General features: G+C 40.0%; 8 protein-coding genes across 12 annotated transcripts in view; 3 read left to right on the top strand and 5 right to left on the bottom strand.

The window, feature by feature from the left end:
- nkapd1 (NKAP domain containing 1) overlaps nt 1-2,598 on the top strand; it is an 11,017-nt gene extending 8,419 nt beyond the window's left edge. For both annotated transcript variants that reach the window (XM_019266405.2, XM_027280948.1), the window contains exons 3-6: nt 658-746; nt 902-1,024; nt 1,182-1,235; nt 1,794-2,598. In XM_019266405.2, coding sequence (XP_019121950.2) covers nt 658-746; nt 902-1,024; nt 1,182-1,235; nt 1,794-2,238 — 711 coding nt within the window. In that variant the 3' untranslated portion in view covers nt 2,239-2,598. The remainder of the gene's footprint in view (nt 1-657; nt 747-901; nt 1,025-1,181; nt 1,236-1,793) is intronic.
- Nucleotides 2,599-8,148: 5,550 nt separating this feature from the next.
- Nucleotides 8,149-111,553, bottom strand: lrfn1 (leucine rich repeat and fibronectin type III domain containing 1). 3 transcript variants are annotated; one of them, XM_010736701.3, is made up of 5 exons: nt 110,918-111,552; nt 58,464-58,515; nt 32,616-32,731; nt 11,718-13,113; nt 8,149-9,610 (listed from the first exon to the last, which is right to left on the bottom strand). In XM_010736701.3, the coding sequence occupies exons 4-5, from the start codon at nt 13,091-13,093 to the stop codon at nt 8,707-8,709; spliced, it is 2,280 nt and encodes a 759-aa protein (XP_010735003.2). In that variant the 5' UTR covers nt 13,094-13,113; nt 32,616-32,731; nt 58,464-58,515; nt 110,918-111,552; the 3' UTR covers nt 8,149-8,706. The 3 variants fall into 3 exon arrangements, with proteins under 3 accessions (XP_010735003.2, XP_027136769.1, XP_019121944.1); XM_027280968.1 differs by lacking the exon at nt 110,918-111,552 and adding an exon at nt 66,155-66,229; XM_019266399.2 differs by lacking the exon at nt 32,616-32,731 and having other exon boundaries at nt 110,918-111,553.
- A 64,812-nt stretch (nt 111,554-176,365) lies between these two features.
- On the bottom strand, nt 176,366-180,265 carry socs9 (suppressor of cytokine signaling 9). Its single transcript, XM_010736680.3, has 2 exons — nt 180,115-180,265; nt 176,366-178,449 (listed from the first exon to the last, which is right to left on the bottom strand). The coding sequence occupies exon 2, from the start codon at nt 178,278-178,280 to the stop codon at nt 176,601-176,603; it is 1,680 nt and encodes a 559-aa protein (XP_010734982.3). The 5' UTR covers nt 178,281-178,449; nt 180,115-180,265; the 3' UTR covers nt 176,366-176,600.
- A 1,307-nt stretch (nt 180,266-181,572) lies between these two features.
- samd4b (sterile alpha motif domain containing 4B) lies at nt 181,573-193,813 on the bottom strand. The gene is made up of 13 exons (XM_010736679.3): nt 193,498-193,813; nt 190,869-191,421; nt 190,241-190,711; nt 189,900-190,139; nt 189,646-189,755; nt 189,235-189,321; nt 188,595-188,883; nt 188,403-188,488; nt 188,095-188,210; nt 187,604-187,802; nt 186,994-187,120; nt 184,808-184,891; nt 181,573-183,830 (listed from the first exon to the last, which is right to left on the bottom strand). Exons 2-13 carry the CDS (start codon nt 191,062-191,064, stop codon nt 183,802-183,804), a joined length of 2,034 nt encoding a protein of 677 aa, XP_010734981.2. The 5' UTR covers nt 191,065-191,421; nt 193,498-193,813; the 3' UTR covers nt 181,573-183,801.
- Nucleotides 193,814-196,340: 2,527 nt separating this feature from the next.
- gmfg (glia maturation factor, gamma) lies at nt 196,341-199,259 on the top strand. Its single transcript, XM_010736678.3, has 7 exons — nt 196,341-196,493; nt 197,470-197,566; nt 197,684-197,733; nt 197,809-197,858; nt 197,938-198,020; nt 198,175-198,248; nt 199,105-199,259. Exons 1-7 carry the CDS (start codon nt 196,491-196,493, stop codon nt 199,174-199,176), a joined length of 429 nt encoding a protein of 142 aa, XP_010734980.1. The 5' UTR covers nt 196,341-196,490; the 3' UTR covers nt 199,177-199,259.
- Nucleotides 199,260-199,382: 123 nt separating this feature from the next.
- paf1 (PAF1 homolog, Paf1/RNA polymerase II complex component) lies at nt 199,383-204,334 on the bottom strand. Its single transcript, XM_019266397.2, has 14 exons — nt 204,080-204,334; nt 202,632-202,664; nt 202,433-202,525; nt 202,229-202,350; nt 202,061-202,127; nt 201,872-201,973; nt 201,674-201,779; nt 201,478-201,546; nt 201,249-201,352; nt 201,035-201,151; nt 200,817-200,945; nt 200,577-200,682; nt 200,297-200,381; nt 199,383-200,188 (listed from the first exon to the last, which is right to left on the bottom strand). Exons 1-14 carry the CDS (start codon nt 204,124-204,126, stop codon nt 199,746-199,748), a joined length of 1,623 nt encoding a protein of 540 aa, XP_019121942.1. The 5' UTR covers nt 204,127-204,334; the 3' UTR covers nt 199,383-199,745.
- Nucleotides 204,335-209,311: 4,977 nt separating this feature from the next.
- On the bottom strand, nt 209,312-225,187 carry taok1a (TAO kinase 1a). Of its 2 annotated transcripts, none has more exons than XM_027280090.1 (20): nt 224,837-225,187; nt 224,556-224,746; nt 221,236-221,489; nt 220,340-220,411; nt 220,140-220,241; nt 219,997-220,042; nt 219,789-219,885; nt 219,570-219,683; nt 219,377-219,468; nt 219,047-219,140; nt 218,863-218,944; nt 218,612-218,779; nt 218,056-218,466; nt 217,461-217,697; nt 217,246-217,374; nt 216,926-217,129; nt 216,556-216,795; nt 215,064-215,276; nt 214,717-214,899; nt 209,312-213,658 (listed from the first exon to the last, which is right to left on the bottom strand). In XM_027280090.1, the coding sequence occupies exons 3-20, from the start codon at nt 221,365-221,367 to the stop codon at nt 213,128-213,130; spliced, it is 3,147 nt and encodes a 1,048-aa protein (XP_027135891.1). In that variant the 5' UTR covers nt 221,368-221,489; nt 224,556-224,746; nt 224,837-225,187; the 3' UTR covers nt 209,312-213,127. The 2 variants fall into 2 exon arrangements, with proteins under 2 accessions (XP_027135891.1, XP_019121964.1); XM_019266419.2 differs by having other exon boundaries at nt 218,056-218,184; nt 218,266-218,466; nt 224,556-225,186.
- Nucleotides 225,188-230,260: 5,073 nt separating this feature from the next.
- Nucleotides 230,261-239,464, top strand: tsr1 (TSR1 ribosome maturation factor). Its single transcript, XM_019266394.2, has 15 exons — nt 230,261-230,447; nt 232,092-232,195; nt 232,284-232,512; nt 233,071-233,205; nt 233,377-233,831; nt 234,161-234,305; nt 234,658-234,842; nt 236,987-237,198; nt 237,292-237,451; nt 237,531-237,641; nt 237,744-237,876; nt 238,449-238,565; nt 238,748-238,888; nt 238,997-239,071; nt 239,163-239,464. Exons 1-15 carry the CDS (start codon nt 230,321-230,323, stop codon nt 239,339-239,341), a joined length of 2,508 nt encoding a protein of 835 aa, XP_019121939.2. The 5' UTR covers nt 230,261-230,320; the 3' UTR covers nt 239,342-239,464.
- Nucleotides 239,465-246,948: the final 7,484 nt, after the last annotated feature.

Below are 246,948 nucleotides of genomic sequence, written 5' to 3'. Positions count from 1 at the left end.
CGGGCAACTTTTTAAAATGAAATGTTCCCCCCTAAAAGTCCGTCCTTATCCATCTTTCCGCCATAGACTCTCCTTTAGTTAGGATAGATCATAGACATATACATAGACGCCGCATTGAGACATTTTTAAAAAATGGGCTGTCTCAGACACCTCCCTCACTGATGAGTCTGCTCAACAATGAACATTATGTATCAAAATAACTCTTCCCAGGCCTGTTTCTCACGTCCTTGTCTCTCCCGTCCTTGAACTACTGATCTACAATTAGACTGACTTAATTCATTAAAAGTTATTAAAGTAGCTGATGATTTTCTCTCCAGAAGAGAACTCTTAGAGAATAGAAATTGTTTGTTTTTGACCTATGCGTAGATTAAGCCTTTTCTCTTTCACTGATCCAGTTTCAGACTCTGATTACAAGTATCATTGGGTTATGAGTGTTTGATAATAAAACTGATGTTTAGCAGCATTGGGCAGGTTTACCAACTGAATGTTTCACAAATGGAAATTTGTCATTTGAAGGCTTGAGAAATGTGTTTAACTTCTGTAAAAAAAATCCCGTAAACTTGAATGTTTTTTGGTGAATTCAAAGGAAGTTGTTGGTGTGTGTTTGTGTATGTGCGGGCAGCCTTTTATGTACTTACTCATATTGACCCACCGCAGATCCAGGAGGAGATGGAGATGTGGAAAATGCGAGGCTGGCAGGTCCAAACGTCCCACCACAAACATTTGTCCGGTACAGAGAGCGTGAGGTAGGAACAGTGAATGTCCCAGTTTAATCTGAGCTACCTGAACACCAAAGTGACACCTAAGTTAATTTGGGACTATGTTTCATAATGTAGCTCTCAGTGTAGAGAGCTGTTCCTGTATGTCGCTGTTTGATTTATTGATGATGTTTGTTTTCCAGGGGCCAGATGCACTGTGATCGAGTACCAGATCAAACCAGAGAGCGAGTCTCCGAACACGACGACAGAGAGGCTCGTTACTGGACACGGAAACTCTATGACTTTGAATCCAATGATCCCGACAGGTGCAGTACATGACTAAATCTTCATCTAAGTTCTTCATCCTATTTTTTTCCTCATCAGAGGCGGTGCTCATTTATTTACATTATAATATACTGTAAATGTAGAGGAGCTTGACAAGAATGACAAATTGACATCTTCATCTCATTGTTTACATCACAGGTGGGGACATAGTGGCTTCAAGGAGCTTTATCCGGAGGAGTTTGAAAGTGACAGGTAAGCAAAAATACAACAAATAAGCAAGAGATTAGATTCAGCACTGTACGTCCATAAAGTTGGGAGTAGTGCAAGAGAAAATCTTGTTAGAATTAGAGGTCGAGATATCCTGGCTTTTAATCCTGAGAATCCTGCTCCAAAAAATCTTGATACAACACCTCCCATAACAGTAGTTCTCCAACTTTTTTGGGCATGCCCCCAATCAGAAGCCGATAAAGCTTCATCGCCCTACCCTGCAATTTTAAATCATTCGTGGACAATAATAGTGGAAGTAACTAATAAGAGAAGAGACAAGTTGAATTTTAGTTTTAAAAAATGCAGGATAACATTAAAAGGATTTTTGTTTAAATGAGCTCTCCAAGCTGAAGCTGAGATAACCCTGATAACATCATGAAGGTTTTTATTTTATTTTATTTTTTTACTTTAGCGAACTCCTCCAGAGCCCCAGATGAGATAATAAAGATGTTTTCACTACTTGAGTAGTTCCCCTTAGGTCAAGTAAACTGATGAATTTTTCCCTTCACACCATTTAATTTTTCATTTTGTTTTTTTCTTCAGTGAAAAAAGCAGCTCCACAAAGAAGATCGGCCGCCACAAAATGAAAAAGTCCAAATCTGACACAGAAGCAAGCTTATCGAAACGTTCAAAAAAATCCTCTCGAAAGAAAAAGAAGAAAAAGAAGAAAAAAGAGGAGGAGGGAAAGCGTAAAAGAGCGGTTTCCTCGAGCAGCAGTGATGACAGCAGTGCCACCAAAGAGAAGCAGAGGAGTAAAAGGACTAAAAGTCGACATAAAAACAAAAAAACTGCAAAAACCAGAGGGAGAGATGAGGACAGCAGCTCAGGGGACAGTAATGATGAAGAAGAAAGAGAAAGACGGACTCACAGTCGCAAAAAACGAAAACAGGACTCCCACAAAGACTCAGATTCAGGGCCAAATTCAAAAAAGAAGAGCAGGAAAAACTGGAAAGCAGCAGGTGACGAGAGCGCAACTTCTGGAGACTGAGACGTGATCAGAGCGGCAGCTCGTGCAAAGGCCAGAAAAACGACAGCTGATTCCTTTGTTCGCCTTAACTTCACAGAGGGCTTTTCTCTGCACAGCCGTTCTGTATTGTACTTTGTTCGACATCAACAAGCCTGTACCGTTGGTACTCTCTGTGGGCGTTCTCTTCAGCAAAACCTCATCCACCTCGGCAGGCAACATGAGGAGGGATGCTGGGCCATCCACCACGAGCCTCATGTGGAATTCTCTCGGCTGCAGGCTCATTGATTTGATCACTGACTCTCATCTCAGACGGTCCGCCTCACAAGGAGACCTAGACCTTTAGTGAATTTTATTTAAGAAGTAAAGATGAATTATACAGTTTCCTACACCTGTTACGACAGAATGTGTGTTTGCTTTTATTGAAGTTTTTTTTTTTAGTTTTTTAAATTTTAATATTTGTAACGCAGCACAATGTGAGGGTGGAAAAATAAACATCTATTTTACTGTTTTTAAACATTTTTGTTGTTTGAAAATGGTGGAAAAATAATTATTTTTAAAAACAATAAGTCTGGTGATATTCTGTATTTTTCTTCAACAAATCAAACAGTCAATGAATTTATCCAACAAGTATCACTGACATAGCTTAGGGATTGTACAAAAATTATTTTAGGGGTTCAAAAAAGTGAAAGAGTATTGCAACTTTCCTTCTGCTGAAGGTTATTTCAGCCTACCTTGGTAATATGGTTAATAATTACATAAAATAAACGTGCAGGTTGCCATATGCAGAAGATAATTCCACATATTTGACCTACATTGCCAGGTTTTACCCCTGGCATCCCGGGGCTGAGGCTGAGACACAGCTGACCGAGCTAACAGTAGTTAGCAGTTCGCTGCTTATAAATCTTTCCATCAGGAAAGTCTCAATCTGTTGCTCCAACATGGTCCGGCTGCTGAGCCCAGTTCTGCTGTCTGTTAACCGTCCATCAGGAAACCTAATCACAGAGTGCTGAAGCTTCAGACATCAGAGAGAAAACCAGCAAATGTATTCTGTATGTGATGTGATCCAGTTTGACCAAAATAGGCGAATAAAGCCATAAAGTTGTGCTTTTGTACAGTAATCAGTGAGGCCATATGTGCATGTTGCAGCTCCCAGAATCTCTCACAGGCATTGTTGGATGCAAAATTAGTATACACCCCCGAGTGCAGGATGAGTCATCAGCAACTTTTGATCATTTATAAGAAAAACTGAAATAAAAAAAAAGTCAGATTCCAGATACTGATGTATACGTGACGCGTGATAAAACACTTTAAAGGTTGGGGTATGCGATTAAACCAGTTGAAATTATAGTCATAGTCACCTCTGTTGATTAAAAACATCAATGAGTCGGGGTGTTGCTTAGCTCAGTTGGTAGAGCAGCCGCCCCATGTGCAAATAACATCAATGAGTCACACTGCTGCACCGGGTGACATGTATAAACCAAAAAATATGGCACATTGCCAACCTTACCTTAAAGCATAAATAGTTTAATATGTTTTATTACGTGTCACAGATTCCTCCTGTCTGTTTAGATAACACTCACACGTGTTTGAAGCCATATACAGCAATGTAATGAGGTAGCAGTGGTAAATCTAGATAAGTGAGTTAATAATTCATATTTTAATACTTGGAAACAACCTCCAGCGTGAGAAAAATCCATTTCTGATTTGAGGTCTTGTGATTCGTTTGCAAAGAAAAGCACAGAAGGCGGCTTCCTCACCGGTGAGCGTCGGGGATCAAAGACCGTGCCGCAGTCCTGTCCCAGTTTGAACACTCAAGTCTTATTATGATGCAGGAGATATACCTTAATAAGCTGCTATTCACGATCAAAGTGAATTACTTTAGTGATTTGCAGAAGTGCTCTTTGACTGCTCTAGTCAAAGAGCACTCAGTGGTTCGGCTCTGTAACTGAGGAGCTGCAGGCTTCCATCCAGCCCGTGAGCTCTTTTTGCTGAGGTAATGTGAATTTGATGCCTGAGAAAAAAAAAAAGATTCAATAACATCAAAAATAGCCCTGAACATAAAGGTTCAACACAACGCCCTGGTAAACAGTTCTCTTCATCAAGCCATATTAACATCATGTTCTTGTGCTGCTGGTCAGTTTCTTCCTATCACACCTGTCAGACTACATCTGTATTCAGCCTTTTTTCAAACAGACAAAGTCTAAATAAACCTGCTAACAAGTAGTAGGCGTGAGCCATCAGGGTTTGTTTTTTTTAGATAATCTGATGCTGAAGAAAAGTGTTGGTAAACCATTTTGAAAGCGCGTGTATCTGTGTGTGTTTGTACTGGAAAAGCCCGAAGCACTTTGCTGAGTCTGTGTCAACAGGCTAAGTGTTTCCTCTAAGCAGCAGAGAGTGGGTTGTGTTGAGCTTGGCTGCAACTGCCCAAATCTTGGAAATGGAAAAAAGCAAAATTGGGCTGGTCAAATCAGTATCGACGGAGCTTTTTTAAACATATTGTCAAGGTTAATAAGCATTTGGTGAGAGGGCAAAATCCAGAGTGTGTTTTAGCTGAATACATCAACTTAAGACAATTTATTTATAAAATAGAATCATGAATTAATTGTAATTTTTTGTTGTTGCCACATTTTAAATAATGAAAAGTGCAACTCATACTGAAGCCACACCTCTTTGCAGAGCAAGACTCTTTGCTAACTTCTTTCACCGCAAGTCTCTGCAAGTGATTATCACAGGGCCGGTCTTAGCTATGGGCAATGTGGGCAATGTTCACCCAGGGCGCAAATGTGGCCAGGACCGGCGCTGGATTATCAGACATACTCCTAGCTTCGTCCTGACTGAAACATCTCAACACGTGGTGGACTGGCAGAATATTTTGTTCTGACATTTTTTGCTTCCAGAACTTTGCCGATCTTCTGATTTTTCAATAAAAAATATTGGATGGATTGCCATTAAATTTAGTCCAGACATTCATGCCGCCTTCAAGATTCATTGTAATTCATGAATTATAATACATCCTGAGGGCCAAATAACTTCAGGCAAAAATATCTTCTTTTTTTGCATTCATGCATTGGTCAATTTTGAGAGTTTGGGCTGTTTTGCTTCCATAATATGTCTTCTTTTAGACTAGGGGATAGAAAACTCCCCAAAATACATCTTATTTTACTCTGCTTTATTTATTTGTGTCTGTAGATTTGTCTTAAATTCACAAAAAAAGTTATCATTCAATAATGCCCTAATCCATATTTAAACATAAACTTTACACTGGGGAAGTTGCATAGTTGTATCTAGTTACTTTATTGTTGTTGTTGTTGTTGTTGTTTACCCCCTTAACAAATGCTATTATGCTACCAAACTAGACTAAGTTAACATAGTAAAAGTTATCTGCCAAACATCATGTTGGATTTTTACTCATGCCCGGGTTGTCCTTATTTACATTTTGAATAGTTTGCTACAGTCGGAGCATTTCACTGCACAGAAACCGCTGTAATGTTTGATGTTTTAGGAGACACAATACTTCCATTTAAATGTGAAACTAAAGGCCCCATTTGAGATGGAAACATGAGGTGAGTTTGCAGTTCTCTGCAGGGGTCATATTTAAGTACGATAACATCAACCAAGCACAGAAAAAAACAGACAGAAATTTTGCATCAGCGTCTGACTTTCAGCACAGTCGGAGGCAGACAGCGTGGTTGGCATGGATAAGCCTCATACGCATTGAACTATGTTCAAATTGGGCTTTTCAAACGTACATTACTATGCATTAAACATATAATGGGATCCTCTGCGGAATGAACCTCAGCCTCACCAAGTCTGGGCACTTTTTTTTTTTTCCCCCAGTCACTCAGAACTGCTGATGAGACACAACACGCTTCGCTCTACTCCCTGTGTTAGCTAGTTTGACTGCCCTGGCCAATTTTGAATACTGGGTGAAATCTCAGCCTGCTCCTGCCTAAGCAGATTTTGTGTTGAATAATGGTTAAGGATCGAAGAAGACAGAAACACTTCTCCTGCTGTGAGAAATGGTCAGCAGCAACATCTCTAGACTGGAAAACATCAGTAGTTAATGAGGACATAGATAGGGGTTGAAAAGTCTGTGCAACCACAAATTGACAGCTGAGCATTTAAACCCTGACATTTGAGCTTGGAAAAAAAAAAGAAGCAGTTCAGGTTATGTAAAATGTTTTCAGATGGAAACTGGCTAAGTGTGATGAGGGGGGAAAAAAGGAAGGGATGACCCCGTTCTTAGACTCAATCCTCTTCGTCACTGAGAATGCAAATAGGAGATTTGAGAGGATTGAAATTCTCCAGTGTGACTTATCTCTCTCTCTCTCTCTGTCTCTCTCTCTCTCCTCCCGTGTTTTATCTCTTTGCTGTCCAGGCAGCTCTGTTTCATCTCAGCATGTCCTAAGTAGCTGTAATGAGAAGGAGAGGGTGGTTTCTGTAGCAGCAAACAAATATCCTTCCTCCGCTCTGATCATATCTTTTCCTACTGTCAGTAATAACCTGTGTTAAGCATTTATACGCAGTACATAATGGTTCATAAGACATTATAATAGTTTTAAGCGGATATGAGTACATTTTTACTGTGACTCCTCTTACAAAGCACCTGCAACTGTTGCATAAACAGTTAATGAATGTCTTCACATATTTATCAGGGAAGTATTTATTTATTTACCAACATGTCTTTCTCACTTCCCTTGACAACTGGGCCAACACAATCTGCTGATGAAGGCCAGGAGATATGCCTGAAAGCTCAAAACTGGTTTAAACTTGCCGTGAGTGATTTGTTTCATGTGTCTATATAGTTAAAAGACGTTTGTTTTTAAACACATTTGTTCATTTGTGTATTTAAATATCATTAAATGGTCATATTGCTGCACAAACATCATATATATCCTCTTTATCGCTGCTTACAAGGACAATATAATGTGTAATAAAGCATTTATTAACTGTTTAGGTGCTAAATAAATGAGTTTTAAATAAATTAAAAACCTCCAGTCTGCTTGAGTAGAAGCAGAAACCTAAATGCAGGATGCTTTATAGGGTTTCTGTTAATTACTGTCATTTAAGTGTCCTCACCGCTGCATGTCTGCCATCTATTCTGCACTTTACAGCACTTTGTCCCCCCCTAGTGGGACCAACAGACCTTACATCATTATTAATAACAGCTGGATGCTTTTGAAATTCAGCGTCACGTCCAGTTATCACATTCATCCGCCGTCCTACACACTCCCGACCCACTCTGCTCCATGCACGCCGTGCAGCTTTCACAGAAGTCTTATAAATAGTACTCAGGAATCAAATATTTATCATCTCAATTTGTGTGGCCCTTCCTGCAGTGGACACACACACACACACACACAGCTGCTCCTAAAGCACAAGAAGAAAACGCCACAGATACAGTTAACCCACACAAAAAAATTTAATACCCTTCATGAGGGGATAAATGGTCCAAACTTTGACATACTAAATAGGGAGAGGTGTGATGACACAGGTTTTTAATGTAAAAACTTGCAGCCAACACCCAAATGCTTTGTAAAAAGTCATGTAACATATGACTTACTTACTTACATAGTTAGTACACATACACCAATGTTTTAATATACTTATATATGTCTTTTTTGTTTGTTGTCTTTTTATCTAGACCAGCCAGATACAGTACCGATTAATATACAGTCACATCTGGAACAATACCTATTTAACATCATACAGTCCGACCATCAAAGAGGAATCCGCGCTTGGTTTCCAGGTCCATCCTCTCTATGCTAACATTAGAAATCGGCATGTGTAAAATCCTCTTCTTTTTTTTCTCATTATTATTATTGTATAGACTGGTGGTGATACTTGTCCTTGTATCTCGTGTCTTCTGTGCAAAAGTTTGTTTTTTTGTTGTTGTTTTTTTCTTCTTTTCTGTTGAAAGAACCCAAAACATGATTGACATAACAGGATACCTGGCTGTTTCACTTTACAGTTATGATGAAGTTTTTTTTTTTGTTGTTGTTGTTTTTTTTTTCTCATTTTCTTCTTTTTTTTTAAAACAATTAAACAGTCACATCCAAACACCATACTCCCTTGGCATGTCACAGAAAAATGAGAAAAATTAAAAATCCAACGCAATGCTTCCCATTATCAGGACGGGAGGCAATGATAGAGAGGAAGGTTTATGACTACAGTGAGCAGCATCCTCCATTCGTACATTTTTTTTAGAATAAGGCACTGCTGCATAAAGAAAGGACATGGCCAACAAACCTCTCTGGGAGTATGATGGGGAGGCAGGATGAAGGGAGACTGCGTTCTTCTCCAGCAACTCACAGAAAGTTTGCATGTGTAAGTAAATGTGTGTGTGTGTGTTCATCGTTTGCTGTGTGCAAGAGAGAGGTGTGTGTCATATGGCATGTAGACGTATTTGTGTTTTTACATGTGTACGTTTGTGTGTGGCTGAGCCGTATATATATTATTTTTTCTCCCCCCGGCTACACTGCTTTTCCCTCAGACTGTGCTCTCAAGCATCCACTCAGTGCTGCTGAACGTAACTCTCCTGTTGGCGAGTGGCGATGACGATTCCATGTTGAGCTGGTTGGTGGACTTGTGCCACCTCGTCCTCGCTCTACGCGGGTAACTATGACTCTGAAAAATGGAGTAATCCCCTCCGTCAAAAGAGAATCTGTGCCTAGTTCGTGCCAGCTCATTAGGGAGCAATCCCATGTTGGCCAGAGCACTTTTCTTGTCCTTGAGCCTAGGAGCTTCCTTGGTTCCAGCGTTGGGGCCTATGAGACACAGGGACATGGTTGAGCCTGTCAGGCTACTGTCCGTCTGCGTGTCCTCGGATGGGGGGCCAGAGCGCTGCGCATCTAGGCTGGTTCTTCGCTTCATCTTGTCTACAGTCAGGGGAGGCAGCTCTACTTCCAGGATGGCAGTGGTGGAAGCTGGATCCTCCCTCTTCTCATTGTCCACCCTAAGCACCAGTGCCATGCACTCTTTGGGTGCCTGGGCTTCACGCTGGCCCTCATCAGAGGGCTGCTTGGAGGTGGAGCGCTGGAGCCGCTGTTGGCTACCATTGGTCTGGGAGTGCATGCTGGAGCTGACCTTAGTCTTGCTGTCCTCTGGGCTGCTGTAGGCCTTGTAACGAATCATCAGGATGATAATGAAAACCAGCACTGAAGCAACAATTATACCACCAATAATGATGATCATAGTGCCTCCCAGGAACTGGCTGTGCATGAATCGGCACTGGCTGACCTCACTGGCCGTGTTGAACTGCACACAGCCAACCACACGTGTGGCCGTTAACGATGTGATGCCGTCGTCATAAACCGCCAGCACGCAAAGGTCATACTCCCGCCCTGCGGCCAGATCATTGATTAAGAAGTTCTTGCTGGTGGATGGGATCATTCTGCGGAGAAAAGAAACATAGCGCAGTGGTGAAGATGTAGATGATTAATCATCTGAATTACAACGCCCACATTTACTGATTTACATAGGGTGTATTAAATCACACAAAGGTGTCAGTTCCACACAACAAGCAGCGCTCACATTAAATATCACTCATTCTCTTAGGCCGACATAAAAAGCGCACCACTTCATTAAAGTTGACTTATGAGAGAATATGTTATAGCAATGAGAAGTTGCTCTGCCGGGTTTGTGCATGAAATGACAGCAAGGGTAAACCGCAAGGTGATAAACAAGGCGGAGGAGGCTCACTGTCTAAAGAATACGCCACAACAGCTGCAGGCTGGAGGACAAGTGACGCATGACGTTGAAGGCAGTTTTGATGTGTGAATACCTAAGGTCACATTTTGTTGGCATCAGCAAGATTACATGAGTCTAAATACAATGGAGAAAGGCATTGTCCTCAGGTCAACATTGGCGTTAATATAATTAGAAGCTTGTTCCTTTTCCCTAAGGGGGGCTTTGATGGTTATCATTTGTAGGTAATAATGTACCACCTAAAGACAAAACAACACTCAGCTCCATGCCTAAACCGGATGAGAAAATTATACAGGAGAGCGACTCATTATATGTGATAAAACCTTTAAAAAAAAAGAGAAAGGAAGTCGACCACTATTATTAACTCGCTCTATGAATACATAAATCCTGAAATACCTATACCAGATTCAGCTCACGTGCATCACGGATTGCATAAAGACCTCATCAAACTTATTCTCATATTCAACACTGTATATTAATATGGTTTGCAAATGTTTTACTCACTGTTTTAAAAAGAGTGAGCTCATTCAGCACTACATCTGCATTTTTTTATATCACGCTTACACCTGCAACATAAACTTAAACAGTATATGGACAGTGCAGTATTCTTTTTTGCAACCAAGCAATTGTTGTGATATGAGAAAATCTGATTATATAAACATATAATATAATATGATCCACCTCGACTGCAACTGATCACGTTAATGCTTTAGGATAAAATATAAAAATAAAACTGAATCTGAAAGTAAATATATTTTGGATGATGAGTGATATTACTTTTAAGTTACATTTACTCAAGTACCTTTGAGGTACTTTTTTCCATTAGTTCCACTTTATTCTTCCGCTTATGTTTGCATTTAATCTGACAGCTGTGGTCACTCGTTATTTATTAGATTTGTTTTTTTACATTCCAAATATTATCAAGGCCCAAAAAGGTTAAATTACCAAGTATTAAAAAAAAAACATTAGAGAAAAGTCTGAAAAACTAAAACATCCTCAAAGAACTTTTTTTTTTTTTTTTACCTTTTCTCTCCCATTAATCATTTCACAACTCCTCAGATTTATTTTGTCACCCTTTGAAAATGACCTGACCCTCAGATTGGAGTAAAGCAGCTGTAAATGTAGTAATTAAAAACTCGCTCCAACCTCAAACAGCTACAACAGTAAAACGCTGCTGACACATTAATACACATTGGTCGGTGTCAAATATCACTCATTTTTCCTGTGGAACAAGTACTTTGACTTTTGATACTGATACTTTAGATATGTCTGCTTGTAAAGTAGTACCTTTTATTTTGTATTGTTGATATTTGTAGTAAAGGATCTCAATACTCCTTCCACCACCGCAACCAAGCGCTCATCATTAGATAACCACATCTAATCACACTGCGTGTTTCAACCAATTATTGCAGACACTTCCTAATGATACAAACAGTTACAAGCAGCGAAGTAGTTGGCCCTCATGATATTGTTTATTGTCATATTATGTTTTAATGATGCTGAATAGGTCTTTTAAGTAGTGGATACCACAGTCTATTCAGAGACCAAAAAGTACATTTTAAGCATATTACAGAGGATTTTAATTTACGGAAAAATATTCCTCAGTTTATCCCCCAGAGTACTCTATAGGGGTTTATTTTTGGATGTACTTAATTATTTTGCATCTTTGGGATCTGTCAATCTTCCTTTATGTACCACTGTGTCATTCAGCAGATGGCAACTCCAGATGTCTCACCTTTCCTCCTGTCCCCCACCCCCTACTCCATCCAGATACCCCCTCTGCCATAGCTTACCTGTACACCAAAGTATCATCCGCCGTGCTGTTGTACTGTATCTGGTACATCCTTATGCCGGGAATGTGGCGCTCAGATGGCCAACGGATCACTGCGGAGGAGGAGGTCAGCTCGGTGACCATCACCCTCCTGTCCTGCTTGTCGTAGCCCTTCGTGTCATTGCCAGATTTGGTGGAGGTGGTGATGTCTGAGAGCCCGGGGTCCTCGCGCATGTGGCCTGTGTTGTTAACAAACAAGGGTAAGGGGATCATGTTGATCTCAACAGCAGCTGTGGCGATGCCTGCGGCATTGGATGCCACACAATTAAATGCCCCGCTGTCCTTCAGTGTGGTGATGAGAATATCAAGGGTGCCATTATCATACAAGATGGTGCGGGAGTTATTATGCACCAGCTTGCCGTCTGGTGACCGCCAATGAATATCTGGGTCTGGATCACCCACAGCTTTGCATTTAAGAGTCACACCCTGACCCTCCATCACAAAGGGTTTTGTGGAAAGATGTTTGGTGATCAGAGGAGGCTCACAGATAAACTCCTCTTCTTGGATGGACCAGAAATACTTGTCCATGAGGTGCTCTGGCGAGGCACAGGTCTCCAAATCATCCTCCCTTGTCAGCCTGCGGAGCCACAACAGCTCACAGTTACAGTGAAGAGGGTTTCCGCCAAAGCTCACAGCTAAAGTAGAGGAGCTGGAGCCCTTGGCATCAGACAGGACCTGTGCATGCTGGAACAGACTGTCTGGCGGCAGCTTCTGCAGTCTGTTGGATGTCATGTCCAGGCGGACCAGCTTGGTGAGCAGCGTGAAAGTCCCTGCTCCGATGTGGTCAATCAGATTGTGGTCCAGCGTGAGAGTGTTAATGTTGGTCATTCTGGCTATCGCTTCCCAGGGAAGGCCGCGCAGGTTGTTATTGGACAGATCCAAGTCCTCTATGGTGGAAACAAACTCATCAAAGGAGGTAGAGTCCACCTGGTGGATCTGGTTGTTTCCGAGGATGAGGTGTCTCAGGTTGATGAGGCCTTTAAAGTGGTCTGGCTTTATCACGCTGAGGCGGTTTCCATCCATGTGGAGCGCCCGCAGGGATCGCAGGCCAACAAAAGCGTGGGGGGTGATCTGGCTGATGGTGTTACGTGACAAGGTGAGGTGGACCAAACTAGTCATGTTGAAAAAGTCTTTCCTGCGGATGATGGTGATGAAGTTGTCGGTGAGACGCAGCTCGACGGTCTTGCGGTCGATGGTGGGGGGCACAAACAACAGACCGGTCTTAGCACAGAGCAGAGTCAGAGTTGGGGAGAGGTGCTGGCAGATGCAACGGCCGGGGCAGCTGTAACCTTTCACCAAAGCTGCACACAGCAGCACGCACACAACCAGCCGCTCCATTGTCGATCAGTTTCCAGGTCCTGTAGAAAGAAAGAAAAAAAGGAAAATAAGTGATACAGAGTCAAAAAAAAGATTTGAATGAATAAACAACATCAGAGCCTTTATGAGACCCTGCTGCAAAGATTCCAGAGTCTGACCAAGATTGCTGAGACTGCCAGCAAGGTATCAATCACAAAATGAAATAGAGCTTTTATGAAATAATGGCACCTGGGATGATGAAAGGCTGCACCAACACTGTCAGAAACACATGTCTCCGTAGCCTTTTAATGGAGATAATAGAATGTTTTTTTGTGCCACCAGGCTGCATCACTACTGAACCATATCATTTCTTGAATGTTCACAAGACAGTTTCCCTATATTAGGTAACTACATACTGTGTATGCATACAACACGGCTAGGGTGCTGTGAAATTCTACATCAGCGTGGAGAATTAAAGGTAGAAAAGGGCACTTGTCAGCACTGCTCAAGGATTTCTTTGACCTTTTCATGCTCTCTGCTCTGTCTGGACTTCCGGAGATGTACCGCAAAATTAGACAGAAACCTGTCATGTAAATCGCAGCAACAAAAAGTAAAGGTGAATACTGCGGGAAATATTCCGGCTTGTTTTTCGAGTCCACCCGATGGAGGCATCAAGGATGATTCTCTGATTCCCATTTAGAGGTATTGATTTTAGTCTCGGAGAGAACACGCCTGTGGTGACAGGAATAAAAAGTGATCCTTTGCTATAATAACTATAAGAGACCTCAGTGGAACATAAACGGAGATGCGCTGACGCCATATTGTCTGTGGTTTTGCCCTCTTTGGCATCCGTCCTGATTGCTTATGCCTTAAGCTTCGCTGTTGACGAGAGAGCCTGTTAGCATCACAAAGTAAAGCGAATGACAACTGACTTTCTCTTTTCTAGGTTTATAGCCCACTAACCCATCCAACCCCACAGGGTAACACCTCTGATCCCTGCCCGATTCAATATGTCAGTCAACGACAGTGCCTCTTTTTTTTCTTTAGAGGTCCACTATAATTATTTTAACTCACACAGGAAAGGCTTTAAACCTGAAGCAGTCTGTTTTTGATCCTCCTCACGACTAATTTTAAAACCTCTTCGTCTAGGTTTCACCATGTCGAGGTGATGCTGACGTCCTTAACACCACCGATTTTGTCCCCCCACTGGGCGCAAAGCAAAAGCATCCAATTCTCACAGTACAAATAGCCCTGAATGATATTAAAAATATAGTAATAAATGTTAATTTAAAGGGAATATTTTAAATGCCACGTTAAATTTCATCGCAGAAATAAAGTACAAGCCAAGTTCCTCTTCCTCCATCTCTCCACCAAGCTTTAGCTGCCTCATTCATATGCTTTGCACAAAGACTCCCCCACATCTCGAACTAAACAAACCGATAAGAGTTGTTACAGTATGTATGTTCAAGCTAGCGAGAGAAGGTAGAAATTTGGAGTGCATTTCTGTCATTTTACATCAACCTCAAAATCCCCAGCAGCTTTTCCATTTGCTGTCTCTTGCACACACACACACACACACACCCACACACACACACATTCACACTGCTGGCTGGCTACTACCTGACAGACAACAGGGTACCTCGTTAACTATGAAATACCGCTGTCCAATCAGAGCTCTCATTAAAATCTGTGTTTGTCTGATGTCATATTCTGAGGGAAATGGAACAGCTTGAAGCATAAGTTCAAACCAGTGGGAAATGTTTCTCGAAGGTTGTTAATCAAATTGACTCAACACTGACGGTTGTATTACCGTGGACTATTTGACTGCATTTCAGAAACAGACACCGGACCTAAACCTTCACCTGAACCCTCCGTCTTTGTTCTGACGCTGCAGGCTTGGCTATAACCTCCATATCGAAAAGAAAACCACCTTAACTCTTTGAAATTGAAAAATATTTCTCCGTTGCAATTCATTCAACAAAGAATGCATGACAAAAATCTTTCCATGTGCGAAAAAACACACACACTAGGTGGTACACTGAACATTTCCAAACCCCCAGAGAGAATTTATTTATTTAGTAACGCTCCTTTATTGTTGGCAGCACACTGTGCTTGCCTTGTCTAAATTAATTCCCAAGATTTCCTTTTTTAAAAGACGCCGGGAAAGCTAAAACAATAAAGTAGGCTACAGCAGTGCAGATCATACTTCCTGTTAAATGGGCTACTATGCGAGAGCTGCATGGTGAGAGGATTTCAACAGTGCTGTGATCTTTCAGTTCAGCTTTAACCTAATATTGTTTCCCAAGTTTGTTAAATTTCAATATGATAGTGACCTTGCCTGATTGTGTTAGTTTTCAGACGCTAACTAGGCCACAAAGCTCATGGTTTCTCAGAGGACCATCTGTGCTGGAGCATTTCCTGCCACACCGTCGACGATACTCTATTGATCTCTCAGCATCTCGGGGAGGGGGTGAGAGCGTGTGTGTGTGTGTGTGTGTGTGTGCGTGGAAAGGGTGGGGGTGGGGGTGGGTGCGACGGGGACTTTGTTGCCACGGCAACTCTGGTGCAGAATGTAGGTCTTTGAATCGCATTAAGATGATGTTGAGCTGCCCGAAAAGCAAGGCTTCAATCGTAGGCCTAATGGGTGCTGGGGAGGTGAAAAGGGACGTGAACAGATGTATGAATGGGCTGAGTGAAATTCACGGGAAAGGGCAGCTCCGCCTCACATTTCTATTTCTGTTTTATTGCTTAATATTAGCGGCAGCCACTAAATCGATATACAGGAGAGAACAACAAGGTGAACTGGAGTTTAGGTTTGTTTCTTTTGTCTAGTCATGCAGAGGCACAGCCTTTCACAGGGGATTACTTAGATGGATGACTTAGGCACATGCATTTCTCATATATTAAGTATATATAATAAGTTGTATTAACATTTTGACATATTCAGAAGCCAAATTATCTCAAATATAAATCACACATTTACATACACCCATGCAAACAATTATATAAAATATAAAATAGAGTCAAATAATATATTATATAATAATAATATATTATAATATATATTATAGATATATATATATAATATATATCACAGACCGTTAAGCATGCAAATATAAACAAACTATATCTGCATACTTCTGAGTATTTAGAGGGCTTTAGTTACAAGTAAACTTTAGTTTTTAACTCCAGTTTAAGTCAGTCCTTATTTACTTCTGTATATAGTGAGATTAGCATTATAATTTGTTCTGATTTAAAGATTTAAACCCCTAAGACACCCCAGGAGTGTACCTGACATCCTGACAGTGAACCTGTCAACAGTATGCTCTATACAAACGCTAAGTTTGATAAATTTGGATCCATCCCACAGCCTGAACTCCATCGAGCTGCCTTTGACATTTGTTGCCTTTGGCTACAAAAGGCTGAATTACTACATGTCTGACTGGTTTTAAAAAGCCTGCAGATGTGCAGAAACAACCTGAACAGGAGATCTGAGCAGCATGAGAAAGATCAGATCAAATTTTAGTCAGTCATCACAGCACAAGCACACCCTGTCTTTTGACAATAAATACATTTAATTCTCAAACTAGTCGGGGTAAAAGCTTTGCATGGGGCTAAATCATTTTGCAAAACAGCAAATTGTAGAAATAATATCATTAATTCCCTGATATATGTATTTATATTTAACAACTGCATTGAACAACTGAAAATACAAAGTAATTTTGCTTCTGTCTAACATGCTTAGTAGATGTTTGAGATGTATTTGACAGCTAAATAGCTCTCCCTGTGGACATTAATGCCTGATGACTCTCATATGTATTAGAGGTGTATTAGAGTGGGCGGGAAAACAAGCATTAAGAAACAAAAAGTTCTGCTTTTTTATGGCAGTTACAGTCGGGGAGGAGGGGGGGTTTGCTGTTTGTGACTTCTAGTAGTGACTATAGGGGGTCTGATGCGTCCTTTAGGTGAGAGGTCCCTCCCTGAGGTTTGGAGCAATCCTTCTTATTGATTATTATGTGTATTCTGGCCAGTGTTGCTTGTACTGGGGGTGTTTAGATTTTATTTATTACAGACATATACTGTATTCTTAGGTTTATGGAGGGTTACTTCCTGTATCGGTGGGAGTTGAGTATGTTTCTTTGTCTCAAGGTGCCCATTCAGACCTTAACTGCATCGTTTATCTTGAATAAAGGTTGTAAATTTTTCTATTTATAATATCTGGCTATGTAGTGATTGTCCCCTTGCCTCAGACACTGGACCAAACTGGGTAAAAGGTGATGGCAACTTGAGCTGAAACAATGAGCCAGTTATTCAACAACAATTTTGATAATCGATAAATTGTTTAAGTCAGTTAATTGAGTAAATATTAAGAGAAAATGTCGGTTTTTGGTTCCAACTTCTCAAATGTTAGGATTATTTTTATCACATCCTTCTAAATAGAATATTTTGGGGATTTTGGACCATCAGTTAGATAAAGAAAGTAACTGAAGAGCTCACTGGTTTCAGGTAAATTGTGGCAGGCATGTATTTTTCACTATTTTCTGGCATTTCAGATGGAAAAATAATCAATAAGGCTGCTCGACATAATGCTTATAACAAGCATTGATTAGACGTTTTTCACAGCGTATATCGTAACAAAGAAAAGATCCAAAATTGATCAGGCTTTAGCTGAACCAGCAAAAAAACATTTTTTTATATACGATTATCAAAAGTTATCCTTGACTTTTGATAAGCCAAAGAGTCAATACTCCCCCCAAAATTTAAGCACAGTTCTTCACATGGCATGTCCATGTGAGCACATTACAACACACGGCCGCCCACACACATACAGTAAACATAAACACAGGAGAATACACACAGAAACATCAATTTACAGGCTAACATACTGAACAAAGGCAGAAAGCAGTAAATGCTCAGGAGGGGAAAAACAAAGACGACTATATCTTTTTTCTTTCAGGGTCAGAAGTATAAATGTGTGCTTGTACTTGAACAAAAGTATAACTCTTCTTAAAAATGATCATATGGTTCATACATTCACAGCAGAGATCTATAAAAAAAGAGCACGAAATCAAGTGTTTGTGAAATCAGCTGATCAAAGAAGGAGCGAAAAGAGCATGATAAACAATGCTGTAAGGATCAAGTCGAAGCTGAAAGATGGCGGCTCAAACAGCTCGTGCTATTTCTGACTGTGAAACACCTTCCTGCTGCATTCTTAACACATTGCATCCAGTTTGCACATCCAACAGGGCAGACAGCTGTGAGGACGATAAGACATCTTCACAACTTCGAAGAATATGCCATGAATCCATGAAATCAGAAGCCCATCAAACTACAAACTACAACAAAAAAAGAGGAACAGCCAAGAGAAAAACTGTTTTGCTTTTTCAAATATTAATTAGGGCATCTATGAATTGTCCTGGATAGCCTCTGAATTAAATAACCGGAAGAAATTCGAGGCGGCAAAGAGTGTCTCATCAATCTGAGAACTGTCACATGAGGCAAACACACACCCCGGTTTAAAATAACTGAAATAAGATGATCATCTCTGTGAGAATAACGTACGCACACGAGTGTTAACTACCATCATTAAACTGTACAGGAATATGCTATTATCTGCCATCTTACATTGAGAATGAAATATGACTTGATGTCATCTTGACATCATAACGTGGTGACAATAGCTTCCTTTTACGTGGCAGCTCAGATGATCTTTTTGTAAGAACCACCACTGTCCATTATAAGAGATTACAGTCCATTATAGGAGATTACAGTAAAGCTGAAGTGATTAGTCAATAAACAGAATCTGCTGACTAACTGATTAATCGTTTTTTAAGTATGACTTATACTTAAACAGTTTCTTTCCTCAAAGGTCACCAGTCGTAGGTTCATTGTGGATGTTTCTGTAATCACATTTATCCGCTGAGCGTGGGATTGGTCCACCCAGTTTCACTAGAGTGTTAGTGTTAGTCAGCGTGTTTCCAAGTTGTTCCATAACAGTTCCTCATGGCAACTGTAGCAGCCTGCCCACCACAACTCTGTTTGGCTCGGATGAAGGGTTGGACTTTCTGGGAGCTGTGAGGAAACCTGCCTTTCTTGTTTTATGTGAATGTAAACTGGAGTGTTGGTCAGACAAAATAAACCATTTGAAGATGATTGATCTTGAGTTTTGGGAACCAGCCAGGCCATTTTTCACAATGTTTTGACTTTTCTTGGTCCAAATTATTAATGGAGTGAGTGTTTTCGAAGCCAAAATGGCAAAAACTTCAAACCTACAATTTAACATTTAGACGTTTTGTCCCATCAGTTCAAAGAGATATTAGTCATATTCAAGTTTAAGTATTTTTGGGACATTTTTTATTTAAATGGTAGACAGTATAGAGGGGAATGGTAGGAGGTGGAATGAGGGACGTTACAAGAACAGTATGGCATTCGGTTTGATCACTAGGATGCTGTGACACCACAGTTTGAGTTATTTAAAATAAAACGTAAATATTTCATGATTTTCTAAAGTCATCTATGGCAGTTTGGACTGCTGATCAAACAAAACAAACTATATAAATATGTATAAGCTAAGGTTCTGGATAAATATTCTACTAGTAAATGACATTTTATTGCTAAAAAAGAATCAGCAGTTTGAAATAATAATAAATAAGTATTGGTGGCAGCTCCGTATTACAGTTACAGGACAAGTTAGTTGAAGCCAAACATACTTTGAATGTGACATTGACAGCAGTGGTGGAATACAAATAACGTTCGAGTCTGTCCTCTTAGAAAAACAACTGCCCAGAACGGGTGCATTGTAAGGATATTTCCCGGACATGACTTTGTCAGGAAAATGTAAACGCCAATTAGACGGTGCAGGCAGTGAACTGCTAGCTGCCCCTGTGCAACTCTTGTCGGGATGCTGGCATAATTATTGACAGCCTGAGTTCATTGGAGTCAGCTCTGTCTCCACCACTGGACGCCTAAACCAAGTCTCCACAGCCCCAGGGGTTTCTGGTCGCATCTCATCAAGGGGGATGGAGGGTATTGTCGTAAACAGGGGGAGCATTTGCATATTATAATTATGTCTGCATGCAAAGATGGTCTTCTCAATTACATCCCATTTAAAACTTTCAGCGAGGAAGAATTTAGAAGCACAAACTATTGCAGCTCCATAAACTTTAATTGTAAGAGCTTCCCTAAACAAGAAGGAGAACATTAGCATTATGATGGTGTTGTGTAAGTCACGCACGTCACTTGTTGAATGAACGCTTCGAAGATTGATTGTTACCTTTACCAACTACTGCTGTTTTTCATTTAAATAGCTCCCCTCAAAAACATAATCAACCCACAACACTTGTTGCAATATGGTTAAATGTGTGTTTTGTTTTGTTTTTCAAATTAAAATAGCAAATGGTTAGTGCAGCTTTGAATATTACTTGCTAATTGAGGAGTAACAAGTTTCTTGCATAAAAAAAAATGACTGGCGGGACTGGAGAAGTAAAAGTACATGTAATTAATGTTTGTTTCATCTAATATCAGCTTTGACAACTGGCACTCAGAGACTGAGAAATCTGGGCATATTTACAGCAATTAATCTGCTGATTACTCTCTTGATTAATCAGTCAATTGTTTGCTCTATAAAATCGTAAAAAATAAATGCCACTCAACACTTTCAGAGCCTGAAGTTGACATATTTGTATTTTTTGTTTTGCCTAAATGTTCAGAAATCCAATTAACTATCGGAAAGAACAGTAAAGAAAAGAAAACCAGGAAATATTCACATTTGAGAGGCTGGAACTTATGAATTTTTGGCACATAAATTATTCAAATGATTGATTGCTTATCAAATTTGAATAATGGACCAATCATTTCACATCATCTCTGCTTCATAATTTAAGACTGTCTTTACATCAGACAATCTTCACTAAATAACTCTGCTATGTAATGCTATGTAAAAAAAAGTATGTCAGCCCACTTATATAATCAACTGGAAAAATGATTTTGATTTACATGGATGACATACAAGTGCCTTTTACACGTGAAGTGATTGTTTCCTGCTTTTTGAGTCCTGCAGCCACACATGCTACATTTCTGCACAGAATCCTGATTACTGTCTGTACGTCCAAGAAAATAGTCAAATTTATCACCAAGTACCATATAATGCATAATAGAATTATTAGATATGGTATTGTTCCAGTAAATCCACTTCATGAACAAATTGCCTCCACAACTGAGCTAAAAAAATCAAATAAAAACTCTGATTGGATTCCATCCGTTTGCTGACACCATTAATAGAATAAATAAGACAATGCACTGCCCTCCGATTTAAAATGGCCATTTGCATATTTTAGATTTGCTCCTGGAAGTTTTGCAGAGAAGAAGCTTTAGACACACACAGAAGGGTTTACACATGAGTTATGACCAGGATGAAGAATACTGTTTTTAATGTTTGATGAAAGTAAAAGCATCAATGCCACATTTTTAAAATACTCACCATGCAGCTCTGTCAGTGTTTTTATTATTATTGATTATACCATTGGATTATTATCATTAATTTATTGTATGTACTCATTATGGGTTTGTAACATCTTCATCTCCAAAGCAACTACTGATTACAGCTGCCAAATCTAGTTAAGTACAATAAAAACAATATTTCCCTGTAAAATTTAATGAATTAGAAGCATAGAGTAGCATACAATTAAAATACTCAAGTAAAGTACTACAAAGGAGTTTCACTTGCTAATTAAGTCTAACACATGGCACCTATTTTCAAAGAAATTAGAACAGCACTCCTGCGCCAAGAAGATGTTTGAGGTGGCTGTTGTGTTTCGTTGTATGCCACTGCACATTAGATATTTTATTTTTGGCCTTTCCAAGTTTATTGTATAGAGACAACTGAGGAGTGACAGGAATGTGGCGAGAGAGAGATGGGAAATGACATGACGCAAAGGGCCGCAAGTCGGATTCGAACCCTGTGATTGCTACGGCAAGGACTGAGCCTTTGTATACGGGGCGGAAGCTCTACCAACTGAGCTAATCAACACCCCAACTGCACATTATTCTGTTTACAAGTTAGCACACATGGTGAATTCAGTCCATTTTTTGCCACAGACCTAGCTCGCAATGTGAAAAATAATTTGTACATTACACCCAGTGATTCAGAATCCACTCCAAATTTTAATGAGTTCTTCCTCTGCCCATGTTGCCCCCTTCAACCAAGTTTCTTGAAAAGTAGTTTTTCTGTAATCCTGCTGACAAACAAAGAAACAAACTGCACCGAAAAAACATAACCTCCTTGGTGGAGGTAACAATGCTCTGTTGAGAATTGCAAGGGCTGAGCTTAAATTTGTTCATTTTTGGAGTAATTGTAAGAAAGTAGCATGTCCTGACACCGGCAAATATTTTGACAATACACAGTGTTGTCCTTCCTTCCATGTAGCAGTTTCACTGAGACTTTCCAAAAGATTGCTGAACTACAGTCAACATATTTGTCCGAGAAAAGACAAGAAAGGAAGCAGACAAACAAGCCGTGATAAAAGAAGAAGCTGCTAGCAAACAATACGAGGACAGACAGTGATTCCGAATGACACCCAGCTTATGAGATTTCTATTTCTAGGCTTGGTTATTTCGAAATCGAGCGACAAGAATTGCCGATTTACAAATACTGTAGGCGCATGATTGCCTCTTCTATATGCTGTTTCTGCATGTGTCCCCATTTGGTGACAGTTTTGTTATTTTCTCATTGTTTGCCCTCTGCACATAGCTTTTATATCCCCTGACTTGCTGTTTTATTTTAATCTTGTCTTCTTGTCCCTTAACATAGCAGCTTCATGCCCTTGTCGCTCTGTGCAGATGAGCTGAATAGACCCTCTGGATTGGTGCCACTTTGTGCTACAGTGAGGCCGAGGAATCCACACTCAAATGCTCCTCCCAAAGCTCCTACACTGCATTGATCCTGCTCTGTATGTTCCCTTGCAAGATATTATGTATGCCTGTTATGTGCTTCATTGCCACAGCAGATTCTAGCAAAAGAGCCGATTTAAACTGCAGAGAGAAAACGTATCAAATGACTGAACTTAAAACCTTTCCTGGTTGAAATACACACAGTATTCATTTTGCTGCTGATCTATCATTAATATAAGCTGTTATCGTATAGTGATGCTGTGTTTCTAACCAGCTCGTTCCATAACAAAGAAACCGCGTCTGAAACAAACAATGCAGACCATCTGTTAATCCCACACAAATAAGGAATTTCCAAAGATTTGTATTTTCTTCAACTTGTCTTCAAACCAATTGTGTTTTATCTTTGGAAATACCTCAACAACTATTGGATGGACTTCAATCAAATTATATTCAACATTCATGATCCCCAGAGGACAAATCGTAATGACTTTGGGGATCCTCTGACTTTTCCTTTAGCACCGCCATAAAGTTAATACTTTTGAGTTCCAATCTTTTGGATAGACTGCCATGAGATTTGGTTCAGATATTCATACCATTCATGTGTCCAGGGGATGAATGGTAATAACTCTGTGATGCCCCGATGTTTTATTTAGTGCCGTCAGCAAGTTAAGGTTTTCACATATCCAGTGAAATATATAAAGATCTACACAGTGGATTCAGAAATATCTGGTGCAGATGTTCATGGTTTCCAGAAATGTATCATAATATACTTTTAAGACACACGAATTGGCTTTTAACTTTTAGGCCTCTGCTTGAAAATGACAAACCCAAAATGAATACAAGGGTTCCCCAACTGTGGGACCTTGGGGCTTAAGAGGTTATGGTCTTCTTTGCTTGTGAGGTTGAAATGTAATATTTTATATATTAACTGAAGGGATTGCCATGAAATTTGTTAGAGACATCATTGTCCCCCTCAGGATTACCTGTGTTACTTTGGGTGTGACATTTCTTTGAGAAATAATTTTGTCTGTGGTTAAATACATGCAAAACATCCCCATCACATCTTGCTGCTGTATCTGGTGTCAAATGCTAATTAGTAAAATTTTATTCATTCTAATATGCTAAATGAAGCTGGTGAACATGGTAAAATTAAGTCGGCTAAACATGTTAACATCCTCCCTGCGAGCATATCAACATTTGATTTAGCTCATAGCACTACTTTGCCTTAGTATAGCCTCCCAGAGTTGCTGGCATGGCTGTAGACTTTTGTTGAACTGGTGGATTGTGCAGCGTAGTTGATCACATTCATCATTTTGTTTCTTAAGTCAAATACAAAGTAAATATCCAATGTGTACCTTCTCCTTTATGACTACAGTATCATTTAATTGACAAAAACAATTGAGATTTATTACCGATGGGATCCACATGAATAAATTTACTGTGAAAACTGGACGCAATAATGAAAAACCCTCACAGCGCTAATTGATATAAAAGACAGCGGCCCAAATTCACTCAAGGCTTTAATGCTTATGAGTGTGTGTTAGGAAGAACGAGGCAGCTATGACTGCATGTGATTCGCACGTTGCACATAAATAATAGGCCGCACAGCTTAGATTTGACACATCTCACAGAAAAGCCTGTGCAACACACGTGTAGGCAGAACTTTTGTCAAACATACAGTATACTGTAGGTATTATATTCGTATATACTACAGGCTCTCTGAGCTCTTCCCTAATTCTGCATTTGTGTCAAATAAAGCACCGTGCGATGTCAATACATTTAGTGTATGGCACTGTGGCACAGGAGCAGTAAATACACATAAGGTTTGGATTTATCTACAGTTGGCTTTGTACCAAGAAAATGAAGTGTATTAAAGTGAACACTATCTGCTACCAACAACATCATTTTACCACCAAGAACCACTCATTACGTCCAAGTCCTTTTAGGTGTTTGCCGTGAGTGTACCAAGAGAAGAAAATACCTGAATTCTGCATGTAAAACCTGTATTCCTTAAAGGATAATTGGTTTATTTCAACATGTTGTATTTTCTATAAATGTGGATATTGTGGCTTTATTTATATCCCTATGCGGTCAGGCATAATGAACGTTCCAGGCTTTCAACATGGCATACATACATTGCATGAAATGATTAATGCAACGACCGTTTGTGTTTGGAAAGCAGCAGGAAGCTCACGGAGCTTGCCTGGATATGTTTTTGAATCCTTGTTTTTCCCCTAGATCACTACAACTCAGGTGACGGGCACAGAGTTAGCACAACTCATATAAAGACACATTTTTGGGAAACACAAATTATCCTTTAACCACATTCAAGTTACCCTGTGGATTTTTTTTTGTAAACACAGTAATGTTTACATTCAGTGGTTGTCTCCAAAACACTTTGTGTGTATCCTTGAGGCCTAATTAACACGTTAAATGTTTTTTTTTTCCCTCCCTAATAAAAGATTCACTGTGTCAGTTTTTAGTAAAACCAAAATCCTACACAGCTCACATTCATTTAGTCTCATTAATTGCCCTTTTTTGCTTAATTCTTTGGCACGTTATTATCACCAACTGAAGAGATTGTGTCACCTGTGTTAATGTGTGCATCCTTGTGTGCGTACATTAGATGCTAAGAATATGGTGAGCCACTCCTAAAGGACTAGTGTGCATCCAGCAGCCTCACCGTCTCATTCAGAGCATGAAAGAAAAACTGTGGTGGCCGCAAAACAGGTAAAAAACATGAACAAAGGATCTTTCCAGAGCCAGTGTTTAGTTTGACCTTTATGTGCTACTGTAGAAACATGGCAGTTCAACATGACTCCATGGAAGAGGACCCACAGTGTCTGTAGACATAAAAGGCTTATTCTCAGAAAAGAATATTATTTTCAGGTGATTATACACTAATGGAAACATAGTAACGCATAAAATATTCAATTTCTGCCACATTCCCCTAAATCTTACACGCTGAAAAACACTAAAAACATTGCTCTGTAGCACTATTAGTGGTTTAAGACGCCGCGGGGTGTCTTTGAAGTTGCCAATAAAAAAAATCTTCAATCTTAATATACTGTAAGGTAACTGCAACAGAAGTCATGTTTAAAAAGTCTGATATGGATGATTTTCCGAGTGAGTGAGATCCTTATTTGCCATTTCTGCCTCCAATTACAGTTATTTGGGGAAATCAGGTCAACGAACTAAATCCATGGCATATCAGTAGAATTTGCAATTACGTGACTGAAATGTTTAGGACGAGTGTGGAGAAGCTCTCGCAGCACTTTGTGCGTCTGTAGTCAAAAACCTGTCAGGCCTGTTATTTGCGGCTGAAAGGCATATTTAGCTGTCTCTTATCAGTCGCGTAATTATTTTTTAATCTATATTCTTCTTTTCATAGCTGTGCACAAAGTTAATACAGCAAAATCCTTGTGAAACATTTGACATTTTCTCTGATGGAAAGTCAGTGTTACAAAAAAAAAAAAAAAGATTGTAAGATTGTTGATGTCTTTGAAAACTTGCCAAAAGAAAATAAAACGGATTAAAATGTGTCTTCGGGATATGTTGGATCATGGGTTGCTGTGGCTTGGCTGGTTAAAGCGCCTGTCTTGTAAACAGGGGGTCCTGGGTTCACATCCCAGCAGTGCCTCAATTAGATCAACTCTCATAACACTTCTCTACTTACCGTGTCTGTACTATTCATGCTCCTGCTTACTAATGCGTATTTACACTGTTCTCCTGTATATATCTAAAGCGTATTCATATGCTGCTCTCTATACCATACATGTGACCTTTAATGTATTCATATCCAGCTGTTTATTCCATATATGATGTTAACCAACTGCATTACATGTTCTCTGTTATTTATATATCTCATATGGACATGTACATTACCCTGTACTTTCCACTACTTTCTGCACTTGTGGTTACATGCTTAACTGCATTTTGTTGCTAAGGTGAATCTGATCTAATAATCTAATCTAATATATGCTGTAACAACAGAATAACAGATCTATTGGATTATTGTACATGTAGTGATGTTACCACCAGCTACTGAAGAAAAAGTACTTTATTATGGGTCACTGTGCTCGTGGCTGTACTATAAATAATTAGTTCACAGTATTTGATCGAGGTGGCATTATCAGAGATTTCTCTTTATTGTCTGTCTCTAGTTAATTAGTAAATTTGATAAATTAGCTGCTGAACCAAATTGCAGTTCAAAAGATATCAAGTTAGGAACAAATTAAGGATGAAAAATGAGGACATCAGAGAACGTTCAGTGGGACTTAGCCGAAAGTGCACTTTTGGTATTTTTCCATTTTTTTGGGGAAAAAACGTGAATTTAATTCAAAATCCTACATCAAGCAGTTTCTACATATTCTCCCATTTGACTGCTGCTACCCACATTCAGTGCCTGCTCAGTAAAACAGTTGTAAACAAAACTACTGCCTTGGATTTGAATGAATTCTCAAAGATCAGATCCCAGGTTTGATGTATGATTTGAAACAGAGAGGGCAGCGCGGTAGCTCGTGTGTTGTTGTCTCTCGGTTTGATCCTCGGCCCTGGCTCTTTCTTCAGTAGACTTAATTTCTCAGCGCTTGCGTGGGTTTTCTCCAGGTGCGTGACCTTTCATCTAAATGAATTGCAAAGAAATGAACACATCACTTGCTAATTAGTGGAATACCAAACGGCGTAGCCTTTCAGAGATATAGCTATTTGTTTGTTAGTTTGTTTCATGCATTTCGACTGACATTTTTCATGTGCTGCTGGAGTAAAGGGCTGAGAACGAACAAACTGAGAATAATGAAGACATAACGCTTGCAATACTGAATGTGAATGGGGTAGTTTTAAACACTACATTTCTATAATTTAGTCTCTGCACTAACAGGCCACAATCTTAGACAGAAGGGCAACTTGCACGGTGCCATTATTGCACTTTAAGATAGCTCTGTCCATGCCACTTGTCCATAAAACTACACCCGGGCAAGCTCATTGTGCTGCCAGGACCACTTACAACATCCCTGCCTCATGTGCAGCTCCTCCTCCTCCTCACTCTCCTCTGCTTATGAGCCAATGCAAATTACAGTAACAGCTTGGACGTGAGTATAATCTCAAGTGGTGTGAGCTGGGCTCCATGGCGAGTGATGCAGGCAGATGGAAGCAGAGACTCTGCCAGGCCTCTTTAGGGGCTCCCACTCTTTCTCCAGCATGCTAGACAATGGAGGAGCTGTGGCTCATAACCAGCTACTCGTCTGCCACTATCATGCGGCCTACTCCCATACGCTGTATTTGGTAAATGATATGAAAGCAAAGGGGGGCACCTGCCATGGCCTTGTTTTAAACCAGTGCACAGATGGACACTGATACTGGCCACATTATATCATGAAGCAATTACAGAGCAGAGGGTCGAGAGTTGAGCTCACATTTATGATGAAAGGGGAGAGTGGTAGGTGCATTTCTGTACGAGTTTCTGCTCAGCACGTAGTAAAAGCCTTTCCCTTGAGCGATGGTAGATATCTAAAAATAGCACTTTAAATAAACAACCATTTCTATTTGCATGAAAGATCCAAATTCAGTGAATATTTACTGTCACAACATGAGAGAAAAGGTTTGAATCTCTTAAAGAAAAAGCATCATATATCATTAATTAATGCAAAACAATTCCAGTGAGTACACCACTACTTCTACAACTGTACTCATACATCTAAACATACAATATAAACTACACAGCATAATTCACTTGAGCTTTGTTGGGATATGTTTGGTTATTTGTCTTCAGCATTCAAACTGATTTTTCTAATGCTTGAGCATGCGTTCTGTCCTTATCACCGTACCTCACCCACGGTTCCTAAGTAAGTTCAATAACGCCTGTCTCCGATTGTCAGAAAAGAGACAGGAGAGTTTGTCCTGCTCTGTAATTTGGGATGCTCTGTTGATTTCTTCAGCAGTGAATGAAATGATAATTATAAAGTGCGAGTAGAAATATTTTCCGTGGTTATGGATCGGTTCTCAAGCGCTGCAGTAAAATGAATTGAATCAAAATGTAGCGCACCTTTTTATTTTGAATGAATGAGCTCCGGGCTTTACGCTTGCATGACAACACAGATGAGAGCTTCTCTGTTTTGTTGCTTGGGGATAAAGGGCTTGTTTGTGCTCGCAAACACTGATTGTGCTATTACTGTAAATGCATACTTAAACTCAGTTTCTTATACCTAATAAGGATGCTTATTGGAGAGGTTGCACCTCCATATGTCATTAACCAGGCGTCTGAATTCTTAATTGTGTGATGTTGCCCTGAGACGGATACGTGTCCCTTGGAGGAGTTCAAACAATGCTCTCCCTCCTGTGCACATATATAACAACAAACAGTACAGAAGAATATGATGAAATCAATAGACTGTGAGTCAGCTGTGTGTCAAGATGAGGCTGTTTAAGTGACTCAGTCTTCAATGTGTTTGCCAACCCTGTGCGCATCTGCACTAACAAAAAAGATATTTGGCTGAGAGAGGGATAGAGAGAGAGAGAGAGAGAAAGCACCAAGACGCCGAGCACAACTCCCCTGGAGCTACACATCTATTGTATCTGACTTGTGCTTGCACGCACGCAGGTGTTTTTGATTTTACCACATTCTCCTCCGCTACTGTTTCGAAAACAGTTTCAGCTACACCATTTCAAATTCACAAAGCGCTCGTTATTCTTAGACGCGGATGACACGGAGCGTATAGCTTAATTTCTGCAGATGATTAGAGCTGCGGTGACAAGGATCAGGTGCAGAGACGATATCTTAACATGGAAACATGTGCTGTAAACCTCAAGGATACCCAGAGCTGCTACTCGACGCCGCCTGTCACTACCTTCAATACTTGGTATTCCAGGAAACACTGACAGCAAGACTCAGATTACTTTCACAAGAGAGGCAGACTACAGAACACAAGACAGGGCAAAGGAGGCTTATATGCACGGTACTGCCACAGGAATTTTGAATATGTGAGGGTAATAACTTGACCTTCTACTCATTCTCCCCTCAAACCCTGATTGAAAACATGTATTCTCTACCTACTTACAGAGCCGTTCTCACAGTTGTAGGACCATAATTTTGCAGTAGAGATGAACTGTTGGGGAATCCTGTTGTTACGCCTCTTATCGCCCTCAAACTTGACAAGCAGGATTAAAGTACACTCAAAAGAACAGCTGGGCGAACATATCCAAAGAATATATATGGGCAGGCGCTGCTTTTACTCAACAGCAGAGTGTGAATTTATTTCTCCTAAAAAGGATTAATACAACTCCGTGGGAATTATTTGCTTTTTTAGGACAAGAAATTGAACAGGGTGTCTCACGGTACACAAAATATGCAGAGTTATGCAAGGTGCATGACTGTTGTAGACACTGCTTGTTAGGCGTACGACAAAGGGGAGGGGGAACACTGAAGGGAACAGCAGTGATGTTCAATTCAGCAACACAAGCTGGCTAATTAGCATTGCCCTGCCATTCCCTTTGAACCAGTGGAGGACAAGTGGGAGCCATCATATTTCTTTGTTCTCAGCACTGTGAGATGCCCTCCTGACCGCAAAAACCACAGGGGTTCAGACCACAGCGGGTCAGACGTAGGCAAAATAAGCTCACCGCCCCACCCCTTTGCTTACTGAAGTCCCCCTGGGGAATTACCCAGACCTTTTCCTAAAACTACGCCCTCAGCAAAGCACACTTACTGGCAGCAGGCTGGATCAGATGTAGCGCCTTGATGTGATGCAATGACATTTTCAGGATGCAAACCATCTCTGAGTACAGCAGACAGATGTTAAGGGGATACAGGTACCTACTGCACTTCAGATGCGCACAATTATTCTCGTATGACTGCCCTCTGAAGACGCAGCACAGATCGTTAACTCTATCCTCTTGTGTACCAGGTTTTAATTAATAGTTTCGTGCTATATCATGTATGATTGAAACAGGAAACTGAGTTTATGTACTGCTGCAGCGTGTTTCATAGCCAATTTCAGGTTAGTTAGAGATGCGGGCAATTACACAACTCCAGATATAACCTTTTTTTTTGTGTTCCATTTTTGTTTTGAATTGCCTTTTAGTCTTTGTTTAGCATACAGCAAACAGATGGGTCTTTGGAGAAGATCTTTGGTGTCAACCTGCTCAACCGCCACAATGACGCACACCTTGGCTCTAACGTTGCTGCTCACGATGGCACTGGAGACTTCTGTACACCGACAGCAACACACTAGGGTGTAATTACCAATGAGAATGGGGGTGGGTTGGTCAGTTTTCTCTCTTAAAGTCTGTCTGAACAATATATACAGTATGTCCTTCTACATTATCGGTGAAGCTCATGGGATCTTATGTAATCTGAGAGCCCGCAGGCACTGCTGAAGGCTGAAAGGCCGAAGGCTCTGCATGTTGCGGCTGTTGTTGCTATACCACCACTAAGCCGTTTCAACATAATTATTTGCTATATAGATGTAGATGCAATTTGTACATGCCATCACTCTCGTTAGTTAAATCTGCTGTGTGCTGTCAGTAAAGTAAATAAATAATACCAAAATATCTGCTGTAAAAAAAAAAAAAAAAAAAAAAAAAAAAAAAAAAAAATATATATATATATATATATATATATATATATTATAATATATATATATATCTATATATATATATATATATATGACTGGACGAATATATTGGCTTTCTGCCATTGCCTCTTTTGCTAATTTAAAGGTCTGCCTCTGAAGAATGAGTAAGAGCTGCTGCTTAGCGACAGCAGGGGGGGAAAAACAATGTGTAGACTCAGAATATCTTCACATCTAACTCAGAGAGTTAAGGGTTTTTGACCAAAACAGAGCTGGTGATTGTTGGAACAGTTGGGAGCCTCACCATGATGATTTTGGCAAGCTTCATTTTGTGTCTGTCTGTCGTTGAATGTGTGAAGTGTGTTTCAACAAGGCAATTGAACTTGTTTGGTGAAAGAGAGAATCTGGAATTGAGCACTGTTTAATGAAGAAAACAGGCGTGAGAATAATGACATTATTACATTTATTTTGTTTGTTACATGCAGATAACTCACCACTAATCTCTACATAAACAGTTTTAACGTACTGCCCAACTTGTACATATTATTATCCGTTATTGTTATATTCAAATCCAAGCAGACTGTATACAGAATACTGTCCATAACCCATCTAATGTATGCATATAGAATGACTTAGCCATGCAATATTTATCCAGCACTCCTCCACCTATTTGTAGCCCTGTGTTTTCGTCCATTTGTTGTAAATATTATGTATTATTTCTCATACCTCCTCCTCTGTACAGATGTGTTTGTGTAAGCACATTGAGAGCTCGCTGGAAACAGTGGAGTCAGATTCCTCGCCTGCCTAAACATACCTGCACAATAAAGCTGATTCTGATTTGACAAACTCCACCCACATGGCTGGTTTAAACTGTGTAGAACAAATGCTGCAAATCTGACCCAGTTCTGCTCTGCACCTGTAGTTTCTCGAGTCTTTTCTGTGATAAATTCCCAGTGGTGATCTAAATAGCACTGCATCTTCAATCTGCTGATGCACCACTGCTAGCACATTTTCAGCACAGTTACAGTAGAGCTGCCCCAGCTAAAGGCGGAGCTCAAAAACTGTTCACAGTCAATATGCAGTGACTTGGAAAAACACGACAAACTCACCAGATATCAAGCCCTGGTCTCCATCGCAGGTTTCACATCTGCATCCCGATCACCTGGCAGTGAGAGAGTCAGAGCTGAGGCAAGTGACTCCCACTGGCGTCACGGGAAAACACCGCCTAGAGGACGAGGGACAGCGTTTAGCCTTTTTTTTTTTTTGGTTAGAATTAGGACAGCTGTTGTTTTAATGCATTTTGGGATGCTTATCATCTAATTCCAGACAGTACTGTGGGGAGGAAAGCAACATTCCTCAACACATGAGAGAAGCAGTCATACATTCATAATCTCATTGACTGAGCTTGCTCCTTTTTCCACTTGGCAGCTTTGGGTGAGATATGAACGCTGATCTGATTATGAAACAACAGGAAAGAGGCATAAGCAGCGGGGAGAGGCATCACAAAAGCAAAGAGTTGGAGATACCATGACTATGAATGTGTGTCCTGTCATTAATATTTCACTGCATCATTGTAGCTAAATGAGAACAAAGTGTAAAGGGGGGCGTAATGAAAAATGTATCATATTTTGACACAGGTTTGGAATTCATCTATGCAAAACAAAGAGCAGGCGAGTCCTCTCGGCTCGTGATGAGATTTTGTGACCGAGAAAATAAGGTGATTAATGTGCCTCAGTAATTACTGCATGCTTTAATGTGCAGTTATTGCCATTATATGCACATATCTCTTAAAGATGGACGAGGAGAAGGTCTTCTTACTCACTTAAGAGGCTATTTTTACTGCAAAATGTTTCTTTCATTTTCACTTTCATATCCTCAAACCACAGAGAGAAGACTGTCAAGGTCACAAGCCTTCAGTTTCTCACTTGTCCCTAAAATTCAAAACAAGCTACATGACATGTCGCAGCTCCTCCTGCAGTACAGCAGCACGCAACCCAAGAGAGATTACCATATCGCTCACATTTGTCTGCAGAGAGCCTTCATGCATTAAAAACACTATTCTCCACTCAGGTTCTTCTTCCAGCTCTACTGTAACATCAATTTGTATTCAGAGAGGGACTTTAGGCTTGTCACCTTCAGCTATTCATCCATCCAATGAAGTATTTATGACGCAAGCTTTTGCTTTTTGATACGTCATTCCAACCCTTTTCAATTCATCTCAGGCTGGAGTCAGCTCTGTCATGTCACAGTTTAAGGAATGAAGGAGAGAAACAAAGGAAGAGTGTATGTGTCACGAGTTTCACAGTCTATCATTTCACAGTCTATCATGCCATGCATATTAACCGCTTCTACTCGTGTGCTACAGTGCTACAGCCCACTTTGACAGCCAATGTGACGGAGAGTGGCGTGACTGCAATGTGACACTAAGCAACCACTGGGAGGTGCATAAAGTTGTAAATTTGTTGCGAACAAGAAGTCCTTCACCCCTTCACAATGGTCTGACACCTGATTTTTTCGGTTTTATCTTTCTCGTTTCCAAGCATCAAATCATCACCTGGCCCAGTGTGATAAGTCCGGTGTCAGCACAGGACGAGCTCGCCTCACTTAATCAGCAACATGGCTCTCCTTCACTGTATCAAACATTCCACTTCCCTGTCCCATTTTACTCTCGTAGCCACACGATTTCAACCTCTCTACTGCTCTCTTCGTTTTCTCTCCAGGCTCTTATTTGAAGCGGAAAAAAATATTCCTCAGTGCCAGGCAACTTTAGCCAAAGGACATGCTCCCTCAAGTCATTATCCATCACAGTGATTCGCACCTATCCGGGCAAGACACGGACAGTTGTTAGGGAGACACTCATCCTCCTGCACTGCCAGCTTTATTCCCTAAAATACTCTGGTATGACAACAGGGGCAGCTGAGACTTACCTCACTGTGGTTTCACTTGATGTGTGTGGCATAGAGAAAAATGACAGTGAGGTCTTGTTTAATCTCTTTCATAAGGAAATAACCTTAAAATCCACCTCAATAATCAGCATATTGTCTTAAAAGACGACAACACTAGCATCGATATGATTCTTATGGCCGTAGAAACAGACTTTGATTGTAAATAGTCATAAATATACCTGCAGTGAAAGCATTATCTGTACATACAGTATAACACGACTGGAATATAATCGAATTGACATTTTCTACTTTTTTGTCCAAGAGCACAAGATTACAAGTACACATTTAGAGGACAGTGTCAGAGTTATCTTTCTAGAGGCTTAAAGAAAGGAAGAGAGGATTTTTTTCCTTCTTAGATATCAGCTCTGTGAAAGCACCAAAAGAAACCGCTGCTGCAAAAAAACCCTTCAGGCATCTCATTACATCAGATCCTGCTGACCATCTAGGGAGACAAAAACAAGCCTTAGAGCTACGATCAATTATAGATTTGAGTGAATGCATTCATATTGGATACAGTCACTTTTCTTTGTGCTCCCTTCCTCAGATATCGACACAAGCGATGGCACTTCCTGAGCTTACCAGCCCGACAAGCAAGGACCCAAAGCATTTAATAAACCGGAGCGGTATGTGAAATGAATTCCACCATAGCCATGTGAGGAGATTTTTGTGTATTTATTAGAGACTTTAATTATTTTTTAAATTGCATGACTGGAGTAAAGGTTTTGGTTAGAATGACATTTTTTCAGCGAGTACCTCCTTTCTCTAACTACAGTGATCAGAGTGCCTGAGATGAAGACAAGCAATAAAGCAGCCGCAGCTGTAACACACTTATTAAAGGACATTCTCAAAGTCATCATGACTCAGCAGAGAGACTGACAGAGCCACTCGTTCAGGGGAAACAGCGATGTTGTTTCGGAGGTGTAGAGTAGCCTGATAGCTGTCATAACTGTGAGGTCAAAATCATTCTCAGCAGATACAGGAAACTGAATGCCGTCAGACCGTTCCCCCTTTTTCCCCCTGGCTTTACTGTAATTCACTCTTCATGTCAGCACTTTGATTAATGGCTTGATTTACAGATAGGATCATATATGCTACATGGCAAGGCATCAATCATATCACTGCACACGTTCATGCGTTTTCAGCAGCTATGTTGCCACACTCGAAGCCTAATTACATCTACCTAATAGGGGTACATGAACAGCAATGCCCCGAAACGGTGAACATATTGAACATATGTCACTAAGTGTGGACCCCATGTGTTTAAACATACACAATGTATTCAGTGAATTCAATAGATGCAACTGTGTGAGTCAATTGTAGGCGAAAAAACACAAAAGTGAGGTGATTATTTAGAACGAGCAGCCATTTCCACTAAACAGCTTCGGACTCCGATGAATGCTTCTCTCCCACTGGAGAAACCGAGCTGGGCTCTTTACTTGGAATGAGACAAAAAAAAAAAAGGTTTTCAAGAAAAAATTGCCTGTCGGAGCAGTTTGATTGAATAATTAGCATTTTATTAGCTTCTACAAACCTTTGGCATTAGAGGTCAAGAGAAGATGAATAGTGTGTGTATGTGTGCTCCACCAGGCAATCAATAGTCATGAATTTCAGTGCTGCCAAAAGGCAAAGTTACCAAAAAAAAAGGAGTGAAAAAGGAACTAAAGGAGCAAGGTAGGGATCAAAAAACCTGCTGATAATTAAAGCTTGTATTATGGTTAGACTTCATCAGATAAGCCTGCTGGATCACATGTTGAGGTCTTCTGTAATGCATGAGCTGAAGAGGAGCACGAGATTTTCAATGAGACTTCATCCAGTCACAGTCACAGGTTAAGTTACAGGTCTGTACAAGCAATTGGATTTTGCTCACGTTACAGTCAGATCCTAAAAAGTCCAGATCTGGAAGCGGCCTCTTTGCACTCTCACAGTGCAACTAATGATTCTTGTCACAATGGATTAAACTGCCAATTGCTTTTTCAGTTAATCCATTCATTCATTTTTTTTCGGTCTATAAAATGTCAGAATATAGAGGAAGATGCTCATTACAGAGACCAGTGGTTTGTCTGTTCTGGGATACTGTAGAAACATGGCGGTGCAACAATGTATTTAATGAAATATGATTAAACACATGAACAAATCCTTATTTTCATTCATACACACAATATGTGCAAAGCATTCATCTTTCAGCTGCCCGTAAATGCATTTAAAAACCCTTGAGTCTCGCTCAAAAGCTTGAAGGTGCCGAGCTCTTGACCTTGGAAATAATTACCTCGTCAACAAACCTTCGTTGAGGACAAAATGTTTCACTTGCAACGAATGGAGCTTGCTCAACTGAGAGTTAGGCAGTATTTATAATTTTATGATAACATTTGCATTCCTGTATGTTCTTGTAGTTGTTGACAACTGCATGAATTAAAAAATGTCTGTTTACAACAAGTTATTGATCATCGTATTCAAGAAGCTAATCGCCTGGGTATTATGAATGTTTATATAAAACTTATTTTTAACCAATCGTCAAGATATTTCAGTCTGGATGACCAATGAATTAACCATCAAATCAGTTGCAGACTGATTTTCTGTCAATTGACTAATCATTCAGTTTATTCATCTACTCAGCTATGAGTACAAAAAAGGGAGGTAATAAAGAGCATTGCCGTCCAAGATAAAAAAAACTACAGCCTCGTGAGATACAAAGCAGAGATATTTAGACCGAATACAACATAGAGTTCTTTTAATTGTGTTGAAAGCTGTTGGCTCGAGTTAAATTAAAATACTTGGGCTAAGGATTGGACATGTTTCTGAGATATGATCAGTCAAATCTTGTAAAACCTTTGGAGTAGGTCACAGCTTACTAAACATCAAACATCCTGATATGTTATTCATCTAAAGCAACTGGCAAGTGATTAATCATTTAATTTAAGATCGCAGTGAGATGATATGAATAATAATATTTAAGTAAATTATTTCTGCCTTTGAGAGTGCTGACATTTTATACTACAAATAAAATACATCATCGAGTATGTATATAGTAAGTCTACTTTGTCCTTTTAGGAGACATATTCTACAGTAAAGTTACTTACTAACTTTTAAAAACAACTACTTTTTCTTAACCATATGACATACCATATGGTCGTCACTTTTAGGACTTCTTCTGTCTATGTTGACCTGATGGGAGCTGTGCTAAATCTGGAAATCTGTCCCTCGGAGCTAAAGACTGCACGTTTAAAAATTAAAAAAACATCTGGGTTGTGGTGTTATCAGGCTTCTGTAGCCTGCTCCTCATCTCTGCCTTCGGCTAGAAGTTAGAGGATACATTAGCTGGCGGACTCCGTGGAAGAAGATATAGATATAAAAGTGTCATCCTAAGGTAAGAAAACATAACGGTGATGACACACTAATGAAAACATAGTTATACATAATATATTCCATTTCTACAATATTCTTTAAGTAACCCTCTCTAAATCTTACACACCTCTAATTCATTGTTGGACACTGAAGTGATTGAAGTTGAAAACTCCTGGCTCTAGAGTATGTAATATCAGGAAATACTTTCACACCCTCACTGCTTCTGTGTTGAAGATTAATCAGTGATTTTTAATAAAAAGTCAAAAAAAAATCATCAAGCTATATTTTCCCTTAAGAACAAATTGCTCACTAGGATTAGATTTCTCATTTCCCTAATTCTCAAAGAAAGGTTTTTCAATGTGGTTCAGCCAATTACGTGCGTAATCCTTTCACAGGCAGGTTTGTAAATCTTAACACACTGTTTGCAGGTAGTGCCGCCATCACCGGACTGCATGGTGCAGGTTATGGACATTTTCAGGGCTTTAACATGTTTGTGTCACGTCAACAGTACAGCAAATTATCACAAGGGCTTAGGTAGCTGAGCAGCTAGCAGAGTCCACATGTGGGTGTGAGCAAACATAAGAACATGAGATTAACATGAATAGGATAAAGGACTTCAACTTCTCCTATTAGAACCTAAAACAGCAATTCATGGAAAGATTGTTTCTGATATTTCTGTCGCGTTGTGTACTGGAGTTGCTTGGGTGAACATCCGCGTCTAACGTCGTTAACTCAGCAAATGTTGCAAACAACGAGAGCACGAAACAGTTCACGATGAGGGATGAAACACATTTAGATCACCCTGTTTCAAAGCAGTGCAAGGTGGTATTGCTGTCTGCATATTTCATGCCATTAGCACGCGTTGTCACTTCAGCAATAGTGATACTTTGATCATTTTCGGCAGCCATAATAAGAAAAGACAGTTCTGATATACTAAATGAAGGTTTTACAACTACCTCTCCTGGCCCATTGAGCTTTAACCTGAGAATGCAAATTAGCTTCATGCAAACCAAGTGATTTCATGGTTCACTGGCTGCTACATAAGCATACGGTCTGCAGTTGCCAGGAAAATGTATCATAGACGAGGGGGTGTACATATGAGTCTTACCTTAATCCGTAACTGTTCATTTTGTAATCACTCATATTTAGTGCATTTTACATCTGTGCTGCAGTGTCACACTGTGCACAATTGCACTCTTTGGGACCATTTTAAAAGTCTGGGGACTTTTCCCCAGCTTCACGGGCTACATTATGCCATCATCATTTACAGTACGTGTTAGATGCACGTTCAAACATTCAAGCATGGAGATTACAACGGATTAGTATGACAAGCATTAGCATATCATGTTACATACAAGCCTCTGAGCAGGGTTATGAGAGAGTAATGAAACTGCCTGCAGCTGGTTGATTTTGCACAATTAATTAAATACTGAAATTTTTTTACACTTTTTGCTCTGTAATCCTTTCATAGATGCTGCGGGATTCACAGTCAACAGATTTGGAGGCTGAGCAGAGAAACAAGCTTTTATTATTTTTAGTATCCCCTCTCTCCCAATAAAGTGGGAGGGCCAAACCATTTTACAGAGCCCAAAGCACGAGCGTAATTTGCTAAATGAATGTGACAACTTGTCTGTATACAAGAGCTGGGACTAACTATGACTCATACTCACTAGCCAGATATTTTTCCTTATTTACCGTCTGTAAATAATGTCAGAGTTATGCCTGAGTGCCGCCAGAGCTGTCACTTTGACAGGCTGTGGAGGTGGTGGTGGTGGTGCAGCAGCAGCAGCAACAAAACAGGTTAAAAAAAAAAACAAGTGCTCTTCATTTCCATCCCCTTGTGAAAACATCCCAATTCTCTTCAGGTTGGTAAATAAATACGCTTCTGTAATTTGTGTTTCATTCTTGAATTTATTGCCAACTGTAACAGGATGTGTCTGTCAACACAAGAGTCAGGATGAAGAGAGCAAACAGGAGAGTTTGACAAGATTGTTACCAATATGTCAAAGGAGGACTACAAGTGTACTGCTTATCTGATTTCCTCAGCTGGCTCGCGTTTCACCGTTGCTGAATGCCCAAAAATTCATTTATTTCATTTATCTTATTGGCTTTCCTATAACACAAATTAAATGAACTAAGCAGCAGTGTAAGAACACTGTGAAGGCTCAATCGCATTAGGTGCAGAGTTTGAATTGTGCTTCTGCAAACTGTTTCATTTCGCTTGTACTTTGTCATCCACAGCAGTCATTTACAAGTTCAACAGCGACACATTGTTTCGTATATTATACTGATTACATTTGTCATTAGTTATTAGATCTGCCTTCTTGCTTTAGTTTCTGTTTAGTGTTATTTGTAATCTGGGTCCTGACATGGCATAACTACAAAAGAGAAAGCTAGGCGCTGATATATCTTTATACTAAAGGCAGAATATTTGCTTAAAAGCTAAAAAAAACCTGGGAGCTTAAAAATTATGTATGTTTTTTTTAGATATGAACTGTGTTTTTAGCCATGCTAGCAGCATTGGTCTCTCAATCCAGGGTGAAATATCTCAAACATAAATGAATGGCCTGCAATGATAAGTATGAGTAATGAATAAAGATAATCATGTTCCCCTCAGGTTGAACTGTAATAACTTTGGTGACTTTATTGTTTGCGCCACCATCAGGTCAGAACTTTGATTTATCTGATACTTTGGTTTGTGTCTGAAAACCTGCAAAACTAAAGACATCCCCATCAGCATTGTCTGCACTCTGCGTTTAGTGCTAATTAACAAATGTTAGCTCAGTGAGATGGCAAACAGGATAAACATTATACCTGCTTATCATCAGCATGTTCTCACCGGCATTGTGAGCATGTTAGCATGCAGACATTAGTCTTTATCTCAGCGTCAAGTACAGATTCACTGAGCATAGCTGTAGACTCTTTAGTCTTGTTAAATTCTAAGTTTAATGCAATGTCTGTGTCCCTTTCTGTGCCAGACAAATAAAATTGTTTCTCCCCTTTGTCTATTTAACTCTGTCTTCTACAAGTTACGTTTGTACGATGGTGACTTGCAACAGAAAATATGTTTTTAAGGATTGCTGCTTCATTTGCAACATTTTTTTCATATCTGACAAAATATAGATACGCTAAACACATCTGCTAAATGTTATCTGACAACATGTATGTTCTTGTAGCAACTAAATGCTATTGTGTTTATGTTACTAATACAGTATTATACTTATTTTTGTTAAATCTGCGAAAGTTTGAACTTTGAGAGTGTTTAAATAAGAGAGAAATGTGAAAAAATGTTAATGCCCGTCTGAGAAAAGTGTATAAAAGTGTGTGGTTAGGGGTTTTACGACCTTAAAACATGTATAATATTTTTAAAAAATAAAGCTGATTACTTCGTGGATTTCGTCCATTGCGGGTTATTTTCATAACGTATCCCCCACGATAAACGAGGGACCACTGTACATTCATTTAAAGGAGCGGTGTGTATGAATTAGTGGCGTCTGGCGGTGTAGTTGCTTATTACAACCCCCTCGCCTCACCCTCTCCTGCCAAGAAACTACGTTGGCTGCAAAACACATGTAAAATGTAAAATGCTTTATCTATGGTCAGTGTTTAGTTTGTCTCGTCTGTATATATATGTATTCTGTTTCTGGTGGTTCAATCCCTGGCTCCTCCAGTCTTTCAGGGCAAAATATTAAATCCCATATTGCTACTGAAGACTGTGCCTAACCTTACCTACACACTTCAGGTGCTACACATGCGGATGTCAACCCCAGGCTATGTCAAAGTCATGCACATTGTAGTCCTACTGCTCTACCCTGACCACCTCATAATAATTGTAGCCTCCCTTACCTGTAAGCATAATCTAGGCTGAATCCTATTAAAAACATAATTGTGAAAATAAATTAGAAAAGTGTGAAATTGTTATTTCTTGAAGGCAGGGTCAGTTAGTGTCCATGCCTCGGCCTTAATTTTATGATTTCAGTTATAGGAGGCTAGAAAGCGCTTTAGTACTTTAACCTGTTAGCTGATACATGTGTTCAGTTTCAAGTTACGGGTTTCTTTTTCATCTGAGATTTCTATAAAGTCTTGGAGAATGGAAAGGACCTTCAGACAAATACTGAGAAGCAGAACCTCACAACATCAACTACTAATCACATTTAAAGCTTCGTGCTTAAAAGTGAAATACAGAGAACACCTCACTGCCCTGCATGGCCTTGAACCACACAATCAAAGTGAGCTTTCTTTACCAAAACAGAGATTAACTGAGGGGGCAACATTCGTGTACTTGGCAGTAATCTTGAATTCTGTTTCACCCCACGCATCAACAATTTTTCCTCATAAAAAGAGACATTGTAGGCCGAAGCACATCCTGAGCTCTTTCTGTCCTTCACTGCAAATAAAATAGAAGACAGCCTTGTCATGTCTACCCTCTCATTACTGTTAACTCATTGTTAATACACTGAATGAAGGATGCGGATTTTCATCATGTACAAATCCAAGGTTTAACTGATTACAGTAAATAATCAGTGCGAATAGATGTTCTGCCAAGGTGAGTTTAAACCGGCCTCTTTAACATAAAGCATATTCCTGAAGCTGCACTGGGTTTCCTGTTTTTGTGTCTATGCACATTTATCTCTGTATGTATTATTGATATTCTTGGGAGATAATGTTACAACAAGGTCTTCGGGATCCATCCAGCTCAGATGGATAGCTGTTTTTTCGTGACTCTCAGTGAGTCCTCTTGGTGCATCTGACAGTTGTAAACATATGTATATTGCTGGCTTGTCTGAGCCAGCCATCCATAATGGATATGGAGTCATGTGGGGTGGAACAAGTCACCTCTAGTGAGATACTGGGACTCTATAAATTGTTAAAATGGGACTCTCAAAATATGCTTTGCATTTCTATGAATAATATCCAGAGCTTAGAGTACGGAAATGTCAATCGCTCTCTGTCAGGCCCTTCAGAGATCTTTACGTGCAATGAGAAAATCTTTCGTAAACATATGTTATACTTTGGAGATCTTCTCCACCTTGGTGGACGCAGTCAGTATTTAATAACCTGAACTAAAACTTCAAGATGTGCAGTATGCTTTTGATTACCGTACAGCTGTTTTTATATATTTCAAACTTTATATTTCTCCAAGGATTTGGAAAAAGCTGTTTCCCCAAAACTGCTACCTATGAATAATAAAGCACTGCGAAGTTAAAATTGGATTTTAAGATGTTCCATGGCACAAAAGATGGCTTTCCTCAACGTCCCCTTGTTGCTGTTTGTGCTTGTGATTGCTCTGTTCGAATCCTTTTTGATCTCAGTGAGGCAGTTGACACCGTGGACCAGGTCATCCCGCTTGAAAGCCTCCAAAAAAAAGGGGTTTATGTCACAGTTACTGCCCTTCAAATGATTCAGACCATAACTTGCTGATAAATCATTCCCCGCTGGAGGTAGAGCAACATACTGACTGTATTTCATGTTGGCTGTTTCTCATGGCCTTATTTTAGTTCCTTCCTCGGTTAAATCCTCTTTATCAGCACAAGAGATTCAAATCAGCATTAATCAATGAGATTGTGACTGTAATTTAATTATTTAGAAGAAATATTTTGCCAGTACTGTCTTAAAAAGGGAAAACACAGTAACTACATATTTGGTCAAAACTGAGTTATTTGACATCTGTTTGGAGTCACACTGATGTTTTTCTTCTTTTTGCTCCTCCAAAAAGAATAATTCAATTATTAAAAACATCCATTTATTGGATCTCCACAGAGCTGCATGATAGGAGAATACTGATATAATATTTCATTTTGAATGTGTTTTACAGCCCAGAAAATTGTGTGTGCGCGCGTGTCTCTCTGTCATTATTAAACCACAACGGTGCAATTGTGCTCTAAAAGTTTCGGGAGCCCATTTTTCTTTGGCCTTTCTGCAGTCTACTCAGGGGTTAGATTTAACAGGTTTGAACTGTGATTTGTCAGTCCAAAGTATGCTCAGCTGATATTCTGTGACCAACCTTCTGTTTCAACTTAGACGATTTAAGACGAGCTTTGTGGAAACAGCACTTCCAGCTAGTTATAGACATAAATGTGCACTTGACACTGAAGCAGAAATGTGTTCCTCTTTAAGTCTGCACAGATTTAGCTTTGCATTTTGTTCAAAATGTACAAAACATTACTGTTTTTTGCAAAGCCTTCACACAAAATAATACCTATTTGTTAAGAAGACTTTCTATAAAAGAAGGAGTAGTCCTTACAAACATCTCAGCACTTTTCATAAACTACAAAATGGACCTAAATAACAAAAAATGCAGTTTCTGCACTCTGTCTAGTAGTTTCTTTAAAAAGCTGTTTCCACATTTCTATGTTTTTTTTTTTTCATTTCAATTTTAAGCATCTGTAGTAGCAGCATTATTCCTCAGTATCAGCTATGGAATATAAATATTAAACATAAGTATTCATTTTTAATGAACTAGTTCATTTTCTTAAACATACTATCTTAATACATTAGAAAGCTGAGAAAACACATTTTGTTGGTATATACTGCAGTTTCTCTGAGCACTATCCGGGGTTAGCAGAGTGCAATAACTGCATTTTTTAAAACATTTTGTTGGTTTTATTGCAATAATTGTTTTGATTAAGTCAGCAATACATCCTTTCTATTTGTTTTGCAGTTTTCCCTGCAGCCGGAGAACTTTAAACCGCTCCACTGCCTCTGTAGTTACTGCACTCTGTCTTTGAAGGGCAGAAAATGAAAGCCAATACTAAATGTTCAATAACTTTCGTCAGACTAATCTATTAAACTACTACAAATGGATGGCAGTTAATTGCCTCCAAACTCTGACTCTGTCTTCTATTTTTTCAGGCGATTGATTACCACTGTATTCAAATCTACGCACTTATCTCATGCGTGGCAATAATATTGGATGATTCGACTTGGTCATTTGCAAACACAATATCTATTTCCCCGGCGAAGAGATACAAGTTTCAGCCTTTAAAAAAAAAAAATGCTGATAATAAAAAATAAGTTCATATTTGATTCAATTTTTAATAAAATTATTAGATCAAATTACACCAGCTAGTAGAGGCTTGTAGATATACAGTAAAGTTCAATCTCCAAACTTTCTGCAAGTTAATGATAATGAAACTAGGACTGATGAATTCCACCCACTTAGCTCTATTGATCTGATTTCAAAAAGAAGATTAATTTATTCTTTTCTTTATAAAAGAAAATATATTTTTCTAAGATCAAGGTGCAAGAGCTGCTCTGTTGTGCTTCCGCCGTCTTTTTCAACTGTGAGAAAGTTACCCAGGCTTTCATTTAATCTCATTTTCATCACCATAACTCTCACAACACCAGCTGGATATCTCAAATCAGGCCAACTAAGAGCCATGATCATAGTACCACTAATTTTCTACTTTAGTTTTGCTACTATAATATGTGAGGCTCTGACTATGAAACTTAGCGAGGAGTTCAGGATGTAAAAATGATCAACACCTTTTAAAATACACTTTTCAGCCAGGCATACTGTATGTAATTAGCTTCTACTTCATCCTGACCTTCTTATTTGACCTCATCTTAAATAATTCCTGCCTTTTTATTGTTTCAGACCACTTTATGACTTGCATTGATTGTCTTAATGATTTTTTTTTCGAGTATCAATTATGCTGTATTAAGGCCTGGCTGTGGCAGTAAAACAAGTTGTCGATTGGCGTTTCAATCCATGCAACACCAATCCATGTGTTAAAGTGTCCTTGTCCTTAAGGGGTTTTGTTTTGCAAATTATGGTATTTTCATTAACAATTAGTCTGTTTGACCATTATTTATACCATTTATTGAATATTTTATAGTTTATTTTATAAAAAACTGTGAAAGATACATCATTTCATAAAGCCTAAATCCTTGAAATGTCTTTTTTTGTGTCTAACAGCCTGAGAAACATTTATGTTGAAAACAGAGAAAAGCAGCAAATCCTTACATCTGAACAAGAGGAGCTCAAATAATAGGCTACATGTTTTGGCACATGCATTATATCGTTCACCTTGCTGTTGTGCATCCTAAAAATAAATCTGACATTGCCACGATGTGGTCTTCATACATCTGCTCGTGTGCCGCTCTGACAGTGACTGAACACGATTTTAAGCCCTGAGTTAAGTTGTAGCTTTTTTCAAGTTTAAAGGAAAATGTTGTTTAAAGAGTTCAAAAAGATCCATGCATATTTAACAGACGTCGGGCCATGAATCGTGTGTTACATCTCACTCATCTAGAAGCCTTCAGTTGTACGGTTGAAAGCTGCTATTCTTCCTGCGGCCATTGAAGTCGACAGGTTCCAAAATATTCAGGAGGAGAACAGATTGTGCGAACTGTGTGATACTGGAGTGGAAAGTGAGTCACATTTCCTTTTGTACTGTACATGCTAAGATGATTTATGAATGTACTTTTTTTTCCAGGAAGTTCTCCACCAAAACAAACCTGAAATATTGCCCGTGTGGCGTTGATCAAATATTGGAATAGTTCAGTTTTGAGTTTCTGCCGGAAAAATAATACATTAAGGTGTATTTATACTGTAGGAAGGACCAAGAGACAAGCAATTGAATATACACAACAACAGACAACTAGATCATCAGTTGACGGGTCAATACCATCCCTGGGGAGACAATCTCATCCAACATAGAAAGATACAGCCTTGGAAACCCTTTCTGTTTCTCCGGCCCTCCTCCATTGTAACTCTAATCAACATCCCCTTCTGAACCTGCTCTGTTACTCATCCTACAGCTTCAGAAACAACACCATTATGTCTGTCCTGGACCTCTGCCAAGAGCTCTACCAGATGTGTGAATGTCAGACTGATAAATGAATACAAACATGCTTTTACAGACATCTTAACACAAAGCATCCTAATACATGTTTACTCTAAATTTACATCTGTCATCTTGTATTATATAGTACATGTTTTTATCAGTGATGTAGATGATAAAATGAAAATATCTCTTTAAAACTACTTTTTGTTCTAGCATTGTATATAAATTAATTAATTAATTAAAGTCGCTTTCTGAATCTGACTTATGATTTTGAGGTGTCTCGTAAGCCACTGCTGCCTGGACATGGTTGTATGCATGTCACAATAATAAAAACTCACTCATTTATTCATTGTTTTTCAACCGTACCCATCTTGTTTACATATTTCATTTTTGATAGACCTCACTGTTTATACTGTAAATACTGTCAATTCTGTCCATACCACCATATTGCCATACTTACGTATATTTATACTGATAATTCTGTTTACACTGTGCCATATTGCCACACGGATGTCTTTTAGCTTGTATATATTTTTAGATTTGTATATTTTTTACATCTTTTACTTATATTTTATATTTCATGTTTATGCTGTTTGCACCGGGATAAGAGGGAAACCAAATTTCAATACTCTGTATGTCCTGTATATATAGCAGCATTGACAATAAAGTTGACTTGACTTGAAGCTGCTCTATAATGCCAGGCTAGCAGAAAAGTCCACACTGTGAGAAAGAGCCCAGAGTTCAGCCCCATGCACTGGGGAGAAAGTCAGAAAGTAATGCCTGTAGTGATGATGAGTAAAATATGTGGATGGTGCAGTGAACCATCTCCTGCATGTCATCTGCTGTAACAGTATTCGCTTGATAAATTGAAGTTAACATATCTGGTTCTTGAAGCTTAAACACTCAAGTTTGCCGTGCATATCTGATGAAAGGTCAGATCACTCCAATTTATTTGCCAAAAGGAAAAGGACACAGGGGAACAAGCACAGGCTGGGGAATTTAATCACTGTGCCACCCTCATGCTGAATCCTTGTTATGCTCTGTAAGCAGGCTGCTTCTGTCTAAATATGACCAACAGTGCGTGACTAATGATCAATGACTGTGACAAAGAAACTCCAAATGTAATCCTGTGACAAGTTTTGTTGAATATGAAAAGACAACCTTGAATATAACTGCTTTGAAAACATGTTTGAGTTGACATCAGAGTTGACTATAGTCAATATCTCCTGAATATCCTGCTCAAATCTTCATAAAGAAAGATGTTCCTAAGAAAAAGAGGTGACCATTCCTCATTTTGAATTCAGGAGAAACAATTTTCAGACAGAATCAAAGTGGAGAAAGTGATTAGAGGAGTTATTGATCCATTTATTTGGGCAGCGTCTCTGTTAAAAGTGAGTGGACCTGACCTCAATTTGTGTCTGTAAGTTCCTTGATGATTGCATGCACTCATAAAACGATTAAATAGACAACCGGCGTTAAAAAACTATTCCCCAGCCTGCAGTCTGCCTCTGAACGGTATACACTTAGAGGCTGTAACTGTCAAGTGCAGAATATGTGAATGACTAAATGTCTTATACTGCGACACATTAGGTTTATAGCAGGACGGGGATTAAGTTTTTGTTTCATTATAGATAATATTCTTCAGTCTTTCTTAGTGAGTTGCTATAATGTTGTAATTGGGATAAAATGGGGGAATTTAAATGAAGACAATTTTGCATTTAAAAAGATTCGTCACAGAGGACGCACTGAATCTCTGAAGAGATTTATTGAATTTCATATTCTGCACTCAACAACATTTTCCAGCTTTGAATGCTGTGGAACTTTGAATTCATATTTAAAGTTTAACGTCGCAATCCGTCGTACGATTTAACTCCCCGCGTCGATTCCCGCACTTGCTGTTACTGTGGTAACAGCAAGTGCGGTTTAGCACTGCAGCAAACGTTGTCTGTTTGCAGTGCAGCCAAATAAAAACTCACACCGTTTTAATCAAGAAGCCAGTCAATTTGTCTCTTTCCATTGTTATGTTACACTCAGCAATATTTAACTGATCTGCTGTCAAAAAAAAAAAAATGCTGAAAATATATGTTTTTTGATAAATGATTGCGGCCGATGCGAAACGGCGGTGAAGAATACATTACCTATCCTGCTGCTTCTTCCTTACAGTAAATGCCACCCTATGTTTCACCATATGAACATTTTTAATGGGAAGCAGCAGCAATAGGATCTACTCTGTTTGCGTTTGCAGTAAATAAATACAGCTCAGACACAGTGTACAGAGAGTGATCAGTTAACACTGAAACTGAGATGAAATTATCCTGCAAGTCCTCAAATTACTTAATTAATCATCAGCTGTGCCCTCCAAAACCATTGTTGACAAATGTGACAATATTAGGGTTAAGCTTTGGTTAAAAACAACTTAGGTACCAAGTGCAACATTCAATCTGCCTCTTCCTATGATAAACATTGTTTAGGCAGCAGATATTTAGGTGGAGATAGCAGGTCATCAGTAAATACCACACCCAGGTGGTACACATCATCTTAAAGTTGGAAACTGAAGATTAGTTTGACATGCAGCTCAGCAATAAGTCAAGTTTTTCTAGTCATAAATATGTAATAAACATTGTTATTTGTTTAGACGCCTATTCGAATACTGAATGTTTTGAGTGTATATATGGTGCATATTGCATTATGGATGAAGTATATACTGGTTATTTCCAATGCTCAATTATGCCTCATAAGTCGTTGAAGCAGTTTTTGGATTGATTTGTTGCTGACACAGATTTGGTGCAGGATTTGACATTTGAGATTCCGTATGGAGTTAGAGCATTGATTGAAGGGTGAGCACCTCTCCTGGAGATTACCCAGAAAGTCCTTTATTGTCAATATATGCAGGGAAGCAATACACCCTCTGAATGCCCGGGTTTGTAGTTAGTGGTTGTAGGTTAAGGTCAAGGTTAGATTTCAATGAAATGGCTACTTAAATGACATTATCACACATGAATACAACTGGCCTCTTCACTTTCCGGTCATCGCCAATTTATGCAATTCCAATAGTGTTTAGGGACCCCAGTCCACATAAATATTCAATCACACTAGGTGGAAATATCACATTTTTACTGCATGCAAAAAAAAACCTGCATGTTTTTGCCCAAAGCTGAATCCGATTAGCATAAAGTGTGCATGTCTGAATGGGGAGACCCATAGAAGCCATTTTCATTCAGATATATTGAGGCGAGAGGTTATGAAAATGGCCATGCGTTGCCAGAATGTAGTTTAGCACCCTTCCTGACAACCAACCGCTTAGTTATAGTTTCAAATGATCTTCACTAGCTGTCAATCTCGGCTTGTTACAGTCTCTGAAAGACAGCGATGTCAGCCTGGGATGTTGGCATGCTTTGCTCTCGTCATACTGTAATCACTACAGCCACAAGTCTCTCTTTATCACATGAATGTAAACATATGTGATGCTGTCATTCGTTCTGGGTGTACAGACTAGCTGGATTATGCATGCCTTGTTTTTCCTTTGATCATTTGTGCATGTGAGCCCAGCACAAGTATGGCGTACTGCACCACTAATCATAGAAACTCACACATGTAGAGGTAATTACTGAATGTAAACACAATACATAGGTAATTTATGCTAAAAAAACAAACAAACACTCACTTTAAATAGCATAAATGTTAAGACTTCAATAAACCCAGAACTTACGTCTGCACAGAGCGTGACGATCTGCAGAGACGGCCTGATATCCTGCAAGAAATCATTGTACGCCATTTTCCAGTGTCATGAACATACATCTGCATAAACTGACTGAGAGCTCAAACAGTGCAGACAGCTATTCATGGAGGCGTAAGTGTTAAAACCCTAAGAAATGCTTCACAGAGAGGGCATTCAACCATCTTGCCTTTTTCCTGGCAGTCACTACAGCAAACCTCACATCAGCATGAATGAAGGAACAGCGGTGTAGGAAAAAGTGACATGCTGTGCTGTCTGGAGAGAGATGTCCTTCATGGGCTGCAATAGAGCAAATGGTGTTATTATCTATGGCCACTGTGTTCTTCTCTGGCTCACCTCTTTCTTTGTTGTGCTCACTCTCTGGTGAGGAAAGAGCCGTATTTCACCTTGTTATTTACATATAGCTGTAATAATCCTCTGTGTTCTTTCCCCTTCACTTTCATTTTTGATATTCTACACTATTTACGATGACGGCGCTTTGCGGCGCGTACTCAATGCGAACGACTGAGGGTAATGAATAAATTAAGCATTAGAGTGAAGGCGAAGTCCTACTGCGAGGTCACATGCATTTCGCTGCCATTTTAAAACAGGCAGATCACCGAGGAATACGGGCAGAAGAATACGTCCAGCCAGATGCAAGTGAGCGACTGTAAATGGGCGGCCATCGGGGAGCACCTGAATAATTTATAGCTCTGCTTGTTGTGCTGCACAATCAGGGGAGGTTTATTTCAAACAAAGGGAACATGATGTCTGTTATGAATTTCTGTTATGCTTTGTCTCACCCTGTCATGTTTGTACATTTTCATCCGCATTATTTTATTTGATCTATCAAACTGCTCACATGCAGTTGTAATTGATGCAGATGGGTTTTTTTGGCTTCCTGGGGTGTTTATAAAATATTATAATAATAAAAAAAACATAATAAGTAGGGGTGTTGATTGGCTCAGTTGGTAGAGCATCTGCTCCATGTGCGAAGGCTCAGCCCAGGGTTCAAGTCCGACCTGCGGCCCTTTGCTGCGTGTCGTTCCCCGTCTCTCTCTCCGCCCACATTCCTGTCACTCTTCAGCTGTCTCTGTCAAGAATAAAGCTTGAAAAAGGCCAACATAACTAAAGATGTAACAGTGAGTTTGAAACATAGAGCACAAAGCTGCGTTTCAGCATGGTATTAATATGGCAACTCTCATCTTCTTGCAGCCTGGGACGTCCCGCTACGTCTGTCTCTAGAGATGCCAGGTCTCATTGATACAATTCTCCAGAGATTCTCACAGCGTGAAGCCTTAAACATGGCGCTCTTGTAACACACCATACTGAGAGGCTGTTTGCTTTTTTTTCCTTAGCGAAACTCTACCGGCAAATTTAGCTTATTATTATCTTCTGCAGTGGCTCCATCATGCAACAAAACGTATATACAATTTGAAGTATATAAGTAAAGGTAAACATACGGCGTGTAAACAGCTGTTGCCACGCCTTGAAATGTGTACGGCAACATATTATATTTCACTGTGGTTATGATCTTAATCTAAAATCCTGTGTCAGTGGCTGTAAACTCAAATTACTATCTGAGTTGTCCTTGTTGAACAGTAAAGTGAAAGAAAGATAGAAACAGAGATGAAGTAGCTATTAGCACCAATAAAAACAACATTGGGAAACCTTCAAGTGCTTTTTTGTATCATTACTGTGACTGTGACTGCCATGTCACTCACAAAAGACTGTTCTGTAAGAGTTTGTGATGTTGAGTCATTTCTAACAGTCTGATGCTTGTATGTGTCTGTTCTGTAATGTTTGAACTCGGGTCCTTCATTATGAGCTTTGATGCTGTTTTCTTTGTTCCTTCTAAAGTATAACATGAACCTCGGTAAGTTATGCCTCCTTCTTCTACAACACAACTAACAGAGACAACCAATACCAAGGCAGAATTTAAGTAACGCTGATATCTTGTGTACTGTAAAAAGTGGCTACAAGCTTAATAACTACTTGAAATGTAAATACCCACTCAACACCATCCGACAAACCTTAAAATGTAGCCCCACAGGAACACGGACAAGAGGTCGCCCCAGCTGGAGAAGAGGCAAAATGTCTCAGAGTGGATTCAACTGGGGAGATCTTGAAAGAACCGACAACAACTGAGCGAGGGAGAGTTTGTTAATGGCCTCTGCTCCCTAGAGGGGCAAAGGGCTTAAGTAAGTAAGTCAGTGGAAATGTAAGTGAAAATGAATACATTATTCAGATATGGACAAAAAATGAGCTCAGAGCTAAAGCCGGACTGATCAATCCGGTGATATTAGCTCGATGCAGATATATATTGATATCAGTTTATATGTGCAACTAGATTCGAGGTTATTTAATCAAAACAGATATCTGTTGTATCTGCCTCGAAAATCCAGTAATAGTTTGTGCTGTGTTATACAGATGTGCAGTAATATTCAACCTTTTCCACGAGGAAAATGAGAAAGAGCAACAGAGACTGAATGATGATAATCCTGCTCCCATTTTTAAAAAAAATGTTTCCCAATTTTTGTGGAAAACTGAATACCCTCAAATTAAACAATTTATGAGGCAAAAAATCCATACAGAGAACTGCGAAACCCCCAAAAGGAATGAATATATAGATACATTCAAACAGATCGCCTAATGAAACGGATTCAGATAGTAGCTTGGCGATAATAAATTTGAAACTATAAATGTTGAAATATTCATTGTTTCCAAACACGCTCAGCAGTCAGCCTCAGCAGCAATTATACCGATGTCACTTTTATTACACTAAAACTCTGCGTGATATCTCACCTGAGAGCTTTTGTCAGTAAGGTTTCCAATTTTGGAGACACCTCCCACAACTAAAATCGAGCTAAAACAGGTTTGCAGTTGATACAAAATCAGTCGGGGTGAGTCACAAAAACTCTGGGAATTTTTCAGATTTTCATGTTGCATTATTATATTATATAACTCTGGGAGCGTAAAAGAGGCTGCTGATCCTCTGATCATGAACAAAAATTAAATATTAAAGAAAGCTTGTCTTTGTAATGTAAATGTTTGTGCATCGGCTATAAATACTGTATATGATACTGAACAACATGTAAACAATAACTATATGTAAATACAATAAAGTGATAAGCATACTGTTTGATCTTTTTTTTCTTTTTTTTAGAAACACATATCTTTTTTACACACTTCTCTATATTAATTAAAAACCGAAAAGGAGGGATTTACATTTCACTGTGGTCCTCAACAAAGATCCAAGAGGATTACATCCCATTTGCGGCTTGTCTTTGGGCTCAGACAGCAATTTGCTGCTGTGTGAGATGGCAGGTCGCGCTGTACTGCACATGTGGGCAGTGAATAAGAGGAAAGTTTGCTCACCTCTCCATCATAATCTGTTTTTCATCAAAGAGATCTATTTTCTGCCCCCTTTGTACCTTTTCGAACTCTGACAAAGTGGCCGAGTCGGTGCTCTTTAATGATGATATATGAGCGTCATCCTGAGGATGTTGTCAGATCAGGGGCTGTGCCAGTGGGTGTAAACCTGGGCGGTGACACGTGGAAAGTAAATAAAAAATATGGTATTTTTTTTCATAAATCAAAAAGATTATTTATATTTTGATGGAGTGTTGCTCTCGGAACTGCCAAAAAAATAATTGAGAGAAGCTCAAGGTGCTTTAACTACGTTAAACTGAACTTAACACTGATTATTAACCCCCATTTTTGGATGTGTTTATTATAATTAGGTGTGTCACGACTCAAGCAATTACCTGCAGAAGGGATCAAAGCAGTTCAATACGTTTTTTTACCTGCAGAGTAACAAACAACAGGTACTCATACATTCGGGCTGCTGTATATGAGCATTGTCTGTGCTAAATACTAAATGTGGTGCTATGCTGTTGAGCACATTTTCCAAAAACTGAGTTTTGGTGCATTTTTTTTTTTTTTTTAGACTTCTACACCGAAGCAGTAATTAATTCACAAATCCTCACATACACACAGCACCGAAAAAAAGGATTCCATTGTGTGTGAAATCTAGCTGTTGTTCAACTTGTATTGCTTTGACACAGTGCGTTTCTGCAACAGCCATTTCTCAAACTGACACAGAATAAAGAAGGGTTGCGGCCTCCTCCTGTTTAATTATAGCGCCCTGAGAAAAGCAGCAGATGCCAACAAAAGACATCAAAACAGCTATTTGCATGAAGAGAGTCTAATTTCAAAATGAGTCAAAAAATCTATACTTTGGTGTGCTGATATTTTCCGGCACGCTGGAAAATGGTTAATCCACGAGCTCTGCAGTTTCACAAGATACTAGACTGTGATTATGAATTGGTTGAGCTTTTTCTTGCTGTGTGATAACAGGAGGAAAACATCAGCTGCAAAAATCAGCAGGGACTGAAATATCACTCGGTTTAATAAAGAGTAATAAATGCTAAAGCGATGCTCATAGATAGATGCAAAAGCTTATCCTCTGCATTGCTGCGTATAATCAATCATTTATGAAATACCTTGCTTAGGGCAGGCTCATTATTATCAAGCATTATGGTACTTATTTTATTCTATATAGAAAAGGTAGTTTTATAACCCAAGGTAATGCTTATGGAGGCTTTATCCAACTTGAGGGAACGAGAACTGTTAAATAAGCATTTTAACAAGATCCCAAAGTATCAGCACTAATTCAATTATATGATATTTAATTATTTACTTGCTTATTTATGTTTGGCGTTTTCGATTAAATCATTTCAGCTTGTTGTTTACTGTGTTCATACTGTGGCAGTTTGAGACAGCGTCACTGACTGAAGGTGCGGTTTGTCAGATTTATCTACAGAATATGGCAGAAATCTAATATAATATTCATGTTTTCATCAGTGTATAATCACACAGAAATTAGAATTATTATGTTTTTGTTACCTTTGAATGAGACTTTTATATCTACAGACAGGTGCAGGTCCTCTTTCATTGAGTCTAAAACTAAACAAAACACTGGTTAAAGAAAGCCATAGATAGCGTTTAGATTGCACTTTTCCTTCCCACAACACTTTTTCTTGACCTTGATCAAAAAATGTCATGACATGAGTCAAGAAAAGATGTGAAGGAGGATTCATAAGGATTGTAACTTTATATGTAACTTACAGAACATTTAGGTAGATAAGTGAATTCATAACGCCTGTTCTTAAAATCATGCAGGGATTTCTATAAAGTTTGGATTGTGTCACAAGCATAAAATAGCTTCTCAGTTGCTTTTACATTTCCACAGGTCTGCTGCAGGGAATCGGTACGTTGCTTTAAAGGTTGCTGCCTCTCCTTTGATGAAGGATTGTCCATTGTATCCTGAGCTAAAGGAGATAAGAAAGGAAGCACTGAAGCACCTTAGCATTTAGAGAATTCTCCATTTAAATACTTCTGGCTCATATCACGCTGTTTGAAAAAAAACATTATTTAAAAGCAGGTGAGGAGATTAGCAAATACAAGACTAGATGCTGTTGAATCCTACACACTGGGCCTTCAAGGGTCATACAGACAAGTCTGATTTGTTACTGAAATGACAAACAAATCACTTCATTCTTCATCTTTGTAACTGGAGCAGCAGGAAATCTAATCAAAATGCGTGTCAGCGTGATTATCAGTGCATCTTTGAGGACTCACTTTTATCTTCAGACTTTGTTTTTTTTTTTCTAAATTGAACTGAATCACTATCCTCCATTGGTCTCCTATTTGAACAGTATTCAAAGACCTGTGGTTAATCTTCGTGGTAGTAAAGTGTCTCCATAAAGCCAACATATTTGCACTAACAAGGATATATAACAATAACAAATGCATGAACCAACTTAAGAGTTACGAATCTGTATTAACTCTGTGTTAAACTCTGCTCGGTCATTCTATATAAAACATCATGAAAGGATTGTCACGTATGTCAAAAGTGTCACAAACAGAGACCACAGTCACCTTCTCAAAGAATATGATAATTAATAATCTCATGACCACATTAACTTGGGCTGTGTGGACTAATATGCTAAAAGCTTCATCAAAAAGATCAAAATATCTGTTTCAAAGAATCGTAAGAACCAGACATTCAGCCCAATTGGTCCTGACTGATAATACTCTGCTCATTTCATTAAAGCATAAGGAGCTTTCAACCCCCTTTTTATGTATTTTTAGATGATAAAAAATGGCTAATGCAACGGTTTTGTATTGCTCAAACTATGGACTATTAGCTTTCTTTGTCTACCCAAATAAGCTGATAGAGCTCATTTCTGCTTTCCTATGCTGAAGCCAGACACTTCCCTTGTGCAGAAAAGCATCCTGCAGGACTGCCAGTTCAAAACAAGAAAAATCAATGTCCTCTCACAGTGTCACATTATGTAAACCCCAGCCACCTGAAAAAGATCAGGTTCAATATCAACGTTTAGCAACCATGCCTGCTGTATCTCATACATACTTTGATATGGTGTCTGCGCAGTACTGCGACTTGTTTCTACTCCTGCACAAGCTACACATACGTGTAAGATCGATTTTTATTGCGCACTTTGTGCAGTTACTATAACTAAAATATAAAATGTCTCTAAGTGTTTTATAGAAAAGGATGTTTAAAGTAGCATCCATCAAGGAACTCTTACGAGCGGAGAAGATTTTGAAACTTTAATGACTGTAATAAATTACTCTTGGCGCGTTAGACCAGAGATAAGATAGCATTACTATCAGTAGGTGCAGTCCTACCTGGTTAATCCTGTAAAACACAAGAAATCCAATTTAGCCAGGATATATGAACTTACATAACTTCTTTGTGCTCACATAATAACTTTTACTTTGGAGCCTGTGAACGTTGACATACAATTACCACTGTTGCGGCTTTTCGTGACATTGATGAAGCTGTTAGTAAAGGCCTGGAAAAGCCACAGTCACAGCCACAAGTCAAATCCTTCGGTTCAATCACAGACTTCAACTTCTTAACAAATGGAGCAAGAAAAGGAATTTCGCAGGTTGTCAAAAGTAAAGCAAATGGCAAAACCGTAGCCGAAAAACTGACATCACAGCACGAAGCTTGGAAGTCGATTCTGAAAACATGTCATCAAGAATAACCAGCTACTCTGTTCTCCGAGAGGTGATAATGTGTTCTCTCAAGACTTTCAACCAACGGAGCATACATGGGGCACCGGTTCACGCTGAGTTTATGTCACGTGAGAGTACAACAGTTGAAGAGCTGCTTTTATCTATCTGCAAACGCAGAGACAACTGGGTTTGTCCTAGACCGTGAAGTACACAACAGCAGCAGCTGCACATTACAGGCGTTTATCTAGGGATCCTGTTCAAAGGTTGATTGATAGTAAAGCTATAAATAATTTCTTCAGCACTGGATTACCGGTGAAGAGAACTTCTCGTCCGTGAATCATTATTTACAGTAAAAAAAAGCGTATTCCTTTGAATATCTATGACCAACCACAAATTCCAATGAGGGATATCAGTGCCGTGCCCCTTCATAAGTTTATCATTCAATCTATTTCTCAGTCCGTGTTCACAGCAGCCCAGGGTGTTTTCTGCTGTTCATCAGAGGGCCTGTTTTCCCTTTTGAGATAAGAAATTAAATCTGCAGGAGCAGAGGATGCTGGCTTTGCTGCAGGGTGGCGAAGCAGTAGCTCTGATAATGGAGCCGATTCCCATTGCGCAGGCTATGAGGCAAACAGCCGTGGCGCCAGCCCAACCCTGCCTATGTGAGAGGATAGCCAACAGTGTCACTCTGCAGAAGCTCACTCTTCTCTCTCACTCTATCTCCCTATATGTGACCATGTGGTTAAATACGCATGTGACAGAGAAGGGAGGAAAAGAACGAGATGCTGTATTATTGCATTTCTCCTCTGTCTCCATTTGAGTTAAGATATGTGGGAGGAAAGGGAAAGAATGTGTAAAACTGAAGGGTTTGGCTTTGTGTTTAATGTAGTGAGAGTATGCATGCATGGTGAGTCAAACGTACCGACCCTGTAGAGTAAAAACCGAGAGATCAATAGTCAAAGGAAGGATATATCTTCTTTTTAGTCATAGTGTTAACTAAACATTTCCCTTCTATCCCTTTGCCCCATCCCTTCTTTCACATATTCACAGTCTGGATGGGTTATGTGTGGTGGTATATTATGTAAATGTGAAGAGGGTTTTAATTTCAATTTGGGAACTCACCAGAATATTGTGTCGTTCTGGATCCTCCTCACAGGGCTCACTTCAAAGCAGTCTGCAGAGAGAAATAAACGGTCACACCTTAATGTGCAAGCACAAATAACATTGGGGGCCATACGGCACCAGTTGTAATAGTGTCACAATCATGAAAAGGTTCAATTTATAGTTCAATCTTTTGATTTCATCCAAGACTCAATACAAATAATTTGATATTTCTGTAGCAGTGGAACAATCATTTTCTGCCCAAAGCCTCTCTGCCAGGTGAAATTTAGATTTTAGAGAAAATCCAAGCAGAAAATATAATTTACCTTCCTTCTTCTTTTGATTGATGAGGATCATTTCCTGTTTTATACGCAGCTAATATTTGTAATGAATGAATTTCTTTTGATTGGCAAGTCATTCTCACTGAGCCTGACCATCCTAACAGACCCGGACTCATGAAGATCGAACTGTAAAACTAGGCAGCGTCCATCAAACACGAACCAAGATTCTGTTACTGCATTGCGGATTTCTGCCCTCCCGAATGTTTTAAAAAACATATTTTTGCGTACTGTTTGCCTGTAATACGAGAGAGTATGTGGGCAGGCAGGTCGCTATTTTTTCCTGCTTGAAAACGGACCCAAAGTCGACTCAGTGTACGTCACCCACCAGCTACACACTCTTGTTCAGGTATGGTCCTTTCTGGCTCTGGAAAACCAAGAAGGTGACGTCCAACAGACTTTATGGGTGATGTCACGGCAGGTTTACTACTGAACGTAATTAATTGAGAGCCAGTCAAACCTCAAACAGTCTTAAAATTTGTTACAGTCTGTTTCTATTGCACTTTTATACACCAACATTTCCACGTGTATGTGGAAATCTTTTACATTTATCTTTAAGTTTAATAAAGCCAATTTTGTGTGGCATTTGAAATGCTATCCATCTGTTTTCCATAACCGCTTTTCCTCATCAGGGTCGCAAGGGACTGGAACCGATCCCAGCTGACATTGGGATCGGATTACACCCTGGACAAATCAGCAATTCACCACAGGGAACAGGAACAACCATTCATTCTCACTTTCACACCTACGGCTAATTTAGAGTCACCAATTAATCTATTAAGTCCATGTTTTTGGACTGTGGGAGGAAGCCAGAGTACCCGGTGAGAACCCACGCAGACATGGGGGAGAACATGCAAACTCTACACAGAAACGCTGCAGCAGGCGGCAGGGTTCGAACCAGAAAACCATCCTGTAAGGAGTTTTTTTTTTTTAGTTTGTAGAGGCATGGGAAAAAAAACCCCTCCAAACTCATAAAATTAAATGTGAAGTATCACTTGCCCTTTAAAACTATTTTCGGGCAAACTGAAAAATCAAGTTTATTCCAGGTTCTGACTTCAGAAAATCAGCCTGCACTTAAATGCATTTATAGTTTTCATCTATCTGCTCTGGGGATTTTATCAGCTGAGAGCACACAAATACTCCCTGGTATAGTGCTTTCATGTACACCTCAGTTTCTCTCATGCACAAAACTCTGCAGGACTTGGATGAACGAAAGAAAACAGGCGAGGGGTACAGTACACAAAGAAACTTCTTAGAACTCATTTAAACTGCTGCAGTACTGTATATAGGCTAAAGCAATTCAAGGCAGCCACGATTTCTTCTCTGTCTCTCCCCAGTGCACAACTAAAGGTGCACACGGAGCCATCACAGTTAATAGTAGTTCTTGTAGATGAACCACTTTCTCAATCTCACCCCCTCCCTTTTTCAAGAACAACAACAGAAGAATAGCTCTGATTCTCCACTGTCAGATTTAATTACCAAAGCAGCAATCTTGATTAGGATCTCAACGGTACTTTTTTATCAGGCCCAAGCCAAAGAAACACAGCGTGTTTGTCCAAGCAAGACATATTTACCAAGCCGAACTCTCACTTCGACTAAGTGTAAACACGGTAGGGCTCCACAAAAGACCCTGACATTGAGAGCAACCTTCAAATCTGCCGTCTATTGCACCCAAACAAGATGTCAATTCTTCTTCTTTAGTGTCATGTTTGCAACCCACTCCCTTCCTACAAGAGCTGACATTTGACATATTGACAGCTGAATCTAAAATCTTCCTTAAGGAATCACCGATTTATCATTCAGCGGGGTGAGTTTTTTTTAAATAAAACTTAAATACTTTACTTGCAAAATGCCATTACATAACGGCCAGCTTTCCGACTGACCTAAGACAGTGATGTGAGAAGTACAATTTCACGCATGCCGCACTTCACTGAGATGTCCATCTTATGTTCATGCTCCCTGAAGCATCCAACACTAAGGAATTGATTATCACTAACACGCGCGCACACACACACGCACTAAAACTGCAAATATCACCAGAGCTGTTCATGGTGCCTCAGCTGTAATATTACATATTGTGACTGCATGCTAACTGCACCTCCATCCATTTATCAAACTCCCACGCAGACACACAACATGCACAACATGCGCACATACACTTCAATTCAGCAAGACGGCAATTAGGCTTGTGAGAGAGAGAATTTTCTGCTCTACATTTTAGTTATTGTTACTCCTCTAATTAAAAACACTGGTAGCGAGATGTCTAATTTGTAGAGGAGAGGGAAAAAGGCTGCACACTCAAAAGCAAAAGCAGTTTTGCTTCAAAACATCATTCAAAGATCAGATGTTATTAGGCTCATACGCTGCCTCCAGCCATATCTTCACTTGTGTGAATGCTGCAGGATTCTCAACACAGAGGACTTGTAGCTTCTAAAGCATAACAACTGGTACAGTGGAAAAAAAATACTGCAAAGGGCTGCAACTATTATTTTCATTATCAATCTGCCAGTCATTTTCTTGATTAGTAAAATCTCCCAAAGGTGAAACGCTCAGATTTCTTGTTTTATCTGCCCTAAATCCAAAGATATTACAAAGTGTATGATGAAGCTGTGAAAAAAAAATCAGATTCTGCTGGCAGAAATAATTGATATATTATCAAGTGGATAATCAGTTTCACCTCTGTGGCAATATCACAGCCTTAAATTTACACACATGCAGTTTTATATACAATTAGCATAGATGTAAGTCTGATGACACATGGTTGATGATTCATCAGATACTGAAACTGCAGCTGTCAGGGTGGTGCTTTGCTTTTTCCTCCTGATTTTATAAAGCCAGTACAGCCACCCTGTCTTCTCATTTCAGGCCATCCTCAAGGACAAACAGCTATTTGTTCAGTGTTTCAGGACCTCGGAGCTTCAGGCAGGCGTTCGGATAACTGTAAGCTTGGATTATATCTCCACATAGTGACAAAATGGCTGTTTCATCTGACATTTTTCCACTGGCATGGCAGTATTTTTTGCAGATGGGCATCCAACAGACACTAAGAAAAAACATTTTCATACTGAAACAGAAACATGCCTGTGTTTTGCAGCACCTGTTAGTCTTTGGTGTGTGACTATGGAGACCAGCCTTGTCCACAGAAACATTATCGCCTCTCGGTCGAAACACCCTCTAGAATTCTTAATGAAGAGTGAAAAGGAACCTGCTCCAGGGCCTTTCTATGGCTATGTCCAAACCATGTGTGAAAATGCGAGGCACATAGCACATTCACATTACTCTGCCTGACTTACCACAAAGCTAAAATAAACATTTCAAGGCCGGGACCCACATTGCTATTATAAAACCTCCAATAAAAAACAAATAAAGAAACACATATTTGATCTTAGGCCACGCTTGGTGAACTTAATCAGTTGAATGGCAAATAGTGGGTCTATGGAGCCTGCTGAAAACAAGAAGTGACACGGCGAGAAGGGAAAGGAAGCGAGAAAAACCTTCCCTAATCAACTGTGTGTTTAACTGATAGCATGACTGGAGTGCTCGCCTCCTTTGTGCAAGTTAAGCATGTTGTCATTTTGATCAGATATCAAACAGCCATGTTGCACTGCTCCCTCCACTGAGTGTGACTTAACAGACAGCATATGGTTCTCTTAGACTGCCCACACAGTTGGCACAGTGACCATTACCAGTACCTCCAGGGCAGCCAATGTGACCTCCAGAGATGAGAGCGCTCCAGACAAAGGCATAACAACCCAAGGCAAAGTAAAGGCCTTTGCGCTGTGAGCTTTCACTGCAGAGAGCTGGAACACATACAGCACATAGAGATAATGCCGGTGGTGGAAGTGTAAAATGATGAGGAGAAAATTCTGCTGATGCTTTACAACACATACCATGACAAGGATTTTGTGACTCCTTTGTTAGGAAATAAATCTTGCCGTGGTGCAGACAGTGACCGCGGTGACACTGAGCAATAATACAAGTTGCCTGAGAGAATCACATCAAATATTATACGCTCTAATAATTGCTCTCGTTTATGCAGCTATTTTTAATATAAAAAAAAAACACATACTTAGGCCTAAATTTGCAAGTCTCTGTTATCCTAAACCATGTCCTACATACATACAAGCCAGTGATACAAGGGGAACGCGATAATTGAATAATATACTCAGTCATCTTATATGAATAATCATGAAATAAGTTGTGCACCAGAGCCCACACAGATCAGCAGGGTTACCCATGAGCTTCCAACATGCAGACTACGGGCATGCGAGTGATCAGAGTTCCCCTTTGTTCTTGATGAGTCAGGGAGGATCGTCTCTGCTGCTCATGATCCGATGCTCTGGTAGTAAGCTCTTTCCCCTCCCCTTTCCCCCTTGTGAGCTGAAGCCTCTGATGATGTCCGTACAGCTATTTATACACGCAGCCACGCTCAGCACATTTACCAGCAGAACATAAATAATCAGTAGGTATGAAAGACAGTGTGCAAGGAGGGCTGGTTTGCTTTAACACAGCTAATTCTGGCTTCCTACTGTCAGAGGGCATTGTACGAATGTTTGCAGCCTCGCCGCCCTTACTCATCACTTGTCATGATTTATGAGGTGAATCCATGATTGATAAACTACTACGGAATATATTTACCACCAAAGACTTGCACATTTCTTTTTGCTGTTCTCTTAAATACTAAATCTGTGCTTTAACAAGCATGTTACAACACACTCTTTTAATGGTTAATGGACCAGAGAGGACCACAAAGTGCATGCATGTGTGCCCAAAGTGTTTTATTTTTCATATACTCTAGCACCTGTAGACGCTTGTATTGACATTCAAATCTTGAAATGACATAATACTGGGTTTTATTTCAGTAAACTGAATGCGAATGAAAGCATGATTGCTAAACAAAAGGTGCAATCAGACATGGGTGTGTCCAACAAATTGAAAATTCTGCCGTATAGCCTTTCTTCCAGATTGTCTTACACCCGTTGTCTGGTCGCTGATACTGCACAGCCCCAACCCTAATTTACGTATTTCGCTCTTGTTTGCACGCCGTCTCGCAAAATAACAGATGAAGAAATATAAAGCAGGTTGGGGTTGGGATAAGCTTCTGTAATGGCAGATCATGTCAGCTGCATTCATTCTCTTTTAAAAAGCAGCAGACTGTTTCCTAATGGGCTGTAAGGAGAATCCAGTCTGGCTTCTCCTTTGAGTAAACTGTTCCTGTGCATGAGGTGCCAAGGCCCAAAGCACAAATATACAGAAACCCAAATACGATTATACAGCCCTGCAAATATTCTTCCACGGGTACATCATGTCCCTATTTAAATTTGTGACACTTGAGAGGCACTGAAATTTAGCATTCTTTCTCTGCGTATGTGCATGTAGTTATTTACCAAACAACGAAACCTGTGCTGTTAGGTTATAAATACGGTAATTAGCGTGACTATAACTATGAATAAAATGCATGCTGATTATTTTTGTCTGTTGCCTGATTCAGTGTTGCATTCAATTACTCATACAGGAGACGGAGGGTATGTTTAGATGCTAATTTTTACCATTTAAAAGATCTCTGATGGAGCTCAGGACACTCTCTCAAATGCGTACTTTGTTTCCATCCGATTTTTTACGCCGTGCATATGCCTGTGTGTATCTAAATGATTCTGAAACTTGGCTGATATGCACACTTTGCCATAAATGGATGCAGAGATGCCCTTAAACAACCATTTGCATAATGACACACGTGTGTCCACCACTCATCACAGCCATGGAGGATCAAGAATGAAAACAGCACAGAAGAACGTGCAGTTTCTTCAAGTGTCGCATCGGCAAGGTGCTCCAACAGCACCAGAACCATTACGCTCAGCTGTGGCTATTTATAGTGCTCGTACTACTTATTTATCACTAGATACGGTATGAGATTTATAACTGTCATGGGAAATGCCAGTTTCACAGTATAGGAGGATACGGTATTATACAATCACCTCCAGTTACAATCGCCCATAAAGGAATTATTATAATGTGAATAAATTATAGAAGTATTGGAATTTCATAAAACATTATGTCTTATGTTTTTTAATAACACATATATGATAGAATTTCTGTAGATGATAGATAGACAGTAATACGACTGATGACCAGTATACCACTACAACCCTATTTATCACATGTATCAATAAAACATCATTGCCTCATACCTCAGTCACCATTACTACATGTCAGATGGACGATCAGTGACTAAGTTATAGAGCAAAACAGACTTTGGTCACAAGATGGGATGTTAAAATACAGGTTCAAATGTAAATAAAGGAAAGAAAATCACTCCTCATTAAGTTTATAAATGGACCTCTGGTGACATTTTATTCCACATTTGACTGTGTAGACTTCAGTGTTTTACTACAGGCTTACATCTCTCACCTTATATCTCATCAGATTACCTGCAGCTAGCGTTAGAAAACGATGCATACGTCACGTATGATGCACAAGTTGTGCATGTTCTTCTTGAAATGGCGTATGCATGTTTTTTGAGTGTGCGTCTTTGTGTACTTCTTGTATTTCCAGGGCACCACATCATGTTTTTTCACATTAAATGTATATATTCTGATGAGTTGTGTACTTACATTATCGCAAATGATATTACTGCCTCTGTTGCTATAATGTCTGAGGAATCACTGAATATGTAAGGCAGTGAGAGGAAAGAAGTCAGCAAAGAGTCACATCAGATAGATTCGTAATGGTGGCTGTTTAACAAAGAAAGACAGCAACTCCCATGATCCCACACTACTTCACAACATCATCAACCTATGCCTTTTATTATTGTTTTAATGTGAGAAAACTGTTTTGGCAGAAATGAAGTGATGTGTGTTTAAGGGACCCACGCTGATTTGAATTGTGTAATTTTATTTTAGAAACATGGAGCACATCTTTCAGGAGTAATGCCTCATTCCAGCTGCTGTAAGATGGCTACGGTTATTTAATCAACTGAAAGGGAAGACTCTCATACATCCTACAGGACATAATGTGGAGAAAAAAAATCAGCCATTAATTAAACACATCATAATAACCAATTATACATTTAATGTAATCACATTAAACTTAAAGGAACATCTTTAATGAACTTAAGATGTTAATTTTAATGTTCTAGATGAAAAATGTTTATAAAACTCAAATGAGGAAAGTAACCATTCATGAAGGGGACTTTCATTTGGAGATGTCTCTGTCTGTGTGCCTTCACCAACTAAAATTATGACATATTCTAATGACATCTACTATTAAACTTAGAAGTGGTTTAAAGAAGTTCTCCCAATATTTGATGCCAAAATGGGTAGCAATAGGCTGCACCCCATTATCTGCATAGATACATCGCCAGCCTGCATGTAGCACCTTTTAAGAGATTTTCTCCTTGGCACCAACGAGTCCAGACAGCTGTTTAGGGAGACTGTTGTCCCTTCACCTAACTTGGCCCAATCAGGCTCGATCTGCACCGCCACCTGCATAGAGATAGAGCAGCATGTCTTTTATTACTGACAAGGTTTCAATACATAGAAAGCAACTGCTTTGCCCTTGTTGCTACCGAGGAGATGAGATATAAAAATAAAAAAAAAACCTCAAGTACGAACCAGGCAGCCACTGCAGTGATCAAACTAGCTATTTATTGTTAGATGTACCCATTCAGTGAAATAGAAAAAAAGACTCAAGTCGGGAATGGGAGTCTGATGAGAGATAGCTTATAGCACTGTCAGAACTGAAAATGGAAAGTGAAAAGATTACCTTTTAAGTATGCTGGAGAGGCAAAGTTAAAGGCATTTTGAGGATAATTCTAAGCCCAAATGTGTCATTTATGGGCCCACTGCTTATTACCCCCTAATAATGTGAAAGATGATATAGTGTTTCAATTTTCAAAAAAATATGAAACACATCAAACCATGTCCAAATAGCAAACTATTATCAAATGGGTAGAATGAAAGTGTGACACATCTCTTCATATCAAAGCATGAAGACATCGTCTGCAAGGTAGTTTTCTGTAATAGCTTGATTACAACTTCATTTTCTATTATCATCTATTAGTAGAGGAGCACATCGGATTCACTCACGTTAAGGGCTCTTTAATTTCAGCTGATAAAATTATAGAAAATTCCATTGAAACTACAGCGACTCCTTTAATTAAGGTGAGTTTTCAGTTTACTGCATCTAACTAAATCAAAGCTCATTAATTCAACTAATTCAACTGATATTCAGACAGTCTGAATCGAAGCCAACCCTCTTCATCAGGGTGCTTTTCTGGCATTCACCGCATGTGTACTGATACAGATTCAGGAATAAGCAAGTGCATAAAAAAAGGACTGAGAAACGGATAAACATACACGGCCCTCACATTCAAATGATCCATGTTATCAAATGAAAAAATCGACTGAAAAATTTAAAAGCCTTCGGCCGATCGATGAGATCTTTATAAATGTACAGATTCCACAGCAGAATGCAAAATTCCACGGAAAGGTAAGATGAGATGAGAGGCAATGAAACTTTAATGAGCTCCATGAAGAAACTGGGCAGCCGCTGCAGCAAATATTGATAGGATATAATAAGAACATCCTGAAATATGTTGCATTCAACACCAAATGCCACTTCCAATATGTTAAGCGCATGCTTTCGAAAGCTTGGCAGTAGGATAAAGAAGCAAAAAAAACAACAATGTCATTTTCAATATTTAGTTTCATCTGAATGTGTAGCATCAACAATTTGCCTGAAACCGCCTGTTTTGAAGAGAGATAGTTTTCATAGCTGTCTCTAAGACAGTCATGGTCAGCTGGACTCGGACAACCTTGCTTAGTCACGCTGACAGAACAGCGTTTCCGCAAAAGACAAGAAAAGCCCTGTTATGATCCAAAGTTACAGGCTCATTTGAACTCGGGCACCAAATGTGCAGAGAGTGCCATTGTTTGTTTAGCCCCTGAGATGTGCTCTAATGTTTGCATTGCATGTCCATTTATTTACTTCAATATCTGCAGGGCCCATAAAAGACACAGCATCGGGGTGCAAAGAATAAAAAACACAGCCTGCATGGGATCCCCCTGACAATGTTTTATTCGACAGGACAGCATTTCACCAAAGGTTTAAATATGTTTTGTCATCATAGTGTCAGTGGATCTACAGTAACATCTATATCACTGCAGTGGCTAATAATAGCGACCTGCCAGCTACCACTGCAAACGCTGTGATCGGGGGGGGGAAACAACAGTAAGCCTGCAAAACTGATGTATCCTATCCATTCATGTCGGCGTATTGACATCCTCTCTGATATTGAAAAGGATTATGTGACTTAAGTCTGCATGTTTTGCATGCCTGAAGAAGTGTTCTACTTGGATGGCAGCTGATCTTGCCGTGCCAGTCATGCTCTGACTGAATACTGACTTCCTCCTTCGCAGATAATCCCATGAAAAAGACAACTCTTTACTGCCTAACATCCTTAACGCAGCTCTTTCAATACCTTGAATCAGAATTAGCCACCATGGACGCCCAATCCATTTTGTGTCTCACCGTGGACCTTTTTCACATGTCACTGACGTCGTGCCATGAACGTGATCAGATTGGGAGTGATGGGATAAAAAGGTTTCCCCGATAAGGAATGTGTTGATGGGCATACAAGGGACACACACACACACAGAGGCTCTTTTTGTTGCATGTGCGATATTAAAGCATCTTCTCTCCTCTCTACTGTATGGATTGTGTGTACAATCTAATTTCTCTGCTCTTCATCTTGTGCTGGATTCAATATGCAGCTCAAGCCTCTCCTGGTGTTCACTGCAAAAATGATTTCCATTAAGATAAACTGTGAAATGCTATGATGGAAAAGCCACAAAAAAGAAAAAACTCAGTTTACTGCAGGGTTTTGTGAAAAGACAATAACCAATTTGTTTTTTTGACAGTAATCCTGTTTCTAAAGTACTTTGAGTATAGACAGACCTCCAGTTGTGTTTGCTTTGAGGGGTCAGTACTAAGGATGGGGGAGAAAAATAAATGTGTAACAAATAACTAGAGCTTAGTCTCTTAACTCAATGATAACACATAATGGGAATTACCATTAATGTGCTAAACAATCAATTTTACCTCACATACTTAACATTAAACAATATTAAAAACTGGAAAACATTTATGCACCCATGTATAAAACCCATTATCATGTAAATACACAATATTTATGTGACAAATTCACAGAAATATGCATCACAATTGTGATAATTTCATCAACTAAAAATTCCCACTGGTTATAAAAATACAGCCACCATATGAGTCCAACTCAACTTTTTTCCATGGTCTTGCATTTAAAATAAGCAAAAATGTGAATAAATAACAATAGTAAATCTTACACATTTGTAACCTCCCAAATTCTTCTGCTACATTATGATTTTGTGGAGGGCAACAACACAGGTCCTCCTTTATATTTTAGTTCCTCCATAAAATGTAAAGATGGGTCAAGTTCAGGGCATGATAACAACACAAGGTGTGCCTGATAGAAATGAAGAGAGGCTGAGGGAGAAGGAAGAGAAATATGAGCATGCGTCTGCATGAGTAAATGATATTACTGGCCAAATGCTCTCAATACCATCCACCAGATTTTGAGGAGAGGCAGCAAAAGGCAGAGAGGGCACGATGAAACAGGACTGCAGTCAAACAGACTGTTTGCTAAGAAATTGCTAAGAAATGTCAATCAAACCCTTATGCCCTCGAGTGCAGGTGGAGTCAGCTCGCCTGCAGAGTGCTCACTTATAGAATGAAGAGAAAGTCTGAAATAAATACAGTTTATAGTTTGGACCAGTTTCTAATTCGTCACCCTTTATAAAGTGCAACTAATGAGTTTATTGATTCATTGGGTAATGAATAATTTACTGGTGCTTTATAGATCAGTAAGGGGCCATTATTGAGAACAACTTTTAGGATGCCAGGTTGTCACATATCTCTTGTAGCTGCAGGACAGCTGGGCAACAATCCATTTATTAACTAATCATTAACATTCAAAGCTACAGAATTGCATTGTAAAACGCCCTGATCAACGACGTGTTAACATTTATGAACACTGTTGGTGATGGCTTGTTAGAAAGTAAGAAACTCATGTCCCTTCATCAGCAATTTTACTTTAACACTTATAACTGCAGAATTGATGGTTTGTTTCCATTTACTAATGACTTGCATAAACGAATCTGGCAACCCAAAAGTTGCTCTCATTGATGATATATAACTGATCTATCAAGCATGAGTAACCACTGATAAAGCCATTAATTACAACGTTACAACGCCTCTATAAATGGTGCTTTTTACGAAGGAGATTTCATTACAGCAAAGGACATTTTTACACTCACTAAGTGCTAAGAAAGTACTTTGGTGCATTAGCATGTATTGTCTTCATTTGCAGTGCTCCGAGCTCTCTCAGCCACTGTAAAGACCACCCTTATACATGAGAACACACGATTGCACACATTAATACTACACCAAAGAGCATTGCATCTTGATTATATATTCCTTACAGCTCTGTGATGAAGGACTTATGTAAAGCCATGACTGAACCGTATGTTCTCTACGCGTACGTAACCAAAAGACCTCTTACCGTCATTCCAAATAACAGAGGCATGTTAACAATGCCTCTCTTTGGAGCACTATACTTTGAATTTTCTTTCACATTTGTGTCTCCATGTTAAATGGCTGCATATGTAAAATTACCATATACTGTGCATATACTTTGCCCTTCACAAAGCTCTTGAAATTTTCCTACTTTTTTGTACCATGTCACAATGTAAGATAAGACTGACATATACTCGAAATGAATAATGACTCAATTTAACGACACTGTTGACATCTTTAGTGCTGGTTCGTGCAACATTTTATTATTTCTATGCAAATTTTGTGTGAGCGTTAAAAAAAAAGGAGCGGTGACTACAATTAAATCACAGTATGAATGCATTTTATCAGTCAGATCAAGTGCAGTCGAGCATTAGAATTTATTGCCGTTTATAGCCAGCACAATATGTGTCTGTCAGGCAACAATGCAGATTTTCTAAAATCCATATGCATATGGAGTGTAGTGTCATAGCGCCTTTTAAGAAAGAAAGAAAGAAAAAACATCTTTAAGTCAAATGAAAAACCTTAAGGCACATTCACATAAATGAGGTCAAATGTGGTTACTAACAGTTCATTGAATCCCCACATTAACCAGGAGGCGTGCACATTTCTGCATGTTTTAGTTACATAGATCCAAAATAGATGGCCTTGTGTTATGCTGCCTTTGACCACTGAGAACAAGAGACGAGGGTGTTGGAGAAACAAACAAAAAAAAACAATTATTGTTGATTGTTAATGGCTCAGGGAGCAATGAGAGACAGAGCAACGAAACAGCTTTCTAATGTCTTGTTGCGCCATGAGAATGAGGCAGAGAGGAATGAAAAGGTTTGTTGTTTTTTTCCGCCAAGGTCAATTGTTCCACGTTGATTTTATTATGAAGTGGAAAAGAGCTTGATAATAAGCTTGCTTAATAGCTGTGTTTCAAAAGTTATTGGTGGGTTCAATGATAATAACTGAGAGCGTATTGTGTTCTAAATGTAGGCGTGGAGTAAACCTATTTGATCTTTATATCGAAAATAAGTAATAGCTAGACAAAGCATAATTTGCTGCACACACTCAGAGTTGTTGAGGCAGTGTCAGGAGCCAATGAATTTGATCTCTGCTTGACAGCATCCATTATTTATGACAGCGCCCTCTACGTATTCTAACAGACACATTAATTAACATGGTTTGTCAGTTATTTTTTTATGTTGCTGGAGGCATCTTGACCGTGCTGGCAGAAAACAAGAAGAGCATACACCAAGCTATTTATCATTTATTTCATTTTGTCATAATTTACATTTAGGTTGGAGAGAGTAATCTCATTATGGAACCTAAGCCAAGTTTTATCCCTTATGGGAATAACCAGTGAAATAAGACTCACCCTGCAGAGTTTAAAGCGAGATTTCAGATTGGTGTCACTGGAGTTAATCCAATTATGGGGGCAAATAGGAGCCAGGGTGAATGAACGGATATGTATAAAGGGAAAATGGGATCAGCGTTGAGATTCAGCCAACCAAGGGGTGTAGGGGTGAACTCGTGGTTTAATGGATTAAACCCAGTCAAGCCTCGATGATTAAATTGACCCCATTGTTGGAGAATTGCCACTTTACACCTCAAAGCTTGGGAAATTTGGGTCTGTTTTCAATCGGGATCACAGGAGGTTTGAATCTAAAATGTCCTGCAATCGTGGCCACCAGGCACGGCCTTTGGAAACCCTGCAGATCCATCTGTGAAAGGCAGATGACGGGGGAGTTTGACTTGTACAAGACACCATGCCATGACTCACAGATGGGAGCCAGCTCAGGCAGGATTTGTCACCATAATAGGAACGGTGTCTGTGTATGTGCACTGCATGTGTGCGCATGTGCTTGTGTGCATGCACGTCTTGTAATGGTGTCTGTGAGCATGTAAATATATGTGTGGTGAGACTGTGGTGTTGACTTTCAGCGGAAAGGGGGTGGGTGGAGGAGAGGCGCTTTGACAAGTGTGTGATGCATGCTCCTGTGACGGCAGCAGCAATCAGAGAGCAGTGGGTTGTCATAGATGGACAACCCAGATGGGTGGGGTTTACCATGACCCCTGTCACGGTGCCTAATCCACAGTTCAGTAAGAGCCTCAATACATAACCTTGTAAATGTACACTGGAGTATGATTTGTTAAATAGCACGCTGCAGTCCTTTATTGGAAACTACAGCTTTAGAGCTAAAATTCAAATATAATAATAATATAATGTACCAACATAGTGTTTAGTGTGTAGTTTCAGCTCCCACTATCAGTACAAATACGACCAACAAGTACATCGATGTTACAGCTACCACTTCTCAACGTGTTAAAGAAAGTTGAAAGATTATGAAACTCTAAACAGATGGATTTTGTTTTGGATCGGTAGAGTTGTGCAAACAATTGTCATGGTGATGGATAATTAGTGAGTGAGAACAGGCCTAATATAATCTGTCAATCTCCTGCGTCCAAACACACATCTGCATAGTTGTAGGAAGAAAACATGTGGTTTTCCATGAAGGTCCATTCCTTCATTATTTTTGCACGATTTTTCTCATATCCAATCTTTGCACAAAGAACTAAAGCATACACGTTTAAAACATGACGAAGGGACAGTAATTCAGTGATAAATATTACTATAAAGTTTCATGGTTGGGACTTTGTGACTTTGTTCAGGTCAATGTTCTCAGTTGTTTTCCTGTCAAAGAAGGAGAAAATGCAAGCTCCTCTATTCATTGACTTACTTCTCCAGAGACACCATGCACTTATATTCAAGTACAAAAACGCTTCGATGCTTTCAGCCGACTAAAACGGTGCTCTGTGCTCATGGGAATAGTCAGGTAAAACCTTTATATCATCAAGTTTATCATAACAAAAATGGAATACTAAATCTTGGAAAGCTCAGAACATTATACTCTGTAAATAAAGTTTTATGAGTGTATATTATATATTTACATTATGATTCACAGTTGATAATGTATTTTATGACTCCCATGCAACAGAACATTCCACCTGTGGGTTGAATTTAGTAGTTTTTCTAAATACGTACTTGAATTGTGAATTCTCAGCACGTTGCTACTGCTTCAATAACTTGGAAACTGCTGCTGCTTTTCACAAGATATAATTAAAAGTACAAATTATTAACAGGAACGGATGTAATGATAGGAATGTTTTCATTTACAAGATATTAGGAAGCCAACACTCAATTCTCAGATTGGGTTTCAAACAAGCACAGGGCAAGGAGATTTTTGGAATCAACCTATTCTTTCATTAACCATCCAGTGATACTGGGACAGACAAAAACTGAACAGTAAATATGACGAAAGCAAAGGATTCTCAAGAAAGCTTGAAGCATCTGTTCATTTATTTTGCACTTTGAAAGAAATTAAACGTGCTCGCACTTGCTTGGAAAACCAAATGGTTGGCAGTAATGCAGAGTAAATGTGATGTATAGTAAATGAAATAAAACATGCGGAAATAGCAATCTGGTCGTTTAAATGCTCAATTAGTCAAATGTTGCTACAGTTTGTGCAGGGCAGTAAGAGATGCCTGAACAAGCTTTAAACTGCCTGACCTGAGCATTAGAGTTAAAATAATTAACAGAGACATCAGCTAAGCCCTGAAGCATACTACACTTGACATGAACATGTGGAGTTCAGCGGTGGCTTGAAAACCCTACAGTTACTTTCTTGATATTCTAACATATACAGCTGCTCACTAGCACGGCTGGGCACTTTTTAAATGCTGGGCTGCTTTTAATGGTAATAAATTAAGATTAAACAATGCTTAAACAATATTACTTTTTTCTTTTGTAGATGTAAAAGAAGAGCACAATGAGGGAGGTTTTAAAGCACATAAGTTGGATTTGTAAATGGACTGTACTTATATGGCGCCTTTCTAGTCTTCTGACCACTCAAAGCACTTTACAGCACGTATCTCATTCACACACTGATGGCATTGGCTGCCATGCAAGGTGCCAACTGTTCATCAGTTTGAGGAGCTAACCATTCAGACACGTTCACACACCGATGGCACAGACTTCTGGAGCAATTTGGGGTTCAGTATCTCGCCCAAAGACACGACATTCAGACTGAAGGGGATTAGTGGACGACCCGCTCTACCTCCGAGCCACAGCCGCCCCACATCACTGTACCCTCGAAACCAGATATGGAAGCAGTAAAGGTCATTTTATGATTGCGTCAAAGACTTCACTACACCAAGTGACAGTGAAAGGACTCATAGGTATGACGGTTTCGACATAATCATATGAACATTACTAAATATAGACTCCAGACTCACAATAGTGTGAAAAGTAATTGAGGGTCGCGGCTCTTTTCCCCAGTCTCAATGTCACCTATGTCAAATGATTGTGTATCTTCACCTGTAATTTCTCATTGTAGATGGAAGATAGACTATGTTAACCTTATGGCTGGAGGAGGAGGAGAGCACTTTGACATATGTAGCTCACCATTTACAAGCATGGCAGGATCACTTTGGCTCAATTCTTGAATGAGGATTGTTTTTCTCAGAACAATTAGATCAAATCTCTGAACAATGGGCTGGATGCATAACAGGCATTTTGATATGTCATAGCAGAAAGCTCACAGATGTATAAATGATAGCCGCTTTCCACTTAGGCGAGGTCCTGCCTATTGTGGGTCTTTACTGCTATTAAGTCCATGTGTGTTTTTCGGGATTTCAGTTCATTCTCAGTTCAGTCTCATTCAAGAAAATTGCACAGGTTTTGGCACCTACATGCATTTTGCACTTGCACATGGCTCGCTGAAAACAAAACTGTTTTCTGTTTTGATTCTCAGTGGCAATTTGGAGGACTCTTTTAATTCTCACTCAGTTTGAGCCATCACATTCAAAATAATGAATAAAAATCAAAATCTGTCCGTCTGGACATGTTTATTGCATAAGTGCCTGATGCAGAATGTTTGTCATGTCCTGCCAGGTGACAGTAATGAACTATGAATCACAATCAGTGTGTGCTGTGAGGAGGTACAATTTGTTGTCTTTTACTAAAATATCTCAGAGGGGTTCTTTTTTGGTGTCGTTCACTGTATATGACTTTACGAGAAAGGTTAAAGGTGAACAGTAGATGTAACACACTGCTACAAAAATAAGCTTACTGTGTACAAGTATGCATATTCTTTGTGTGTGTGTGTACTGTATGATAGAGCAAAGGGATACTGGATTTTTGGAGCTGCCATTGCAAGGCAGCAAAAAAACCTCAAACCTGTTTGTCAAATATTTGTGATGATGGCAAGATATTTCTTATACCTATACAATACCGATACATCTGTGATTGGTCAATATCAGCCAATAAAATCGGCCTACCGATATATCGGAATCTAAAAAGCGGAGTGTGACACACAACAGCATTAAGCTTGATAAAACTGACATCCTTGTATAGACCAAAACACGAGTATCAGAAACGTTGCCACGGTTGGCTGCCATGGTGAAAAAAACATTTTGACGGATCACACTACTACTACATGTGCAATGACATTGTGATGTCCCATGACACAGTTGTGAAAGTTGTGCTTACAGCATAGAGCTATAGGACAAAGCAAATATAAGACAGACACTGTCTATTTGTTCAACATATAGTGAAAATATGTTTCTTTGGTGCTCGGATTATGCTGCATGATTGATTCAAGGAAAGGCTAAGACACTTTGTTAGTTATTTCCACAGTGAAACTTGGTACTGGAATCCATTGTAACTACTGTCAGAGACCGCATTCTCTGTGAAGAGGCGAACAACAAACTACAAAGCTATTTTTCAAGTCAACAGAAGGTGTTTCATAACAACATATTGTTGGTGTTGCTGCGGAGAAGTTGATTCAAAACTTATGAGAAATGCATCTTATCTAATTATAACGTTTTGAATATGAGATACCTGTGAATACTTATTTTCTGCTGAATCTTTACAATCATGTCTGAAAATGAGTTTATGAATGGGGCAAAGCTTATATAAGTCTAAAATTATAACAGCTCCAGACAAGCAAGCTTTAAGTAACTGAATAGCTTGTGTCAGATCATTAATAATCAAATCAAGGCCTTAGTAACCTGCAGACAAACAAGTGAGTCCAGGAAAATGTCGACATGAATTCAAACATTGCAACTGAAAATGCAAAGAAATACTTTTCATCTTCAAATGAAAGCATGTGGCAGTCTGTAATTATAATGTCAAAGAGTATAAATCAATATCAAAACAAATCTCACTGACATTAGTGACAAATTATTAAGTTCAAACACATTTGAGAGAGATTTACTGCAAAGAAAACAGATAGACAGATAGATGTATTAATTCAGTCTTCATTAAAACTTCCACTTAAGGCTTTTAATCCATGTTTTCTTAATTCTCTGAATCTGTCTGACTCGCCTCAGCCTACTCGAGCAAAAACAACTAATGCCAAAAAAGTCCTCTGAGTTCAATTTATAAATCATGATGGCAGCCTGGTGAACTTATTCCCAAGCATCTCCAGAGTATTTCAGGCAAAGAATTCACCCTGCAATTTAAAAACCTTTTTACATGAAACTGCCATGTGTATTAAGGGAGAGGACTGAGAGTAAAATAAAATATGCGAGGAATTCAAAGCTCTCAAACCATAGTATTGTCTGACCTGTGAGATGACCTGTACAGCATACTGAAGTGAATTTGTTAGTTTATTTACTTCATAGCTGGGCTGCTGGAGCTACTTCTGCTGCTGCTACTTCTGCTGCAGTAAGTTTTCATACCTGATAAATGACTCTGTAGTTTGAATGGACTCAATACTTATAATAAATCTTAAGCATTCCCTTGAAATCTGAATGGTTTCACCAGACCATAAACATCTTTTCACACAATGCCCTCCAAACTTTGGGAGAATGACCAGCTTTCACTGTATTGTGTGTTTGTTTTGATGATTTTAATGCTCAACCTGAGGGCAAACATCCTCACCCACAACAATATTGCACCTACACAGCATGAAAGAATGCCTAACGCTCCTAACGCAGCTTCTGTGTCAAATGTAGCTGAACATATAAGAAGTCCTCACACTTATCAGAATCAATTAAAACACTTAAGAAAACCCAGGCAGATCCCTTTTCATAGAATAATAAGTGAAGCCTCATTAAGTAGAAAGAAAACGTGCATATGTGGCCTGGATGTTCTGCTGGTCAAATCCCCATGAGATTGGCTTTCAGGCTGAGTTTGTATATGTTCTCAGCCAATATAGCGTCTCACTGAAGGGAACTATAAAGGGATGAAAGTTGGCATCTTGGTGTCTGCCACACATTCAAGAATATCTGCCGCCGCAGTCAGTCAGCGGTGCTAAAAATGCCCGGGACGACGAGGAATCAAACAATCATCTTTGACAATTTCCTCTGCAGATTCCACAAGAGCTGCTTCATATGCAAACAACCGCAGAAGCCATAAATGATACACCTTGTACGTCTGAGAAAAAGAGCAGTGTGGGTGTAGTACTAATGGAGCACTCCTCTGACAGGGAGTTCTTTCAGTTGTCTTATGAAAGCAAACTGCCTGCTCGGCAGAGGTGAATACAGCGGCGTGTTTTGCAGGAACATGAAATGATCGAAGACTTTCATTCCAAGAATCCAGTTTGTTTTAAGGTTGCCCACGTACAGTACAACATGTCTGGTCTGGTGTAGCTCTTGCGCTCCACTTTCATTTCATCCCCCAATAACAAAACAGATAAATGTTGGAATAATCTACATATTTCAGCAGTAGCCACTCAACCACTTTATTTCTTGTGGCTTTGCCATCCCTTGTCTAACGCCACACACTGTCACAGTCATATACCGCTCATTTCAGCATACTAAGTCACACTTCCCATAAACTTAGTGGCTGCAACTCCATTGATGACTGTGTGCGTTGAATGCAGCTTAAATAATGACCACAACAAGGCAAATTAGTCTCTTAATCATCACTAAATAGAGCCATTTTGTTATCCAGCAGATGCAGTCATGCTGTCAAAGAGTCAAAGTGAAAGAACAGGGTTATGTTGTGGCATGTTGGCTCTCGTCACTGACAGAGAAAGGCAGTTTCCCGAACGAGAAGAGACGAGCCGAAAAAAAAAACAGCCCGATGGGAAAATTAGTCTGCATATTTCTGAGAGAGAGCTGTGAGTTGAAATTCGCTACATGCTTTTAATTAATGACAGGGAAGAAAGTGGATGAGGAGAGAAGAGCAGCTACAGACAATCAACAAATATCCAACAACGGGGTCTGAAGGGAACGTAGCAACAGGCATTAGACTGCCAGCCAAGGGTCTGATTAATGACGGCTCCGTAGTCTGGAGATGGTTTTATTTGCAGTCATACAGCTCTCCTCTCGGCCCCGAGCGCATCCAAAGCAGATTATTCCTCTACAAATTCACTCATTATAAATCAAAAAGGTGACATCCAGGAATATTCTTGCTTTATCTAAAAGTCAGATGTAAAAACTGGGAAAAACGGTTCTGTGCAACGTTCTGTGAAAAATATGTTAAACTGTATGTAGGACAAACATGATTGGTATATTTGCCTCTCTGCATATATTCAGTGGTGACAGATCTTCAACCTTGCAATACTGCAATGAAAAAATAAAAGTAGAGGCATAGTCTTTAAAGTTGTAGCTGTAGCTGGAGTATAACATAGTACAAAATGGAGCTACTAGTCTAAAGTACATGTACCCAAATGCAGTTATACTTTATTACATCAGACCATGGGATACAATGCACAGAGGCATAGAGTAACTGTGATGTTATAAGAAGTATAAACATAAATAATCGTAAAAAGAGAAGGCAGAATGTATAGCACATATAAATGAGCCAAAAATCAGCAAGTGCCGTCTGCCATGCACGCTGAAACGACATCTCGAGACAATAAATTGCACAAGATGGAAAAGGCTGCTGTGACAGAATCTTGGACGACAGGCTACATTTTTAATCTGGGAAACTGTTGTCTGTAATATAATATTAATCTCGAATGAGTGCTGGAATTGTAAAGACCGTTAAATGACCACACTCCCAGGCTATACATCAGCATGAGATGAAATTTGTATCACAGTCATTTGTTTCGCAACTGTGCAGCTGTCTGTGTTGACGCTATGTGTTTGTGATTAAATTTGAAAGGGCATTTTTGAAATTTGCTTGTGACGCGCTAAAAGAAAAAAGACAATGAATAAACAATTCATAAATGTATTCATGCCCTCGGTTCACTTGTTCTAACAACACCAGTGTTGGCAAAGGTTTTTTCAACATTTGTTATCGTTTTTCACACTTTGTCCTTTGGCTGTAGTTAGAACAATATTTCCTATAAAACCGTTCGGTCTTTCATACTGAAAAATGGGCTCCCGTCCTGCAGAATAGACACAAACATTTGGAAGAAGGTAGTTCACTTTCAGTTTAGTTGTTTGAGTCAAAATGGAATTAATTTAATCATGGTAGCACAAGCATTCACAAGTTAATCTTTTGGGGGGTAAATGTTAATTATGTAACCACAGGATTTTTTTTTTTTTATCCATTTAATTTAACAATTATTGTGAAGCAGATATCATGGCTGCAAAGCATGATTGATAATAATTGAAAAAATAGATTGTATGCATGTAAACACCTGCTGAGTAGCTTCAGTTAGATTTTAACACTGTACCAGACGCAGCTCGAAATGTAGGATTATTGGTGTTATGTGCAGATATAGATCATACAAACAGTGCTTGGCTGCTGTGAGCAGCAGAGAACAGAGCCCCAACATCTAAATGGCCACGGGACATCTAACATCACTTGCACGGTTCTGTTTTATTCCTCTTTTAGCTCACAAACCAAAGTCAAAACTCCTGCAGCTGCTATCATTGCTCTTAAGATAACATCAGTCCTTATTGTGCTCTGATCCACCTTCGCTTTGTCAGAGACGTAATTGTCTCATTTCAACATCAGCAAACCTCGGTGGCATTGTTCTGAGGTGACTTCACCATAAAAGCCTCCCGCTGCCATCTAACAAATCCATTGTGATGCACATGCAGGAAATGTTAAGCTGGTATCGAGAGAGCAGAAAACAGGAAACAATGTCATTGACTTTGCCATTTGTGTGACAGAATGACTTCTGGCAAATAATGATAAATGCAGCAAAATTATACACAGAGGACCGGTGGATCATTGAAAATTCAGGCATGGCGCACTGCCATGAGTCAATGAATGTAGCAGGAAAAATACATCAACATCATGTCAGCAGGAAACAACCATTTTGAAAGGAAAACATCATTCTTGTGCCATTAATATGTTCATGGCTTTGTACATTCTCACTTTCTAATTCAATAAAAATGTTACTTGATGTTGGTCCCTGACAGAAAAAAAGACTGGTTGCTTTTGGAAAATCAACTGAAGCAAAAATAAAGAACAAAAAGTCAACGGGGGCGAATATATTTTTATATGCAACACGCTGCTGTGCTCACAACCCCGTCTTTAACGTAGCTCTCAAAGACACTGAGGATAGTAAACTTTGTGAGGCAGACGAAAATACCAAGCATTGTGAATGATTGTGTCTCTAACATTTCCTCTCCATTAACATTTTGTTCCATGTGTACGTACATTAGAGGCGTTGTTGGCTCATTTCTCTCTGCATACCTCCATTTTGCATTATTCATAGAACATTTCACATTTTCTGACTGTGCTTGTGTTTTTGCGTTTATGGGGCAGAACCCTTAATTCAACCGTTAATTCACATAATTAATTTGCTGCTCAAATTAGGGAACAAAATAAATAATAGGATGAGAACTGCGGTGCAGTGCAGCTGTATGTTATGTATAACAAAATGTTCAAAGAGGTTATGATGAAATCCTTAAAGAAAACTGGTAAATAACTAAAGTATTACTCAAGGTGAACTCAGCTTATATGCATACACATTGTACTGAATATATTCCTATGGGTAGTTTATTTAATCTTTAATTAATGATTGTCTTTTCTAATAGTGTGCCTGTGACAGGTGGAGGACTGCAGAGGTTCACTTGAACCTGAAAGGAGTCGCTAGAAGCAAAGTGTAGGCAGTGAAATGCTGTCACACTTCAAAACAGACGCAGACCTTCCCGCGTCGTACCTTCACTCCAGCCTCATTTAAATACTACATCCCCGAGTGATCCTACTTTGAACTTTCTCTTCTTGTTTTCTCATATCTTGCTGTCACCTGGCACCAATATGTGTTTGTGTTTTGAAACAAACAGATTTTGTTCCAAGTTTCTCATGAGCAGCAGGTCGATACAATATTAAATAGGAGCTGCTGTGTGTGGTGGTTTGGGTTTGGAAAATATGAAACATCTGGACAGATGTTCTGCACATCATCCATTAATGTAGGACTAAATTATTTTTGAAAGAGGTCCAACTGCTTTCATGAGCTGGACTGTATGGGTGGCTGTTATTTCTGCCCGTCACGTTGCCATGAGGTCAGCTGCAGGGGGAGCACGGTTCATTGATCTTTCACTCCTTTAACTCCAGACAAAGACCTTTCCCAGACCTTTCCCTGTAGCTTCCCTCCTTGTTTGATGGACCCCAGTCCCTGTCTTTCCTCCTTAGCTGCCTTTCTCTGATTCTTCTGTGATGCCTTTTGTTGGAGTTTCACCCCGGTACATCCCTTTACGTGGTCGTGGTCTTGATGTGTTGATAAATCTCTGACAGCCTACTTCTGCTGGGTAGACCATGTTGGTCAAACCTGCCACCCTGCGCCCAGCTGCCAGCTCTGAATATTTCAACATCTTATGCTTGTGGTGATGAGAAGACTGGTCTTGGCAGCAGTACCAAGGTTGACCTTCATGTTTTATTCCCTGCCTGGAGAAAGAGGTCTTGATAAGCTTTCTAAAATGGTGTATCTGGTGCTCTCTCCAGGCCTGACGAACTCAATGTGGTGTTTGTCAGCTGTGGGGTGATTGTTGTGTATTTCAGCCAGCTTCCTCGGGACCTGGTCATGCTGCCATGTGTAGTGCCCGAGGGTACAGGATGTTGGAGGCCATCGTTGGTAGTGTTGCAAGAGGGGAAGCCCTCTTTTTTGCTGATACAATTTTTTGTGTGCTTCATGAAAAGACTGTAAAATGCAACGCATCAGCGACAAAAACTCAGTCCTCCACAACCGAGCATCAGTTTCTGATAAGAAAAACATGTTGACAGTGACCCAAAACTGACAGATACATTTCTTCAAACAACAGTGTGGCTTTAGCCAGTTTGTACACAAATGTGCATTTGTATTTGAGTTTTGAGGGGTTAAGACTATGTTAAAGTAAAATTCTGATTAAGGTCAGGCCAAGTTATTTTGGTGAACGTTGGGATAAAAATACTTCATGCCCTTGTTGGGCCCAGAAATTGTCACATAACAAGGGACAGAGTCAGATACAATCATTAAAAAGTTTGTAATTGAGTCTCATAGTAATAATCTAGCACCTTATTAATTACTTGAATGCACCTTAAATGTCCTTATAGATCACATTAAGAGAGTGTACATAAATTGCAGATTCATGCCCAACCAATAACACCCTAAATGTAATTTTGTCTGAGGTTACTTTTAGTTACTACTCACTGAAGTTTGTCATATGTCATTATTAAAAGCCTTATGTAGCATGCAAGCACTGGTCAAAATGAACTCATTCTAATTCTTCTCATGCTGACAACATCAAAGTTTTCAGCCATTTGTTCACAACAGCAAACACTGGAAACAGTGCTGACTTGAAAGGAAAGAAGTTAACTGACGTCTGTTACATCTTCGGCTGCTATACATTTGATTGTATGTGCCTTCTGTCAGCAACAACTGTTTCTGAAACAAAGTAATGAATTCATGACATGATCCCCTCTCAAGCTCTGAAAGATTTTGTTTGACGTTGATGGGAGATGCTGCCCCACTTTCTGCTTAGGCCCCCTTGGGAACGGTCCTCACTCTTCCATCCTCGCCTGGTTGAAAACAGAGAGCCAGGCGCAGTGAAACAACTGCACTAAATACAGCCCTGCAGTTACCATAGAAACCAGCGCTGGTGCATCCCTGACTAGTCTTACTGTATTTCATTTTGCACTTGACCCAGAAAAACACTGGGAGGTAGATGTTTAGTTTCTTCCCAGTTAAACTTTTCAGAGTACAGGTGATATAACAGGCACGGACGAAGGGTTACTAAAATGAATGAGGAGTAAGCGGAAAAACATGGCGCCTCCTAAAAAAGCACAAATAAGGAAAAGATGGAGGGAGGGTGAAAAAAAAAGACGGAGAGGTAAAAATGTGCACGCAGAGTGATGAAGCCAAAAGCGCTTCAGGCTGAGTGAATTTACAGTGACAACAAAATCGAGTACTGCTGGAAGGCTGACCGTAGCTACACTGGACTGGACAGCTCATGATCGCATTTGAAATATATCGAGTCTTACTTGTGCTGACACCTTTCCTAAGATAAAGGACGATGCGACACTGATTTTTTTTTCTTTTCTTTTTTTTTTTGAGGGGGGGGAGTAGTGTAGCAATGGCGTTATTAAAGTTATATAATGCAAGGTGCTGCATTGCATCAAAAAACATTGTTTTAAACACAGCACTGCCCATCTATCTTTAAAAATTCAGCCACTGATTACATTAAATATCAATGTGATCACCCAAGTGCCTACGAAAACGATGTAGGTGTCTTTGAGAAGATGACTTAGGAGCCACAAGTCAATTATCAGAGAGCTCACTTCTTAACTTGACTTGCTCTGCTCCCTCCTTCTATAGGCCCCCATAATGTCCAGACATTTCATCATGTTAAGTCATTTTATACGGTGCTCTCAGTTCCACTGGGACATCATTATAGTGTCCAAATAGGTCAGGAGCAGCGCATTATACTGCAGCCAGGCTTTATTCTACTGAACATGATAGAGCTTTTATATTATTACCACCCTTTTTAATGACACCGGATTATTCTCTTCCAACGTGATGATATATCAAACGTACGTGACAGTCTTTTGACCTGAATGACATTATAATGGCACTGGAGTCTTAATAGCCAAGAGAGTAGATGTAACCTGAGAGCTACAGTATGTGAGGTTTGTGTAACAACAATTGCAATAAATGATGCAACTATATCAAACACTAAACGACAGTTACATTTGGGCCGTGGGCCCCCTAAACATGTACGGGCTCCCACATCGATCAAGCCAACAAGTCACAAATGATCTCTAAAGTCTTCACACTAGAAAGGAATTACTGCTGCTACAATCCAATTTTGTGGCTTGCGGTTGGACTATATTCTGCGTTTAGAGGGGAAAAAATGATATCAGTAAAGGCTTTCTATACAGGGAAGGAACTTTTGCAGTCAGCAGATACAATAAAAAGAACATTTCAATAAGGCAATCAGAGAAGACAAATGGGGGACTGCTGAATGTATTTTCCTTGATAAATCTTTAAAAGGGACAAGCATTGGGTATTTGTGAGAACAATGACTGTATTTTATATCACACCAAGTCAGTAAGGTCTCTGTTTTTATATACTATACTATACTGTGGTGCATGTGTGGTGCTAGAGATTTTCAATGTCTTTCCAGAATCTATTGTTCTGGGAAAAGTGTGCCACGCTTGCAGGATATGCTCTTTTTCTGCAATGCCACGTTGCAAAGACATTTTCTTACTCTGTATACTGTCTGTCTGTAATACTAGCTTTCGTCACGAAGAGCATTATATACATTACAATGCCTTTGAATCTAAAAAAACCCAAAACAAATATCAGTGAATTAGTAGTGATCTGTGAGCTGTTGCACAACTACAGTAAACAAAAAGATACAAATGACACGGATAACATCATAGATTTAGGGATAATCATAATTTTCTGTTTCATTAATCTGCAGATTATTTTCTTGATTATTTGATTATTTATTTGAACATTTTCAATCCTCACAATTAAGAGGCCAGAACTGTGTTTGCTTTAAAACTAACTATTATCTAAATATTTGCCAGATTTAATATTTTGCATTTTTATGATTAATAAACAAATTGTTTTATTTCGTCATAGCTCTGTGGAAATATTCTATTTTCTCTTGTTCATCTCTTTTGCAACGAGAACAAAGGAGCGGCTGTACAAAAGCGCCCTTGTAGCTGATACATATTCAGTGTCAGTGGTCTTTTCAATGCACTGTGCTGCCCGGCCGCCGTTCTTGGTAACCTTCAGTAGCTGCTGAGGAAGAAAAAGGCTCTTCATTCAATCATGTTCGCAGACAGTGTGGAGATTTGATCCTCCGGTGCTCTAACCTTTAGTCTACCATCATCTTGTTATCCTTTGAGTGAAAAAGCAAATTATCCTATACATAACAGCCTGCCTCACAGGTTGTTGCAGTCTATTTCATTGGTAAAACCTTCCAAATGGTCTGCTCCTCTATTGTAACAGCCAATCAGGCATTCAGCAGCATTAGCAGGCAGGCCAAATAATATAATGATTGAACAAATGCAGTGGCAAATTGGACTAATTTTCTAATTATTATTTTTTTTGCTTAGCATTGAGCTGCGGTGCTCCATAATGATTGTCTGACATTGGATAAGCACCAGGGTTGAACACTCCTGTGTTTGTCTTTAATCTGAATGCCACTGGCATATAAGCTTGCAACACTGGACGGGTCTGAGCCAGTCCTATGCAGTTAGGGCCTGGCAGCATCATATTACACTGCTGGAAATCTTCTATTAACTGTGAGCAGTACGGCATGAGACAACTGCGGTCTTTCTAAGTGGCCTTTGTGAGTGCTGTTAAAAGGAGAAGCACACGAGTCAGAGATGTTACGACTAAAGAGTGTTTCACGATGTGGGAGGGAGGGTTCAAAGAAACAAACTGGTGTACTCACACAATGGATGGAAAAAAAATCACCACCTGTCACCTAAATGCCACAGAAAACCTGAACACAACCAAAGACCTTTTGAGTATGTCAGCTGGGTGAATAAAAACATGACTACAAATAGGTTGTGTCTTAAAGCAGAGTGATGTATGTACTGTATATATATATATGTGTGTGTGTGTGTGTTTTATATACACACAGAAAATATGTCAATGTACATATTTTGTATTGTAGCAGTGAAGTTAGACATGAAGATATTCAGTCAGTATAATATACTGTACTACATGTCATTTCATCTCAAGGCTTGATTCAGTTAAAATCCGCCGCTGATCGCTGAATAACAGAGCGGACAAGAAGAAGATTACTTAGAGGATTATTAAGCTTGATATGACCCCTGTAATGGCAGGCCTTGAGAGATGATTAATTGTAATTGTATGAGTCGATCAGATAGTTAAAAGGAATTCAAATAAGACGTAAGGCTCAAAAGGTACAGGGAGGATGCAGAGTTTTTCTATTTTAAAGAGACACACTGTGGAATCCCTTTGAAATGACTTTGCAGAGATCCAATAGAAAATAAAGGATTCCTCAGTGTGACAGTAAATCTTCATAACCTGGAATCAATTACAATCTGTGATATGAGTATATATCTGCCAGCCGTTTTCAGAACAAATGTTAGAACCTTTTTAATACACAATCTAATTTAATAAAGAACAACAGACAAAAGAATATGTAAAGTTGTTTTGAATGACTTAATTTAAAACGAGGCACTCTGTTACTGTCAAAGTAAATTTACTAGTACTAATCAGACCGTGAAAACAGTCGTTGCTGTGGAGGAGCTTTGTCAAGTCAAGAGAAAAATTAAGTCTTCAATTCTCGTCATCTTCAGCTCCGAAATTACAAAACTGCGTAACGAAACCTGAGCTGTGGGATTTCAAAAGATGTGGGCAGTCCAATGAAGGAGAATGAAAAAAGTGTGAACCATCAGGGAAGTTGAAGTTTTGGAAAAGGGCAAACACTTTAAAGAAACCGTCTAGAATGGGCGAGCTTCAACCGATCACATCAACAAACCATAAAGGTGAGGCAGGTTAAAAAAAGAGCGTGTTGTTCTTTGCTCTTAGTAAAGAAATATTCTCCAGTTCTGACATAACCGATGCAAGCAGAATCTACGCCAACATCTTCAGCGGCTGTCATTGTTATTTTTCAAGCTTACAGTCTCTTCTCACATACATCGTCACACACACATAGCATGATGTAGCTGCCAGCAGTTGCTCAAGCGACGCCGCTTGGCGAGTTAACCACAGTACCGGATGATGGCTTATTGCATGATATTGTGATTTTTTAATTTTGCGAGTGCAGCTGCTTTGCAGGGTTAGGCAAATGTTCGATCTAATGGTTTTAGATATGCAAATTTATCCCGTGTTGGGGACAAAATGCTTGCATATCTTCTGCTTGCATATGATTTTTAAGACCCTCCCAGCTTTACGAAAGTATTATGCATTTTATATTTTGTCTGAAAGGAACTGCAAACAGAAGAAATAACAATAACTATTCTACATGATCCAGGGACATTAAAGGATATAACAGAGTGTAACAGTTAATTCTTTACCTTAGAAATAGCTAAATAATATCCATTTAGTAGCCATTCTTCCTGTGTAATATTCAGGCATTTTAAAAATATTATCACATCCTCTCAGGCAAATATGCAGCTCATCAATGAGCAGTAACATACCTGGACTGACAACAAACCTACCACGGATATACAGCACACATGGCTTAGGTGAAAGCTATTCATTGTTGCCCTCTGATGAACAACATATGGACTCGCAGCAGACATCATTAACATGGGTGATTAACTGGCCAGGTTAAGTGTCTTGCACTTTGAGGGCCTAACGATACAATCCACCTGTAGGGATCAGGTTGCCTGTATAGCAAATCATGTTATTTCTAAAATCAGTGCAGCAGCGGGTTGCCAGCATACGTATCTAGTTGACTGTGTTTGTGGTTACACAACAGAATGTAAGAAACGATGAGGACAAGGGCCAACGTCACCAGGGGAGTACAACGGAGGGGAAATGTGTCACAACAGAGCGACTGAGGGATGCTGTGATGATTCCTCCTGGATTGAAACACGCCCATCTCACATTCAAATTTAATGAGAGCATGTTGGGAAAAGTCATAGAGCGATCGGGCGGGTGGTAATAGGGCCCCAACCCATTAAAGCAACTTATAGAGAATCTATTTTGAATCTCAAAGACGTCTCTGTGAGTGGCTGACTGTGAGCTGGCACTGGGGATCTCTCTCTTTGCATTGCACAGTCTTTTTTATGAGTTTTTCAAGACGCAGAACACACACATCAGGTGACAGATGGTAGTTTCCTCTAGCTACCACGCTCAGTGTTTGTTAGATTATCTTTAGACTAATGACGTGTAATGAGCTGTATTTCTGAATCTTCTCCTCCCCAAACTGTGCCAAAAAAACAGATAAGTCCTTCGTGCACAGTGAGATCCTAAAACTCTTTAAACCACCGGAGTCGACAAAGTGCACACCATTCATTTACGGGTGAAAGGTCACAGTACAGCTCAAATCTGTTTCCAGTCTCTGTGGGCACAGTAGAGGTTTGGCAGAGTAACTCCAGGCAGAAAAAAATGATGCTTCCACCATTAGATGGTGTTGTTCTTGTGCAATTCCTTTAGGGTCCATTGCTAACTCTAAGTGCCACAATAGGTTTTGAGAAGGGTAAAGTTCCACTGGAAAGGGAACTTCAGATTGACTACGTTCAACTCCCCAAATCCCTTTTTGCCTGCCAGTCAACTGACTCCTCGTTTTCACTCCGAGGCGGCCATGTCACACTGCTGCTGATGGGAAAGTGGCACGATGTTAAGCTCTGCTCTGAGAAGTTGCATGACCGTTTCCTACTCACTAGTGTTGTTCACCCACTGATACACTGAAAGTGTGGACGGCAACAAAGTGATGAATCCCTCTGTATCCAAATCCAACCTGTTCTCAGAAACAGCAGGGGGATGAATATATTACAGCGTGACGATTCATTAACTGAATGTCAGCCACTAAGTGTGTACTGACAAGGCTTTGCCTTTCAACCAGTTCGCTACATGAAAGAAGACCTTTAGTTAGACTGAATCATCCACAAAATTTAATAACTTATCATACCAGCTTTCTGTATTTTAATAATGAATTTTCATAGAATCTTTATCCATGAACCTTTGCCCCCTATAAAGTGTTTTTTTTTCCACTGTGATCGAAGCTTTTCATTTTCTTCTCTGAATATGAGTATGAGTTTATCAGCAGTCAACCTCTCATATTAGCAGCTCCAGGAATCCATAGACATCAAAAATAAAAAATCATTACCAAGAAGTGTCGATTGCAACCAGGAGAATATGATTCAACAGAAAATACAACAAATGAAATTACTCTGGTCTGTCGACCATGTAACCTCGAGGTCCATTCAGTAGTTTTCAATCATCGTCATTTAAATCATATCATATGTTTATATTTGAAATCGTTCCAGTTCAAACTAGTGATTAACCTAAAGTCTGTGTAAAGGCAAATCCACGTTTTCTTTCAAAACACAATAAATATGTTGGAGAATAGTTGCTGAAATAACGTGAAAAGACTTTGAACGATGTATCACTGAAATGTGGAGTTAGGGGTTCAAACAGTTTTTCACCAGTTTTCAGTCCAGGATTTTATGGGCGGTCCTAAAACGAGGCCGCGTGACATCACGCGGTGATCATTAACATAAAATCGGTATAGAAACCTTAACGGTGGTTCTGGTGGCTTAAACATATAGGCTGATGAACGATACCAATAATATTGCTAGCTGTAGCTGTAGTCCTAAAACAAGATCGCGTGACGTCACACGATCATCATAAACATAAAAGTTGCATATTGTGAATACTGCTCATTTTTACCTGATTTTGACACCTAATTTCATAAACTTGTTATTTTTGATCATTCAAATTTGGCTGGGTGGTTAATAACACTTTCTTCTTTAGTCTGACAAACTCAGGACACAAATTTATTTTGACTTTACACAGACTTTAATCAATGCCTCAGTCAGCTAAGACTCAAGCAATGAGAAAATAAGATCTGTAGCCCCAATCAAAAACAATCGTCTAGATAAACGGGAAGTCACAATCACAAACCAAACAATATTTTGGAAACACACTTAACTGCTAACTAATTAAGGAATATTGTTTTTTTTATTAACAGTATCCCTGCTGTTTAAGATGCGTCAATAAGCCAGGTAGCAGCTCTACAACGACACCTGCAAGTTGCTGGGCGTAAATATTTCAAGACAACTAATCTCTACTAGAACTGCAACCCATTTTAATTCACTGATGTGTAAAATCTCTATATGGTACTTAAGGGATCCGAATGGAGGATTTAGTGGCATCTAGTGATTGCAGATTGCAAACAACTGAAAAACCCTTTTTTCAACCAACTGCAAAGGAGAAACTATGGTGGCCGTCAAATGCAAAAGGCGCTATCTAGAGCCAGTGTTTGGTTTGATCGTTCTAGGTTCATGTAAAAACATTAACATATGTAAAAATGGACTCCATAGAAGAGGACCCCCCGGTGTCTGTAGATATAAAAGGCTCATACCGAGGTCACGAAGACATGATGATTCTTATTTGAACTTGAACAGCTGGTGCAACTGGCTCCTTATCTTGCCCTGTTGTCATGAAATTGTAGATCCAGGAACTTCTATTTTTTTTCCTATCACTTTAAGAATATATCATTTATGTTGGACCAAAATAATTAAACACATTAAAAAGTAAATAAAAAAGAAGAATCTACAATTCCAACTAAGCAATCAATCAATCTGCTGAAAGGTCCAGAACAATTGATGAAAACACATGATGAGGTGAGATTGTTTTGTTAATTCCAGTTTCGAGCCTCGACTTACTGTGTCGAAATAGTCCTGCCGGCATTAGCTGTTCGTAATCGGAATAAAAAAACTTGAATCAAATTTAATTCTTAAGAAGATTTGCTCTGTATGAGGACAAAACTGCTTATATATTGTAAGTTCAGAGAGTTTTTTTTGCAGAGGCCAAATCAGAGGGTAAGATGAGAGGAGATGAAGGTAAAAATATTAATGTTAAAGCAATATTTATCTGTCATGCTCAGAGAATTTCACTGCAAACACTGCAAAAGCCTGAAATCGTCCCCATAGCCATTTTGTGCAGCAGAAAGATATGACCCCAACATACAGAAAGAAAGGCCAGAATTCTGTTTTTAATACTTAATTCTGAAGTCACTGCTGGTAAGTGATCTTCCTGCTCTCTGCATACTAATTTGCAGAGATGTCGTCCTTGAGAACCGTGTGATTAATAATGGATACAGTGTGACTATATGCCAATAGCTCGGGCGAGCTGTAGAGCAGTGAACTGCAACGCTGGGTTTGAAAATGTGCCTCATTCCAGCTCCACATCTCAAATGTTGCTGTGTTTAAATAAACCGAGACAATTAAGAGTTAAAATTTGCCACATTAAATTGATCCTTTCGCGGTTTTGCAGTAACAGGACGCAGGAAATCAGTGACATCTGATCATGCATTCGGAGCCCGCCCTATAGCTACACACCTGCATCATTTCTGAAACTGCTTTTGACCGCAAGAATATGCACGACATGCCTATAAAAAGTTCATGAAAATATGAGCAGAAATGTCTTCTATAAATGAATGACACTCTGCTGATTGTTTCAGATATTCCCCTGGCAAATTCATCAGGAACAGTGATAGGCTTTGTGTCAAAACACCGCGAAGGATTTCTCAAGATATTATCAACCTGTTGTGAACTGGAAAAAGCTGTCAAATTAGAATCTAAGATGAGATATTCAGTCCTACCTCTTCTTTTTTCTCTGTGTTTTTAAATTGATATTTACATGGCCCTGCTCCAAATTTAGATACATGCAAAAAAAAAGAAGCCTGCTGACAGCAACATCTGCGTCATTCCACCTTTAGATGAATCTTCATTTCCAGGTGCTAAAAAAAAGTGTGATCTAAGAGAAGCTGAACCTGCAGATCAATCTTAGTTAACATGTAAGTGTTGTATACTGTGCACACCACATGTAGAACAAATACATTAGCCAGCTGTGGACTCATTTGCTAGGGGCCATTTCTATGTATCTTAGTAAAACAGAAAGCAAACAAATTTAAGATCTATAATTAACAGAATTTAAACACGTTCTTAACATTTAGCAAAGATTATATCGTATCTGGGCCAAAGAAGAAATTAGAGTGCTTGTTAACCAACATTTTGGGGCTGATTAGTGCTCACTGCACATTAAAACGTAAGTTGCTTAATAAAGTTAGAGTGTTAAATTAATACTAGTGTGCTGCGTCTTTGTGGAACGATCCAGAGATCCTATCCTCTGTAACACTGTCTGCATCTGTGACGTGTCTAAAGCACAGAAAATGGGGAAAACAACTTCATATTTGCTTCAGATCTCCTCCAGTTCTGTCATTAAAAGTAGGCTCGAGTGTTTTTTCCTGCAGTACTGAACTACTTACAAAATGGACGCACAGATGGAGCTTTATTGTAATTCTAAAAAAAGATCTCAAGGGGAAATGGTGGATGAAGAAATCTACGCCTGAATTTCTGAGGGGTACATTTATTGGCACTTAGCTGGTTACTATATGCAGTACATTGTAGTGATATGCACCATTTGCTCTAATGGCGGCAAAGTCTTTAATTCTCCACATTCACTGGAAATAGAAATGTTTACTATTCTTGTCCCCTTTAATGGAAATCTTAGGATCACGCTAGGAATTCAAAATGTGCCACATTATTGCAGACGTTTTCACAGATACAGAAACTGAGCCTCTTACTGCAGCACCTTCCAGGTTTGTGACAGTCCTGGTAACCATTGGAAACAGTCTACTATGCAGAGGACAAAGGCAAACCTGAAGGATGGGGCCTGCCAATGATTATCCCTTGTGTGAAGCCACAAGACTCACAGGCCATGTTGATTTACTGACAAAAACAAGGTCCCCTTCTCTGTGAGTCAATGCCGGTGTGAAACAGTGCTCAAACAGGATATTTTGCTCTTTACTGGTGCTCATCTCTCAAAGGTAATGGCTTGGAAAATCTGGATGTCTTTAAAAGGCAACAGGGACTACAAGGCCATTATACATTTCTTATCCCACTGACAGTGCCATCACAGCATAGACAGGCTGACATAGAGGGTCACTAGCTTATTACATTCTCATAAGTGGTGCAGTCCAAACCAACAAGCCATCATAAAGACATCATTTAGTGATCGTTGCCGGTGTAACCTGTGCATGGGAGCTAGATTCAATGTCAATCTCAACCATTACGCCTATCATAATCATTTCAAGCATTTACAGGATTGTCAGAGTAGTAGCAGCAGCAGGTGACAGCTCAGTCCTTTGTGTACGCTATAATATTTCCGGTGTCACCTTTACGTCTTTATCTTTTCAGGTTCAGAAAACACCTTAATCCGATAGGTGATCAGGCTTCAACGAACCAGCTATCAAAACGGTTCTGAAAATATATTTGTGCACAGAGAGAACATGTGGTCAATAGTTGGTGTACAAGACTTAACTTGCTAAGCCGGCTTATACTTTAGCTCATAGCACTTCTAAGCTTCTTAACGAGTAAGCTCAAACTGAGCTAATTATTCATGGACAGCCTCCGTCTCAGGGAACACAGCCAGGGATGAGTACCTAAAATCATTTGCACTGTAACATATGGAAACAGTATAATTACCCATTACAGGAACATCTATCCTTGCTTTATACCCTACAAAAGTAACACTGCTCTCGTCCATGCTCATTACTCTGAATGGTAGTCTTACATCAGGCCTTCATGTCATGCACAATCCTTTGCTCCTGGCTTGGCTTGCTAAGCTCAAACTGTGCTGCAGATTTCGTGATAGTCTAAATTAGTCAGTGGGTAAGTCAGCTGGGGCAGTAATTTCTCTCATGTTTTCTAAATTCAAGGCAAGGTTTTATCCCCAGAGACTTAAAAGCTGACTCATACTGTTAATTGTTATTCATCTTAATATGGGTTTCCTATGTGCCTTTGTCATTATAATTTCACTACTTCAAAGTCAAAAGTCTCTTTCATGGTGCCTTTCTTGTTATGTTGCTCCCCGTCACAAGAAATTGGAACATTTTGAGCATCAAGTCTGGAGTTCGTCAAGATTTAAAACTAATCATCCATTTCCTGACTATATTACATTAGCAGTCCACTGTAGTTCACTATAAGGAGCAAACACTGTATAGTTGTGAATATATTATAATAAGTCAATGCCATTTCTCCTAACATTTTCACATTAGTCTTTTTTAGAATGAAAATAGATGGAAATTGTGAACAGCTCAGCTGAAATTCATTTGCAGGTTTTATATTTGCATACCATTAGCAGCAGTGCTTCATTACATTTACACAATTTACAATATCTAAATGCTTAACCTCCCCCCCCTTTTTTCCAGGCACGTCTACATTGATTTCCACATGTATGTAAATTGCTTTCTGAGGCACTGTATCACCCCACTGACAACTTTATAACTTCATTCTGGTTATCAGCATATTACCTAAAAACTCATTTATGAGAGGCAATTGGATCACCTGTGAGGATCACTGTTGCGCAAAGTAAACATAATTGTCCATGTTAGATTCTGCAGTAATCTGATCCAACATGATTAACAGGGGGTTCTTAACGATTACAAACTCCAAGTCAAACATATTACTGTGGAAATAATTACTTATTTGAATAATATTAGTATAGGCATTTGTATGGGAAACATAATGAAATTATAATGCTGTAGGCAGTAGGAAACCGGTGAAATCTGTGCATCAGGCCCTTTTTTTTTTTATAAACAATTATCAAATTAAATAGTAACAAGGTAGTGATTTGTATGAATACATGCTGTGTTAGATTATGATGTTATCAGGCAAATTAAATGCAAATAGCATGAGAATAATGTGTCTGTGCATCAGGACAGGGCATGCATAATGCAAAAAGCTACAGTCAACTCATGAAAGCAGCTGAGGGTAATAATGCATGCATGAATTGACTTAAACACAATATTGAAACTTTCACAGGCGACATACGGCTTTAAATAAGGTCCTCACTACAAGCTTGTATACAGGAGATGATTGCTTGAAGAAGAATGGTAAAATCATCATTTGTCACTCTAATAATTTCAAATGAAGTTTCTAAGTGATGTCTAGTCACAGCACAACGAAACTGACAAACAACCTGAACAAAAACATTGTCCGTCTGAATCTGACTTTTCATCCATCACCCCCAGCAGCTCAAAGCTCTCACCTATCCAATGAAATATCTCAACATCTGCTGCAAAATGTCACACATACAAATTTGGTTCCCAGATTTCAGTAAAATATCTGCCATCGCATCTTTCCTACTAACTTTGGTGACAGTGATACACATCATATCTGCTTTATGTGAGCACATTTGCAAGCCTCAAAGAGCCACAAGCATGACTGGACGCTCTCTTACGTCGTTTAGCTTTTACACACAGAGACGAGCATACGCTGTAGACTTTTAATCCAACTTTGAAGCAAGCGAAGATAAAAATGACGTGAAAAAGTGGTCAAACTATCTCATTTAACAAGTCAAATACAATTACAGATGGCAAAACACATTTGCTGAGCCCTAATTCAACATTAGCCAAAAACTATCCACAGCCTTCAAATTTCAGTTGCAGTCTCAGAAGGCGTTTTCTTTAAATGTCATGTTACATGGTTGAAACTACCTTTTAACTTGTATTAAATATCAAATTACCTCAATAAATAGTCAGATCTAAATGTTCACCGACTCCTGAAGTGATTACACTTAAAATGAAGATGTCTTAGAGATGTTAGGGAAGCCATAAAAATCTTTAATTTTGTACTCTAATGCTGGATGGGATTCGAGAAAAGGCTGAAACCAAAGACCACTGTTCTGTTTCTGTGTGCATTCAGTAAACTACATGCACATAGACCCTTCCCTATCATGCAAAAAGTACTTTACCTGGAGCCAAATCATTTGGAGTCTATTAAGTGTGCCTGGACCAGAATGATAGAGCTGTAGGCTCATCAGCCATATGTTAGGCCACCGATTAGACTAGAGCCATGCTGAGAGAAACACTACCCCTCAAGTCAAACACGTAGGTGCATCTGTTTTGGAGAAGGCTTGTTTTACATCTTCGGGTCTCTTTATTGCACAGCTAATTGAAAGGGACAGTTGATTTAAAGTTTCACTGCTTGCCAAAGCATAAGTTTGCAGCTTAAATTCAGTACAATGACTTCCGGCGACGTATTTCTAAACAAACATTTATGACTTTCTGCTTTAGGTTAGGTGAAGCAGACTGAATTATAGTATCTTATTCAAAATGCCTCTTTACTTCCATATTTAGTATGACAGGAAAACTGTTTTTTACTGTTTTTAAAGATTATTTTTATGGTAAAATACAGCGCAGCAAGATGGAAAAGGTGGGCCAAATAGAAAAGAATGACATGTAACAAAGTGTCGCTGCTGAACTCAAACACAGCAGAATCAAAATTACATGGCACACGCTTTATCCAGCTGAGCCACCACGACGCCGCAAACGCCTAAAACTGTTTGGGGGTTTTGCTGCCATGGCAACGCAGCAAATAACATCGATGTCTTATCAACAGGACAACAAAGAAAAGAAAACCAAAGAGCCACAATGCCACGCACGAGTGAAATTCAACTAACGCCACTGTCAATAGACTCAAAAGCGATCTCAGGAAGGAAGTTTTCTCAATGCGCTGTCATTTCACATTATTCCAGTAAAACTGAATTTTGTAGCAGAGTGAATACTATTGAGACAAAATATCTCTCTTTCTTTTCCCTAAATATTGTCAGTGAATTCGGTCTCTATGCATTTCACAAAGCTTTAGCAGGCACAGGATAATATTAGCATGATGATTTCCGGTAATGTGTGATTTAATATTGAACTTCTTCTGGCTATGTGTAACGATCACAGGAGAGCTCACAGAAGAACATAAAACGCACAACGGGATTCACTGTCTAATATGATGAAGTCTCTTCCCCAAAGCTGTTCAGTGACAGCCAGCTGCCAAGTGTCAGCTGTCTAATCTAAAAAAATTACTGACATGTCAAAAATCAAAGGTTTTTGCAGCTATAAAGACCGGGAGTGTAACAGTACACAAAATTCACGGTTTAGTATTTAACTCGGGTCATTGTTTGGTATGTTTTCATTCAGCAGAGAAAACAAAAGAAGTACAGAAAATCTGATTTTTATTGATTTTAAAAACATGTAAACGCTTCATCATAAGATTCTGATCTGCATACTCTAACGTATAAAATTAATAAAACAAAAATGTCCATCAAAATGAGTGCAGCATACTATATATATATATATATATATAGTATTACTCTTCTATTTCCAGGTTTCTTGTCAGAAAGTTTGTCCACATTGTCTGGAGAGAGGACAGATCTGCTGGCATTAACAATGTCTCCAGCTTTAAAAAAAATAAAAACCTTCTCACTGGGGACAGAGTTAGCTGGTACAGCAAGGTAGCATTTTGTTAACATTGCAAAGATAAGAATATTTTGACTCATGAGTGGGTTAGGGTTGCAAGTGGGTTGCAATCCAGGGAAATACTTTCCTTTGCCATGTATGATGCCACTTCTTCATTCCCAAGCTGTTGCGAAGCAGTATTCTCCGTGGCTCCATCCTGCAGGGTGAAATAACAACAAACAGAGCGAAATTTAAAGACACAGTTACATACATCTCATGTATGTATTTTAAACAGAGAAAGCCCTTTACTGCTTTAAAAAATAATAACCTTGAGACAAAATGAAAATGAAATACCCGCTTTACACTGGACACAATCGCTGAAGTGAGGTGGTCGTCGAGGGCAGGTACAATCCATCCATGAATAAGGGAGGATCCTGAGGTTTGAAACAAGTGTCCGGCATTTGTTGAGCTATTCTTGAAGTTCAGGGTCAGAGGATCTTTTTTGCAGGTATCCATGGATTTCAGGATCATGGTTTTGAGACATAAAAACGTAGAAGGTATTTGCTTCAAGCTCATCTTTGCCACATCTTCTTCTTCTGCTATGCTCACATCACAGGCCGACAGACGAACGATGTGTTTGCTCTTGAGGGCTTTTTTCTGGCGACATCGAATTGTGCACTGACAAAACTTTGGTTTCGAGGAGGGCGTCCTGGTAGCTCGCCCGGTAGAGCATGCGCCTCATGTACAAAGCCTCAGTCCTTGCTGCAGGGGCACAGGGTTTGATTCTGACTTGTGGCTCTTTGCTGCTTGTCATTCCCCATCTCTCTCCCTTCCCTTTCTGTTACTCATAAGATCAACAACCCCTCCAATTCACGCTTTTGAATTTCTGTGAGTATGTAGACATCAACAGACTACTATGGTACTGAGTCAAGGAAGAACTGAACGTCTAGTATGGAAGGGTACACCATTAATAAAGACATTCATGAGGAATTAAGGACACTTCAGGCTGTAATGTACTCCTTATCCTAGATGAACACGTCCCCCCAGTCTCTTCTTGTTAATGATAATACATGTGATTCAGGCTTAAAGCACTTTCTAACCATATTTAAAATACTATCAGGATGGTGGCATTGATAGTACAGAAACGTATGCATGTTGTAATTCAATTTAAAAAACCCTACTTAAATAGTAGTCTTATTAAAATGTCTGTGTAGTCTAAATATAGTCAAGTCTTGATACAATGGCGCTTAACTGCTGAATGTCTTATCACAGTCACTCAATTGACTTCTCCTCCCCAACTGTGGATCAAAGGGGTATCCATCTGCTATTACTGAGCTAATGCCATGCGCTCCTTCAGTTAGAGGATTTCTAAGACGTTATCTCCTTTTCATCCTGAACCAGAGCTTTATTTCCTCTGAGAGACGCACTCAGAAAACAGCACCCAATCATCCAGCGAAACAAACAAAGTGTGAGACAAGCACAAAGGGTAATTGTTTCAAGTTATGTATCTCACTGTCTGCCGCGTCAACATGCAATATTTTACCAGTTAGGAAATGTATTAAGGTAATTTACGGATGCTTTATTCAAAAAATGTAAGGTGACAGCGGCCAAGCTGAGTCAATAATTTAAATCTTACTTAGTCTGAACTTAGTTCAAGCATTGAAATCCTGACAAATCTAAGTTGCCTTCGGTTAGAGGGATAAATAATTAGAGACACTGACAGTAATATGTTCCCTAAATTAACGTCACATCGTCTCTGCAGTATGATCCTGGACACTTTCGGTGAGATTTTTGTGTGAATAAGATTCTCCTCAAGCTGTGAAAACTAGAGAGGCAGATCTCTAATCTTTGCATTCTGAAACTGCGTGTTTTTTGAAGACTCTGGACTCATTGACTATAAATACAACAGTGGTATCTGCCTTCATACCTATAAAGTACACTTTACATGCATAATACAATATATACTTATATAATACTATACAAAGCCCATCATACATTTTGCTCTGTTTCACTATCCATCCATTATCTGTAACCTCTTACCCTCATCGGGGTCATGGTGACGCTGGAGTCTATCCCAGCTGACTTAGGGTGAGAGGCAGGGTACAACCTGGACAAGTCACCAGCTCATCGCAGGGCACATAGAGACAAACAACCATTCACACTCACATTCACACCTACGGGCAATTTATAGCCACCAATTAACCTGTTAAGTGCATGTCTTTGGACTGCGAGAGGAAGCCGGAGTAGCCAGAGAGAACCCACGCAGACAAGGGTAGGCAATGTTGGCAATGTTGCTAACCACTGCACCACCATGCTGCCTCTGTTTCACTAGTAGAGTTGATATAAGTGTAAGAATTTAAAAACACAGTTGATTAACTAATAAGTGGATCAATAAGAGATGAATCATTTAAGTCATTTTATAGCAAATATGCCAAATATCCCCTCACAGCTTCTCAATTTTTAAGATTTTCTTATGTGACAGTAAACTGAAATTTACTTTAATTTAACTTTAAATTTACCATATGAATTATTGGTTGCTGCCTTAGTGGTGATGTGAAAAGAAACCAGTGTGTACCACATCATCTATTTCGGGAAAAGTACATGTTAAAACCAGTGAAATGTACTGAAGCAGCACAACTAAAGCACTCTGGAGACTGGAAATCTCTCAAATGTCCTTATTTAAGCAAGTCTATTTTAAAGGTTTGTAGCAACAATAGATATCAGATAAGTGTAGTCAAGCAAATAGTTTAATACTACCTTTGAATTGAATACAGTCCATCCGTGCAGAATGATAAACCTGAGGTCAAGTACCGATACCTTTCCAGTAAACCAGTAACCATTATTTACACCTCTGCTATGTTCAATGATACATGAAGCTCCGCAGGATAAGCTTGACGTCTTCAACCATCCATCCATCCAGACATCCAGGAGGAAGCTGACACCCTTTATTAATGTCCGACACGTCCAATCTTGGCCACCATGAATGAGATCCTTTAAGTCAATAGACCCCCAGATCACAATGACTACATCCAGTCATCATCTATCAAGACTCTCGATAGGGAAAGTAGTTTGTCAGACCAATCTAATGAAGCCGAAGCTCGTCAAAGTGCGACATCAATAACTGTAAGCCTGGATGGCTCCGAAAGGCCAAAAGCATGCAGCTATTGCCTGATGGAAGATAATCAGTCTTTAACGAGATTATCACTTTACAGTGCTGGGCTGGTTTGTTTGCTAGTTTGCTGCAAAGTGTATTGATGTTGGTATCAAACCATAAAGCTTTCAGATCGTTTCACATCTCAGCTCTGCTCATATCAACATGATATACAGCTGACCTTCTACTGGGCACTGTTTTCTCTGACACAATTTGGTTGTCATGTTTCAATGCATCTCGACAGACAGGTTTGCTGAGGGCTGAGACTGTTAAGTCACTGCTGTTTTTCCTTTCAGAGCTTGAGATGGTGTAGCTTTTGTTTTGCCGGTTAATATCTCGTGCAAGGCAACCTCACCTACCTGCCTTCGGTGTGGGCTCTTCCAGATCATTCCCCACATCACGAAAGATTCAGTCAAAAGACTGGCATGTCCTTCGGCTGATTTGTCTTATATAAGCATGTTGGTTTAGTAACTGGGCAGTTTTTAAAAAACAGTAGATTAATTGGGCAGGGGAGAGAGACTTCCTATTTTCTAATCTAATCGCAGGTCGATTGAGCAGAGTATTACTGATGGAACGACCAGTGCTTGCATATGATAAGTGGAGGAAAACTCACTTTTAAAAAAATTAAAATGGCAAACAGACTTATCCAGATAAACGTGTAGCATTGCTCAGTTTTTAATCAATAAGCCAACAGCTTTGAATCAACTGAACAACTACATTTGGCAGCTTCCTGATCATCCCAATTTTCAGCTGACCATGAATGTCCTACAGAGAGTAAACTGGTACGCTGGACTAACAGGCTTCAAATCATTCCCTTGAAGATTTATGCTTATGTAGGACACAATAGGCAGACACGTTTCACTTACTGTAATATAAGATACTGTCTTCATTGTAGAGAACACTAGAGAGGACTTTGTGCTCACATTGTCAGCATGGCGGTTTCCTTCTTTCACTTTTTCCCGTTGCATTGCTCCCTATTTTAAAAACACATGCCTCAAGCTTTAAGCTCATTTAAGGTGCGGAGACTGTAGCATTACCATATACAGTACTATAGCCCATATCTGGCTGAAGCTGCTGAAGCTGCATTGTGACTTGACAGTCTCTGCACAAAGCCTAGCGTGCACTAGATCCCCTTCACACGAGGCAATGTTCCAGAAAGATTTTTTGGAGACTGTCAGTGCCCCACTACTAGAAGGAAGCATCCTCAAAGAGGGTTTGACAGAAATCCTCTTGTTTTTTTCTCTTCCTGTTTTAAACAATGTTACTTTCGCTGTCTGGAACACGGCGTAACAACTGGGTTTAATCACATTGCAGTGTTGAACACAATTATACGCCCAATGTATTGCCATTTAACATTTTGTCTTTTAGATGTTTTTACATCAAGTTTCTTGTCGGCTTATCCCATCACTGGTTAAATCGGGCTGTTAATATGTACAAATTGGCAAAAAGGCCCAGAAAACACACAAAGAGAAGGACAAAGTAACACCAAGGACACAAACACATTTGGAGGAGTTATGAGGCACAATCAAAAAAAACTATTAAATACTTAAAAGGACAAAAAAAAAGATGGGTGTCCCTGTTAGAGCATGTAATGTTTTCACACTGCGAATGTAACAAAATTAAGCAAATTCAAAAGTCACTTAAGAAATTTTTGAGTGTGCTGCTGGAGTATTATTCTCCCACAATGCAATGCACAGAGGAGCTGCTCAAAGCTGCACAACATTAAAATAAATTGAAAAGTCTGCGATGAAACAAATTCAGAAATAATTCGCAAACAAAACAACAAAATAAAAAAAGTATTACATTTTTAAAAACAATATTTTGCTTCGTCTTTGTAAAGTCCAATGCCCAATGACTAGTATTGTAGTATTGTATCGTGTTAATGTTGGTTTCTTGTAGACTAAATGTAAAATCATGATTTTACACTTATACACAGGTTTTGTATATATTTTATGTTATGAAATTAGAACCCAGCACGAGTATTTAATTTTGGAGCATCCATCTGGTGGCTAAAGGGCTTTAAATCGTCGCTGGATAGTTGGATGCACACAGTCGATGTACAGATGGAACAACAGACCTCTTACTTTACATTGATACATGCTTTGAAAGCAAATGGGTGCTGACTCACGATGAAAACTATACCATGTAGCTCATATTATGCTAATATATGCTGTGCACATTGTGGTTACCCAGTGAATGCATGCAACACATGAAAATTTCATGTTCTGCAGGATTCATGCTGCCTATAAAACAGCAAGTCAGCGTGCAGACACACAGGAGTTACTGGGCCCATTCCAGGGATACAAAAATCAATCGCAAGAAAACAAGTCCATAAATATCACCAAAATCAAGTATTACTGAAATTAACTCACTGTTGGAAACAGTACATCAACAAAAGCTCCTGAAATGAATGGCTAAACATTAGTGAACAATTTGAAAACAAGGATAGAAATATCCAATGGATGTCGATTTGAGGGAAGGATTTTCTGAGCCAGCTCTGTGTCAGCAAGAAATCCACACTGTTTAAGCATCCCCCTGCTCATGTATGTGTAATAATGTGCTGATCAATGAGTTATGCTGCTTACTCGAGAAAAGCGCAGCCAAATAAATAGACCACACAAAGTCTTTATTAAGTATGGTATCAGTAGAAAAGCTTCTTAATTTCAGATTTGAGAATTATTGGAGACGAAAATGAAACAGGAAATCAAATATTGTTTATTCAACCACACCCATTTTAACTGTAATGACCATAATTAAGATATTCTCCATCCATTACTCTCAGGAAACATTGATCAATAATTACTGCTGCTACATTTCTTCAGAAACTGTTCTCAGGTGTACCTTAACTCTACTCTGAGGAGAGGGTGCTCTGTATTTCAGTGTTATTATGCTCACAAAAGGTGTCAAAATAATCTGTAGCTTTATACTAATACAGTGCACCACTCCAAGAGATAAACCTGCTAGGTGTCTTTTGTTCCAAACCCCATGGCAGCAAAATTATAAGTTTGTGCCTTTTGTGCATATTAGATAAATATCAAATAAAAGTAGAACTTATTTCATAGATTCCAGCCAAGTGCGTGGATATTTTGCTGCCCCTGGTCTCTTTTTGGCTCCTTAAGCGGTGATTTTTTTTGTGTGTGTGATGATCAAGCCTGGTTAGACTATTATCAGTGCAGCAATGGTCCTTTGTGCGGAAATGCTCCTAACAGACACGGGGAAACTATGGGGAGAGATTTAATCAAGGCGAGCTGAATTTTTTTCCCACTATTGTTTTTCAACTCAAAAAGCAATAAGCTCTCAAGATACTCTTTGATTAGGTATTCAAATATTAGAGCTTTGTCAAAATATTAAACCATAGACAGAAATAACACAATACGTTTCTCCTATATAAAGAAAAATAAAAGTATATCCAGTTCCCACAACTTTCCTGGAACAAGATGCATAGATACTCTGAAAAGACATCCACATAAAAATATGGTCAGTGACAAGATATTATTCACAGACTTTGTGTTTTTGCGCTGGGGGGTGCTAGATTATGCATGCGTCTCTATTAACGCCAGACATTCAACGAAACAGAGAAAAACAGAATGTGAAGGTTGAGGCTCTTAACCGTTCACTTCACTAGAATAGTTAATGCTTCTGCAGTCTTCCAACCTTTAATAGGCTGTAGCCAAGTTAGACATCTCCAACGAGACTGGTGCAGTCTGATGAAGAGCACGCCACATGACTTTCTGACAAACAAATCAATATGACAGAATGATCTCTCATCCAGCAGGAGTAATTCATAGGGGCATCATCTTTTTTCATAATGCCTGAGAACAAGAATGAGCAGTGGATTAAATGCACTACGGTTTGTCCGATGTTTCTCAGTTCAGAGAAGAAAGTCTTAATAGGACTAGTAAGAGCTGTGGTAGTAAGCGCTGCACAATAATATATTGTTCTTATGCATTATTTAATGGGGCTGTAGGGGAGATAGTGTTTCTGTGCATTTCAAATTCTGTATTAGAGTATGTAGCTCTCTTAATTGGCTTTCTCGAGAGAACCAAAGGGAAATGCTGTTCTGGTAGGAGATATTGATCAATATGACTAGATGCAGCTACTGAAAGCATTATCCGAATCAATGTCACCTTCAGGTAGACAGCAGATGACTAGAAGCTAAAGGCAAAGGCAATTTAGGTTTTTACAAATGGACCTTATTAAGTTTTGAATTTGGTCCAGTGTTAAGTGAAGGCTGACTTCCGTGAAACAGGCAATGCTTTTTTTTTTTTGTCACTGACTAGCTCGCAAATGTCAGACAACACAACCCGAGAAAATCGAACGTTTTCTGTACCTTTCGCTTGATCCACTGTGTGCCTAATCAAATCCTGCTCAATTGGAAGTCTCATTCTGAAATCTCAGGAGATGTAAGGTCACTTGTTGCATGAAGACAACGATGGAAACGTGAGCGTAGCTATGCCAGAAGTTTGTCGTGTCGGAGTAAAGAAAGTGCAGCTTAGTGATGTGAGAAAGACTTTTGATGTCATGGCTGAGGCCTTTGAATTCCTGTGTTTATTCGAGACTGAGGGTATGGATGGAGAGTTCTCACAGTAACAGATGAGGAAAGAGAGAGAGAGAGAGACGGGCAACAGGCAGAGGAGGGCGAATCAGCTGCTTTAACGCTGCAAAGCTCAAGAGATTGGTGTTCCTGTGGGTGCCGTGATCGTATGCCTGCAGAGGAGATTTCACAGACCGGATCAAGCAAAGGGTCCAGAAAACATTTAGTTGCTCCATAGGGTCCTTTCTCTAATATTGTTATACACTTATAATAACAATCTGAACCAATCAGTGGCAAAAAGAAGCACTTTTAAAGGACCAATTTTGATGTTGCGTAATTGCCCACAAGGATTACGTCGTAGCCTGTTTCATGGCTGCCGGCTGCAGTTCTCTCAGTCATTACTGGAGCAAATTCAAAACTCGTTGTCCCCATTAGTCACTCTGACACAAAAAATATTAAGAAATAACATTGAGGTTGGAAGACTACCAAAATTACCCTTTAAGAAATGACTGGAAGTTTGCTATTATGCTACGCTCAGCCAGAGTTTCTTGTTTACATATTGGTATCATATCACTTTATTTAAATAGCCAAATAAAGGCTCTGACACACAGTGTCAGGAACAACAATATGAAGCTGCCACAGTGGCAGGAAGACACAACAGTGGTTCTTGAGGGAGACAGATGCCACCAATAATATTCTTATCCCAGTCAGCAGACGGGATGGGCGACTGGCTGGTTCCAAGCAGCAGATCTCATGGGTATAAAATGTGATGCTTCTCTGCAGTTTAAATGCCATATGCTATACAGCAGGTGACATGTTTTTCCCAAAAGAATATTTGTGTCAGCTGGTAGCTGCTTTCGACAGCTTCAGTATGCTATGTTTGGCATATAATGGCTGCTTTCCACTGGACTGGACCGCGGCAGCTCAATATACCACATCCTGCACCGTATTCCTGAAAGAATTATCTCTGTGACCACCGTATAGATCTTTATATGAATCTATATCCCTGCTTCAGACAGCCAGTCACTGGAAATGACCGCTTCCTTCCTTCCGACACCAATCTCCTATTCTACATTCTCGTCACACCCTATTACTCCATTTTACATGAGACACTCATCGTGTGGCAGCGAGCAGGTCAGTCTTTAAGCACCAGCGCTTCTTGTGCTCACCTGTTTTATCAGGCGTTGTCAGAAACAAAACAACGGCGACTTAGCCACGGTTAACAGGCATGCTCAAGGCGCACACTCATGCTGCGTGACAATAAATGACACTTTTCCTTATTCAGATGTACTGCTCAGATGTGAGGTGCTAAATGCCTTCAAGATACATGGAGCCATGCAGCAATCATTACTTTCAAAAAGGTTACCAAGTCGGAATATCAATGTTCTCTAGATGTCCCCAGACAAAACCATCAGCAAGTGCTGTCTAGCTACTCTGGTTTATGCACAGATTGTTTCTGCTGCTTTGTTTTTACTGCATTTGTTATATTATTTCCATTTCTTTCACATAGTATGTGGTGGTAATGTACCTTAACGCAGAAGTCTGCATAAAGTATCAGCAACAGTTAGCACAAATGCAGGCAATACCACCAACCTGACGATCATTTTAGATTTTCTATATAGTCTGATATTGTGAGAGCCCTAGCTGGTACGTTTGTTTGACTGTTACTTATCTCTAGAGACATAAACGACAGTACAAGTCAATTATGGCAAATAATGTAGCTCATCCGTCCCGTTTTCATCACTGCTTGTCCTGTGTAGTCACAGAGGACGGCAGCCTATCCCAGCATGCAATGGGCAAGAGGCGAGGCGAGGTAAACTCTGGACAGGTCACAAGTCTAACACAGAGCTAATAAAGTCACATTCACCTTCAAGCGGGCAAAATAAAGTTTCCCATCCACCTAACACGCTTTTCTTTGGACTGTGCATGAGCTTATTATACTCTAGTTCTCTCTCTGTCTCGCAAACATGCTCACAGTCTGATCTAACGAATGCATTAAAACCAGGACATCATGAGCAACATGCCGTGCAGAAATGTTTACCAAAATCTCAGCCACTGTCAAATAATGAATTCCTTACTGATGAGTAAATTGCTTGAACGGGGTAATCTATACGTGCTGTATCAAATACGTCACATAGGTGATCAATAGCTCTGTTTACGACTTGTAAAATATCGCTGCAGTAACCTTTTAATGTGATATTTTAGTGCTCTTGCGTTTTGCTCCTATTGAAATTCATGATGCAGCAAAGTTAGAAAGTGTTTTAATCCTCTCGAGGCCTGTATGTTATTTACCTGTGTTTCCTCCAGTGCTCAATGCTTGGAGTGCACCACTGCTATTTTCTGTCACTTTGTTACGCTAAACATAAAAAATAAATTCCAAAGGTAGTTCTGGTGTAATTGCCTCAAAGCAACCCTGGCTACCTCTTTGATCTTTCTGGCTAGTTGTAGTTATGCTATTACTCAAATTTCCTTATGCATCTTGAGTACTAAAATAACTTGACTTGCCACCAACTATCTCATTCCGTCGACTGATAACAACTTGATTGGTACTTATTTCCTCCTCTCTTTGCTGGTTCTGCGTGCAGTCCAGAATTCAAAAAATGAAGGAATTTATTCACTTCTGTTGAAGTCGGTCACTGTTTGCATCATAATATCCTTTGATCCTTTGTTGGTTATTTGCAGGCAGTGTATGAATGCAAAGGGAGCCTGAGTTTTGAAAGTGAAAAATGAAAATTCATTCACATAACGGCACCGCTGACCCTATTCACTTTCAACAAAATAGTTTTCCTTAATGCGGACATCAGACTCTATCTCTGCACTTCCAAACTAGCACACATCGCTGTATGGCACTGTGATATGAAACATAAATGTGTCATGCATGCTAAGAAATCACTTAATTTATATGGTTCTGACATTTTAATTCCCTCACAATTATAGCTAAGAGTAGCTTGGAGAAAGAAAAGTCATCTTTGGATCAAATATGTACACTTTGCAAATGTCGGTCTGTGAGGATGACTCACTGTAAAATGGCTACTTAAAAATCTGCCTTTTATGAAAATCATTTAAAAAAACAACAACAACACAGAACAGTCTGTTATGAAGTCTTTCATACTCCCAAAGACAGATCAATAGCTTGTGCCTGCTGTTATTCTCTCATTCCTGCAGTGGCTGATAACCCTGTACTGGTCCCCTGATTTCATAATGCTAACACATGACACCAGCAACACGAGCAGCTGCTGTAACACAATGCAACAGAATGGCAAGGAAGAGAGACCCCCATTAATCTCACCCCCACGGTCCGTATACAGCAACCTAGAAAGCAGACACCACCGCACACATGCCGTTGTCACTTTCTTTTCATGCATTACCTGCTGAGACGTGATTTTGTGCTGCAGTCGTTTCCTGCCTGCAGTAGAACAGCTACACGTGGAGGTGTTGGCGATAATGCATGATAATGATAATGACCATCCTGCCTGATTTCATTAGGCAAACACATGACAGCAAGTGCTCTGAGCTTCTGCTGTAACATCCTGCAACACATTGACAAGCCAAAGACCTGATAATCACCGCTTGCAACACACACAGCTAGTAAAAAAATAAAAAAATAAAAAGACATCTAAAAACATAAGAGCACTGCTGCACGCACTGCTAATTCAAATAACAAATCCAATAAGGCTCAAGGGTATCAACCCTCTTAAGAAAAAAAAAACTCATTAACCTCTGTGTTTTTTAAAGAAGTCTTTTAAAGTTCCTTATGGTAAAACCTGTATGATTCACAGCTTTTAACCAAACATACTTTCATTTTGCTCTTTTCACACAGTAGGCCACGAACACAGAGTTCAGGCTTTACTGAGACACTTAACAATAATAGTGAGCCAAGCCCCTGAATTAGCTGCTGGTGCTTTTTTTATTTTTTTATTATTAGCATAAAAGCCTAATGATGTATACAGTATGCTTTTTTATTATTAGTCTCAGACATAACAGGCATCCATCAGAATATGGAACAATGCCAAAACCTTGTGACAGCTCTCATTTCTTCAGTTTACTGTGTAATTCCAGTAGACAGCTGTAAAGAGGCCGTGCTCGGCCACGTAGGAACATACAGTCCTAAGGCTCACAAAGAATAAAGGAGGGGTGTATACAGTAGATGCAGCTGGTAGTCACTGCTTTTCAATAGCACTGGAAGCTGCAGTAACACTCACTGCACGCCCTGATGTAGCAACAAGGCTGGCCAATACCTACATCTCCCCAGGGGATGTCTTGGAAGGTATTATGCGGATAAAGCAGAGCTATATGAGGGATGTTCACTTGACTTCACTGTAAGCATATTGACATCTAACCCCCACCTCAATCTAATAGATTTACAACCTTGATACCTCCATGCATGCATCCTGGACTCTTCTAACTTCTCCCCATCTGTTGTTGCCAATGTCCTCTGCGTGATGAACAGATATTTCCAAAGACCAGACACTGACCTCTCCGGCCCTGCATGCCAGAATTAGAATAGCTGGAGTGTAACAAACTTCCTACAAATGCTGAGCTCATTCAGAGGAGGCTGAGCTTATTAAGTAACCGGAAAATGATGAGAGGGGCTAAAAAAAAAAAAAAAAAAAAAATCCAGCTGTAAATGCAATTGCCAGTATTCACACACAGCGCCCATGAGATCATTATCATGCTGCATCAGTGTTTCTGTATCCCTTCATCATCTCTAAACCTGCTTAGCTGATTGTCAGGAACAATGGTGATGTGCAGTAACTCACACACACACACGGTGCACACACACTGCTGAGGCCTCTACTCACCTTCAAACGAAATAATCATGTTGCCACACACACACATGCTCTTAAACTCCACACACACACACACACACACAAAAAAAAGGGGACACTAACAAGTTAACACTGAAGCTCTGACTCCTCAAGCACTGCTCAGTCTCTCGGGAATCACTGCCATCTTGGCCTGATGGGAGGCTGCTAATTTATGAAAAGTCTTGGGTTTCTGCATCGTGCTGATGCAAGACACGCCCGGGCCACTTTCCACATGCACTTCAAGTCTCTGGGAATTCAACTCATGTGTCACCGATTAACCATCTTTATTGCACAGTTTTTTTGGAAAGCCACGGCACAGCGATCATATGATGGAGGAGGAGGAGGAGGAGGAGGAGGGCTGATTTTTTAATCTTTTTTTTTTTTTTTTTTGGTAGGGACCCGTCTAACAGACTGTATAACAGCACTAAACACCATCAGTAACTGCTCCACCACACCACGTGAGGACTGAATATCTCAGTTCTGAGCCTGAACACATATCTCTGCTATACAGAAATCATGTAATCCAGCAGACTACTGTGAATAGCAGCCTGGAAAGTGGAGCAAAGATTTTGCACATTATGCAAGATAGATAGATAGATAGATAGATAGATAGATAGATAGATAGATAGATAGTGCAGGCCTGTTATTCTACACTTAGTTGTTTACACAATCAATGCACCACAGCAGGCAGAGAGGCACAGATCCATCCACACGTATGTCACAGAGTAAAGTCCATTGCACATTTCTACTGAGTCTACTGAGTGACTTACCAAAAGTGGGACTAATAACGCAGATGCCGAAAGGTTGATCCTCCTGCACATGATACACCGTCCACACACAAACACACGCACACACTCGCTGGATAGATTCACGGGTGGATCTCAGCTGGTTTTACGGGAGTTCATTTATTCCAAATGCACGCGTGAAAAAAAAAAAAAAAAAAAAAAAAAACCCTTCTCATTAGGTTCGTGCTGGAAAATCCAACGTGCGACAATCAGCCGCTGAAGTGTCATCAGCAAGACACAGCGAGGTATCTCCCAGTTACCTGCGTCGGGATAAAACCCCACCTTAAATCCCAGTACGATCCGATGTGAGGCGTTTAAGGCAGAAACATGTAAAAAAATAAAAATAAAAATTTTTAAAAATCCAACGACAACAACAACAACACACAAAAAAAAGCTCAGGGAGAGTCCGAGGCTTTGCGTCCGAGCCGTGTTCAAAAGGGGGTTAAAACGTCAGTACGTGGTCGTATTCAAGTCCCACGCGTTTTGGGTTTGTAACGCAGGGACACGGTGGATTAAATTCCCAATAAACCCCAACGCTTCTTGCTTGGTATGAATTGCAGTACAGACGGTGTCAGGATGGGGAAAACTGCAGCCCGGGGCTCTTTTTTTTTTTTTTTTTTGAAACGGGGGGTTGCGCTCTTGGATAAAAAAAAAAAAAAAAAAGAAGAAGAAGAGGAATAAGGGAAAAAGCCTCTGATGGTTGAAGGTTGGCGTCAGATTCAGGCTTTAAAAAAAAAAAACCCACGAAGGTCGAAAACTCACCAGTCACACAGCGCAGTAATCACGCCTGAGCTATTTGTTGTAATAACTTCCACCCCTGTCTTTTTAAAAAGCGCAATGAATGAATCCCACCCATGCACTGATAACCGATGTGTCTGTCTCCTCTATGCGTACCCATGCGAGCAATTAGTTTTTTCATACATGACTTGACTCCTTTTCTCTACAAAAAAAAAAAAAAGCAATGCGGTCGATTTCTCCGAGGAGGATCTTTGCTGTGGTCCTGGAGAACAGTCAGCCTTTTGAAAATGCGCCTCTGCTGCCCCTCATGCAGGCGTCCACCTGCGCAATAAGAGCCCCGATATAAATGAATACATGTTGTCACGCCATGATGTCTGGAGCACAGCAGAGCGAGTCAGAGCCAGTGGACAAATTCTTGGGTTATCTAGAGAGAAAGAAAAAAAAAACCGACTGACACCTTTCACGGACAGTGCAGCACTGCAGCAATGTGATGTCATTTGGGCTGCATTTAAGGCATATACACGACAAACTGAGAGTTTCTTTTCTTTCTTTTTTTTTTCTTTTTCTTTTGGGGAGGGAAGGGGGGATGAGAAAGAAAGAAAATGTTCGGTGTACAGAGAGGAGGCGCTATGAGGTGTTTTGTGATAACTCCGGGATGGGCTGGGAGCTCATGGTCCAGCATGAGATGCTGCAAAGGTTGGGAGGGAGGAAAGGAGGGAGGGAGGATGGGGGTGTTGGGTCATTGCTGCAACCCCCAGGCGTCCCCGACGTGTTTACTGCTTAGTGTTCAGCCTGTGATGAATTCGCTTTGATTTTCTTTTTTTTTTATCCTGCTCAATCTTGAGCGTCCGTCATGATAAAGCTGAAGCACAAATAACTTTGGCCACCCGGATGTATCAGACAAGCACCTCGGTGCTTTACTTTGCTGTGGGACAAGATGCACTCCTCTCGGCTCAGATCAGTGGGCACATAGATGCATATACTCCCACCTAAAAAAACAGAAAAACAATAATGTGTAATCCTCCTTGTTGAATAAAGCCAGAGACAGTCCATCCTTCATCATAATGTATAAGATGCCTCTAAGAAGAGGATAACATGCCTTTTTTTTGTGCATATTCATCCCCAAGCGTGGGCTTAAATCCAACTGATTTGACTGCAGGAGCATCATACATATTGCAAAGGCTTGAACTGTATTGTTTATGAAATATTAGAGAACTGAGGCATAAAGTGGAAAGTCTGAATCCACCTTTAAAGTTGATTTAAAAGCATAAGACTGCTGTGAGCTGAACTAATTGTGATGCCCTATGTGGCATATGAGTGTGTCCCTTCCTCCTCCTCTCCTGGGTGTGATCTATTTCTTCCTCCTCCTCTCCTGGGTGTGATCTATGTCTTCCTCCTCCTCTCCTGGGTGTGGTTTCTCTGTTTGCAGGTGTTTTCTATTATGTTACTTTGGATTAGAGTATTTATGCCACTGCAGCCAGGTGCTCACTCTCTTCTCTGATCTCTCTCCGGCTCTGCCCCGTTCTGGGCTCCTCTGTCCCCAATCAGGGTTGGTTTGGTTTAGTTTAGTTTGATACTTTGTCCTTTGCTTTTGTTTCACACTATCAACACTTACACACTCACACTTCTGCTTCTACACACTCCATAACTTTAAATCCTTTATGATTGATTAATTTGGTCTAATTTGGTTTAATTAGATTTCATAAAGAATTGTTTGGACAAATGTACATCGTGTGGACTCTGGAAATTTAAGATACAATGAAAATATCACACGTAACAGGTTCCAAATATAAAACTATAATAACTTTGCAATATTAAGAAATAAAAAGTAACATAAATAACAAGTTTAGTGATCAGTATAGAGTACCACAGGCACACTTTATGTCCATGTGAAGGGAAGTTATAGGAATATCTTCACAGGTATATACCTTTTTCCTGATATGTTGTTTTATAATAATTACATCCTCACTGTAGCTGTAAGTTTCCCATCATCTGTGTTTCCCTGCTGCAACATGACAGGTGTCACAATTATCTGATGTGCAACTCATTGTACAGCAGGCAGCAGCCTGTTGTAATTAAAGGGCAGTTCATAATGGGTGGAGGACCTCCAGGGCATTTTAAATGGATCCGTGAGATGTGACACAAACTCATTTGGGACGGCTCATGCGCTTGCAAAGCACGCTTCCTGTTTTGAAGGGCAATATTTCTATCAAAACTTGCAACTCAACAAATACTCAACAAAATAGCTATCTTTAGATTTAGAAAAAAACAAACAAACGTCATTGTGCCGCAGAATGTGCTGCAGAGTTTAAGTTTCATCATGTGACACTGCTCTGAGGCCCGATCTGAACGAGCATGTGTGTTCATGAGGTGGATGATGAGCGCATAGGACGCATGCGGCAAATACTTGATTGAAATTGAAAAAGAACCACGAAGGAAGCCAATCTGCTATTTATATCAGGCTGCACTCCATGGGGCAAAGCTCGCTCTCACAGTAATGCACTGTAAAAGTGATTGATTAGTGCGATATTGAGAGATTGTCCATTTTAACCGTCTTCACTCGCCAAAGTGATGAAATTACTGCACCCTAGTCTTTGAAAGCATAATGGCAGATTAGGTCAGTGTGATCCATCCACTCTAATAAGGAAACGTGCCATTCCCTAAAGTGCAAAACATAAGAGGGAGGTCTGCACTGACCCAGTACACATCACCCAGCCACTAATACCAGAGGGTAAGCTTAATGACCTGGAACATATCACATACTGAGGTTGCTCAATTTAGGTCCAGGTGTGGACAGTCTTTGTACGTGTCCACCCCTAAACAATGCCATTTTTGAAACAACACAGTTGCCCTTGTCGCTGTTTTAACAAATAGCTCAGATCAATTTCCATTAAGGACAGTGAAATTCCCAATTTCTTCCCCCTGGTCGAACCCAAAAGACCTATAATGTGATGCTCCATCAATTTGTGTCAGCGAGCAGTCTCATGTGTGTATGTACTTTGAATTGGGATTAGAATTAGTGCAGTGACAGAGACAATGAAATGCTGTCTTCAGGAACAGCATCATTACATTGTATACTGTGCTCTATAGTGGATTACAGCAGTCTTGTTTATACCGTTGATTCACCCGGTACATTAGCGCTCTCTCTCTCTCTCACAGTGCAAAAAGTTCCTCTTAATGTGCTTTAAACTCTGCCGCTTACCATCAAATGTGGAAACTCCGTAGCTGTGATTTCCACTACGAGGATCTCTAATTGACTTCTTTAACTGGTAGGAAGCTGAATGTTTCAGCATAGGTCAGCCTATGTGGAGTTCACGCAGCATTACATGTATGACCTTCTGCTTTGAATCAGAAGCAGATTTGTCCTAATCAAAAGTGTTCCTCCAGTGGAATATGATAAAACTATATATTATAATGATTAATGTGTGCGGCAAACCACAGGGATCTCCTTTGATCGCTGATGGCAAAATATGAACCATGGGTCGCCCTAATGGCACCTGTGTGTTATTCCACTTCTACCTTTTACTCATAGTGGGTATAGTCATGCTTTCATGTTTCATATGTACTGTATCTCATCCTTGGCTTGCTCTATCGCCAAATAAAACAAGTGCTACTTAGCAGCTTTAAGTGCTCTTCAGCGTCTCCTTGTATGGAAAATCTTAAAGATAGACATGGGCCATCTGGGAAAGTGTGAGGTACAGCTCACTCACAAGAGATCCTCTGAGTTTGTCTTTATGCCTGAAGTTATGAAAAGACTCCTGCTGCTTTTTAGGAACAAAAGCTTTGTGTGTGCAGGCCAGCATGTTTTAGCTGCAAAAGCTTTCACGAGTGTTAGAAGATAACATATACAAATGAGGGTCACATATGGTAGAAAGTGAATTTTTTTCATGTCTTTTATGATTATAGAGCGCGTGTAGGCGCTGTATAAATAATGTAAAAGCAACAAAACGCACATCCCATGTTCAGAAACTGTGTCTTTCTGTAAAGTTGTGAAGACACAATTATATAGTCACCACCCTCAGCATGGCCCACCTAGACCCACCATCTGTGGGGGTTGTGTGAAGTACTTATGCATAGTTAGTGTGTTTTGTACCGTAGCGCTCACAGATTTGAGATGCAGAAGTCCTGGGATGAAGTTTAGTAAAGCAACGCTATGGAAGCGGTCAGCAGAAAAAAATGTTTTACCCATATAAAAAAGGTCCAACTAAAAAAAAATCTATATCCACTCAAGTGTACGCTCCAGTGAGCATATCATCACTGCTTTACCTTGCAGTGTTAATTCACTGTGCACAGCACAACTGGGCTTACATGTAGGGATACATAAGTTCTACGGTTGAGACAATATAGCACCAAGAGAAGCCTGGTCTCACAGCAAGGTAAAGCACTGAGAACATGGTCACTATAGCATACACTTAAATGAATCAGTCAATAAAGCTGTGTTTTTGTACAGTAATCGATGGAGCCCGGCCCACAGAAACATTTCGCTCAGGTGGTCTTCATCGGCAGGATTGTTGTAGTTGGCCAGTCAGAAGCAAGTGGGCTTTTTAGGAGGGCGCCCCTTACAAAGACAGGAACAAAACCAGCTTGTTTGAGACAGAGCATGAACTGAGAGGCTGCATAAAGAGCTAGTACAACATAATTAATCATTCTTTTATCTGTGAATCACGCAGAGAATAAAAATAAGGAGCTGGCAATGAGCATAATATAATATAATAAGCCCCCTTTAATTCTAAGGAACATCTAAAATAGCCACTTAGATTCGACTATTTAAAAAAATTAAAAATTATATCACCAAGTCTAATTAAGGATCCGACATTGTACCACATTAAAACAGCTACGGGATATGTTTAATTATCAGATATCCCATTTATTCATCTTGTGTGTAGACTTTTTAAAAAAGGAAAGATCCAAAAAGGTCTCATCTCTTCTTTTTTTAATTAAATTTAAACGACCTCTGAGGGAATTTTTCATTTCGAGCATATCACACATGGGGGTTAGACAGGGTCAAGCATACGTCTGGAGATCAAGGTAGGGACAGTGTTAAATCTTTGTGTGAGATGCTGCCTTCTTCTTCTCCTTGTGATACAGAGCGGTTGTTTGTTTGAAAGCAGGCGCCATTCTGATTATTACTATGATAATCAAGGGTAGAGGATGGAGCTGTCTCGCTCCCTCGACACAACAGATGGGTAAATAACATAAAAGCCTCTACAGAGTCCGATAACAATGTCAGACCGCTAAAAGTGTAAACAGATTTTCTTGTTTGTAGACTAACAATGGATCTACGGCAGGGTTGGGGGTAACGCGTTACAAAAGTAACGTAGATCTTTATCAATAATGATATAGTCCTATTGTTTAGGTATGAACAGATTTCCACAGACATTTAAGATGAGACACTACAGGTGGTGTTAGAGGTGATTCAATGATTAAAAAATGTTTTAATTTGTTAAGTCAGTAACTTGACAGAAACTTTCAAATGCAACATAACTTGTAATATGAACTATATTACATTTGGGAAGTAACTTGCCCAACACGGATCTACAGTAAGCTATTTGCCAATTGGTTGAGTATGATCATTTAAGGACAAACGGTAATTGTGGGGTTATTCTGAGGGTATATAGACGAGCCAGAGAGGACATTTTCTTCAGAACTGAGTCAACAAGTGTATTGATAAATACAGCTTGGATAAATAGATACATCTTAGACTCCTGTGTACTTTCTATCTTATAAAATTCTTCACATCAACCTCTTTCTGGACCAAAAGACACCTTTTCAATAGCAATAAAAGAAAAAAGCAGACATAGGATGTCTGGCCTCTTTAAAGTGGCTTTCTACATGATTTTTGACATCCCCTTTCTCTTAATGGAGCTCCTGCAGTAATTCAGTATTTCAAAGAGCACTCTGTTTCACTTTCCATGGGGGCATGAAATCATCCATCACATCTGTTGTTTTACAGTTAATGAATCCTTGCATGCCTTCAGTCTTAGAAAAGTATTCAGAATTTCTTCAACATGGTCAATTAAAGCTGTAGGCATCTTGGATATTGCTAAATATCTTTACCGTTGACTGCAAATTACCATGCAATCCAGATGAAGGCTGAGAGTGAAGGTTTTTGACATCAAAGCAGTGTCTGTTGTTCTTCAAGAGCGGCTGTAATGTTGAGACGGATGCGTTTTTATCCTTTGAACATAAAGATATGTGACTGTTGACAGCAGGAATACATGAAATTATACTCATCTATCAGATATATGTATATAAAATATAAGTCAAATAAAGTTGATATGACAAATTGTGACAGTTTTCATTTTTCTTATTTGATTATGGGTTGCCAGCCAGGTCTCACTCTCTGTCTCTCTCTCTCTCCTGGCATTTGGTCAGATTTAGATTGTTGTTTTGTTGTAAGTCTTTAAATTAAACCTTGCAAGAATGCATGAGTATTGAATGATCATATATTATATAATAAACCAAACAATGACGACAAAACTCACATGGGCAGTTCCAGTCTGTTTACCAAAAGGATGAGTAAACTATTAGTACGGGATTAAAAGAATCATATTTTAGTTTGTGTACCAAATGAGCGTTGCTGTGGTTACAGTGTGAATTAGTTTTTAAGCTCCTGCTCTGCTCAAACTGAATGAATGATAAATGAAAGTGGGCTGAATTACGACACAGTCCGAAAATTAATCAGAATTGTATAGAAGTGATGAAATCCAGCTTGTCACAAAATGTGCCGAGTATTTACACTTATCTAGGTGACAAATACGTTCTACTTTTTGTCCTTTCAGTCTCAACAAAATCTGAAATATCTGATCTTTTTGCTGCTAAATACTTTGCTATGTTCACAGGCTTGTTGCTAACATTCTGTCTGCCACCTGATGCTGTGCAGGCAGCACACAGAGAGATTATTAAAGCACCTTCACTAAAAACAGATGCTCGCCGCGGCTGATGAGAACAAGAGTGTGAATGAACCAAAAAAGCAATGTTGCCTAAAACCAAAACAATGAGCTCAAAGACACTAAACCGGGGGACACTGCAATCAGGACAAAGAACACTTTTCACATTGCACATGGTCATTCGAGCTATTGTGAGTGCAAAAATATTGTTAAAAGTGCAACTTTAAACACTATTTTTGACTCCAGGTGTTAGTTGAGAACTAGTTCCTTAGTCAAAACAAATGGGTCGGTATTTTTCAAATATGAATCAGTGAACTCCTGATGGATCAGACAGTATATCTGACTCTACCTGCACTTCTGAGAAAAGTATTCAGAGAGAAGGATTAGAAAGTTCAGCTACGCATTTCTATATAAAACCTGCAATGTTTGTTGTATATATAGAAATTATAGTTACTCTCAAAGATCTATGTGCATGCTGAGGGTGACCGTGATTTCGACCACTTTTCTCTGATGGAGTCTCCACAGTCCTGCCGGGAGCTATTTCGAACCTACTATTTCCTTGAGTGTTTGCGTATGCATTCAAACAGAATGAATTCAACAAAAGTCCAGCAGAAGGTGCACAGAGGAACATTACTTCTTTTATTCTCTCGTGTGTATGTGTGTCCGCCCACCCCAACAATCAATTTTTACATTATGTACTAATTTGGTCACAGATTGATCCAAAGTGGTTTTGTCTGTGAGGTAAGCAGACAGAAAAATGAGAATTGCTATCTCAGGAAGAAAAAGAAAAAAGAAAAAAAGAAAATCACAGCCGCAGATTTTTCAAGGTACCATGGCAACAGAACATTCAAAAGAATTTTGATGAGAACAGCAGGCAAAGAGGGGCTGATTACAAGGGAGACAATTTGTTACTCCAATTGCAAGAGCAACAGAGTCTGATTGCACACACGTATACAAGCATAGAGCTCTATTCTAAATGTGGACCGCTGTGCAAAAACACTGTTCTTTTCTGTCCTATCACAGCCCTCCAGTCAGAGGATGAGCGAGTAGCGGCTGAAGCATCTCGTTGTCGAGATGAAGGGCTCAGTCTGGGTTGCTGTTGCAACAAGGCTAGTTTAGCAGCTAGTGTTGGCATAGTGATGTGAGGTGGATACAGCTTTGATTGGCAGTGCAGCAGGATGAGCACCAGACATGCGGTGGGCGTAGACTTTCTATTTTTTCTTTTTCTTTTTCTTTTTTAAACCTGAGAAACTTCCATTTTAAAATCACACAAGAGGAAGTGGCAATCACCACAGCGCGCAGCAGCTGTCTATCTTGGGTGGCTGTTCTCACTCCCCCAAATCTCACTTTCCAGTGCTCAGCAAACAGACCACTGTCCTGACAAACATAATCACTCACAGCACAGATTCAGAGAGCATCTGTCAGAGAGAGAGAGAAAAAAAGTCTGCACACACACACTCAGTTAAACACCTTCTTGCACTGCATAAACAACTCTCATCAGCACATTATTCAGGGATGATTGTTCCGTAAGAAGGCCCTGTCATCGGGATCACTGACAGAAAGCACCGCGTAGCACTTTGCCAATGCTCATTTGCAAAGAAACTCAAAGAGAATCATTGATGCCATATGGGTGGAATGAATATTTATTTCTGGCGTGTCACATGAAAAATTAAGACTTCTTAAGAAGTCTTATGTCACATAAATCTTGACTGGTTATTGAAACTCATTACAGTCAGATCCTGAATCTTATATTGCTGTCGCCAAATGTACCAGTTCAATTGTGTTTTCTCTGTTAACAGGAATCGTCTTTATTGGCATTTATTTGGCTTATATAGGATATTATCCCATACTCATCCATAGTGCTGTCGTTGCAACTAAGAAGTGCTGTCCATCACTATCTCAGGTAGGACTGGGCGACATGTTCAAATTTTCCAAGCAGCCACCGTCAGCCCAACAACCAGCAATTGCTGATATTTATGTCCCAGAGTTTCAGCTAGGAGATGTGCAAGTGGTGAGTTTCCCCACATTCCAAGAAATAAACAAAATAAAGTGTATTTTCTGAATTTCAGTTTCTTTTACCTAACTAAGACTAGCGTATTTGCCACGTTAACTCATCGTAAAACACGCCTCACTCAAACTCGATAGACAGAAACTCACCAAAAGCATCTTGGTTAGACCGTTTCAACAATCACCAACTCCGGTTTGGATGAAATACACCATCAATCTACTGAGCCAAAATACTCTGGCTTTACTCTCTTTGAATCAGCAGGTCTTAGAGACTGTTGCTGAGCACCAAAATAAAATGACAAAAGTTGGCCAAAAAGAACAAATCAAAACAAAAAAAGCCAACAGGTAGTAGTTTATATATTTGTCGGAAACCAACCTTAGTCTCAAGCAGAGTACAGCAAGGTCTGTAACACAAAACTTTTTTTTCCTGTTGTTTTGCTCAACTAGAGAAAGTAATTACTAAAGAAATTTGTCACTCAAAGTCCCTTTGTTGCTACAGTTACAGATGTTGTGGATGTGCACAGAAAATCTGGAGTAGTCAAGCATTCTTGTATGATTTAATCCAATTAAAAATGTCCAATCACAGTGAATCCCACCCCGCACCCCAGATTGAAGTGAACTGAGCTTAAGAAAAGACATCCGGCTAGATGGATCTAGAGGCTGCCATTGTGTGAGTTCATGTAGGTCAGTTTCAAGGTTCGACGCCATGGTTTTGTGCTGTAGAATAGATGAGTGTTAAGGTTCAGTGGGTGTGTGGAATAGAGGACACCAAGGCTGAGATAAAAGGAGGATGCCAGCTAACACACAGTGAATGGGTGGCAGTGACTAAAAGGCCCTACCTGAGCACAGCAGTGCCACAGAGCAACCCTCATCTCCTCTTCTCAGACTGACTCTGATAGAGTGTGTTATCAGTGCAGACAGGCAGGCTAAATCACTGGTTGAGTAAAGGTTAGAGTTACTGGTCTGTTACTTCGTCCATGAGGGCAGGCGGGGGGAATGTCAAAGCAGTTTGAATCACAAGGGAACACTCTAGGGCAGAGGGTGAGTCAGCCCTGAGGGCAGACGCTGATTTATGCATTACTTGTGTTCAATGGTGCAACACCATATTCATATGCGCCGTGCTATGATGAGCAATATGTGATCTACATAGATCGCCTGGTATGATCTCATGCTTTTTACTTGGATATGGTTGAGGGTGTTCAAGCAGAAGCCTAAGCACTAACACAGAACGCAACATATAATCCAAACAAGTAGGTGAAGTAAGGTAACCAACAGAACCAAACAATATTGACAAATTCATCTTTACCACTCCTTCGCCTATTGCTGTGGGCCTGTCTGTGCTTGCGGGCAAGATAATAGCTTCCTTGCAAACAAACATTGTGTAGAGTAAATGAGCCCAACCGGTGATGGGAGCCGCAAATTAGCTTCAGCCTCATATACATTTGTTACGTTGCTTATCTGCATATAACAATTTGTATCCGTGCAACCGACAACTCTCCATCTTTTAACTCTGTGCCATTCAGCACTTCATTTTTGTTTGTGATCTTGGAGGGAAAACAAACCCTTTAATTAATAAACTTCTTTATGCACAGCCCAGCATAGAAAATGACTAGAGGAACTTCATGTTGCGCTGCCCTCCGTGGGTCTTCGTCCTTACATAGAAAACAATGGGTGCTGATGTTTTAACAACACAGGTGGAGTTGCCCTTAGGATACCAATGAAATTCTCCTTTGCTGTACACACTTCTTAGCTCAATAGTCGCAAACGCTACCTACAAATTCATAGTGTATGCATAAGATTGTGTTCTAACAATCATTTGACTTGATTTTAATATATTTTTTTGCTCTCCCATGGCACACTATACATCTTATTTCTGCTTCTGTGATTTCTTGTTTGGTGTCAGCAGAGAAATCAAATTGTAAACACACAATGTCTTGTTTCCACCTGGCACTTAGAGTTGATGTGGGACTTGAGACTATAATTGAGACTATGCAGGTTTCCATTAGTACAGCTGTCCAACTGGGAGCAGCCTGTTCAGGCTTCTTTGTGTACAGTATCCAACTTTTAAAAGGGCCTTCAACACTGGAAACCTTCTTTAATATTATTGGTTTTAAGCTCTCTCTACTTTCTCACAGGGCATGCTTTTGTTTGCGGATCTGCAAGATATGCAAAATGGAAGTTTTCGAGCAGCTGTTTGCTCGGCGTACTTGTTATTTTATATTGGATTAGCGAGTGTGGTGTATACACAGGCACACTGCGACGATTCTCTCCCTGCTCTACATTGACAGTCCTTTATCCGTAAATCCCTCAGTTGGACAATAGTGCTTCGGGTTAAACAGCTGTTGTTGCTCTTTCCGCACAGGAGTCAAGTGTATACACAGGAAGAGAGGGGGAGGTGGAGTCCAGCTATGGGCACCTGCAGCTCTGCAACTTCAATAGATAACACTGAGTATGCTCAGCGTTGTGGCTCTCGGCTCCTTTTTTTTCCTTCTTTCCTGCCACTGTCATTTTAACCAGACTTGTGACAGAGCCTGTTTGCTGTGATACCCCATTAATTTCCCTCGAGGCTGATCATTCAATATTCAATAGCTACTGTTATACAGCACCAACAGTGGATAAAGCTAGTGAAGCTGCTCTCCCTGACCAATATCACGAGAGCTCAGAACAATCTCTACGACGGGATCAGAAGATCTGGCAGAGAGGGGAAAAACAACCTTGTTTTGAAGATTTCTCTCTTCTTGCTGTCAGTTTGGCTGGAGGTGGCTCTACATGCAAAATATTGTTTGCCCTGCATTAATATACAAGAGAGCAGAAATGTAAAAGTAAAAGTGGGTAAAACATAGACAGGCTGTAACACATTTTAATGGGCTGATCTTTACCCAATGCATATGTTTAGCAATGTGACATCTTTATGATGCACTAAACGTTTGTGTTGTTGTTGTTGTTTCAAAATGCTCCTTATGCCACAGGAAACACAGGCACACATGAATGTATTCATCACTTCTCAAGTCCATATTTTGTTACGTGTTATAAGAAAAAAAAAGGCTGTAGGTGTTAGAATAGTCCACGCACAGTTGCTACTGTTACCACTTTTTTAAAAAGAAGTGCTGAGTTTCAGTTATTCCTGACAGATTCATTTCTTATTGGGCGGCGTTCAGGAAAAAAAACACACCAGCCAAACTCAGCAGCTCTGTAAAAGAGAGTGTGAATAGTGGTAAGGACTCATGCTTGTTAGAGCCTTCACAGTATACATTCACTGGTAAAGGATGTCAGTGTAAAGCATGAGGGGGAAGATCAATTGGTATTTAATCCTGTTTTTTAACTGCATAGGCATTCTTTTGAGTAATTAACTCTGCCGATGACAGTTAAGACAGCATGAAATCTCTTTACCCGCCATGACAGTGTTAGAACTGTTGTCCAGATGTTCAGAAATTCACGGATTTGAAAACAGTGGAAGCTACATATGATACGAAAGCCCTGAACATATAAATGACTTAAAGAAGGACGACGTGCCAGAAACAAGCCTGTCTCCGAGATATCAAGTGCAGTGTTCTTGCGCCTATAGAAAGCCCTCAAAAAATCCTTACAGTGTGCAATGTGTGGAACAATGTGTCACATGTTATGGTTTTCAAAGATTACAGCTGTTCAACTCCACATTTGTCAGCAAGGACAGAAAAGTATGGTTTGTTTGTTTTGCCTTGTGAGCAGTTTGAGCTTTAGTTTTATTCCTACGTTTGAATGTTTTTTTTTTTTTAAGATAATTTTTTTTGGCCTTTCATGCTTTTAATGATAGGACAGCTCAAGATAGACAGGAAGCAGGGGACAGAGAGAGGGGGAGTGACACACAGCAAATGGCCATCCGATGCGGGACCCGAGCCGGGGCCAGCCGCAGCGAGGACCGCAACCTCCACACACGGGGCGGCCGCCCAACCCACCACGCCACCGACCGCCCCCCGCTTGAATGTTTTGGTGGCATCTGAACTGCCAGCTCTCTCAAATACACTGCACTCTGCTCCACCACCACCACCACCACCACATACTGTATGTAACTGCTAGCTGTAGCTGCAGTAGTCGGCCGATCACATGCCGCATTAAATAGGAATGATGATGACTGGCTGCAAGCAAAACCAGCACAAAGGAGTACAACATGTATCAAAGGCAGTAATCATATGACTGAAGAAGTTTCAATGCCACATGGTACTGGGTTGACCTTACAGAGTACAAGTACTCGAGCTTACTCATAAGTGTCATGTTGTGCTGTGTGTATATTATAGAGCAGAGGGTGTGAGTGAGTAAGTGAAACAGCCTTGGACTTTAATTGTTTCCGTCTTGACAGTCGACATTGGTATCTTTTAACCATAAACATGACCATTCTCTACCTTTACCACACTGTGCTTGCTTTTTCATTCATTACACAACTATTTCTGTCACTTTTCATTTGAACCACACTATGAATGCCCTCCAGGTACGGCTGTACTCAACTCAAATGTTTTCAGTTAAATCGGATTTGGCTGTTCATTACAAATATTCAACTATTCACTCTTTTTTTGTCCCCATCAAGCAATACTATTGAACTATAAGAAGGATTTAGGGTAAGGAAAGGACATTTAGGGTAATAGTGACCAAGCAAAGTTAGCCCTCTGATCTAATGTCTGCTAATAATACTAAGAACCATTGGGAAGGTGCAAGATATCAAACAAAACTCAGAGACTATAAAGTATTAAGTTGCTGTGAGCAGTAAAATCACTTCTAAGCAGGAGGCAGAAGATAACGTCATCACGGAGCCTGACTGGGCAAGGCCTCTTTTCCTCTAAGCAGCTGCCTCCATTTTATCCAGACTCACCCTGGGTCCAGGTCCACAGCTGCCTAACCCCACAGGAAAAGGACAGGACAACTTATGGAACGTAATGGAATGATTTCGCCCTGAAGAGCAGCATTAAAGCAAAGAGGGTTCACCCTGCAGCTACTACTAAAAGCCTAGAAGAAGACTGCACGCTGACTGACAAGAAAACCAACAAAAAGACAACACGAATGCTTGACTTGAAGAATCTCAGCTGGCTATGCAGTCTCCAACAGATCCTTCATGGGAGCCACTGTATTTCCAAAAGAAGCCATGTAAAAATGCATTATTTTAATATTGTGTCTCCTTCCCTATCTATGACAGTCAGCTTTAAACCTCATGTCCTTGAAAAACTATCAACATTTTTGATTTTTGACATTCATCCCAAGGACAACCTGGCTCTAACCAATTAGTTTTAATAGCTAAACTTAACCAAACCTTAACCATAGCTGCGTTCTATCATAAAACAGAATTTGTACAGCACTCGACAAATGATGCCGTCAAATCAAGAAATGCATCGTTCCAGAGAGCACTCACAAACCATATTTAGTTGTTTCATAATTTGCTTGCATTATGTTTCTTTCTAAATGCATTTGCTTTGCTTGCTAAACATTTTCAAGGAGACCTTTTTAGTTGTTTTAAACAAACAGCACTGTAGTACTCTTTGAATTGAGTCATTTAAAATCTTGTCACAGTGCTTGATCTGCTTAAAGAGCTTTGAATTATGGATATTTTGGGTAAAAATCCTCAGCGTTAAGCACAGGTTTATTTAATGAGAAATTCATCAGTGGAGCGTTAGATTTCTGTCACAGTCAAACTACACACTGTCACACTTTGTTCTCTTTATGCTGTCAGACTATTGATGTTGCTCCCAGACCACAGATCTGCAGGGGAGAGCTTAATACTGTATGCAGCAAAATTACTGGCTCAAGGTCTGGCTCATGTGGCGCGATCATCAATTCCACATCTTATCTCGAAGAAGGAGATGACGAAAGGATGCTTTCTGAACTCTCACCATGGGTGGAATATTGCTGGCACAAAAGGTGTTTACTTCAAGCAACAAAAGAGAGACCTAGTAGGCTGAAATGGGAAAATCGAGAGGGGGAACAGAAGATACAGGCTGTCAAATATGCCCGTGACGCAGTCAGAGAGGAATGAAGAAAGAGTTTAACTGCTCTTACCTCCCTTGTATAAACTCTAAATATAACATAACCTCAGCAGCATCTTGACAGGTTTCAAATGAAACCAAATTTTTTTGACAATTTTCTCCTTACGTCAATAACGCTCATTAATGTGATGAGATCATTGAAACGCTGAGTGATGGGGGTGTCGATTATAGTTCAGTTGTCATGTACAAAGACTGAGCAGCGGCCCAGGGTTCGAATCTGACCTGCGGCTCTTTGCTGCGTGTTGTTCCCCTTTCTCTCTCTCTCTCCTCATGTTCCTGTCACTCTTCAGCTGTCTCTGTCTCAAAAATAAAGCTTGAAAAAGGCCCCAAAAAAATATGCTAATGCTGAGTGATTGAGCACAAAATACTGGGTGATCATTAACAGTCTTCAATCAGGCTAACAGACAGCGGGAACCTTCAGCTGATTGATTTCTAAGTAGTGTTATTTTTTGCTAATTTCCCCCAAACAAACCTATTAGGTAAAACAAGAATTTGTAAAATAATGCATGACCCAGTGGGACTGACTTGTTGTTCTTGGTTCACTTTGAGGAATTCGGTCACAGTGTATCAGTCATGTCTGAGCCAGGCAACTTTTTTTTTTATCTGATTCTGCAACAATTACAAACTCATCTCCTCGCTAACCAATTTGTTCAGACGTTGTCGGAGATGTGAAAGGCTCCTGGCAGCAACCACTTCCACTTCAGCCGCTCGGTAACGAACAAGTCAGGGAGTTTCAGAGTTAGTGAGTGATTAGGACCAGTTGCTGGAGAGCAGCCAGGATTGGAGTCATTGGAAAGGCAGGTTGGATATAAATTGTCTTTGTTCAATTCAGACTTCTCATCATTCTCAACCCCTTGAGTTAAGTGATTTCTCAATTTGTTCAGTAGCTTAGCCCAGTATGAATGAAACAATGTCAGATCCAATACAAGATTTAAATGACTTTCTCATTTAGTCACTAACCAATCTGTGCTCACAGTGCTTCAGTGATTCAGCAAGAATCGTATGACAGGGCAAGAAGCTGGAGAAAATTTATGACCAGGAGTTGTGTAGCATATGGTTAAAGCTGCAGCGAATTCAAAAGCAGACATCTTTGGGAATTAATCTGCTTTTAAAAATACATATTGCATATGCAGGTAATGAACTGATGAACTGCCCAGTGCTGTAAGTCAGGTAATAAATGTACGTTTTGTTTTTAAACTGGGCCAGAATAATTCAATTTTATAATTTTATTTTATTTAGTTATGCCAAGAGTTATGGGAGATAAATGATACTATAATTAAATTTAAAGCTACCAGGTTTGGACAGAGCTAGACTAGCTGCTTCTCTCTGTTTTCAGTTTCAGCTAACCATCTCCCCACTGTTGCTTCATACAGACACGGGACGTCTTCTCATCTAACTCTTGTCAAGAAAGTGAATAAACCCAAATGTCAGACTCTTCCTCTATGGTATTGCACAGATGGTCTTGCATCCTGCAGCAGAGCCTGACAATAAGACAGAAAGAAAGGTTGAAATTTGTATAAGCGATTCTTCACCACAACATTCAAATTCCTAACCGTCTACGCAATGACTGAAGGATGTCTGGTGTTTACCAGTCATATTCCCTATTGAATCTGAATGTGAGGTTTGCTGCAGTTGAATCAGAGAGACGATGCTGAGCAGCTGAGCCTCCTCCACCTTACAGCTGCAAACAGGTGCTCTGACAGCTTGTTTTTCTAAATCGATATGAGATGGAAAGATGGGTATTTTATGTGAGGCCACGGGGAGGCAAAAAAAGTACTTGAATAAACAATAGTTCAGCAATGTAAAAGTGGAATAAAATAGCTATCCCTTCCTACTCTATAAGAGGGAAATGACAATTCTTGACCAATAGGGAAATTATTTTTAACTAAGTCTGTCAAAACAGAAAAAAAAAACTGCTTCATTCTAACTCGCGATCCAGCCTTGCAGACACACTCGGTGAAATTTGTTTGTGAATCTATATTTACTTCACTTTCAAACAAATGAGTCAAATCAGTCAGATGTGATGGTGGCTTGTGATGAGGCCATGCAGATAAATCTGGTGAAATTTGTAAGTGAAACTATATTTACTTCAGCTGTCAAACAAATGAGTCAAAACAGTTGGATGTGATCGTGGCCAAATAAACACAATGGGAACCTTTTTAGCAGGGTAGGATGATAGGAAGAAAATTAATGGTGCCTCCTCGTGAATCCTGCTTTGTAGGAAGTAAATGACAGCCAAGGAAACAAATGCCAACATGTGGGTTCAAAATTATCTGCTTATTCAGATGCTTAATGTGGAAACATGGTCTAAAAAAAATACTGTATAATCAACAATGCACTCTTTGTTAAGGGTGAAAAACATTCTTCCGGCACAATTATGACAAAAAAGTGAAACTTAAATGTGCCTTTTTTATTTCTAAACATCAGAGGGTTGCATGGAAAAAAGATGAATGGACAAAAAGTGAATGCCTGCAACCTTGTTTCTTTCCCAACAGTATGCAAACAGACGCACTTTTTAAGGTGCTTTGATCAAATTGAAAAAAATCCTAATACTACAGGGCACAGTGTTTTCTTGTTTGTGTGTGTGCTTTCAAATTTGTTTTGGGAAAACCTTTCAACAAGATAATGCCCCGAGCACAAAAAAAAAAGGTAGAGTAGCGGTGGTCCAAGTTTGCTGTGGAGAAACTTTAACTCCATCCAACACCTTCAAGGTGAACTGGAACGCCAACTGCTAGCCAGACCTCATCTGCCCAACATCAATGTCAGACCTTGCTAACGCTCCTGTGGCTGAACGGATGCCAAGCCAGGTTCCCAAATCCTGTGGAAAGCTTTCACAGACTGGAAGCTGTTATAGATTGGTTTTGGAATAAAAGAGAAAAGAAAAAAAAAGTCCACATCCTTTTGGCTATGTTCCAGAAAGGCAGGTTTTTGCACGGGGGAAAGCAGATGTCTCAAATATTCATTAGAAATCTGAAAATATGTGACACAAAGTTGTTGTTTAATTAGCTTTCCTAAAACAGAATCCATTTTCATGCCAAAATCTATCACAAACTTCCCATTAGACACAAGAGCATCCATTAGTTCCAGTCACTTAATACCTGTGTCGTTACAAAAAAAAAAGTTCAGAACCTTCATTTGGATGATCCAGACTAAGCTCTGTGTGAATCCAGATCTGAGCAACTGTAATTTAGTCAAGGTTATTAATTTGGTGGGTTTCGATTCGGTGGTAAATTGGCACTGTCTCTTGTATACAGATATTTTCTGCATCAGCACTGCCAAGACTCTTAGAAATATGGCTTCACAGCACACTATCAATGGATTTCATGCAAAGGCAAGCCAAAAATCCTTAAGAGTTGCTTTATGTGATTCCCCAGTATTACCTTAACTACCGTTTTCATGTCAGCCAAACTGCAGCACGAGAGCAGGGTGTCTTCATTGAATATAACGTTTCATTTTTAGTTAGTTATTTCAATTCTATAAACAGATCTGAAAATAAAATGCTCTGTCTCACGATGTTATTCAAACGTTTGAGCTCGTGAGAGTCTTCAGAGAGGTGATTCTGTGGTAAGTGGAGCATAATTACTTCCAATTATCAGCTTACGGTTTTATGAACTGAGCATGATTCAGACGAGTACGCAGTGAGCTCTCACACTGCTCTGCTCTCTGCTAGCGTCACTTTTCAGATTTCAGAATAAAACACTCAAAAAAGAAAGAGAAGAAAGGGACTCTTTTTTTTTTTGTCTTTTGTTCAAAGTAATGACGGTCAGTCCAATTCATCCATACTAATTTGAACCCTTTTGGTTTGTAATGAGATCTTTTTCAAGAAGAGGGACATATTAAATTACTTTTAACCTGAAATATCTATACGCACGTGTAGGCATTGGATCATTTATTTGACTATTTAAAGACCGTTCTGCGAGTCAAATTTGATCTTTTAATCATACATATTTAAAGTTCTGCAGTGAAGATTACTCTTCAGCTCAGTACCCGAAATAAAATGCGAGTTTTACCAGAACAAAAAGACAAAACTTTCAATATGGATGCAACTGTCAACGCACAACCAAAGCACCAAAGATGGGAGGGTTTTCTTGATGCCTTTAAATGTCCCTAAAATATTTATGATTTCACTGACATTAGAACATGTTCATCAGGATTTAAAGAAAAGATGTGGGATCAATGAAACTCCAGAGTTGAAAGGGAATTATTTATGCATTACAGATTATCACAGGCTCCCCTATGAAAGTACTTCATAGATTTGCATATGAATTTACATTACAGCTAGGTTTTATATTTGGTTTCGACTGAATGTTGATGTGACCTGATGCTAAATATGTGAGTTTATGATATAGTTTTACATGACTTTTATCAGCCGTCATAAAAACAGAGCAGAGGACAGATGCATATATATATATGTAGATTCAAGATTAAAATGTATGCACAAAGACAGAAATATGAATGCACAAATGACATTTTGTCACATTCATAAAGCCATGCATATGCATGGTGCTGCTTTTTTAAATCTCAGTCATCATGGAACCGGGCGCATAATTTCCACCCCCACAGTAAGCCATGAAAGGATGGCATATCTGTACTTGTGCCTGCTCCAGCCATTTATGAGACCTATCAATGAAACAAACTGCAAAGAAGAAAAGCAACGGTTGGTGCCACATTGATAAAGATCTGCGGCTGTTTGCGCGACAAGTAGTAATTTATAGGTGGGAAATAGTATATGCGTGGTTTCTGTGCAGTATACCTTTCAAATAAAATATATAACTGCCTCTAAAACACAGAGCTTGTAACAAAATATTTCTCCAGCCAGATTACATTCACTTGACCACAGAGTGGACGTGAGAGTTGCTACTTGAAACAAGTAGCATTAAATTAGGTATGTTACGTAAGGACAAGAGGCTTAGGTGTGCAGATTTGACAGCCCTCCCCTGAAACTCTGCAGCCAACGCGCTGCAGAGAGGGAAAAAAGAAAAATGTCAAGCCATAGATCTTTGGTTTAACTGACTATCCAGTTGAAATCTTCAGAGAATGGCACACTGACATTTGTTAGCCGCCTTTCTGTAAAACTGGCTCTGCCTAGCAGGTGACCTTCCAAGGTCTATTTCTGTCAGGTAATGACTGTCATTATGAGTGCCTCTGCTTTACATTACTTCTACAGCGGCAGCCTCGCTCAGACAGAGAAATTTTAGACAACAACAACAGCCGCGCGGTGCCGATCACAGTCGATCTGAACAGTATCCGTGGAATAGCTGATGAATTGTCAGGTTTCCCACATCCTTGTTCAGAGAAGAGGTGGAGGTGCCGCCCTATCAGAGTGCGCTTCAGCGCCTCCAGCTCCCTCTTGATTGCCTGACATTCTTTACCAACAGTCAAGTAATTCAGTTCCCTTGGCAACAGTTTCCTGCTGATACAAAGAATCAGGTATCACCTTGAAAGTTTAAGAGTGTGGTTGGGAGCCTGTGTGTTTTCATTTGCGTGCAGCTGCACCTTCATTTTCAGGAGGAAACTAGGGTTTTCATTGTCAGGTTCAAGCTTTTATTTTCACCCCCCTCCCTGCATTGTCCTACATTCAGGTCATGACATTTTTCTATTTATTCCTCTCTCCACCTTTGATCGGTCACTGCAGCGCTACAGCACTTCTGTACAAGGTTTTTTTAGCACTATATCTGTTCTCTTCCAGAGGAAGGTCTCAATCTCAATTACTCTGTAAGTACAGGTTATAATGTAACTGTAATTTAATTTACATTTGACGCTATATAACTAAGGTGACTTTGAGATTCTCAAGTGGCCTGAGTGTAAGATCTCAGTAACAGTTTTTTGCTCTTTTTAGGGATTGTGATGGGGGGAGATCACAAAATGTAATTCAAAAGATGCTATTAACTCCCCAGCCAGCACTGACACGCATCAGCTCTGAATGAAATGGAACAATATCATATTAACTTGAGCAGCTCATCACCAGCACAATGTCGATTTCCTGCAATATTTCATCCCACAGCTAGAATTCACTCACTTTTCATTCATAATGAAAACAAAAGACAATTATCTGGCAATCATATGTGACATTTGGCCTAATGCAGAAAGCAGTTCATGACCAAATTTCCTCTTATTTTTGTTCATATCCGCGATATATAATTCTTATTTGGTTGGTACCCATTAATTTCATTTTTGCTGTTCTCTGAAAGGAAGGGAAAACTTTACGAGTGGTCAAGAGCACCAAGCTAGAAAACAACATCTTTTTCACAGTCCACAAACACAAGAAAACATAAAAGAAAACACACACGAATATAATATAAACACATTTAGATTGTAATAGTAAATTCAATTTCTTTGTTTCAACCACTCCCGCACAACCTCCCCCTTTCTTAACATAAGATACCAGGTCCTTTTGTCTTTGTAAATTGTGCCTAGACTCAACTTTGCACCTAAATACAAGATCCTGCAGAATACCTCAGGTGTAAAACACACCAACGGGGGGTCTGCGCCAATACCTGCAACAGACAAAAGGGTGTGAAAACACTTCTTGGATGGGCCGACTCCTGCAGCAGACAAAGGGAAGGTATAAATGTTTAGGTGTCCCCATGCTCGGGTCTTTCTTCATCTTTGACCGCTTGACCTTTTTTTTGCAAAGAAAATAAAACCTTGTCGGCCAGCAGAAGTCTCTATTTCATTCTTCACCAGCAGCAGAGAAATTTCCACAACAATTGTTTTATGATTTAGGATAAGTACAAAGTTGTGGATCCCAATTAAGAGAAAAAACCCTCATGATGATACTGTGTGCAGATCACATCCAGCTCTTAGATGCTTTGGTCATCCAGTCCCCATGCAGAGGACACATTTCCAGACAGACACCGATCTGTTTGCTGAGCCGTTTCAGACCGCAAGTGCTTTTAGATTTGTGCAGTCCTCTGGAGTCCGAGCTTAAAAACACGTCAGTCAAATCCTGTACCTCCACGCCTGCAAGTCCCACAGTTATACAGTGCGTCCCTCTGCTGACACGGCATTCACAGCATCGCACATGTTTTATCACTTCTGTGCTGTTTTCTGTTACATTACACTACAGTACTAATGCTCTGAAAGCAGTACATCAATTTTATTGTTGCTTAAGTTCTCTTTTTTGATTATTTTGTTATCTGGTGTGTTTATTTCCCTACAGATATATATGTATACTGTATGTTTGCTCTCTTCTAGTGGTATACGTGTATTACCAGTTCCTGTGTGATGCCTGGATAACATGTCGCCGTACACACAAACTAATTTCTGATTTGACATTTTTAAAATCCATCCATCCATCCATCCATCCATCCATCCATCCATCCATCCATTAGCCACACACCACCAATTTATGATCACTTAACAGAAAATTGAGAGAAGATATAAATCGAAATTTCAGGGAATGTTTCTGCATGAGGTGAAGTGTAACTTTCTTTTGATTGACTAATGTATGTTTTGCTGAAAGCTTTCTCATGTCTTCTCAGTAAAAACTGCAATTTGATATGTTTTTGCATCCGGCTCCTTTTTTTTTTAAGCATATAATTAGACTGCTTTTGATGCATGAATATGGAGGCAATTACAGGAATGTGTGTGAATACATTTTATTGTAGCATATTGTCGAGGACTCTCACAGATTGGATAATTGAGAATATAAAAAGGGGGTTTCAGTTAGATGCATTTAAAGCACATGTATGTGTGCAAAACATTTCAGTGTGAAGTTGTGTACAAAAACTAAATATCTCAACTGCTAGATAACATACTGCTGTGCTGCATTTGACAGGACCTGAAAAACAATACTTTTGCCATTCTTAGTCCCTTCCAATATTTTTTCGTCTGCTATCTGGTTGTCTCTCATGCCAAAGGTTAGCATGTGCCAAATATTATAGGGGCAGGCAAACTTGTCAACGGAAAGAAAAGATTTGAACATCAAAACTGGCTCACATGGCTGGCTGACCAGCATGGGTCAAAGGTTTTATAACAGCTGCACCCAGGTGCATTCGTGCAGAGTGAACAGTGAAGAGTCTGTAATAACTGTCAAAATATAGGAAATGTGAAGAGACACACGCGTATTTTTAGGTCTGTGAACTCCCCCATAAATGCATCCTCATTGTAAACTATTCCAAATGACTGGACGACGACTGTCAGCTACAACAACAGCAATATGGACTGCTGTTTCTCCAAAAGCAACTCACTGACATGGTGGTTTTCTTGCCAGTGTTGGCGAGATAAATGGTCTTCATAAATATTTGGATTGCTCTGGAGTGAAAAGCAGATTTAAGATCTGATACATTAACACATTTATACATGGATGGCTTGTTCCTGATTGAACTGTCTAATAAGCAAACACTGTTATCAAGTTCTTCGGCTGCCTACTGGACTGAAGGAGAAAACAGTCTCATTAAAACATTAAAAACTTCTGTCTTATTAACATTTGGAAACTTCCTAAACTGTTTATATACTTTATATAGTTGTACTGTGTACTTGCCTGTAGTCAGATCTTACATCTTTGTATGCTGAGCTGATTTGTAATGAATTTTACTCTGGTAATTAGATGAAATTCATCCATTTGAAGTGAACAATTTGTCTAATTTATTTTTCTAGAACTAGCACAAAGAAACACAAACATACTGTCAACATGATTTTGTAGTTATTTCCAAATTAAACTGTTCTTTCCAGGACACGCTGCTACTGAAGGTTTGCACCGAACTAGTTATTTGCATCCTTCGTCCTCTACCACACTAACTGGCAGCATGTCGGTCTCACACGTTTTTGGCACGAGAACTGGGTGATGACCTCGGAAGCGATGAGCACCACACTTCCTCCCCTCGGTAGGCAGCATCATGTTCCTTCGCTGTGAGCTATCCTCGGACATGGCATCCTAATGTAGTACAGCGTATTGCTAGTACTGCTACAATTTACATTTGCCTCCGTTGACTTTCTGAAGGAAACGCTCCGAGCTTCTTTTAGCATGTTTCTTTTTTGACCTCAGACTGCCAGCTAGCGCACCCATTAGTGGAATGTGTATGCAAATTAACCTATAGACCAACACATGTAACTGCTCAATTATGTTCTCGATTAACGAATTAACTGTTAACTGTTGACATTTTTTTCTGCAACTTATGAGAACATGATGGAAAATTGTGTTACGTGCTTCTTTGTCAGACGCTTCAATGTTAAATTCAACTCTAATATCACCCTTTTATGAATGCATATAGACAATATATATCAGAAGAAATGTGTGGCAGATGGAGTGCAGTGAGGAGCTACGTGACATCCTCGGGTCGGTCTGTGAATACAGAGTGGATCGTGTGTGTCATGTGATGTGATAAGGTTGTAAATGCGAACTGGAGCTGGGTCACTGCGAGGGTGAGCAAACGCCCTTCAAGAGCTGGAAAATATGATTCCCATCCTGGGGGAGATTTGTCAAGGCAGCATTAATTGGAGCTGTGGTAGGAAGGGTGACATGCACAAACATGCTGAAACAAGCATCTTCTCAGCCCAGAGAAGCAATACCAATATTTCATCCTGATCTTTTTCCAATAGGTAGCCATAACCACAAACATAGACACACCTGATTTACTGCTGCTTAAAAATGTAATTGTAAGTCCTGACGTGCAAAATCTCTCATTTTTTCATTTGGTGGGTGAGTGTGTTATGGATAAAAATCCCTCATGGATGCTGTGAATGGAAATTTTTCATTTTGTCTCTTTTTTTTCATATTTAGGAAGTCTCATTGATTATTGCGGATGTAATCAGCAGTCTTGGCAGCGTGATTAGTAAAGACAAACATCAATGCTTTTGCTGCAAGCGCAGTCTTCATTGTTTCTGTGTGCTGCTGGAGGAGACCCCATAAACAAAACCAGTCTAGTAATGATGCAGTTTAGTTTATCAAACGATGTCGCTGTGGTTATTACCGCAGTTATAGCCCCAGTGGATACTTGAAATAAGCCAGTGCTCCTTGCCAAACGCTTCCTCATGAGCCGTGTTGTATTTCTTGTGCAGTCAAGAGCCTTACACACATTTGGGTAGGAGAACCCTGCATATGACAGGTTCATTTTTAATGACTTTGCACCGTGCAAACAAAGGATACAAATAAGGTGAAATAAAGTATTTTTTGGGGTTTTCATGGCATGGTGAAAAACCATATCCCTGTCCTGCTTAAGGATTGTGTTTAGTTAGGGTAGTTTGTGTCAGGAATCTATTTCACTGAATGTCTACCCAGATAATTCTAAATATTGTTAAATTTTCTTTTTCTTAGACCCAATGGATTGATATGCACGAGCGAGGCAATTAAACAGCAATATGTGGACGATTAAATTAAATGGCACTTTAATTGCTTCAATCATCAGTTCACCACTGTTTTTTTTTCTTCTTCTTCTTTTAAACACAGCACCACCGCCATGAATGTATTCCGCTTCTGTTAAGGGTCCACTGGCAGCATAAAATTTCCATTAGCAGTGCCTCTGAGCCACAAAATCTGTATTTTCAATGCTGACTGTTTGCTTTTCTTTCTCTGTGCAGGCTTAGCTGTTTTTTCCTGTGTCTGCCAAATATGAAGTTAATGTTCATGCTAGGATCCCACCACTAATGCATAAATAAAAAATAATAAACTTTTAAAAAGTTGTTGCTGCAATCCACTATACTATCTACACTATATTATTCAGGATTTCCCTCAAGAACGTGTCCAGCCACTCAGATCCTGCAGCACCATGTCTTGTGATCAGTTTAGTTAAGATCCTAATAAACACATGAAATAGTGTGTTGGAGGCGTGGAGGCGGTCATTCACTTATTGAAGGTGGTCTTTACAACACAGCCACACGTAATGGAGATATCACGTATGCTTACATCACCCGTAAACCATTAGCCATCGTTTACCGTAGCCATCACAGTGATTCATCACTTATGGTAGCTATCACATTCACCTCGGTGAGTTATATGAAAAGGTCAGATAGTCATCACTGACATCTAAAAGGCACCGGGTGTTTCACTTTATGAGGCCATGACATCTATGTTGCATCACAAATTCAGAGGTCAAAGAGAACAAGCATGACGCCAGCCCGCACAAGATGTAGCTTCAAAAGTTCCTTATGACACCTCTGGACTGGTACCATGCACATTACTACTGCAACAACCTGCAAACAGCTTGGAAGTTATTCATCTGAGAGATGGATAGAAATGTGTCAACTTACCCCCATACACAGCAAATTCACAAGAGAGAATTTTTGGTGTTGGAGCCAAAGTAGAGTTAATTATACTCAGATAGAGACAAATCCTTTATATGTCACTGTAACTTGATACGTAGTTATCAGAATCAGAATCAGAAATACTCTAATAATCCCAGGGGGATATTATTTTTGTTACAATACTCCAGGTATACAAACAAACAAAAACAACATATGTAAACAAGTAACCATCTATTAAGAACAAAATATAAATGGAGTCCAACGGCTATCAGTTCAACATCCAGGCTACAGAGCTGTTCTTTAATTGTATTGTGACCGGGATTACACCATCTGCTGTTAACTAGAACGGCAAGCCCCCCGCCTTTCCGTTTACCGCTCTCGGTACAATCCCGGTCGGCCCGGACAGTGTGGAAGCCATCGACGGAGAAGTTCTGGTCCGTAATGTCCCTGTGCGGCCATGTTTCTGTGAAGCACATCAGACTAATGTCAAAACCAAGTGTAAAAAACAAGCGTCACTAAATCAAACCTGTAAGTGTATTTGTACCTGGTTGTTTTGCAATGATGAGCCACTGTAATTTTAACTTATGTTGCTACACTGTTGCTAGCCACCCAACACCTTAGGTGTGATGCACATAGCTGTAACTGTAACTGAGTTGTTTGCTAACATGCAGCAGGTTGATTGCTGTGCTAAAAAAAAAGCCCCGTTAGAGAATGTTTTGCATACACAGCAATTCATTGACTAAAAAGTTCCACTTATACATTATGCACTTCACGTCTCTTTTGTGTTTTCCAGGTTTTAATGTGGCAATACTCTAATTAGAGTGAGGGAGGACATAGTGTAGCTTGTTGGCAATACTCTAATTAGAGTGAGGGAGGACATAGTGTAGCTTGTTGGAGAAGGTAGGCGGAGATTTCCCGGCACTGTGTTATGGACAAAGTTAGTTATTAGAAACTGGGTAACTCTCAAACTGAGCACTTAATACAGTTGATGGTGGTGAAAGAAATTATTTTACCTCCTGTAGTCCAGCCAGAGTGTTCCTGTTGCTTTGCCAGAAGGTTTGACGGTAGCTTCACAGGAGTAATGAAGATGGAGGACGGAGTTGGAGGATTCTCTCAAACCGGGCAAACTATGAATTTTCGTTTTCTTGCCAAGGGTTGTCAAGCTAATCGATGAGGGTGGACTTGACCTCTAATGATTAGTTGTGCCAATTCTGATCTACTGGCATAGATAGATCCCTGAGTCGGCTTGTAGGTGTGACGCAGTGTTGTGTGTGCAGCAATCACCAGTTTATACTGTGGTAGCTCTCCCTTTAGCATCTTTGGGTGTCTTGGGCTATATGTGGGTAATGGTGCAAACCAATGAGCAGCTCAATGAACTTTGTGGTTATATTGGGTTTTGTGATCATTTTAATAACTTTTATTGATCAGGTATTTAAAATTGTTGGATTATCCTGTCTGATCTTAAATGTGCCCCCTCTACTTTAAAACCCTGCCGTCCCTCTCTGTCTTTGACAGGTTGTATTTCTCGACTACACTTTTATTTCCTTTATTGAATTTGGGCCATCTTATGTTATCAGTACACTGTCTTTAACTGCACTATATTTCTTGTCTTCAATTTTATAACCTAACCTAACAACCTTTTTGAAGGTTGTCTTAATGCATTTATTTTCCTTATGCACACTGAATCACCTCTGTGCTTGAAAGATGCCATACAAATAAAGTTACCTTGACCTGGTAATTTAATAGAGTAACGCTGTATATAGGTCACAGTATATAGGTCTATAAATATCGTGGTATAATTACACACACACCTACTTTTTTATACCTATTATTGGAGTAATGAAGCAGTAATGTTATTCAACACTTAATCAGGAGCCATATTTATGTGGTGAGAGAACATGTATGGTAGATTTCCACTGTAAACTCCAGTGAACGCAGTCAGCAAATGTGGAGACTTCCAGCACCACGGAGAGTGAGCGACACAAACGGCTCGCTCACCACGGTCGAGGATGACAACTTAATGAAACCCACCTGGTGGTGATGAGGGCGGCCTGACCCCGTCTTTGATGAATCAAGTGCCTCAGCTTTTGCAGAGAGGACATGGTAAGCATTCCTTCAACTCTCCAATTTTGCACTTGACAGACACGGTCAGCATTTAAAAATTTGAGTGAGTGTTTTGGGGTATTTTTCCATTACCCTTGTCCTTTAATCTATCATTCATTTGATTTACTTATTTTCCTTTTATTTCATCCCTAAAATATAAATGAAACGCTTTGCAAGGGTGTCATGGTTCAGCAGTCCTGTGGATTGCAACTCCAAGTCCAGCGGCACATCCTGTCTGTTATCACAGCAGACATTAATCCCCTGAAATTCTGAGTCTCAAACCTCGCCTTGGACAAATGAAAGAATAGATGATAAGGATGTCCTGAGAGAATCCTGTTCACTCTGAGTCCTGCTTCACTTGCTGCCATTTTAACTTCTCTAAATCAAATGTTGTCCTGAACTGGCTGGGAAGAATTGGTCGTCTGTGTTATCATTCTGGGCTACCCTTGTCGGTCAACTATAGCCTAAAGATGAAAAACGACAAGGGACTGCAGGCGAAGAAAATGAGTATTACATCTGTACATACAAAATGTTATACGACTGACTGAAATATAAAAGTAACAAAATGTTTGAATAATTGACTAATCAAGCAAATATAGCAAATATCTGGTTATTTTCTTTGTTTTATTTTGCTGCTTTTCTTCATTTTATATGAATCATATATGAATAAATCAAACATATTTTGGTTTTGGGCTGTTGGATGGACAAATTCCAAATCTTGAGAGGCATTTTTCATTATTTTCTAATATTAGATAGATCAAACCTTTGGTCTCCAGTGTACAAAATGGTTTTTGATCCCCACAAGGGGTTTGTGAGATAAGACTGAGGGGTTGACATATTATTAACATCAAAGGAACCAGAGAAATAGATATCTCTGCTGCAGCAAGTTTATTTTTTCAGGTGAGGGATGAGATCACAAGCCGACATTGCAGCTCTGATTATGTCTTTATAATAACTTCTAATCACGACTTGAGTTTTTAAGAGCAGCGTTTGCCATAGTGCTCCCTTTTACTGTAGATAATGTATATCGCTGTCTGCATGTTAAGACGCCCTGTGGTGATGAGCATAAACCTGTGTGAGGTCTTATGACAGTAAAGTAGTCCTTCAAGTGTTTTGTTCAGCTGTCTACCCACGCGTGGTAAAATTCAGCGAAATGCACTGTTTTCTGGCAGAAAATAGGTTAGAGTTGAGAAATTCATACGTTGGCAGTTCCAAACAATAATGTGATGTAACCGTTTGAAAATTTTTAGCAGCCAAATAATGATGTAATGTGAAATCAATGAATTGCACATAATTGTGTTTAGCATTTAGGTCTGTCTGGCAATTAGGATAAGAGAAGATAACAGAAACAAACAGAAAACTCTATTGCTTCCCTTCTCTGGAAAGAGCATTGCTATTGTTTCAGAGACAAGTTAGTACTTCAGTGATGACTGACTGTTTTGTTCATGATAAATGAATAAAAACAACATCAACAGGTGTCTAAGGCAGCTTACGGTAGTCTGTAATTTACAGAAACAAGGTTACTTTTCCATTGCATATCTGGAGAGGTAAAGTACCTGTAATGATGCTAAATACTATAATAATGCTGTCTTCTTTTTTGGCTTGCCAACCCTATATCCTCCAAAGCCTGTGGCTCGCTGATAGCAATGTTTTAGATCACAGAGCAGCTGGAAATCAGAGCAGGTGCGTGTGTGTGTGTACAGTATGTGTGTGGTGAGAGGGAGTATTTAATGTGAGAATTATTCCAGTATCGTGGGAAACAGGAAACTGTGTTCCAAAAGGAAAGACTGCTTAAAATGACTGTGTGAAAACATGAAAGTAACAATGTGTAACTGTAAGCATAAAATAACAGACACTGATGTCTAATCAGGTGAGTGGTGTCTGTCACTCTGTGTGCTGTACCGCTGTTCTTGCACTATGTAATTTTGTGCTCCGGGTATGATTTCCCGTGTAAAGTATGCAACAGTTTACGGCATTAAGTCACACACCACCAACTAGTTCACTGATTTTGGTGAAACTGGATCATATTTATGGAGAAAATCTGTTTTCCTCTGATGTCCTCTGGCTGCTTCTTCTCAACTCTTTGAGTTTCCTGAAGAACAGGAAAGTAAACTGCAGCTGGTAGCTAATGTTAGCTCAGTTTATTAGGTGAGGTGACTCGACTGTGAGCTCAGAGCACCGGGGGAATCGTTAGTGTTTGTACCACGAGCAAGTGCCAAGTGCCAGAACCTGAGCTGGGCAAGAGAGCGATATAAGCAGGTTCAGCAGCCTCTATGGACATTAAGTCGCAGATGAAAAGGACATAGATAGAAGAAACTAAAAAGAGAAAATGAGAGAGTTACCAAGCAAGAAGTCGCCAGACAAGAGTAAATGTGGGATTGACTTTGTGAAATGAAAGTCTGAAAGGTCAAGCTGGGCTTCTTGCTGCTGGATTTGGACTATGTCTTAGGTTGTGGTATTTGTTTGATGCTTTGTCTTGTCATCTTACTGGTTTCTGCTCATTTGGACAGTTATATAATCATAACTATTACACATGTACAAGCTGTCCATATTTACAGTGTTATTGCACTCTAAAACTCTCCGCAATGTTGCTTTAAGCAACTAACTTACACTATAGATCAGCAATGTTTCCGTTTTACAGTTCAGTTTTCTGCGTTTTTTGCTGAAAGCCCAGATGTATGGGTTAATCACAGGCCGTAACTGCCTCCTCCAACACATTAAGTTAGCCCATGGGAATGTGAGAGTTATTTAGTTTTAATACACTAGTGTGACTTTACTTATAATGTAGGCTTTGGGAAAAAATAACATTGACACTTTTGCCCGACCTCCACAGTCAGGATATGAAAGTAAAGTAAACCCCATCACATTACTTTCCAGCAGCTGACAACTTTCTTGCATTGTATATTTGAAGAAGTTTGACCTGGAGACTTCTGGCTAGTCTGGGCTACAATCTATCAACAGCCTCTGTGCATGTATAAAATTACAAATAATGGATGTTCGCACACTGACTGGATCTTTGTCTTAGTATCACAGAGAAAAATGAGAAATTGGCCATCTGCCCGTGATTTTAAGCTCCACACAAAATCAATATCACAGGCTTAAAATGCAATTTGACACAAGAACATAACACCATGAAAAGAATCTTGGCTCGATGATCACCAGCATCACCATTACTACCAATAAAACAATGTTTATAGCAAAACACTGCTCACGAAGGAGAGCAGGAACACTCACATTGTGGCTTTTAATAATAATTTGCTGGAAAAATGTTGATGTCCATTATTGAAAAGTGGTCCTCCATGTGTTTAATCTGATAGCCCATGGATAAATGTATTTTCCTTTAATAACATCGTAGCCTTTTCTGCCCCATGACACTTCATGAACTAACTCATTTCTTTTGTCTTAGCTCGATGGTATTGAGGGGAAACAATGAAGGCTTTGTTATTAAGTTAGATGTTTTTTTCCCCCTCACCAGCAGTGGGATGAGTGTGTATAAACAGATGTGGGTGCACAGTGTCAAATCCCCGGAAAGAAGAATCTTCTGCCCCCAGCAGAAGTGCTCCACCACCCCTGCTCCTTTTATCATCAACGCCCCTCATTTTATATTTTTTCTAAAAAATAAAAAAAAAAGTATTCCCAGCTGTCGGCACCTAGAACCATCACAACTTTTCACACTACCAGAGGTAACACCACACTGTCAGGCCCCACGGGCTCAATCTCTGTGTGTGTGTGTGTGTGCAGACTAGTTTCCTTAATATAACCTCCCACTTAAAGATGAAGGACAGATGCGACATGCAAGCAGCTCCCACACACACACACACACTTGCACACTCATCATATGTCTGCGTGAACATATTAAAGCTGTGTAATTTTGTTCATGAAAGAGACAAATTTGAATGGCCAAATAAAGCTTAGAGCTTACTAATATTCACTTTTATTCAGCTATTATGTTTAAGCTTGTAGGTTTTTCTGCTGTACCACCCAGTGTGCCCCCAACCTGTTTCTAATTGAATATCACAGCTGTACCCAGGTGAAAAAAAAGAGAGCTTCATTTTGGCAAAGAGGGCAAATCTTGATTAACGAGAATTGCAGCGAGAATGTGATTTTGTTCATGCCTGCGTGAAGTTCTCTTTTTTCTCCTGCAGGGTCAGGGTTTAATTTTCTTGCTCAAGGAGACTTCAGCAAGCAGATGCTCACCAGCACCACCAGGGTCTTAAACATCTTTTGAAAATTGAAGGACAGTCTTCTCACTGTATTACCAAGCTGCCCATGAGGCATTATGTGTCACACAGTGGCTGCACTGGCTATAATTACTGTATGCGCACATGGTTTTAGATGCCCCCCCGTCTTGGCTGATTACTGTGGTGTCATGTGTGTCAGTTAAAAGTTGGCTGCCCTAGACCTCCCATTCTCTGGCAAGGTCCTGATGTCAATTTGTGGCAAAACTGTGGCAGGTCTGGAAGAGCTCCTTGACTCACAACGATCCTAATCCAGGGCCTGGAGGGAGGCAGGGTGGGGATGAAGCGTGGAGAGGGGACATGCTGAATGGACACTTGAGTGGACTTCAGTGTGAGGTCACCAAAACGTTTAACAGTCCAGGCACTTGGTTTCGCTGCAGTATGTCATAGCGCTATACCCACCACTGCAATTTTATTTCCCTGTGGCCTCAATTTGTCAAAAGGGATTCTGTGCATCTCAGGACTTCCCCTCGTAACTAAGGACAGTCGAGTTATGAGGGAGAGAGAGCGAGGTCTAAACAGCTGCAGTGAAACCGTTCTAATACTAACACCCCTCTACTTAAGACAGAATAATCACTGTCAAACAACTGCGTTTCCTCTACCCCCTCCCTCTCCCACTCGCCAAGTTGCTTCAGGGGGTTGGTGTGTCATGCCCAGCATAAATAGAAAACAGCATTTCCATCTGCCTGGTAAACAAGCTGGCTAAGCTGCCACCTCAGTTCACCCATTCTTGGATATCTACCACAGATGAGGAGATTCAGATGCTTTATGCTGCACAGCATTTATCAAATCAAGCTGCAGCGTTAATTTGGTTAGAAAAACAATGACAGAGCACAGTGCAGTGTAGTTACAAAGGGGCAGGTAGTGTTCATTTTATTTGAATGGAGGAAATAAAAAAAAGGAATCTTTTATCTTTGACAGAAATAAAAGTTCAAACAATGTGAAGACTCGCAGTCAGCAGATTCACTTTTATGTGTGTTGCTTGTTTATTTCATCTTGAAAGGCTTCGGCTGTCTTTTGTTGGATTTGCGTTGCTCATCTGCGGGTGAAGAGGTGATAGAGTTCAACATGATTGGCGTGAATTGGGATAATAATGATAATAACTGATGCAACGTTTACAGTTTTTGGGAATAATGAGCATCATTTCGGTTCAACTCCTCAAACAACTGAAAAAAAACTAAAAACAGCCTGAAATGCTGCAAATAAAACTTAAAAGTCCAACACTGCACAAATAAAAATATCTCCCAAGAACACTTTCACCAATAAAAAAAGCTTATATATTGTTTTTAACATACAAATGCACATATGATTTAGGGTATTTACTTTCCGGTTAGATAGTTCTCACTGAATTTGATTGCATAAGAGGCATTTGTGCTGATATAAAGCAATGGGTTCGATATTGCCTGATAATTAGCCGGATCAGCCACTGTCAGTAATCAATACACAGATTATTAAAACATTAATTAAATCAATAAATAACAGTAGTCAACGTCAGACAACCGTATCATACTTTAGCAGTTACTTTTTCTGTAGAGGTGACAAAATATTTAAAAAATAAAAGTATGGGCAGTCGGTAGCGTAATGGGTCAAGCGGCCGCCCCGTGTGTGGAGGCTACAGTCCTTGCTGCAGCTGGCCCCGGTTCGAATCCCGCATCAGACGGCCATTTACGCCGTGTCACTCCCCCTTTCTCTGCCCCCTGCTTCCTGTCTGTCTTCAGCTGTCCTATCATTAAAGGCATAAAAAGCCCAAAAATAAATAAATAAAAGCATATTATTCCAGGGAAGTCGTAATACCAAACCCCCTTTACGAAATATAACTCTAGAAAGATAAAGATATGTCAACAGTCTTGTCAATCTGGCATTGATCTGATCCATAAAGATAAACTGTGCTCGTGTACAAACTTCACTGTCACCTCGAAAACTGACGGCTAACCCGCTGTGCTATTTTTGTGGAAGGAGACCGTAGGAATGAGAGGCGAACCATTTAAGATACTAAGATTAAGATTAAGAAGAAAGTTGGTGGATCAGATACACCAAAGCAACTTTCCAAGTTTCCTGTTTGGTGCTGAAGAGAGTGCACCTATATTTCTGATATTAAACAGATTTTTTATCAGAACACCAAGACGAGAGAAGCTGATAACTGACTGATATGTTCATCAATGCCTGACAGTCAGGCTCACTTCACCGGTTGCATCGTGTACATTTATCTGCATGTTTCCATTTATTGTGCAAAGTATAGCTGGCGGTAACGTGAAGACCTACATCAAGTAGGCAACAAGCTAGTGTTAAAGAAAATATTTTCTGTTGCCAGGCAACAGTGCACTCCCAGTCCAGTTAAGGAACCATTTATGTTGGTGGAGCCAAATTAATGTTTAAATAGACACGCAAATCATCCGTTGTCACTTATTACTGTTAACTAATAAATGGCGCTTGTAGAAACTATAAAAGTAATATCACAAGGTTGTCCTGTTGTACCGCGGCCTCCAGCCTACGGCCAAATCACGGCTGTGCTGATATTTAGGACAGCACTCCCTCTCATGTGATATTGCTTTAATAACACATATTCTCATTATACAATGCAGGAAAACATCTTTGAAATACACACACACACACACACATACACACACACACACACACACACACACACAAAGCCAAAGGTTCATTACGACTTGATTTACTCTAATTTATGTGGTCACATTTTCTCAGCATCATTGTACCTTTTGTTCTGTTTTGAAATTGAAAGTTATTCAACACCTGAGTAGATTTCCAGCTGGGATGGAAGTCACTTATGATTGAACTATTTATGCAACTTCGTGCACAATTGTGTGAATCATTTTTCAACAAATAACCTTTGAATCATGAATGTTGTCACCCATCATTGAAAGAAGAAGTCCTGTTAATGCTATGTATGTAACAACTGATTAAATGTGCATACAGAGCAACCATAAAATCATGGCCATCCCTGTACTAATTTAAGACTTTCTTACAATATTATTATTCATAGTTAATATATTCTTCAGTAGTTGTAGCCTGTTGTCGTGTGCACGCTTTGCTCATTTAAAACAGTCAGCAGTTCCAAAAACTAAATACCTAATTGGACCAAAACCTGGTGTCGATTCTGTGATTAACAATGGGTATTTAATCCTGTGATCTTACAACCAGTCACTGTGACACTCATACATAATTCAGCACACTGCTTGCACACACACAGACATACAGACAGACACACACCTCTTGCCTCCTGTCAAATCATTTTACAGCTTCATAAACAAGGCGCAAATAAGAGCACCGATACCGGCAACAAGAGCTGCAAAAGCTGACAGCTGTGTTGATGTCTCCATCAGGAGGGGTGGAGATGAGTCTACTGCAGATCTGGCACTTTTGTCTTTATGCAACATATTAGCTAATGTAATCACTTAACAATGGTGCAGGTAATCAGCGCAGACAGAATGATATGGTCATCCATTTCAGATATCGTCTGCTGGGATATGACCTGAATTTTAAAAACTAAAGCCATCAATGCGAAACAAAAAACAACAAAACAACACAAGTGTTTGCTTTCAGGGTACCAATTGTTAAAGCAAAGAGGAACTGATTTAATTTTGTTTGTTGGGGGGGAAAAAGCAGCATGATGCATGAGCATTTTCACCAAAGTAATTTTTTCCATGTGAAACCAAATCTATTTCTCATTACAGAGGCAGTGTTTGAAAGGCGCAATGTTGCATATCCACGGGACAGCACTGGACTGTTTTGAACAAAAGTCATTGTCTGATATTTGTTCCCCGAGATCAAAAACAAACTTTTTGGATACAAAGCGCAGCGCACAGCCTCCGTGTTAAAGACCTTGGATTCGTCATTTCAGTTCACTCCTCAAACGCCAACATAACATCAGTTTATTATAACTTCATCGTTATCAGCCTGAAGACATCAGAAATTCTCCCCACTGGACTGGACCTGGATTTAAAATGGGTCAGAGGAATATTGGTATCCTATCTTTCCTCTCCTGTTTGATCAAAGATTTTATATCCAGTCTAGACAGGAAAGGCATTCTCAAATGTCTCATGCTGAACAGCGAGGAAGGAAACCTTTGCAAAAAGAGCCTTCCATTCCTCCCAAAATAGAAGACTTGTGGTTGCTGGAGATTAAGGTGTCACCCACTGAAAACAACGCACTCAATTTTGTTTCCATGGTGGCCTTTTTTATCTTCTGATAGAAACAATTTAGAGCCACTTCTGTTAACATCACATTTATCTGACCTTTCTCGAAGCAAGGGCGACTTTCTGAGAGTAACTTTTGCTCTTGCAGCACTAAATGTTTCCAGATACTGTATTATTTAGTAGTAAATGCTTAATGCGGACATCCTATCAGCTCGAGCATAAAATGAAACCCATGGCCTTATTAGTGTCAATACTAACTCCGGTATCAAATAGCAAACCCATCTGTATTTGTGTTTTTCATTTCCTGACTGCAAACAGCCTTTAGGTTATATCACTCTGAATGCAGAATGAGATGACTTCATGAAGCGATGTTGCTTTGATCTTGTTGTGTTGTCCTCATTTTTTTTTTTTTTTAAACAGGAAACACCTGCCTCAAACACATTTAGAGAGATTAGGAGTGAGCTTGTTATCTTTCCGCTCCACATTTGAGTCTTTTACAGGACTGGAATTTCAATGCAGGATCAGGACACTGTGAAACGGTGTTTCCACAACAGGCAGAACACAGACGTTGTTGCTGAAACGTTGTTCAGCCCGATCAAGGACCTGCTCACGTTGATGAATCCTAGCCGTGTTGTTGCAGTGAGGTAAAGTGATACTGGATCTTTAAAAACCAAACAGGTCAGCAGTAGTTGGAGCGTAATTAGAAAGTTATGTTCAACAAAAAATGAGAAACAATTTGGATGCATAAAGCGTTTAAGGTATGCTTTGAATGTAATTTTATAAAGTGTATTTTTAAAATCCAGCATCACTTTGTTGTTTAAGTTCTGATGCACAAATATAAGAAATCACAAACATCCTCATTTTCATCTTCAAGAAATTCCTTGAACGCTCAGTGCATCTGGAGAGCCTTTCCTCGTTGAAAGAGAGCATCACTCCCTCACAATCATAAAGTGTACGCTGAACAAATACCTGGAGCTTGCAACATTGTCTTATTGAATATACACGGGTAGGCGGAAAATCCCAAACCAAATTTCAGCGAGAGGGATTGTGATCTCATCATCATGGAAAGGCGATGGCTGAGATTGATTGTGCTGCGTCTTTTACACACACACACACACACACACACACACACACACACACACAAAGAAGTCTTTTCTTGGCAGCCCACATTGTGGATTTCTCATAGGAAAACCACTGTTTGCTCTGAAAATAATACATCTGTGGCGGTGAACATTCGCTCCAGGCTACTGTGTGTCAGCCAACACACAAAGTGTATGGCGATGTTTTATAGTGATAGTTTTACAGTGATGTAGTTAAACTTACTGCCGAACTTGCTGACCTACAAAGCGCGTTGCCTGTTTGTTAATGTTATTTGTTACCACTGCCACCATCTTCATGTAAAATTTACACACACGCCTCTTAGCGCCACCCTGCAGACTGTGGGCAAGTTGGAAAAGAGGAAATAAAAAGGACAAAGTATCGGAAGGGTTATAAAAAATCAGCTATCTCATGTCTGCAGCGTCTGTCAGTCTTATCTGTCTCTTCCCACTACAACGACATTAATGATATCTCACTGGACCCTGCCAATAGTAAAAGCACATCAGTACGAACTAGGCCCGTGCTTTGTAGATCTCATTTGATTTTCACTGCTGATAGTGGATGCGGCAATTTATGCCAGTGCTCATTCAAGTAGATGGAGATCAAAGAAGCTCGTCCCGGCCCTCCCCTCTTACTCCCATCTCTGGTTTCATCAGATCTGCAACAGGACTCCTCGCGGAGGCTTCCTGATTCACCCACTGAGGGTCAAAATCCATTCCTGCAGAGCAAATGTGTACTGAAAATCTCAAGTTCAACAAAGGCGCTCGAGAAATCTGCGCATGTTTACATGTTTATCAAGCGTGGAGGAATGAGTTCTTCCAATCTTTCAGGCTCAATTGTATTAACGGAAAAAATGCAGTGTGATGTGTTATTTTCCTCTCTGAAACAAAAAAAAAGAAGAGAAACAGACTGAGCGATGGTTATTATATTCAGGTGTTGCCGAGTTGTATGAATGATTGCATCACTTCGACACATACTCGGTGTTAACTATGGACGAGGTTATTAAGCTTTAAGTATCTGTTTAGGCCAACATCATTACAAATCACCAAAGTGAGAATGAGAACAGTCTAAAATGATTTTTTTGTCTTCACGCTTCATTTGTGAGTAACGTGTGTCTACGATGGATTATACACAACTTGGTATACCTTGTAAAATATCAGCCATTTCATTCTGCATTATCCCTGACAGTCTAGCCTATTCGTTATTGCCGTTTTGGTTTTATCACTCCTGCTGCACCGTAAGAAAATAAAAATATTACCACAAACGGCCTCCGAACAATTCAGTCAGTACGACTCTTCCTGCATACTAATACTCCTTTAACAACAATAGGATGATGGCACTTTGTGAATCTCCGACCAGATTTTGTGACATTTGAAAATAGGTGTAGCGTCAGATGCAGGACGTAGTACTGTATGTAGCAGGGCGCTGTTGTCGATGGTTTGAATCTTTTTGGCTTGTGAACTTTTAGTCACAGGGTGTGACGAATGAGTCTGAACTTTAAGGTTAAATAATATCTTGAGGACAGACGAGATAAAACAGTATTTAAGGCAGAACAAATGAACATTGTGTCTAGCAGATCTGCGATTTTTCTCCTTCTCCTATCACGTTACGCCCCCACAGATTTCTCTTGCGGCCCATTGGTCCCGTCGAGCGAGTTGAGAGCCGCTGTTCTCTATCTTACATCTATATGCAACTGCTGTCATGTCAGCTTGATTAATACACCAGGCAGAAGTTAATTTTGGGCTTATTTTTCTTGGTAAGAGAAGTGAAATGCTTCTCAGAGTCTGGCAGCCTTGCTGTGTCATTTTAACAAGAGCTCATTACAGCCTCACCATGACAAACCTGATTCCCCGAAGAAAGGAAATAAGGCACACCAAAAAGCAGCAAGGAGCTTGTTTCCATGAGACCGGCTCACACAGAACTGACAATTCGCTACAGTTGTGTGTTGCACCGGATGCAAGTCCACAAATCTAAATGTACTGGATTGTTTTCATCTTAACCTTGAAGCTAATTAATAAATTGTACACTGATAGATTAACAGTAGTGTCCTTGAACTTTTAATACTACATTTTATGCAGCCCAAGGAACAAAACAAATGGTCGTCTATGACATTCATAGGGGGATCATTAAGTCCACGGCCGCATTAACAAAACAAGGGCAAAGACACAGAAAAAATGCTGTTGAACATTAGCCTAATTACTGAAAGTAAAGCTTATGGTGACTGTTGCTGTAATTTATTAATAACTGTAAAAATATTCAGATGAATATTCATGTATGTCTTTGTGATGAAACACTAATAACATCTGTTAAATCTTTTACAGTCAGGCTCTTTAGAAACAGATGACAACAAAAAAAGGAGCCAAATTTTGATCTGATATTCAACTGGGGGAACTCAGAGATCTCAGACAATGAGCCCGCAGCCAAAGAGTCTCGCTGGACACCGGTGGAGCTTCTGCGAAACTACCGTGCGCCGAGGTAATTCGCAGGGAAGTGATGAAGACGAGGCACCGTGATTTAGCTTCCCATTAGCACACATATGCACACGCCCACGCCTCTGCACTCGAACACGCTCGCACACACACAGCTATTGTTCGGCATTACTCTGTTGGAAAAAAAAAATTACAGCCCGAGCACACAGTACAAAGCGTGCACTTTTTGATCTTGGTAAATGTGGCCATTTATAGCAGGTAATAGCATTGTTATTCAACTCCTTGCTGACATTAAAATGGAGTACCTCTATCAAAGTGTCCTTGATTTGTAAAAGAAGAGATATATAATGTTCGTATATAAAATGAAATCAAATTCAGTAAAACCTCACCTATGTGCTTATGCCTGATATAGTCGCAGTATGAAGCTACTGTTTTCCAGTTTCCATCTCGAAAAAAGAGGAAAACAACCCAAGGTTTTCTGTTTGTAACATTTAAAGTGTAAAGAAAATCCAGTATTTGACTTTCAGGTCTTCCTCTTAACTCGTTCTGAGGTGTCATCTACGGCTCAACCTTTTCAAATGTCAGGTGTATCCTGCAGGCCACGGTGAAATAAGAATTCAGAGGCAGCCCTGTTTTTCTCCTACACAATGAGTATTTTTTTTTTGCCTCTGGTTCATCTTGAATACATTATTGGTTCTTGTAATTAAAGTTGCATGCAAAGTTGAAAATTATTTTTATGATGAGGACTCGCTTGCAAGCTGATCAACATTACCCATGCCGGTGTTCGCTTCCTGCTCATTTCAGTGGTAGTCCCTGAGCAAGAGACTGTGAAAAGAGTAAAAGCACACAAACAGGTAGCAGGGACATTTTCAGTAGATCTATTAAAAAAAAAACATCATAAAAAGTTATAAACTATGTATTAAAAGAATGTAGCACTCCTTTTAAAAGGTATTACCACAACTTTTAAATCTAGTATATGAATGAGAAATGAGACGAAAAAAAAAACTGAATTTCAATTTGATTTATCCCGTTAAGTTTGCTTTTTAATGCCACCCACTAGGAAAAGATACTAGCTATAACAATGTTATGGGTCAGTTTTAGCATCCCTCAAAATTCACTACCTGCACAGTTTTCATGCTCCAGATTCCACAAACTGGTTATTTGTATATTTCCCTCACACAAGCCGGTGTCATGTCAACAGATTAGCCTTTGAAAATCCTGTCTTACACTGTACCATCGTCACACCTGCCAGAGTGCATGTTGCAGTCGCAGAGCAGAGAGACTCTGATGTGCGTGGTACATTTGAACCCAGCATACAAAGCAGCTGAATGAAGTGGGAGGTCTGCGGTCTCACTGTCAAGGTGTGATGACCCGTAGAACATGTATCAAAACCGATGTGCTTTCTTTATCCTTTCCTGAAAGCTGTAAAAGATGTACGGGCCAGAGCTTATCCGGACTCACATCTAGGAGCAGGCCACTGCAACTGGGCTTATGGAGATAGTCAAGGGTCTTGATTCACTAACACCACCTAGACTAAGCTTATCAGGCTCTGCAGATGCAGCTACCGAAAGCTGTAATTCTTTCTTTGGTTCTGTATCCATAGCAGCTTTTAAAGGCTAATGTTGTAATGTGAAACATGACAGGAAATGTTTATTTTACAGCCCAGTATACACTGGTTTTTACAACACTGGTCAAAAAGAGCATACTCAGGGCCAACCTCAGTGATTTCAGGTTAGGCACAAGAGCTGCGTTTTAAATAATGCATCGTGTGTTGGTTTCTAAAAGAAGCAATCGTTTTTATGGATTATAGACGTCGCGCTTTAAAATACAGCAACATCCACAATTCTATTTTATAGCCTATCTGTATTATAACATGCAGTAAATGTAGTAATAGAAATGACTATTCAATTAACTACATCTGACGCGTTGCATCCTTTCAGACTCAAATGCGCAATTAAAAAGCAGAATTCCTAATGTATGTGTACATTTATCTAAATCACCCTGTCAGCTGGCTTTCCACGTGGGATTCAGACTGTGCGGATAATTAATGGACATTCATAATTCCCTTTGCTAATGTCTACACTGCTAATAATTCAACAGCAATTACAGTGAAATGGATTTATGCGTCTGAAAAAAAGTAAAAAAAATTAAATTGGTTTCGACATCGACAGTAATGAGCTCCTGCATTTATGTAAAAGAATTGATAATAGTTGTTTTTTGCAAAATGTTCAGAGGCAAAAAAAAAAAAAGGTACAAAGACATTTTAAGTGATTATGGTGCAACTAATAAAACTCGCTGCTTTGAATAATTTTTGTTAATGCAAGAGCCAAAGGCCATTCTTTAGCATGAATTCACTCACAGTCCATTAGCGTCCAGTCAAACACGGCTTTGTTGTTTGTTAGCCGTGATGCTTTAATCACTTTGTTGTGACTCTAAACAGAAAAGGGGAATACACTACATTAAATTACAGCACAAAAGTTCTACCTGGAGGTCAGATCATGTGGCAGCTGTCTTCCTGTCCTCCGGTTTGGAAGTGATTGGGGTCAAAGTAAAAGGCATGGTGGGCACGTGGACTGGCAACGTATTAGTCAACACGATGCTTACATTATGATTTCTGGCTTTTGAATCATAAAAAGACTTTAGTGTTTGAAGACAAAGTGGCTCCCACAGGTATACTTTACATCCCTTTTAGATTCCTTTGATTCTGTACGGTTTGCTGCTCATTAATGACCAGGTTTCATTATTGGAAAATAAATCTGGTGCTGCTGTATGATGCCAGTTAGAGAAAATCTCTTATTAATAAAATAAATAAAAAAAACTTTGTATAAGGAACCTAATAAGGGTAGAAGCACACAGACACAGTAGGCTGAGTAATAAAAAAAATAAAAGTTCTGCCAAGTAGAATTACACACTCGTAACATCACACATGCAAGGAGGAGAAGTTCAAGAAGAAGAAAACTAATGTGATTATAGCGCCCTAAGACTGAGAGAAGTGGTGATTATAAAAAAAAGAGCTTCACTGTCTCAGAACCTCCTTGCCGACTGGACTGGCCTCACATCATAACACAGTATTTGATCTTCCAGCTGAGAATTTGTTGTGGACATTAGCAGCCGGCTGTGATGTGAAAGTCTAAAGAGAGAGGGAGAGGTTGTAGATGAGCACCACAGAGCCATAACTGCAGCATTGTTTTACTGCTTAAGCACAAGTGAAGCGTGATGAATCGTTTTGTTCTATCTCAGGATGGTGGTGTCCTCATGAAAGGGAGTATCTCCCGAATTTTGTCCACTTATCTTTATCGCACCAAAGGTTACCATCACCCAGTTAATTTCCCAGAGGCAGCCAGTTAAATTTTCTACAACAATGACACAAATTTTATAAAGGGTTCCGTGTATAATCTCTTTAATGAAAATATTAAACGGGAATGACATGAGGTCTGACTGGAGGCTCTGAATGCCTCTGACTCACCGATGTAGACCAGGGCTGTGAGTCCCTGCAGCTGTTTTGGGTTCTCTAAGTACAAAGTTTGGGGAATCAAACACTTTTTATCTTTTGGTTTTTACATCGTGGATGCACATTTACATTGGAGAAAGTTTTTTTAGTTTCAATTATGTAAAATAAACATAGCTATATTTGGTTTCATGCAACAATTTACTCAGGTTAGCAAACTATGAATCACTGCCCACGTCTCAGATTGTTTCTCTGTCCCTTCAAAACACATTTGAAAATTCCTTCTAGAACAAAAACAAAACAAAAGCATTTCTATTTTTGCAGAAGAGGGCAAACCAATACAAGACAGAAATGTGTCATCTGTTGACAAAGAGATGTCGTTCTTCTGCTGTGAGCTACAGAAGCCCTAAAGGGTCATACATACATTTTATTTCACCCGTTTTCCCGTGATAACGAGATAATTTTCCTCTGTTTTTCCGTGATAACGAGATAATTAATTTGAGATCTTGAGAAAACAAAACGATAGTCTAGTGTATTAAATCAAGTGCGCCCGTATTACAGAATGTATGGCAAATGCATGTAGTCCATGATACGGAGCAAGCAAACCTATAACGCCACTGTAAAATCCCTTTGATCCATAGTTTCTGACAAAGGTTGATACACTTGATCTCAGGACCATCCTGACTGTTGACTCACTCAGTATCAAGCATATTTACTGTATAATTTCTGAGCAATTCAGCCTCAAAGTTCATTATTTTGAACTAAAAAGTGCATTATGCACAATATTTACTCTAAAAAAGGCTGATACACTTTGGCTAAGCCTCACTCCAGTCCTGAGATCAAGTGTATCAACCTTTGTCAGAAACTATGGATCAAAGGGATTTTATAGTAGTGTAATAGGTTTGCTCGCTCCGTATCTGTCAGGCCGGACTCAGAAACAGGACTCAGGCGCAGAGGTGTCAATGAGCTTATTTATTGAATTAACAAAAACCCTCGACAGAGTAAGGCTAGGGCAGCCTATGAAAACAGGCCTAAACTATGGAAAACAAAAATCACTCAAAGGAGGAAAATCAAAAGGCTGCAAAACACTAACTGAAAATCTCTCCTGGGAGGCTGAAAAACAACTATACTAAGCACTAAGAAACAAATGGCTATACTAATAAATTTACAACAACAAAAAAAATCACTCAATCGAGGCAAAAAAACAAAGGAACACTCACGCAACAAGGCTAAGGCTGTGGACAGGCAAGAAAGAAGGCTTAGGTGATCAATCGTAGGACGAAACACTTTGGCACAAGACAAAGGAAGACGCAGACAAGATATACACAGGGTAATGGGGAACAGGTGGAAACAATCAGGGCAGGTAAATATCAAAATAAAACAGGAAATGACGAGACATAACAAAAACCCAACTTGACCTCACAGTATCATGGACCATGCATGTGCCATACATTCTGTAATACGGGCGCACTTGATTTAATACGCTAGACGATCGTTTTGTTTTCTCGACTTAATTATCTCGTTATCACGGGAAAACGGGTGGAATAAAATGTATGTATGTATGTATGGCCTTTTAGGGCTTCCGTAGTGAGCGGCGTTTGGTGTCATACCCAGTTCTCCTACTCTCGCTCAACCTAGTTAAATTTGATATTCTTCATCACAGCCAGTAATTACCAGCTATAAATTAATTTGATATTAGTTCTGCTGAAGCACTCGTATGGCTCTTCTTCCCTCAGTGACTTTCTTTGTAATCCCACAGCTGTTTACATGCAACTCAGTTCTGCTAGCAACTCGAAGCGCCACTTCGTGTTCAGTAGCTGATGTAGCTCCTGTTATGATTTGGCACTGTTGACTTATTTCCAAACGGGGTTGTTCAGATTGTGTGTGAGTGCAAATCACTCACTCTCTCTCTTTCTCTGTGGCTTGTGAACTCTTTGCGACCATTAGAAAACGAGTGTTGAAGAATTATTTTCCTGTTTCAGGTTGCACTCACACCTACATTTCATTTTCAGGCCCATGCAAGAAGTTGTGAGAGAGAGACAACAGCGGTAGTGCTGCTTTTTTTTTACTGAATATAAATCAGAGTATTAATTACCACGATTTGATATCTTTCTTTTAATAACACGAATATGCAATTGGAACAATAACTAACGTTTACATGAAACCAAATGAAAATTCAGTCTAGCAGCAATTGATATACAAATATAAAACCTGCACACTCAAATATGAATATAATGACCAGCATGTTGTTAATGAGCACAATGAGAGCTCATGTGGAGGAAATTATTTCCGAACTCGGCTAGACAGGATCAGAAGTATCTGCGTTACATGTTGACATTCAGGTAATACTTTAATTCACACACAGAATTGGCTCATCACTTCAGAGTGCCTGTGGCATATTTAGTCAGGTGATAATTATTTCAGCAGTCATGAAGCGAGAGACGAAAAAAAAAAAGTCATAAATTTGTAGTCTGTAGTTCTGAGCTGGTGTCAGGTGCTTTATTCGAGCACGGAGTAGTTATGAATTTAAATACTATGAATATTCACTTCTGGAGAAAAGTAATCACTGCAAACACTGATTCTGCAGGATTAGCAGCGAACCATCATGAGTTAGTTCCCACTGACAGCAAGCTGATCAAAGCAGAGAAAGCATGAATATTAAGAACACAACATGTTTTTATTTTTTGCACTGAGATGAAGCAGATTCTTGAGCCATATAGAAAAATATGATGACCACATCAAGACATTATGCACATATTCTGAGCAATATGTGCAATATATGAGCAAAAACTACATTCATAAACCCCTGCAGGTAACTGCAGTATATGCATGCAACATACTGTATGTTATAATCTGACAGAGAATTTAAAAGGAAAGTCCAAAATGCCTTCTAGATATTTTTTTTTTCCACACAATGACTTCACAGAATCAATATGCTAACTGAGATAAGGCCTGACCTTGCACTGTAGGAGATGACTGGACCAAATTTATGCCAGGAAAAAGGATGCACGTGGGAAACTGTTATGCAATATACACTGTATGTGTGCTATGTTGCAAAACCTAATTTTAGTTAAAGTTTGTGCTCAGATTGTTGTGATTTCACCCCTTTTCTCTGCACAAAACAGTACAATGGAAATGCTGAGACAAGGATGAATGACCTAATCTTATTTCATTTTAAAAGGTTAGCCTTTTCTCCGTCTCTTGAGCCCCTGGCCAGCTCTGGACCACCAGGTGTCCCATCTCCTCTTTTAAAGAGAGGCATTGTGCCCTATTTTACAAGACATTTAGAAATGTCACGGTCATTAACAGTCGGAAATCTAACCTAACTGATCTTCTGCAGGGAGAGAAAAAGAGAGGCTAGCACACAAGTGATGGATTTTACAGTACATTATGCAACACCCCCCCCTTAATCCAGAATCTTCTAATTCATCTGTAACAGCCATTATTAGCCATCTTTACACGGCATTAGCCATATCAAATCCAGCTTGGATAACATTGTAATTTGGCACAAGCAAGATTTACTTAGTGTTCTGGCAGAGGGCCAGCCTAAACCTTTTTTTTTTGCTGAAGAATTCAATTTGGCATTGTGCCACGTTTAAGCACTGCCCAGTGATTTACACTGTCCTTCCCTTGGGCGCATGTATGAACAAAATTATTTACACCTGCGAATGGTTGTCTGGTGACTCATTTTTGACCATGAATTTGTGCCGCAATGCCTATATCTCATTCTGAGTTTTTATAAAAAAAGGAAAGCAAAACAAACAAACAAAAGAAAGACAACCACTGTTCACTTTCCCTGGGTTGCAATTTAGGAAGCTCCCCCATCACCAGTGCAACTCCTCCACACTAAAACTATCAAATATAAAATATTACAGTGCCTTACTTTAAAAAAAAGGGGTGGGAATATAATTTCATGCTAGAGGATACAGGACTAATATGTGGTGTGATATAAATTCTGCTTCCAGCCACGAAAAAAAAACATAGAGAGAAGAAGTGACATATCTATTATGTCTGTCTGAGGTAGAGAAGTGACCTTTGAAACCAATTTTGTTCCTGCACACAGATTAGAACAGGGGAGCACAAATTATCAATCAGCTGTCCTCGATGTTTGTGAGGTTTCACTCACCGGAATAACTGGACACGATTAAGGAGCTAATCAAATGCCTAAAGAAAACAAATCTTTAGTAAAAAAAAAAATCTATAACACGCCTGAAATGACGCTGGAGAGCTGGGACGGTCTAAAATCATATTCAGTCCTGAGGAATGTGAGCGGCAGTGACGGACACAATGTGCATAACAGAAAGATATAATACAGATCAGAGTCAAAGAGTCAAATCCCTGCATGAGGCCGCAAGTGAGCTCTCGCTCGTAAAAAAGAGTTTACCTTCAAATGTCTTTCAAATTTCCATTTCAAGTCTGAAAGTTTTCAAGATACAGTAATATCCCCGGTGAGGTTGAATACAGTGCATATTAATTAAATGGGAATACTAAAGTCACACTTGGAGTGTGAGCTCTGAGGTTTCACCGCCAATTAAAGAGAGAATGAGCCAGAGCAGGGATTTGCTGTGTTTAATCAGCTGACTTGAAGGGCTGGTTGTTTTGAGTCAGAGCGGCAAGGCCAAGAGGTAATTTGACTAGACAGACATAGACACATGCATGCTAATGACTGTCTGCACTTAATTATGCTCGCCTGGGACTGTGCTGTTTGTAAGTGAGCAGATCTTTCTATCATAGCACCTTTTGTAAGACTCCCTCCTGCATCAACTTTCTCTCGGGTTTGGTGCATAATATTGTTTTTTTTATATATATATCTGACTGAGAACGCCATTGCAAAGTCATTACTACTGCCTTCCCACTTCATTTACCAAGCCCTGACTCGACAGTGATACGTTGGAATGAGAGTCCCTGCTGCTGAGGAGATGGAGATAACAGGATGATTCATGGTCTTTCAAAAGAGGTCACAGCTTCCTGTGCTTTTTTTTTTTTTTTTTTTTTTTTTTTTTTACGACTGGAATTTGGGATTCCCTCGGTGCACGCAGTGAAGGGCAGCAAGCCAAGCGTCCCAGTTGGCATACAAAATTAGCTGTGGTGTGGATAAGGAGCAAACACCTCACAACTCATTATCCTCAATTGCAGAAGTCTTTTCGATAAGCACAAGTGGAATAAGTCTAATTTTAGAAAGCGTACAAATCCAGGCCTTTAATATTAGGAGATGTAATTATTGTCAGAACAGCAAAAAAAAAAAAAAAAAATCGTGACAGCAAATGTATTTTCTATGTGTATAAAGGAAGACCTTGACCACATCAGGAAAATTGCATGAGGCAAGACATAAGTTGTGCAGGAGGATTACGGAAATAGGATGTGGATATGCACTTCTATTAAAACAAGGGGATGTGAAGGTTAAATGCAAACGCTTCCCTCCATCCTCCCTGTTTCTAATTACTGGGCAAGAGCGTGAGAGAGCTGTGCTCCTGATTGCAGCTGCCTGGTGACTGCAGCACAAACCAAATCTTCTCTGCTGTCTATTATAATGAAAGTGACCAGATCCTCGGGCACTCATACTGTCAGTATTTCTGTAGGGAGAATTGGACTCTGTGACAACTTTCTAAGTTTAACCCACCCTTCCTGATGAATTAAAACACTGTCTTGATATCTAGATCATAACCGAAGATAGCCATTAGGGTGTATTGTCATGTTGACAATGTGTGAATGAGCAGGGGTTGCACTCGTCCACATCGTGACACTTGTGACAAATAGACAAGATCATTAATTAAAGCTCCGTTTTAATGAGACTGTCACTGCCTCCTAGCTAACAGCCTACGCAGTGATGTACTGCATAATGGCTACATACAATTATCACTGGAAACTGTTGACCAATGAAATGTAATGCTTCTGCTTTGTCACAACAGAGCGTGGTGTCTAATTCATAAATTGCTGGTTACTTGTTACTTTAATTTACTCCAACAATTTTCTGCTTTGTAGCACAATAGCAGCCGTCCAGTGGGAATCGTTTGAAATGAATGCAGGGCTTGATATGAGAAATGTGCGCATGTAAAATGTCTTTACGTATTTCATTTCTGCCATAACACAATGCATTGTCACAGCGTCACAGCAGAGCAGGCAAACACAGCAGCTATATATACATATATATATATACGCCGTTTTTTTGCCCTGAATGACGCAAATATTGTTATTAAAGGATGGATTTCAAATGCAGATGTAACTCGACGATACAGAAATGAAAATGCTGTGTTAGAATCCTATCTTATCAGATAAAGTGCTGGGTTCATGAATCATCAAATCACAAAGTTTCTTCAGTAGATGTAATCAGTCTGTAACTCTTCAAACTGTCATCACACGAAGGGCAAGTTGAGGAAGTTGGGGTATTGTCACACCACACACACACACACACACACAGACAATTATTTAAAACGTGACACCATTGGGAGTTTCCTTTTGTGCTTGGATTGTTATTCGAAGTTAGTTTTACTCTTTTTCTGTATATTTTTAATCATTTAATGTGAATTAAAACTATTTTAGAATGTATGCAGCACTATTAAAGACATTTTTACATCTTAGGTTCAAGCCTAAACCATTCAAATCAACAGACAAATCAAAGCAAGGTGCTTCCACCAGCGTCAATAGACTTTAGTGTAAAACTGAGCTTGGCAAATAACTGAATACATAATGTTAAGATGTTTGTGTAAAATTAGATGATAATGTGATAAAAAAAAAGGTGACAGTTTCACAAAATGATAATGCAGAAAATGTATGTAAGCTGGCGTGAAACAGTAAAAGATATGCAAGAAATGAACCCAAATACAAGCCTGAGGTGTCATTTCTCGTCCAGCTTAATCGTTCCCTCGCTAAAACCAAGCATATGTTGGATAAAAGGCCTGCGAGAGACACGGCAGGTCCGACCTTGTCACTGAAACGTAACAGATAATCATTCAAACATTTATATCTATAAAGCACTTCTAATCCAATCCACCAGATAACAGTGTTGTTGGGATACTAAAACATGCAAATTCCACACAAAAGAGGTCAGAGATAAGCACCAAACCTGCCCCGAGGCAGCTAAATATTGAGTCACACTGCCACAATCCCATTAACTGTTACCGTTTATCTGAAAACACCCTGCCTCCGTAATTATCTGTAGTTTGGAGCTCAGACAGAAACAGAACATCATCAGTCAGTTGGTATGTCCTCTATAGACACAGTACATGTATACTGTATATTATATTTAAGACGCACTACACGGTATTTTTTATTTTAACACTGCATCTAGTAAGTTATGTGAGAAGTAATTATGCGAAAAGGTTGCTAGTCCTGAGCACACCACTGAGAATACATGTTGGTGTGACTACTTTATTAGGTACACCTTTATAATCCAATAATTTGTCTACTTTTATGACACTTTAAACGAGCAGTTTTTTGACACCATCCTAGAGGTGTTAATTCTATTATACGTTTTATCATTGAAGTTAGTTAGAAAAGGTGTACTGGACTGCATGTAAATGTAACTGAGAAGGATATACATTTAAAAATATCTCTCTGTTTAATGTGTATCCAGTGAAACTCCATATAAACTCAGTAAAAAAACATATTGAATTCATACATTTTGGACAATGTCGACAAAATCAAGCATCATGAGCTCCGGAAGGATAGATGTTATGATATATGACAGAGATGTTGTATTGCATTGCATCAGATTGTACAGGTGTACCTAAAAAAAACCCACTGTACATGCCACTTTGCAGCCCTGTGCAGCTTTCAGCCTCTTTGAGCATACTTTTAGTATTCTGGACAGACAAAACCAAAATGATGCCACCTGGTACAAAACTATGCGGCTCAGCGGGAGGTCAGGCGAGCTAATTCTATGCCAACGTTAAACAGACTCATTTAGTCAGCCCTCAAAAATTGTTTCAAATTTCGTAGACGCAAAAACACATTTCAGCACTGGATTACAACTAAAGGAGGATCCAACAAGGCCCGCTTTTAACAAACTCCTCACTGTCTGTCCAAGTTAGGCGAGTCACGCAGAAAGGTCTGCTACTCTTTTTGCAATAGACAGGCACGTTATCTGTCATGAATCGAGATCAAAGAATAAACTAAGGCTCCAGTATCCTACCTAATTCCACATGACTTGTTTAATTCAGCCAACAACTGTCTTTCAGCTTTGATACACCAAAGTGAACAAATACCTCTCTTTCTACATCTATCTCTCTCTCTCACACACACACAAAAATAAGACGGAGGAAGGTGTCCATCAGCTTGCCACTCATGCCACATGCACTGAAATGTATAAAAATATCACATAAAATAAGTGGTCCTCGAACAAATGTTCTCTTGATGTTCAGTGCAGTGAACCGTGTTGCACTGTAATGTATTACATTAGAGAAAAATCTCCCATTATTTCCTTTCAGACATGGCTATATTTCATTTATATACACAATGTCTCCCCCACGTCTCCATCAGCACCCACACTGACACACTGCGCACACAACTTTGTCTTCCCAACTTACACGAGCCCTATTCTTTGTTGTCTTAGCAAAGTCTGAACATACAGTACCAGTCAAAGTTTGCACACAGCTTCTCATTCAATGTTCCCCCTTTATTATTTCTCTTCTCTTCTACATTGTAAATTAACAGTGAAGGCATAAAAACTATGAAATATATTAGATATCAATTACAGTATAACCAAAGCAAATGTGGTTTATATTTGAGATTCTTTAGAGTAGCTACCTTTTGCTTTGATGACAGCTTTGCACACTCTGCTCTCAGTCAGCCTGGAATGGTTTTAAATTAACAGCTGTGTCTTGTCAAAAGTTAATTAGAAGTAGGTAGTGTTGGCATACAGTAAATTCCCCTATGGGACTACTGTAGAAATCCATATTATGGCAAGAACCTTGAAACTGGCTTTCATGAGGCCCAGGAAATAAGACCAAAGTACAGATTTTGACTGGTCTAATGTGTCCAAATTTGAGATTTTTGCCTCCGACTGCCAACACAGAACATGAACAAATGTCATCTGCATGTGTGGTTCCCACTTCTAAGCATGGAGGAGGAGGTATGATGGTATGGGGGTTCTTTGCTGGTGACTCTGTTGTTTATTTATTTTAAAAATCAAGGCACTGCTACCATAGCATTTTTCAGTGTTTATATTTGATCAAGAAGGAGAATGGTGATGAGTGCTGCATCAGACCTGGCCTCCACAATCACCTGATTGAGATTGATTGGGTTGAGTTGAATCGCCGAGTGAAGGAAAAGCAGCCAAGTATTCATTAAATATGAGAACTGCTTCAAGACAAGTTGGAAAAGAAGAAGTTGGCTGTTTTGAAAAACATAAAATATAAAACATTTTGCTTTTACCCCTTATTTCCATATGCATCATTTCATAGTTTGTCTTCAGTGTTAATCTACAATATAGAAAGTTGTCGACGAGAAGGTGTGTCCAAACCTCTGATTGGTCCTGTACATTTTTCAGATGTACATTTAAACAATGACAGATATTAACAACAAGCCAACATTTGTAAGTAGTATCTGTATTTTTGCCCTTCATTCAAAGATTACTGTCCCTATTTGCAGCATTGATTTGATATTAAACAATACAAATGTAGGTCTTTTGGCTTCCTTGTCAAACATAAGAAAAAACGGGTTCAGCACATCATTTCTTGGCAGTTGTTTGTAGATACTAGCGAGACACAAAATGTGCTGACTTTGCTTTAATTCCTGGCTCGGGGGCAGGATGCCCAACATACCGTGTGCAGCAGTGTGTGATGCAGACTTTCAGGAGGGAGTCTCGCTATGGTTTGGTAGAACATGCAAATGAAGTTCCAGGTCTCTTAGGATTAAGGATTTCTCAGACCGACTTGTGTTTAAAATCATATCTTTCAATATGGATTTGAATAAGTAGACTACTACAGGGAACACCTTCTTCATTCTTTCTCCCCGTTCTGTCTTTTTTATATCTGTCAGAATTGTGTCATTAAAGGAACTCACTTTTAATACTAAAGTTTATATTTATTGGTTATATTTTAGCACACTTGATTAATTTCTCTCTCTCTTTGACCCCAAAAAAAGAGACCGCTAAGCGCGCTGTCCTACATTCGGGTGCAGCTGATTGCCGTAAGGAAAACTCTTTGGACGCAGTTGGGTTGCTTTTATTAGAAAAGCAATTCAACATGCAAAAATAATTACAGCGATAAAGTCTTGCATGGTTGCATGTAACACATAGCAAAGCACCCCATGTTCATAAAATAAACATAGTCCTATATTTTTCATGTACATCTCACGGGGACCTAACAATAGATACTGAATGGACATGGACCTATATTGATCCGACGTGGGACAATCAGTCATTGGCTCACTGAGTCAGGTCAAGGTGAGCTACAACTTAAAAGGACTTCTGGAAAATATATGAGTCAGTGGCAGTCTAACAGAGGTTTTTATGAGTAGGTTTTTGAAGTCAAATACATAATGTTTACTGGAGATAAAGAGTGAAGACTCAAACTTGAATACTTGATAGAAATATTCCCCTTACCTCAACAAACACTGAATGACAAACACTACAGGCGACAGCACAGGTGCACCGTGGGGATGCAACAAAACAGCTGATGTTAACTCCACATACTAACACCCCTTATGCAGGATACAATCCAATTAGTCTGACTAATGTGGAAGCTGGGTAAATGAGATGGATTTGATGGTGATATGTTTGACAAATAGCCTCTTAACAATCTCACAATATAAACCATAAGGCACACACTGTGGCGGCGTGTTCCAGGTGCTAAGGGGATTTTATGAAAGATAGTCACACTGTTAATATTGATCACTTTGAAAGTGGTTGGGCTGTTTTTGCATTTGGCTCCTATATAATAAAAACAAGTCATAACTCTGCTGCAGGATTAATTTTCTGAACAACTGAACAAAAAAAGCAAAGCTCTGATAGCCTTGCTACCACACACTTAGTCAAATCCATAATAGCCTACATAATTGCACAATTCACTTCTTTGTTCACCTAAAAGGTAAAATACAATAGTACATCCGTTGGGCACATTTGTTGCCACTGGTCCTGCCTGACCACAAGAGCAAAAAAACTGGCTGCTGGACTGCACACAGCATGCCAGAGATGTGTCATGCCAAGCCATAATATGATCAAATCGGCCTTCCATTGCTTTGCTACACCTACACTGTGATAGCCACTGTCCAATTTATTTTTCTACACTCCTCTTGGCATTGCCCAATGTGCAGTTCCCAAATGTTTTTATGCCAAGGAATCGCATTGCAGCCATGGCCCCCCACAAATAAATCATTAGCTATTTTCCAGTCAGAGCAGAGCTCAATCTAATATAGAAAACTTGTATTAAACAACAAAGATTCAGTCGATTTTCTATATTTTTCTATTTTTCATTTAGCTTTTGTCTGCATTTCTGTAACTGCATTTAATATTGTATTCTTCTCCAAATGCTCAGGATTCATTGTAGTTACTTTATTTCTCTAAAAAGGTCATTACTGTGATTTTACCTCATGGCCAAAAATGGTCCCAAAATCCCGTCTAATTGAGAAACCGAGTTCAAACAAGCCATTATGTAGCAGTGGCCGAGTCTGCACTGAAGCCTATTGTTTTGATTTGGAGGCACAGGACACCAATAAAACCAAAGCAGAGGAGGCAGTAAAACATCTGTAAAACATCTGCTCTATCTACAAGCAAACAGCCTGCTTAGTTATTGTGCTCTGACATTTAACTGTTAATCTAGTATTGCCATACTATGCTATAAGGAAAGATGCCAGGGTGTCACAACTAGATTTATTTTACCCACTATTTCTTAAATGCAGTTTGTTTTATTATTATTATTATTTGAAGTACTGAAAATAAATGGTTATTTCTGTCTTTATTGTATCCAAATGTCATCCTGGTGGCTGATCTGACCCGTCACTATACACGTTAGATTTAATTGGAAAAAAACAACTTCTACAGCAACCCCTGGACCTCTTCGAAAATTCGACAACTCTAAACCTCATTTAGATTGTATTGCCATATTCTCTGGTGTCAGTGAATCATCAAAAGTGTGCAATTTGGTTAAAACATGGCTGACAGGCTCGAGACCAGACACTAGAATCGATCAAATTGATTAAATTAACCGTACCCTCCTTCTAATTAAATATTGCAAGGAATGAGAATACATCTCAACTATAAATCATAGCAAAGCTTTGCCTAAACGATATGCTGCACCCTTACAAGCCTGCATGTTCTCTAAGGTCCCATATCATTGATCCATTTGTAACTACGAGATTAACAGAGAGACGTTGTGTGACATTTATATGTTATTCTTCAGTTTCTGTCCTGAATATTATGACGCTGTCTTCGCGTGACCACAGTGCCAACACACACATATACACACGACCATATACACACACCGTCATGTTTGGTCTGGGCTCTGTGTTGTGTTTTATTTAATCTTTGATTAATTTAGTCTCTTACTCAAGTCTTTAATTTATTTATTTTTTTAAGTAAATTGTTGCTCAACTGGTGACATGTTTTTATTATATTTATGCTTCTATGTAAGTGTGATGAAATCCAGGCTGAGCTGAAAAATGCACCTGCTGCAGTGTATTTTTGCATAGTGCGTTTTCTTTCGCTGACCTTTCTAACAAGTTTTAACATGATTCAGAGGTATATTGAAGGTTAATTGGGTACTGCTGTACTTGCTAGTAAAAATTGAGCACTATGCAATATTATCAAAGATATAAATGATTATTTTTACGGCATTTAACATCTCCCTGCCCCCGGCCTTACACACCCACTAGGCTTCTCCCCAGGACTGTGTGGTCATGTGCAGACTGATTGATTGACGTCTTCCTCACACTTAGCACTGAGTTTGATCCCGTTGGGGCGGGACAACTTATGCCTTTATAGTGATTAGTCTACACAGTGTGCTGACAACTTCTACCAGACTAGACGTCTAATTAGCCAGGGTAATTAAAAGTGTGCTATAACTTCAGTTGACAGCAATAGCTAGACTTACCTTACAATAGACTTTCTGTCACAGCAGATGTTGTCGTTGCAGGAAAAGCACAGGTGTTATTTATAACATGAAGTTTTGCTGTAAGTCAACACTGTGACAGCACGCACAAACCACAGCAGATAAATGGAATTCAGCCATCGTTTGTTTTATTATTTTCACCTGGGTTTTTCCTACTGTGACATGTCATATTGTTGACAGTGAATAAGGCCAATACAGACCCGAAAGCCTCAGAATCATATTCACTTTTCACAAAGATGGATTAGTAATTTAGAAGTGGGTTCCTAGCGCTTTTTGTCTGTGACACCACAGTAGCACAAGACTCTTCCCGTAATTACCGAACTAAGTGGCTTGCCCACCTTTGTCCTTTTTTAATATTTACTTTCAGCCATCTGATTTAAGTGTCTCTGTGTGAAGTAAGTGCACTGCATGGGTCACCTAGAAACTTCAACAATGGAACCGAACAACCGAGTACTGTCCATGGCACAGTTGTTTCTTATTTTAGATTTTTTTTAAAGTAGAGCTTCGCCTTTGATAGATGTGAAAAACAACTATGGGACGCTACACCTGTCAGTAATGATGGAATATGATGATGATGAGTGTTTGAAATCTTCAATTACTGCTCACTATAAACTACTGAGTGTACGTCAGTTGCAGAGAATGAGCGATTTAAGACAATGCCAGATTCCCGCTGGTTTACATTGTAGTCAATTAAGAGACTGTTTCACACCTGCTCAGCCCAGTCAATGTAATTAATTGGAAAATACTCTGATCTATATTTATGCTGCCAAATTTAGAGGAGTAATCTGTTTGGCATGGCTTTGTTGTTGTGGTTTGTAAACATAGTCGAGCCATTTTAGTGTGGAAGAAAAAAAAAAGTCAGCATAGGACCATCTGGAATGCGTCTGCAAGCCATACTGTGCCTTTGTGTCTGTGGACTCTTTCACTTTAGTGAAAATAGTCGAGTCTGCAAATTTGTGTCTTAAATCAGCTTGTTCAGCACGCTGGGATGTCGTACTGCACTTTTTCTGGTTTGATTGAGTAAGCTTCAGAAATATCAAGTGGAACACAGAGGTGTAAGAAACGTGCGACATGAGTGGCGTGCGATACACAAATGCATCAATCACTGTAAGAAAATAAACAACGTGACACGCGAGACACGTCAGCTAGTCGGCTGCAATATGCTTCAAGCTGCTGTACAATGCTTTGCTTTAAGGCAGGAAGTGCATTCAAATAATAATATTAATAATAATAATAATAGACCCTCCATCTCCCCTGTATTTGGTCCAACTCATTCACTGACATGAGTCACTCATGCATCACCTACTACACCTATGGCTACCACAGACACTGAAGAGGCAGATTAATTTACAGTAAGAAATCTGCATGTGAGTTTCTAATTTGCATATTTGGATGGAAGTTCAGCTTTGAATATGATGAGAGACCTTTATACAAGTCTACTATACTGGACTCAAATGTAGTAAAACCAATTACGCACAAACTGTAAGCTAAAATAACTTGCAGGCAGGCACACGCAGTTCAAGTATAAAAAGGTAGATAATACTGTCAACAACTAAAAACTAATTCTAAGCAAACAATCCATAACCCAGACAATCAAGATGTGACCACCTTCAACAATCAATAACCACAGCCATTATGCTGATCAACAAACTAAACAGCTGCGAATGCCACACACACACACACACACACACACACACACACACACACACACACACACACACACACACAGTACACCTAATCAAAAAAAGAGAAGAACAACAGCATGCCGCCACACTGATGTTCAGAACAGTAATGCAGGATATGATTATATAAAAGGAATACTTACTTCATCCTTTGAATCAGAGGAGCCTCTGTTCATCTCATCGTATAACTAGCACACCTTTTCAGTGGCTCATTATATAAACTGTCCATTATGTGCTGTGCAGCTTTGAGAGGCATTAGTGTTGCTTTCTTGTGTTCTCCATGGTGCATGGCTATGTGGCATTTTACTCATCCTCTTTGGCTAGCAACAAGGATTCAGGTATGTTTCCTGTTGCTGCCCGTGTCCTTTAAAAGAAGTCAGACACATGCTTGGCTGGTGGGTTGTTAATAGCTCACTGTGCATCTCTCTCTGTCTCTCTTTCATGTAGCTAACTAGACTTCTTAATCATCACTTTACATTTAATACCACGCTGCTAATTAGTTGAAGACACAGAGCAACCTAGACTTTAAAAACCCCAGCAGTGTTTAACAACACCGCCCAGTAAAAGCACGTCAAATGGTTCCTCACTGAGTTTGTACAAAATCCCTGGGATGAATAATAAAGAAAGTTTTAAACCTGTTTAGTCAAACAAAGATGGCAGGTGGTAGTAATTTAATTTTGTACCAAGCTGATTTTTATTATTATTCTTTATTTTATTAGTTATTTTTAACTTTAGTTTTTGATTGCTAACTATTTTAATTATTCATATAGAATAATGTCTTAATATTCCCTTTTGGGTGTATAGGAAAGCCAAAAAATGTCCTTAAAACAGTGTTATCTGTGAACTGTATTTTGCTTTTCCAAGTTCTGTATGTCGCATGTAGTTCAAGAAATGAACCCAAATGCAGACGTGAGGGAAAGTGAACAAAAGGTAACTGTAATAGCTTACTCAGGAGGCAGGTCAGCACAAAATAACAAGAAGGTGGCTGAGAGGTCCAGTCCAAAAATAAAAAGTCCAACAGTTCAAGTTAAGTCCAACCAAACCAAAATCTAGAATTAAGAAGCCAAGGAGCAGGAGCATGAGTTCAAAAAATGCAATTGTGTCAAAGATGAATAAGACCTGTGACGCTGATCATTTGTTTTTGACATCTGTGCTCTTTGTAATATGTAGATTTTTTTGGGGCGGTATGTTAGATTGTCATATGACAATCCAAACCAATCAAATATTGCAGTTACAGGTACAGATCATACAATATCATAAATGACATTTTGTCCTAAAAACAGTCTGACCAAAGGAAAGATAATACCAAATAAGGCAATAAATATTATAGATAAATATGCAACTACTCTCACGGGGGGAAAAAGCCTACACTTCAATGACAAATTGGCCGTTACTTATCATTTCCTTAAGAAAGAATGAGTATTAATGTATGTGAATTTCGATTTTTCTGTTCCGTCAACCCTGTCACTATCTGTTATTGTGATATATTTGGATAATGTCACAACCATACAGTCTATTGTCTCAACTAATGGGATGTAACCACTGGATAAAGACAGACAGAAGTAATGTATGACTGCAATAATGACACTCACAAAAAAAACACACACACATCCCAACAAGGTTAGCAAAGGAATGCAGTCACTTAATTGTAGTAAAATTTTCTTTTATAGCATAACACGGCAGAGGAAGGTCGATTCTTTTGCAAGAGCGTGCGTGATAATAACAGAGCCGATGTAAGTCATGGTTTGTGTGAATTGTCCAGACAATTTAAGTGTTGCACTCCACCAACGTGTTTGCCTGCCAATTAAAGCCTGTCAGTAACAGAATGTTAAAAGGATGGAAAATGAAATGCCTGAAAATATCACTGGGTCCAAAAGGTGCCCATTTTGAAGAATGACTCTTCCAGTAACTAGCTGGCAAGGTCTACATATTCCTTTCTCATTTGTACTTTTTTCATTGTAACAAGATGGCCAATGCAACAACGATTAGTCACACAGAGGAGTTATGCAAATGAATTAATCGCTTACGCAATTATACACATTTCCGCTGGCTTTTATCAGCGATGCATGGGCCTTTTTAGCCGTCATTGTGAAGGCTTATTATAATTAACCATTCTTCTCAAAACAAACAATGCATATCTGTAATTATATCCTTTTCTATCTGTAGCTCCATTACAGTCTGTTTGTGCAGCCACATTGCAACATTTTGATGTCAAATTACCATACAGGATATATGATATGCGATATGTTTGTATGTGTATATGTGCAAGGACTTTATATACAACCAAACATCATCATCTGTCCACAGTATATCCTTGCATTATTTCCAGCCTGTTGGTTAATTACTTTATGGGCCAAAGCCGAGGATATGGCCTGTTGTGTGTCATTTACACTGCAATGCCATCAATCTGCGTTGTAGCCATTGGCTTAGTTGTAGCATGCCCAACACCCCCCATTATTCCATCAACAACCTGTCAGTGCAGAGGAGAGTGAAAAACAGAGGCAGCAAGAGATTGCGCAGAAAAAAACACGAGCAGCTTCAAATTAAAACACTGATGTTTTTCAGAGGCAGAGGCCTCGTATGAGTTCCTACATGCCGAAGAGAACAGGAGTGCGTTTGGATTTTAAATAGGAGTGAAAAAAAGGAAATATTGGGTTGTCAAAGGGTTGCTTCCGGGGAAACAAACATCAAACGTGAGCGCGTCACTGTGTGACAATGTACCTCCTGGGGGGGCTGGGAATTGTGAGACTTTTAAGAACTGAAAGTTTAATAACTCGGGAATTACTTATTTGGTTTTGACAAGAAGTGCCCTGTTTGAAAGGGTGTGATATGAAATAGGCAAGAATGCTGCGATTCATGTTCAAGGTTGAAATACAGCTGGATTCATTTACTGACCAAAAATAACTCTCTCTCTCTCTGAGCTGCAGTGTTTCCTCTGTCACAGAAATGTATTCCTCCTCTCTGGTTGGATAAGAAGAATCATGTCTAGGCTGCATGCATCTTGCACGAATTCAGAAATCAGTTTGATACGCCCTCCCCTGAATTAATGGCCTAGATACATCCCGCATCTCACATCAGCAGCAGTTGAGTTTACGATCTTTATGGCTTTACATGCAGCAGCCCAAAGCATAGATCCGACTGTTCATCTTTTCAGTCTCAAATAAGCCAAGCGTGTTCCAAGTCAAGCCCTTTTTGGGGGTGTTTGTTAGATTATAACCGGCAGATTATTTGGGAAAGTAAGGTGTTTATAAAAAAAAAGCTTATTCTCCAACCCCCGTGATGCTCAACTGAGAGATTAGGCTCAGAGGGAAAATCTCTTCCCTCAATGGAAGGAAAAGAGGAAGAAGAGGTCCAAACAGGCGCAAACACACTAAGTATGTGTAGCCAATCAGCTTTCTCCTGTGCCTGAACATGCTGTCCCTCTGGGCCCGATGATCCAGGCAAAGAAAAGCCCCCTTTCTCACCCACCCCCCCAGGACCTGTAATACCTGCATGATGAGCGCCACGACGGTGCTGCCAGCTGTAGCAGCCACACTCAATCCCACCATCTCAACGCACCGCACACAGACAACACACAGGCCTGAGAGCAGCCACTGTAAAACACACTGAAGCTCTTTACAGCCACCTGCTGTGCTTGATGTAACACAGCATTTTGCACTGAAAGAGTTTTCCGTACGCCCCCGTTTTGTATAAAATAAATAGCTAATGCGCATAATTAATTGTCTATATCATTTCGGAGTTGATTAGCAGCACTTTATTTCCCAAGACTAATTTTCTAAGAATGTCTCTGTTGAGTTTCACACATTTTTTTGCCATGTTCAGCTGACCTGCTGTGCTCTTAAGACGCTCTATGTTACACTAACAATTGATTTGACTGACTGATTAAAAGTGTAACCGACGATTAGTAACCAAATGATATGAATTATAGATGGATATTAGCTTTTTTTTTTTTTTTAGGGTCTGTAAACGTGTTACAAGTCTTAAAATATGGTCCAGACACAAAGAGCTTATATACCAGGGACACCAGATTGCAGAACATTGTACTGTGCTGCCAAATACAAGGCAATATCCTTGAGCTGTCACAAGGCTGAAATTACTTGAGTAGAGGGTTCACAGTGTCGCCCACACTTGTTGTATGCATGACAGGTAAAACGTCCACCGGCACACTAAATCATATTTTTATTGTTTAGTTTTCATAGCGACTTAATGAGGTATACAAAGGTCAAAGGTCCTGACTTTGCATTTTGAATGCAGACTTTGAAGCTGCCTTGGAACTGCTCTTCAATTTATAGCAGCTTCATTAGTGGATGAGTGCTTGTCACGGATGATTTGCATCCTGCATATCAAATCGGGCCATCTCAAGGAGAAAACAGAACCGCGGTGGTTCGGGGAGGGGGGGGATCTGGGATCCATTCGCCATGCTTCCCCATTAACACTGGGACGGTTGTCTTTTGTGATTATTACTTACTGCATACAACAATTAGCAGTGTGGTCTCTCTCGTGTGTTTCCGTGAATACAAAATGCCGTTCACGTGGCAGAAAATGACTCCACCACAGGTACGTTTTGCAATTAATCTTTGAATAACTTCTGGATAATCTGATGAATATAAATCTGTCTAGCATGAAATGCGTTTTAATCTGTTTGTGTCGTTACGGGAACTTTGTGGCACATTCGTTTCAGATTTGTACATTCAAGCAGAGGTTTCTTCTATTACTTAAAAGAGATTTAAAGTACTTAAGCAAACTTGACCCTTTCAAAATATCAAGAGATAACTTTACGTACATTTTGGGTCTTTTAATACAAAAGAAAATGCGTATTTTATCCCTCTACTTGTTCATCACGACGCATATGGCCCAAGTATTTGCCATCTGTTGGTGAGACAGTGCACTGAGTCTGCACTTTAGTCGATTTTTTTTATGTTTTGTTGATTTACCACTGAACTTCAAGCGTTTCCCTGTTGACTTACGACTTGATTTGGCTTTTCACAGCTTGCAGACTTTTTATCTCTCTACCTGAAATAATATCAGGCTCCAACACATTCTTTGTTCCATTATTCTTTTTAATTATTAAGATTATTCTGTGTTAATTCACTGTGGTGATTTTGTCACTGAACTGCTTGAATGGAGGAATAAATAATATGCAATGCGGCAAGTATAGCGACAGAATCTACGCGCCAAAATGAGATGACAGGAAAAAGGAAATCAAACCGCTGGACTAAGAAAGACTAAATTTAGAGTTGGACAGCAGAAGAATCAGCTGTAGCTTCTTCATTTGCATTATAATAATACAGCTGCTTCACCTGCTGCTGTCAAGTTCACAAAAGGCCACATTTGATCCTTTACTTCAAAACTAATGATGACTGCTGGCGATGGCTGCATGCATGTTAATCTCGCAGGAGAAACCACAGATGGTTGTGGATAGGATGTAAGCTGAAAACAAAGCAGCTGATTGATGTAGACTTTAAGCATTAAACATTAATCTACTACTGGCCGTGCATCATAACTCTTCTCAACTAAACCAAACTATTGGGAATATCATTTCAATACAGTCCAGAGCAATGGAGAGGAGTGGAAAAGAGGTGAAGAAGTTTGTGCAGGCAGGTTGGAACGGGTGGAGAAAAGTGTCAGGTGTGATGTGTGATAGAAGAGTTTCAGCTAAAATTAAAGGAAAGGTGTACAAAACTGTGGTGAGATCAGCGATGTTGTTTGGACTAGAGACAGTGCCACTGAGGAAAAGACAGGAGGCAGAGCTGGAGGTAGCAGAGATGAAGATGCTGAGGTTCTCTTTGGGAGTGACCAGGATGGATAGGATCAGGAATGAGTACATCAGAGGGACAGCACATGCTAGAGGTTTTGGAGATAAAGTCAGAGAGGCCAGACTGAGATGGTTCGGACATGTCCAGAGGAGAGATAGTGAGTATATTTTGAACTGTCAGACAGGAGGCCTAGAGGAAGACCAAAGAGGAGGTTTATGGATGCAGTGAAAGAGAACATGAAGGTAGTTGGTGTGAGAGAAGAGGATGCAGAAGATAGGGTTAGATGGAGGGAAGAAGGGAAGGGAAAAGCCGAAAGGAGAAGAAAAGAAGATCATTTCAATATGTGAATAATATCTATTGTAGAGTGAACCGTCTCCTTATTTTCACTCCAATAATCAGACCAGGGCTCAACGCAGGTAACAATGATTAATACAGCAGACGTGCTGCACTTTCACACCTCTGTAACAAGTAAGAAACATTGTCAGTGTGTGTCCCACCTTCCCAGTGTGCGACTGATGAACAGCTCTATTATAATCATCTCAAATCACACTAGGACACTAACCCCGATCGTCAAGATAATTAAGCTGATTTAGTCGCACGTGAAAACAAAACGGATGATGCGTGAGGGTAGTTTACTCGACACCACGGATCTAAATAAGTCTGTTTATTTCGGAGCATAAAGAACTTTGAGTGTACAAGGTCAGTGAGATTACATGTTGTCTCATCAGTGTGGTTTTAGCAGGATTGTTAAGACATGTACAGCAGGAATAAAATAAATAAGTACAGTGTCGTGAAGGTTAATACAGCCAGGGAGAGTGTACGACATTGTGCAGTTCAGTTTGCGTGGAAAAATGTTATTAATTTCAATTTTTTGTTGTTGTTCTTCATTCCCACCAGGTGTCCATTCGCCGTACACGTACTCTCTGTTTATAGTGATATTCTTTCAGGTGCTTTTTCAAAGCATTTGGAATGGGAAGCATGTTAATGCCATCGTAGGTGGTGCAGCTGCTTATGGCCGCTCTGCACATGTGCTGCAGGGTGAAGGGCTGTGTGCGGTGGATGGGGTTCGACAGCAGGGGCTCGAAGAACATGCAGGAGTTGGGGTCCTTGTAGTGCTCCAGCAATCCCGTGACGGTCGGAGCGTGGAAGACGCTGGGGTCGTGCACGTCGAAGCTGAAGTTGTGGTTCCACTGTTCGATGCGTGCGTGTAGCGAGCGGCCGTAGCGGCGGAAGCTGACGGAGAAGAGGTAGTCTTCCTGGGCAGAGTCGCGAAGGAGAAAGGTGCCTTCAGGCTTTCCCTCCAGCAGGGTCTCTGCCTCGTAGCGGTCCATGACCCCCCAGTAACACGGGAGGTTGGTGATCTGCAGCAGGTCTGGAACTAAACAGTGAATGTAATCAATCTGAGTGTGAATGCGGTAGCCGTCGTGAGATGTAGGATTCTCAGTCTGAGGAAGTATAGCCCTGGAGGGCATGCTGGTCACTGTAACCTCTGGGTCAACTGGAGGGGTGGAAATGGTTTCACAGGTGTGGACAGAGGCTGAAGCAGAGGCAGAGGAAGAGACAGAGGCGGGGGTGGAGGCAGAAGCGGAGGCTGAGGCCACCACCTCATCCAAAGTATCCAAACAGCTCTGCAGTAGGAGCTGATGCTGCTGCTGTCTTTGGAGAAGAAGCTGCTGTTGCTGATGAGCAGATGCTCTGTCGGCCCCGGCCAACTCATTCATACCGTGAGCCAGCTTAGGTCCGTGCTTGTAAAGAGGGTTAATTTGTGCGGTCACCTCAAACGTGTGAATCTCTGCGTTGGGCGGCGGCTCGACACCTTGTTCGATGCTGATGCGCCTGCGCTCTCGCAGCCTGTCGTCCACGTCCTCTACCACAGCAGCCATGGCCGAAGTAGGCGCGCTGCACACCACAGCAGAATCGAGCACGGGAGGCTGGGTAATGGGGGCCGTGTGCTGCTTAATGAGATACCACTTCTGAGCCAGCTCTGATCCTACAGGGAAAGGGCAGTCGTCCAACATCAACTCACTGAGATGGATTTTGCGCCTGGAGGAGGCACAGGCAGCTGATGATGCGAGAGCCTGTGGACTTGGTGCTGGTGCCGCCGCAGTGAGAGTCTTTATTGGGAAACATTGCCCCATTGCGTCTTGGATTTTTTGGCGCAGAGTGCGACTGCTGCTGGACCCTCTGCCCTCACCTTCACTGGGTGCAGACAGCTCTGTAATAGAGCTAACTGTTCCCAGTCCTGGCTTGGCTGTTACCCGTTCTTGTCCTAGTAATGAGGCAGCGACTTCCAAACCCTGCCATCTCCAATTCTCCCTCACCGGAGAGGATGAAGATTGGTCCCTGGTTTCTAGGTCACTCAACAGCTCCCCGTACTCAAATCCATCGCTGACCGGCCTCTCAGCTGCTGGTTCGTGGGCGGCGAGGCCTTTTTTCTTCCCCTTTCCACCTTTCCGCCCACTGCCTGCATCTCGTCTCTCCTCTGAGCGGCTCTGCCTCACCTTGGGACGGGCCCCTCTCTCTCGATCTTTCCCTCGGTTCCCCGACTCCTTTGGTAATGACATGATGGACTGTGTGGTGGAAGAGCAATGGTTGCGGCACTCCAGGGAGCGCTGAGGGATGACTCGTAATTGCAGTTAACTTTTGGAAGCAGGAAGTTTTCCATCCAAACCCCTCGTTTGGGACGCCATTATTGTTGTCCATGCATTGCGGCCGCCGAGAGTTAAAAACAAACTGCGGAAACAAACAGAAAGTTCTGCTTAGAGCCCGCAAGAAACTTTTTTGGGATGACATATTGTTATATTGCAATGACACATACTCGTGTTTATTGGATACAGCTGTCTAAAACTGAAAAACTAACAACAGTTCAGCTCGATATCCGACGTTTATGAAGGTCATACGTTTTCGTTTGCAATGTAACTGATGATTATTCTCAATTATTAGTATAGTCCATGCCCATCATGATTTCCCAAAGTTGCCATCCATAACTTAAAGATACATATATTATCGGCTTATCCTCACGAGGATCGCAGGAACTTAGAGATATCAAGTTTAAGATGTACCTTGAATTTAAGACCTCAAGAAGAATTTAAGATTAGAGGAACTGAAAGGAAACAGTGCAGGCCCAAACTTCCAGTTTGATTAATCATGTCAGTGTGTCGGTCCTGTGGCCTTTAACTTCTCACACTTCATATAAAGTTATAACAGCCTGTTTTAGCTTTCAGCAGAGTTGTCACTGGTTTATAAACGTGGTATATATATATATATATATCCTGGACATCAAACAGGAGAAGTCCGTGCCCATCATGATTTCCCAAAGCCTAAATTGCCATCCATAACTTAAAGATACAAATATTATCGGCTTTGCAAATCAACTCTTTGTTCTGCGACTCTCTACTCTTCTACTCGATTCACCTTAACAGTCATTCAGGGGGGCTGACTGTGGTCGTTGTTGAATTATACAATTATATTAGTGTTCCTAATGTTCAGTTATTTAAAGATGAGAGGAGCGCGTGTGCATGAGTGTACCTTGAATTTAAGACAGATTAGAGGAAGTGAAAGGCAGTGCAGGCCCAACTTCCAGTTTGATTAATCATGTCAGTGTGTCGGTCCTGTGGCCTTTAACTTCTCACACTTCATATAAAGTTATAACAGCTTGTTTAGAGTTGTCAGTGGTTTATAAACGTGGTATATATACATATAAACATATCCTGCACATTAAACAGGAGGAGTCATGTGTGTGCGTGTGACTTCAAATCATCCACTTCCTCCTTTAAAGTATATTTTTATCTTCTATTTTTTTCCACATCTTTTACTTATATATATTTTATAAGTCATGTTTATACTGTTTGGTATAAGAGGGAAACTTAATGTCAACACTCTGTATGTCCTGTACTTGTAGCAGCATTGACAATAAAGTTGACTTGACTTGAAAGCAGCTGTGACGCTTTGATTTCCTCCAATAAACTTTAATGCGAGTCATAAAATTGTGTTTATAAACGTAGTCAGTCTCCACGGGGAAGCGTGTAAGTGAGCTAGCAGAGACTGTTTGACTATTTTAACTTCATCTCTGTGTCTCCATCGGGACGGTGACTGATGGAGGCTGCCTGTCTTCAAATCACATCAGCTGCTATCGGGGACGAAGCCGATCAATAAAGAGACATTTTTTTTTGTAATTATAAACCAATGTTAAACACTCGTCTGGCTTCAAACCTTTTTTAATCTTTTCAGTTTAACTCGATTTAAGCGAAAACAACCAGCTAAGACCGTTAGCTGCTAAGCTACGAGCTAAGCTACATGCTAACTTGGCTACTTTACTCTTTTTTAAAAAAAAAAAGGTTGTGACAACTTTCCCCTGTAGCTTTTCCTCCAGTCATAACACACAAAATACGAACATACCTTTTAGAAGTTCCTGGCAACTTTCCTCTCCCGACAAAATATCTTTTTCTGTTTTAAAAAACTAACACAAAAATATAAAAAAAAGAAAAGAGGCGGCTCGCCATTAGCTTTGACAAATGAACTGCCGTAACCCGGAAGCGAAAAGTAATTGGGAGCAACGTTTAACAAAATAAAAGCATGCCTGTAACGCGACAAAAATAAAACAGATAACCGACGCTGACAGGTGAATAAATAAATAAAAAACAGACACAAGCACAGACCACGAGTGAAGCTGCAAAAGAAACTGAACCTCTTTTATTTGGACTGTCAATGATCCGACGGATGATTCACACTTCAGACCATTCACACATTATGAGAGTAAAGTAAAGTAAGCATGGGATGCCAAACAAACAAAAAAAAAGGTTCATTTAAATATTAGAAAGTGTCTCCCACAAATTGCAGCTGGCATAAATTCATCAAACTGCTGTTATTATTATTTTTTTTAAAGTATACCATTTCTGTTGCACTTCACTACAAATATCAACCCTTCTCTTTGGCTTTTGTAGACGTTTAGAGGAGGACAGTCACTTTCTACTTTGATTATGTGTTCAGAGAAAACAAGGACAAAAAGGGGGATGCCTATGGCTGAAAAAAAAAAGACACAAGCACAGACCACGAGTGAAGTTGCAAAAGAACTGAACCTCTTTTATTTGGACTGTCAATGATCCGACGGATGCTTGCACTTCAGACCATTCACACATTATGAGTGACAGTAAAAAAGTAGAGTAAGCATGGGATGCCCAAACAAAAAAAAACAAAAAAAAAAGTTCATTAAAATATTAGAAAATGTCTTAGAGGGGGAGTCATCAGAATTAAATATAAATTGTACAAGACAATATATATATGCAATGTAGCCTACAGCTGGCTGTATTAATTCAATTATTAAGCCTGGCAAAGGGACATCAACAATGATCTCTGGACCACTTGGTATATAAAGTCTCCGTATGACACAGGCTCTGTACCTCCTAGTGGATGCTTGGTGTGTGAAAATACACAAGGCTGAACTTATGAAGTGCATTGCCCCAAACTCATTTCACGCATCACTGGAATGTAAACATGGAGTAAACATATTCCTTGGCCTGTTATTAGTGTTCAGTTTACTCATAATCACATAATCTGTGGCTCAGATAAGCGTCGTCATCTCCCCCTGCTGCATCCTCACTATGCACAGACACTTGCAGAAAAAAAATCTGCTGCATTGTACCTCTGTGTCTGTTGGCGGTAATACGTAGGCTGTCCAAAAAGCTAGAGGCTATGAAAAGGACAATCTGAGCCATGTGTAACATAACACAATTATTGATATACAATATAGTGAATGGTTAAAAATAAGAGAGCCAAGTCTTAAAGGTGTCAGCATTGTTAACTCACAGAAGTCCTTTGCGGGCATGAGTGTGATGCTTTTTTTTTTTTTTTTTTGCTTTTTTTTTGTAAGTCAGATCTATCCGAGAGCCCGCTCTGAAGAAATCCATGACTAGAATACTACTCAAGACCATTAAATTCAACATACTGAGGATGCTGGAGCTGTGCATTTTCAGGCACCACATGAACAGTTTTCTTTTTTTTTTTATCAGGACATGACAGCTAACAGTTCAATCACAAGGCCAGGAAAGCTGTTCTCTCTTGTCACCGCATGACCAGAAAAGCAGGCGTTACATGCCTCATACAGATATCACTTGGAGAAATCTACCCAGACTCACGGGGGGAGTCTGTGGATTGGGAGGGAGGGTAGAAGGCTTTTGTTATCAGGCTCTACCCCGGGCCACCTCATGTGCGAGAAGGCGTCAGTTCTTTAATGTGTGTTACATAGTGAGACAATGGAGTATTCATGACATCACATAACATGAATCGGGAATTATCCCAGAGAGATGTAAACAGTGACATTTAGGCGATATAAACATACAACATTAGTTGCAAGATTTCTGCTCTCTAGCTGTTGGTGACACTGGACACCATCAACCATCATGTCCTCTATCTACAACAGTGCTGTATTAGTGTGGCAAAACATGCGATTATAGAAAATAAGCATAAGTTATCAATATCAAGGGAGAGTAAAAAATACAATTGGAAAAAGATATCTGTAAATAACCATCTTTACTAGAGAGACCTCCTATGGCTCTGCTGAAATAAAATGTGAATGGTTATCCCTGCCTCATGATGCAACCAAGAGTGATCCAAAAGTTAAGACCATATTACACATACATGCACCTCCGCTCTGCCACATTCAAAGACAGAGGCTGTATAAGACAGTTTTTGATTCAACACTGATACCACATGATAATGTTAGGGTTTTGAGACTGAAACACATTGAGACACAAACAGAAAATATGGACATCGTCAAGCACCTTGAAAAGTATGATTCATCAAATCGTCACGTTGGCCATTTGAGGAAAAGAGGGCACTGCGAGGGTGAGGCGCCGCGCTCCGGAGCATTTATTACAAGATCAAGCTTCATTTTCCAGAGCCAATCATAAGGGGGCCAGAGGGTTGAGACGGGGTTTCATTTAGTTTTCTCACCCAGCATTAGAGTGTAAATTGAAAACACTCAGGCCTCCTTCGCTTTTATCAATTCAATATCAAATCAGCTCTCGCACAGTACAAACCTCGCCAGCCCTTATTCACCCCTCTGGGGATTCCTCGGCACAAAATGAGATTCATCATCATTTATGTAGTAGGGCATAAAATAACAGACAAATTGCAGCTGGCATAAATTCATCGAACTGCTGTTCTTTTTTTCTTTTCTTTTTTCTTTAAAAGTATACCATTTCTGTTGCACTTCACTACAAATATCCTTCTCAAATTAACAATCGCACAACCCTTCTCTTTGGCTTTGTAGACGTTTAGAGGAGGACAGTCACTTTCTACTTTGATTATGTGTTCAGAGAAAACAACCGAGACAAAGGGGGGATGCCTACGGCTGAATTACAAGCTTTTCGTCAATTCTTTTTGCTCCTCGATTTCTCGCCTTTGCCACAAATACATATTCTTTAGAGAGGACACAAAGAACCAAGGAAAGCTGTCTAAGTTTTTAGCCAACACAAGCCCTCACTAGCACTAGTTACAGAACAATCAAGGTGGCTAGGAAGCGTTTGGTATCTGTGTATCAACACCTGTCTGCAAGTGGGACCTCTGTGAATGTATTCATGGGCCAATTTCAGAGATAATTTCGTAAAAGTGCCTTTACTTCTGGCTGGAAATTTTCTGAATCTACACGATAAGTGGGGACAGGGGCTGTGTCTGTCAGTGTGTTCTGGAAGGAAGCCTTGCTCCAAGGCAGGCGGAAAAAAACAAAGAGTAACTCATAGGGCAGAACCCCTTTAAGACAGCACCAATCCACCGTTTTTCTCTCAGACCACGGCAAACTGAGCCTCTGCACATCATGTCACAGTCCTGCAGGTGACACGGAGCAGTTTGCTTCTTTTTCTTTTTTGTTTTCCTCTGTCCTGCAATATAATAATCATCTGTATTCCATTTTTAATAAACTTAGTTGTATATAATAAAGTACAAAAATATTAGAGAACATATACACAGTTTTTTTGTCATTTTGTAGTGACTGCTTTGCCTGGTTTTCTTAAGCATACGTATATCTTTGTGCTGGGTGATGAGGAACTTAACAGGCCTCAACTGAAGTGTATTTTTCCTTTCTTCTTTTCATATTGTTGACGTCCGGTCTGTTCCATCTGAGGAGGAGATTGGAAATAAATATGGTTCAAGGCATTCACAATCGTAAAAAATATACTGCAGCATTCACATTTCATCCTCAGTTCACTGTGGGAGACTTCTACTCCCTTTCCCTCCTTTCCCCCAGGGGCATAAAAAGTTACTGATGCCTTTTTAAAATGTGTCCATAAATTCTGGCATTCATTTCAGGCTCTTCATGCACTTCTATAGTATCAGAATCAGAAATACTTTAATAATCCCAGGAGGAAATGCATTATATAATAGGCAATGAACTTATTCTGGATTAGATGGATTTATAGATGTTGCTCCCTCTACAAGTCGGGTCAAAGTGCATACAAGATCCTCACAATTACTTTGGAAGTACTTCCTTTAAAACATGCAGCTGCCACAGCTGTGGTTGTAGAAAGAGAGACGAACTTGGCTGAACGCATTGTTAAACATGCTTTCAGACTGTACACGCAAACAAAAAAGACATCAGTGTCGGCCTCTGAGAAAGAGCAGGAAAACTAAATTCCATGTGACACATAAAATAATTCATGCAGCCGAGACGCCTTTCAGCCACAGAACACACAGGATACAGTGAAAATAACACAGAGCTACTGAGACTTCAGTTTGTTTGATGCCAATACAGCATCTGATGCTCAGAGGTAGTCTGCGTCTCCCCTCTCTCCGCAGCCCCGACTGTGAGTTGACTAATGATATTGTATAATTTAGATGCAATTAAATATTAATAAACAAATAACACAAATGAAAAATGAATTCTAAAAGTCAACAGACTTCTTCATCTTCATTTGCATAGGGGGAAGTTGTGTGAGAACAACTCTGTGTGCATTCCTGTTCCCTGATGTAAGAAAACAGTTCACAAAATCCTTTCCTCTCGTCGCATAGTTGTAATATAAATAAGGAAATGTTTAGTAGTTGTGTGAGGTCTGCCAGACTCTGGCCTCTTTAGTACCAGGCTGCTGAGGACACTTACCCCCTAAGGCATGCTCTGTCATACTGAGGCACAGTGACTCCAGCGTGGGGTTGATCTCCAGGTCAGCACCTGGAACTTGGCATTCTAAAGGAAAGAGTAAAATAAATCTGAGTTTGGGGGAAGATTAAGGTTTATATTACCGCCAGGATGGCCATGAAGTTTGTTTTTTTTCATACTCTGAAGTTACAAAAGCAATTCTATTTTTCAGATTTGCCACTTGGAAAAGAACAATTGCCACCATCAGTGTGCTTTACATAAGAGACAAATACCCAGTTCACGTGTGCTGAAAAATTACAGTTGTTATGTTACAGATAATTCTTTATAATATAAGAATAATCTAAAGAACCAGGCGACTGATACTAAATGCATCGAGTAGTTCTGTTGTTAGCCAAACAAACAAGACAAGATTCAACATGTTGAATGTGCCGTTAATCCAACTGAAGCCTGCTGACACTGCAAAAAACTACAGCCTGTAGCCTGTACACACTTTGTACAGTTACGTTTAACCATCATTGGTGGACTGTATGTCATTGATGAGTTTGACCTATCAAACTGATGGCAGTAGTGCACCCACATGCAGTTTTACAATAGATCTGATCATTAAAATGAACTTGAGAGAACCTTTAAGGGATGTTATGAATTTAATAAAATGGGCGAAGGAGGAATTATTTGGAAATGCTTTCATCATCTGGTCACTTGATGCAACAACATGATGCAATGTGACGTAAACGTAGTCCGACTGAACACACTGGTGAGGTGAAGTACCTCGTGAAAGGAGAAACGCCTCCACCATCCTCTGTTCTGTTTGTCTGTGTTCGCAGCACGAGTCACAGCTTACGTTTCGCTCGCTTATAATCAAGAATGTGATTTGTTTTGAGGCGTAAAACTGCAATCTGTCTCAACAGAACAGGATACTGACATGATGTATGGGAATACTGATCTGGGGAACACGGTGTGAATGAGCTTCAAAGTACACAGGCCAGCGATGTTTGAGTGACCCCGAAAAATAAAGCGTTTAATACCTTTGTTTTGTCTCTAAAGTGAGGAATACATCTTTGAATGCATGTAAACTTACAGTATCTTAGCTATTTTATGGTCCACTTTTATGTTCCCTTTTATACTTGTACACGTTTGATCCCTTGGTTTACTTTAATCTGTTACAGTAGTCTACGATGGTTTTACAGCTGAGGACCTGTGTTGCAAGTCATACCCTCCTGCCTCTACCAGTGTTTGCTGTCTGCTTCTATATACTGCCGTAATGAAACGAACACCGAGATGACACAACGTACATGGTGAGGCGTGTGGGTGCCAGACATGTCAGGTCTACTAACTTGAAGTGTGGTTTATGTAGAAGACGCAATGAAGCAGTCGTGGTGTTAGAATATAACATTGCTTCTCCGCCGTTGGCTGTCACTGTATTAATAACAGCTGAACATACTGTTCACACACTGTAATGCACACATGATTTAAGGCTTAAGTTTGAAATGAAAAAAGTATAATACATGATGTCTGTCCAGTCTTTTGGTCTACAGAAATACTGTATTACTCATGTTTTTGGTTTTTCTATACTGTATTTCAGAATGTATCAGAGCACCTAATGTCGCCGGGTTCATACATCTGTTTAAGTTATAAGCGTTTCACACACACAACGCTCCGTTATGGAAATGTCTCATGATGACTCCGTTGAAAAATGGCAGGATCGTTACAGATGAATTTACAATGTCTGTGTGTGGCATCTGGCACGCGCAACAAGGCAACCAAAAGGTTATGTATATTGTACGAGGTGACAGATTGTTTACTGCAACATGCAGCTAAGCCATCTTGTTATTTTGTCCTTGGCGCACACAGAGAGTGAGAGAACAGCTCTCTGTGTTGGCATCTGACCAAACAGGTAATTCTTTTTTCTTTTTTTCTTTTTTTTTACATAAATTGTGTAGCTTATGCTGCTCACAGTCAAATCTGCTACTTCTAACTAATCTCCATTCATCCACTCCACTCATTAAACATTTTCAATTTAGCTCAATCATTTGACTTTAAACTTTACTTTAATGTGAGATTAAGCGAGGCGAGACTGGCAGGTATAAGTAACATTTTGAATTTGAAATTCAGCAAATCAAAAAAGGTAAACAAGGACAGGGACAGACTGTGGCAATGAAGAACAAGAGAGGCTTGACCGCATTCAATACCTTGCTGCTGGAACATGAGCATGGTTTGTGGGGAAGTGTGGACAGGGAGTGAGTGGGTCCGCTGCACGGAGCTGCGACTCTGACTTGGCATGCTGTTACTGCCCCCAGGGTTGGCAAACCACAGGTTCTACGGAGGGAAAAACACAAATTGTCATTATGGAAATGCCACTCATCCTGGGAGGCTGACATGGTTCACTTATGTTTCAGCTAAGTGATTCAATAGAATCCCCTTTGAGCGATGATCATGATCAATTCATATCAAAACACCATGCCCCCTAACCCTTTGTACTGTCTTGCGATTATTGATTAAATTGCTAAACTCTCCTGTTTTTTTCCCTACTCGTTTTCCTGTTGGGACAAATGTTTACAAAAATCAATTATGATTCTGTCAGCACGTCATCATGCGGGTCAATACTTTCAGACATAGTAAATGGAGACAGAAAACTGACAACACAAACCTGCGCTGAAAATTCTTGAGGCTAAAAATATAAAGAGTCAGGTTAATTTATCGTTCTTCTTTAACTCACAAAAAACCGTACTGTCCAATTTCAGCCAAGCTACATGGCACAAACTGCCGCTCAAATGCTCATCCAATGACAGGAATACTGACTTGTCTACCCTGGCCTGCCAGCGCAGGACTAGTGAGTGTGTGGCGTGGAGATGCTCCCCCGATCCCGCTGGGACTGAGAAGACCCATGCGCCCGGCTGGGAGTCCACGGGGGGTCATCTGGAACTGCCTCTGGCCCCGCCGCGCTACACCTCCGCTCACAGATCCTGCTGTGGGGAGGGAGTTGGACCCATAGGTCCAGCTGGAGTAAAAAGAAAACAAACACACAAAAAATGAACATATGTCACTCAGAGTTAAGAGAACTGTGTGTTTCACTGTTGAAGCTGCTTCACATGAAATGATACTTGTTGATTTAAATGAGGAAGAGAGAGTGAAAGAGAGAGAGAGAGAGAAAAGGGAAGGGAGTGGAGAGAGAATCAAAGTAAAAGTAACAGTAGGGAAGAGTGCAGGAGGAATGTAACACTCAGCTGGTGTGACATCTCCCCTGCTAAAGAGGGAGATCAAAGGTAAGAGAGGGCTTGCAGAGTCTTCACCCTTTCTGTCGGTACACAGGCATGTCCAGCATAGCTTTCCGAGGGAACAGGCGGAGCAGTTTCAGGACCTGCTGCTTCCAGGAGACCAGCCTTTTCTTGTGAGTTTCTGAGAAAGCCTGACACATAGAAAGAGAAAAAGGGTGGCAGATTTCAAGAGAGCATTAACAGTTTTCTTCTTTATTTCAACATAATATTGATATTTTGTGTGTGTGTGTGTGTTGTAAAACCAGCATTAGGCGTGTTTACAAAAACCTAACACACAAATGCATGCATACTAATGACTTTAATATGTTCGAATGCAGGTTCACCTCGTGTATCAGACACTTCTCAATGAGCTGAAGGTAACAGCTGATATTCTCCTCATCTGGTCTTGACACAAGCAGCTGGGTGCACACTGAAAGAAACACAACAAGCCAGCGTTTATAGATTTATGCCTATCGAGTATATCTGGATCTGTGGACATGGACCAAGCATCTGTAAGTAAAACATCTCACTCTTACCTTTGCCCATGACGCGGGTGAACTGTCCAGCAATGTCGCCGTCTGAGATGGGTGTGGCTGGGGAGTCTCCATCGCAGGGAGGTGGGTTGTGGGACTGGAAGCTCTCTGAGCCCGGCTCTTTGTCTGCTCCTGTTTTTGTAGCTTCAGAAGAGGAGGCTGTTTCCGGAGTGGTGGCTGTGTCCGGGGCAGTCTGTGCTGCACTGGGTGGGCTGTAGGCCTTGATGGGTGTGATGATGATCTGTTGCAGCTCTTGGAGGGCGTTACGCAGGTTTCCCCCTTCCAAAATATCCTGCCACGAGATGACAAAATCAGTGTCGCATGCTGTATAACTTTCAGAAGGTACGTGGGTTTAAGGGAGATGTTGTGAGTAGCTGTAGAGATGTGGATTTAAGCCTCAGGGAAAGCAAATATCAGCCTTATTGAAATATCTTTGCGGAAGACACAAAATCCTCACTGGCCCTCGTCTGTGTCTGTTTTTGAGCCAACAAGCAGAACAGGAATTTCTCAATTACACTAAATCAAGTGTCGCATGACAACACGCACACTCAAGCACATTTTGGATCAGCACGAGTGGAAATGCGTAAAGACAAAATACTTGTTTTTTTGCATAAGAAGAACATAATCATCCCGTCTGAATTACCTTTTCTAAAGACTTGAGCACACTCTGCCTCTCTCGCAGTTTCTGGATACTCAAAGCAATCTTATGCCGTGCTCCTTTGGTGACGTTCTAAAAGAGGAGAGGGAGAAAAGAAGAAGATGGTATGAGCAAGCAGGCGAGTCATTTCTTGTGGGAACACTGGGTATTGTATACAGTTACTAAATAACAAACCTAATCACCACTTGTTTCATTAAAGCCAAGGGGCAGAAGGCAAAATCGCAACATTTGTATGTGTGACTGCTTCGATATAACTGTGGGGTGCGATGCTTAATTTCATGCCTCATTGAGAGTTGATGTATCATCAGGTTTGAGGACAGTAATGTTCACAATTGATAAGGAGGGTGGAATAATCAAAGCCCGGTCGTAGCGTATGTAAAAGGGAAGCTTAAAAACCTGCGACTCCAGGTGCTGCTCTGTAAGAATCATCATCTCCTCGTAGGTCATCTGGGAGAAAAGTGATGCATATTTATGAAGGCGGAGACTCTTTAACCATGCGGGAACATCTAAAGCAAATACACAACAAAAAGGACAAAAAAAAGGTATTGTTAGATTTCAGCTTATATCACCACAGCTGTTGGCTGTGTATGGCTTTTATCAGAGCCAAATGCCGAGGGCGCCCTTGGCTCATTTTGGTAATGAACTCTGACCTTTCATGCCACTGCCATCCTCCTGGAACGTGTTGCGGCTGCCCTGTTCTTCTGTCTGCTCGCTGCCTGAGGAGGCTACGCTGCTCTGGGGTGAAAGGGGTGCGTGATCTGTTGAAATGAAGTTCTGTCTGCCCCCTGCGTCATCCTGGCTAATCCAGTCAGAGCCACATGCCTGGGGACTGGAAGGTATAACGGACATGGACTTCTTTAGAGGGCTCGGCTGCATCTGTCCAGCCAGACCTGGAAAGAGAATATATGAGGTTAATATATGAGGAACGACAGAAGTTCCTGTGAAAGAAATTAAAGAAATGTTAACAGTGTTGCTCTCCCACAAACATTACCTGTGTTATTGCTGTTGATCGGAGAAGACATCCCGCCTGGGAAAGGCATGTGTCCGTTCTGGCCTGCGGGAGACGTGCTAGATGAAGGGGACTTGTCGTGCCAGGCGTGGCCAGGGTCCAGAGCCTCAGCAGAGCTGGGCCATTCATCTGACCCCTGGCGCGGGTGGTAAGGGCTAGATGGGGCCCTGGGTGCATAGCCACTAGATAGGTGTTCCTCCAGGTGGTTTAGCCACATGGCCAGAGAGGTGCGGTCATCCAGTGTGGTGGCAGGGTGGATGAGAGCGTAGGAGAGCAGCTGTCTGCTTTCTTCCACAAACAGGCTACTCTCGATAGTGTGACTCAACACCTTCTGAAGCAGCTTCATGTACTCACATTTGGCCTCGCTGTTCCGCGGCTGCAGCAGAGGCAGATGGGACAGCAGCAAGGACACAACCTTCTCCTTTGGCTCCTGATGCCACTGGCTGACAATTGCTAATGACAAAGGACAAACAGAGAATTGCACCAGCAATTAATCTTTGATTACCGGTTTCATATACGCCCTATTCCATACTTAGGAAGAGCTGGGACTAAAAGTGTTTGATAAACAGAGATAATCATATAAGAAAACACTCAACAAACTCCCAGCTACCTGCATTGTTGGCCTCAGCTTCTAGGATGTGGATCTCTGTGCAGTCTGCCAGCCAGTGTTCAAGGCAGATGTGTAAGAAGCGAGCTTGGGTGCGCGACACCCTCTTCAAGAGGGACAACAGTGCCACCGTCTGTTCACACTCATTCCAGCCCTTGAACCAATCTGTGAGGATACCTACCTGGTCTCGGAACATCATGGCGTGTCTCCTCTGTAAGGAGAACAGGAATGTGTGTGGATGGGGAGAGGGGAGGGAGGGGGGGCGGGGTACTGAAAAGAGACTGTTCTCTCAGACACAGACAGGATCAGTCTCACCCCGCACAGCGGGGTCGTATTTGCGACAGTCCTGGGATCCCCTCAGACTGGACCGAGGGGCCCTCACATGGTTCAGGTGCAGAAGGTACTGCAGACGGGGGGATGCCGTGCGGATTACTGGGAAGATGTCTCTTATAAAGTGAGGCTGAAAGTGCGTCTCAGTTGTAGTTGGTAACGACACAAAGCGGTAAAGCTTTTTTTGTTTTCACTCTGGCATGTTCAGGATCACATCATCCGTGCCCTATTGAATCAACAGACAAAGAAAAATCTTAGATGACATAAATCAACCACACTTTCATATTTAAACAAGTGAACAATGACAGATTATGTCCATCTATTCATCCCACAGGCGTAGTACAGTCCATCAACAATCAAGATTTTCACGAAGCAGCTTCAGAGACGTGCAGGTAAGCAGGATAATATATAAGACATCATTGGCACACAAAGGACAAGCATGCATTGTATGATACACAAATAATTGCTGGAGTGATAAGAAAAATGACATCAAACTGGACTTCTAGAACTTTTCCACAGTTACAAAATGGACTACGTGTGCATATTTCAGTGCAAAATCATAAGAAATATTGCAACAAATGTTGCAATCATATTCCTGAGAAACTCGAGTGTGAGCCGTTTACTGTAAGGGGTGTCATACGAGGTAAGCTTTTAATAATAAACTTAACTCGTATCGATCTTGCTCATACTACTTGAGTCATTTCATATCGATAAAGGCGCAAGCGACTCTTACAAGGCGTGCCAATAAAGATAAGAGTCCAAGTTCAGTAATGCTGGATTATTATTTAATACATAACACTGAAATAAGCTCCTGGGCAAAGAATAGTGTCGTTGCCACTCTGTGTTTAATAGTTATGATAAACTAAGTTTCATGCCTGCTGCATGCTAAAAACTACTAACCCACCTGTAAACACCATGAGCTATATATTTCTGAATCAAGAGCAAACCTGTGTGTGTGTGTGTGTGTGTGTGTGTGTGTGTGTGAGAGTGTGTGTGTGTGTGTGTGTGTGTGTGTGTGGCTATAAGCTCCAGTCAGCAGACTGTTGTTGTGATAATCCCTGCTGGCTTTATTAAGTTGAAACAGGGCTGACACATTACACCCGGCACCGGCCTGGCATTGGATAGCGGGGTTTGTTTCAGTGAGGTCAGACTACAAGACACATTGTGGACACTTCGGAGCAGAAGAAGTATCACAACAACAAGATGTGGCGATGACTCGCTTTGAGTTCACCAAATATCACGTGACTAACCCCCCTCCCTCCCAAAAAAAACAGGCCTCATCAGAGAGGTTTAGACACAATAAAACAGACAGAAATATCTATAACCTGAAAAACAATCAACCTTCAAAACAGACGAGTACCGAGGATAAAAGTGACATGATATAAAAAAAATAAAAAAAAGAGTATTGTAACGTAAAGTGACCATAGTGTAAGAAATATTGCAAAGAAAGTGACCAGGATACAAATAATAATATTATTGTAAGAGTAAGACACGCATGCATGATATTCTTGTCAGCCTGCTTCAGTATTTAGCTATTCTTATAATAATACAAGCAAACCACAGCAACCAAAGCTACAAAGGAAAAAAAAACACTTGTGTCATGACTGTCTGATCGTGGTCTCAGATTAAAACCCATCAACACCAAACAGCTGCTAATAAAGGGACAGATACACATGTCATCACACTGTATGATAACAGCTAAAAACTCAGGTCATAATCTACAGTCACTGCACATTTCTCCTTTCTTACTTTTGCACCAAATCAACAGCTGTATACACTTTTGTACAATACATTTGCTATTTAGATATTTTATCATGTATAGTTTCTTCTTTATATTTTTATCCTTATGTTGTCTAGTGTCACTGTGTGTAATGCTGCTGCTGCTGCACTGTAATTTCCCATCTTGGGATAAATAAAGTATATCTATCTGTCTGTCTGACCAGCAGATGTCGCCGTTTCGGACTGTATAAAATGCTCCGAAACAACCATTTTCAACACAATTGCTTCATAGTGATTCAGTGCTTTAGAAAGCCTTGTTTCCCCTCATCATCACTGGCTTTGTTCGGCCTTCTCAGTGATGAGAGGATTCAGGATTTATAACATTACTGTTGTTCGTCTAAGCTGTTGCTGCTGCTGCTGCTGCTGCTGCTGCTGCTGCTGCCCCCCTTTCACGGCAAAGAAAATCTTAGCGGTGCAAACAGGGGAGGTTAGAAACGCAGTTTTAATCGACAGCAGGCTGTAGCTGACTCGATAAAGTTATGTGAGTTTACAAGAAGTGGACTCAGGCGGGCTTGTTGTTTACCTTTGGTCAGTTGTCACTGCTTAGCGAGCTAGGCTAAAGTGCTAATACACAGCTAGCTCGACGGGCTAGCAGGAATGCTACCGCTAGCTCCGCAGAGGCGTAGATTTCGATCCCGTAAACGAGGAGGTGTTCCCCCCGTTAAAGATACTCCGTCACGGCGGCGAGCTCCCGCGGTTTCAAACGCGTCATGTTAAAGAAGGTATGTACAAAATGTTTTAATGCGAGAAAATAAAGAAGAAGTGGGTACGCCTGGAGAGAAATCTACTTCGATTTTGAGTTGACGTAAGACGTGCGTGCAACGTCATCGCAACGTCTGGACGGCACGTAAGCTTTTTTTTTTTCTTGTCACCCGCCCACAGTCTGGTAAAGGCCCCCCACCCTGACGTCTTTTTGCGTTGTTACCATGGATACAGTCACATGTAATACATATGAATCAACAAATTATTAAATAATAATAAAAAAAAAATTATAATATTTGTTGATTTTTCCTCCCCAATTAATAATTAATTTATCAAAATTCTCTGTCAGAAAATACTGAAAAAAAAGGCCCCCACCCTGACGTCTTTTGGCGTTGTTACCATGGATACAGTCACATGTAATAAATATGAAACACGATCATCACAAGGCTTTTGTTTACAATATTATATTATAACTTAGCTTCTTCTGTTTTTCTTTATTATTATTTAATAATTTGTTGATTTTTCCTACCAATGATAATAATTAATTTATCTAATTTTTCTGTCAGAAAATACTGAAAAAAAGGGCCCCCAACCTGACGTCTTTTTGTGTTGTTACCATGGACACAGTCACGTGTAATAAATATAATAATAATAATATAATAATAAAATAATAATATAAATAAATTATATTCATAGGCGCCTTTCTGTCCCCACCGCACCTTACATATAGAGGTAGCAGCAAATAACAAAAGAACCATAAAAGTATCCAATTACAAGTACAACATTAAAGACAGGTTAAAATTAATTCAAAGTGTTAGTTTATTAGTTTAAATATGAACACAACATCAGAAGGCTTTTGTGTTTATTATTATATGTCTTTCTATTTTTTTTTACGGTGAGTAACTTAGCCACTTCGTTTTTTTTTTATTATTATTATAATTTGTTGATTTTTCCCCCAATGATATTAAGTCATAAGTTCATGTCATTTATTTTATAGCACATTTAAATACACAAGACATTGCCCAAAGTGCTGCACAACATCAAAACTAAATAAATACATTAGAAGGAAGATTTTTAATAATATATAAAACAAGCTAAGACAAATTAGCAATTACATAGAGTAATGGATAGTCATAAATACTGTGACATAAAATAATAATTTATCAATTTTCTGTCAGAAATACTGAAAAATCTAAATTCATATTTATGACTTAGACTTAGACTTAGACGGACTTTACTGTCATTCAACTGCACATTCACCATGTACATCTGAGCGAGATTTTGTTGCAAGGCTCTGAACAAAAAAAGAAGACATAACAGTATAAATATAAGTATATGAAATATAAAATAGAATAAAATATAAAAAAGAACAGAACAGATAATAAAAGACTCTTTACAGAAATGTAGCAGCTAAAAGAAAGTTATAGTAGCATCAGGATGTTACTGTAACAGTGAATAGACAACAGACTATTATTATTAATATCTTGCGATTTGTTGTATTTTTCTAGTATCTTTTAACTTGTATGTATTTTTATTTTATATTTCATGTATATTGTCGTTTGCACCAGAGATATGAGGGAAACACTATTTCAATTCTCTGTATGTCCTGTACATATGGCAACATTTGACAATGAAGTTGACTTGACTTGACTTGAAGTCTAAGAGGATGTCCTCAAATTACTAAAAGTTACAATGATAAGAGCAACAACTAATCCTCACTTTTTAGAAGATAGAAGAATTAAAGTCATGATGATTTTTTTAATAAGTAGGCAGTGTAAAGTTTATTATATATATATATATATTAATAGTGAATGAGAGTGTAATTTCAAACATAGCCTTAGTTTGAAACTATAAATGAACAAAAACATTTTTGGATTATGGATTTTTTGGGTCTGATAGGGTGGAGAGAATAATTTGTTCTGGCCACGATCAGTTGTCACAGCAGGTGTTTGCTTTCACCTCTCAGCAAAGGCAAAACACAGACAAATGTTTCCACTGCACTTGACTTTTGGTTCATTTTCCACTGCACTACACCCTCAGTGTAGGCAGAATGTAGGCAGGACTCTTTAACTGTCTGACATCATCTTCAACACGACACAACACAATAACCCCCTTCACTTCAGCAGTTGGGAAACAACACACAAGCTATACTTTGGTGTTGACAAGCTGCAGCCTTTATTCACTGACAAACTGCCACCTACACTGTACATACTGCTAAACTGACAACTCACAATTAACCAATTAAATCAAAAGTATCAATACTTTCAAAACTTCTTTGATACAACATGCTTAAAACAATAATATTTTAAAATCTTATCATTCGATTGTATGCCAAGTATTAAAGATAACAGATCTACAACCAGATATTCAACCCAAGGTTTAGTATTAGTCACTTATGGCTCTGTTTTTTTGGATTCAAGGACCTTTTCGAGCTCCGAAAGTTCCCATTTGATGGCCTTCATCACATTGCAAGTGATAACAATAGGCAACCTATTGTAAAACTTATTCAACCTTAAACAGTGGAAACATGGATCTCTTCAAGTTAAACACACTCTCTATCATTCTAAGGTTCATAGGTTTGTATATGTAGGTTTTCCTCCTTGCGTAACATAGATGGTCAGGGAGAGAACCACATTTGGCTGAATTTGCAGACTGCAGTCATGTGTATTTGAAAACAGGAAACAGAACTGCAAGCTGGAGCTGTGTGTGTGCCTTCCTCTTACCATCTTAGGAGGATCGTGACTATCAATAGTTGTCAGCCAAACCATTAACCAAAGCAGAGTGACCCGGAAGACAGAAAAAGACCCTTTGACAATGGTAGGTGATGCACTTGCTTGTTGAAAGATTTTTTTGTTTGTTTTACAAGATTTGATTAACTTTTGCTTATACGTATTTGTGTAATATATATTTTTTAGTTTGCCATTGCGACACAAGTCAACCACCCCCCGCGCTCACACAGGAAACTAATTTCTTGCATCTTGTGGCAAAAACATTTCCTGCTTTAAATATATCAGAAAGTGTTTGTTTGCAGGTTCTCACACATTTTTTAAATCAAAATCTCTAAACGTTTGCATGACATTTCAAGGAAAGGAATATTTCCATGACCATTTACAACACCAAGAAGTACGCTGACAGGACTGTGTGTACATACTGTAGTTCCTGCATTTCCCTCGTGGCACCAGGGTTCAAAGATGGGTGTGTGTGCAGACCTGCAAACTGTAGAGTCGTGAAAAAGGTTGCAAGAAATGAAACTAAAGTCTGGTGTGGTAGTTTGAGGGTCTCCTTGAAGATTTTAATAAGCATGAAATATTTTGGACCATTTACAACATAGAAAGTACATTTAAAGGATGTATATATATATATAAACAGGACTTACAATAACATATGTTCATGTATGTAAAGATAGAAGTAGTGCCAAAAATTCAGTTATCAAGACTTTGACATTTTTTGTCACGATATATATACATTAACATATACACATTTGCAAGGCACAATGGCCAGCTCCCTACATACATTTCTGAAACTGACATTGGCTGGGTGTTGCAAGGTTTTGTTTGTTCTGATGCACTGGAAAGCAGATGTCACAAGAGTTTTTAAATTCCATGAACTTTCCAGGTTTTAATGCATCCATGCAGGGTGGACAGATCACGGACTCTCTTTGTTTCCATTTCTTTCTAGTAGACCAGTCCTCGTAACTTTTTCAGAAGCACAGCAGCACCAAGAGATATTGTAATATTTGTTTGTCTGACATCATTTCAGTGGTATTTTTTTTTTCCTTTACATCATTTTGCAGTCAAGCTCTCTGGTCGTGTGTGAAGTGGAGGAAAGCCTGAAAGATAAACTAAAAAAGTTTCGATTTCGTAAAGAGACCAACAATGCTGCCATACTGAGTAAGTAACACACACTCATGATCCCACAAAACGTATCTGTAACCTGATAAACACAGATTCAAATCCCATTAGTCAACAAATATAAAGAAGCGTAATTATATTATTTATATTTCTTAGTGAAGATAGATATGGAGAAACAACTTGTTATCCTTGAGGAGGAATATGAGGCAAGTACAATTTTGTAATCTTTTCTTTGGTTCATTGTTGTTTCAAAGTCACTTAGGCTCAACTTTGTCTTTTAGGACATCTCACTGGATGACTTGAGAGATGAACTTCCAGAGCGGCAACCCAGATATCCTATCAAAGTATATTTTCAAAATCCTGCTTGATATGGTCAAAATCAATGTCTTAACTTCCTTGACGGTGCGCACATTCATTGTCTACAGCTACAAATATGTCCACGCTGATGGGAGGGTGTCTTACCCTCTGTGTTTCATATTCTCCAGTCCAATGGGTATGTAGCTACAGCATCTTAATTAAAAAATCTTAACTTCCCCTCCTAATTGACAGGTATCTACTGCCTGAAATCCAAATGTATTACAGGAGTGGATTTGTAGGGGTATGTTTGATTGGTCACTTATAGCAAAATGTGAATTTCATTTGAACAGGATGTAAGCCAGAGCAACAGATGATGTATGCAGGCAGCAAGAATCAGCTGGTTCAAACTGCAGAGCTCACAAAGGTAATTCCCCTGTCTTTTTTTAAATCTTATTTTATTTATCATTATTTTTAAGACTTAGAAATATGGTATATGGTACACCTTAGATGTCCTATCTATGGATAAGGTTAAGACACAGTTATAACCTTAGAATGAAGTTTTATATTGTTCTGCTGTACAAGAATGATGATTATACACCTGTTACATTTTTTTGTATAACTGATCTTGATTATGTCTCTCTCATTGGTTTTCCCCGATTACTTAAAAATTAGTATCTAGCTAATAATCTCAATATTGTGACCTATAGTTTATCAAATATTGTGCTCAGTCTCACATCCAGATACTGATTGGCTAGTTGTCTTCATTGGAATATCAGAGGAAGCCAATCAGGAGCAGAATTGTGGGGTTTTACCTTAACCTTTGCCTTTCTTAGTGAACAGAATAAGAGATTCACACTTTGGTGTGCAGTTTTAGATATTTTACTTCAACTCATGAGCAAAAGGTGATGCATTTATATTGTTATTATAGTTTAAATTAAATTCCTCATGTGTAGCTTTGTAGCCTTGCACTGCACATTGAATCCCAAACAATGACAATAAAAGGTATTTGTGTAACTTTAGTGGTTATGTTGAAGAATTATCACAAGAAAAACATCATCTCTAGGTTAAGGATTTACCTTAAATGGTAAATATTCCAACTGTATTTGATATCTGGACCCTAATGATTATTTTTCCACTTTTATCTTTTTATACTTTTGGATCTTTATTATTTTACCCCACACTTTATTAGCTAGGAGCTTGAGTATTGATAAGTTCATCTCTGAGCTTTTTTTAAAAACTTGATGTGTTTTTGAATGTGACGTCCTCTGCTTCCCTCTGAGGTGTTCGAAACAAGAAACGCCGATGACTTGACGGAGGAATGGCTGAAGAACCAGCTGGCATTTTTCCGCTGAATGTGCATCTCACACATATTTTTTCAGTTTTAATTTTCACTTGTTGTGCATGTTACTGCTAATAAATGATTTACTGAATGAAATCAAGCTTGTTTTGTCGGTTATGTAATGAAATCAATTATTTTAGACATGATTGTAAAATATGCTGTATCATTTTTGGGATTTAGGTTCCTTAAATCTGTTAAAGAAGAAAATACAACAACATCTGAGTTTCTTACAAAACGTCGCCTGCATTTTATTATCCGTTTCAAAGCTGTAACACAATGACATGTCAGAAGCTGAGTACTGTATTTTACTGAATGTCTTGACAGACGGAAACAAAGGAATAGTATACAAATAGCTACTGATGCACAAGTTAAATCAACAAATAAAAACTGGATTGAAGAAAGATGTCCCCAGTCCAAAACCAACGAGCATCTCGCACACAAAATTTTAATTCATAGTTGCAACTCATCAAGACACTACAGCACCAGACTGAGCTAAGATCAGAGTCAGTGCTGGGGTAACTCCTCCATGTTTGAACATACAGATGAGACTTGGCCATCACCTTCCTGTCCAGACCACAGATTTTATTCACTGTCACTGCCATCGCTGGAATCCGAGCCTCTGTCACTTCCACTTCCGCTCTGAGCCCTCTCCGAGTGGTCGCTGCTGCGGTCGCTGCGTGCTGGAGACGCGCTGCGACTCCTGCTTCCTCCTCTGTTTCCTCCTTCATCCTCGCTTCCGCTGCCCTCCTCCCCGCTGCTCCTGCCCGAGTTCTTGGGCTCGTTGTCGTTGTCGTCGTTGTCGTCGCTGTCGTCGTCGCTGCCGAAGATCTCTTCCTCGTCTCGCATTTCCCTGGTCCTCTCCTCGCCGCTCTCGCTCCCGCTGCCGCTCGCCTTCCTCCTCCGCTTTCCTCTGTCCTCGTCGTCTTCGTCTTCTTCTGCCCTTTGTTCCCGTTCTTCATCTTCCCTCTCGGATTCGCTGCCAGAGTTCTCTGCCTCACTGCCGCTGCCCTTCTCTTTGTCATCACCTGGAGGAAACATTTCAAATTCAAAATTACAGACAGAAACAGAAACTGACATATCAGTACATTTTAAGAATTGAGAGCTGCAGTGAGAGAGAATAAAAGAAAACTGACCTGAGTCCTGTATGTCCTTATCAATGTCCAGGTCTTCCTCTTCATCTTCTGGCTCATGGTTCTCCAGCTGAGCTTTACGCGCTTCCTGAGAACCACAATGAGAGGGAATCAGTCATCTGTACACTGCTACTGTCCAAGAACACACACTCATAGATAACGCTAGAACTGTTCTAGTCATTAGTTTAGATCATGTTGGAAGGTATAATCCTGTTGATAATCCTAAATCGGTTTGATAAGTGGGACAAATCCCTAAAAGAAAGAGTATAAAAAGAACTCTGACCTGGGCTTCAAGCTCCTTCTCGTTCATATCTCTGTGCTTACACACCAGCACAGCGTTTGTGGTCGACTGTGCTCCGGCCTTGGCTCTCCTCTTGCTCAGACGCACTCTGCAGGACAGAATAAAGGCCGTCACCAAACTTTCCAAAGTGCAATAATCTAAATTAACACCTGATCTAAAAATACACCCAGCAGCATTCGTTCCTATGGAAATCTCTAGTCTCTCCTCTGATCCATGACTTACCTGGTCTCAAGCTCGTTATAGTAAACACCATCTCCATCTCTGAAGATAAAGAAGTAGTTCTCCTCGTAACCCTTGCTGGCTTTGTTCTTGACGTTCCAGTTGTACTCCCTGGCGATCTTGTAATCATAACTGAAACACAGAAAATAAAAGAATAAACATTATTTATTTCCTGGCATACAATTTAAAAGAAGCTCTGTGACTTCCGTCATTTTACTTACAGATCCTCAGGCATGTAATCCATCCCCTCATCGCAGTCTCTCTTGCGCTTGCGAAGTGTTTCTTCATGGGGCAAGAAGTAGGCCACAAACTGATTTCCTTCCTCATCCATCATTCCTCTGTTATGAGGAAGAGAGCCACGCAACACAAATTAGTATTTATGCAAAAATGTTACAGTGAGAACACGCATACACACGATAGATATTCTGAAGGTACCTGATCATGGCCTGAGACATCATTTCCACTCCCGCTGGTCCTGATATGTCTTTAGGTGCAGGATCAGAGTCAAAGATGACCTGAGCACACGGGTTGATCCACATCTGGGGAAAGAGAAAGGGGAACAAAATATGATTATCACAATTCATGAAATGCCAGTTTGTCAAAGTCAATGCACTCCTGATGGTCACGTGTTGACGGTAAGTCAATAAACGGAGTTATAGCTCACCTTGAAATCGGGGAACACAGGAAGTACCTCCACAGGAGTAACTCTGGGTTTACTGTAGTGCTGTGTAATCTGAGGAGAAATAACAACGTGTTTACAAACCATACTTCATTTTTCAATACCCAACAACGCACAACGACCAAGAAAATGTCTCCACAGCAAGAGCTGGCTTGGCCCGCCTAGTTATGTGCTCACTCACCGATTTCTGTGCATCCTCAAATGTCTTCTCAATAGCAGAGATCTGGCTGTCTCTGTCCTTGTAGATCTCTTCTTCTGTGAACTGCTGTTTGACAGACACGCCGATCCTGAACACAAAACGTGTCTATGTTATACACACACAAACAAAAATGATATACATTTCTATCGTTAGGTCATTTCAAAAGTAATCACAACTTACTTGACTTCCACTTTCTCGTTGGAAACGCCGTATCTGTTGAACTCTGTCGAAATGTATTCTGTCTTTCTCATCCACGGCACCACTTTAGCGTGCTGCTGTGACCTTTTGGGGAAAGAAGGAAACATTGAAATAAAATAATCTCCACGTGAATCCACAACAGCATAAAGCTGCCCGTTTTGCAAGCCCTACCTCTTCGAACTGGATGGAGCCTGGATGTCTTCCTCCAACAGCTTTTCATCAGCAGGATCCAACAGAACTGACAGTTTAAAAAGATTTTATTCAGTCTCTACAGATATTTAAGAAAGTGTGACAGTCTCTGCAAAGATAGGGTGCGACATGTAACTACTGGAGACTTACTATTGGGATCTATGCGGTAGGTGTCTGGGTTGATGAGATCAATGGTGACCCCGAGGTCTGGTTCAGTCAGGAGCTCATGCTTGTGTTGCTTCTCTAGAGAAGTGGCTTTATACTGCACAAACCTGCCACGACAGAGAAACAAACGTCAAGCCGTGTCCACGCTCACCGGCGTGCGCTCTGTGGACGGAGAAGCTGGATGTTTACCTGTTCTGGTCGAATGGATATGTGATGAATTTGGGGTCAAAGGGGATGTCAGGGAGGCTGTTGCAGTACTTCACCCGACACACCACGCCTGACCTGTACACGACACACACAGTTTGGGTTATCAGACACATTTTCATACCTTACCACTACTTTTCAAAGTACTACACATTATATACTTAACAGCTCTAAATCTGCTTACCTCTCTGGGACAGTTCTGTGTGAGGACGGCCTGCTAAAAGACAGAGAGAGACTTGTTAGCATCTCTGTGACATACATCTGTACAATACACTGTGTGCTGCTCTTTTTTTTTAACATTCTCCTGTATCATGTTTGGATGGATACACGGATGTTGTTTGCATGTTTATTGCACGGGAAATATTATTTGCCTTGGTCTTTATTCTATTTGTGAAAATGCTCTAAACCAGGGATGTCCAAAGTACGGCCAGCGGTCAGAGTTCATGCTATGTTTTCATATTATTATTTAAGATTTATTATTTAGGATTGTCAGATACTGGATGGCTGGAAGATTTTTTTTGGTTGACATAACAAAGCATTTGAACCTCTAAGGACATTTATATTGAATTGAGCTTTAATTTGTCATTGCAACAATACAAGTACAGTACAACAAAGTTGTAAAACCAGTCTGTCCATACATATAATACTTATAATATGACAAGGAGAGGTAGACAGGACAGGGTCTGGTCGCCAGGGATACAGTATGAGGAGAGGGGAAGAGAAAAAAAAATGTGACACAAAATATGACTTTCTGAGTGTTTTTGTGAAAGAGAAGAGAGTAAGAGTGACACATTTTAAACTTAAATGCAACTTTTATTGGCATCTTTAATTTTCTAAATGTTAGTATTGTCCCGCGGGCATCATCACATTATCAAATCTTTTAAAAAGAAGTTTGAACATCCCTGAAATAAACCCTGAAAGCTGAACTACTAGGTAACTAAAGTAAACTGGGCGCTTCTCAGGGGGGCTGCCCATCACTCCACCATCTCTCTCCACATTTGCATGTCTATGAGCGCTTGTACCTTGTACTGCATGTGTGTGTCTGGGTTAAAATGCATGTCAAAATAAAACAGAGTGAAAAAAGAATTTCCCCATTGAGGGATTAATAAAGTATATCTTCTTCTTCTAAACACAGGTTGTCCTTGTCAAGTCTCTGCATGCTTCTCATGATCTTCAGCTTACAGGTCTTAAAAGTGTTTGCTGAGTTTTTAAAATGTTGTTTATCATTTGTCAAAGTAATCTGCCAGGTTACAATGTGACGCGAGCCCGTTACAACCGTAACCAACGTTACTGCGTTGCTACGTTACTGTTAGCTCGCTGGCTAACATTTAGCTGCACAACGTTGCAGGATTTGATTTGCTTTGCTGTGTTTTAAAGTTGCCACAGTGTTTTAAAGTTGCCACAGCTGACCGGGCAGACCCAGTTCAGTCCTCTGAGTCGGCGAACTGATAAATAAATAATAGGGTTAGCGCTGAATTAGCTTAGCATGGCGTTAAAGCTTGTTTGTTTGTTAACTAATAGCATCGTTAGCTGTCAAAATGATCTCATGCTGACCACTTAACATCACCTTGATAGCATTAACGACTGAGACTACATTACTAAAGGTGTAGAAAATCATTTATGATAACTTACCTGTGGCCGTCCTCTCGCTGAGCTTGTGTCTGAATCGTCGGAGCCATGTGGAGGCACCGCGCTTTGTTCGCACCAACAACAATCAACACAAACACACCCGATGATAACCACAAACCGCGCGGTGGCTACACTACACACAACTATTAACTCTAACTTCAATCAGATGTACATGCATTTTTATTTTTCTTTACCCGGCAGGACAGGCTGATGACCCGGTAACGACTCTGAGCTGTGAGGAGCTGCGGGTTATTGTGAGCGACCTCTGCTGTGGAGGAGATGAAGCCATGTGCACCTGTTTGTTTTTTGATTCTTCAGTCTGTTGGTGGTGTATGCCCTGTTATAAAAATTAGGATTATACTGGGGTGCAGATGTTTTAGCTCATATATATAGTGTGTGTGTCCTGTCTTTTGTATGTCTCGCATACCTCTCCCTTAGTTGGCCTCTGATTTACTGAGGCTGGCAGGGAGAGACAATTATAAATTAGTAGTACAAGGACAGGAGAGACAGTAGGAGTACCATGTGGATGTAAAATAAAAAAAGTGCTCATTATTGAGCAGAAAACCAACTAAAAGAATGTTATGGTGTTATCTGTATCAGTGGGGAGGTGTCCGAGACAGCCCATTTTTAAACAATGTATAAGAACCAAATGTTAGAGCTCCTCGAGGAGCCTTTTCTCTGTGTGTTGCACTGTTAAAACGCTCCTTCTTGTACAAGAATAATAAATATAACTCAAACTTTGATACTTTGAATCCAGTCCTCTTTATTTAAGGGTTCTTCTTGATACTTTGAATCCAGTCCTCTTTATTTAAGGATTCTTCTTTAAACATTCTCTTAACATGCCCCTTTTTTAAACTTACTTCTATAGTGTATATTACACTTTTTCCCTCTTGTGATAGATAAAGACGAGGATGCATTCATTTGGATGTAACGCTTGGTGAGGCAGTCAATCCTACATTCTGGACCTTTAAGATTTCTTCTTTTCAGTTTCTCTTTTTAAAATGTTGGAAAATATGAAAGTAGTCCTTGTATCCCAGTATATTCATAAGTAAAAACAGACAAAAACCTTGCATACCCATGCTGCTTCCTGTGATTTCCCTTAATCTGTTCATTCTTTTACAGTTCACTGGTACTTCACTGGTGTTAACCTAAGATTATATTCATAGATTCTTTAGGAATAATCATATTGTATTTGGTTCCTGTGCTGCACCATGAGATAATGTCCATGAATATCATCCGTGATACCCATAGATAGACAGACAGATAGATACTTAATTGATCCCGAAAGAAATTCAAGTATCAGCGTAGTCAGCTAAGACATGCACTTAAAAAAAATACTTTTTAAAAGTTTTTATTTAGCATTTTGATACAAAACAACATTGACATTCTTTGACTCAGTTACAAAGGGAGACCAAAAACTATCTGCTGGTTTTGTTCAAAAGTAAACCCTTTTAATTGATGCGAGGAAATACAAAAATGTCTGAGCAATAAGCTCACAAGCTTGCAAAGAGTTAGATGTTTTGAAAGTATAATCTCACCTTTATTGCGTGTAGTGGATAGAACATAAACATAATGTGTTTTAAAGAGGATATTTGGCTCCTTTCTGAAACAAATCTCATATTAACACAAGGTCCGCTTCCAGCCTGTCAGTTCCATCTTGTGATCTCCATCGGCTAGTGGAGCTTTTGCAGTCATCACATGTCCTCGGTATTGAATTGTCATGTAATAACAGGTGGTCTTATATCGGGATCAAAATATATGACAACTGTGCAAATCCATTCACAGATAAAGTCCACAAGATGTGACTGAAAGCTCAATAAAATTCCCAGTAAGTGGACTCTTTCTAACATCAATACTGAACCTTTACGCTCAAGTAGCGGTGTCAGTTTTTCTCCTGTAGGTGAGTGAGAGTGTTAGTGAGGAAAATATAAACTCTGTGAACAATGTATGAAATCTAAATCATCTACCATCAGCCTTATATCTAAACCGATAATAGTACATCCAATATTCAAAATGAGTTACTTGTTAAGAATTGTGGCATCGAACATGGAGCAAAACGTTAATCGTTAATAACAATCATACACTTAAATTAGAACTGATTTTGTGTAATCTGATTTTTAAAAAACAGAAATATAGCTGCAGACAGCAACAGCTGCATGCATTGCATAGAACAGCAATATGATCAAAACACCATCTTAGTGCAAGTCTGAAAATGGAGTTTAAAGAAATAAAAGTCTGAACTCATCCTTGAACAGAGACGTTTCTGTACGATACAAATGTTACATTGGTGTGTGGTGATACACTTTGGTCATTGAGGACCTCCCTCTACGTCTTAGCTGCGCCATGCACTTTGCATGCTGCAACTTTCCACCACCTGTTATTTAAAGTGGGACTACATTTACCTATGTTAACGAGGGCTGTGGAGAACAGTGTGTGTGAGGCAGGCAGTGCAAAGGAAAAACAGCTACTGCTTTTTCAGCGTACGTCCTTCAGTCACATTACTGCGACAGCCCTGTTTTGGGAGTCCTTTCAGCTGAGTTCCTCTGTTCCTGTCTCAGGTCTGCATCTCTGTCTGCATATGGGTATCGACTCTGTGGAGAGACACAACATATTAAAACCAATCGCACAAATATACTTATATTTCTAATAGTTGTAAACTCAATAAAATCAGGGTAAAAGCAAAGTTCTTACCTGCTCAACATGTATATCATCTGTCCTGGATCATCTGTAAATACCCTGCAACATGAAAAGAGTGGCTACATTAAACAAAATCATGCCCACTAGCCCATGAACCGAGTACGTACAACACTGATTCCCTAATGGACACTGGCCATTAGGCCTTAAGTGTTTTTCCATCTATCGGTTCACAAGAGGCTTGAGGACTCTTCAGGTCTAAGTTTGGATCCTTCCAAGAAAACGGAGACGGTGTTTTATTCTAGCTTCTCCTCTTTTCTCCACCTCTGCTTCCAAGTTAGTTGACAAATAAGTGCCGGTGGAGAAAACATCATAGATCTGAGGCCTTTACCACTAAGACAGTTCAACTTCTGGTTCTTTTTACCTGGCTTCACTGAGCTTAACATTGGTAATCCTGGACAACCGGTATCACAAAGCTGGACATACAGGTGACCTGGTTTTATGATCCAGCTTGTTACATGTAACATTGAAGTGCTTTGAAAAGATGAAATTAGATGAAACAAAAAATAGAAAAGAGAAGAAATAGTTTCCAAACTTTGAAAGTAAGGGCAGAAATAACTGTGAGAATTTCTATAAATATATCTTAAGACTGATGATGAACAACCTATCATGAACATACGACGCACATAAAAACAGCTGACCGCAGAAACACGCCTCTTACCCATCTCCCCAGTGGTAAAACGCCCGGTCCTGGTAGAACATGGACAGAAACAGCCAGATACTTATTGTCTCCACCCAGAAGATAACAAACAGGAACCATAGTGATGACAGCAGGACTTCACACAACATCCTGGAGATCTGTGAGGACACGAGACACACGGCAGAGAGGATGAAGTTAAGATCCTACATATACTGTGACCATGAGAAGTTATCACCTGTCCTCTAGTTTTATCATGTATTATTATTCTACTTTAATTTAGAGTTAGGGTCCTCTGCTGTATAAAGTTTAATGTCTCTGGGTGCATTGAACCATTTGGGAGAAATTGTGCAAATCATGCTGGGTTAATCATTACTGCTTTCAATACACATGCTGCTGACAGTGTGCTCAACTTCATTACTTCTCTGTGCATTAGACAAATAAATAGACACATATAATACAGGACAGACTGTAAACAAGTCTTGTATGCACTGCACATATGTCAACGTATAATCCCCACATTATTCACTTTATCATTACTCTTATACTAGTTTAGTTTTATTTATTTTGAAAGGTTAAAATGATATAGAAATGACAAAGATAACGAATAATGTAAAGTGTAGGGAGAGGCAGAAAACGCAGATGGGCTTATTTTTAAGAAATTTCACAGTTATAAAAAACAAAACAGAAAATTGACACACACAGAATAATACTACTAATAATAAAACTACATAAAGTAATGAAAAAAAAAAACATGTAAGTAATCGGTTTATGTTAATCAGCCCAAGCCCATAGCACATTTAAATACAACAAGGCATCAAAACCAAATAAAACACATTAGAAGGAAGGAAAAAAGTAAATAAATAAATAAAACAAGTTAAAGACAAATTACAGAGAGTAATGGATAGTCATAGATACTGCAGACAATTACAGAATTGAAAACTGATCAACTCTTAAACATTTCTATAAGAAATCTGCAGTATACCATTATCCAAATACTACTATAGTACAATTACTGTGCTGTGTTTAAGTACATAACATCATGTTGGGCACAATAATGCATTTTGTTTGTTTCTTTTTGCAGCACAGACATTGTGATAGATATTTACCATAGATATTTAATAAGTTTGCTGTCTTATAAATATGAACCTGGTGTTTTTAGAGCCAAGACATTAAATACTTTGTGTTTTTTATTATTTGTTACAGATAAAGTTGTTGTGAATCAGCTAATGTCAAACGTCGACGGCTAGGTTAGCTTCACAGACAAACGACGTTCACGTTTGTTTAAGTTCGTGTAAAGTCAAAAAATATTGACAGAAACTAGTTGGTGAATATGTTCAGAGCTGGGGAAATAGATTATGTCGGTGTTACAGAGTTAATGTTTATGTTTTTTGTACGAGCTTGGCAGCTAAACTGAAGCTACAAGTAGCAGCGAGCTAACAGCTGGCTACTTGTTCGTGTGAGCTCATTAAGCTTCATCCTTACATTTTAATTAACACATTAACCAGCTGATAATTGTATTTAAACGTAATTAAAGCGTCATTAATGCAGATATTATGTTTTTTACAAGCGTAAAAACGAGTCACGGCTAGTTAGCAAACTGAGAGTTTGCAGCTAAACTTTAACGCGACGTCACATTTCATCACGTTACATAAGACATAAAAAAAAGTTAAATACACAATGTTTAGGATTGTTTACTCACTCAATCCAAAGGCTGTGCAGACTGCATTCCTTTCCCAGTCCGGTTAAACATTCACCTTTTGTTTACAGCGCTCGTCACAGGTCACGTTGCACGCACTTCCGCCGCTGTTGTTGCATTGATCCGCATTTTCTGCATTCAGCATCAATATTATAATAATAGGAAGAATAATAATAATAAAAATAAAGAAAAAACACAAGACAAGTTATACTAAAATTACTTTATTACAGCTGATTTCTGTTCAATATCCCTCTGCCAACACAAATGGTAAATATAATACAAACAAAATAGTAAATTTGATCCTATTTTTATTGTTTTTTTTTATTGTTTTGTTTTTTTACACAATTTAAATCCACTTTTAGTACTTTACCATCTCTTATGTAGTATCCTTATAATCTCTTTGAACATTCAAAACAAAAACAAAAAAGTTTTCCACCATCTATACAGTTTAATACAGGTTATTATGAGTCGTAGTGGTAAATGTGCCAAAGAAGAATACTGACATCTTCAAAGAAATGCAATCTCTTTTCATAATTTGCCTGTCTCTTTCTTTCTTTTTTCTCTTTTTTTAAAACTTTGGCCACTAGACCAGAACCAACTTGTTTCATACATTTCATGCCGTCAGCCCGATTATCGGTCCAACCATGGAGATGAGACAATGCAGTGGTATCTGGGCTTGGCAACTCAGGTATGGCACAGTGTTTGACCATAAAAAGGATCACCATGTTTCTGTTGCCGATTCTCATTCTCGGTATCCCACGTGCTTTCAGTCAGTAGGACAAAAAAAAAAGAAAAATTGACATCAAAAGTTAAAAGTGAAAATAAAAAATAAAATCCAGGTTGGTGGAAAGGTCTTAGCACTGACAATGATTGACAACGATATCCAGACTCTCCTGCGCACACGACATTGACGTAAAAGTGAACAGAAATTGTGCATACAAACTTTAAAAGGTTGGCATGTGTGTGAGGTTTGATTGGCCCTGACATTCAAACTCTTGGTGTTGGCTTTTTTTGAATTAAGAATAATCTGATCATGATAAATACATTCCCCCTTTTATTTACCAAATATCAATAAACCAGAAAAGAAATTATTACTGTGTTACAGTAGCTGGAACGAGTAGCAATAAAAGAGTTTTGGGACCAAACCATTATGTAACAATGATATGATGCATACTTTCTAGGTAGGATTATACACATACACACACACACACACACGCACACACAGACACACACACACATGGAAAAAAAAACAAAAACAAATCCCACTTCTTTAAGAAAAAAGAAAACGACCCCAGCATTTTTGTGTCCTCAAATGTGATATGAATAACATCACAGTACGGCGTTCAGAAAAGAGCCAGCGTATGTAAAAGGCGGCTCTGAATCAGAGTGAAATGGGGACAAAGGGTCAAAACGTGTGCAGTAAAGGGGAGAACGAACCCTGCAGCGAGTCCATCGAGAGGTGGCCTGGCTGACTAAATAAGTAGGAGATGACAGCAAATACATGCATATGCGGCATTCTGTCTGTGTACACAAAACCAAGAATATCTTCCAATGAGCTACGTCCAGACAACTCAACACCACTTTCACTGTGAGAGTGAAAGGTTGGGTTACATCAGTGTGGTCCATCAGTTAAAAAAAAAGAAAAAAAAAGTTAGTTTTAGAAATGATTTTCTTAAAATGTGAGTTTAGTCTTTAAATGTTTTCTTTAATAAAATATACACATATGAACATTTAACTCCAGCTTTGTGATTCAGGGGAGTATATATATATATATATCTCCGTATTATCTCTGGATCATTATCCTTAAAGGCCTTTTTTTTTTTCCAACAAAGTGTTTTAAATTCTGTGCATGGAAAGAAAAATGTGAACAGGGAGGCTGTTAAAACATTTCCAAAAGATATTTCAACCACAAACCAGAGAGAAGGGAGCGAACAGAAACAGATATTATTAGAGGAGCTGCTGCTAGAGTTATCAAAAGGAATTCCTAAGTGCTTTTTTTTTTTGTTTTGTTTTTTTGTTATTTTGCCACATTTATTTTGTATTTGGCTGTATTTCACAGAGTGTGCGTTGACGTGGGTTTTACACATTTACACGTATATGCTACAATGCCATCGTGCGAGCGTGTGCTTCATTCAGTCACCCTCGTTCCTGGGTTCTGATGAGATGGTGTAACATTTAGAAACTTAGCACCTTTTTTTTTTTTTCTTTTAGTGTTACTTAACTGGACCCCAACATTTTTTTAAAACAGTGTTGTAGTTTTCTTAGTTAGTGCCAAGCCTGCTGTCATGGTCATGACAATGATCCTAAGCTATCTTGTCTGCACGTACACTAATGGATTCGTTTCAGGTAACTCGGTTTGTGTTTTATAGAAACTGTAAAAAGACTGCAGCATCCTCACAACCTCTACTCAATCAAAATTCAACACAAGCACACAGAGGAGACGGCCGACGACAGCTACAGTTTCAGAAGCTGCAGGAAGAGGGGGGAAAAAGCTTTCACTCGCATACTGCATGTCGACATACACTTGGCCTTGTCTGTACTTGGGGGGGGGGATAAATCGCTCCTTAAAAAAATAAAATCACAGCACAGGTTAGCTCGACTCTCCCCTACATACGTACCGACAAAACACTAACCCACCAGGTGCTTCGCGAGAAGGAAGTCATATTAATCTTACGCATATTTAGCTGTATAAAGTGCTTTAAAAAAGGCAGCAGTTTTAAAAAGGCACTAATAAAAATCAACAGATCAATACTAGGATTGTTTTCAAAGGCAAACGTGTCTTTTTTTTTTTCTTTCCTCCTGTGAATGTGTACGACATTCTCTGTAACAGAGGGGTTCACCCCCCCTCGAGTACCACCACTCTGAAGCCCTAAAAAATATAGTTACTGATATACACAAGTCATTTTTCTATTACCTCACCATTCATAAGACTTAAACCAACTTTACTGTATACACAGTGAATATAATAATGTGAGAAAAAAAGTATTTGGGAACTAAAATCACAGGTGTAAAACAGACTGAACCCATGTGCGAAGGCTCAGTCTTTGCTGCGGAAAGCCCAGGGTTCGAATCCGACCTGTGGCTCTGTCTCGCTCTCCCTCCCCGCATTCCTGTCACTCTTCAGCTGTCTCTATCAGAAATAAAGCTTGAAAAGGCCCAAGAAAAAGAATCTTTAAAATAGACTGAACTAAACATACACTGGCACAGATTAGAAACTTGAGGATCAAATTTAAAATATCAAACTATAAACATCTGAGATCTTCTATAACCAAAAGGTTCAAAAAGGCACTGTAGTAGTGTTGTAGCATAAGCCTGTTAGGATTTAGTTCATTTGGCTCCGATTTTTTTGAAGTCTCATTTTGGCTGATGACGAGGAAATCGAAAAAAAAAAATAAAACGAACAAAGCATCTAATTTATCACAATGACCATTACAGCAGGCTCGTATCACAACAGCATAGCATTTCTAGTCAGGTCTGCTGCATTTTAAAACCACCGTCAGAGAATCGACCAGTGTATAACTGAATATGAAGGAGGGGGGGAGGGGTGCTAAATAAGATTCAATTTACTGTGATTGTTTGATACCACATTTCTAAGGGACTTAATTAACACGTGTCAAAGGCTTTTTAACAGTGTTTCATGTGCAAAATGAGAGCAATGGCTGTAGCATGAAACATATATATATATTTTTTTTAAATTCCGTAGGAGAGAGCTGTAAATAAAAACAAATGGGAGTATTATGTGTTGACACTCAAATTGCTTATGTAACATAAATTTAAGGATCTGTATGTGTGCCGATAAACTGCCGTGAGGACGGGCTGCGTATCTTCCAGCCCTTTTGACCTGAGCAACATTTATTTCATCACACATCCACATCTGTACACGGTAGAACCGGAGGAAGACAGACACAGAGCGGCAGACCTCAGCCGATACTCTGTCCTGCTGTGTTTGTTGGATTCTACATCCCAACCCCCCAACCCGCACGCGCACGCTCAACCTCTAACTCCGGGGCTGACGGAGGATCTATGTGTAGGAGAGGTGTGACCCGTTAGATATCTGAGAGGTGACACTGGTACTCCTGCTCATGCCCGGCTCACTGCGCCCTCCTGGGGTTGTCCTTCCCATTGCTTGGGGGCTGTTCTGTAGACCTACACTGCTGCGGGAGACCGCCGACGAGTGGCCCCACGGTGATGGAGCCCCACCTCCCTGCATGCCTTGCCCCCAGCCTTGCTGCATAGATGACCCTCCCGGACTGGAGTGATAGTGGTGATGGCTGCCTTGGAGGCTCGACCCCGCGCCCAGGCTGCCGCTGCCCCAGCGCTGCCCTTGAGCACTCCCGGGTGGATGCTGTTGCTGATGGTGACTCCAACTTCCTGGAGCTCCGGGAAAGCTATTGCTGAGGGCTTCCGGGGAGATGTTGGCTAGCACCATGTTGCTGAAGCCCAGGCGCATGCTCTCGGAGTCAAAAGCCTCAACTTCTCGGGCTTGGCGTTCCAGCAGGCTCCGGGTTCGTTCCATGCGTTCATTCTGCAAGGACAACATCTCCTCCTCGATCTATGGAAGAATTAATAAAACAGGTAAAAAACAATGTTCATATATGCTTCACAAGCTAGGGTAGGTTATATATTAAGATGTTATATTTGTTAAAATTCTCTTTACATCATGATAGCAAATAATACATCAAATGCAGAGAGGCCTAAAACGGGAGGAGAGTGGCAAGTTTTCGCTGGACAGTTTCAAAATCTTGCTGTTTTTCAACATTACCCACTCAAGTACTCTGTACTGTGTTATGATCCATCCACTGATAGTGCACATAGAAACCATAACATAACAGGTACAAAACCAGATTTTTTCAATATAAGGGCCCCTTATATGCCCATGGGTGGACGTGACCGAATATCAGACACTGGTGCTATAGTCAAAGTGTTTCCTAAATGGACTACAGATGATTGATGATTAACTCACTCATTAAACATCTACTTAAAAAAATCTGTTCACTCTTCAGGAAATGCAATGATGCTGGCTGATGGTGGTATTGTTCATGCTTTCACACAGTCATGTCTATGTGAGTCATTGTTGTGTCATCAGTAACACCTGTGCTGTCTGCGGTTACTCTTAAAGGTGCAGCACACCCATTGTACACATCCACAGGTGTTATTTTCCCTAATTAAACCAGTCCTGGGCTGAGCGGATGTGTACAGGCAGTGTCTGTTCTGTTTGTTTTGTTGCACGAGAAATGACACCTACATCTTTTTTATTGGTACACAGAGTCTGCTGATCTCTGAGCAGGTCCTATGAAAACCTATTTGAGTGTTCTTGGCTTTTAGTACCTCTTAAACCAGGGGTCTCCAAACTGTTCCACAAAGGGCCGGTGTGGCTGCAGGTTTTCCTTCCAACAAAACAGCAGTACACCAGACTTGACTCATTTAATCAACTAATCTCAGTCTTCAGATAGTTGATTGGTCAAACTGTGTGATCTTGGTTGGTTGGAACAAAAACCTGCAGCCACACTGGCCCTTTGTGGAACAGTTTGGAGACCCCTGTTTAAACTCCGTAATCATCGAGTCAGACCAATGTAAACCTGCACATGAGACTAATGAATAGCGGAAAACCTTTTGTTCCAGCAGGGCCCTTCGGAGTGACACCCTCTGCTCCAGGTCCTTCCTCTCGCGTTCGTGCTGGGCATCTGTCTGCATCTTGATCTTGCTCTGGTAGGCGTTGAGAAGCTCCAGCTCCTGCTGTAGCTGCATTCGTAGGCCTAGGCACTGAGCCTCCTGAGTCTCATCCAGACGTAGCTAAAAAGGACAGAGACAAGATCGTGGAACGAGGAAAAAATAAATAAATCGACAGCTGATTTTGACAAATATGCTAAAAGTGGAAATATGTACAACTGGGTGGTGCCTTCATGGTCTCACTTCACAGCTTTAGGATTTTAAATTCCTGGCATTGCCAGACTCACCGCCTGAGTGGAAAGCATCTCATTGATGGAGTGGTCATACTGCTCTGCCAAGATGGCAAGTTTGCGGTGCTGCTCCTGCTTCAGCCGTTTAAGGACAGCCTTGTGCTCTGACTTTGGTGTGGTCTCCAACAGATGGTTCCTCAGTGCTTTGTACTGCCTGGTCTGGATCTTACATGTGTCCTGGAACTGCTTCTTGATCTGTAGCTCTTTGGACTAGAGAAACATATTCAATTATGTATTTCTTTACACTCGAAAAACAACACAGAAACAGAACCGGATTATCTACATTGGGTCTGCACAAGCGCAACATTTTTTTGGCTCAACAAGAAACATGGCTCAGCTTCTATTCTTAATGCTATAAAAACAGTTTGTCTAACCAAAGGGGAGGTAAAAGCCACACAGCCATAACTCTAATGTAGCCTTTTTACTCTGCATTTTAGGTTTCATCTGAGCTTATTCAAGGTTTAGAAATGGTCTACAACTAATGGTATTTTGCATATTAGACAAATCCTACAAGTATCTAGGGCAACATTTTATTATTGAAACTAGGGATGGGAACTGAGAAAAGGTTCCAGCTGAGAATCACTTCCAAATTGTCTTATCGATTCCTTTTATTTATGCTGGCACGGTTCTCTGACAGTTGCACCTTGCAAAAACAACGACTTCAAAGTCGTGCGTCCACGCTGCTGGAAACTTACAACGAGGAGTAGTCATGACAGAGAGGATAAGAAACGGAAAGTGTGGCTTCATTTCACACAGAAAGATGACAACAGTGCTCGTCGTGAGGTCTGTAAAATGATCGTTTTGAGTAAAGGGTGTAAACACCAGCTGTCGCTACAGCTATCTCTCAGGCTAACCGGTTCCAAATCAAACACTGGGCAAACAATAGTGCTTTTAGAAACCTGTGTAATACTTTTTTTCCCCCCCCAACACAAAATCAAAAAGAAGATGAATCAATTAGGGAATCAACAAAGAATTTAACCGATACACAGAACGGATAACGGTATTGGTACCAATAATATCTCATTAAATCCAGATCACAAGGATTGATTTATTTAGCTGAATGCATGATAGGTGGTACTCTACCTGCAAGGCATTTATACTAAATGCTGCAAAAATAAGGCTAGGAGAGTCTTTAAGGATCTGCACCACCCAGTCTTTACTGATCAGGAAGAAAGTCTTGGATACACCAAACCAGCACTGACAGACTCGGGAACAACCTCTACCCTCAGGCCAGTAAAATGGTAAATGTGGACACTGCATAAGACTATTTATGCCCTCATTACTATTATTGCTATCATTCCCATCACAATCGTCATTATTATTTATTAATTCAGAGTAGAGTAGTTTCACAGAAATAAATTTGTCAATAATTGTTTATTTATATGATTAAATGTGAGAAATATTAAATTGAATTCCCTTTCTTTATTGAAATTAAAGTGTTGTGAATGAATATTAAGTGTACGTGCATGCTCACAGGCCGAGCTCTCACCTTGAGGCTCTTGGGTTGCTGGCGAACCTCCATGACGTGTTTGCGTCGAAGTTCCCTCTCCCTCCTCTTGTTGTACTCCTGCTGATTGGTGAGCTCCGTCTGGTGCTGCAGGCGGATCAGCTCGGCCCTCGTCTTTTGGATGGTGTTGAGCTGGCGGAACTCCAGCTCTTGCATGGATTCGTGGTGCCGGAGAAGCATGGCATGTTCCAAGTCCTTCTGGGTCTGACGCTTGTTCAGCTCCTGATCGTATGCACACACGGAGAGGCACGCAACAGAGAGATGAGATTGACAGGCAGCAAAGAAAAATCACTTTTAGACTGTTGATTCCATTTGCGACGCTGCAGTAAAACGTAGGAAAAAGAGCGCTGACCTCACGCACTAAATCCTGTTCGATATTGTGACGAGCTATCAAGATCCTCCGCTTGAACCTGCGGCACTCCAGCTCCAGATACTGCCTCTGTCGGCGCTGTAAGTTGGCCTCCTCCTCTGCTTGGTAGTTTTGGAAGTTTTCCTTCTGCTTGGACAGCCACTCCTGCTTTTCTTTCTTAGGTGTTGACTGATTTTCATTCAACTCCTAAATGAAGAAAGATTCCAGGTCACAGATAGAATAGACTTCATACCATGTCCATTTGCTGAAAAGCTAATTTTGAAGACTAAGGTACAGGGCAAGAACTTCCCGGACCCCCTTACCTCTTTGAGTTGCTCCTTGCGAAGTTTGTACTCGCGCTTCTGGGATTCTAGGAAGCTGTTGAGCTCTTTCTTCTGCTGACTCTGAATGTGCTGCTGGAACTTCTTTTCATCGTTGCTAAATGTTTTTGCCTAATGGAAAAAATAGACATCATTAACAGTTAGGTCTAGGAAAAAAAAATAGCCAGTGAAAACACACAAATGAGTTGAAATTATACATCTTTCTCCATGGACGCCTGGTGCTTCTTGATCAGTTTCTCCATCTCTTGGGCAAAGCTATTCCTCTGGTTTTCCAGCTCCTTGTCCAGGCGGAGTCTGTGTTCATCCATCTCGGCCTTCAGCTTGTTTTCCAGAGCCATCAGCTGTTTCTGGTGCTGCCGCCTCATGCGCTTGTAGCCCAATATCTGCTCCCTTAACTCCGAATCCTGCTCGTGCTCCTTAATCTGGCGAGTCAGCTGGCAAACACGGGACACAGATTGTTTTTATATTGTTGTGGGAGGATCGAACAAGTTTCTGACAGAGAAATACATACGCGAGGCTGCCATATGTGTCACATAAAAGTGAGGCATTTAAGAATTTAAAGTGCATTTCCACATGCAGAAATGTTTCAAGCTGGATCGTGGCTCTGCTTTTGATTAGACTTTAAAAAAAAATCAAACTACTTTCTAGCCTTATAGCGAAAGCATTCAATGATCACGAGGACAATCTGCCAAAATATTTTTGCTTTGCAACAACTCATGGATGTGGGAAATGTCCAGCAGATATACAAGCGGTCATCTTCCTATTTGATATATACAATAACAGTGTTATTACCACTGAGGCTGTGCGTATAGTAGCAAAGTGCTCGCGGTTCCGTTTTGGCCGTGGAGTGTGTGCAGGCGGGGACTGTTGCTCGGTTGGCCGGGTATGAGGTTCGGACTCTTCATTATACGCCTGTTCCTCCTGTAAAGGTAGACAAAACATGTAAAACAAGACACTGCAAATATTTATGTCTCTCTTTAAACGTATGAATAGACTTCTTACAGGTTTGAGGTGTATCACGGAGCTGTTGGACATGACTGTGTGGTCTCCCTCCATGTCCACCTCGCTCTTGTCGTCGCCTGCATCTGTTAGACTGTTGACAGAGCTGCTCTGGGAACTGGCACTGATTGACATACTGGGTATGGACTGGTTGCTCCCCACGCTGTTCACTGTACCCGTCCTACCCACACTGTGTTCTGGCTCCTAAAAATAACACACGTGGCAGGCAAACAGCAGCAAGGTCACAACAATGCTCTCTAATAATATAACCTCGCCAATCTAGAGGTGACAGAAATCGAGAAAGAGACAAATGCAATATAGAAACAGTTCAAACAGTCACATGACAGACCTCCTCTTCATCTTGTGCCTCGGCTGTGGGGCCATTGTGGGCTTCTTGAAACAGGATCTTCTTCATTTTACGATACTGCAGATTGTCCAGCTCCCGCACTGCATCCTTAGTCCGACTGATCAGGTCTATTAGAACCGATTCTGGTCGCTCACGCTGGACAAATGCATGCTGGAAGGGAAAAACACAGAAAGGACGTCTATTAAAAATCCTGGTTACGGGTGGTTATGTCATAACTGTTTTTTGATCATTACCTTTAAAAGCTCCTCAGAGTTTGGCCTATCCTGGGGAAATTTCTGAAGGCAAGAATCAACAAAGTTTCGGAAATAATCCGTCCTAAAGAGAGGATGGAAAAAGGACAGAATTGGACTATTAAAAAGGACTCTGCTTGTTTAGGAAACAACACACCAGCTCTTAGAAGTTTAATTCTCAACTTACCATTCACTCGACTGCAGCATTGGGCTCTCATTCTGTGCTATGTGGTATAAGGCACTCATTGCATTCATGTTGAACAGTGGAGGCTTTCTCTCAGCTACAGACCAAGCAGCGGGTTACATCAAGGAGGCAGGATGTTGAAGAAAAATGAAATTAAGGAGGAAGAAAGAGCAACATTATTCAGTTATTGACTGACTAAGTGAGCAAAATGAATTCTGGCTATGAGATGTTTGTAAAAGTGTAAAAAGAGACCGATGTGGCTTCAAGCAACGCAACAACAAATAAGGTCTAAATCTTAGATGTGATTCAGGTTGAAGGAGACAGTGACCGTACCTAATTCGATGCAGGTTATTCCCAAAGACCAAATGTCCACCTTTCCGTCATACTGACCCTCGTCCATAGCTAAAATTACTTCTGGGGCCATCCTGAGAAAACAAAAAAAACATTCAGCACAATAAAAACATTGATAGAAATTTAATGAAAAATCCGAAAAGGTGCTATGACAGGAACATGTTTTGTTACGTACCAATATGGAGTCCCAACGAAGGAGTTGGCAGGACAGGCAATGGAGGCAGAACCAAAATCTGCTAGTTTTACCTGCCCTGGCTCTGTCAGTAAGACGTTTCCTGCTTTTATATCTCTGTCAAACACATAAGTGGAAACAATTACGGCTACAGACACACACACACACACACACAGGACAGCACACCTGAGAGCACAAGCACTCAACACTTGAAACACTCACCGGTGAATCATGTTGTGGGAGTGAAGATAAGCCAACCCTTGAAGAGCACCATGGGTGATTGCAGCTATTTCAACTTCTTGCAGAGGTTTCTTGTGAACTGGAAGGGGATAAATTCACCCACAGAGATGTAAACAAACACAAAATTGATGAGTAGTCTCTGCTTGTAGCCTCATGCAAAGGCAAGGAGTTCAAAGGATCGACAACTCACCTTCTAACAAATCTGAAGCAGAGCCTAGACAATACTCCATCACCAGCTGCAATCAAATAAAGAGTGTGTTGTGGGAGTTTGTTTTTTTTTGTTCCACCTCTTTATCAATCAGTGGATAATATCATACAGCATCGTCAGCTTACCCAGGCAGTGTGCTCTCGTAGGTAACATCCTTTGTACTCTATGCTGTTCGGGTGTTGTATTCTCTGCAGGAATTTCACCTCCTTTATTATGTCTTGCCATTTCTGTGAAAAGAGCAAGAATCAGAAGACTGTGAGAACAAACAAACGAAACCATGTTTTTCAAATGTGGAAACAATACATAAATATAAATCACTGCATACCTCAGTGGACTGCTTTCCACTATAAGACATCTTCTTGATGGCCACCACCTCATTTGTCCGCACATCCCGTGCCTGAACGACAAGCACATTGCATACTGGTTGTCATCTTCACTTCACTTTTAGTTCAGTGACTTAGACTACATGTGCTACAGTAGGATTTGTCTGTTTGTCTGCATTATAAAACTTATGTCTATTTGCATTGTTAAACTGATCATCACTGTACGTGACCTCTTTTTCCATCCCTCTATATTATCGAATGGCAGGACTGCAATGCATAACAACAACAACAACAACAACAACAAACTGGGACTCTTTGTAGGCTGACTGACATAAACAGAGTGCTTCTGACTGCATTATGAGCATTACATTCACATTACAGAGACTATATAATCCATCCAAGATATTAAGACAGAAATACACCATCATGATGATCGTAAAATATCACAATGATTGATTTTTTACAGTAAAAGTCTGATGGCTCAATAGTTTGCTGGAAGTCACAGACAGTATCACTAAGAACAGTCCGTATTTTGAGAAGCAATCTGAAATGTTTAAAAGGCCACTGTGATTCAGAGATAGATAGATACACTGAACTTTTTTTGTGGAACTGTTAGACAAGAAGATTTTTTCCAGTTTTCAGGGAAGCTCCTCATGGCAGCAGTCATTTTTATCCTCATTAACAATGATCGCCATTCATGTCGTGTATAAATGTGCACTTAAAAGTATTTGATTAACAGAGCGTGGGCTGAGCTTTTTCTGCCCTGACAACCATTTGTGTTGTGCGTCCCCGTGTGTCAACACAGCGGCCACAATGCCTGGAGATGAACGCGGTTCTGATGCCACAATGAACGCGGCCTCAGGCTCGGATCGCAGCATTATATCGTGGAAGTACTCACAAAATATACAGCACCAAAGCTGCCATGTCCGATCTCGCGCAGATCTGCATAGAGCTTTTCCGGGTCCTCCTTGAAGAAGAGATCAGCAATTTCGGGGTCCTTCAGGCTCCCCGCCCGACTGCTGTTGGGCATAGTGGGATTGTGGGGGGGGGGCAATGCCGCTGCCGCCAGGAACTATCTGGGTCTGCGACAGCGACTTGGAAGCCCCCACCGATGGCTCATCTGCAGGACAGCGGTCTCATATGTGGTCAGAGCTGAAAGCAGGAAAAACAAAGAATGAGTACACCGAAAGAAAAACACACAACAACCTAATGAATATGGGCTCCATTACTAACACTGAATGGACAGCAGAGAAGTACAATATGATCCAAGAGTGGATTAAAGACGTTTATCTGGATGCTGTTGGGGGTGAGATGTCCACATGTGCTACACACCAGAGGCTGTTAACCTGAACGAGAGAAGGCTACGCAAAACACGAAGTGAACCATGATGTCAGGTGCAAATGTGGGGGAACGGCCGGTCGGAAATCCTGAGGTAAGCGAGTGATAGGTCTCTTGTTTCCATAGTAACGGCACCTACAGTAAGGAAAATCAGTGGGCTGTGTCCTGACAAAACTCCCCTTCACGCCTTCAGTGACTGGTATGTAGACAGACAGATGTGTGGAAAGGTACAAAGAGACGTCTCGCAGGCGACAACCTCCAGCTCGAAAAACAAAGAAGCTGAGGTAAGAGCGGCGCTGCTTACGCTGTGAGACAGATGCCTGAACCGAAACAAAGCATTCCAGTGATGGGACTACTTGTTAAACCTGTAAGTACTCGGTAAACACATGTCCTCAAACATACCAAGCATTGTCTATATAGTTGTTCCACGAGCGATTAAAAAAAGGGTCGGTTCACCAAAATCGCAGAGGAGAATCCACGGCCACAAGTACAATACAGATTTGTTTGTGGCGCTCGGCGAATTGAAAAACTACATTTAAAAAACTTAAACTCCTGGGTGGGACATTTAGGACATCCATCTGCAATCCGCATGACTAGATATGAAGTTAAACGTGGGTTTCTTTTTTTATTTTATTTTAGGTGAACCCCTCCTTTAAATTAAACAGATTAAACAACTCCACAGTCAGGCTTTTTAAGACGTTTAACTATTTGCTGCCTATTAAATCGTTCATTATACAGCCTGAAACTGCTGTAATACAGATGTAGACTGTAAAAAAAAAGATCACTGAGCAAAGTTTACTGAGTCCATGCAGGCTCAGATGATCAGCTGCAAACAGATGCAGAGCTGACGCTAGAGTCACAAGACTTCTTTTCCTCCAGCCTTGGGAGAAACAGCCCCCAGTTCAAGCAGACATCTTTTGTCTCACAACAACACTGAACGACTCACTATTCCACACAGATGCAGCCACGGAGCCACTGAAATAAAGCCTCATTACCATGTGGCACTGTGTGCCTCTTTATTGCCCATTGTCCTTTTACTACATTGTTGCTCATGAATGAGCCTTGTTGTCATATCTCATGATGGCATTTTTTTTTCTCTCCTCCAACTGTGGTGGAGGAACACGTGAGCGACACAAAAGTGAGTGATGATAACTGACACCTTCGTAAAACACCATTGCGCGCACGCACACACACACAGATGCACAAAAATGCAGCAGGACAGGACAACAAAGCTGGAGGGCTGGAATTCCCGATGTATGTCCTCACTGCGCTGCATTTCTCAGCATTTCCTGTTCGCACAGCTATAGGGAGGTAGGAAGGGGGGGGTGCTGGTGAGCATTTTTGACTAGTGATTATCTTGTCTTGTCTTGACATAACAGCGACAGCTTTCGGACGCAGCGGAAAGAGAGTTTCCAGATATTTTAATCTTAACTTATCAGTTGAGTCTTTTTTTTTTTCTTTCTGTCCAATCCATGGCAAAAACAAAACAAAACAAAAATCAAAAAATCTACAGTCACACTGCACACTTCTCCTTTCTTACTTTTGCACCAAATCAACACTGCCAATTTTCTGTATATACTTTTTGTACAATATATTTTATTTACTATTGCTGTTTTGATATTTTATCATGTATAGTTTGTTCTTTATATTTTTATCCTTATGTTGTCTATTGTCACTTCTGTGTGTGTAATGCTGCTGCACTGTAATTTCCCAATTTAGGATTAATAAAGTATATCTATCTATCTATCTATCTATCTATCTACCTACCAAGTATGTATATCTATCTACAAATAAAGTCTATCTATCTATAAAGTATGTATATCTATCTATAAATAAAGTCTATCTATCAATAAAGTATGTATATCTACCTATAAATAAAGTCTATCTATCTATCTTTCTATCTATCAGTAAAGTATGTATATCTACCTATAAATAAAGTCTGTCTATCTATGTTTCTATCTATCTATAAAGTATGTATATCTATCTACAAATAAAGTCTATCTATCTATCATTAAAGTATGTATATCTATCTATAAATAAAGTCTGTCTATCTATCTATCTATCTATCTATCTATCTATCTATCTATCTATCTATCTATCTATCTATAAAGTATGCATATCTACCTATAAATAAAGTCTATCTATCAATAACGTATGTATATCTATCTACAAATAAAGTCTATCTATCTATCTATCTATCTATCTATCTATCTATCTATATCTATCTATTAAAGTATATATATCCATCTATCTATCTATCTATCTATCTATCTATCTATCAATCAAACAATGTCAACCACTAGTAACCCTTTAAAATCAAATAATAACATGCAAAGATGACAATCTTTGTAATCCAGCGTTTGTTCACGTCACAGTGCATTAATCAGAGTATGAGGAGTTTTATAGTGAGTATAAACACAGCACTGTGGTGTTATTTGACCTTAGAGTGAAACCAAAGTATCATTTCTGGTGTAGCAGCCCCAGCCTTTACCTGTTGTTGTTGTTGTTGTTGTTGTTGTTACCTGTGGCTATGTTAACACGTCACTGAGACTTAGAGAAAGCAACTTAATGTCACTTTCTTTGCCACGCAAATGCTTTTAACAAACTAACAACACAGACACACACACACACACACTGACTGTAATGTTAGCCACACACACACCAAACTTAAACGCTAAGCTAAGTTACGTGTCATACGATTAAACGACCCGAGCAGCAGCAGCAACACCCTCGGTTTGTTTTTAAACCTAAAAGCTGAAACAGTCGACGACTTGACGCGGACTTGAGCCAAAGTTAGTGTCGTTTAAGGGACAGAAATGGCTAAATTAGCTGAGGCTAACCTGTATATGTGTGTGTGTGTGTGTGTTAGCTGAAACTCACCCTCTCTCCCTGACAGGCCAGCTTTCAGCTTTCAGCTTTCAGCTTTCAGCTCTCTCTCTCTCTCTGTCGTTGTATTTCAACACAGTTTTTTTTTTTCAGGGATTATTAAAGTCTCCTTCCTGTTTCATCCCGCGACGCGGCGTGTCTCTGTACGCCAAATCCTCGTGGTTTCAAACGCTGTCAAGTCGGCTCTAACATACAGATTTGTGTGTTATTACAGCTTAGATAGATAGGAGAGGAAAGAGTGAGAGAGAGTGAGAGAGTGAGAGAGAGATCCCCACCCTCGAAGTAACCGGGGGTGCCAGAAAGAAGTCCCACTCCCAGGCAGGTCCAAAGATGGCTGCCGAGTGCGCAACCGCCGCCTCTCCCTTCTTGAAAATAACGTCGTGGAGGATGTGAGGGAAGTTCAAACAGCTGCTGAAAAACACGCACAAACCAGCCGGGAGACTGTCCGCGGTGCTGTTAGGAAACACCAAGGGAGCGAGGGTGGGTTTAACCCAGCTGGCATTGTTAACAAACTTGGCTAAGTTTTGGTTGAAGCTCTTGTTCTTCCTTCGACATATACTGCGAGCTGCAGTTCCGCCCTGTGCTGCCTGCTGCCTGCTGGATGTGCAGTAAACTCTCTCTGACCCAAAAACATCCAGAGGCGGAGACATCATTAAAAAACACTCGGCCTATAATATGTAATATATAGATATATATAGGAGAGAAAATACTGAACTCTGGCAAAAACATTTACTTTTGTGGTAAAAGTATCAAGGTATAGTAAAGTAAAAGTAATATTAGCTCTCAAAGGAAAATGCTTTTATGAAATGATTGTAAAGTTTTCATAGTTAGAATTAGAAATCAACTTATTTATCCCCCTCTGACCCCCTGAGTCTGCCAATTTAATCATTTTATGTCATTTTATTATCTATTTATTCATTTTATTATCTATGCTTTTCTGAAAAGTACAGTTGATTTTAATGATTGTAAAGTTTTCATAGTTAGAAACCAACTTGTTTATTATCCTCCTCTGATCCCCTGAGTCTGCCAATTTAATCATTTTATGTCATTTTTGTTCATTTTATTATCTATGCTTTTCTGAAAAGTACAGTTGATTTTAATGATTGTAAAGTTTTCATAGTTAGAAATCAACTTATTTATTATCCCCCTCTGATCCCCCGAGAGTCTGCCGATTTAATCATTTTATGTCATTTTATTATCTATTTGTTCATTGTATTATCTATGCTTTTCTGAAAAGTACATGATTTTAATGGTTTGTATTATCTATGCTTTTCTGAAAAGTACATGATTTTAATGGTTGTAAAGTTTTCATAGTTAGAAACCAACTTTGTCTGTATTTATCCCCTCTGATCCCCCAGGGAGTCTGCCAAATTAATCATTTTATGTCATTTTTATTCATTTTATTATCTGTTTATTCATTTTTTATCTATGCTTTTCTGAAAAGTACAGTTGATTTTAATGAATGTAAAGTTTTCATATTTAGAAACCAACTTATTTATCCCCTCTGATCCCCAGAGAGTCTGCTAATTTAATCATTTTTGTTCATTTTATTATCTATGCTTTTCTGTACAGTTGATTTTAATAATTGTAAAGTTTCCATAGTTACAAGTCAGAATCAGAATCAGAATCAGAAATACTTTATTAATCCCTGCAGGGAAATTGTTTGTGTTACAGCAGCTCCCAAACGGTAAGTGAGATAGTAAGTGATAGAAAGAAAACAAAACTTTAGTAATATGCACCAATACATATCCTATTTAACACTATATACACATGTATAAATAACAGTTAAATAAAACCAGTAACAGTAAAAAAAAGAACAAGTAACAGTGAACTATGCAATATGTAAGTCTAAAACCTTTAAAGAATTTAGTCTTTGAGAGACTGTACAGAGAATACACTGATTGTTTAAAGTGCAGTATGCATGCATGAGAAAATTGCACTTATTTATTGCACAAGCCAGTTCAATAGCTACTGGACTTGACTTGGAGTGTCTGATATATTAAGGGAGGAGTTGTAGAGACTCAGACAAACCAACTTTGTCTGTATTTATCCCCCTCTGATCCCCCAGAGAGTCTGCCAATTTAATAATTTTATGTCATTTTATTATCTATTTAAAGACAATTAAAACATAACAATACTTCATCATCAATTATTTTATTGTTTAAGCAGATTTATTTAACCTAATGTAAACCTCATGGGACTACCAAAATCTTGAGCAGTGTTGGACCAAATTTATGTCAGACTGGCCAGTAGTTGTGTTGATTAAAAAAAAGCAGTTTCAACTGAACTCTTCCTCTTTTAAGTAGTGCCATGTATGTTATATGCTGTAATTGTGCTCCTTTATAGGAACTTAGTAAAGCTCTTATAAAACATTTAACAACATACTTGTTTTCAAGTATATAGGTAAAGTAACATAATAGCTATAAATTATAGTATTACCTCTCAGTGGAAAATTCCTTTTTGAAAAGTAGAATTGATTTTTGATTATTTGTAAAGTATTCATATCTTGAAACCCCTTGTAGTGAGTCTGTTTCATTTGTTCCAATTTTGCCAATTTAATTGTGTTTATTTCTTATTTACAAGTGGAAAGCTATTGATGATGGCACCTGAGAAAAGGTAAAAATGTAATAATTAATTATCTGGGTGTCATAAATATTGATAGCAAACTTTTGTTGTTCGAGCAGATTTATTTAAACTAAGGTTAACTAAAATCAAACTTCATGAGAATACCATAAGTCTTCACAAAAGTGGGCTGAACACAAATCTAATGCCAGACTGGCCAGTAGTTTTGTTGATGATCAAAAGGCCCAAAAACACATGAAAAAAAACACAACTGAACTCTTTCTTTTCTAAGTAGTGCCATGCATGTCATATGCTATAACTGTGCTTCTGTAAGTGTATGTAGTACTTTATGATTATTAAACACAAATGAACTTGCAGTGAATATGCTTTGCAGTATATTAGCAATACCTCAGCAAAAAAAAAAAATCCAAAAGCACACACATTTACACAAATATGTTACTAATACGTTAATGGTCCACACCAAGGAATAAACCAATGAAAACAAAAGTATTCTACTGCTGCAGCTCTAATAAGATATTTGGAATATTTGAAGTAAATAATTGATTGTTTAATTTCTGAACAGGTTCTGACAATTAGAATAAATGTAACAGAATTTCCATTAATTTAATAAAGATTTTCAGGGATGACTGGGTGCATAGATTGTACTTACATCATACTTGAAGAATCCTTCATCAGCAGACCAACAGTATGCAGTTTTTTCCTTCAGGCAGAGCATGAGAGTCAGCTATTGTTTACTAATGCATTCTCTGCATTTGGTGGGCTCGTGCATGATGTAACAGTGTACAGAGGAAACCCCTGTAGCCCCTTCTTCAAGTTCAAACGTTCTCTCTCTAGCCACATGGTAACTGAGCCTGTACAATAACTTGACTGTTGCAAAGCCAACAAATGGCAAAGTTCTTCTCAAGTTGGCTCTTAGGGCTTTTGGATCTGCTTGAATGCAAGTGAAGGGGGCTGCATTACTTTGACATGTTTCCTCTTCAGAGGGACTTGTGACTGGTGCTGCATGTGTGTTGTACAACCAGAGGAAATAAAGGCAACAATAACAACGATACAACGATAATGCAGGCAACCACTTCGGTTTTATTTCATTTGTGATTGTCTTTAATGTAGCCTTGTTTCATAGCAACCAACACCCACACTCACTGACATAAAACTGTATGGTTTGTTTAAATTCAGCTGTATTTAATAAATTATTTTTGGATCACTTAAATGTTCCTTGTTGCTATGCTCTTCAACAAGCGGGCATATCAAAATAAATGATAATAATGTTGATGGTGACAGTTAAAGAAGACGTCATGTTTCCTCATATTCGTCCTCATCTATCAGCAATGTACTGTAATTGTGCATTACTCTCCCTGTCCTATCTTCTTCCCTAATGCATCTTTTTCGGGGCAAAGCGTTCTTCAGATACTTAATGATATATATCATGATGGTGTTGTGTTGTTTTTGCAATAACACGGGATGCAGAGAAAAACAGCCATGTCATGGCCATTCAGTACACATTATGCAACCTTAACTGTGTCCTAGTCTATGTTTAGATAACTGCCACTTGCAGTAACTTTATGAGTGAATTAGAGTTATTTTTTCTCTAGAACTGTGATACCATACGTTGATTGATGGTATGATAGACTTACAGGTGGTAGTTGACGGGTGTAGTAGCTGATAGACAGGTAGAGGTGTTGGGGCTAGTAGCCACGGCAGTGATGAATTTTGTCATGTTAGATAAAGTTCTCAGGCTTAGTTATACTGCATGAGATCCAGTAACTTAAGGATGTTGTATTGGCAGGAATATGTTCTCTGAATAACCAGCTGTATTTTGGCCAAGGTCATTGCATCAGAGGCTCTGTAATTTTATTATTGTTGTCTCTCTCCTCCTGCTACTCTTGTGAACTCTTCAACTAGATAACTGGAAAGAGGATGAGACATCATATAATGATGAGAAATATGATTAAGTATCAGAGAACGATGAAAGAGAAGACTGTCCTTTTCAGAGGTGGGTTTAAGTAACTGTGTATATAAACATACGCTCACGCTCACACACAGGGAACACAATAAGCACCAAAGTGTCTGGAAGAGCACTGATAATCTATTCAATAGATTATCAATGCTCTTCCAGACACACTGTTAAAATTTGAACATTTCAAAGTTATTTGTCCAGCGAACAAAAAAGCCTGAACCCTGCTCACACATCTTATACAATATTATTGACACACATGTAGAAGACCTCCTCCCAGAGTCAGCTGGGAGAGGCTCCAGGCCCCTGTGACCCTGATAAGGATAAGTGGTTACAGATAATGGCTGTATATATGCATGCATGTAGAAGAATAACTTGTTTTCATTTGGTGCTGTAGCAGGATGCTTTCTGTAAGATATCTCAATCTAATGGGGCTTACAATCCCTGCACAGCTGCCATGCTCTTTTTTTATTTGAAAACATATTGTGTATATATATTTATATTGTTTATACATTTAATACTTAATTTTCTTCATCTTTCTTATATTTTAGAGGACGTTTGTCATGCACCAATGACACCAAAACAAATTCAAAATACATGATTCTCATATGAAAATATTAGATTAGATTAGATTATACATGATTCTCATATGAAAATATTAGATTAGATTAGATTACATTACATTACATTACATTAGATATATACTTTATTCATCCCACCATGGGGAAATTTACTTGTTACAGCAGCAGAGGAAAGTGTAGCATACACTACAGAATTAGAAAAAAGTAGAAAAGGCAAAAAAAAACAACACAATAAACAGACAGAAATATCTATAACCTACACAATAAACATGAAAACAATCATCCTTCAAAAACAGACAAGTACTGAGGATAAAAGTGGCATGATATATAAAAAGAGTATTGTAATGTAAAGTGACCATAGTGTAAGAAATATTGCAAAGAAAGTGACCATGATACAAATAATAATATTATTGCAAGAGTAGTAAAATATGTTATTTTACTTGGCTTTCCTCTCTAAAAAATGACATTCATCAGGGTTCTTTGGCTTAAACTGTATGCAATTGCATGTAATGCAAATGGATGTGGAAAAAAAATCCACCCCACACTCCTAGACTTTTATTTTGAAGGATAAAACCTCTCCGGAAAGTGTGACGACACGCCTCTGTCATGACGCGCGGAAGTAACTCGCCTGCCTTTCCCACATGGTGAAAATGGCTGCTAATGGGGAAAAACAACAGGGCCACAGAGCCGGCATATACAAGCAGAAAAACAAAGGGCACAAACATGGCAAGCACCGGACGAAAGGGGAAATCGAGAGAGAAAACAAAGGTAAGCCGTGTCCAGGTGTGCCGCGTCACTGAGCAGCTGATGTGGTGTTGTTAAGCTCGTGGCTGTGGCCACGGCTCTGCAAAAACACACGTGTTTAGTTTTAAGAGTACTATCTGTATTCAAACACAGTGTTCAAGTCTTTTTACACATTTACTTTTAATATGCTGTGTGTGTCTGTTAACCTGTTTGGTCGTCGCATGGAGTAACCAATCAGGATTTAAAGATAAAATGTTTATTGGAGATATTCAGACATCATTTTTTATAATTTTATCATCATACAATCAAATGAAACATGCTGTAAACTATAAACACAACACAATCCAGTACATCAGCACTGCAACTAGTACTGCCCTTTAATTTCATGTGACACTTTCATTAAAACATCATATTCAGTATAGAAGCCACTGAAGCTATAGTTCAAATGACTTATTTCATAAATGTTGACAGGTGAGGTGGTTTCAGTTGGACAAACAACAGATCTTATGTACAGATGATCCCATCAGAGTCTGTCTGAAAAATGCAACAGAAATAAATCAAACAAAATATCAAGATGTGTCCAATATTTAAGTTCCTCTAAAGCTGTATAGAGGTCAGTAAAGAGAATCATACAGAGACTCACATTCTTAATGCAATCTGTTATAGAAATGGCAAAACAAACTATGGCCACAGAGTATTATTTGAATCCATACACAACAACAACAGCAGCAATAATAATAATAATAATAATAATAATAATAATAACACTAAAATGAAATATTAGAAACTTCCCAGTGTAAAGACCGTCTTTGTTGCAGGGCTGCTGTATTGGATTCATCTGAACTCTGCAGGTGTTTTTTGATATACTGTCCACCCAACTTGTGTTTTTACAGCAGCCAAGATTTTGTTGACATCAATCATAACTGTAATACCTGAATACCAAAAGCCATGTAAATACTTTGTTCACATACCTACTGCAGATTTATTGACAGCTTTGTGTATCACCTCGCAGACCTCAAATATTGAATTATAAGAACTGATTATAATGGGTTTTCAGTAACTGACACAAGAATAACACCTGTGTTTACCTGCATGCATTAACATGTTGCAGCAGGGTGGTGCAGGCCGACAGAATATATATATTTTTTTAAGTTGTATGGTTGTCATTTGTTTGTAAGTAGACCTGTCACAATAACTACTTTTGTTGCCCCAGAAATGATTGTGAGAAACGTTGTCATCGCCATTGTAAGACCATTTTATGCCACAGATGACGAGACAATAGCATAATAATGCAAGTACGCCTTTACAGGGAACAGTGAACTTTTAATTCTTGAGAATATTTAGACGTAATAATAATTGGAGTGTGAAAAAAAAAATTGCCACTGTTACTTAGTCAGACTTTTCACTTCCAGTTTTTCTGGCTGCAGTTATGCTTTTTTGTTGGTGAGGTTCTCACGTATACAAAAAAAGCATGGGCAATGTTGTACAATATTGGACAATACCTTGATAATTTTTGCAGAACTTGATTACCTAATTATTGCAACAGGCCTAGTTGCAAGGCTGTCTTACAACACAATTGTAACCTCAAGTGTTGAATGGCACCCTCATATTTTTATTGCTCCACTTAGGGTCTTACACAACATACTAATATATCGTTGTCTTTCTCAGGTAGAGTATCAGTGACGGCCCTTACCAAAAAACAGAGGAAGGAGCACAAGAAGATGGACAGAAGGCACAAAGCAAACCAGCTCCGCAGGAATAAGAAAGACATGGTACATTTTTATTTCACATGAAGAATAGTCGTCTTTGAATTTCTGGTTGGTGCTGTAGAGTTTCAATGTTTTTCTCGTCTTTTTTAAGGTTCTGACAGAAAAACGTCGTCTAGGCAGCAGGGACGGTCCCCCTCATTTGGTCGCTGTGGTGTCACTCCATGCCGGAGTCGATGCTGGCGCCGTTACCAAGCTGCTACGTGGGGAGGGTGCTGGGGGTGTCGTACATCAGGAGCGGGGCATCAGCGCCATCAGTGACAGTTTTGGGCTGATTCTGCCTCGTTTTAAACAAAGATTCACCTTTCTAACCCAGAACACGGGTAAGAATTGAGTGATAGGGAACAGTTGTTGCTTGGAAAACTAATTTAAATTCAGTTCATTCTTGCATGGCAGCAGTAATGTGAATAAACCTCCCCTCACCCCTTAAAAACACTGTGGAATTACACAAGAACATCAAGACAAAAAGACAAAAAGAGCCCCAAATCCTCTCAGTTGTATGTTTCTCTCTGAATTAGTTTTTCAAGAGCAAAGCAAAGTGATACTTAATTTAGCCAACAAAAAGATGACATTAGTCTTTCAAGTTACTTCTATTATATTAGTTTAAAGATATATACTCCGGTGATGCAGGAATTTATATTACACACTGGTGACATAAGATGGAATATCCCCAAACTCTCAGAATCTTAAGATAAAAAGCAATCCCATGAAACACCTCACTGTTTTACGCTCAGTACAAATGATTTTATTACCACTAAATATTAAACTGGGTAATTTAAAATCTTGTCATAGATTGAACTATGTTACAGTTGTATTGTTTTGTTCTTGTTGTAAGCATTGTGTTGTCCCGTTCTTCGGTTTCTCTCGCTTTCTCTGGACAGCTGACATACACTCCCTGCTGGATGTGGCAAAGATTGCAGATAGCCTTGTGTTCGTGCTGGACTCTGCTGAAGGTTGGGACAGCTATGGGGACTACTGTCTCTCCTGCCTCTTTGCCCAGGGCCTCCCCAGCCATGGTGGGTAAAAAAACTGAACACACTGCTGGAGCTTTTATACTCCTGCATTGATAATGGGATATACTTGTGTTGCAGTAGATTTTCTATTTAATTTCTGATTTTTAGTGATTTATTTTTTGTTGTATATTTTCTAACCACTTGTCTCTGTCTCCCTAAATTCACCCCATGTAGCACTGGTGTGTCAGGGAGTGACCGATCTCCCTGTGAAGAAAAGAGTCGAGTCAAAGAGAGCTCTGTTAAAAATCACTGAGATCCGTTTTCCTGATGCCCGTCTCTTCCCCCTGGATTCGGAACAGGATGCCACGCTCCTTCTCAGACACCTGGGCTCCCAGAGACAGAGAAAACTCGGCTTCCGCTCTAGACGTCCCCATCTTGTGGCTCAGCATGTCACTTTCACACCCAACAGCCCTGCTGAGGGGACAGGTGGTGGGCCAACTGGCTTGGGCACGCTCTGTGTGTCTGGGTATGTCCGTGGTCGTCCCCTACGGGTTGACAGGCTCGTGCACATCAGTGGACATGGAGACTTTCAGCTCAGTCAGATTGACGCTCCATCAGACCCTCTGCCCCTCAACTCAGCAACAGCTAGACCGGCAAAGTCTGGCAAGGCAGGAGATATTGACATGTTGGTAAGTCAAAGTTATTGATTAGACTTTATTGATCATATTTCTTAAAATGCAAAAGGCTCATGCTTCCTAGAAATAAAAGGTTGCCTCTTAAAAAGAAAATTGAAGAGATCATCACAGTGAATGTCACGACAGCCTCTATTTTTGTCATCATACAAGTCTTAAAGAAATGTGCAACCATTAAAGCACTCATAATATCGATTATAATAAGCTAAACGAGGAACTTGAGGATGTCTCATTATTTGATGTTCATATTTTAGTTTTAACGAATGAAAAGAGTGTCTGTCTGTGTGGAAGATGGAACAAGAATGTAATCATGCGTTTTCCCACAGGACGGAGGTGAAGATGAGGCTGCAGTGCGGGTGCTCATGAAAGCAGATCCATCCTGCAGGGAGAGCCTGCAGACAGAGGCAGAGGTTGACCCCATGGAGGGGGAGCAGACGTGGCCGACAGAGTCAGAGCTGCTGGAAGCTGAAGGTGCATTTTTATACATAATAGCAATTTTGAGAGGATACAATTGGTAAGATGAGGATGAGATGTTGCTCAATGTGGAGACCTTTCACCTGAACAATCCTGTTGGACTGGGATTAAACATCCCAAGTCACCGTCAGAGACAATCACCTTGGTATATATCTCGTATTTAGGAAGAAACAAAGCGGTCATGTCCTCTTCGGTTGGCTCAAAGCAAAGCACAGTTTAAAACTGTCTGGCAGCATACAATGCTTTTCCTGAATAAACATGGTTTATTTGAATTGTCTATAAGTGCAGTTAAACCACAAGATGACAGGAAATGAAATGTTTCTATGATGTTCTTTTTCCTGCTGTTTAGAGAACAGGAAGAACAAACGTGTGATGAAAGTCCCCAAAGGAACATCAGATTACCAGGCCAGCTGGATCGTTGATGAAGATGAGGAGGAGGAGGATGGAGATCTGGATGAAGAAAGTAGTGACGACGACGACGACGACATGTTGGACGAGGCGATGGACGGAGAGGACGAGGAGATTAACTCTCAGGTACACACTGACAGTATATTAAGACTGTATTACAGACAGCACGCACAGGTACACGACACAATACATTCACATTAGATTAACACTGAAGACATCAAAACTAAGAAATAAAACATATGGAATTATGTGACTTCTCTCAATTATGTGACGTCTCTCTCAGTTGCATTGTTTAGAGGTAGTTTTAGTAAACAGTGAATAGTCCTTTTTAAAGTAGAACCACAGTGGCAAAAACCACTCAACTAACTAAAGAGAAAGGACAATCAGTCTTTACTTTAAGACATTCAAAGTGCTGGAAATTTTCCTAAGTGCAGTCGCAAAAACCATCAAACACGATGATGAAACTGGAGAGAGCGGCCAAGAGTTCATTACAATTACCAGCCTCGGAAATTGGCAATTAACGGCACCTCAGAATAGAGCCCACATAAACACTTCACAGAGTTCAAGTATCAGACACAACTCGACATCGACTGTCGGAGACTGTGCGAATCAGACCGTGACGTCCTGATGCACACAGTTGTTGCAACGAAACCAAGTGCTACCGTCGGAGAGCAACAAGAAGGTTGTTGCTTGGACCGAGGTGAAAAAAATGAGAAAGGATAAAAGTTTTGAAATATGTGTATGAGACAGAGAGAGAGGAAAACACAATTTGAACTACAAAAATACTAGTGATCAAATACTGGGATGAAAATTGACTTTGTCTCCAGTCAAGGGCATCAATTAAATTCAAAATTGATCCATGAATGTAAGGACAGAACTTATTATTATAATAAATAAATAATAAATAAAATTTAGGGATGTTATAAATTAGATGTTTAATTTTAACCTTAACTTTGTAGAAGCTAATTTTTAGATTGTTGTTAATTGATCTACATCTCTTAATTGATTTATCAATTAATGGTGTCAGAATTCGGCCTGAGCACACCTTTTTTAGGCTTGTTGTCACGGCAACAGTCATAGCTGCAGTCAGACAGTGTAATCTTATCAGGGGACGATGAAGACAGTAACCTGTGGAGAAGCTCTGCCGTCCGAGTGTCTGTGGTTTCCGGGGCGGGAGCGGTGCATACGTGACCCGCGGTCAGTGCACCTCGTAACCGTGAGGCACTGTTTGTTTTCTCAGTGTCTGTCTCTGGCCTGTAGTGCCAGGCTGCTCACCACAACAATAGTGTTTGGAGCAGGAGTCCCGAGAGAAGCCTCCTGTCTTCCTGTCCTGTGAACAGAACTTCCTGTCTGGACGGAGGGAGTGGTTGACCATTTATTTATTTCCAGCTCTGCATGAAACGAAATCAGGGGAAACTCTCTTCATGCAGCGGGTTCATTACGATCTGTAATTGTTATTAGCATGTGTTTGATGTCAAGGTTAGCACACAGGAATACGTATTTTAGAGGAGGGTAACAATAGGGAAAAGGGTACTTCAAATGATAATGATTATTATTATTGCAGCGAGGATGTTGGAAAGGTTGTGAATCAGCCCCATGCTGAGTGTTTTTTCCTTCATCTGTCTGGCTGCCTGTAATTTGCCAGTTGAGGGAGCACTGTACAGCATGTCGTCTTTGATGACTCATTTCCCCATACAAATATATTGCCCGTGGAAGTTGAATTCTTAGAAATAAGAGCGAATGTCTGGAAACACTTCCACGTGTGGTTGTGGCACAAAATTGAAATGTAATGCAAATGAAGGATTCTCGTAGTTTTGAACCCCGCCAACTCCTTTCACACATTAAAGGCACATACTCTGCCATGCACAGTCTGTTCTTATTATGGCTGGGCTGGTCTTGTTTATGTTTGGCTATTATACAACTACAACGTCTATACTTAGAATCTCTTTGACCGCTCTCGTGTTCCCGACATGTACGTCTGGTCATTGTTTGTATTGTGGCTGCAATCTAGAAAATGGGGAGGCAAAAATGTGCCTCCTGAATTAGAAAAGAAGTTGTGTGCGGATGTATAAAATTGCTTTGTACAGAGGAGGGCATCAACAGCATTACCTATACAGAGCAACAAGAAAGTAACAGAGACCCCTGTTCATCTCATTCTTATCTAAAATCTTCACTTATCAATTTTTACAAGGGCATAGGTCGGTGATATTCTCTGTTTAGGCCTCTAATATCATCATTAGTGTAACATGCACTGTATTGTGTCTCCTCAGGAATCAGGTTCAGCCTGTGCCTCAGAGGATGAAGAAGAGGAGGAAGAGGAAGAGGTGTGCTCCACAGAGCGAACGGGAGCAGACCAGCGCTATGATGAGCACATAGACGAAGCTGCAGAAGAAGAAGGCCTAAAACGCTACCGCGAGGCTCGAGCCAACGAGATGTTTCCTGACGAGGTGGACACGCCGCTTGACGTGGCAGCCAGAATCAGGTCAGCTGGACGAGGAATAAATATGCATCATTATTGTGAAATCAGGTTGAAAGGACAGCAGTTTTGATCCTGGTGCCTGTCCTCTGTGTTTAGGTTCCAGCGCTACAGAGGTCTAAAAAGTTTCCGCTCCTCACCATGGGACCCCATGGAGAACTTGCCTCTCAACTACTCGCGCATCTTCCAGTTCCAGAGCTTTGAACGCACTCGCCACCGCATACTGGCTGAGGCTGCAGCTGAGGAAGAGGGAGCCATGGTAAAATCAAATAAATTAGAATAATAAAGTCCACCTTTTTGTTAGATTCGTGCCTTCTCTGACTCTGATTCTGTTTCAGGTTGGCTGGTATGTCACGCTCCACATTCAAGATGTGCCTTTTTCTGTGATGGAGAGTGTGCAGTCGGGCAGGCCTCTGATTTTAGTGTCTCTTTTGCCCCACGAACAGAAGGTATGACATCCGACAGCATTTGTGTCTGAATTTATAACCGTCACACTGGCAGTATTATTGGTATTGACTTTTCTCTGGCCTCATTTTTCACTCCGTGCACAGATGTCAGTGATGCACGTCTTGGTGAGGAGACACCCGAGCAACACGGAGCCGATCAAATCTAAAGAGGAGCTGGTGTTTCACTGTGGATTTCGGAGGTTCCGGGCCTCTCCTATCTTCTCTCAGCACACCTCAGGTAGTTAATCGAGCAAACTCCCTGCTATGAACACCCTTAAGTCAACCATAATCTCGTATTAAAGACACAATTATTGTTAAAATATCCCCCAATACATGAATTACAGTAACTGAGAGCTGGGACTGACTACTACATATTAAAGCTCACTCACACCATTCACAAGTCAACAAAATCAGTTGAATATGTGGATTTGCTGACAAAGTGCACAGTGCCTTTGCATAAAGTTCAAGTTTGGTGAACTTTGACACGAGAATTTGCACCATTGATCAGTCTGACAAAACTGATCTATAGACCTTAGCAAGAACCAACGGTAGCCACTGTGCAACCATTCAGTATTCACAATGTAATCAAGCACCTGTTGTGAAAAAAACATTAACATTAATTAAGTACAGTCACTTAAAAGGCTGAGGGTTCAGTGTCTTCCTTGGTCGTTCGATAGCGTTGTGGATTTACTGTTACAAAAATATATTGTACACAATGATTGCAGGAGCAAGTGCTCTGAAGCAGATTTGGCTCCTGGATACACAGTCATAAATGAATTATTGAGCTTGAACTGCTCTATTCTTCTCCAGCTGACAAACATAAGATGGAGCGGTTCCTCAGGCCAGATGCCCCCACTGTGGTGTCGGTATACGCCCCCATCACCTTCCCCCCTGCGGGAGTCCTGCTCTTCAAACAAAGGAGTGATGGTGAGATGAAAAGTCTTCTTTGTACTTGAAAATGAGTAGATTTCATTAGTGGTCTGGCTGCCTTGATTTTAAACTTTTGACCATCCTTTCTGTTGTTCGTTTGATTGCTTTATTTAATTATCCACTTAAGCTAGTTCTGTACTGGTATGTGAGATTGTGTTCTTGTTACTGTGTCTTTCTAGGCATCCAGGACCTTGTGGCTACAGGCAGTCTGCTTAGCTGTGACCCTCGGCGTGTTGTCCTGAAGAGGATTGTAGTGAGCGGCCACCCGTTCAAAATCAACCGGCGCTCTGCGGTTGTTCGTTACATGTTCTTTAACAGAGGTGAGTGGGTGATCTCGCACGTTTTGTGTAAACCCCAGAATATTACATAAAGTTTGGCTTCTCTGTGGCTTCATGGTTCACTGTTCCTTTTGTTTCTTTCTGTGTCAGATGATATAATGTGGTTCAAGCCAGTGGAGCTGCGAACAAAGTGGGGTCGGAGAGGTCACATCAAGGAGGCGCTAGGTGAGAACTTTTAACATTTAACATTGTCCTCAGATTCCTCAAGCAATGTCTGCGGTGAATCCTGACTGCCACGTTTTTTTTCTTTTTTCAGGAACACACGGTCACATGAAGTGCGTATTTGATAATCAGCTGCGCTCTCAAGACACAGTCTTGATGAATTTGTACAAGAGAGTGTATCCCCGCTGGACATACGACCCCTATGTGCCCTTGTCTTTACCCTGGGTCAAGAGAGAGGTCACAGTGGATATGGACGACCTGGACATGGAATAGTGGAGGAAGAACATGAGAATGCAAGAAAGACAGAGGACATGTATCATCAAACGTACATCAGTGTGATCACACGACAATTTCAAAGACTGTAATGTGTATTAATTAAAACTATTTTGATCCAAACTCTTTTCTTTTTAATTATTGTTCATCCTAAATCATCTTGTTTTACATTTACATGATGCCTCCAACTTACTGCAGAGTCTATTGTGGCCACTAGATGGCAGCGATGAATAAGCGTTGATAAAGTTTCCTTCCTACTTTGTCCCACAACTTTGATTAAAAATGGGTCAAAAATGTTTTGAGTGACGACCAACAGGCAAATAACTGTATATTTGTTGAAACACTTTGATTAAAAAGATATCGTCGGCTGTTACCACTGAAACTGGCAGGCCAATAGTTTTTACATTAGTCATCATGCGTCGCGTCCATTACGCTGGCAACTCTTTGAAGTCACGCAATGTGGCTTAAAGCCACATTAAAATGTCCTAACTGGGACAAAATCATTATATAGATAATGTTTGAGATATTTGAGGAACTTTAATCATGGAAATAAAAAGAACTCCCAAGTTGTACTTCACAATGAATGACTTGTGGCCTTTAAGATTTTGACAAATAGCAGCTGTCAGGTTCATTTATTTATATTAATTATCACAAACACGCCTCAGTGGACTTTAGAAAAAAAAAAAGGGGGCTACCAAGACTGAATTAATCACCAGTTATGGAATGAATTTAATACCATATGAAACAACACCAAACTCCAAATACAAGACTTCTTAACCCCTTTAAGTTATTTTAAGCTCGGCTACATTGCGCCAACATTATATCAGTGTGAGGGCAAGAGAGCAAGTAACAGCTTTAAAAACAATTATTCTCCAAACGCATACTTGTTACACTGTCCGTACCGTACTCACTGATATCACTTACAAGTGGTGTGCCTAAAATTGTATGAACATTGAAGAGTAGAAGTATTTATAGCACTTTGCTTACTACCAGCAGTATACACCCCTCCACACACACACACACACACACACCCTGCTCTCTCTCTCTCTCCATGGTGGTCTTGCCCTAACCTTAAACCAGCTCTAGTCAACACACACACACACACACACACACACTGACTCAGATCATGACCCTCTCTGTCGCTCTCAAACTCAAGCTGAAATGCTCTACAGCTTTGCGTCCTTCCCTGACCCAATGCTCTCTCTCTCTCTTAGGAAAACACTGATTTATGAATTGCAATATTTATCATAAAACTAAGCTCTTGCATGCTTTTGCAGCAACATGATTCATCCTAGGGCTGTGTTAGGACTGCACCACAGAGGCATGCCAATATGTCTGGGAAACCAGAAGGTGAAGACTTTGGGATGGAGAGGAGAACATGATCCAAGAAACGAAGGGGAGCAAAAGTTCACTGTGTGCATTTTTATTTGATTACAGTGGAAAAAGTTGAAGTAAAAAGATAATACAATCGAGAAAGACTAATGTCTCTATTGCCCATGGGGGGCAAGGTGGGAGCTCTGGACAGTTTTGTGGTAACACTCAATTTATTTTATTTTTTTACATGTACTAAGACAAGGGCACAGCAACAGTGATGTGTTGAACACATCTTGTTAAGACTGAGGGGAGGGGTGTTGTGTGTTCTGCTGGCCAACAGTTCATGGCGAGGGGAGGGGGAATTCAATACCCCCTTGATGGAGAATGCTCTTAAAGTAACACATGTACAAAAATGGTACTGAGTTTAGATGCGTACACTGCATTTTTCCCTGACACTATCAATTTGAAACAGATAAACATTTAGCTGTTTGGGGACCAACTGCGACGTGGTAAAGCTGAATCCAGCCCATAAGTGAAGTGTGTGTTTGGCACAGGCCACTGTCAGAAGACGTGAACGCTGGTGACTTAGTGCTGTTTGGATCAGGAATGTCTTGTGGTTCCCAGTTCACTGCCACCACACTTAGTTGGCTCCCACTGAAGATATAATGGGTGAGAGATTTTTCCGTTGGATGTGGATAAAGAAACGGAAGGAGAGAAAAGGGGGCAGTGAGGGAGTGAGAGATAAGGGAAGAGCCAGTTGATGTTCGGCATGAATAAAACCAGAAGTGGTGGGAGGAAGCAGTCAAAGGAATGCAAAAAGGGGGATGCATAGAATTTGGAAATTAAAATAAAAAGTTAGTGGGTTAAAGAGAGAGAGAGAGAGAGAGAGAGAGAGAGAGAGTGAAATGGAGGAGTGTGAGAGTCTGAGGCGGTGTGGGCGAGGGAGTAGGAGAGCGAGAGTGGCTGGCGTTTATGGATTGCAGATGTGGCGCTATGGGGTTTTGGCAGGGGCCATGCGCGCCTGAATCCTGCACCGGCTGGGTGGCACCGGGGTGAGAGGGAGGTCAGTGCACCGCAGCACACAGCCCATAAAACACTGAGAGTAGTGGGGGAGAAGAGAGAGAGAGAGAGAAAGAGAGAGAGAGAATAGGTCTCAAATGTACACTAACCTAAGACTGCAGGCCAATGGGGGTGAGCAGATCACACTTTGGGTTCAAGCACGCACAAGCATACCCAAACATCCTGCATATGCTGAGGCAGGCTACCAACAAAAGACATGGGTTAATACATAACAGTTAGGATGAAGTGGAAAGCTGATAAGCTTATCTCAAATTTAGGATGAGAACTCCACAGGAACCCTTCCAAAGGCATGAAAAATCACACTTCTTCACTGTTTAAAAGGAAATTTTCCACCTCTGTACACATTAATGTTGAATTTATTACTAGTGCTTTTGACAAGATCACAAAAGAGAAGCAAACCAGCCACGTGTAGAGCAAAAGTGTCCATCTACTGTCTGTTCTCTTAGGTTCATCCACCCACTTGCCTATAAATTCTGAATTTTCTCTTTCCACCCTCATCCTTCTTCGTCTTCCTCGGGAAGTAACAGTGGATTGTGGATAAAGTTACCAGAGCTGGTCTTGGCAAACTTACAGATGAAAAGTACGCAAAACGCAAACACTTTCTTTTTGTTGCTCTTCTTAGGAAATCACTTTCCTTCCTAGTACAACTGCAGTGGTCTGCTTAAGGAGGACGAACAATTCTTCCGAAATTCGCAATCAACTGCTCAGAGGTCAGCAAGTGTTTGTTTGGTGACAGAGCTGAGAGTACTGTTCACTCCCTCTGTATCCAATTGGACTTGAACAATCAATGTTCTGCTTACAACTGCATTTTTTACACATAAGGCACCAATGATGCTGGCCTACATCTTTAGCACATTAAGATCCACTATTTGGCATCATACATTCAAACTGAACAGGATAATCTCTTTAATATTTATGTCTATTTCACTGCAAATTAATCTTTACTTGAAGTAAGATTCTAAATTCAGGACATGCAGCAGTCACCAGCTACTATCATACTTTCACAGGGGGAAAAAATGCTGCTACAATTACTTGCACAAGTTGCACAATTGACTTTGTATTGACAAAAAGTTCTTTCTTACAGCCTGCTGAAGGCTCAAAAGAAGAAAAGCAACATGAAGTCGATACTGTCTACGCGCTAAGGGGCTGTGAAACATCAAAAAGCACATGGCTTTCTGAAAAGAAACATGTCATAAAAATCGTAATGTTTTTCACAAATCTGTCAACGGACAACCGGAATGTCTTTCAAAGCCACCATGATTTCCTGTTGTCGATATACACTCAGCCACCTGTTGATGAGGAGGCTAAAATATCAAGCGATGCATAGCTGCGGTGTCGACAATTTAAACCTGCAGATGCGGACGTGCTCCAAATCCACCGTTTACAAGGGAAAAAAGTTACAGCTTCTGCGAGTTTGAAACTTGTGCCACCTGCAGGCGATCACTTTTGCGCACATCACTCCTGTTCTTAAATCCCTTCATTGGCTTCCTGTCCTTTATAGAATTGATTTTAAACTTTTAACATTTGTTTTTAAAGCTCTTAACGGCCTCGCCCCTTCATATTTATCTGAGCTTTTAGCTGTCCACAATCCTGCTAGAGCTCTGAGGTCTAAAGATCAACTGTCGCTGGAAGTGCCCAGGTCAAAATATAAACACTGGGGTGACCGAGCGTTTTCCGTTGCCGCCCCCAGGCTCTGGAATAAGTCCCCCGTTGCATTTTATTGTTTTTATTGTTTTTATTTTGTTTGTTTTTTACCTATTGTTCTCGTTATTTATTATCTACTGTAAAGCACTTTGGTACACCGAAAGGACTGTTGTAAAGGGCTGTATAAATAAAGTACATTCACATTTACATTTACATTTACTTTTAACCGTTGTCAGCTAAAATCTGCGTTTGTGTAGACCGACAGAGCTCACACCGCTCTTTAGGGCCAATTCAGACCAAATCAGGAGCTGTGGCGTTCATTTGAACGGAAGTAGTGCGTTTGGTCTGTAACAGTGGGAGGACAAAAAGCAACAACAACAACAAAGAAAGAAAAAAAACAGCAACCAGCGGAGGAGAAGTTGAACCAGAATCAACTTTTGGAAAAAAAAAAACGCAACCCAACGTTGTGCTGCATTGTGATCCGGCAATCAGACCGGTCAAGCTGTAGTTTTTGGCACTGTCACATTGGCTACACTTCACAGCCACAGAGCTTGCTGTTTGGTCCGCATCTGCACATCTTAACTTCTGCTGTTATGACTTATCTTTCAGTGACTGTCCTACATGTGGTACGTATTGGCATGTACTCATAGAGCTAGTACCGACAACGACTAAACAGCTCCCCGTGTGGAGAATCTGCATGAGTGAGTTTCATCACGTTCCATACGGTCATACGGTTGTTTTTAGGTGACCGTTAAGAAAGGCAAACAAGCTTTTTTTTTTCTGGAGCATAAAACCAAATGACAGCACCGGTATCAAATAGTAAAACAAACTTCAACAGGCTTAAGTGTTTTTGGAATTATGATCAGTTTGCCTGTAAGAAACCTTTGAGGAACATTTCATCCACTCCTCTGTTTATGTAGGTGCTGCCTGACAATACTTTTGTATTAGGTCAGCTCTGTTTTTCTCTTTCTTTTGTGATATCCTTCCTTCCCTCTCTTGTTCCCCTTTTTATCCCCCTTAGCCTGGTCCTGACTCCCTGGTTCCTGGGGCCTGGCCAAGGCGTGTGTCCCTGGAGGAGCCAGAGAGGAGATGGAGAGGGGGCAGCAAGGGGGTGCAGAGACCGAATCCAAAACCACAGCTGCAGCAGCCTCTCCTCTCCTCTCCTCTCCTCTCCTCTCCTCTCCTCTCCTCTAATGCCTTCCCTCCTCTCCTCCCCTCTAATGCCTTCCCTCCTTGCCTGGCACCCTCCCTAGCTCTGCCATTAATCAGAGAGGAAGGGTATTTTAGTGTGTGTGTGTGTGTGTGTGTGTGTGTGTTTGCGTGCATAAATAAGAGAGATGCTGACTGTGTAAGTGTTTATGTGTATCTCTGTGTGTGTGCTGATAGAGAGCTGGATGGGTCGGCAGTGATGGTATGGAGACCAGGATCTCACAACAAAGCCGGAGAGTTCACCCAGAGAACAAAAGCGGGAGGGAGGGTGGTTGTCAGACATAAAGCCTGGTGAACAGATTGGGACTGCCAGCAGCTAAAAGGAAGAGGTAGTTAGACGATCCGCAAAAAGTTTTTTAGCATCACAGGGACAATCTGAATGAAATTCTTATGTCACTTTTGGAGAAAGGTGTTGCACAGCACCTGCACACAAATGTAAATTAGGGAGTTTACAGTTCATGACCTGACATGTTAACAAATCGCGTCAAAGTTCCCTTCAAGGTATACGCTGCCTCTCTACTTGCCCTCCTTCAGCCCCTGATTATCCAGGTGGGAGTGAAATCTTAAAAAAAAAAAAAAAAAAAGAAGATAAAATTTCCAACCTGCTCTGCTCTCACCCCCCCAGCGGGCCTCCCAGAGTGCTTTTCTGCTGACATCACTGCACAGAGACCTGGCAAGCCAGTCGCTCTCCTGCTCTACCATTCCCCCTCTCCCTGCTTCCTGCCCTGATGATGTCACACACCATATGGTTTTCAGCAGTATCAAGCCGGAAAAGAGATTTAGTCAGTGGAGAGGAGAAGGAGAGAGAAGGAGGTGGGCTGGAACGGGGCGCAGGTCGGACACAGAAAACAAAAGGTTCGCTCTTCCCCTTGTGTGCGCGCCTGTGAGTGGAAGGTAGAGAGGGGGGAGGAGGTGAGGGGGCGAGAAGGGGAACGGCTGCACTGTGTGAGGCTAATGAGGAGAGACCAGGGAGCAGAGACCATGTATCGGACAGCCATGTGCTGCACAGACGCCCAATGGACTGGCCTACACACAAACACATATTTGCTAAGATACAACTGAGTCATTTCACCACACTGCAGAGCAAGAGTAGGCAGAGTAAATAAAGTTGACGTGTGCATTGTTTCACCCTCTCCGATTCAAAATTAAGAAAACATTTTATGAGGTAAAGAGTTAGTTTGTTGTCTCACATGTTATTGCAGGTATTTGACGTACAGTCCATAGCTACTTGTATGTGAAATAGCTCACTGGTTGTGAGAATCATCACCTGACTCTGCAGTTGCTCAGTTTTATGAAGCGTTTTAGCGTCTTTCAGCTCGTTGTTTTGGTTTTTGAACGCAGTAAGCAGCTGTTCTCGGCAAAAAAAAAAAAAAGAAGAAAAAAAAACAGCTGCATGCTACCTGCTACGACAAACAGTTGGCAGACAAAGCTGCTGACTCGTTTGTGGAGTATTAAGCTGCTAAACAGCCAGATATTTTATTCTCTGGTTTTTATAAACAGCCAGAGAAGATGAAGATCAAACCACAGCAAAAAAGAGGAGACGGATACTGGACTTAACATTCATCAGGTGCATAGAAAACAAAACTCCAGTTTGTTATATCAAATTAAATTGTGATAATATGTCAGTGTTGTGTTTCCAGGTTCTTACATGACTTGATTAAAAAAATCCATTCTGACTGGTCCATGACGACATTCATCTGTTATTTCTGCAGTGAAGACCACTGCTATGAACGCAATCAAAACATTTGCTATGGATACAATTCTGACCATAGACTCTGATGGATCACGGTGAACGCAATAAGATCATTTTTAAATCAATAATTTGACACCAAATATTAATTTCTGTAAGTTATTAGCTGTGTGTTATGCAGGATAATGTACAAGCTTTATTGCCAAATACTGTTTTGCAACAAATGGTTACACCGCTGTCAAGGTTAAAAGTTCATTGTTTACCTTAGAGACAGCGGTTTCTACACAACAACCTCAACACAAGATCCATTTAGTGGTCGTTATAGCACACAAACTTCCTTAATTCTTAATTTCCTTAACCTTAAGTGCCAAGAGAAATTGATTTCATGGCAACTGGGCAAACTCATCAGCTCATCATCAACATCAGCTGTGATCCCATGGAAAGCTCCCTAACAGCTGCTTGAGCTTTGTAAGATTACTTTATCAGCTTCTTGTTGTCTTTTGGATATGCGTGGTAAGTCGGCGTGTCTTTATTATGAAAAATTACCATTTTTCTTTTCACTACTGTTTTCAGTTATTACCTTCAGTATATCATCATCAGTATATGAGTAGTATCTGCTGTACCTGTTGTTGGTTTAAAGGAATAGAAAGAGCTTATTTGCTTTTTTTTG

Source organism: Larimichthys crocea, chromosome VII (genome assembly GCF_000972845.2).
Source record: "Larimichthys crocea isolate SSNF chromosome VII, L_crocea_2.0, whole genome shotgun sequence".
NCBI lineage: Eukaryota > Metazoa > Chordata > Actinopteri > Sciaenidae > Larimichthys > Larimichthys crocea.
The sequence above is the reverse complement of the archived record's forward strand: the minus strand, read 5'-3'. Positions and strand labels throughout refer to the sequence as shown.

What these genes read in the sequence shown, in the direction of transcription:
- lrfn1 (XM_019266399.2), bottom strand. Translation starts at nt 13,093, where the DNA reads ATGGAGCGGCTGGTTGTGTGCGTGCTGCTGTGTGCAGCTTTGGTGAAA. An exon ending in GATGATACTTTGGTGTACAG is followed by an intron (nt 9,611 to 11,717) that starts GTAAGCTATGGC and finishes TTTTCTCCGCAG; the next exon opens with AATGATCCCATCCACCAGCA.
- socs9 (XM_010736680.3), bottom strand. Translation starts at nt 178,280, where the DNA reads ATGTCATTACCAAAGGAGTCGGGGAACCGAGGGAAAGATCGAGAGAGA.
- samd4b (XM_010736679.3), bottom strand. Translation starts at nt 191,064, where the DNA reads ATGATGTTCCGAGACCAGGTAGGTATCCTCACAGATTGGTTCAAGGGC. An exon ending in AGAAGTGTCTGATACACGAG is followed by an intron (nt 188,211 to 188,402) that starts GTGAACCTGCAT and finishes TCTATGTGTCAG; the next exon opens with GCTTTCTCAGAAACTCACAA. An exon ending in GACAGAGCATGCCTTAGGGG is followed by an intron (nt 183,831 to 184,807) that starts GTAAGTGTCCTC and finishes TCTCCTCCTCAG; the next exon opens with ATGGAACAGACCGGACGTCA.
- gmfg (XM_010736678.3), top strand. An exon ending in TCCTTGAGGAGGAATATGAG is followed by an intron (nt 197,734 to 197,808) that starts GCAAGTACAATT and finishes TTTGTCTTTTAG; the next exon opens with GACATCTCACTGGATGACTT. An exon ending in CATATTCTCCAGTCCAATGG is followed by an intron (nt 198,021 to 198,174) that starts GTATGTAGCTAC and finishes TCATTTGAACAG; the next exon opens with GATGTAAGCCAGAGCAACAG.
- paf1 (XM_019266397.2), bottom strand. Translation starts at nt 204,126, where the DNA reads ATGGCTCCGACGATTCAGACACAAGCTCAGCGAGAGGACGGCCACAG. An exon ending in CTACCGCATAGATCCCAATA is followed by an intron (nt 202,128 to 202,228) that starts GTAAGTCTCCAG and finishes TTAAACTGTCAG; the next exon opens with TTCTGTTGGATCCTGCTGAT. An exon ending in TAAGGACATACAGGACTCAG is followed by an intron (nt 200,189 to 200,296) that starts GTCAGTTTTCTT and finishes TGTTTCCTCCAG; the next exon opens with GTGATGACAAAGAGAAGGGC.
- taok1a (XM_027280090.1), bottom strand. Translation starts at nt 221,367, where the DNA reads ATGCCCAACAGCAGTCGGGCGGGGAGCCTGAAGGACCCCGAAATTGCT. An exon ending in ACTCTGAGGAGCTTTTAAAG is followed by an intron (nt 218,780 to 218,862) that starts GTAATGATCAAA and finishes TTTCCCTTCCAG; the next exon opens with CATGCATTTGTCCAGCGTGA. An exon ending in AGGCGTCCATGGAGAAAGAT is followed by an intron (nt 217,375 to 217,460) that starts GTATAATTTCAA and finishes TTTTTCCATTAG; the next exon opens with GCAAAAACATTTAGCAACGA.
- tsr1 (XM_019266394.2), top strand. Translation starts at nt 230,321, where the DNA reads ATGGTGAAAATGGCTGCTAATGGGGAAAAACAACAGGGCCACAGAGCC. An exon ending in CCAGGGCCTCCCCAGCCATG is followed by an intron (nt 233,206 to 233,376) that starts GTGGGTAAAAAA and finishes CACCCCATGTAG; the next exon opens with CACTGGTGTGTCAGGGAGTG. An exon ending in CTTCAAACAAAGGAGTGATG is followed by an intron (nt 238,566 to 238,747) that starts GTGAGATGAAAA and finishes GTGTCTTTCTAG; the next exon opens with GCATCCAGGACCTTGTGGCT.